At 40.8% G+C, this 210,510-nt stretch overlaps 3 protein-coding genes across 7 annotated transcripts; 1 reads left to right on the top strand and 2 right to left on the bottom strand.

Moving 5' to 3' along the window:
- Positions 1-3,456: 3,456 nt before the first annotated feature.
- On the bottom strand, positions 3,457-132,749 carry il16 (interleukin 16). 5 transcript variants are annotated; one of them, XM_057839858.1, is made up of 24 exons: positions 132,639-132,749; positions 126,863-127,106; positions 111,914-112,178; positions 93,904-93,951; positions 85,361-85,504; positions 85,186-85,288; positions 81,851-82,005; positions 81,603-81,710; positions 79,893-80,007; positions 77,827-77,900; positions 69,400-69,625; positions 60,843-60,960; positions 57,455-57,587; positions 53,719-53,806; positions 45,916-46,130; positions 37,902-38,030; positions 35,426-35,498; positions 33,368-34,479; positions 25,882-26,021; positions 25,523-25,688; positions 18,770-18,871; positions 10,191-10,410; positions 7,602-7,730; positions 3,457-3,848 (listed from the first exon to the last, which is right to left on the bottom strand). In XM_057839858.1, exons 1-24 carry the CDS (start codon positions 132,649-132,651, stop codon positions 3,688-3,690), a joined length of 4,281 nt encoding a protein of 1,426 aa, XP_057695841.1. In that variant the 5' UTR covers positions 132,652-132,749; the 3' UTR covers positions 3,457-3,687. The 5 variants fall into 5 exon arrangements, with proteins under 5 accessions (XP_057695841.1, XP_057695851.1, XP_057695859.1 ...); XM_057839868.1 differs by having other exon boundaries at positions 69,400-69,622; XM_057839876.1 differs by lacking the exons at positions 111,914-112,178; positions 126,863-127,106; positions 132,639-132,749 and adding an exon at positions 107,781-107,926.
- Positions 132,750-174,422: 41,673 nt separating this feature from the next.
- tlnrd1 (talin rod domain containing 1) lies at positions 174,423-177,690 on the bottom strand. Its single transcript, XM_057842423.1, has one exon. It carries the CDS (start codon positions 176,313-176,315, stop codon positions 175,251-175,253), a length of 1,065 nt encoding a protein of 354 aa, XP_057698406.1. The 5' UTR covers positions 176,316-177,690; the 3' UTR covers positions 174,423-175,250.
- A 5,842-nt stretch (positions 177,691-183,532) lies between these two features.
- Positions 183,533-198,151, top strand: mesd (mesoderm development LRP chaperone). The gene is made up of 3 exons (XM_057832243.1): positions 183,533-183,726; positions 188,827-189,059; positions 196,708-198,151. The coding sequence occupies exons 1-3, from the start codon at positions 183,571-183,573 to the stop codon at positions 196,970-196,972; spliced, it is 654 nt and encodes a 217-aa protein (XP_057688226.1). The 5' UTR covers positions 183,533-183,570; the 3' UTR covers positions 196,973-198,151.
- Positions 198,152-210,510: the final 12,359 nt, after the last annotated feature.

Genomic DNA, 210,510 nt, shown 5'->3' with positions numbered 1-210,510 from the left:
ATATATGAGTCTCCATGTGCAGCGGCATCAAAAAATTCAAAGTCGTTCCCTTATAAAATCCCGATTAATTATTTTTTATAAAAGTAAAACACAACTTAAAATTGCTATAAAAGTCTCAGATTTTACACTAGATGCACGAAAAATCTCCAAATGCAGAGATAATCACCTATATTTTCAGGATCAATAGTAATTTTAACATAAGTTTTTGACCAAAATAGCAACTTTTTAAAATTTATTTTCTGCAAGTTTTCAACAGCTAATAAATCACTCAATTTAACATCAGAAACTTAATACTTGAGGAAAACATGCAGAATCAATTATAAATAATATGTAAATAGATTATTAATAAATTCTTTATAAAATCACAACTTATTATAGAATAGAATAGCCCTTTATAATCATTATACTCTATATACTGTTAGCGAATGAGGGTAGCGGCCGCCTGACGAAAACAGAGCTTTTCTGGCAAAAATTCTTGTGAATAAATGCTTAAATCCCTGAATTCTTCATAGATATGGACGTAAAACAGTCTCGATTCTTGGTTAAAAGCCAAGAAACCGCGCAGTTAGCGTTTATTTTACGTATATTGTCAAAGTAAAATGCTACTCTGTCAGCGAATGAGGCTAGCGGCCGCCTGGCGGAAAATGAGCTTTTCTGGTAAATTATTGTGACTAAATGCCTAAATCCCCTAATTCTCCATGGACATGGGCGTAAAACAGTCTTGATTCTTGGTTAAAAACAACAAATGTGCAGGTAGCATTTATTTCGGATATATATTGCCAACGATGATGCTAGTCAGTTACGAAAATTAGCCGCCTCCATGTGAAAACAAAGAAAATTCCTGCGAATAAATGCTTCAATCACGCATGCATGGTATGAAAAATATAATAATTACCTTGAATCCTCGAAAAAAAATCACTCCTGAGATAATCCTTCCTGTTTGTATGCGGTACAGCTTTTGTAGTTCTTCAAAAATGCAAGCTTAAATCCGACATGAGCGTGTGCCGTTTTCGGCTAGTAGTCAATGAAGCTCAGCCCTCTCTGATAAGGCGTTACGCAAAGAATGACGAAGTGTCACGCCAATAGGTAATGAAGTCTACAGTGGGGCAAATAAGTATTTAGTCAACCACCAATTGTGCCAGTTCTCCTACTTGAAAAGATTAGAGAGGCCTGTAATTGTCAATATGGGTAAACCTCAACCATGATAGACAGAATGTCTATCTGAACTGAACTAAAAATGTGGAAAAAAAAAAAAAAAAACAGAAAATCACATTGTTTGATTTTTATAGCATTTCTTTGCAAATTAGAGTGGAAAATAAGTATTTGGTGACCTACAAACAAGCAAGATTTCTGGCTGTCAAAAAGGTCTAACTTCTACTAACGAGGTCTAACGAGGCTCCACTCGTCACCTGTATTAATGGCACCTGTTTTAACTCATTATCAGTATAAAAGACACCTGTCCATAACTTCAGTCAGTCACACTCCAAACTCCACTATGGCCAAGACCAAAGAGCTGTCGAAGGACACCAGAGACAAAATTGTAGACTTGCACCAGGCTGGGAAGACTGAATCTGCAATAGGCAAAACGCTTTGTGTAAAGAAATCAACTGTGGGAGCAATTACTGTATTAGAGTATGGAAGACATACAAGACCACTGATAATCTCCCTCGATCTGGGGTTCCATGCAAGATCTCACCCTGTGGCGTCAAAATAATAACAAGAACGGTGAACAAAAATCCCAGAACCACACGGGGGGACCTAGTGAATGACCTACAGAGACCACAGTAACAAAGGCTACTATCAGTAACACAATGCGCCGCCAGGAACTCAAATCCTGCACTGCCAGACGTGTCCTCCTGCTGAAGAAAGTACACGTCCGGGCCCGTCTGCGGTTCGCTAGAGATCATTTGGATGCTCCAGAAGAGGACTGGGAGAATGTGTTATGGTCAGATTAAACCAAAACAGAACTTTTTGGTAGAAACACAGGTTCTCGTGTTTGGAGGAGATAGAATACTCAATTGAATCCGAAGAACACCATACCCACTGTGAAGCATGGGGGTGGAAACATCATGCTTTGGGGCTGTTTTTCTGCAAAGGGACCAGGACGACTGATCTGTGTAAAGGAAAGAATGAATGGGGCCATGTATCGAGAGATTTTGAGTGAAAATCTCCTTCCATCAGCAAGGGCTTTGAAGATGTGACTGGGACTTTCAGCATGACAATGATCCCAAACACACAGCCAGGGCAACAAGGAGTGGCTTCGTGAAAAGCATTTCAAGGTCCTGGAGTGGCCTAGCCAGTCTCCAGATCTCAACCCCATAGAAAATCTGTGGAGGGAGTTGAAAGTCCATGTTGCCCAACGACAGCCCCAAAACATCACTGCTCTAGAGGAGATCTGCATGGAAGAATGGGCCAAAATACCAGCAGAGTTATAGAAAAAGTTTGTCCTCAGTTATTGCCAGCAAAGGGTAAATAACAAAGTATTGAGATGAACTTTTGGTATTGACCAAATACTTATTTTCCACCATGACTTGCAAATAAATTCTTTAAAAATCAAACAATATGATTTTCAGTTTTTTTTTTCCACATTCTGTCATGGTTGAGGTTTACCCATGTTGACAATTACAGGCCTCTAATAATTTTAAATGGAAGAACTTGCACAATTAGTGGTTGACTAAATACTTATTTGCCCCACTGTATGTTTCAATGCATTCTCATTTGATAAGACACTTTTAACATAGTAAGCATTTCATTACTGATGTGACCCTGACATTAGACATGACTAGATCATACATTAGAGGAAATGTGTCGATACACTACTGTTCGCCATGCATTCACGTTGTCGTAACCACTATCTGACACTAAATTTGATAATTTGAAGAAAAGCTCTAACAACGACGTTCCAAAACGTTGACAATTTATACCAAGTTGAGAACAGTCAAAAATAACAAGGACTGAGGAACAAAAAATGGCAGACAAACAGAGGGAAAAACTGGGCCCAGGGTCCATTCTAGCAGCATGTCTTAAAGTGGGCCGGGACGCAGGCAAGGCGTCGTCCGAGGGTGGCATCAGTCTTGGACTGAGGGAAAGAGTTTGTCTCTCTCTCTTGTCATGACAATGCTGATTATCTTCTGTCAGCTTCAGCTGGGAATGAGCACTACTGGCTGACTGAGTGCACGACGTTATCTTACAACGTTATGTTTATCACTTATCATGTGGCGCGGTTATGACGTGGTTCGTCAACTGTAAGCCTGTGGCTTGTTCTTATTGCTTACTCATTTTTTGAATGCAGGGGCCATTTTGTGTGCCCACGTAAACATTCTTTCTCATACTATTTTAGATGTATCTTATTGTTAGTTGCACTTTTTAATATCTTTATTTTATTATGTACTAAAACAACAGAAGCAAGCATGTCTGTAATTATTGTATAGCATGTTTGCAAAAATACTATGTCCCTTTAAGATCAATAAGATTTATTTGAAATGCATCAATAATGTTGAACAAAACACGGAATTTCCAGGAGTTTGTCTGAAACTATGCAAGCAAAAAAAGGTACTAGATTACAGTAAATTGTCTTTGAAATTATGAAATGCTGAATCATACTGACAGTCTGATGTTTTGTTTTCATGAGTTGGCTGACCAACAGCATAACATTGTTGCTTTGGTCTTCTTCTTGTGTAAGAGCTTCTAGTGGGCGTGTCTCCTCCTGATGTCCAATGTGATGGATCCATCAGGTAAAGCCTTGATCATGTTCCAGGCCTCAAAGCGGGTCATACCCTGAAATTTAGTACCCTGGACTTGCAACAATTGATCTCCACATTGAAGACTGCACTGTTCTGCTGCTCCGCCTGAAACGACATTAATTTATAATTAGGGGTGAAAGTGGGCTAGAACGGTCAGGAATGCAGTTCCGGTATAAGATTCAGGGATTCTGGTATACGGTGCTTTGATTCCGAAAATATGACGCCATCTGTCAAAACACTATGTAAAAAAAAAAAAAAAAAAAAAGCTGCCAAGAAGAAAACAATCTACCAACATCAGATTTACATACACAGGTGTTAACAACAAGCATAATGACGTGCTTGCGTAGCTTAATCCGTTTCCACCGATATTTATTATTTATTTTATTCCACGGACGGCATTGAGGTTTCCCCAGCTGCTGCAGTTATCTGAGTCTGACGATGACGAGTCACGTCAATGTGCGAATGCATGCAGCAAAGCAAAATGCCTGTACTCATTTATCTGTTCAATTGGCTGACATACAGACATGTGATCACCAGAGATAGTTAGCTCTGATTGGTTAAAATGTGCATGTTTTCTGAAAAAGCAAAAACAAGAAGAAAAAAAAATGGTTGTTGAATTGATGCAACAAAAAAGGGCAATGCAACATAAAATGGATAAAATCTTTAAGAGCAACAAAAGAGTTGAGGAGGCTTATTTATCATATTTAGTTTTATTTGCTCTGATGGGGAGTTTCAGAAAATCTTAGCTGTCAATGTGCACATTAACTTATATTTATTAATTTATGTTAGGTTACTCATTCCTTTCCTTATGATTTAAAATTCCATTTCACTCTGCATAATATAAGTCATTTGTACTTATTTTTCTGAATGTATGTTACCCATATATTTCTTTTTAAAAAACACAACAAAAAGTAAATGTTTACAATATCTTCAATTTTAATTTACATCCTATGTTTTTAAGTAGTTAGAATTTTTGGCATTTAGTATGTTAGGAAATGAGGGAAGATCAAAAATTAGGAGATCGAGGTTGCGGTTAAGGCTGCTTTTGTTTTATTTTGCAGATCATTGAAAAAATACAATTTTAAATGAAAATCATTTTTTGTATGTGTTATAGAAATAACAGACCAAAACAGTTTTCTGTGCATTTCAGTAATTTTGACCCCCACCCCCCAAAAAATCAATAAATATATAAAATTTCTGGCTCCATGACGACCTTCACGTCGGGGGAGTTCCAGCAAGAAATTCTAACCACGTTCACCCCTGTTGATAGTTCTATAAGAAACGTCTTAAAGCGCGAACTCTGCAGCGGTCTGTCGTGGGGAAGAATGCATAACTTAAATGCATGACCTGAACAGAGCAAATGACTCCAAATATACAGTACTAAAAAGACTCCCAACCCTTATCAATTGGATTAAGTTCTGATTACATATGCAGAAATCCAAGTCATTCCAAAAGGAGGGCACACATACTTTTTCTTGTAACTATTTATTGATTAAAAAAAAAAAAAAACCATACAAGAGTATTTACGCTTCCATTAAAATTAAAATTGATTTATTTGCTAACTACTAGTGCTATTACATTAGCTACGCAATGGAACAAAACCTGAGTAGCGCTCTGTTAAATGTATTAACCACTTCATTACTCACAAAATGAATGTTTTGCAACCTATTACCCAAATGTTCCAGATAACTTAGATGACTTATGTATTACAGATGATAAAAATTGCTGAACCAAATTACGAATCACACATTTGTCGTCTGAGTTTGATAACGGGGCATGCCTACAGCTTCTGAGACCTGACATGTCAGCTCTATTTTTCATGAATTTGACGCCTTACAAATATACAGAGGTCAAAAGTTTTGGGTCACCCAGATAATTTTGTGTTTTCCTTCAAAAGTCACACTTTTATTTTTAAAATGTGGCTCAATATAAATAGAGAATATAGTCAAGACATTGACAAGGTTGGAAATAAGAATTTCTATTTGAAATAAAAATGTTCTCCTTCAAACTTTGCTTTTATCAAAGAATGCTCATTTTGCAACAATTACAGCTTTGCAGACCTATGGTGTACTAGCTGTTAATTTGTTGAGAAGAAGCTGCTCCCACAACAGCTCAATGGGTTTGAGATCTGTTGACTGTGCTGGCCACTTCATTACTGATAGAATACCAGCTGCCTGCTTCTTTCCTAAATAGTTCTTGCATAATTTGGAGGTGTGCTTTGGGTCACTGTGGTGTTGTAGTGTGAAGTTGACTCCAATCAAGCGTTGTCCACAGGGTGTTGCAAAATAGCCCTCTCTATTTAAAACCCCGTTGATCTTGTACAAATCTCCTGCTTTACCAGCACCAAAGCAACCCCAGACCATCACATTACATTCACCATTGTTGACAAATATATATTAATTGTTTCCTTTTATTGTCCAGTCTCAAATAAAGTTTATTCCTTTGCCACGCTGCCCTGAAAACCAGCACCCCGGAATCGTCTCTTCACTGTCGACATTGACACTGGCGTTTTACGGGTACTATTTAATGAAGCTGCTAGATGAGGACCTGCGAGGCAAATCTATTTTTCAAACAAGAGACTCTAATCTACTTGTCTTCTTGCTCGATTGTGCAGCGGGGCCTCCCGCTTCTTTTTCTACCCTGGTTAGATCTTGTTTGAGCTGCTCTCTAAAGGGAGTGGTACACAGTGTTATAGACCCCAATCACGTGACGTCACAACCCCGCCCCCCTGACTGGTGCCGCCACATTGTCCGTTAGCTCATTGTGTTTACATATTACCGCTACGTACATTCCTCCTATTACTGCGTGTTTTTTCTGCTTGTCTAAGGAATCACCGCCTAGTAATCGAACCCAAAAACCTTCCTGACAATCTTTAACATTGATTAATCAAAATGGTGAAGGCATGTGTGGTAGTTGGTTGCAGTAACGGAGAAGATAAACGGTCATTTTAGTAGTTGCTGTGTGCCCATTGTTAAAAGGGCAAATCTCGAAAGCAGCACGGTTTGTTTATCTGGGGTGGTGTGGCTCAGTGGTAGAGTAGTTGTCCCCCAAACCAGAGGTCGTGGGTTCGATTCTCCGCCCTGATGAACTTGTCTAAGTGTCCTTGAGCAACCCCACGTTGCTCCTGGTGCTCGTCACCAGTAGGTAGATGGCAAGATAGTCTAAAGCGCTTTGAGCGCCTTGAAAGGTGGAAAAGCGCTATATAAGTATAACACCATCTCGGTCCATGGTGCGTTTGTGTCGACAGCCGTTAGACAGCGGCGAAAACATCAATATGATGCCAACACGATCGCAGACATCATCAGACGGAGACTACGAAGCTCGTCGCCACGGTCTCGCAGCAAGAAGCTGAGCGCAACAACAGGTGTTGTGCTGAAAAATAGCCGCCCTGTGTGAAATGTCCCCCCTGACGGGAGCGCCCACACGGAAACGACTTTCTTGTACTGTGAATATGTATTATTTTACTCTGCTTGAACTAATAAATGTCATACCTGTGTGATTGTCATTGGGATATGGTCGTGAAAACCTGTAGACTAATACATTTCTGTTCAAAGATGGTTATGTGGCCCAGTCCACGATTTGTTACTAAAATACAGTATTAATATTTTGTGTAATTATTTAAAACTGATCTTACAGTCGTAAATCCACTACTGTAATGCGTCCATGAAAACATTTGATGTTTTCATGTCAATAAAGCGTGATAAATAAGCGCTCCCGTCAGGGGGGACAGTTCACGCGTGGCAGCTATTTTTTTTTTCTAATCAGAGGGTGCATAATTGCATCCAGGTTTTCACTCACCTGTCAATTTATGTTCATGTGTTTGACATTCATTTCTGTAACAATCACGAGTTACCTTACCTTTAAAGATCCTGTTGATGAATAATGGCCTGTCTCCATGAACTGAACCCTTTCCTCCCTCCAAAGTGAAACCAACTCCACCTGCATCTTTCTTCAACTTCACACTCATCAAAGTACCGGGTTCCTCCACTGCAAACATACAGACTACGGAATTACACGTTGTCCTCGATTTACGGCAGTACCGACATTACAGGGTTATATACGGCGCACAATGAACGAGAAGACGTGCAGAGTTATTGCTGTACTAACAGCATCTGCCACTCCATTAGTTTAGCTTAGTGATGGACAAGTAAAGAAGTGTCATAGTGGACATTAAAACATTTAAAAAGGAGACTGAGATAAAAAAAATAAAAAAAAAAAATCAAAACTTATTCCACCATTTCTGTGACCAAAAGCTTGCTGAAGTCAGTTGACATATTGCAAACTCCGCCTCTTAAACAGCCATCGACCAATCATAACCTTAACGTCATACTAGAGAACGTCATTGAGGAACATTTCCGACCAATTCTTGGATGTCCCATCGTCTCATTGATTGATCTGGTGGTTTGGAGATCGCCAATCATAAAACCTTACGGAAAAAGACGAAAAGGACCAACATTCGTCCAAACTGGTGAAACGATGCGCCTATGCGGGGAGGCCCCAAACTATTCCACATCGGGCAGCAGTGGGTGCTGGGTTTCTTTCCAAGAAAACAGGACGACACCTTTGCGCCAATCTGGTCTCTTACAAGCATTATCGGTTGATTTTAGGCAGCAGAAACCTCATTGGATAAACGGTATGTGCTTGATCGGTAGGAACAAAAACTGGACCCACAGCGGCCCTTGAGGACTGGTTTGGACACCTCTGGCATATAGAATATCTAAATCAGACACAAAGTATTCCAGGAGTGAATGGATGCCGTTCTTACCCTTCCTTAAGCAAAAAAACAAAAACAAAAAAAAAACTGGTTAACGATGGATTAAGAAGTCGTATGGTGTCACCCTCAGCTAAATGTCATCGAAATAAACAAGCAGTACAGTACGTGTTCTCTTAAGGTAAGATTAAGCCAATGCCAGAGGCTAACTAGCGAGCTGTCTTTTCTAAAATGTTGAGACGAGAACATTAAAAAAACTGAATATGAAATTTGTCTGTTCTATGACTGCGCTAACTTTGAAGCAATGCTTCCTCTTTTTAAGTAAATGTAGCATCTTCATTTGATCCTAGTTAGCCTCGGCATTAGCTTAATATTATAAAAGAACACGTTTAGATGCTTGTTTCTTTTGAAAACATTTAGCTGGGAGTGACGCCGTACATCCTGACTTCTTAATCCTTCGGAATCCAGTAGTTTTTTTGGCTTTGGGAAAGGAAACAATAGTTTTGTTTTTTTTTTTAAATACTTTTATGCTACAACCCCCTAGCAAAAAGTATGGAATCACCAGTCTCGGACGAGCACTCACTCAAACATTTTATCATGTAGAACCAACTTAGATAAAAAGCTTGAAAAAAATAATGAATTAGTTCCAAAGTGCAACTCCTTAACATTCAGAAACACTAAAAGAAATGAATGAAAAACATTGTGGTGGTCAGTAAATGTTACTTTTATAGAGCAGGTGCAGGGAAATATATATGGAATCACTTCATTCTGAGGAAAAAAAAAAATGGAATCATGAGAAACAAACAAAGAAATAATCAAAACCCATCTCTAGCATTTAGTAGCACAACCTCTGGCTTTTATGACAGCTCGCAGTCTCTGAGGCATGGACTTGATGAGTATTCTTCATCAATTTGGTGCCAACTCTCTTTGATTGCAGTTGCCAGATCATCCTTGCAGGTCAGAGCCTTGCTGTGGACAGTTTTTTTCAAGTTCCACCACAGGTTTTCAATATGGTTGAGATCTGGGCTATTTGCGGGCCATGACATTGACTGGATGAGTCTTTCTCCAAGGAATGCTTTAATAGTTTTAGCTTTGTGGCATGAAACATTGTCATCTTGGTAAATGATAAACATTATTTTCAATTGAAGGGATAAGAAAGCTGTCTAAATTTTCAATGTAAACTTGTGCATTTATTGAAGATTTAACCACAGCCATCTCCCCAGTGCCTTTGCCTGACATGCAGCCCCATATCATCAAGGACTGAGAGAATTTTGATGTTTTCTTCAGGCAGTCATCTTTCTAAATCTCACTGGAACAGCACCAAATCAAAGTTTCAGCATCATCACCATCTCCAATGCAGACTCTTGACACCTGGTCCAATGCAAATTCTTGACTCTTGACAAGCTGATTTTTTTAAAATTTGTATTCACATTTAAAGCTCTTTTGAAAGTGCAATCTTAGCAAGCCTTTGATTTACATCTCCTGAAATTTATTCTGCAAAGCATTAAATGTTCCTAATCTGATTACTCGATTATTCAAACTAACGAATTGATAGATTAACCGATTATTCAAAACTGCAGCCCTACTTTTGTATTGTATTGTATTGTATTGTATTGTATTGTATTGTATTGTATTGTATTGTATTGTATTGTATTGTATTGTATTGTATTGTATTCTATTCTATTCTATTCTATTCTATTCTATTCTATTCTATTCTATTCTCTGAACTCACGCACTTGCACAGTTGGCCTCCACACTTCCGCCTTCTCGCTCTTCCCCTGCTGTCTTGCATACAACCACCACAGCAAGTTTTAGAGGACGGGCCAGACGCAGTGCCGCAGCGGCATCTGCGTGTGTTACGCCACGGAGCGTTTGGCCATTTATGGACAACACCTCGTCTCCTTTCTGGATCGTGCCCTCTTGTGTGGCAAGGCCATTGGGAAACACTTTGTGAACCTGCGCAAAAAAGTACGGTAACATTTGCCCACTTGCATACACTCATTAAGGATGTTTCCATTGCAGTTTTAATCCCGAGTTCAAATTCCTGTATTTTCCGCACTATAAAGCGCATCGCAGTATAAAAGCACCTTCAACAAATGGCCTATTTTAAAACAGTTTTAATATATAAGGCGCAGCAGCAGTAGTCGTTGGGTTTGCGTTATGCATCCGTTAAAAGGAGCTGCCCAAAGGGTAAAGTCATGCCATGAGTAGCTAAACATGAAGCCCAAAAGAGGGAACTTTTTAACAATCCAATAAAACAAAGAGTGATTGAAGAAAAAATGTTTTATTTATAGCAATTGAAACCTCAAAACATGTCAATTAAGATGATGCAATTTTCACTTTTTTTAAAATTACGTTCTTTCAATCGCATCCTGCTGTACAAATGCATTCTTGAAATCTACCGTTGAGATTCCTCATTAATTTTTCACCTGAGCTGGAATACTGTGAATTTCATCCTGATTTTGCCAAAATGGGACATTGTTTCCTTGCTCAAGGTCACTGTCTCGCAGGCCTGCCACTTGCTCATGTACAATAGAATAAAATAGTCTTTATTGACATTGTCGACAACGAAATGAACATTGTGAAATTTGACGTGGCACTCCAGTTTAAACAGATTAAAAAAAAAAAAAAAATTAAAGAAAAAAAAACAAAACAATAAAATTACAATATATAAGAAAATATTTACTCTGGGGCATAGATTTCACAATATATTATGATGTCTATGTCTGGGGCTTATACAGTGGTATGAAAAAGTATCTGAACCTTTTGGAATTTGTCACATTTCTGCATAAAATCACCATCAAATCTGATCTGATCTTTGTCAAAATCACACAGATGAAAAAACTGCTTTAACTAAATCCCCTAAAAATTTATAGGTTTTCATATTTTAATTACGATAGCATGCAAACAATGACATAAGGGGGGAAAATAAGTAAGTGAACAATCACATTTAATATTTTGTGCCACCTCCCAACCCACCAGCAGAAATAAGTTCAACCAGATGCTTCCTGTAGTTACAGATCAGTCTGGCACATCAATCAGGACTAATCTTGGCCCATTGTTCTCTACAAAACTGCTGTAGTTCAGTCAGATTCCTGGGATGTCTGGCATCAATCACTGTCTTTAGGTCATGCTACAGCATCTCAATGGGCTTCAAGTCTGGACTTTGACTTGGCCACTCCAGAACGTGTATTTTGTTCTTCTGAAACCATTCTGAAGTTGATTTACTTCTGTGTTTTGGATCATTGTCTTGTTGCAGCATCCATCCTCTTTTTAGCTTCAACTGTCTGCAGACAGCCTCAGGTTTTCCTGCAAAACATCCTGATAAACCTTTAAATTCTTTCTTCCATTAATGATTGCAAGTTGTCCAGGCCCTGAGGAAGCAAAACGGCCACAAATCATGATGCTTCCTCCACCATGCTTCACGGTGGGGATAAGGTGTTGATGTTGGTGAGTTGTTCCATTTTCCCCCACACATGGCGTTGTGTGTTACTCCCAAACAATTCAATTTTGGTTTCATCAGTCCACAAAATATTTTGCCAAAACCTCTGGGGAGTGTCCAAGTGCCTTTTGGCGAACATTAAAGGAGCAATAATGAGTTTTTTAGACAGCAGTGGTTTCCTCCGTGGAGTCCTCCTATGAACACCATTCTTGGCAATAGTTTTACATGTAGTTGATGTGTCCACATAGATATTGGACAGTGCCAGTGATTTCGTAAGTCTTTAGCAGACACTCTAGGGTTCTTTTTTTTTTTTACCTCTCTGAGTATTCTGCGCTGAACTCTTGGGGTCCTCTTTGGCCACTCCTTGGGAGAGAAGAAACGGTGCCAAACTCTCTCCATTTGTATACAACTTCTTTGACTGTTGATTGATGAACATCCAGACTTTTAGAGATTGTTTTGTATCCTTAATACAAATATACAAATCAACAATGCTTGATCACAGGTCTTCAAACAGCAATTTTGACCGAGCATCAGACAATGCTTCCCATCAAGAAAATTTTTACCAGGTGTGTGTTTTATAGTAGGCAGAGACAATTCTTACCAGGTGTGTGTTTTATAGTGGGAAGGGTAGCTTTAAACCACTCATGAGTGATTGGGCACACACCTGACTTAAATTGTTTGGTAAAAATTGGTTCCAATTGCTCTTTAAGTCTCCTTAGGCAGAGGGTCCACTTATTTATTTTTCCCCCTTCTTTGCATGCGATTCTCATTAAAATATGAAAACCTATAAATGTTTGGGTGGTTTTAGTTAAAGCAGACAATGTTTTTACATCCGTGTGATTTTGACAATGATCAGATTAAATTTGATGCTGTTTTTATGCAGAAATGTGAGGAATTCCAAAAGGTTCAGATACTTTTTCATATCACTGTAAGGGAGTGATTATAGCTGGCTTAGCCTGAAATATGTGGAACAAGAGAAATAGTGTGATTAGGTTCTAGGTTAGCAGCAACATTTGTCCAACGATAAGAATGAAATATGAATTTTTTTTAAAAATTATGCCAATGGAAAAGTGGTCTAAGTAATGTGTGGCCGCCAATACACAAACATTCCCACTTGTTTTTTTGTTTTTTTTTTAAGTCGTCAACAGCAGATTTCAAGAACGCATTCATGCAGGAGGACGCCATTTAAAGGACCTAACTTTTAAATGAAAATTCCATGATTATTCTTAAATGGCATGTTTTAATCTTCCAGTTACTATGAATAAAATATTTTCCTCCATCACCCTTGGTTTTATTAGATTGTTAAAAGCTTATTTTTGGGTCACTATGTTGTTGTAGTTGCAATAGTAGCTTTATGCATCTACTAGATGGAGCTACACTAAAGGAATGTCACATTATGATTCACCAATATTGATCCATAAACAGTGGTGCCTCTACATACGAAGTTAGTTTGTTCCAGTACCTTGTTTGTAAGTCAAAATGGTCGTATGTCGAGCAGGATTTTCCCATAAAAAATACATTATAATTCCAAATAATTCGTTCCACAGTCCGAAAAACTACACTAAATCCTTGATAAATACTGCTGTTACAATTGCAAATAGCAATTAGAAAGAGCAAAACGAATAAATTAGGAATAAAAATCGTAATATTAATAATAATAATAATAATACCGGAAATAATGTAACAAATCGTGTTCTAATGTGGCGGATGTATTTTGGGTGGTGTACCTGAATGCACTGCGTTTCTGACGACAGAGTGAGAGAAAGTGTAGTCGAGATATTACTTATTCTTTTAATGTCATGTTGCTGGCGTCAATTGTCGCGGACAGTTGGTGTGTTGTGTTGCACAAGTTCTGAAATAAATGATTAAAAACCTGACGATCTCTATGGCGATAGTACCACAATAATAATCGTCACCTAGACTTATAAAGACTGTGGAACGGAGTTCAGGGGAGTATTGTCAAGCAGTTCACCCCACGCTCACATTTTTCTATCATTTTCATTTATTTGCATTTTAATGGTAAGCCTCACTTTTTTTCTTTTTTCACCAACTGCTTTAACATTCTTGGAACGCATGTTGATTTCTCTGACAAGAAAGACTCTTGCGGGAAAACAATGAAATTGCGACGCTGTCGTAAATCGTTGTATTCCGAGCATTTTGCCGGATGTAGAAACAATAGGCGAGTGAGATTATACGTTGGATGTCGAAAAGATTGTGTGTCGAAGCAATTGTCTGTCGAGGTACCACTGTATAAGGTACATCTGATTATAAGGCATCTGTCTTTGAGAAAACAGAAGGCTATAAGGTGCGCCTTATAGTGCGGAAAATGCGGTGCACAAAATTGATCATTCTGTTTAGTTCGATCCATATGTGTGCCATTAATATCAATATAAAAAGATTCATTTTAATTAGGGCTGTCAAACGATTAAAATTTTTAATCGAGTTAATCACAGCTTAAAAATTAATCGTAATTAATCGCAATTCAAACCATCTCTAAAATATGCCATATTTTTCCACAAATTATTGTTGGAATGGTAAGATAAGACATAAGACTGATATATACATTCAACATACTGTACATAAATACTGTATTTGTTTATTATAATGATAAATCCACAAGATGGCATTAACATTATTAACATTCTTTCTGTTTAGGGGATCCACAGGAAAGATTTGTAGTTCTTAAAAGATAAATGTTAGTACAAGTTAATATGATTTTATATTAAAACACCTCTTAATGTTTTGGTTTTAATAAAATTTGCAAAATTTGCAATCAAAAAATAAACTAGATACACTAAATACACAACAAGTTGTCAATGTGGAGTTTTAAATTAACTTAGAAATCTAGCCAAAAAGTGTGTTTTGTCCCTCGCCTGATGCCGTATTTTCCTGTTTACTGGTCCATCCATCGTAATTCATGTCATTTGAGTGCTGGCTTCACAACGTACTTGATCTCTGATAGTTTGTATATTGTGAATAAATATTGCCATCCAATGTATTTGTTGAACTAAACGAAATGTTTAAATAGAGTTAGACCAAAGTCTCAGTAAGTTTTATGTGTATCTTGCATAGCTATTTTGATTGGGAATGACAGTTCTCTTTGCACTGTTGTTTAACTGTGTGAGAATAGGGCCTCATTAATACAGATTGAAGAGATTTTCTTTTTGTGAACATTTTTTTGAGAGATATTATTTTTGTTGTGCTTTCACTAAATGGTACTTATGTTTGTTGTGAAGGAGTTGCCGAAGCTTATGCCAATAAACTGCGCGGTCCAATGAACGCCTCTGTCCACTCGCCTTTTGTAATATTCTGATATAAAATTATCCGAGGCACCTTTAAGTGCACGCGGTGCCAATGTTGTTTACTCACATGATGCAGGAGTGAGTTAGAGTTACGGCCTGCTGAGAGCCGTAAGCTGTGTTAATGTTGAAGCTGAATGTGCTAATAAAGAAACAAAGTGCCAGCACGTCGCGTGTGGTAAACCTGTGTTAAGAGAAAGCACAAAACAAGACACCTTTCTCTGCTTCTTAGCTCTCAAGTGCGTCATTGTAATCTGTTTGAGGGAATGCATGACCGGGTCATTCCGCACATGCGTTAAATGCGTTAAATATTTTAACGTGATTAATTTATAAAATTAATTACTGCCCGTTAACGCGTTAAAGCTGTAATGTGGTGTGAGGTTGGCCAACCATGTTTTTGAATAATATCAATGGCTAAACATTTATAAGCATATTTTCGTTATTTTTTTTTAGCGCAACCCTTCCAGATTCTTTGTTTAACCCATAGCAACGCCTTTGACAACGAAAATGCTTTTCTTCGGCAATCTTCGGAAATCTTTGGAAATTACGTCACACCGGGAAGTGCGAGGGAAGCCCGCCATAGAACAGTATTGTTTGTTGCATTGCTTCTCGGTAAGATGCCACGGCGGTGTGTGGCGATGTTTTGTTCTCACTCAAACGAAAAGTTGTATGAGTGGCCAAAGGATAGCAGGGCACGTAAATGGACATCTTTCGTTCACACGAAGCGAATGAATTTCACGCCATCATCGAGTAGTGTTCTCTGCTGCAAACACTTCGAAGATGCCTACTTCCTTAACCGGTCTGCTTATGATCAAGGATTTGACAAAAAGTGTGATTTTTGGATAGATGACTGATGACTTTGTCAAAGCAGAGCTGCCAACTGTTGTGGAATGTACAGTAGAAGCTAGCGACATTAGCCGAAAGCCACCTCGTGGCAATAGTCGTGGCATAGTTGTTGTTGTGTTCGCTCGTGTTACGTCCCAAGGACGGCTTGCGAAGGGCGTAACATAAAACGAGTCACACAATTTCACAAGTGGCACAAAATTTACACAACAATCAAACTTGCCATGAATATGTACAAAATGTAGACGAAGCACGGCTTCAGGGTAAGCCCAGGCCAAAACAACAAACAAAAGGAATCAACACTTGAACCCCACCCGCTAACTAAACCCTGATCATGAAAAAGAACGAAGAGAAGACAGCCACTAACCTAGCTTCTTACGCTGAAAAAAAAAAACAGGAGAAAACAGGTTGTACAGAAATGGCGACTTACCCCTTCTTGCTTCAGTGCTCTTATTTACAGTGGTGAACAAAAACGATCCAATAACGAATAAACACAACAGACCTCACCGAAAAAGCGGGAGTGTATCAGACTAGCAATGAAATGCAAACGAGCGTGAATGGCGGGCAAACAGTTGGCGAGGAGGACCGCGGCAGAATGCTGTCAAATGTGACCATTGACAGCTCAAGTCCCCCAGTGAATCATGGGAAATGTAGTCTTGGGACAACACTGAAGTGGTGCTTTGTAATCTGTTCGCTTGTGTGAAAAAAGTACATTTCCTCACGCCATTTGATGCCACTTCCTGCCGATAGCCCCAGCTAGGAAGTCGTAGTAGCTGGTAGTACGAGGCGAGGCGGAGATGAATGAGAAACAAAATTTCGCGGTCGAATGTGGCGGCAGTCCGCTATTATTTTGTTTTCTTATTGTTGCCACAATAAAGTGGAGAAAGCCATCAACGACTCATCTCCTTTTTTCCCCCCAATGTTTTATATTATTATTTTATATGCACGAGAGCTGCAGGATCTGCCAAAATGAACATGCAGTCTGATTATTATTTTTTTAAACAATGTCATCAGATAGATAAAAACATAAAATTATGTGCAAATGCCTGCATCTTCAAATAATGAAAATAATAACAGCCTATATCTTACCAATCTTGTAATCTCGATGGGTCTCGTCTCCATTCCATGTCAGGTAGTTTAGGCACATTGTTTGCATCCTGATTAGCGTCTGGCTAATACATGTTAGATCCAACATAAAATTTCAACCTCCTCTTCTTCCTCCAACTCTTCAAAAACTTGGATCTCCTCCCTTGCGCTCGATCTATTGCTGAAATCGCTGTTTGAATCATTGTTTGAAGGGCTTTATATGGCGGCCGTATGTATGGAGCTGCCATCACTGTTCCCGATGTGACGTATCACTTCCGGGTTCGTCCCCTTTCAGGCTCGAACTTCGGAAATGCGATTATTTTGTCAAATATACATTACACATATATTTATTTGTTGGACAATGTTTAATTACTTTAATTGTGACCCTATTTGGCATGTTATGAAATTACTTCACATTACTGCTTTAAATTTGACAGCCCTAATTTTAATGTGTATTTAAACTTGTGGTTTACTTGTGGTTAACTCTTTTTTTCAGTTTTCTTCTAACTTTTTAATTTCTTATTTTAATAAATGTATCTCATGCCACCAATTTTTACTCCGTATACTTAAAAATTGGAACCATATAAAATGCATCTTGCAAAAACACTGTCGGCCTTTGAGAAAAAAGAAGGCAATAAGGTGCACCTTCTAGTGCGGAAAATGCGGTACACAAAATTGATCATTCTGTTTAGTTCGATGCATTTGTGTGGCATTAATATCAATATAAAAAGATTCATTTTAATGTGTATTTTAACTTGTGGTTTTCAAAATTATACCAACACTTTTTTTCAGTTTTCTTTTATTTTTTAATTTTTTTTATTATCATCAATGTATCTCCTGCCACCAATTTTTACTCCGTTTACTTAAAAATTGGAACCATATAAAATGCATCTTGCAAAAACACTGTCGGCCTTTGAGAAAACAGAAGGCTGTAAGATGCGCCTTATTGTGCGGGAAATGCAGTACACAAAATTGATTATTCTGTTAAGTTCGATGCATATGTGTGGCATTAATATCAATTTAAAAAGATTCATTTTAATGTGTATTTTAACTTGTGGTTTTCAAAAATATACCAACTCTTTTTACAGTTTTTTTATTTTAATAAATGTATCTGTTGCCACCGACTTAAAGATTGGAACCATATAAAATGCATCTAAATAAAACTTCTAAAATAAACATAAATTACTCATCTTTGGTGGTACATTCTTATCAGTAGAGTTCAGTATATATTATAAAGAAATGCCCCTTGTTAGAATTTTGACAGAGTTCCTACAGAACTAAACGTGTGTTGTTGGTGTGACACGGTTCCGGTTGACTTCCTTCTTTGTCTACCATGCTTGTGTTTCCTTTTAATTTTTTTTGACAGCATGCGCAACGTGTTGAGCAATACACATTCTGGTTTCTCTTTCTTAGGTATGACATCCCAAGTTAAAGAATATTTTGAAATATGATGAGCGGTAATATGAAAGGTGACAAGACTTGGTAGATGGATGACGATTTTAAAAGAGGTTTACGCAGTGCCTCAATACAAATTGTGTATCAGTGCTGCCAGCCGTGACCGCGTAAACAGCGGCAAGCTCACATCCCGGAAGTCCCACTCATGCACTGTTTGAGAAAAAAGCTCTTTTGAGTGTAGCTTACTCACTGTAAGAGCTTTATTCTCACAGTCACAGCCTCCAGCAATGGTGAAGCCCAGTCCAGCTCCTTCTTCCTTGTGCAGAATAACAACATGGATGTCTTGCAGTTGCTGAGGAGAAAACGCTTGTTTCACGTCAGTCGTTATTATCCTTTTACATGTAAAAAAGTAATCATTTAAAATCTCTGCTATAACAGACAAAGAAAAAAAGATGGATGTATAGACATGATACAAACTAAGTCTAAAACAGATGAATGGACATCAAAATATTGACATTTTTTTACTATACCTGTAGAATACTTAACTTTAAAACACTTTTTTGTTAATCTGGCAAAGTGCGTTGTTTGATCTCCAGTTTTTACAAGAGAAATGTCGAAAAAAGTTAAAGTAGCCATCCAAAAAAACTGGAATACAAGTAAAAAGGTTTTTGGTGAAAACAATAAAGGTGGTTACGAACGGGTAACCATTTCCCTCTAAGCTGCGCGCTGGCGCAATTGCGCACTGCTCTCACATAATCAGTGCAAAAGAAAATCTATGAAGCTCACAAAATAAAATTAAAAAGAAACATATTGGAGCGTCAATAGGACTACTGTTTGTCAGCGCAGCAGTGATGTGTCAGCGCGACACTCCGATTGATGCATTCAATACGGCAATGCTGCTAGGCCAATCATCGGCACTGCTGTGATATGTCAGCGCGACGCTGCTATTGGTGCGTTCGATTCGGCAACGCGACTAGGACAATAGCGTACCGCACGAATACTATTTTTAGACCGTGACGTCGCCATCGAAACGCGGAAGTGAGTCGTTATAGACTGGCTGCCACTGAGTAGCATTTGCGATTGCTACACAAAAATAGCTATGTAAATTACCCCCAAGAACAGTCAGAGATTAAGACAACCAAAGGATAGAATATATAAGAAAGACCGGGTACAGTATATGGTGAGAAAGGATAGATTGTTGAAACAGGAGAACGCCATTTTCAGTGGCTTAAGGCAATGCAAACAAGAAAAAGGTGTCGATAAAAAAGCTAACTGTGGATCAGGTCGACACTTTTTCCCGTCTTTTTAACTGAACCTTTGTATGTTCTTCCACATCTTTGCCAGTGACATCCTTTTCAGACAGAATTGGTAGGTTTAGCTCAGTAAACATCTCGTTCGTACACTATTTCTATGCATTTAGCATTAGGGTCAAACGCGAGCTTGACCCGCCTTGCTTGACCGGCCTAGCAACAATTGCTAACGTCATGAATATTAATGAGCAAAAGTGACGTGTTGCTTGTGGTACGCTATTGTCGGTGCCGCTTTGATGTGCCAGCACTACATTCCGATTCGTGCGTTCTATACGGCAACGCAACGCTCCCATTGGTGGAGAAAAGTCAGCCTGACTCCTGCTCTGATTTACTGAAGCAACATTCCGATGTTAATCTCTATTAATTAGTATCTCATTTTAGAACTGATATAATCTAGTTAATTAGACCAATAAAATTGTTTTCTGTAACATTTTGCAACGTAATTCAATGAACGACAGGTGTCGAGCCAATAATATGATACAGTTCACTTTACTTGCGCTACGCATCCAATCGTAGTATTGACAGTGTTGTGCATATGTGCCCTGCTGTCGGAATATGTGCAAACAGAAGAAGCGGTCAAACTGAGTGAGATTTTTTCAGTGTTTTTTTTTTTTTTAACCTGTCATGTATACACTGCAAATTTATAATGTCTTAATCAGATACTTTTTCTTAAATCTAGTCAAATAATTTGGTCCACCGTGTTTTGAGTGTTAAAAACTATTTAACAGATTAACGCGATTATTCTTCTGACTCTAAAGTCAATATAACTATTTTATGCTCTTATTAAGCCCAAATATCTAAAAGTTGGTCATTTTACACCTAAATCAAATAATGTTTTGAACAATAGCTATTCTCAAATTAAGAACATTTCTGACCTTCCAAAGCTTTTAAAGATTAAATATACTGATTTATTGCTTAAAATAAGTATTTTAAGCTTATTTTCCTTCATTCATTCATTTTCCGAGCCGCTTATCCTCACGAGGGTTCAGCTAGCTATTTTTTTTTACGAGAATCTGAGTAAAATTTACTTGAAGCACTGGCAGATAATGTCACTTTTTTGTAGATTTACACTGAAAACAAGGGAATTTAACTAGTTTTAAGGAGGTGTGTTTTCGCAATGTAGCTGGTCGGACACGGAGAATAAGAATCTTGATTGTGTTTATTGTCTGAAAGGTTTTAATGTAGGAGTTTGATATACTGTACTCCCATTGTGGTTGTTCATTTTGTTTTATTTATTAACTCACCCATGCCACAACTGGAACTTACCCAGGCCAAAGCAGGACTCTGGCTATGGTTGAAGCAGTTCTCTCACATACTATATAATATAGTACACGTCTCATTAACAACACAATTTTGTTCTTTTTCATTTTAAGTGGGCCAAATCAATTATATTTAAAGTAAATCAAGGAAAATTGCTGCTGTAATTTCATTCTTTCAATAAGCCACGTAACTTGCCAAGATCCGAGGTTTTGAACAGGGGTGATACTGGTGTGTGGCCACTGTGTACACATCTGATGTTGCTCACCGTGGTCAGCAGTGTACTCAGGGAACTAGTGTGTCTGCTCAGACACATGTAAAATTAGAAGGAACATTGGTTTCTTAGCATGGCGATGTAAAGTGTATCACAGAAGTGAATACACCCCTCGCATTTCTGCAGATGTTTAAGTAAATGTTTTTATGGGACAACACTGACAAAATGACACTTTGACACAATGAAAAGTAGTTTGTGTGCAGCTTATATAGTAGAGTTCATTTATTTCCCCCTCAAAACAACTCAATATACAGCCATTAGTATTTAAACCCCTGGCAACAAAAGTGAGTACACCCCTTAGAAACTACATCCCTAAATGTCCAAATCGAGTTCTGCTTGTCATTTTCCCTCCAAAATGTAATGTGTCTTGTTAGTGTTACTAGGTCTAGGTGTGCATAGGGAGCACGTGTTTTCAAATTTGCAGTGCAGCTCTCACACTCTCTCATACTGGTCACTGAAAGTTCCAACATGGCACCTCATGGTAAAGAACTCTCTGAGGATCCTAAAAGACGTATTGTTGTGCTCCATGAAGATGGCCAAGGCTATAAGAAGATTGCCAACACCCTGAAACTGAGCTGCAGTGCAGTGGCTAAGATCATCCAGCATTTTAAAAGAGCAGGGTCCACTCAGAACAGGCCTCGGGTTGGTCGTTCAAAGAAGCTGAGCGCACGTGCTGAGCGTCACATCCAAATGATTTCTTTGAAAGATGGTCGCAGGAGAGTTGTTAGCATTGCTGCAGAGATTGAATAGGTGGGGGGTCAGCCTGTTAGTACTCAGACCATACGCCGCACTCTACATCAAATTAGTGTGCATGGCTGTCACCCCAGGAGGAAGCCTCTTTTGAAGACGGTACACAAAAAGCCCACAAACAGTTTGCTGAAGACATGTCAACAAAGCACATAGATTACTGGAACCATTACCTATGTTCTGATGAGACGGGCGGGCTTTCTTGTGTACAGTCTTCAGAAGAGGCTTCCTCCTGGGGTGACAGCCATGCACACCAATTTGATGTAGAGTGCGGCGTATGGTCTGAGCACTAACAGGCTGACCCCCCACCTCTTTAATCTCTGTAGCAATGCTGAGAGCACTCCTATAACGAGTCACATGACATTTTGGAGGGAAAATGACAAGCAGTACTCAATTTGGACATTTAAGGATGGACGTAGTTTCTAAGGGGTGTACTCACTTTTATTGCCAGGGGTTTAGAGATTAATGGCGATATCTTAAGTTATTTTGAGGGGAAAGTAAATTAACTATTACATAAACTGCACACAGACTACTTCTCATTGAGTCATTTTGTCAGTGTTGTCCCAAGAAAAGATATACTTAAATATCTGAAGAAATGCAAGGTGTGTACTCACTTTTGTGATAGACTGCATGTTTCTGCGGCAGACCTGCTCCGTCAAGGCAGACCCGATTTACGACCCTCTGCAGTAGCCTGCTGTGCACCTCAACAAAATCTAGACGTGTGCGTGGTAACGTGCCGCAAATGGACTGTGATTGGTCCGCTCAGACTGTTGTTTCCGGTACAGTGCAAAATCACTGCCATTTTCAAACATTGTTTTGCTACACGCAAAATGGACCAAGCCAACGGGAGTATCATCGATGAGCAAGTAAGACAACTTCTACAATGTCTCGTTAAGACATTACAAAGATTGCCAAATTTCGAGGTCAGCGATTGCATTAAAAAAAAAAAAAAATGGAAGAACCACTGAGATAAGTATTTGTGTGTTCGGAAGCGAATGGCCACTAGTGTTGTATCGGTCGCGAACGATTCGTTCTTTTTGAACGAATTGTTTTGGTGAACGAGACCGAACTAATCATCATCTGCACTGATTCGTTCTATGAAGGTGGTGCTTGTTCGCTGCGTGGGAGGGCGTTGAGCAAGCGGCAGCGTCTTCTGACATCGCACACGACCAATCAGACGCCAGCCTCATCGCGGGCAGGGGAGGGACCGGAAACAGAATCAGGGCGTTTGTCACTCACGTCCACGTGTGGCCAATAAGCAGCCAGCGTGCAGGCAGGGGGGCAAGACTGAGTTTTGTCACTTCCCGTTCAGTGACTCGGTCCTCCGGTTCCTGACCTAGCTTGCTGCTAACTTGATTTTCCAGTAATGACTATGCGGTGAATGAATCAGAAAATGAAAGGAAATGACTTTGTCACATATTTGTTAACGTGGAGCCTATCAAATGCTGCTCAAACAGACAAAAACACCACACAAATCTAGCGAGCATTGTTTAGAGTAGTACTTTTCTCAACAAACTCGTGACTGCCTATGACGACATACTATCAAATTTACAGTAATTTAAAACACGGGTAGCTACGAGGCAAGCAAAAGCTGAGCTGCGGTCGCGTGACGGCAGTGAAGCGGGCAGAGAACTGTCACTATATGGAGGCTTCATGGCAGCGATATTTACCTCATATGTGCACAGAAAAAAATATTTAGTATGATCACCATAATACTGATTTGCAATGAAACTGTATATACATGTCAATTTTTCCCCGAGTGTTTTATTTTTTTTTTCGTGTCAGCGTGTCGGGTGTTGGTTGGTTTGACAAATTATGTCAATCCGTCCATCATGTGCTACTCAAGCGCCCAAAACAACGCACGCAGACACGGGAGATGTCGCAATATGTCTACATTTTTCTTAACAGACTAATGAGAGTAGAAAGGCGACATCGTAAAGAGCAAACAATTATTTCTTGTCAGCATTTGACGATCTGAGATGCGGGGACGACAGGGGAGCTGACCGGATTATTTTATTTATTAATACCAGTGCAAAAAAACAATATGATCACCATAATACTGATTTGCAGTGAAACTGTATGTACATGTAATTTTTTTCCGAGTGTTTTTTTTTTTTTCCTTCGTGTCAGGTGTTGGTTGGTTTGACAAATTATGTCAATCCGTCCATCATGTGCTACTCAAGCGCCCAAAAACAAAGCACGCGGACACGGGAGATGTCGCAATATGTCTACATTTTTCTTAACAGACTAATGAGAGTAGAAAGGCGACATCGTAAAGAGCAAACAATTATTTCTCGTCAGCATTTGACGATCTGAGATGCGGGGACGACAGGGGAGCTGACCGGATTATTTTATTTATTAATACCAGTGCAAAAATTCAACACGATCATCTTAATACTAAAAAACAAAAATACAACAGAGCGAGATGTAAATATGATGTGTTGGTCGTTCCATATTCAGAAATTAAACTTTCGATGTATTTTTATTTTCGTGACAGCAAACATGCTGTATATGTGATTGTATGTGTGATCAAGAACCTGCTAAAGAAAGTCCGTGCGCCCCCGCCCCCTACTCCCCTCACAAAAGGAAAATGTTTAACCGTGTCCTAAATCGAAATGCAAGCACGAGCCATGACTTTGAGCCCATAGAACTAGGACAGACGACGCGGAAGTTCTCCCTCGCTTTTGCAGCAGCGGGTGGGAGGGAGACGAGGCTGTCTGTGAAAGCAGAATGATACCGCCTGTCACTCATTTCTGAAACTACGACGAGTGGTCAATGTGGAAGAGAGGGAGGGACCAAGCAATGTCACTTCCCGTTCAGTTATACTGCGAAGCGGTCTTTGGTGATTCGTTCGGCAATGTCACTTCCCGTTCAGTAACCGAACGATTCGTTTGGGCGGGGAGAGAGATGAGGGGGGCGAACGATTCGTTGAACGATTTGTTTGAACGAATCTTTTTACTGAACGAACCGGAATGGATTCGTTTGCTCAAGTGAACGACAAATCTCGTCACTAATGGCCACCCAAAGCGGTCGTTGTCTTCTGTTATTGTTTGCATACTATCCTCATTAAAACATGAAAATCTATAAATGTTTGGGTGGTTTTAGATAAAGCAGACACTGTTTTTCCATCTGTATGATTTTGACAAAGATCAGTTCACATTTGATGGTGATTTTATGCAGAAATGTGAGAAATTCCAAAAGGTTCTGATACTTTTTTATACCACTGTAACCTTTGTTTTTATATTAGCCTTATTGTACTGTTGCTTTATGTGGTGCACGTTATGGCGAAGCTTTAAATCTCGTTGTACTTTGTACAATGACAAGAAAGGCTTTCTATTCTATTCTATTCTATTCTATTCTATTCTATTCTATTCTATTCTATTCTATTCTATTCTATTCTATTCTATTCTATTACCTTCAGTGCATCTTCGTCCAGTGATTTGACTTCTTTGATCATCATCTGTATTTCTTCTGACGGGATGGCTGAGATGACTGACTGGGCGCAAGCAGAGGGAACTAATACTTCTTTGGGGTTTCCTCCTTCCCCAAACTCAATAGTGCACGCTCTAAGAGTGGCCAAGCTGTATATGGGAAGAAAGAGATGATGGTTATATAGTGAAGTAGTACTGTAGTTCAACATTATCTGTACAACCGCAATGCTAAAATTGGAAGTGGCTTTGTTTCAACTTTCATTTTAAACCTACTTCCTGTTAATGAAAACAAGTTCCGCTCCTCGTTTTAAAACAGTTCCTACATTCGCAGTGCAAGTCCTACCTAATAGAAAATCCAGTGTCGGTAACATCTGAATTGTGATCACACTCCTCGACACCAGTGAACTCTGAGGGGTTTGGAGAGCAACAGGCCAGACCATGGTCGGAGGGCATGGGAAGGGTCCGCATCAAGGCTTGCGATACCTAAAACATGACAACACATTAAAATAATTTAAAAGACTTATCAGATGGCAAGGCATGTAAATAGAAGTACATATATGAATGCTTTCTATCATATTCAGTATCAATTGATCAGGGTTTGTACGGGTCCTTGAAATCCTTGAATATGGTTTGAAGGTTTGAAAAATGCTTGAATTTTGCGTTAAGTCCTTAAAAATACTTGGAAGTCTTAAGCACACAATATTTCTGAACACCTTGTCTAAAAATATAAATGATTAAATGAAGAATAATAAGATAATTGTACTTTATCGGTGCCCCCAATCCGACGCAAATCTACAGAAAAATTATGTCATTTGTCAAAAAAAATTTCCGTTTGTGCTGCTATCATTTTTGCGATATTAATAATTCTTTGATTGGTCAATCTGAGGTCAACCAACCCCCCATATTGATTAAAAATGACTAAAAATAGTGTCAATCATTTGTGTTTCATTTGTGCTGTAAAAATGTTTGTGCTACCATTGTTTTTGAGACATTGAGATATTAGTTTCACATGATGACGTCATGCAGCCCCCCATTTATTACAAAATGGACCCGAAATGGTGCCATTCATTAAAGCTAAGTTGGGACACCCCTCTGTTATTGAGAGAGTTTGTACACTTCGTCAGCTGCGACGGAGGTGCTGCTATTGATGTCATCACTCAAAATATATAAAATGATAACAGTATGAATGAGCCCGTTTTGCAATAAACAGAGGGCTGTGTGACGTCATTACTCGAGATAAATATCTCAAAAAATAAGCACAAACAAAAAAATTTACAACACAAACGTAGCAAAAACTAAAGCCATCTCCACTCTGAACTGCTATATGTAACACCACATCACCCAATGGCCAATATTAATTTACACGCAATATGCTAAGTGCAATACTTACAAACATGCAATATTAAAGTACAATAATCAATGCCTTCATTGTCAAACTGCTGCTACTTCACTTCTATTCACACATATTCTATGTGCAATACTTACTTATGTGCAATATATTAACCTGCAATATTCAATGCATTCGCTGTCAAACTGCTGCTACTTTACTTCGATTATTTGCACTGCCTGAACATAAGACTATCCCAGACAGATTTTATATTATTTTTAGATTTTATACTTCTATACTTGCAAGTCACTTTTGAAGTTTCAACTTATCCTGCACTGTAAAGGGAGATGCTCCACTATTCTATTCTATTCTATTCTATTCTATTCTATTCTATTCTATTCTATTCTATTCTATTCTATTCTATTCTATTCTATTCTATTATTGACACCATTTTTAATCAAAATGGGGGGCTGGTTGACCGGAGATTGACCTACAAAATAATTGTTAGTCATGTATCTCAAAACAATACAGTAGGAGCACCAAAATGAAAAAAAAAAATTGCCCCAAATGAATGACATAATTTTTCTATAAATTTGCGTCTGAAGGCCGACTTCACTCAGGTGAAAACAGAAAAAACAGTCGGCACACAAAAACTGAGAGTCTCAGGGTGCAGTCAAACAATCAGCAAAAGATTTAATGAATGAGGCAGAAACGTTTCAGAATCTGACTCCAATATACTGTATATCTCATGCTTTACAATCGAGTGGGCATTTACTTTAACCATTCAAGCCCTTAGTCAAAGAGGAACATGTTTTGGGGTTGTCTATGACTTCCACTAATTTGATTATCAAGGCTTGGTGAGAATAAGGGGGACATGTTACACCTCCGTGTCCTTCAAAGGATTATGATAACTGGGCTACTTTTATGACATTTTTTATAACTAACCAGAATGCGAATGCATGATTGCTTTGAATCAGAATACATAGGAGGCTACGTAATGCACACAAGTGAACAAATAATAAGTGTAAGTACATAGCACCTTGTAAAGAGCTTTATGAGTTTTAGCGAGAACTGAATATTTTTATTCTGTTGTTGTGAACTAGAGTTCCACACATTTAGATATCATTAAGCTTAGCAGTTGGAGATATGAGAGCCGCTTTACAATTGTCCCAAACTTCAAGAATTTATCAAGGTTTCCTCGGCCGTGATTTTTCCGTCTCCATCCACTGAACAGCATGCTAGCACCTCTGCTATTGAACGCACTCAGAATATGTTCTGCGAGGTCACACACTCAACCCTCCCAGGGGGTTTAACCCTCGTGTTGTCCTCGGTTCAAAAGGACTGTGCTTTGTTTTGGAGAATATTTACACATGGTGCGGCAAAGGACAAAATGTTGGTTCAAGCAATATGAAATTTGGTGTTTAAAGTTTAATTAAACTACTTGAACTGGGGTTTAGTGAAGACGGGTTAATTTAAACCAGAGGACAAGAATGTATACAGAAAATTACGGCAAAAGGAGGGTTAAGAACTTTCAAATTAAATTTCTCAAGCCTCCGGGGTCGTAGAACATTTGGAATTGTTCGTACTTGTGGTAAGGCATCGTAATTTATTTCTGCCTCATTGTAAAAACAAATCATTGGAACATTGTTTAAAAGGTACTGAGAAAAAATGTTGGAGAACTTTATTTTGGGGGGCTAAAACCTTAAAAAGTATTCGTCGACTAAAACTAGACGAAAACTCGACAAAAATTGGATGAAATTTTTTTTTTTTTTTTTTTTAGTATTGAGTAAAGACTAACACATTTTGGAATGACTTAAATATGACGAAGACTAAGGTTAGGTTCATACTGCAGGTCTTAATGCACAATTCCAATTTTTTTTGTCATATCTGTTTTTTTGGCGTGCCCGTTCAGACTGCCTTTGTACATTGAGCCCGTTCAAGTATCACGCATGTGCACTAATTCGCAGTCCAAGACGCGCTGAGCAACTGACCAGCATGCGCAGGAGCATCAAAACAAATGACTAAACATGACGCACACACACACATTCGGACAGTTTGCCCCTGCTCTCGGCCGTGTGAGCAATCTTGAAATAATGCTCACTTGGAGCAGAGAAAATAAACGAGCATTCTCAGGCTTATCCTCAACCCATTTTATTTTTTATGATTGTTGTCAAGCCCGCTCCTTCCCCAAAAGCTGTGTTCAAACTAGGAGCTAACGCTAGCTGCACCGCTACCATAGCACCCTGTCAAGGGCGTAGATTTGGATAGGGACGGTAGGGACATGACACAACCAACATTTCAGGATGCTGAAATTGTCCCCACCAACTTTTAAGCAACCTTATTGGCATTATATCATGAGTTCAGCTATATAGATAATTTAGATTGTCTTTCCATATGTTGTATGGATAAAATTGACCCTACCATTATTAAGTGAATTACTTTCGTTATGTTCAGGCTGACATTTACCCCTTTTCACTTGCTGAAGGTGTCAGTCCATTTTTTTTTCCGCTCAAACACACGTTTGATTGGCTGATGACATTCACCCCCCCCTCCCCCCCAACACACACACACACATGCACACGCACTAAAAGCCCAGACAGAAATACAACATGTCAACAACATGCCGCCTCCTCTGCCCCCTTCGAAGACGACGGATATTAGAATTTTATTTCTGCCAGCAGCAACCACTGGAAGTAATGTAAAAAATGTCAATGTTGTGGAGGTGGGGAACACACCACACATTTTGCTACTGAAAGACTGAGCTGCATCAGAGTTAGCATAACATTAATCTATATGAATTTGCTAACCTGCAAAACTCGAGTAGGAAGCTGCTTCGAGAGAAGTGTCCTTCAGTAGTTTTCTACTGTTAACGTTAATTGTGAGAAATGTAGTGATCCGAGGTTTAACCCCTTCTCCCCAATTTTCTTTTTTATTTTACTGATGTGGTCTTAAAGCAGCCCAAAGGAGCTTTCTTTTTGTTTTTTGTTGTTGTTGAGTTTGGTTGTGTTTGTGGACAAAAGCAGTAGTGTTTTACCTGAAGGAAGGTATTTTTGGTATTCCCTAACGAAGATGTTTTTCAGTTGTACTTAATTTCTTTATTTAGACAGACAATGTTGAGTGGTCTTAAGACAATTGTTTATTTTTTGCATTCCTCGATAGTTAAAAGATTATTGTGTATGTTAGTATAATTTAAATTCTGTTCAAATATTGCAATTTAAATTTTCAAAACAAACAAAAAAATCCAGACACTTATTCTGGAAGTTTTCAAAATGTTTCTTTAGTATATACGTAGTTTTTGAAAACAAAGGTTTGAAGCGAACGATGTATCTCTTGAACCAATACACATGAAAGTTAGTATAAGTCAATCCAGATTTATTTTGCATTGATCATTTGCCTATCAATTAATTAGGTTCATATTTGTGAAAAATGTGGCCCTGACCCCCGTTCACCCATCTGTTTGGTCTTATTAATGTCCCGTCCCCAGCAAAAACTGTACATGTAGGTTATGCTGTTATATGCTGTTCCAACACATAACAGAGGGCACATACTGGATTTAATAATATCCAAAGGTCTTAACATCTCTGAGGTCACAGTGAATGATGTTGCTCTGTCTGATCACTACTGCATTATGTTTAAAATGACCACCCCTGTCCATCCTCTGAAAAGGGAAACAGAGGTGATTAGGAAGCGTTACATAAGTGATAACACTTGTGCGTTATTCACACAGGCCTATGCCTCACCATTAACCCCTACAATAGCTCCAGTGGAAGAACTTGTAAATAGTTTCAGTTCCAGTGTGATCACTGTAATTGACACTATTGCCCCGATTAAGACAAAATCTTTGTCAAGAAAGAAGAGGTCACCCTGGAGAAATGCCATACTAGCTATAAAACAAAAGCAAGTTTGTAGACGAGCAGAACGCAGATGGCGAAAAAACAAACTCCTAGTTTTTTATGATATCTACAAAGACAGTCTTCGCAAATACAACCAGGAACTGAAAAATGCTAGGCAGTCATATTTTTCAGAGATCATTAGTAGAAACACTAACAATACCCGCACACTATTTTCTGTTGTTGACAAACTGACAAACCCACAAGCATCAATACCTCAGGAATTGGCATCTGAGGTGTCCTGTAATAATTTCGCAGCATTCTTTACACACAAAGTACTAAAGATTAGACAGACTGTGTGCAACTCCAGATTAACAAATGTTACACTAAATGCCTCCCAAAATGTCCCCCACGTCAATCTTAGACAGTTTAGCCTCTTGGACTATGCCACTTTAACAGAAATTGTGTCGAAATTAAAGCCCACAACATGCTGCCTTGACATCCTTCCTTCAAACTTTTTCAAAACTGTTTTTCATTGCATAGCCCCAGACATACTTCAGATTATAAATACTTCTCTCCAAACAGGAGAGTTTCCTCAGACTTTAAAAACTGCAGTAATAAAACCTCTCCTAAAAAAACCTAATCTGGATGCCTCAACCATTAGTAATTACAGGCCAATATCAAATCTGACATTCCTGGGGAAAATTATCGAAAGGGTTGTATTCGAACAGATCCAGAATTATATGATGCAAAACAATCTTTTTAACTCATTTCAGTCTGGATTTCGACCACAACACAGCACCGAGACTGTGCTTATCAAAGTCCTAAATGATATTCGTCGGAATACCGATGCAGGCAAATCATCTGTTCTGCTACTATTGGATCTCAGCGCCGCATTTGACACGGTTGATCACAACATACTACTCAGCAGATTGGAACAGTGGGTAGGGCTTACTGACACTATTCTTCAGTGGTTCACATCCTATTTACATGATAGGGATTTCTTTGTGTCAATCGGAAACCATCAGTCAGAACGAACCAAATTCACGTGTGGAGTCCGTCAAGGGTCAATTCTTGGACCACTCTTATTTAACATCTATATGCTTCCGTTAGCTCAGATAATGGAACAGTATGACATCTCCTATCTCGCCTATGCAGATGACACACAACTGTACATTTCTGTGTCCCCACATGATTATAGTCCCTTAGTCACCCTGAGCAAATGCATTCATCAAATCAATGAATGGATGTGCCAGAATTTTCTCCAGTTAAATGTGCAGAAGACAGAGGTGATCATTTTTGGGCCAAAAAAGGAAAGGTCAAAGATAAGCAGCCAACTTAGCACAATGTCACTTACAGCTACAAATCAAGTCAGAAACCTTGGCGTAATTATTGACTCAGACCTAAAATTTGATAGCCATTTAAAGTCCGTCACTAAATCCGCTTATTACCACCTAAAAAATATAACCAGAATTAAGGGGCTTCTGACTCAACAAGACATGGAAAAACTTATGCATGCATTCATTTTCAGCAGATTGGACTATTGCAACGGTATATTTACAGGTCTTGATAAAAAATCAGTCAGGAAGTTGCAGCTGGTACAGAATGCTGCAGCCAGAGTCCTCACAAATACAAGGAAGCTGGACCACATTACACCAGTTTTGAAATCGCTACACTGGCTTCCAGTAAGTCAAAGGATAGACTATAAAATACTACTGCTCGTCTACAAAACACTTAATGGCCTTGGACCAAAATACATGCTTGACTTGTTAGAGTCCTATGAGACATCTAGACCCCTAAGGTCGTCTGGAACCGGTCTTCTGCATGTTCCAAGAACAAGAACCAAGCAGGGTGAGGCAGCATTTAGTTATTATGCTCCTCACCTCTGGAACAAGTTACCCGAACGTCTGAAGTATGCTCAAACTGTTAGCTCTTTTAAATCAGGGCTAAAAACGCTTTTGTTTAGCACTGCATATCTATAACTGTCTATATATTTCAATCTACCTGCTTTCTATTCCTCTTGTTTTTATCTCCATTGCTGATTTCAATTATTATTAGTAGTAGTAGTTTTTGTTTTATTTTTATTTTATTTATTTATTTTTGTTCTGTGATTAAATGCGATCTTTTGTCTTCGTTTCTACGTTGTGTTGATTTAAATGTGATTTTTATGATCTTCATGTGATGTAAAGCACTTTGAATTGCCTTGTGTTGAATTGTGCTATATAAATAAATTTGCCTTGCTTGCCTTGCCTTATATTGTCCCTACCAATGAAGAGACCAAACCCTGTCACTCTTACTCTTTTCTGACGTAATTGTTGCATGAATTCCAATTTGGGTGACTTGACAGTTCGGACCGCCGCTACATTCTGGAAAAATGTGGCCCAGATCGGATTTAAACCAAATACGAAAGTGACCCAGATCGGATTTGAAATGTTCCACTTCTATGCGACTTGTGACGTTCAGACGGTCCAGTTAATGCCTCACTCGAGTCGGGAAAAACACGAAAAAATCGGATTTGTGCATTTAGACTTGCGGTATTAACATAGCCTACTAAGTATTTTTGTAAAAAAGATGAAGACGAAAATTAAAAGGGCTGCCCACCCCCAACAACACTAGTTCAAATACACATTTCATGATTATTGTTGATCAAATATTTGTGTGTGCAGGAATACCTGATTACTAAAGGCAAGGATTTTGCCAAAATTCTCTCCTTCCAGGTCTTGATTAGCGGAAATGTCTGTCGACCCATTATCACTTGTGGTCAGGTTACAATGTTCTCTTTGATTGTCTATTTCATCTTGTGCTCTCATTTCTGGAAAACTCACTCCTTCGGCATGACTGCATCCCACAGAGGTGAGGCTTGGAGTGGAGAAGGTTTTGGACTTTGGACTAACATCTTCAATCTGCTCTGCTACTTGAGTCATAAGTAATTCTCCAGAAGGTAGGATATTCAAAGCATGTTGTTCTGAAACTGGAGTTGAGAGCGTTGTCCCAGATTCTGACTCAGTCTGAGAATGAGAATCTATATATGATTTATGGTCATCCTCGGGCATATTTTTTGTTACACTAGATTCGAGCTTGAATGGAGTACTTGAAGAGAGGGAAACAGACATGTCTGCTAATCCAGAAGATGAACACTGGTTAGCTTGACTATTTTGTGGGCTTTCATTTTTGTTTCTTCCATATTTGTCCACTAGAGGGTGAGAGGTAGATGGGACTACATGTCTCTTAACGTCCATTTGCTCTGTATTGTCTGGGGATGAAAAAGTCTCGAATGAATGGATTTTGTCTTTGATGGACAGGCTGGCGACAGATGAGGCAAATGTTGTACCAAAGCTTCTGTAGAAGCCCACGGGATGTCTTGGTTTTGCAGATTCACCCTGCTTCTTCTGGTCTCGCTCATACCGAATTTTTCTCAGGCTTTGGCGAAACCCAGCAGGCTTGGGTGCTACCGGTGGTCCCTTTTTGGATCCAGTGGGTATCTCACATTTGTTTTCAGGAGTGAGGTTAGAAAAATAATCTGAGATACCACGCATGGCATTGCATTCCATCTCTGGCATGTTCTCTTCGTTTTTCATTTTAATAGGCTTATGGTGGATCGTGTCCAGTTGAGTTCTGTCTGTATTATGATAAGGGAAAGGGGGAAGGTTGCTAATGTCTTGCCAATCTTCAGACAAACTATCTGTAAGGCGAACCCAGGGATCTTGAAGCTGGTGTTCAATGTGAGCTTGCCTCCCTAAAGTGCCTCTTTTTGACTGTGTGCAAAGCTCAGGTGATGATACACCTGTCCTCACAACAAAAAGAAACATATGAGTTACTTGACTTACAATGAATGACGATTATAATCATTTGATATTATATTTAGGCATAGACTTCATAATTGTATTGATGAGTCGGATCGGTCATGCACTGCACCACGCCTTAAAGTAGGGGGCCACTCACATCAAGAGGAGCTATTCACAAACACGTGCACGCAGTGATCTAACGCCGGATTTCTGTTGAAAAAGTACGAAAGCTGTGCCGCATACAAACAGGAAGTATTGTCTCAGGAGTTATTTGTTCGAGGATTCAAGGTAATTATATTTTTCGTACCATGCATGTATTTTGAAACATGAAAAAATTCAATGGGAGAAATTAAATGCTACGGACTAGCATCATTCTTCGACATATTTACGTAAAATAAATACTAACTGCACTGTTTTTTTGCTTTAAGCAAGAACTGAGACAGTTTTACGTCCATATCTGGAAAGAATTTAGGGATTTAAGCATTTATTCACAAGAATTTTCAAAGGAAAAGCTTTGTTTACCTAACGCGGCCGCTAGCTACATTTATTAACAGACTAGCATTGTACTTCGACATATTTATGTAAAATAAATGCTAACCGAAGGTTTTTTTTGTTGGTTTTTTTTGCTTTTAACCAAGAATTGAGACTGTTTTACCTCCATATCTATAAAGAATTCGGGGATTTAAGCATTTATTCAAAAGAATTTTCAACGAAAAAAGCTCATTGTCTGTGATTCCACTCAGTCAGCTTTGACGGCCTCGCCAACAATGCAGGCCCCCTATTTATTGGCTCCGCGCACCGTGTCCCATTTTTTATTATTGTCCCATTATGAAGTCTATGATTTGGCTATTATTATCCGACAAAAAAAAACTTACAATAGACTTATGATGACTATTAAATCAACCAGCATTGCAGAACACTTGGAAGTTACATAGGTTATCTTACATGTGTGTTGCTCAGCCTTTAAAGTGAAGTCTTCTCTGCTCCCCTCTGACTGTTTTCTCATGTGTTCTTCTTCCTTAAAGACGAATATGAAGAAATATTTCACTGTTTGCAGTAACTCAGCCTGCTTCCGCTCAGACACTCACCCACACACTGTTGTGAGCACACAAAAGCAGTGTGGGTCCTGGTTTTAAAGGCGTGCTGCGAAACTGCCTTATTTTACTCCCTGCAACAGTAAATGCCAGTGTTGTCGGGTTTGTGGTTTTCCTGCTCACAGCCCCCTTGTTTGATTTATTTGGGCAGAATTTCTTCCTGTTATCACCTGCCTTGTGTCAACACTTCTCATTTCAGAATACAATAGTACTTTATTATCAATACACACAGAGTTACAATATATCGACGATATAGGACTAAATATCGCGACCAGATAGGTTATCGATTTGCTCCCACCTACTATGACATACACTGCTGGCCAAAAACATTGGCACCCCTGGCCTGCAATTCTGTCAGATAATGCTCAATTTCTCACAGAAATGATTGCAATTACAAATGCTTTTGTGGTAATGTCTTTATTGATTTTGCTAGCAATGAAAAAAAAAACAAAATAGAATGGGAAAAAAAAAATTAATCATTATCATTTTACACAAAACTCCAAAAATTGGCCGGACAAAAGTATGGGCACCCTTTTAAAAATCATGTGATGCTTCTTTAATTTGTGTACTTTAATTTGTGTAATTAACAGCACCTGTTACTTACCTGTGGTACATAACAGGTGGTGGCAATAACTAAATCACACTTGCAGCCAGTTAAAATGGATTAAGCATGGAGGAAAGAAAGAAGACTAAAGAACTGTCTGAGGAAAATTGTGAGGAAGCAAGGGCAATCACAAGGCTATAAGTCCATCTCCAAAGACCTGAATGTTCCTGTGTCTACCGTGCGTAGTGTCATCAATAAGTGTAAAGCCCATGGCACTGTGGCTAACCTCCATAGATGTTGGCGGAAAAGAAAAATTGACGAGAGATTTCAACGTGGATAAAGAACCTCGACTAACATCCAAACAAGTTCAAGCTTTGCTGCAGTCCGCGGGTAAAACAGTATCAACCCGTACTGTCCGTCGGTGGCTGAATGAAAAGGGACTCAATGGTAGGATACTCAGGAAGACCCCACTTCTGACCCATAGACATAAAAAAAGCCACGCTGGAGTTTGCCAAAACTTACCTGAGTAAGCCAAAAATGTTCTCTGGTCAGATGAGACAGAAGTAGAGCTTTTTGGGAAATGGCATCAACATGAGTTTACAAGGCCTTCAAAGAAAAGAACACAGTCCCCAGAGTCAAACATGGCGGAGGTTCCCTGATAATTTGAGGTTGCTTTGATGCCTCTGGCACTGGACTGCTTGACCGTGTGCGTGGCATTACGAAGTCTGATGACTACTAACGAATTTTGCAGTATAATGTAGGGCCCGGTGTGAGAAAGCTGGATCTCCTTGAGAGGTCATGGGTCTTCCAGCACGACAATGACCAAAACACTTCAAAAAGCACTAGAAAAAGGTTTTGGAGTTTTGTGTAAAATGATAATGATTTGATTTTTTTTATTTATTCTCTTTTGTGTTTTTTCATCGCAAATGAAGACATTACTACCAAAGCATTTGTAATTGCAATCATTTTCTGGGAGAAATTGAGAATTATCTGACAGAATTGCAGGGGTGCCAATACTTTTAGCCAGCAGTGTATGTGTTTAGTAGGGATGAGTGAGTACACCATTAAACCGCTACCTGTATCTCAAGGGTCTGCAAGTCCTGTCCTCGAGAGTCTTTATCCAGCTTGTTGTCCATGTCTTCATACTTTAACACACCTGAATCAAATGATCAGCTCATCAGCAAGCTCTGCAGGAGCCTGATAACGATCCTATTTTTTAAAAACTGATCAGCAAGCTCTGCAGGAGCCTGATAACGATCCTATTTTTTTTTTTAATTCAGGTGTATTAAAGGAGGGAGACATGGAAAACAAGGCCTTAATAACCTCAATTACCTTTTGGGCTACAAAGTACTGCGATATATAACCTTTTCGATATACCGTCCCATCCCTACTTCGCACTAGGAACTGTTATTAGGGGACAATTACCTCCTAAATAAACCATCTTCCATCCATTTTTGTTTAATTCACACTCTCCAATCTTTGAATATTCCCGCTCAGCTCTACAACTGTGGATAACCAGGAAATGACTTGATGGTAACAACTTAAACAGCTGACGTACTCTGAGATTGCGGACATTGTGCCATATAATATACAGTATATTAATCCCAAACTCTCTAATTTAGTGCACGGCCGTTAATAAAACAAAGGGGAAATTTGAGTTACGTTGCCAGCGTAGGAACAGAACTCGTTCGTAACTCGAGGACTCCTGTACTTCATAATAGCACACAAAAATAAATACTGTCCATTACACTGCATTACGTGAAGGTAAAATACCTAAAAATACCTTATTGCCATCGTAGGCCTCATCTGGGGTCTTCTGACTGGTAACAGGCGCATTAAATGGTATATTGTAGTCATCATCAGGATACAAAGGCACAGACATTCTGTTGTCAGACCATGTCTCTGTAATTGACTATAACATATGAGAATTTGCACAAATGAGTATCTAGATATACGTAGATAGTGCACAAGAAAAAAACTAGAGAAAATGTTGCTTGTCTCGATAGCTATATTTTGTCACTTGCAACATTGTCACTTAACATATCCTGGCTGGTCCTCCTATACAGGCCAGAAAAAAAGGTAAACCTTGTAACTATGATCTATAATAATTATTATTACTATCATTTTTACAATCTTATCTGAGTGATTTAGAAATGAAGTAATCTTGACTGAGCATGCTAAAGTGAAATGCACTTGCTTTAATGTCTGGGAAATCTCTTGCTGAAAATGGGGGAGGTGAAGGGGACTGGGGGCTGCCATCACAGACACCTGTCTTCAAATATAACAAGCATGAGTGTGCTCCAGCACACGAACAGGCTGAAGCCTATGTGCGTATGCCATCGGCTGGCTACCTCGGAACCTACAGGCCCGATAAGTCAGCAATTTTAATCAGCCCTGATATAAAGATCATAGACTTCATTACCTATTGACGTGACATTTCGTCATTCTTTGCGTAACGTCTTATCAGAGGGGGCCGAACTTCATTTAGTAATAGCCGAAGACGGCACACGCTCATGTCGGATTTAAGCTTGGATTTTTGTAGGTATTTGTTCGAGGATTCAAGGTAAATATTATATTTGTGTGAAAAGCTTGTAAAGACGTTTGGCCTCCGTTATTGCCAACAAAGGGTACAGAACAAAGTATTGAGACGGACTTTTGGTATCGACCAAATACTTATTTTCCACCGTGATTTGCAAATAAATTCTTTAAAAATAAAACAATGTGATTTTCTGTTAATTTTTTTTTCACATTCTGTTTCTCATGGTTGAGGTTTACCCATGTTGACAATTACAGGCCTCTCTAATATTTTCAAGTGGGAGAACTTGCACAATTAGTGGTTGACTAAATACTTATTTGCCCCACTGTACGTAAAATAAACTCTAACTGCATGGTTTCTTTGCTTTTAACCAAGAATCGAGACTGTTTTCCATACATATCTATGAAGAATTTAGGGATTTAACCATTTATTCACAAGAATATTCGACTGAAAAGCTCTGTTTCGCCAGGCGTCAACTAGCCTCATTCGCTAACAGAGTAGCATTGCGCTTCGACAATATACGTAAAATAAACGCTAACTGCACACTTTCTTTGCTTTTAACCAAGAATCAAGACTGTTTTACGTCCTTATTGATGAAGAATTTGGGGATTGAAGCATTTATTCACAACAACTTTTGCCAGAAAAGCTCTGTTTACGTCAGACGGCTGCTAGTCTCATTCGCTAACAGAGTAGAATTGTACTTCGACAATATACGTGAAAATAAACACGAACTGCACGGTTTCTTTGCTTTTGACCAAAAACCAAGACTGTTTTACGTCCATATCTATGAAGAATTCGGAGATTTAAGCATTTATTCACAAAAAAATTCACCAGAAAAGCTCTGTTTACACCAGGCGGCCGCTAGCCTCATTCGCTAAGAGTATATACTAGATGACTTCCAAAGATTTTTTTAACAATAAAATCGCAACTATTAGAAATAAAATAGATGAATTACTTCCAACTATTAGGTCTGATGAAGTGCGGACTAAAAATTCAGAATCTCTTATAAACCCCTCTAAAATATTAAATAACTTTACCACTCTAGACCAAATCGATGTAATTTCAATTATAATGTCTTCCAAACCATCAGCGTGCCTCCTAGACCCGATCCCAACCAAACTTTTTAAAAAGACCCTGCCTCTAACTATTGATATTATCCTAAATATAATAAATACCTCATTAGTTACTGGCCACGTGCCCCAGTCCTTTAAATATGCTGTTTTTAAACCGCTTTTGAAAAAAACTACTCTTGATCCTGATATCTTGGCCAATTATAGACCTATCTCTAATCTACCATTTCTCTCCAAAGTCCTTAAAAGAGTGGTAATTAAACAGCTCTGTCAGCACCTACAGGACAATAGTTTATTTGAACATTTGCAGTCTGGCTTTCGAGTTCATCATAGCACTGAAACTGCATTAGTCAAAGTAACTAATGACTTGTTACTAGCCGCTGACGTTGGATTAGTCTCGATCCTGGTTCTGTTGGACCTGAGTGCAGCCTTTGACACAATCGACCATAATATCTTATTGCAGAGACTAGAATGTGACATAGGCGTTAGAGGAGCAGCACTCTGCTGGTTTAAATCATATTTATCTAATAGGTACCAGTTTGTCAATGTAAACCAGCAATCATCACCGTACTCTAGAGTTAGTTATGGTGTGCCGTAAGGATCGGTCCTCGGGCCCATCTTGTTTAAGCTGTATATGCTTCCTCTACGTAATATCATCAGAAAACATAGCATTAACTTTCATTGTTACGCTGACGACACACAACTGTATTTATCAATTAAACCTGAGCAGATCAGGCAAGTGGACAAACTAAGCACCTGCGTCCGAGATATAAATACCTGGATGAGCACTAACTATCTTCTACTTAACCCTGAAAAGACAGAAGTCCTTATAATAGGCCCAAAAAGTGTGAGAGACTCTTTAGCCGCCCAGATAGTCACTCTGGACAATGTAAGTGTAGCCTCCAGCACCACAGTTAAAAACCTAGGCGTTTTATTCGACCCTGACTTATCATTTAAAGCTCACATTAAACAAACTTGCAGAACGGCCTTCTTTCACCTGCGCATCATAGCCAAAATTATAAATATTTTATCTAAAAGCGATGCAGAAAAATTAATTCACGCGTTTGTTACATCTAGATTGGATTACTGTAACTCCCTACTTGCAACTCGTCCTAAAAGTTCCCTAAAAGGTCTTCAGCTAGTCCAAAAAACAGCAGCAAGACTTTTAACAGGAACCAATAGAAGAGAGCACATCACCCCTGTGCTCCAGGCCCTTCACTGGCTTCCAGTCGAGTTTAGAATTAAATTTAAATGAATCCTCCTTCTCACAATTAAGACTATTAATGGGTTGGGGCCATCTTATTTCACCGATGCTCTGGTTCCATACCGCCCCAACAGAACACTCCGCTTGCAGAATGCAGGTCTACTGGTAGTTCCCAGGGTTTCTAAAAGTACTGTCGGAGCTAGAGCCCCTGTTTTATGGAATCAGCTTCCAGCTGAGATTAAAGAAGCCGAGACAGTATGCACATTTAAGACTAGATAAAAACGTTCCTATTCGACAAAGCTTATGGTCAGGCTAGTTGAAGTCGGAGTAGACTCACAGTTTAGTCTAAGCTGCACTAGCAGCTATAATGCTGGAGGAAGTACAGCCACTGAGTTCTATCTCCTTTTTCTCACTCTACCTACCACTTGGCTTACTTTATTTCTATTTTCCAATGTTAATATCTAGTTGTCTAGTCTCTTCATCACTAGTCACCCGGTGTCCCCTTTCCCCACTCCCCTCTGGGGAGGGGCTATTTTTCAGTTGAAGCCTCCTGACTGTCCGGACCCCTGGCTGGATGGACGTCCTCGTTGCTACACCATCCCATCTGGCTAGATGGATCTCTTCTTGTTCCTTTACTCCACTACATCTTTACAGACTGTAACTTCGCCTGCTAATTCCCTTTAGCAGTCCTGATGCTTCCTGTCTATCCGTCTTGGGAGTGGATCTCTCCTGACTGTGGTACTCCCCAAGGTTTCTCATTTTCTCCCAAAGACTCTGGAGTTTTTGGAGTTTTTCCTTGCCGACATGGAGGGTCTAAGAATGGGGGATGCCCAGGACTTGAACTTTATTTATTCATCTTTCTTGCTTCATTTGCTGTTTCTGATTGTGTATCATATTGCCTCTGCAAAGCCCTTTGAGACAACCTTGTTGTGATTTAGGGCTATACAAATAAAACTGAATTGAATTGAATAGAATGCGTACTGTGGGTGTAGTTTTCAGACTTTTAGAAAAGATTTTTCTTGCTTTGTCACAGATTTGACTTTTACACAGCATATAAGCCGTGTAGAGCAACTGGGCTAAAAGCAGATATTTGTCAGAAATGAGAATATTCTAAAATTTAAATATTTCTTATTACATGATTTGCGAATTTTCGCACATACGCTCATACATGAAAAATCTACTTGCAATGTGTCAAATTTTAGGGGCAAAATGCCCTTATTTAGTAGGTTTGAGCCCTGCTTGACCTTGTACATGTATGTAGGTAAACAAGCATACTTAACAACAACAACAAAAAAATAGAGACAACCTTTAATTTTCATATTTGTCACTTATAAACATTGAAATGTCACTTACACATACACTGTATAGAAAAGACAACAACTTTAGCAAAGGTTTGTTGCCTCAGACGCTGCTAGGTGGTTTCCTAGGCGCCCTCTAGTGGAGGGGGCGCTATTTTGCTTTTTAGGAAAAATATTCAAGGAAAAAGTTTTTTCTTTTTAACATGGAGTCCATTTCGATATGCTAAATGTAAAATATATATTAGTTATTTTCAAACTTCTGGTCTGAATCCATGACCGAGAATCAGATCATAATCTGGTGCCTGGAACCTCTTGTTGCTCTTGTTTTGTTCCTGCTGCGCGATTCTTGATATATTTTATGTTATGTGTGGATTTTTTAAAAATATGTGTTTATTCTAATTCTAGATTTTAATTAGTTTTGTTTTTATGTCTTGCATGTAGTGTACATATTTTGGCATCATTTCAGTTTGCGCTAAACAATTGCACTGCTATCTACTTTGCACTGTTATTTATCTATGTACGACGGCCCCCTCGTGATACAAGCAGCTCACCTTACGAGTTTTCCACACTACGATAGAAAATGAGTCTCATTATGTGAGTAATTTTTCATTACACGAGCGACAGAACACACTACGAGAGAAAATGAGTATCATTATGCGAGTAATTTTTCATTACACGAGCGACAGAAAAGACTCTCCCGGCATGTTGGAGTACCATGGCGTCCCGCCAGGTGGCATGCAAGCTCTCACTTGCTTTGTCTCCCCAAGTAAACCATCATCCCTTGAAGGGGCTTACGAGGATTTCACATCAACAGAATCCTCCATCTGCCCACCTCTTGCCTGTCCTTGTTGTCTCCGGTGATTGAATTTTGTATCGAAGTGCATCTGAACCATTTGTGCTTACAAGTGAACATTAACTATATCCCCCAGGAAAATTGCGAGCAAAGACAGTGGTGAGAAAAAGAAAAGAATGCTTTGAATTGAAACAAAGCAAAATATGATAATAAAACATACAAGTGTGTGTGTTAGCGATCTTTGTAAAGAGTATTAGCGTTTTTCTTTTAAATATATATATCTGAAAGTATATTCATTTGACTTCAACCAGGAGTGACACAAGAGCCATTAAAAAGTTTAATGTCTGACCGCTTGTGTTGCCTCATGATTCACGAAAAATATGCTTTGCTTTAGAATTTTAATGCATCCCAGGCTTTAAGGCATCGCGATGCATTGCCGAATCGAACCGAATCGAATCGTGACCCTCTGAATCGAATCGTGGCCCTCCGAATCGAATCGTGAGGGCAGTGCCGATGCACACCTCTATAAGAGTCCACTGTATATTTTTGTTTTGCGTATTTATTTGTTCTGTAGATTGTTTAACGTAAAAAAAGGTCAAATATGGCGCAATAGAATCACTGGGGAAGCACAACAAAAAAAGGAACAAGGTGACCCTTACCATTGAAATTAATACAGAAATGATAGAAAAATATGAGCGTGGTGTGCATGTGAGTAAACTAGCCAGATAACGCGGCTCACCAGTCACCCCCAACCCCGCCAACAACAACAGTACATGAAAAGTGAAGGGGAAAAACTTCCACTCTTCCGCACCTCTCTCGCGCTGTCATTCAGGAACAGCATGCAAAACACAACTGCCACATTAGAACCCGATTCGCTAAACTAATTTATCATTATATTGTTATTATTCCGATTTGTATTTATAAATTATTTGTTTTGCTATGTGTATTTGCTATTTGTAATTCTACCTGCAGTATTTATCAACTCATTCACTCCCAGTCATTTTCACCGGAGCAAGGCCCTTCGCTCCCGCCTGCTTTACTGGATTTTGACTGATTTTGCAAGGCCCACAGAAAATTCTGTTCTATTGCTATGTAAACATGGAACCCACCAAAAAAGACTCTCTTCTTTTAGCAGAAAAAAAAGTTAGTGTAACTGCCACATTGTACTGTGTTGATTTCAGGACATTTTACTGTTTTGTGTAGTTTCAATTTGTGCCAGTAGGGGGCGCGCTCGCACGTGTGAGCAGAACAGAGAGTCGACTCGACACGGCTGGTAGTTTCTTCAATTTATTCAGAGTAAGTAACGCACCGCTTTTGACCGTCAGTAACGGTAACGGCGTTGTAACGGCGGAAAAAGTAATTAGTTAGATTACCCCGTTACTGAAAAAATAACGCCGTTACGTAACGCCGTTATTTATAACGGCTTTACTCCCAACACAGCTGTTAGCACAAGCAAAGAAAGCTAACTAGCGGAGTTAATGGAAGAAAACCAAAGCGAATTTCCTCAGTCGGTACTCAGCCAACAAGGTTAGTTTATTTCTTAGTATTTATGTGACTGTCAATTGTACTTATATATTTCGTTTCTTTAATTGTACTTCTGTATGTGTTTCTTTAGTTTTCACGGTGTGTGTTTGCATTCTCAACAAGAGAGAATCAAATAAATTCATCAGTTGAGGAAACCACTTGTGCCTGTAGTACTTGAGGGAGTTACAGTTAGTTCATATCTTTTTCCATTCTTTAGAAATCAGCATTAGAAAATAGCTTAGTTTGAGCAATTTTCCAATTTCTGATGAACAGAGAAATGGAGCTTTTTGTGAAAGCATACATTTCAAACTTTAACACAGATATTTTTCGCTTTTGTGACATCCCAAACATCTGAATAAGGTTTTCGTTCTACAAAATAACATAAACAACAAGACAAATAGTTTTTGATCGCAAAGTAACAATTTATTTACACATAACTAAACTATTGAACTGTTGAACTATTTGCGCACATAACAACGGGGAATGCTCTCGGCTGCTCCCGGTTGAATGAGGTGGCTCCCAGTAATCTGATGAGTCTGGATCAAGATCGGTCTCACTTTTTTCATCATCTTCATCGTTGGTTTAAACCTCGGGCTCAGGAGTAATGCAACGTGAGCTCTGCAGAACACGTGTGGAATCTGACGCTGTTGTGGCCGTCACCGTCCGTCTCATCAAGATAGATTTTTTTTTTTATCCTTCTTTGACGATGGTTTTGTTTTCTTTTCAAAACACTCCTCCAGTGTCGTTTGCCTTTTTTTTCCGATCGTTCTCTACATTTTTCTCACGCGTCTTCACAAGATCCCTCCAACTTCCGTTTCCTGACTATTTTTCTTCACTTCCTTTTTTGGCCCTAGATGAGTTCTTACAAATGCGCTACTGCCCTCCAGTACCCAGTTTTATTGCTTTAAAATGGGTTTTGAGTATTGTGCTTTGCAGTTTAAGTGCATCAGGACCTAGAGAAGCCTCTTGTAAAAAAAAAACAAAAAAAAAACCCGTAAAATACGTATAAATACGTTTTTGGGACACTGAAGCAATTAAAAATGCAACGTATTTATACGTTTTTGGGAGCAAATGAGTTAAGGATTTAGCGTAGGTTTTTGGGCTCTGGAATAAATTAATGTATTATTATGGGAGAATCCAGCTCGGCATATGACTATTTCGACCTACAAACCAGGTCCTGGAACGAATTTGTATGTAGAGGTACTACTGTATTGTCATTTTCGGGGGGGCCTCCGAGCTACACTTTACCCTAGACCACCTAATCAACCAGTACGGCCCTGCCCATAAATAACAAATGGTTCCCAACTTAGGTAAAGTATTTTAACCATTTAATAACAAATTATTTCTTCTACAACCAGTCCCCCACACTAACCTTTGGCGTGTCTAGGCTTTGGACACGGGCCGATGGGCTAGGACGAGTGTTGCCCGAGTTGTGGATGTTGAGGCAGCGGATGTGGTGGTGGTTGTTAGTGTTGTCACTGCAGGAGCGGGTCATGGATTTATGAACTCGACGAACTGTGAGCTGACAAAATCTCCTTTCCAAACAATGTTCACATCTTGACTGGTTGTGAGAACCTGACTCCAATCCTGTCAGATAAAATAGAGTTAGGCTTTCCTCTTCACATTTTGAACTGTGCATTAATAAATCTAAAAAAAAAAAAATTTTTTTTTCTTTAATATAGATAGATTACAAGTTCTGTTAGGAATAAAGGTAAATAGAAACATTTACAAATACTTCATAGAACTCAATTTTCAGACATGGTACAGCTGCACTCAAGTGCAAAAATAGTAAAGATATATTTTTGTGTTGTCACAAACCTTGCTGAACCAGTTTGGGAATTTGGCAGATTGTTCTGCACCAACCTGGCTGTTCCGACATAGCTTGGGTTTATTCTTAAAGGAAGATGTGTGTAGTAACACATTACAGTTACTCCGTTATATTTACCGTATTTTCTGGACTATTAGGCGCGCCTAACAGCCTTCAATTTGGTCAAAAGCCAATAGTACGCTTTATATATGGATCAGTATTGGTTAATCATGCCATTAAAAATTCTTTAACGCAGCTTTATCTAGTGGTATGCATAACGCAGCCCTTACTACTATTACTACTACTGCGCCTTATAATGCAGTGCGCCCTGCACTATCATTCAAAAGTTTGGGGTCACCCAGACAATTTTGTGTTTTCCTTCAAAAGTCACACTTGTATTTTACAATGAGTTGCAAAATTAATAGAAAACGTAGTCAAGACATTGACAAGGTTAGAAATAAGGACTTTTATTTGAAATAAGCATTTTCTCCTTCAAACTTTGCTTTCATCAAAGAATGCTCTCTTTGCAACAATTACAGCTTTGCAGACCAATGACATACCAGCTGTTAATTTGTTTAAGTAATCTGGAGAAATTTCACTCCACGCTTCCAGAAGAACCTCCCACAAGTTGGATTGGCTTGATGGGCACTTCTTGTGTACCATACGGTCAAGCTGCTCCCACAACAGCTCAATGGGTTTGAGATCTGTTGACTGTGTTTGCCACTCCATTGCAGATACAGGGTGACCCAAAAAAAACGTTTACACTGCCATAATACAATTTAAATGCCATGCTTATTCATCTTAGAATTAGAATTTAATCACAAATTATACATTATTGTAAAGAACATGTACAGTACACTCTATTTTTCAATGTGTCCTCCCTTAAGTGTCACAACAGCCACCAGGCGCCTGCGGAACGCTTGACAGGTCTTCTTTATGTAGGATGCTGTCATCTTTTCCCATGCTCTAACAATGGACCTCTCCAAGGCTGCCACAGAAGTTTGTGGCTTCTTACAGGCACTGTCCTCCACAGTTGCCCATATGCTATAATCCAGGGGATTGAGATCTGGACTCTGGGGTGGCCACATATCACCTTGTCAATCAACTTTTTGGTCCACACAGATCGGGTTTTCCAGACCCAGGTTTTCGTGAGACTGTTCCAGTATCTTTCAGCTTCTTTTTAAATTTGTAGACTGCACATCTGGATATTCTCAGATGTGCTGCAATCTCAGTAGGTGTCGGACCGGCACGCAGCTATTCAGGTACAGCTAAAGTTTTCTTCATTTTCAGCAAAAGCACAGGAATTGTACAGACAAGAGATTACCAGCTGCATTGAGTGACCTTAATGAATCACTTAAGCATGACAACCTGTTTAGATATGTTTCACTGGCTTTTAAACAAGCAGTCAACTGAGTGTAAACTTTTTTTTGGGTCACCCTGTAGAAGCCAGCTGCCTGCTTCTTTCCTAAATAGTTCTTGCATAATTTGGAGGTGTGCGTTAGGTCATTGTCATGTTGTAGGATGAAATTGACTCCAATCGAGCATTGTCCACAGGGTATGGCAAGGCGTTGCAAAATGGAGTCTTCCTATTTAAAATCCTGTTGACCTTGTACAAATCTCCCAATTTACCAGCACCACAGCAACCCCAGACCATTACATTCCCTTCACCATGGTTGACAGATGACATCAGGCACTCTTCCAGCATCTTTTCAGTTGTTCTGCATCTCACAAATGTTCTTCTCTTTGATCCAAAGTCCAAACACCTCAAACTGTGATTCGTCTGTCCATAACACTTTTTTCCAATCTTCCTCTGTCCAATGTCTGTGTTCTTTTGCCCATGTTAATTGTTTCCTTTTATTAGCCTGTCTCAGATATGACTTTTTTTTTTTTTTGCCACACTGGCCTGAAAACCAGCATCCTGGAGTCGTAACTTCACTCTTGACATTGACATTAGCATTTTACTGGTACTATTTAATAAAACTGCTAGATGAGGACCTACGAGGCATCTACAGTGCCTTGCAAAAGTATTCGGCCCCCTTGAACCTTGCAACCTTTCGCCACATTTCAGGCTTCAAACATAAAGATATAAAATTTTAATTTTTTGTCAAGAATCAACAACAAGTGGGACACAATCGTGAAGTGGAACAACATTTATTGGATAATTTAAACTTTTTTAACAAATAAAAAACTGAAAAGTGGGGCGCGGAATATTATTCGGCCCCCTTGCGTTAATACTTTGTAGCGCCACCTTTTGCTCCAATTACAGCTGCAAGTCGCTTGGGGTATATTTCTATCAGTTTTGCACATCGAGAGACTGACATTCTTGCCCATTCTTCCTTGCAAAACAGCTCGAGCTCAGTGAGGTTGGATGGAGAATGTTTGTGAACAGCAGTCTTCAGCTCTTTCCACAGATTCTCGATTGGATTCAGGTCTGGACTTTGAATTGGCCATTCTAACACCTGGATACGTTTATATTGAACCATTCCATTGTAGATTTGGCTTTATGTTTTGGATCATTGTCCTGTTGGAAGATAAATCTCCGTCCCAGTCTCAGGTCTTGTGCAGATACCAACAGGTGTTCTTCCAGAATGTTCCTGTATTTGGCTGCATCCATCTTCCCGTCAATTTTAACCATCTTCCCTGTCCCTGCTGAAGAAAAGCAGGTCCAAACCATGATGCTACCACCACCATGTTTGACAGTGGGGATGGTGTGTTCAGGGTGATGAGCTGTGTTGCTTTTACGCCAAACATATCGTTTTGCATTGTGGCCAAAAAGTTCAATTTTGGTTTCATCTGACCAGAGCACCTTCTTCCACATGTTTGGTGTGTCTCCCAGGTGGCTGTGGCAAACTTTAAACGAGACTTTTTATGGATATCTTTGAGAAATGGCTTTCTTTTTGCCACTCTTCCATAAAGGCCAGATTTGTGCAGTGTACGACTGATTGTTGTCCTATGGACAGACTCTCCCACCTCAGCTGTAGATCTCTGCAGTTCATCCAAAGTGATCATGGGCCTCTTGGCTGCATCTCTGATCAGTTTTCTCCTTGTTTGAGAAGAAAGTTTGGAAGGACGGCCGGGTCTTGGTAGATTTGCAGTGGTCTGATGCTCCTTCCATTTCAATATGATGGCTTGCACAGTGCTCCTTGAGATATTTAAAGCTTGGGAAATCTTTTTGTATCCAAATCCGGCTTTAAACTTCTCCACAGCAGTATCTCGGACCTGCCTGGTGTGTTCCTTGGTTTTCATAATGCTCTCTGCACTTTAAACAGAACCCTGAAACTATCACAGAGCAGGTGCATTTATACGGAGACTTGATTACACATAGGTGGATTCTATTTATCATCATCGGTCATTTAGGACAACATTGGATCATTCAGAGATCCTCACTGAACTTCTGGAGTGAGTTTGCTGCACTGAAAGTAAAGGGGCCGAATAATATTGCACGCCCCACTTTTCAGTTTTTTATTTGTTAAAAAAGTTTAAATTATCCAATAAATGTTGTTCCACTTCATGATTGTGTCCCACTTGTTGTTGATTCTTGACAAAAAAATTAAATTTCATATCTATGTTTGAAGCCTAAAATGTGGCGAAAGGTTGCAAGATTCAAGGGGGCCGAATACTTTTGCAAGGCACTGTATTTCTCAAACTAGAGACTCTTATGTACTTGTCTTCTTGCTCGGTTGTGCAGCCGGGCCTCCCGCTTCTCTTTCTACTCTGATTAGATCTTGTTTGTGCTGCTCTCTGAAGGGAGTGGTACACAGCGTTATAGGAAATCTTCAATTACTTGGCAATTTCTCTTATGGAATAACCTTCATTTCTAAGAACAGATTGTCAAGTTCCACGTGAAAGTTGTCTTTTTCTGGCCCTTTTGAGAGTTTAATCAAACCCACAAAGATGATGCTTCAGATACCCAACTAGCTCAAAGGAAGATCAGTTTTATAGCTTCTCTAACCACCTAAACTGTTTTGAGCTGTGCCAACATAATTGCACAAGGTTTTCTAATCATCTATTATCCTTCTAAGGCACTTTTTGAGACAAATGTGCTTCTATGAGTAGTTTTACCATACCATACTAAAACTACTAAAATTAAAAAATTTTACTTGAGTATATTGGTGAAGAGGAACTGCTATTCTGCTACTTTTCCTCTGTTTTCTACATAAAGGTAGTCACCGGGTTAGGACGTACCCGACTTACATGATTTCGACTCTACGATGCCGGTGTCTCTTCCGCCATTTTGTCTCTAGTTGTTTATTTTTTTTTGTTTTTCTTTTTACTTTTGTTTTGTGATGCATGCTTTTATTTTGCCACATGAAGCATAGAGCAGGTAGTTCGTCCAAACACGAGTAACAGCGCATGTGCACACGAAGAAGACCAGCCGGTTGAGAGAGAGAAAGAGAGACAGAGGTAAGATAACAGCTACAAGTCTGCACGCACATCTGTTGCTTGTGAAGCATCCACAGAGGCAACAGCTGTATATTACACCTATTGTAGTGTTATTTGTGTTTTTTTCAATTGTTGTCAAATACTTGGTGTGATTGTTTTTGATGATGTGCGGACGCTTACTGATACATGCCCATCGTTTGTGTGGATTGTTATTGTTGTATCAGCAGCTAGTTATAAATGCAAATTTGAATTGCTGTTATTGAAGATGAAACGGATTTAATTGAATGTTTTTCCCTGTTTTATTCTACAACTGTTAATGTCATGAGCAACTGAATAAAGTCAGCAAACCACACAGACGTCTGACATTGTCATTTCGGAGCCTAGCTCGCTTTCTAGCTAGGACTTAGCTACAACGTCTCGGTGAGGACATTATAATGACGTGTAGTACATGTTTTTGGATAGTTATTTTGACATTTTTTGGGGTACTTATGGGTACTTTAATGATTGATTCCGACTTAACGCAGAAATTCGGCTTACGTCGCCATCTTAGGAACGGAACTCGTTCGTAACCCAGGGACTACCTGTAATAGGTTTTACTTTATTTTTGTCAGAGATTGCCTCAGTGGCTCTATCAGTTTTAACAATGCGACATCGCACGAGTAATCATGAGTCAATTAAATCAATCAGACGAAACAATAGTCACATGACCACACACAAGCTTGCAGTCCTATGATTACACTGTTCTGTTCAAAGCGTTGCCGTCAATATTACTTGAAAGTGCAGATTTCAACCCCTCTTCCAGTTCTTATTTGGCACCGATAGACCACGGAAAACTTAAGATATGACCTTATTAATTTCATAGTAGGAAATATGAGTTCTCCACTAGGGGGCACTCATGCTCTTTGGACAGGTGATGTTTCATTTCTGTAGATTTTTCTTGTTGGAATTCAATTGTTTTTGTGTATTGTTTGGCCTAATATGGTCGTAAAATAGGGCTAGGGTTATAGTACAGTATTATAATAATAACAATAATAATAATGGCAGTTTATATAGATGACATGACACTGTGCCGAGAAAAACAATGCAATAAACCAATGCCCACACAACTGAAACCTTCGATCATAATTGCTGGACCCAAAAAAATAATCCAGAGCCATTGAATTTAACCTCTACTGTCCTATAGCTTTAACATTCATAATAATGAAGTGCAAATACCCAGACAACACAGTCATCCTTCCACTTATATCAGACATTCAAACCATCCTGGCATTTCAGCCTGGTGTGCACAGATAACTAATTTAAAATTAATGTCAACAAAACAAAAGAAATATAACAAAATTGCAATATACAGTTGTATGAAAAAGTATCTGAATGTTTTGGAATTTCTCACATTTCTACATAAAATCAACATCGAAAGTGATCTGATCTTGGTCAAAATCACACCGATGTAAAAACAGTTTCTGCTAGAACCACCCAAACATTTATAAGTTTTCATATTTTAATAAGGATAGCATGCAAACAATGACAGAAGGGGGAAAATAAGTCAGTGAACCCTAGGCCTAAGGACAAGAGCAATTGAAACCAATTTTTACCAAACATTTTAAGTCAGGTGTGTGCCCGATCACTGATGAGTGGTCTAAAGCTGCCCTCCCCACTATAAAACACACATCTGGTAAGAATTGTCTTAATGAGAAGCAGTGTCTGATGTGCATCATGGCTCGGTCAAGACAGCTGTCTGAAGACCTGCGATCAAGGATTCTTGATTTGTTTAAAGCTGGGAAAGGATACAAAACCGTCTGTAAAAGCCTGGATGTTCATCAATCGGCAGTCAGAGAAGTTGTCTACAAATGAAGAGAGTTTGGCACTGTTGCTTCTCCCCCAAGGAATGGCCGTCCACCAAAGATTACGTCAAGAGTTCAGCACAGAATACTCAGAGAGGTAAAAAAGAACCCTACAGTGTCTGCTAAAGACTTATAGAAATCACGGGCACAGTGCAATATCTCTGTGCACACATCAATGTTTATGTAAAACTATGGCCAAGAATGGTGGTCATGGGAGCACTCCACGGAGGAAGCCACTGCTGTCTAAAAAAAAACAAAAAAAACATTGTTGCTCATTTAATGTTCGCAAAAAGCCACTTGGACACTCCACAGATGTTTTGGCAATATACTTTGTTGTGGACTGATGAAACCAAAGTTGAATTGTTTGGGAGTAACACACAACATCATGTGTGGAGGAAAAATGGAACAGCTCACCAACATCAACACTTCATCCCCACCGTGAAGCATGGTGGAGGGAGCGTCATGATTTGGGGCTATTTTGCTGCCTCAGGGCCTGGACAACTTGCAATCATTAATGGAAGAATGAATTCCAAAGTTTATCAGGATGTTTTGCAGGAAAACCTGAGACCGTCTGTTGGACGGTTGAAGGTAAAAAGAGGATGAATGCTGCAACACGACAATGATCCAAAACACAGAAGTAAATCAACTTCAGAATGGTTTTAGAAGAACAAAATACACGTTCTGAAGTGACCAAGTCAAAGTCCAAAGATTTGAACCCCGTTCAGATGCATGACCTAAAAAAAGCAATTTATGTCAGACATCCCAGGAATCTGACTGAACTACAGCAGTTTTGTAGAGAAGAAAGGGCCAAGATTAGTCCTGATCGATGTACCAGACTGATCTGCAGCTACAGGAAGCGTTTGGTACAAGTTATTACTGCCAAAGGGGTGACCACAAAATATTAAATGTGAATGTTCACTTACTTATTTTTCCCACTTCTGTCATTGTTTGCATACTATCCTCATTCAAATATGAACCTATAAATGTTCGTGTGGTTTTAGTTAAAGCAGACACTGTTGTTTCATCTGTGTGATTTTGACATTTGATGGCGATTTTATGCAGAAATGTGAAAAACTCCAAACGGTTCAGATACTTTTTCATACCACTGTGGTGGGAAGTAAAAAAATGAATAAATCACAATTACCATCCACAGACCAGTGACTCTTGTCTTTTCTCAGTTTGCTGTTTTCCACAGCTTGATTTATGGCATCATTAAGCTGATGCTCTGATACCTATTAAAATAATAATGGTAATTAGAAAAAAAAAACAGAGGAAGACAATATGCACAATACAAGTGTTACTGTTGATTTTAACAATTTGTGTTGGGAGAAGAGATGATTAAAGGTTGTTTAAATTACAATTTAAATTAATGATTACACAAGTCACATTTACTGACGTTTCCCAATAGATATTTATGTTACGAAATAGGTATGTTATAACTAATGTATCAATTTAAAATCATATACAGTGACGACGACGAGCAATGTCTCCAATATTCTAGAAATGCTTCTCTCCCGCTTGACGTGTTTACTTACCACAAAAATTTACTTTAGTTCATCATATGCTACTGCTTCTTACTACGGTGTTCGTATGGCCAACCTCCCATTCTCTCGCTTACCCTTGCACTGCTTTCTCAACTTGTTGACGTCGCTAGAAGACTTCAGCCCTTGTGTTAGGTGCTTGTATATAAAATAACATTGTTTTTATAGTTTTAAATTCAGAATATTTAGCTTTAAAAATGATGATTTATATTATTATTTCGGAGTAACATGGGGGGGGTGTATGCCACAAGGTGTCAATGGTGAGTTTTACATTAATTAGGGATCAAGCCAATGAGTGTGTTTTTTTCCCTTGACTGACGCTGTAGTTTCTTTAATCCACAGTGGGAGAGAGAAAGGAGAGTGGACATAGGGATTCAAATTCGTAGCTCAGACCGCGCCGTTTATTGACAATAGCTACTACAGAACAAATACTCATATCGCTCAGCAAATGTCACCATGAAGAAAAGTGCATTAATCTGTATTACTGCAATGCAAAGAGAACTGGCGTTCACAATCAAAATAGATGCACAAAATACACATAAAACTTACTCAGACTTTGGTCAAAGTATATTTAAACATTTTAGCAACTCCTTTAGCTCAACAAATACACTGGATGTCAATATCTAGTCACAATACACAACTATAATGCTGGGAGCCATTTTCAGGAGTCTTGTGAAGACAATACTCATATGAACATGAATCACAATAGACCCAGTCTAAAAAAAAAAACAGGGAGCTATGGCGTCAGTCGAGGGACAAAGCACACTCATTGGCTTGATGTCTTATTAATGTAAAACTCGCAATTGACACTTTGTGGTGTATTTAAATCACTACCTTACACAGATCACAGTGACTGTGAAGTATGGCAGCGTGGCCCGGTGACGTCACCGCCCTGCGACGTCAACAACAGTGGCGAGCTACTAGTTTCTTTTTTAATTTTAAATTTTACAAAATGTATTAAAACAAAAACATTAAGAGGGGTTTTAATATCAAATTATTATTACTCGTACTAACATTAATCTTTTAAGAACTTTTTATCCGTAGTTCCCTTTAAAGATCAATTAAACTGCTTGAATTGGGGTTTAGTGAAGAAGGGTCAGTCTTGACCCAGAGGACAAAGAATGTATTCAAAAAATGAGGGCAACAGGAGGAGAAAGGGCTGTTCGGTCCCTGTACAACCAGTGTCAGAGTTTGGTCCGCATTGACGGCAGTATTTCGAATTCGTTCCCACTGAGAGTTGGACTCAGCCAAGGCTGCCATTTGTCACCGATTCTGTTCATAAGTTTTATGGACAGAATTTCTAGGCGCAGCCAAAGTATAGACCCTACTCACCTACGTCACAAAATGACGTGTTGCTGTATCCGGCCGCCATATCGTCCGTATTTTTTAGACCTATTCTCATTGTTTTCAATTAGTCGTGCAAGTTATAGAGCAATTCATGGAAGCCCCAGTGTTATCTGACGCCGTAAACTCATTGGATGCGTTGCATAAAAGGCGTTATGTGGAAAAGCTTCAGTTTATCCATTCGCTAGATCCATATTTGATGCCTTAATCGATGTTTTTCGACCCGCTGTTTTCGCCGTCTTTGCCTGACCCTGATATTTACAACTATCTTTGTCCACACAAAATCAGCCTATTCTCACGAAAGTTTGAAAAACTTTAAGAGCTTGGAGGCTTATAAATGCTACGTTGCTGGTTGGGTGAAACAGGTCCTCGTACACGAAAATTCGGCAGGAATCTTGTGCTCGGGAAGGTGAGTTACGAAATTTTCAATTCAAAATCTTTTGTTCTTGCTAACATCCACTGTCAAGTCTAATGTATTTCATGTCATTTGTCAATGGAGCTAGGGCTTTTAATATTTATTTGGTTTAGCGATAGCACTCTCACTACATACATATATAATATGTAATAAATATGAAGTGCGATAGCACTACTCCAGATTGTCCCTAGTTGAATTTATTTTTTGGCTTTTGACCTCAATAGTGAAATTGTAAATTAATTGTATGACAACTGTCTTATTAGCCCCTTATAATATATATTTTCAGGTAGTTCATTCACAACGTCTGAGTGTATGTTGTCGGCGATTAGCCTAGCAATGATCTTAATTGTGGTTGTCAGCCCAAAACCCTCTAAATATATATTAAATGCATCTTACCAGATATAAAATGACTACTACATAATCTGTGGTAGTCATTTGGAGCCCAGTTTTCTCGTCGAATTGCAGCAGTCAATCTCGCTCTCCTCTCCGGGTCTCTCGGAATACGGTAAAACTTCAAGTCTCTCTGTCTATCTTCTCTGTTTTTGCAACCGAAAGCCACACACGACTTTACCACTTTGATTATTAATGTTAACGAGCAGAAAAACACGCCATAATAGGAGGAATTTACGAAGCGCTAATGCATTAATATAACGAGTATACGGACAACATGGCGCAGGGGCGTGGCTGTGACGTCACGTGAGTAGAGTCTATTGCAGGGGGTCTGGGTTGGTGGTCTCAGCATTGCATCTAAGATGTGGTGCTGTTAGCTTTGTCAAGGCGTTATCTCCAACTCTCACTGGAGCGGTTCGCAGCCAAGTGTGAAGCGGTTGGGATGAAGATCAGCACCTCCAAATCTGAGACCATGGTCCTCAGTCGGAATAGGGTGGCGTGCCTTCTCCGGGTCCGGGATGAGATCCTGCCCTAGGTGGAGGAGTTGAAGTATTTTGGGGTCTTGTTCACGAGTGAGGGTAGGAGGGAGCGGGAGATCGACAGGCGGATCGGTGCGCGGACGCTGCACCGGTCCGTAGAGTTGGTGAAGAAGGAGCTAAGCCGAAAGGCGAAGCTCTCGATTTACCAGTCGAGCTACGTTCCTACCCTCACCTATGGGCGAGCTGTGGGTCGTGAGCGAAAGAAGATCCCGGATACAAGCGGCCGAAATTAGTTTCCTCTGCAGGGTGTCCGGGCTCTCCCTTAGAGATAGGGTGAGAAGCTCGGGCATCCAGGATGGACTCGGCGTCGAGCCGCTACTTTTCCGCATTGAGAGGAGCCAGCTGAGTTGGCTCGAGCATCTGGTTCCCACCGGCGGGAAGGTGGGAACGACCCAGGAAATTCTGGAGAGACTATGTCTCTCAGCTGGCTAGGGAACGCCTCGGGATCCTGCCAGAGGAGCTGGTATAAGTGGATTAAGCGGTAGATAATGAATGGATGGATGGAAAATCCATTCATGATATGAGCACATTAACGTTATGAGCTCGGTCCTGGAACGGATTGTTCTGTTATCATGAGAGTTCATTGTACTTCTAAGTAGTCAATTGTCATTAGTGCAATAAATAGAGTAAATGCATTCAGGTAATACATACTTTGGGGTCAGGGTGCCGACTAATGATAACCTGAACTGGACCCGGTGTGCAATGGCTCAGGACTGTGTAGACATCATTTAGTGCCATGTTATAGACCACAGTGTTGTTGATTTCCATGATCTCATCCCCACACCTGGATGTCCAACAAGATAGAACAAAATTAATTGTAAACACATAAATGCTGTATGTTTGTTTGGATTATGCCTGAAGGGAAAATAAATAAATCAAAAATAGGAAAAGAAATTGAAAAATGTTTTCTAACTTGACACTATGTAGCAATGTTAATGAAAGCAAATATCACCATTCTAATGTATTTTTTTGTTTACAGCAAAGCAATCACAGCAGTGAGTTTGTGTGGCTAAGTCTCAATCAGTCTTGTATGTACACCAGCCCACTGCAATTTTGCTCCATTCTTCTTTGTAAAACTGCTCAAGCTCAGTCAGGTTGCGCAGGTATCCTGTGTGAAGAGCCCTTTTCCAATCCAGCCACAAGTTCTCTATAAGATTTAGGTCTAGGCTTTGACTTGGCCACTCCAGAATATTTACCTGATTCTTTTTTTATTCCATTCCTGTTTAGCTTTTACAGTCTGCTTTGGATCATTGTCTCAAAAATAAATCTTCTCCCTAGCCTTGGTCTCTTCAAGATTGTCCCCCCAGGATTTTGGTGTGTTTTGCAGCATTCATTCTGCCATCTATCTTAACAAGTCTTTCAGGTCTGGCTGCTGAGAAACATCCCCAAAGCATGATACTGCCACCACCATGCTTCACAGTGGGGATGGCATGTCTTTGGTGATGTGCAGTGTTTGGTGTCCGCCAAACCTAACGTCACTGTTGAAAGCCACTGTTGAACAGAAGCCATATTAGAGCTCGACTAGAGCTTGCCAAAAAGCATGTGGAAGACTCCATGGTCAAGTAGAAGAAGATTATTTGGTCTGATGAGACAGAAATTGAGCTTTTTGGCCATCAGACAAGACGTCTTTGCACCTGTGAATGGAGCAGGCTTGTGGGTATGCCTTGCGAGAGGCAACTGTTACTTCACATAGTTGGTGAATTAATGATCTGTGTGAGTGAACTAAATTAAGTCACGTTGCTACTCGTAAAATGTACCCACAAGCAGAGGTGGGTAGTAACGATTTTCATTTACTTGAGTAGTTTTTTTGAGAAAATCTACTTATAAGGGTAGTTTTAGTAGGCCATATTTTTTACCTAAGTAGATTTGTGAAGAAGAAACGCTACTCTTTTTCTGCTACTTTTTTTGCCAGCGATGCCAACAGTAGCGCTACTAGTTTCACCAATGAGACATCGCAACAATAATCACATGACACCATTATACCAATCGGACTTAAGCTTGCCGTTCTATAATCAAACCTGTTCAATCACGTGGCATCTTTAAAGCACCGTAAAAAACGTAAGTATTTGACATAGAGTTCTGCTCTCAACATGACTTGAAACCGAGGATTTTAACCTTTCTCCAAGTTTTTATTTGGCATCGATTGTCCACGGAAAACTGGAGATATGATCCTCTTAATTTCATAATAGAAAATATTAACTATTAATCTATTCAAACTAGGAACTATTTTCTCCACTAGAGGGCACTCATGCTCCTTGGACGAATGATGCTTCATTTCTGTAGATGTTTTTTCTCGTCAATGTTTTTTTTTTTTTTTTTTTAATTTCTTTTGACTTTTTGTGGTTATGTAACAGATTAAAGTACAGTATAAAAATTACAGTGATAACTTTGTGCGGAAAAAAATACCAGTGTTTAAAAAAAAAAAAAAAAAAGAATCAAGCAGTTACTCACAATGTTACGCATTACCATTTATTTCGCCAAATACTTTTTCACTTGTACATGAGTACATTTTTTGGATGACACTTTTACTTGAGTAATATTATTTTAAAGCAACAGTACTCTTACTTGAGTAAAATTTCGGCTACTCTACCCACCTCTGCCCACAAGTCTTTGCGCCTGTGAATGAAGCACAGACTTATGGGTACACATTGTGAGTGGCAACCATGACTTTACATAGATGGTGAATTCATGACCTGCGTGCGTCTTCTGTTAACAGACACGCAAAACTGTGAGCTTGACTTGACCTACCTACTGAAAGAGGAACCTTTTCTTATAGGCGCCGTCTAACTGTTTGCATTATTCTAACACACTTAATATAATCAATCAGGAAAAAGTATATTTTCTTGTATTTACTGATCGACTGATTGTATTACTCTAACACACCCAATATAAAATAAATAGCACTTATACCATAGTTTAAGGAAAACAAGCAGAATGTAGGGCATAAGAGATAAACAACGCCTTCAAATCATGGAAGCCCAGCATGTGCGTCATGCAGCTGACTGAGCAAGACTGACGCTGACAAGCCCACATCTGCAATCAGTTCTCCCGGACAGTCCAGAACAAATGGCGGGAGGCCCTGTCCCAACACAAGGAAAACAGACGCCCAATATCCAACTGATAACACAACTGACAAGACTCCATGAGCCCCTTTAACGCTGAGGTTGCAAAATCCACAATTCCGGTTGCCCTGGCAACAGTAACTCCTGAATCCTCCTGTCCAATCCACAAACAGACAATAATCTTAAACAACACCCAAACACACCGTTTTCCTGCCGACGGCCTGCCCAGTGAGAACCTTCAAAAGACTGAATGTTTAACTAAGCGTCGTCATTTTTCTCGGGAACCTTTTGTTGACTTCTGATATGGTGACCTTGGAACGAGTTTGCCTCATCACGTGAGTCTGTGTCTGTTTCGCCTTGCCGCTGTTGATCGCTGTCGACCTGAATAAATTGTCAACTTGTTTTGGGTGCGCCTTCTTTAAACCTTTTAAAATGGAGTCAGTACAAAGGGTTAAGACTAAGGTGAACGCGCAGAGTTTGCCCTTCTGCCCAGATAGCAGGGGTCCCGCCGGCCCGGCTTGTTGGATTTGCGCCAGCGCGGGTCCGGTGGTTCGGCTGGCGCGATTCCGGCGGTCTGGCTAGGAGGTTAGATTCCTTCACAACTGAAGGAAAGTTACAATTTTTTGCAAGCGCCAGAATAAGTTTTAATAAAATTAATTTATTTAATAGAAAACAGAGCCACATGAGAGGGCCATATGCTGACCCGGAGCCGCGGGTTGCCAATCCCTGCTCTAAACTGTCCGATGGGTGTGAATGTGAGCGCTTATGGTAGCTGTCTTCTTCGTGCCCTGGGATACGAACCAGAAATCTCATCTGGATAGGTAGTATGGAAAAGTAATAAATAAATGATCACAATTATGCCAGTTCATTTTAGTGTAATATAAAAAGATTCATAACACAAATCTTTCTTCCATCCCCATCTAGAGTATCAAATACAGTTTTAAAAAAATCTATTTTGGTAGTTTACCAGCCCTTACTTGAGTCTTCCATCAATGTGTGCCACAGATCCCGGCGATAAGGTATGTATGAAGATTCCAGGATGTCCGTCATTGGATGGAACACAGCACAGTCCTATGCCAAGACCAACACTAGCCTCTGGAAAAAAAGAAGATTATAGATTGTATTTCCCACTGATACTGCGTTGACATGTAAATGTGACATGTTGGAAATTGTTGAATTAAAAGAGAAATCTCGTTCTCCAAGGGAGGAAAATTTCAGGGTAACCTATCACATCACAAACTGTGACTGACAATCATTCTTTGTCCTTTGGACAGGATTAGAACAATAAATTCAAAAATCTATAGTCGCAGGAAAAGCTGATTCAGTGATGTGTCTTGCACTTAGAGGCAAGAACATTCATAAATCTGTAGATATCAAAGTTGTAGTTACTGGTATGGAATATTATCTTACTAGGATGTCATTGTTATAACAATTAAGTATACCTGTAGTGCTGCAACGATTAATCGATTAATTTGAGTAATTCGATTAGAAAAAGCTCCAAATTCAATTTTGCTGCTTCAATGATTCGTTTAATTACAGTGGCATTGTAATGGTTTGTTTTGAAAGTGTTGCATTTAGTTTTATTGGTTTGGGAGATACACTGCCCTCTGATGGCAACAGTGAATTTGACATAACTCGTCTAAACTGAATCCAGCTGCTCCCTGTTCAGGCCAACATAAGGCTTAGTCTTTTGATACTAGTGTAAATTTACAATTTTGCAGTGTTTCCCACCAATGAACGGCCCGCCACAGTCTCGTTTGCCCCCCCACCTATAAAAAAAAAAAAAAAAAAGATAATAATCAGATGCGTCAGTCAGCCGATTACACAGCTGTAGCCCACTCCACTCTACTACCCGCTTGAGCGAGAGCGCGCGTGTGCGTGCGTGCACACACACAGACACACTCGCCAACAGGTCGCGCTCATAGACCGTAGAGCCTAGTTCGGGCCTAAAAAATCCAGCCCGACCCGACATGCCCCGCTGGTATTGAGGCCCGACCCGGCCCGATCCCGATCAATTAACTAGATTTGCAGGCCCGAGCCCGAAAAAAAAAAATTAAAAAATTTTATTTCTTGGAGTGACGCGAAAAAAAAAAAGCGCAGCAATTTATTTTCATTTCTTCGAGTTGTCAAGTTTTCTTAATGTTTAAATAGTCTACATATTTTTATGATCATTATAAAAACATTTACACAACGAAATAACGCTGTGAAAGTTTAATATAAAAAAAATGCGGTTTTAGAGACACACAGAGGAGAAGATTCAAAAGGATCACATTTGTGTTGCCTTTGAGTGCATAAATAAGTGTCTTTCGTAACGAATTCACAGTTGTCAGAAAAAAAATGCAAGTTTACTCAATATCTAAATAGTCTACATATTTTATGAGAATTATAAAAGCATTTATACAACGAAATAACGCTGGGAAAGTTTGTTAAATATATTTCTGAGTGTGTGGGATATTGTTCTCACATGGACGCGCTTCTCTGACAAGGAGAGGGAACAGCAGCAAAAAAAAACAAAAAACTACAAATGCTTTGAAATAACATTCTTTATTGCAATGAAAACAATACCAAAAAATAAATTATAAAAAAAATACAAATGAAATAAAAACTTAAACTGCGGGCTGGCCTTGACTGCAGTCTGCAACTTGCGGCCTCATGTCCTGCTCTTTATTCCTGTGAAATAAGGGAAATAATTAGACCGGCTCGGACTAAAAATGGCGATTTGAACCGCAGGATATTATGGCTTACTTACAGTGTTTATATTTTTCTGGTCGTCGTCGTGCAGGAATAAGATTGCGTCCACTGGCAGGTTTCAGTGACGTTCTCCGCTGATCTATTGTGCGGCCTGCAGCGCTCAAAACTCTCGCAGCTGCTGCTGCTGCTTGCAGCCTAGCAGGGATGCACAACACTTTTTCTTGTCAACTTGGAAAGTTTTGGATATATATTTACTGCATTCGATGAAGCCGACACAGTTTTTTGTTGCATCTTCCACGATCAATTGAAATTCTTTCCACACCTCACTCCTACCGGTGCATTCTTGCCTCTTCCATTCCCCCGTCTTCAGTTTGTTTTTAACTTCTCGCTGCTCCATATTGAAAAAGAAGTACCACGAGGATGAGGAGTTGTGGAGTTGTGTGGCAAGGCGCCAGAACAGGAGAAAATGAAAAAGAGGGCAGTGCCTCGGCCGTGCGCAAGTGCTACAGCGGGAGGACAAGAAGAAAAAGCGGGTGGCGCCACAGCATTCATGTGTGTGCGTTAATGACGGGATCTGTCGTTCACTTCAGTAAACGAATCCATTCCAGTTCGATCAGTAAAAAGATTCGTTCAAACAAATCGTTCAACGGATCGTTCGCCCCCCTCATCTCACTCCCCGCCCAAACGAATCGTTCGGTTACTGAACGGGAAGTGACGTTGCCGAACGAATCACCAAAGACCGCTTCGCAGTATAACTGAACGGGAAGTGACATTGCTTGGTCCCTCCCTCTCTTGCACACAGGCTCCTCATAGTTTCAGAAATGAGTGACAGGCGATATCATTCTGCTTTCACGGACAGCCTCGTCTCCCTCCCGCTGCTGCAAAAGCGAGGGAGAACTTCCGCGTCGTCTGTCCTAGTTCTATGGGCTCAAAGTCATGGCTCGTGCTTGCATTTCGATTTAGGACATGGTTAAACATTTTCCTTTTGTGGGGGGAGTAGGGGTTTGGGGTCGGGGGCGCACGGACTTTCTTTAGCATGTTCTTGATCACATATACAATGCTGCTGCTACCAGCCAACGCAGCATGCTTGCTGTCACGAAAATAAAAATAAATCGAAAGTTTAATTTCTGAATATGGAACAACCAACACATCATATTTACCTCTCGCTCTGTTGTATTTTTGTTTTTATGCTCATCACTGTTATTTTTGGTCACTATTGTTAAAACTAAAGTGTAAATAGCTCGTTGTAAAATGTGCTGCTCTGAAATAAAAACAATACTACATTTTGATATTTGACAGTTTAATTGCTAATCAGTATTAAGATGATCGTATTGAATTTTTGCACTGGTATAAATAAACTTGTCATGTTTGTGTGTTCTCAGCTGTTTTTTCTTTATTCAGCTCCTGATTGAGCCAGACTGGCGGGGTAACACAACACACCTGTGCTTGATTAGGAAAGCTCAATATTTAAGGAAGCCTGTCACCATCTGCTAGTGTCGGACTACTGCTTGCTACCTGCCTTGCTTACCGCTGTGTTCTCATCGTCGTTCTTCGTGCTTCCCGACATTCTACGGTCGTGGTCTGGTTTGATCATTTTTACGTTTTTGCTCTTTTGGACTTTGTAGTTAGGATTTTGTACTCTGTTATATTCGCGCCTTTCTTGCGTGCTCTCTTAGTTGTAATTTATTATACTCGCGTTTTCTAGCGTGCTCTCTTAGTTGTAATTTGTTACACTCGCGTTTTCCAGCGTGCTCCCTTAGTTGTACTTATTAAATACAAGCATTCACTCTACCTGATCTTCTGGTCTGTGTTTGGGATCCACATCAACGGCTTGCCGTTCATAACAAAAATAATCCGGTCAGCTCCCCTGTCGTCCCCGCATCTCAGATCGTCAAATGCTGACGAGAAATAATTGTTTGCTCTTTACGATATCGCCTGTCTACTCTTGTTAGTCTGTTAAGAAAAATGTAGACATATTGCGACATCTCCCAAGTCTGCGTGCGTTGTTTTTGGGCGCTTGAGTAGCACATGATGGACGGATTGACATAATTTGTCAAACCAACCAACACCCGACACGCTCTGACACGAAAAAAAAAATAAAACACTCGGAAAAAATTGACATGTATATACAGTTTCATTGCAAATCAGTATTATGGTGATCGGATAGAATTTTTGCACTGGTATTAATAAATAAAATAATCCGGTCAGCTCCCCTGTCGTCCCCGCATCTCAGATCGTCAAATGCTGACGAGAAATAATTGTTTGCTCTTTGCGATGTCGCCTTTCTACTCTCATTAGTCTGTTAAGAAAAATGTAGACATATTGCAACATCTCCCGTGTCCGGGTGCGTTGTTTTTGGGCGCTTGAGTAGCACATGATGGACGGATTGACATAATTTGTCAAACCAACCAACACCCGACACGCTCTGACACGAAAAAAATATAAAACACTCGAAAAAATTACATGTATATACAGTTTCATTGCAAATCAGTATTACGGTGATCATACTAAATATTTTTTTTTCTGTGCACATATGAGGTAAATATCGCTGACATGAAGCCTCCATATAGTGACAGTTCTCTGCCCCCTTCACTGCCGTCACGCGACCGCAGCTCAGCTTTTGCTTGCCTCGTAGCTACCCGTGTTTTAAATTACTGTAAATTTGATAATATGTCGTCATAGGTAGTCCCGAGTCTGTTGAGAAAAGTAGTACACTAAACCATGCTTGCTAGATTTGTGTGGTGTTTTTGTCTGTTTGAGCAGCATTTGATAGGCTCCACGTTAACAAATATGTGACAAAGTCATTTCCTTTCATTTTTTGATTCGTTCACCGCATAGCCATTACTGGAAAGACAAGTTAGCAGCAAGCTAGGTCAGGAACCTGAGGACCGAGTCACTGAACGGCAAGTGACAAAACTCAGTCTTGCCCCCTGCCTGCACGCTGGAACCTTCGGGCACAAGATCAAACCTAGACGGGACTACTAGCCTGGTACACCAGATTCATAGCTGTGCTATGAAAGTGAAAGGAAGTGAAGAGCAGGTGAATGACATAGGGGCAGCAGGGGAGGCAGCTTCCCCTGAAAGTGGGACAGCAGGTGAGTTTGACAGCAGAGAAAGGGGAAGTTGCTTAGCGCAGGGGTCCCCAACCTATTCCACAAAGGCACACTGTGGGTGCAGGATTTCATTCCTACCAAACAAGATGACAACACTTTTTCCCCAATCTGGTGTTTTACAAGTGCAATCACTTGATTGCAGTCAGGTGTGGCTTGTTTTAGCAGAAGCCTCATTGGCTCAACTGCCTCTGCTGGATCGGCTGGAACAAAAACCAGGACCCACAGTGTGCCTTGAGGACTGGGTTGGAGAACCCTGGCTTAGCGTATAGTTGAGGAGCTGTTGGCGTGCCTAGGAATAATTATTTTGTTCATGCCATTAAGGTCCAGACAAACACGGAAAGTCGTGGAACGCTGAATGGCTGCAAATGCCTCAGATTAAACACTGGCTCTATAAAATTCCACATGGTAAGTTTTCATTTGGTATTAGGGGGATTCCATACTGTGAACATTTCCATATCTTTCAAACATAACTCTTTAGCAAAAAATTAAGCAAAAATAAATGTAGGTTTTCTGTGATCATTTATTTAAATATAAATAAATGTATTGTAGATTATGGCTGTAAAATGTAAATTTAAGTGGCTGGGTCAGAAAAGGGGTCCAAATTTATGTAAAAAGTGCCATTATAAATACAGTTGATTACTGAATTGTTCCTCTGCTTGGTCTCAAAATGCCCTAAAGAGATACACCAGGCTTGAAAATGTACACACACACCCTACCCCAAGGGTCAGAGACCCTCCCACCACAGTCTCCTAAAATCCTGTGGGAAACACTGATTTTGAATAAGTTAGGTTGGTGGATTTTAGTGGTGGACCTTTCTGACTGCTCACATACTCATAACTACATTTTTACAGGACCAATATTGAGAAAAATAAATTAAAAGTAGGGCTGTCAAACGATTAAAATTTTTAATCGAGTTAATCACAGCTTAAAAATTAATTAATCCTAATTCATCGCAATTCAACCCATCTATGAAATATACCATATTTTTCTGTAAATTATTGTTGGAATGAAAAGATAAGACACAATACGGATATATAACATTCAACATACTGCACATAAGTATTTTGTTTATTATAACAATAAATCAACAAGATGGAATTAACATTATTAACATTCTGTTAAAGCGATCCATGGATAGAAAGGGGTGTAGTTCTTAAAAGATAAATGTTAGTACAAGAAATTTTATATTAAAACCCCTCTTAATGTTTTGGTTTTAATAAAATTTTTTTAAAATTTTCAATCCAAAAATAAACTAGTAGCTCACCATTGTTGATGTCAATAGTAATCATGGTGTCGAAGCCTGAAACCCATAAAATCAGTCGCACCCAAGTGCCAGCAGAGGGCGGAAAAACACCAAAAAACACAAGTACAAGTGGAAATGACACTTTGCTCTCATTTTAATCTGTTTGAGCGGGGCATGTGCGTTAAATGCGTCAAATATTTTAACGTGATTAATTTTTAAAAATTAATTAATGCCCGTTAACACAATAATTTTAACAGCCTGAATTAAAAGTCATTTTTTTACTCACATTCCAATGGTGCTGTTGCCATGCAAGACCCTGCCAACCCATTGGGGGCAAATTAGGGTTGAGCCTTGCCCAAGGGCAGTGAGCAGTTGTTGCCGGGAATCAAACCGCTGACCCTTCGGTCCCAGGACAACTCGAGCTACCAACTGTGCCACGGCCAGTTTCACGTTTTATTTTATTTCAGCAGATATACCTCATTTTGAATCGTGCAGCTTATAGTCCAGTGCGGCTTATTTGTTGATTTATTTAGGTTAATTGGTGTCACTTCATTTGACAGCGGCATCATAAGACTGCCATAAGACTGCCATACTTGTGACATGACACTATATTGGGCATTAATGAATGCTGATGTTATTAAGTATCATCCAGCAAATTATGTCACTAACTCAATTTATGTCCAGCTCGGATCTTTTATAACTCTTCAAAATTGAGATGATTTGCCGGATGACACAAAATGACTGTCATAAGCATTCATTAATGCTCTTTGCAGGGTCATTTCATAATTATGATGGTCTCATGACATGTCTTATGATGCCACCGTCAAATAAAGTGTCACCAAATACCATAGCTAGCAATTAATGAAACAACTAGAAGAGTAACTGAAGAAATAATTAGCACAGAACATGAATTTTGATTGTTATTTACATCTGTAGCGCTGCAATGCATGCTAGGAGGCATGCTGGACAACAACAGTGTTGACAGCAGGTGGCAGCAGAGGTTGACTGTCTCCCCTCAGGGAGCAGTGATGGCCAAATGAAGCTGTGCAGCCAATTGGTTCAAAGTTTCATGGTGGTTCATTTGTTCTTATGAAAGTCTTATGATGCAACTATCAAAGTGTTCCCGGTTAATGTGTTTTGGTGTAAATATCCCATAATACAGTAAGAACAGCTGCAGCTTATAGTCCAGAGCGGCTTATCGATGAACAAATGCTTTTTTCATGTCAAATTTGATTGGTGGCGGCTTATAGTCAGGTGCGCCTTATAGACGGAAAATTATGGTATGTATGCTTTATACACGAGTACAAGAATTTTTCCTAGATTTTACAGGTAAATTTCGGGTGCGCGTTATATTTGGGTAATTACGGTAGGCCCACTATGGAGAAATGTATAACTACAAATACTGCCTGTGTATATATAGCTATAAATTTTAAACACTATGGAAATGATATCTATAAACAGTAGCTCACACAAACTGATTGTATAGAATACTAAAGCAACACTGTAAATAAGAGTCTAGTCTACTCATTGATAAATTTCTCTATAATAATCACTTTAATCGCTCTCCTGATGTGTATCACTCATTACACACACACACATACTCACGAAACATGGCAACGCTGCCACTTTAGTGACACCACCTGTCGACGTACCAAACTTTTGCTGACGCAGTTCAGAGTTTTGTGTGAATAAACATGTCACTTATTCTTTCAAATTTTGCTGTATCAAGCTGATGCTTTGTGGGGCTTTGTGTAAATAAACATGTCATTTATCCTTCCAAGTTTTGCTGTATCAACCTGTAGGCTTTTCAGTTGCGTCCCTGCACCTCCCTCTCAATAATTTCTGTCACAGCTGTCCGGGGGACGGTGTGAGTGGAGCACTAGTATATTTTATTGAACTAACAAAAAATGGATCAACGAATGAGTCGCACGACACGGACGTGAAATTTTTTTAAATTATTATTATACAACGTCACCGGCCCAAAAATGTGTGTCGGCCCACCGGGAAGTACTGGGTACGCCCAATGACCAGTCCATCTTTGTGTGTAATCCAACAATGAAAGTGTTAGTATGTTATTTGGATAAAAAGTTACCAAGCTAGCGAGTGCTACCTGACTTTGACTGTTACCTCAGTCGATCCCTACAAAAAAAGGGTGTGTTGTCTATTTTTGCACATAAAATGTGAATGTTAGAGCAATAAGTTTGACACTTTCTTCTATATATTTTGCACTTTAATATGAGCTGCTTTTTAGTTTTAGCCAATAGAACAAACTTTCAAATGCTGTGATTAAAAAAAAAAAAAAAAAAAAACGTACCGGACCGTGACCCCCGTACCGAGGTACGTTACGAACTGTGGTTTGTGTGTACCATTACACCCCTTAGGTGTATGTGTTTTTGAACAGTGTAAAGATCACCTTTATGTTTACGGATAACATTCAACTATAGATAGAAACTGGACACAACTGATGACACTTCACAAGAGTCTCACCTTTCCTCAAGACGATCTCCATCACGATGCGGTCCCCTGGTTTAGAAGATGAATTGTTGCAAGTTTTGAAGTCGTAATCTCCCATGTCATCACTGATTCTGGCCATGCCCGTCGCGGAGCCGAGTGAGCGTGATCTGCACAGCTCAGATGCATGAGTCTGGCCGTACAAGGTCCCCACTCGCATGTTAGTCCTTACCACCAACGTCAATAGACCTTTTTTGATCTGCTGCAAAACATTGTCATCAAAAAGGTCCTGTGTAAATAGATTTTCTTCTCATTAAAATTATAAAACGCATGCGTTATGATTTATGATGATTATTTCAGGTCATATTTTGCTTTAATAGCACTGCAAATTAAATACTGTATAATGAAACATCAGTTATGCTTGTGTTTGCTCAAAAGCTGAAGATGGAATTATGCATTTTGTCATAGACCTACAAGCACTTGTTTTATTTAATACCAAGAGCGTAGGTTTGCATAGGGACGGTAGGGACAAAACACTACAAAATTTTCAGGGGGCACAAATTGTCCCTACCAACTTCCAAGCAACCTTATTTGCATTAGATAATGTGTTCAGTCATATAGGTCATTTAGATAGTCTTCCCATTTGTGGTAACGATAGAATTGACCTTACTATTATGAAGTGAATTATTTTCATTATTTTCATGCTTACATTTACCCCTTTTTCACCTGCTGAATGTGCCATTCCATTTTTTTTTTCCTTATAGGCACGTTTGATTGGCTGATGACTTGACCCCACCCCCCACACATACACACGCAACTCCCACAGTGCAGAATTACGTAACATGGGAGGGATATTAGAAGTCGTTTTTCGGCCAGCAGCCCGCTGTAAGTAATGTAAAACATAATTGTTGTGAAACGCACGACTAATTTTGCGACTGAAAGTCCGAGCTGCATCACAGTTTAGCATTACCATTACATTAAACTGTGTGAACTTGCTAATGGAGTAGGAAGCTGCTTAGGAGAAGTGTCCTTCTGTGTGTGTTTTCTACTATGTTAACGTTAATTAAACTGTGAGAAATATAGTAAATTCTGCTCAGCTGTAAGCTGTTTAGTGTACCCAGGTTTACCCTCTTCTCCCAAGTTTTCATTTTTATTTTGCTTATGCGGACTTGAAGCAGCCCAAAGGCGTTTTCAGTTTTTGTTGAGTTTGGCAGTGCTTGTGGACAAAAGCAGGAGTGTTTTTCCTGAAAGAAGGCTTCATTTCTATTTATTTTTGTTATTCCCTGACCAAGAAGTTTTTTTGTTGTATTTAATTTATTCAGACAAACAATTTTGAGTTGTATAAAGACAAATGTTTTGTTTTTTTTTGCATTCCTGGATACTTAAGAGACGATTAACAAATTTGTATTTCTTGTGTATGTTAATATAATTTGTGTTCAAATAATGCAATTCAAATTTCCTAATTAAATCCAGACATTTATTCTGGAAGTTTTCCAAATGTTTCTTTAGCAGTTTAAAAAAAAAAAAAAAAATTAAACATAGGTTTGAATCAAACGGTGTATCACCTGCACCAATACATATGTGCTGCAAAAACCCACCCCCTTAAAATTAAAATTGAAGAGAAAAAAAATAAATTCCCTTGTTTTCAGTGTAAATCTATGAGAAATAAGTGAAATGATCTGCTAGTGCTTCAAGTAAATTTTACTGAGATTTCTTGAAATAATATAAAATCGCTAGCTGAAAATAAGCTTAACAGACTTATTTTAAGTAAAAAATGTTGTATATTTAATTTTTTTTTTTTTTTTTAAAAAGGTTGCCAGAAATGTTCTTAATAATACAACTAGCTAATGATAGCACCAGCATATTCATAGTTAGTGTTGCCGTTCAATGTATTTGTTGTTGTTGTTTGTGCTTCTTCTGTCTCTCTCTGTCTCCTTATTTTCTTCTGTTCCCCTCCTTTTCGCTGCTTTCTCCTAATAAACAAGGTACATTGAATGATCACAATGGGAGTATGTCATACTCCCATGTGATATATTAAAACTGTTTAGACCAATCAGACACTCAGATTTCCATTCTCTGTGACAAGCAGCTGAACAGGACGGGTTAAAGGAAAAAAAGACATGTTCTTAATTCAAGAATAGATGTTGTTCAAAACGTTATTTGAAAGCATTTTTTTCTTGATTTAGGTGAAAAATGATCGACTTTTAGATGTATAGGCTTAATAGGAACAATTGGTACTATTTACTGAAAGTAAGTGGAAGAATCTGATGCATTAATACCATGTTAACTCGCCTTTAAAACTCAAAACAAGATGAAAATTATTCGACTAGATAAAGAAAAATTAACTGATTAAGATGTTATACTGTGAAAATTAGTATAAGTCAATACAGATTTATTTTGCATCAGTCATCAAGCCTATCAATTATTTAGGTCCTTATTGGAGAGAAATGTAGCCCTGACCGCCGTTCACCCAATCTGTTTAGTTTTATTAATGTCCCGTCCCCAGCAGGTTATGATTAAGGTTATATTGTCCCTACCAACATTGAGACCAAACCTACACCCTTGTTTTATACTGACCAATTATCGAACTCTAGTCATTGAAAATCCAACAGTTTTTTTAGAGGTATAATATACACTACAAATTTATTACATGTTTATAAGATTATTTTTCTTGAATCTAGTCAAATAATTTTCTCCATCTTGTTTTTAGTGTTAAAGACTAGTTAGCAGATGAATGTGTCAGATTATTCTACTTTAGGTAAATATTACTACTTGTCTTTTTTAAGACCATACATCTAAAGGTTGGTCATTTTTCCCCTAAATCAAGAAGTGTTCCCTTTCGAATAATGTTTTGAATAATATCTATCCTTGAATTAAGAACATTTTACATTTCAAAGCTTTTTTATTTTATTCTATTTATTTTTTTTATAGGGAATAGTATCTTTTCTCATATTTACCGCTCAACCGTTTGTATTACTCTAACACACCTAATATAATCAATCAGGGAATAGTATCTTTTCTCGTGTTTACTGTTTGTATTACTCTAACGTACCCAATACAAAATAAATATCATTTATATCATAGTTTAAGGACAACAAGCAGAATATTTTTGACATAGGGCATAAGAGATACATCACGCCTTCTGACCACGGAAGCAGAACGCGTGCATCATGCAGCTGACTGAGTAAGATTGATGCGGACTACCAGGTGATAGGCAAAACATCTACAAGCCCATGTCTGCAACACCAAATCCCGCAATCAGCTCTTCAGGACAGGCTGGCGTGATTCTGGCAATCTGGCTAAAAGGTCAGATTCCTTCATTTTTAAAGATTAAATCTACTAATTTATTGCTTAAAATAAGTAGATTAGGCAAATATTCAGACAGCTATTTTTCTTTTTTCAAGAAATTTAAGTAAAATTTACTTATTTCAAGTAGATTTACACTGAAAACAAAGGAATTTAACTAGTTTTAAGAAGGTGTGTTTTTGCAGTGTACGTGTGGATATGTTGACGTCCTAATCCTATTCTATGCTGCTTGATCGCTAATCCTGGCACCATCTAACACTAGAAAACCCAGCAGAGGCCGACTCGGCCCTTCCTCAAGACAAATATTCCTAATATTCCCAAGCAATGGCCGATTTGGCCTCTCTTCCTAAAAAACCCAGAGGTGGCCCAAATGACCCAAGTGCTTTTGAATTAGCAAGTCGTTGTCCGACAGACAGCAACCATTCATATGTAAATGCAACCACTAGACATACATTGTGTTAGAATGCGGCCCAAACGGAGGGGAACACACCACGGTTGCACACTTAATGTGATAGTTTTTGTCAGTTCAAGTCAAGCTACATTTATTAATTAACATTTATTTATGGAGTTTTACGCTTTTTACAAACTTTTAACTTAATTCTCCTATACTCCACACAGAAAAACAGAAAAAAATGGCCCAAATGTGTACATTGTTTTTGCAACAAAAAAAAAATGTTTTAGAACTGCAATTTGAGTTTAAAGCGAGATCATGTATATAGTTTAGAATGACTGGATCTAATGGAGCATGAATTGTGGCAATTTTGTCTGAAGTTAGTACGAGAAAACGTGTAGAAAACCTTTGAGAAAAACAGAAACAGAATTTGTGTCATGAGAAGGTGGAAGGGAGCGGCCCTGAACAGTTTCTTTGACACACTGAAACAATGACTGAATGTCCTAATAGTCCTAATTATTATGAAGGGAATATATACTGCACAGTGTTGTCGATCTTACTTAAAAAAGTAATTAGTTACAAGTTACTAACTAAATTACTCTTTGGGAGAAGTAACTCAGTTACCTCATTGTAAGAGTAATTTGTTACTCAGCAAAAAAACGCATGTTACTTTTCATGTTCTACACGTTATTACAAATATACAATAGAAAACATTTCACATCAAAGATGTTTATGTTAACTGATTGAATTGATTTTTTCATTCCTCCCCCAAAAAACGTAGGTCAGATTTTTTACTTTTTTTTTTTTTAAATTCACCTATATGAGAGTTAGTGGTATACAATCTCATTGGGCTGTCATGATAAATGGTAAAAAAATCACAGGGACTTTGATTACTTGCCATTGAAAATAAATGGGAAATTTGTTTTTATATGTATTTGTTTAAATTCTGATACAGGACATACCATCTTCATAAGTAGGACTGATAATTCAACATTCAGTCATTGTTTCAGTGTGTTCAAAAGCAACTGCTCAGGGCTGGTCCCTACGCCCTCCTCAATTATTTATTTTGAGTCCTAATTAATAAGTCTCACCAAAAAACAAAGGAACAATATGTGTGCCGATCCTTTCCTAAGGTGGTAAAATGATCAGGTGTTTATTTTGTCATAACATAGCAATTGCATTAAAAAAAAAAAATATATATATATATATATATATATATATATATATATATATATATATATATATATATATATATATATATATATATATATATATATATATACATATATATATATATATATATATATATATATATATATATATATATATATATATATATATATATATATACATACATATATATATATACATACATATATACCGTATATATAATATATATTTCATGTGTGGTGCTCTTTGAATGAAAATATATACTTTGATTGAAGGAACCTTTTTTTTTGGATTGACTAAGACATACACAAATCTACCTACAAATTTATCAACCTACAGTAGGCAAGTAACAAATAAGTGTCTACTAGTCAGGCTACTTTAGCTGAGGAGGGGGTTGGGCGAAAGAGAAAGCAACCTCACTCAGCAAGGTTTCGCCAAACCCCCTCCTCAGCTAAAGTAGCCTGACTTGAGCCTTTTTCGCCCAACCCCCGCCTCAGCTAAAGTAGCCTGACTTACTCAGACACTTATTTCTTACTTGACACTAAACTGCTAAACTTCTGAGAATATTTTAATAACTGTATTTTAATAATTCTAATTCATTCGGATGTATTTGTTTGAATTCCCTCTACATGTTAAAAAAAACAATTTCAAAAAGATCAATTAACAATTTGCTGTGGATATACATTTATGTGCATAGATATTTAGAAATAATACAACTAAGCACACCAAGACACAGTGGTGAAATGAAGAGCACCACACATGAAATTGCTGGGAAAAAAATATGCAAGATTAGTAAATACCACTCTTGGTTCAGAAACAAGCCATCATTCAGGTTTCATACAATGGTGTAAATATTACATTGAATTTGAAACCAAATTGAATTAAACTGAACTAGTGCTCCACATCTATGTGCATGTGTTGTGGACCCTTCCGTTAGTTACCAGTGTTTGTTTTGTTTGCTTTGCTTGAATTAAATGAAACAAGCTTGATACATCCAAACAATATTCTAACAGCTGATGACCAGTATTATCTACTCTCAATGCGTTTTCTTCAGTCAGAAAAGTAATAGTTAAAAAAAGATCAATCACGATAAAATTGCACTAATTAGGGGTATAATAAATAAAAAATCGACACCACTAATTGTAATGTTAGTTCATTGTTCATTGTGTTTCTTCATTTGTAATGTTTGTTTTGTTTTTCAGTGCACTTTTTGTCGTTGCTTTTGGTTATGTAACAACTTTCCGAACGGACTTATGACGTACGTGAGTGTAAAGAGGTGTCCCAATTCGTAGGGCTGATGTTTCAAGCCCTACCCCTTATTGCTTCGTTTGAAAGGCCAAGGGGTGGGCCAAGGGGTAGAAATTGGATGCGGCTTGCGGTAGGCGGTAGGGTAGGCTCGGCTTCGGGGCGGATCTCCAGGGTGTCCCAAAATGGGACACCCTTGGTAATATTAGAGAGCACCAAAACCCCATTGACTTCTCGTGATAATCTTTAAAAAATCCGGAACTCTTATTGTATGATTTTTTTTTCAATAATTTATTTGTAATTTATTGGGGTTCATAAGTATTTGTACCCTTGAGAAAATCATTGCTAATATTTAGTGCAGCAGCCATTGTTTGCAATTACAGAGGTCAGACGCTTTCTGTAGTTCTTCACCAGGTTTTCCCATATGAAAACAGAGATTTTGGCCCATTCCTCCACACAAATCTTCTCTAGATCAGTCAGGTTTCGGGGCTGTTGTTGAGAAACACCAAATTTCAGCTCTATCTAAAGATTTTCTGGATTCTTGGATTGATGTCTTGAGTCCACTCCAGAACCTTGAAATGCATTTTACGCAGCCACTCCTTGGTCAGCTTGGCTGTGTGATTTGGATCATTGTCATGTTGGGAGACCCAGCCACGACTTATCTTCAAGTCCCTGACTGTGGGAGGGAGGTCATGGCCCAAAATCTGACGATACATTGCACCATTCATCCTCTGATTTATAGAGTCGTCCTGTCCCCTTTGCCGAAAAGCATGAGGTTTCCACCTACATACTTCACAATGGAATGGTGTTCTTGGGATTGTACTCTGCCTTTTTTTCCCTTCACAAACGACAGTAAAGTTAGCACCAAAAAGTTCTACTTTGGTCTCATCTGACCACATGATTTTCTCCCATGACCCCTCTGCATCATTCAGATGGTCCCTTGCAAACTTCAGACAGGCCTTTACATGTACTGGCTTCAGCAGCCTTTGAAACTGTGCATCCAGCTCTCTGCAGGTCATTGACCAGCTCCTACCATGTAGTTCTAGGCTGAGCCCTCACTTTTCCCATCATGAGTGATGCCCCACGAGGAGAGATTTTACATGGAGCCCCATTCCAAGGTAGATTATCAGTCATGTTTAGCCTTTTCCATTTTCTAACAATTGCTGCAACTGTTGATTTATTCTCACCAAGCTGCTTTCCAGTTGTCCCGGAGCCTTTTCCAGCTTTGTGAAGCTAATCAATTTTTTTATCTGGTGCCTTTCGAAATCTCTCTGGTATTGCCCATGGTAGCGGGTGGATTATAACTGACTGTGGGGTGCACAGGTGACAATGATGAGCTCAAATGGGTGGGGTAAAGGTGGACTTTTTTTAAGGTAGAATGACAACTCTTTGAGTGTCATAATTATTGCTGATTCTCAGGTGCACAAATACATGAACTGAACCCCAGTTGATAAAAATATATAGCAAATAAATTTTAAAAATCATACAATGTGATTTCTGGATTTTTTTAGATTGTCTCTATGAGTGGAAATGCATCTATGATTGAAATTTCAGACCACCTTTTCAAAGTGGGTGAACTTGCAAAATCACAAGGAGTGCAAATAATTGCTCCTCATTGTATACCAAGTAGTCCCAGGAAAACAAAAAATTCTTGATAACCTTTCAACAAGTCCAGTATAGAGGATAGAGGGTGTATTAGAGGTACATTTATGTGTGTTTTCTATAGTATTTCATCGTTTTGACTTGATAGTTTTGATTTGCTATGATTACTCTTGTTTGAATCCTGTGCATCAATAAATACCAGGAAGAAAAGACAAAAATTTACTTTGTCAGACTCTTATTTCAGTTTTACATTTGATACTGATTCAATGTTCTATTTTCTGCAGGCATCACAAATATACTGTTATAACAAATATTGCTAGCATATAAAGGCCCCACAAATACACTGTCAGAGATATTTTTTCCGACAGTAAAATCATAAAACAATACACATTATTAAAATGTGCAAAACCCCATAAATGTAGCTTGACTTGAACTGACACATAATATTACATGAATAGTACTACTGTTGTGTGTTCCCCTCCATTTGGGCCGCATACCAACACAAGTGGTTGCATTTCCATATGAACGGCTGTTGTCTGTCCGACAACGACTTGCTAATTCAAAAGCACTTGGGTCATTTAGGCCACCTCTGGGTTTTTTTGGAGGAGAGGCCAAATTGGCCATTGCTTGGGACTGTTAGGGGTAGCAGAATTCTCTGGGACTTCTAGTGCTAATACTGAATGCTTGGGAGACAGACAGACAGAGAGACAGACAGACAGACAGACAAAGCAGACAGACAACAGATTTACCTTGAACTTGTGAAGAGCATCATCATGACTCAAACCATATAGTGACTCCCCGTTGAGCTCCAGTATCTCATCACCTACACACAATTTCATTAACATTTTTCAATTATTGTACTAATATCCCTTAGCATCTTACAACCTTATACTAGCCCTGAGGCAAAAATAATGACGTAACTCATTAGGTGTGTCAACCTATACAGTAGGTGATGTTTCAGTGGAGTCCACTGTCCCGTTATAGTAATATGTTTAGAGTTTACAACTGGCGTGCAATGAACTTTTTGGTGCAGGGCTGTAAAATACTTCCTCCAAGGGCTAAAGATGGCATTCTAAGTTAATGTTGTTGTTCATTACTATATCTCAGTTTACTGCTGTATTTAAAACCAGCACACTGGTTAGCATACGGTCTCACAGATGTGTGATAATGTGATAAAGGGTTTAATTACAACTCTAGTTTTCTCCAACATTTCCAAAAAATGTTATGGTAGGTTGATTATACATGTCCATGATGATCAATGTGTATATGATTGGTTTATCACTTTGTGTATTGCAACTTGTGGGGGTACAGTGCTGGCCAAAAGTATTGGCACCCCTGCAAGTCTGTCAGATAATGTTCAATTACTCCCAGAAAATGATTGCACTTACAAATACTTTGATGAAATATGTTCATTTATTTTGCTTGCAATGAAAGAACACAAAAGAGAATGAAAAAAACAATTAAATCATTATCATTTTACACAAAAATCAAAAAATGGGCCAGACAAAAGTATTGGCAACCTCAGCCTAATACTTGGTAGCACAACCTTTAGACAAAATAAATGTGAACAATCACTTCCGGTATCCATCATTGAGTTTCTTACAATGCTCTGGTGGAATTTTAGACCATTCTTCTTTGGCCAACTCCTCCAGGTCTCTGAGATTTGAAGGGTTTCTTCTCCAAACTGCCATTTTCAGATTTCTCCACAGGTGTTCTAATGGATTCAGGTCTGAACTCATTGCTGGCCACTTTAGAAGTCTCCAGTGCTTTCTGTCAAACCATTTTGTTGTGCTTTTTCAAGTGTAACCCAGCTTTCTCACACTGGGCCCTACGTTATGCTGCAAAATTTGTTGCCATGCACACGGTCAAGCAGTCCAGTGCCAGAGGCAGAAAAGCAACCCCAAAACATCAGGGAACCTCTGCCATGTTTGGTTGTGGGAACTGTGTTCTTCTTCTTTGAAGGCCTGCTTTTTCCCCTGTAAACTCTATGCTGATACCTTTTCCCAAAAAGCTCTACTTTTGTCTCATCTGACCAGAGAACATTCTTCCACAACGTTTTTGGCTTTCTCAGGTAAGTTTTGGGAAACTCCAGGCTGGCTCTTTTATGTCTCAGAAGTCAGAAGGTCTTCCTGTTAAACCCTTGGACTGCAGGACAGCTTGAACTTGTTTGAATGTTAGTCGAGGTTCTTTATCCACCATCCGCACAATGTTTCGTTGGAATCTCTCGTCAATTTTTCTTTTCCGTTCACATCATGGGAGGTTAGCCACAGTGCCATGGGCTTTACACTTATCGATCACACTGCGCACTGCAGACACAGGAATATTCAGGTCTTTGGAGATGGACTTGAGATTGCCCATACTTCCTCACAATTTTGCTTCTCAAGTCCTCAGGCAGTCCTTTGGTCTCCTTTCTTTTCTCCATGCTCAATGTGGTACACACAAGGACACAGGACAGAGATTGAGTCAACTTTAATCCATTTTAACTGGCTGCAAGTGTGATTCAGTTATTGCCACCATCTGTTATGTGCCACAGGTAAGTAGCAGGTGCTGTTAATTCCACAATTTAGAGAAGCATCACATGATTATCAAAGGGTGCCAATACTTTTGCAGGGATGCCAATACTTTTGGCCAGCACTGTATCCTGCTTCCTCCCCAAGTCAGGTGGGATGGACTCCAGCTATATGCTTAGCCTAGATTTTTTTTGTTTCATACAAGTATTTCCTGCATAATTTCACCACAGCTTTAACAGCATTTAAACTTGTGATTGAGTATGACAGACATGCAACCTTTCTGCAAATAGAAATGGAACCATTACCTTCTTGTAGCCTTCCATCAGCAGCAGCTGCTCCACCAGGAAATATGGTCTTGACATAAATCCCCATTGGTCCATTCATGCTGTCTCTCCCACCCACTATGCTGAAACCCAAACCCTGAAAATAATGACACAACTTATTTTTTAACAAAAACTACACTGAAAGGTACAGCAGTTCTCTTTTGAAACTTATTTTTATAGTCATTATATGGATAACTACTACACTACAGTCAGTAAACTCCCTAAGATTACAACACAAAATTTAATCCACATGCCTACATCCACTCTAACCCTATGTTCTTATAACATCAATATGCCTGAAAACACTCAGGTGACTTGAAGTTCCGCTCTGAGGCCCCCAATTTGGCCGACTTTCAAGGATGTCCGATATGCATGAGTGCATCATTGAAAAGGTTAAAATCTCTTTTTTTTTTTTTTTTTTTTTTTTTTGGGGGGGGGGGGGGGGGGGGGCTTTTGAACAGGAGGGCATTTAAAAAAAAAATTTTTTTTTTAACAGCGAAACCCTATCTGGAGGTAAGAGCTTGACAGAGAAGAATTAAAGACGCCATGCCTTTAACGAGATATTATTGCGTACTTACCTTGTTTCGATCCAAAAACTCCATGTAGCATGTATCACGGAGTGTCAAAACACAGCTGTGAATGGCCACAGCTGGATTTTTTTGGAATCTTATCTCTTATCTTATCTAATATCAATAACAAGGGTCGCGATGCAGAAATCACAGACATCAAGGAGTGGTCGAGATTTTCTTTTTCATATATTTACCCTTTGAAACGTTTTTTTTTTCTCAATTTTTCTTTGTTTGGATCGATTATTTATCAGCTAACATATTGGGGAAAATGCCATAGTAACAAAAAAAAAAAAAATACAATTAAGCGATAGTTATGAGATATCTGTGACTTTTTTTACAGACACAATTTTTTTCATTGTGACGTAATTTGTTTAAAAGTTTATAGTATGCGAGTGAATAATTTTTTAAAGTTGTTTTTTTTTTTCTTCTTCTTTTTTTAAACGAAATGTTAAACATCAATTAATGATTCTAAGCTAAAAATTACGGACATTTTGAATAATAAATATAATTAATTACCATCGTTTTATGGCTGTTTTATTGCACCACGTCTGTTAACAGAGGTTTCCAGGGTAAAACGGACAAATTAAAAATAGTTCGGGGGCATAATGCACCATGAATCTGCTATGGCAGCATATTGACATATTGTTTGCTCTATCATGTTTTGGCTTAAAATACAGCAGTTTATTTTAAAGAGGAGAAACTGCTTTTTCAGTCTTGTCTGTGTTTTCCGCCATATGCTACCTAGCTGTAAGAAGTGTTTCAAGGTCTATATGACAACTCTTATTGAGAGAACACCATGTGGGGAATTGATACACTAAGTAGTTAAAAAAACAAATAAGAGGGAATATAGGTTTAGATTTGGATGTGACAGGGCGGGGGGGGGGGGGTAAGCAGTGTTGATGTGTAAATGGGAACACTGTATTAAGACGAATCACCTGTGGGCATGGGTGAGTCCTACTTTTTACTGCGTTAAAATGAATATGTCTTTAGAAGATACTTCATGCGGGTACCCACTCAAAGATGTGTTAATCATTCGACAAGCAGAACTGCTGCACAGGAGCTGCCAGACTTTGATATATGTTCATCAAACAAGTTGATTTTTTTTTTAATGTATGGTTCTTACCTTGCCACGGCCCTTCATCAACACAATGTGACAGATAATAAAGGCTTGAGTGTTGCTGCAGGAATTAGCCAGCTGAACAGAGCTTAACGAACGCAATGGGCGACCAGGCTGAAGACAAGACGTATGAAACAGACAAATTCCATTTTATAGTCATCCCTATGTCAAAATGTTTCAAGACAGTATGTCTGGTTTGTATTTTTACTATTTTATCAATGTACCGACAATTGATTATTTGCAAGGTTCAGTACCTGAAGTGAAGTGTGTAAAAAATCCAGTTGCTGGGATAAGGAAGTGCTGTTACCATAAAAACAACCATTCCCTTGGTGACGGGGGTCATCGGTATACATGTCAGTATTCTTCATAATGATGTTCTCCAAATCCCCAATCCAATAAGGATGTACGTCTGGGTAAAACAGAATCAGAGAAGAATTGTACCAGAAATTTTGCAGTTTTCTAGGGGAAACAAAATGTTTTATTGCAAATGGTCCGGTGAGGAAAGGAAGCCATGCCACATACTGTAGTCACGCAACATGTCTAAACGGCATGCATTTGCATATATAGACGCTTGTGTTGCATACGCATTTGGTTTAGGTGATAAGACAACCACTTCTGCTAAAGGCCATCTTTTTGCAAAAAAAACAAACAAACTTTAAGCAGCAGTTAAAATAAAACTATTAATATCTTATCGCGCTGTCATTAACGTGCCTATGACAGCAAAAAGCATTTTAATTTCATATTTCATGGGGTATTTTATGCTCCTGAATGAAATGGGCCGCTTGGATGTGTGTGGAAGCGATCGATATATTTATTCAATTTTTTTAATCCCGCGCCATGAAAATGAGTGCCTTCCTGGATTGACGAAGAATGCGAATGTGATGTCAGCGGACTAATCATCTTCAGTATACAGCCAATACGACAGTATGCAGAATGACTGCAGATTGAACTGATTTTGTGGACTATTTCGTTTATTTTTTGCATCACGCCAGCCCAATGTGCTGCAGGCTTTTGTTGCTGCACCAGGGAGAGGTGTATAAGCCTTTTACGGTTTCAAAAAGTTACCGCTCACCGTGTGTATTGGAAAAAACACCTGTAACATTTTTATGACCTTTTTATGATCTTGTAACCTTTTTTGTGACCCGAATTGATCCATATACACATATAAATATAACTGCGTCATAACTGCTTTTTAACTGCGCCATACTGCCTTTGAGATAAGTAACTAAATGTGTGCTCTAGGTGCACATATTCTTTTGGACTGATAATGCAACTTCTTATCAGGTTATGCTCGCCATGCTGACGGGAGTTTTAGCTCATTGCTATGGTAACCAAGACATATGATGCTGCTCAGAAGTGCAACGAGTGAACCAATTATATTTGGACACGAGACTAATCTCCTTAAGAGGTTGGCCAAAACATGTCAAATTTACCATGTTTGGGCAGGCAATGTGTCTCCTGAGGGCAGGGGTTGGCCCCCTCTGTTCTTACGTGGCATATGCCTATAAGAGCGGACTTTTTCCGGGCCACACCTAGGGTCGGTCAGAGGATTCACGCGTAGTCGCTCGGCCGGAGTTCCTTGATCGCTCAAACCAGGAACGTTGTGTGGCCCTCCGTTCATTGTCGACAGGTAAGAGCTTGATTTCATTATCATAGAGGAACTCGTTGCGCTTTGGTGCGGGGATATTTTTAGGTTCGACAACTAATTATCTAGCGCCAAAGTTATGTGTGTTGATGTGTTTTTAACTGCTTCGTAGGACCTAGCGTTGTAGTTATTCTGAGCTATGTTTGTTATTCTGAGTGATGCTTGATCTTGTTTTTTGCTGTTTTTGCTTGCTTTTGTGGGATTGTAATCAATTAAACTCCATTTATTCATTTATTTGCAATTTCTAATCAATAAACATTGTCTATTAAGCAAAAGTGTGCCTGTTGCTTACTCACTGCGAACCTTGAAAATTTCGTAAAACACCGTGGATAATGGCCAAAACAAGTTCGACAACTGTGGGACCATTGGACCGACAAGAAGGTGAGTAAGCTACGAGTTTTGTATTATGTCAAATAATGGGATGATGGCACACGTTTTAATAGGGAAGTGGCTTGCATTTTGTGGGGGACAATGCTCCTTGTCCACCGAGAAGGCCACTCGGCCGACGACCGGTCACACACCATGGTCACCTCCACCCACACGGTCCTATTTGCGTGCCCGCCAAGATTGCGCTTTCCTCGGCTTGGCCACGAGCAGCCCTCCGGTCTGACATCGACCGTTTGGTTGGCCGATCCAGGCAGCTCGGTCCTATTCGCGTGCCCACTGAGAATACACTTTACTCGGCTTGGCCACGAGCAGCCCCCCGCTCCGACGTTGGCCGGTTTGTCCACCGAGAATGGGCTATTTTCAACGTTGATTCCTGGTGACGAGTACTGCCAGCCCGCCGTAGCCGCAGCAGGACGACAAGCCGTAACTTGCTCGCCGCCGGGGCTTGGCCGATCAGTGAAGACAATCAACCCCGCCGCTGTGTGTGACATGAGTCGGAGTAGTTTTGTGTGATTTTTCATTTTCGAAAGGCAAGCATAAGACTTGAAAAAGCTGCTCGGTTCGGGTTAGCATGTCAGCTAGCTGTCACGCTTCCTGTTTTGTGTACGCTCTTTCCTGTCTCCGAAGCCGGGGCAGGGAAATGACAAAAGCCGGACAACTCTGGTGGCATAAAATACTGTTCGGGAGAGGAAGAATTCAGCAGTTTTGACCATTATGCAGTAATTTTTCGATGTCGTACTGATTAAATGCATTTTTAATATTTCATATTCCATTTAGCACAAGGCTGTTATTTGTCATGACCATACAGTTGATCAATTGGGGAAAATACTAAAAATAATATCCTGTCAAAATATTGGAGCAGAGAGATTGAAACAATCATGACATTTTGCTGCTGTCTGTCGTATTTTCCTCGTTCTGAATCTTCCCCCTCATTGGGCTGAATTCTAAATCAGATGAAATCTTGATCCTGCCGACATCATCATCCAGCTGGGTACGCTAAAGCGCTATCATGACAGACAGGTCTAAACGGCAGATTAAAAGACTAATTTCTCGTCATCTGCGCTTTGCCAAATTGTTGTATATAGTCGAATCGTTTAGCCACTCCGGAGCCCTGAAACTAACAAATAACTAACAAACTACACGGAATTTGTTGAAATCAACTCCACCGACTAATTAAACCCTCGCTAACTCGAAGATTAAGCCTGATGTCAAAAATTCTAAACCCTTTTAAGAATCGAAATTAAAGATGACATGAAGGTAGTTGGTGTGAGAGCAGAGGAAGCAGAGGACAGCGTTAGATGGAGACAACTGATTCGCTGTGGCCACCCCTAAAGGGAAAAGCCAAAAGCAAAAGAAGAAGAAACTCTTATCAATCCCAGTGTGAATTTAGACTTTTTCTGGTTTGAGTTATCCCAACCAAAAATCTAAGGAGACGAAATAAAAAACCAAAATGGAATTACTTTTTTGTGTTTTTTTTTTTTTTTGCTACTGGTCGACAATGCATGGACTGTACATCTTCACTTGTAAAATACAAAGATATCCATAACTTGTACGCACTGTGTGAATTGGAGTTTGTCTTGCTTCTCAGCTCTCCTGGTGTGCTCAGTTGAGATTTTTCTGTCTCCCAGCAACTTTGTTCATTGACCTCTGGAATAGGCAACTTAGTACACACATGTACACACATCTATGAAATCATGGTAGCTTTTTGGTGATAAAAATTCACAGTATCTACCTTGAGATGGTTATTGTTGGCTATAATTTCATTGTCTGTGAATGCAGATAATGACAGCTGATCTGATGTTGAATTAAGAGATGAATGTTGCAGTCTTTCTGTCTGCACATGCTGATGGAGGGACTCTTCACATGGTGAAACTGGCTGCAATGAACATGACACACACACACACAAAAAACGTTAACTCTTTCCCCATTGCGATATGAACAGTAAAAGACCTCAGCAAACAGTTAACAGCTTGCACAACTGTATTTTACTATAGGGGTTCAGCATAGTGGTGAAGTCCTCATTGGGCAATTCCTAGCTATTGGTTAATTTTCCATTCCTAAGAAAATACCTAAAGGTGCACAATGTAGGATTTGAACTTCAATTATTCATGAAATGGCTGTTGAAATGGATGTTTTTTGGAAATGCAGTGGTGTGAAAAAGTATATGAACCTTTTGGAATGTCTCACATTTCTGCACAAAATCACCATCAAATGTGATCTGATCTTTGTCAAAATCACACAGATGAAAATACAGTGTCTGCTTGAATTAAAACCACCCAAACATTTATAGGTTTTCATATTTTAATGAGGATAGCATTACGATAGATAGATAAAAATGTATTGTTTTTCAGAAAGCCACAATCAAATAAGCCTTTTTGGATTCTTCACTGAACAAAATTTAAATAAAGTAATAATATATTATATAATAATAATAATAAATAATAATAACTGAAAAAGAGGGTTAATTTGACTGGGGATCCCTCTGTGGGTGTGTGGTATAAAGCCGCTATGGAGTTGTGACACCGAACAGAGAATCAAGAGGTGACGTTCAGTATTTATTTGTTTCCTTTAATGATGATGAAAGGAGTATGAGATTTATTTTGTTGTATTGTGGTTTCTGTGAACACAAGATAACCACATAACGTCAGTAATATTATATAGCCTATAAACGTATACTGTATTATAAACATACCAAAATTAACAGGAACAACATTAAATATAAATGAAATACACTGCTTACATAATGCATACAATGCTAATCATTAACAATAATGAGCATACACAATAAGAAGGAAAATAACTAACAATTTAGATAAGTGAATCGGCAACAAACAAAATTCAGCCTCCACCATGTAGCCAAAGGGGCCAACGATTAGCATTTGCGATTAGCGCTAGTGGCTAACGGTTAGCACACGGCGGCTAGCGGACAGCTCTGGCGTCTAACGAGTACAAGGGACCCTAAGCAAGTAACTCATCTGCCAAACGTGTTTATGCACTGCCAATGCACACTTCTGCAATATACCCACCTCTCTCATTCACACACAACACTTGGATTGCCACTAAACAGAACGGCAGCTTGAGGAACGAACCCGCAGGCAGTGAAAGGAGGAAAAAGTTACTAGTGTACACTAGTGTTGTATCGGTCGTGAACGATTCGTTCTTTTTGAACGAATTGTTTGGGTGAACGAGACCGAACTAATCACCATCTGTACTGATTCGTTCTATGAAGTTGGTGCTTGTTCGCTGCGTGGGAGGGCGTTGAGCAAGCGGCAGCGTCTTCTGACATCGCACACGACCAATCAGACGCCAGCCTCATCCCGGGCAGGGGAGGGAGCGGAAATAGAATCAGGGTGTCTGTCACTCACTTCCATGTGTGGCCAATAAGCAGCCAGCGTGCAGGCAGGGGGGCAAGACTGAGTTTTGTCACTTCCCGTTCAGTGACTCGGTCCTCAGGTTCCTGACCTAGCTTGCTGCTAACTTGACTTTCCAGTAATGACTATGCGGTGAACGAGTCAGAAAATGAAAGGAAATGACTGTCACATATTTGTTAATGTGGAGCCTATCAAATGCTGCTCAAACAGACAAAAACACCACACAAATCTCGCGAGCATGGTTTAGTTTACTACTTTTCTCAACAGACTCGGGACTACCTATGATGGCATACTATCAAATTTACAGTAATTTAAAACATGGATAGCTACGAGGCAAGCAAAAACTGAGCTGCGGTCGCGTGACGGCAGTGAAGGGGGCAGAGAACTGTCACTATATGGAGGCTTCATGGCAGCGATAATTACCTCATATGTGCACAGAAAAAAAGAATATTTAGTATGATCACCGTAATACTGATTTGCAATGAAACTGTATATACATGTCCATTTTTTCCGGGTGTTTTTTTTTTTTTCGTGTCAGAGTGTGTCGAGTGTTGGTTGGTTTGACAAATTATGTCAATCCGTCCATCATGTGCTACTCAAGCGCCCAAAAACAACGCACACGGACACGGGAGATGTCGCAATATGTCTACATTTTTCTTAACAGACTAATGAGAGTAGAAAGGCGACATCGTAAAGAGCAAACAATTATTTCTCGTCAGCATTTGACGATCTGAGATGCGGGGACGACAGGGGAGCTGACCGGATTATTTTATTTATTAATACCAGTGCAAAAATTCAATACGATCATCTTCATACTGATTTGCAATTATATAACTGGCAAATATCAAAATGTAGTATTGTTTTTATTTCAGAGCAGCACATTTGACAACTAGCTATTTACACTTAACAGTTTTAACAATAGTGGCCAAAAATAATAGTGATGAGCATAAAACCAAAAATACAACAGAGCGAGAGGTAAATATGATGTGTTGGTCGTTCCATATTTAGAAATTAAACTTTCGATTTATTTTTATTTTCGTGACAACAAGCATGCTGTGTTGGCTGGTAGCAGCAGCATTGTATATGTGATCAAGAACATGCTAAAGAAAGTCCGTGCGCCCCCGACCCCAAACCCCCACTCCCCCCCACAAAAGGAAAATGTTTAACCATGTCCTAAATCGAAATGCAAGCACGAGCCATGACTTTGAGCCCATAGAACTAGGACAGACGACGCGGAAGTTCTCCCTCGCTTTTGCAGCAGCGGGAGGGAGACGAGGCTGTCTGTGAAAGCAGAATGATATCGCCTGTCACTCATTTCTGAAACTACGACAAGCGGTCAATGAGGAGCCTGTGTGCAAGAGAGGGAGGGACCAAGCAATGTCACTTCCCGTTCAGTTATACTGCGAAGCGATCTTTGGTGATTCGTTCGGCAACGTCACTTCCCGTTCACTAACCAAACGATTCACTTGGGCAGGAAGGGAGATGAGGGGGGCGAACGATTCGTTAAACGATTTGTTTGAACGAATCTTTTTACTGAACGAACCGGAATGGATTCGTTTACTCAAGTGAACGACAGATCCCGTCACTAGTGTACACCGGCAGTGAAGGGAGGAGAGACAGTAACTCGTGCGCGCCAATGAAGGGAGGAGAGAAAGTGACTCATGCGCGCATCGCCTTTTTTTAAAGGGCCAGCGCAGTAACAATTAAACTAAAGCACAAACATGCAATGGGGCTTTCCTTCAATAGCACTATTAATTAAATAGATAATAACCAAATAACTCTTTCTGGGTTCTTCACAGAAAAAAGCCAGGAAATAAATAACACTATGGGGGGGATCAAAATGCTCTCAGATATTGTTCAGGGGGCCGGACCAAATGTGGAGACGGGCCGTATCCGGTCCCTGGGCCGTAGTTTGGGGACCCCTGTGCTATGGCATTGGCGTCATTCTTCGACATAAATACGTAAAAGCGTAACTGCCCGGTTTTTAGCTCTTTCAACAAAGAATCAAGACAGTTTTACGTCCATATCTATAAATAATTCACTGATTGAAGCATTTATTCACAAGAATTTTCTTCTTTGTTTACACATGGAGGTGGTCAAAAGCGGTGCGTTACTTACTCTGAATAAATTGAAGAAACTACCAGCTGTGTTGAGGTGGTTGCAACTAAACGTTGCATTCGTAGGAATAAATGATGCAGAATAAGTTTCCTTTCAGCCAAAACTCGGCGTATTTAATTTCCATCAACATGTGGATACATCCTCTCTCATTGCTGTCTTCACAGGCAATCCCACAAATCAAAGTAATCAAAGTCAAACAAAAAGAAGTAATAAAAGTAGCACTTTAGACAATTAAGTCTCATCCTGCCATCTTGTGACGAAAAGATAACATGTCAATAATAACAAGCAATAGGAACGTTATTTCAACATCAACTGAGGACACATTTATGAATGCAAAACATTTCTCCCACCATTTCTCTTAACAAGCCGTAGCGACTCTACTCTGCTCTGTTTATTTAGTCATCCAAGACTTGGGGTGCGTTCTGGTTCGAGAATAGCGCACGTACTTCTTATGACTCGAGGCTGTTTGTCCCTGCTCATTCAATTAGACAATGCTTTCCAAAGCTTGCTAACGCTTCTGTGTTTGCTACGGTTGAATGCTAGCCTCGTTCCCATCCCCCACTGTCAGCCAGCAAGAATGCTGCTTCCATCTTGAGGACGCCAGACCCTTTGAGGGTGTTGGGAGGAGTAGGGGGACGAGGCTACCTGAATGCACCCCCTGGATAGATGCGATGGAAGTGATTGTGATTGGCTGAGGGTTAGAGTCATGTGTCATGGTAAGCCAATCAGATGATGATGGCAGAGCATTCAGAGGAAACTTTGTCCTTTATTCATTCATTCATTTTCCATGCCGCTTATTTATTTATTTATTTCCTTTCAGGCATAATCCAAACAAACATACAGCATTTATATGAGTTTACAATTAATTCAACCCGAAAGAAAAGGGCAGACGGGAGAAGCCGAAGCTTATTGAAACCCGCCCCCGGTATACCATATAGGACGCAGAAAATACCGAATACAATTTTTGACATTCAGATTTCGTAGTGATTACAAGTTTTTTTTTTTTTTTAAATAACCATGCCCTCCGATTGATCATTTTCCCAATAGTCCATTATTGATCGTGGCAATGTGCTCGTTATTGTGATTAGATCCAGTAGATTAGTTCATAATTTAGTGGTTAGTTTATTCAGTTGATTCGATCCATAAGATAGGGAATAGCCGCGGACCGATGGCAGGCCGTGTCCGCCACCCCCCTTTCGTCGATTTAATCCTCGTCACAGTTTTCATTCCTTGCTGCCTCCCGACGAACATTCATCTCAAGGTTGCGCAGCTTCGTGGTAAGTTGAATCGCCATTCCGGTTGTGGACTCAGGGCAAGGAGGACTGGCGTCGCTAGGTCCTTCTGACCACCTCATAAGGACCGTCCCAGCGTTCACTGCCCCACCTGGTACAATCTCCAAGCCCCTGCAGAAGAGTAGCAGCCAGCAGCGCATCAGAAAGAAAACATCCTCGATATTGTTCCACTTCGAGTGTGGTCAGACACAGCGGCCGCCATCTACCCCAGCTATCCTCCACATATCCAGACTCTAAGGTGTTTTCCGGGCAGGCGCGTTGTCCAGGTTCTGACTGCATTGTAAAGATTTTGGCCAGGGCACACAGTGGCCAATGAACCAGTTCCATGTCGTTACAGAATTTGAAGTCAATTGTCTGTGCATTTACATCCAACAGATGATCAGTCCTTGTGAGTTCTGTTTGCATTGGCTTTGAGTCACGTTAGTTTTTTGTTTGTTTTTTTCACCCTCTTTTGTTTTGGGTACACTCGGTTTTATTTACTGGTTTGAGTTGCCACCCAGACATTATTTACCTTTTGTACTGTTCTTATTACATCCAAGAGTTAGCTTGAGTCAGCAACATAATTATTTAATAAAGTTTGTTTATACCTCCTCTTAAAAACAGCCAACGACCCTGAGCTGGTCACTGCAGAATCTAGTTTGTTCCAAAGCTTTACACCAGAGTAAGGGACCGAAAATGATTTTATTTGTTGTTCTAGCATAGTTAAGTTTGAACACATTTTCTCCCCTCAAATCGTATTTCGATTCCCTAGCCTGGAAACGACTTTGCAGGTTATACGGAAGGCTATTAGTTGAGGCTTTGTACATCATCTGTCCCGTTTTGAAATTTATTAAATCATACAGCTTCAATAAATTGGATTTGATAAATAACTCGTGTGTTTGTGCTGTGTATTTTGCCTTATGAATAATCCGTATTGCTTTTTCCTTGATGACCAGCAGAGGATGTAATCGAGATTTGTAGGTGTTGCCCCAAATTTCGGCGCAGTAAGTCAAATAGGGCAAAAACAGTGCACTATAAATTATTTGGAGGGCCCTGTGATCTAGTACATTTTGTTCTCTGTAAAGAATGGAGACGCTCCTAGCTAATATATTTTTCAGTTGTCTTATATGTGCATTCCATGTTAATGAATCATCAAGTATTATACCTAATACCTTGTGTTCTCTAACACGTTCAATAGCCACCTGGTTTACTTCAATGTCTAGATGTTCTTCAGTCCTTTTTTGCCAAATAGCATATATTTAGTTTTACTAAGGTTTAGTGACAGTTTATTGGCATTGAACCATTCCTGTAGCTTGCCTAATTCCTCATTCACTTGTTGGGCCAATCTGTTTAGGTCGCTACCTGAGAAAAATATATTGGTGTCGTCAGCAAAAAGCACCATTTTTAATATGCTGGATACCTTGTATTTATCATTTATATATAGTAGAAACAATTTTGGCCTCAAGACAGAGCCTTGAGGTACTCCACATGTAACTTCAAGTTTTTCCGACCTTTTCCCATTAATTGTCACATATTGATGCCTTTTAGATAGATAACAACGTATCCAGTCTAGAACTGTTCCTCTAATTCCCAGTCCCTCTAATTTATCAAATAATATATTATGATCTACTGTGTCAAATGTTTTTATCAAATCCAAGAAAATTCCAACAGAATATTGTCCTTGATCAATCGCATCCGTAATAATTTCCATTGACTCCGTCGGTGCTTGTGCAGTAGAGTGGTCTTTTCTAAAACCATACTGACTATGATTTAGTAAGCTATGCTTTGATATGAACTTGTCAAGCCTTTTATTAAAAGTTTTTTTGAGGATCTTAGATAATTGTGGCAGAATGGAGATAGGCCTATAGTTGTTAAATACATGTGCGCCCCCTCCTTTATATACGGGGACGACTTTCGCTATTTTCGTTTCATTCGGGAATGTTCAAGTTGCTCTTGGAGACTCATATATGGTCTGTTGTTGTTGTAGGTGGTAGCAGCTTTGGTTTTGAAAATATTTGAATTTGAAAAGTTTTTGAAAATAGGCCCCCTGCGAATCGGCCCCGTTTCCCGTGTCGTGTAGATAGGTTATGAAGTCTATGGCTTAGATAAGCAATCAGCATGAAGCAGAAAAACAGAGATATATATTTTTCATTAAAATCCGATCCTTTTCACCCGATTCTGATCCTCTGAAAATGGCGCGATCGGCCCAATTCCCAATTACGTGATCGGGGCATCCCTAGATATTGAAATACAAAATAAGCAGAAGAAAACATCAAATTTGTGTTTTTATTGTTCTAACATTCTTTAATTCACAATTATGTGCAGCAACAACAAAAAACACCCTATATTTGTAGGAATCATGAGGTGACAGTTCATGTAAGTTAGAACTCGCCAGCTAGCAACATTGGTAACATTTTTTTTATAAAAATAAGATACTACCAATATTTAATGTTGGATTACACACAGTTAACTGTAAACCATTATCAGTGAACATACACCCTCAGATAAGATATATTTTCCCATTGGCTAAGTATAAAGTGCAAATCATTCCAAAACTGAAAAAGGATCCAATAGATTTCATAATGACATTGACCGGACACTGGGCCGACTAAGAGGGGGCCTGTATTGTTGGCGTGGCCGTCAACTCTGACGAGTGGATTCACAGACAAAGCGCTTTTTTCGTTGAAAATGCTTGTGAATAAGTGCTTAAATCCCTGAATTCTTTATAGATATGGAGGTAAAACAATCTCCATTCTTGGTTAAAAGCAAAAAAAAAGACTGGGCACTTAGAATTTATTTTACGTAAATATGTCGAAGTAAGATGCTAGTCTGTTAGTCAATGTGGGGGCCGCCATATGTAAACAGAGATTTTCCGGTGAAAACTTTTGTGAATAAATGCTTAAATCCCTGAATTCTTCATAGATATTTACGTAAAACAGTCTCGATTCTTGGTTAAAAGTAGGGCTGTCAAACGATTAAAATTTTTAATCGAGTTAATTACAGCTTAAAAATTAATTAATCGTAATTAATCGCAATTAATCGCAATTCAAACCATCATAAACTATGCCATATTTTTCTGTAAATTATATATATATATTCTGTAAAATAAATTGTTGGAATGTAAAAATAAGACACAAGATGGAAATATACATTCAACATACGATACATAAAGACTGTAGTGGGCATTTCACTCTACTGTCATATGATCTTCTTGTGAATAAATGCTTAAATCCCTGAATTCTTTCTAGATATGAACGTAAAACAGTCTCGATTCTTTGCTAAAAGAGCAAAAAAACGGGCAGTTACCATTTACCTCTTTATAGGTGGAGGTTGGCCTCGCCTCCTGCAATATGGTGGTGGTAAGAAAAAGTAAAATATTCCCAATTAAAACAACTCGTCCTTCAACACACATGCTTTTTATACCTGTATTCATCCCCTCATTTCCTTCTTGACCCAACATTAATGTCATTTTTTTCTGTAAGGTCTCAATTGTCTGCCATTTGTGGTATACACACCTCAGCTTTTGGCCTTGTGGTAACACACATCTTCCAAATACTGCTCTCCTACAACACAAAGACAAGAAAAATAGAACATAAACAACCATAACCTGTCGTGAATCTTTTGTGTGAGTAGATAAAGCAAGCTTTATGAGCTTTCTAGCGTCTAGGTTATCAAGGATTGGAGTCAAGGACAAAGAAAATTACAATGTGATTGATAGGGTGTACAGAGAAGAGTCAAAGGTTACTTCCTCGTTAGGGTTGCCACCTTTCAGAAATAGAAATAAGGGACGCCCCCCCCTCGCGCCCAAAGCCTTACGGGCAAAAAAAAAAGGGGCATCGCCAAAACTCCTAAAATGCATAGAAATGTATCTATTTTTAGATGACAAAACTGTATTGTGCACTATGTGGGCATGGCAGTTTCCTTGCTGCAGATTGTTTTGTTTTTTTCTGCAGGTTAGTGAAAACGAAGTTGTGAATATTGTAATTACCGTTTTTTCGGACTACAAGTCGCTCCTGAGTATAAGTCGATCCAGCCATAAAATGCCCAACGAAGAGAAAAAAAACATATACAAGTCGCACCGGAGTATAAGTCGAATTTTTGGGGGAAATTTACTTGATAAAATCCAACACATAGAACAGACATGTCATATTGAAAGGCAATTTAATATAAAAATACAATAGAAAACAACATGCTAAATAAATGTACAGTGTACAGTGCATGAAACAACGAAATGTGAATATACTGTCCAACGCTACGGCTCGGTCCTGGCTATACAGCGAACTCCCAAAAGACAATGCTGGACGTCCGTATAATTTGCTGAATCAATTTGGTCCTCGATAGAAAACAGGTTCGCATCAACGTAAATAAATGATAATTAGGTACTATTAGTAATAAGTAACAGGTTAGCATACGTTCGCTATCATTAGCACATCGCTCAAACAACCACACAACTGGCTCTAAGTGTCCGATCGCGGGTGGAAAACACACAACAACAACAGAAAAGATGATACACGCAGGCGTTGCCACTGTAGAGATGATTTAAAAGCATAAACAATGAAAGTAGGTTCGCAGCCGTCTATTCTCTCTCGCTAACTCGCCCACTCACTCACTCAGAGCTACGTAGCTGTCCGTCTTCTTCTGGCGTGTGAGCACTCTTCTTCACGTAAACAAGTGCGAGTGCGCCCTCACGTGGGCGTGAAAGCGCCACAAACTAAATGCATCCATTTCAAGATAAAAAAAGTCAATAATACAATTGAACATACACTGCCAAAGGCAGAACGCGAACGTGGCCATAGCTATAGTTAATCAGATAACTATAGCATAAGAACATGCTAACAACTTTACAAAACCATCAGTGTCACTGCAAAACACCAAAATAACATGTGAAATTATATCATAATGTGTTAATAATTCCACACATAAGTCGCTCCTGAGTATAAGTCGCACCCCCAGCCAAAATATGAAAAAAAACGCGACTTATAGTCCGAAAAATATGGTAACATTTGTGTTGTCGGCATTGAATCCGGTCACGTGATCCATTGACAAGCCAAATTTCTTAAGGGAATGTGTCAGGAGAGCTACAATTCCAGCAGCTGACTCGTCTGCATTATCTACGAAGTCCACCATTTTGTTGGTGAGCCCAGACTTTGGACTGAAGTACTGGACAGCAAGGGGAAGCATCTTCCTGCTCAATTTATTCGAGGCATCGGTCTGTATGGAGAATGGGATGGGTGACATTAAGATCTTGAGCACGTCACACATTGCCTTTGGACCCAGGACTTGTTTCAACAGTGCCTCTTGCTTTGTTCTCCCCAAAGTCATTTTCTTCACCATTTTGGAATCACATAAAAATCTTCTGATTGAGCCTGTGTCCCCAGTCAGCACTATTGTAGCTCTGGCTGGCTACGTTTTACTGTGTGGTATACCAGTGTCACCTCAGCTGCAGTAATTTAGAGGGTAGGAGTGGGATTATGTCAAATTCACTATCAATAGATAGTAAATATCCGCAGTAGGACTATTTATTCAGTGTTTATTTGCTGTTCATCTGTCATTCCAAATGAGGAGCATTAGTTAGCGTAACAAAATATGATGTTCTTTATGGGTACAGAAATTCATTCCATATTTATTGATAATAAATGCATGTTTCAAAAAAAATCAACATTCCAGAAAATAATCAGCCATAGTAGCAACTGAAATAGCCTAGCTATGCTCCTATCAATGCAAGATGTATGAAGGTAAATATAAATATTGCCTATATGTTATCCATATACAAGAGCATAATAACATACCAAATCAAGCTCAGGGGATGTTTCAGGTGCAAATAATTGTGACCAAGGCTCCTCTGGGATCTTATATTCCGTTTGTGGAGGTCCCCTGCAGCATGCTGTTTTACACTTCCGTGAGACGCTGCAAAAACTTTCCTGCCTGCCTTGCAGTTCGCTTTATAATCATCATCAGTGACTCTATCGAGCCACGGGTTCCCCTCTTCCGACTCCACTGTATTTTTTGGAGACGTTTCCCCTTTTGAGGATGAGGTGGGGTGTCCTGAGCTTCTGCTGCTGAAGAAGACATTTTTATTTTGAAAACGCGCAGGGCGGTGTGCTGAACAGAGCGAGCGAGGTAACTAGGCAACGAACCCGGAAGTGGAGCGCAGTGCAGGGCAGACAGCAGCGGGCAGGCAGATAACTATCCTGCTGTCTCTAATATCTCCTGCCCTTTTTGTTCATTATTGTTGGCTCAGTGGTCACTCATGAGCGCAGGACGTGTTTTTGTGTGACAGACGTGCATGGGCTGGGCGCACCGCCGCCCGTCACTCCCCGCCACCAGAGCCATGGGTCGCCCCATGGGACAATTGTGGAATACGGAATAAACTACTTTTAATTCCCATTAACGGAACGATTCCGTATTTCAAGGGACGGGTGGCAAGCCTATTCCTCGTACTTTAAGAATGATGAACAGACGGACAATTCTATTATGAATCTGGGTGGTGGGGTTGCAAAGTTACCTGCTGCCTCTTCAAGGTCGCCGCCAAAATGGAATCATTAAATTGTATCAAGAGTTTTTACCTCTTCACAAAGTTTAATGGCATTTTTGCAGGCCTTGCATATCCATGCCATTGATGGCTATGTACAGTGCCTTGCAAAAATATTCGGCCCCCTTGAACCTTGCAACCTTTCGCCACATTTTAGGCTTCAAACATAAAGATATAAAATTTTAATTTTTTGTCAAGAATCAACAACAAGTGGGACACAATCGTGAAGTGGAACATAATTTATTGGATAATTTAAACTTTTTTAACAAATAAAAAACTGAAAAGTGGGGCGTGCAATATTATTCGGCCCCCTTGCGTTAATACTTTGTAGCGCCACCTTTTGCTCCAATTACAGCTGCAAGTCGCTTGGGGTATGTTTCTATCAGTTTTGCACATCGAGAGACTGACATTCTTGCCCATTCTTCCTTGCAAAACAGCTCGAGCTCAGTGAGGTTGGATGGAGAGTGTTTGTGAACAGCAGTCTTCAGCTCTTTCCACAGATTCCCGATTGGATTCAGGTCTGGACTTTGACTTGGCCATTCTAACACCTGGATACGTTTATTTTTTAACCATTCCATTGTAGATTTGGCTTTATGTTTTCGATCATTGTCCTGTTGGAAGATAAATCTCCGTCCCAGTCTCAGGTCTTGTGCAGATACCAACAGGTTTTCTTCCAGAATGTTCCTGTATTTGGCTGCATCCATCTTCCCGTCAATTTTAACCATCTTCCCTGTCCCTGCTGAAGAAAAGCAGGTCCAAACCATGATGCTGCCACCACCATGTTTGACAGTGGGGATGGTGTGTTCAGGGTGATGAGCTGTGTTGCTTTTACGCCAAACATATCGTTTTGCATTGTGGCCAAAAAGTTCAATTTTGGTTTCATCTGACCAGAGCACCTTCTTCCACATGTTTGGTGTGTCTCCCAGGTGGCTTGTGGCAAACTTTAAACGAGACTTTTTATGGATATCTTTGAGAAATGGCTTTCTTCTTGCCACTCTTCCATAAAGGCCAGATTTGTGCAGTGTACGACTGATTGTTGTCCTATGGACAGACTCTCCCACCTCAGCTGTAGATCTCTGCAGTTCATCCAGAGTGATCATGGGCCTCTTGGCTGCATCTCTGATCAGTTTTCTCCTTGTTTGAGAAGAAAGTTTGGAAGGACGGCCGGGTCTTGGTAGATTTGCAGTGGTCTGATGCTCCTTCCATTTCAATATGATGGCTTGCACAGTGCTCCTTGAGATGTTTAAAGCTTGGGAAATCTTTTTGTATCCAAATCCGGCTTTAAACTTCTCCACAACAGTATCTCGGACCTGCCTGGTGTGTTCCTTGGTTTTCATAATGCTCTCTGCACTTTAAACAGAACCCTGAGACTATCACAGAGCAGGTGCATTTATACCAGTGCTTCTCAATTATTTTCTGTTACGCTCCCCCAAGGAAGACGTAAATGTTTCGTGCCCCCCCAACTCTCTGCCGCCACTGTAAATAGTATCATTTGTCTATAATATTACTATCATAAGTACGCCTCAGCCTAACATTGTGTCCTTTTTTTCCATTAAAGAAAAAAAGTAACATAGATCAACTTATAATAAAGAATAACTTGATTAACATTGTTTTGCTTGTAACAGAAAAGACAACGCGCATCAATTTGCCTGAAGTAAAAATTGTTTTTTTAAAAAGTCACATCCAAACTGTAAAAATACACTCAAGGTACATTTTTGACCATTTGATACTGAAAAATAAATGTAATAAAATCAGTAAATAATAACAAATTCAAAATGATTAGAAACATTTCCTCTTCAGGACAACATGCCAAAAAATTTGACCGAAAAAAACAAAACTGAATAGAAGGGGGGGGGGGGGGGGGGTCTTTGGACAGAAGGAAAGTTTTTATTTTCGCTGATTCACCACAGTGCTCACTGGTTTACTGATATAACACTGACAAAGCGGGACGATTGTGACAATTGGCAATATTCGGCACGTTTTCGCTGAAAAACAATCAAGCGGCTTATCAATGAGATAATAATGCTTTTATGTCTCTTTAAGTGGCGTCTTAACTGATTTGGCTTCAGACTCTACGCTATAATCATTTTTAGACTCAGTAAACAGTGGTCTTTCCTCATTTCCCACTATATTAAAAGTCAAAGCCAAAAGGCAAACGACCCGAAAAAAGCGCATTCTCGGCGGCCGAGGGAGAACCGTAGGTGAGGGCGGTGGTCGTGACGATCCCAAGCCGAAAACGGCACTTCTCGGCCGGACACGTGAGAACCGGAGAAGACAGTGGGTCGCTGCGTGATTCCATCTGTGCATGAGTCTCTTCCGTGTGCTCTTGCTTACTTCAAAAATACTGCACGCACTTTGAAAATGAGAGCGCCACTGCCATCCACGGAGTGGATGTGCAAGTACACTTTATTCTAGTACGGCAAAAAAAAAAAAAAAGCATGTTCCCCAAGGTCACTCGCGCCACCCCTGGCATCGCTCTGCGCCCCCCTGGGGGGCGCGCCCCACCATTTGAGAAGTACTGATTTATACGGAGACTTGATTACACACAGGTGGATTCTATTTATCATCATCGGTCATTTAGGACAACATTGGATCATTCAGAGATCCTCACTGAACTTCTGGAATGAGTTTGCTGCACTGAAAGTAAAGGGGCCGAATAATATTGCACGCCCCACTTTTCAGTTTTTTATTTGTTAAAAAAGTTTAAATTATCCAATAAATGTTGTTCCACTTCACGATTGTGTCCCACTTGTTGTTGATTCTTGACAAAAAAAATTAAATTTCATATCTTTATGTTTGAAGCCTGAAATGTGGCGAAAGGTTGCAAGATTCAAGGGGGCCGAATACTTTTGCAAGGCACTGTATGTCCAAATTTTCCATTCATTTTAAATGGCAAAAAAAACTTGGCTGTGATTTTTGACTATACACTTACCATTAGAGCACGCTGACATTCAACTGGCACCCAAGTAAGGCTATACCATTGACGGCTATCCACGTCCAAATTTTCCATTAATTTTAAATTGCAGAAAAACATGTGTGACTGTAATTTTTGACTATTTACTTACCGTTAGAGTGCATTGAAATTCAACTGGCACCCAAATAAGGCTATGCCATTGACAGCTATCCACGTCCAAATTTTCATTTTAAATGACAGAAAAACATTTGGTTGTGATTTTTGACCATACACTTTACATTACAGCGCAATGACATTCAACTTGCACCCAAATAAGGCTATGCCGTTGACGGCTATGCATGTTTACATTTTCCATTCTATTTAAATTGCAGAAAAACATGTGTGGCTGTGATTTTTGACTATACACTTACCATTAGTCAATGGCATAAGCTTATTTGGGTGCCAGTTGAATGTCAATGTGCTGTAATGGTAAGTGTATGGTTAAAAATCACATCCATACATGTTTTTCTGCCATTTAATATGAATGGAAAATTTGGATGTGGATAGCTGTCAATGGCATGGACATGCACTCCAAAAAATGCCACATACCAAAAAAAAAAAAAAAAAAAAAAAAGCCAAAAGCCAAAATCCATCATGCCACATACCCAAAAAATGCTACATGTCAAAATACATTTTGCCACATGGCAAAAAAATGCCACAAAGCAAAATCAATTTTGCCACTTTAAAGTACATTTTACCACATAGCTAAAAGAAAAAAAAAAAAAAAAAAAAATGCCACATGGCAAAGAAAAAACGTCACATGTCAAAATAAATTTTGCCACATGGCAAAAAAAAATGCCACATTGCAAAATCCATTTTGCCACATTACAAATACCACTTTTCGTTCTCGGCCCTGCTGTCTGTGTAATTTTGCTATCAATAGCTGTACACGGTTTAAGATTTATAACGTTTCAATGGCTGCAGTCAGTTTTCACATTAGACCAAAAGGGTCTAATGTGAAAGAAGAACTATCTTGCAACAAAACTTGCAAATGACTTATTAAAAAGGTTCAGCATTCACACTGCGCTAACAAAACTTTTCGAGTAGCATCACGTGGACGAACGGTGCACTGCACTCATTGATTGGACAAATAGAAGAGGAAATACCTCCCTCCAGGGTGGGGAAGGGAGCATGCAGCATCACAGTGTGATTCGTGTGACTATGTCCAGCGTGGTGCTGTGACGCTGCACATAATGTAGTGTAAATCAAGTCGCCGCTAGGCCAGCGGCGGGGTCGCTCCCTTCCGACTGTATGCCGAGCGAACTGGAGTGTATCAAAACTGCATGGGGGAAAATTAGACAACGAAAAGGAACCGCGTGGTACCCAAGTCATCTAAGCGTACAATCGCTCTCACTTTCGTGACTTTTTGGACTGTCAAATTGTCGCCACTTCCAGGAAAGTAAGACTCACGAAATGGCCACTCCGAAAGGCTCCGGCTGTCTCTGCCACTGTCACTCTCACACAGTCCGTTCAGGAACAGCATGCAAAACACAATCACCACATTAAAACACAATTTTGTGTATCAAATACAACTGCTTAGCCCAGCACAACAACATTTGGCCATGGTTACCATAATATTCGGACGATAAGCTGCTACTTTTTTCCCCTCATTTTGAATCCTATGGCTTATAGTGTTATGGTGGCTGGAGGATGTGACCCAAAAGCTCAGCAGTGGGAAGTCGATTGACAGAAGCAGTGTGTGCAATGTGATATCCTTTTTCTTCACACCAACTCCAAGCCCAACTCCAAGCCACGTCAGACTTTCCAGCACTGCCAGGAAATCTACAGAGCCACAGCTTCTCACTGGTTTATCCTCTTTTTATGTTCCAATAAACACATAACATATAGTCATAACATATAGTCTGCGACGTCATCAGACTCTTATAAGACCATCATAATTATGACATGACACTGTCATGGGCATTAATGAATGCTTATAACCGTTGTCATTAAGTGTCATCCGGCAAATTTTGTCACTAGCTCCATTTATGTCCAGCTCGGATCTTTTACATCCATTTAAAATTGAGATCATTGACGCCGCTGTGAAATAAAGTGTTACGAGTTAATTTCTTTTAGCGTAAATATCCCATAATACAGTGAGGACAGCTGGGGCTTGTATTCCGGTGCGCCTTATAGTCCCAAAATTACGGTAATAGTCTGTCATCATGCCATTGTTTATTATGAATAGTGTGCACACTTTACTTCCCCTTCCAAGGCTGCCCTGCGTGTAGCGTCACAGCCTGGAGCATCACGCTCAACATAAATCAGCAAAAGCGCACCCTGCTCCGGTTGAATTAAAAAATGGTGTTATACTTGTATAGCGCTTTTTACCTCTCAAAGCACTCAAAGTGTAAAGTACTCAAAGCACTTTACACTACATTGCCATGTAACTACTGGTGACACAGCCCAAGGAGCAATACGGGGTTCAATATCATGCTCAAGGATACTTATGCAAGTTCATCAGGGTGGAGAATCGAACCCACAACCTCTGGGTTGGGGGACAACTACTCCGCCACTGAGCCACGCCATAACCAAAGAATTCACCGAAGCAGGATGCAGTGGACCGAGACCAACGATTTTTGAGAGTTTGTTTGGGCCGAATTGGAGTTCGGATGCACGTTCACGTTTAAAAAATGATGCAGACGATCTAAGAAACAGAACTCTGGTCTGTTTGAAATAGACCAAACAGTGCTAGTGTGAAAGCGCCCTAAAACACATCACCTTGAACGGGAAGTGGGTGACAAAAAGTGTCGAACCAAGTACAATACTAGTGTACATGTAAGTAAGGCCATGCAGAGACCAATGGAGGGGCGTGTTCTCATAGATCAAAGGGGGTACATGAACAATAAATTAATACACCTTACAACAACATGACTTCCAGTTTAACCAGCTTTTAGAGTATAATTGGCTGTGACTGTGACAGACTTTAATTAGGAGGGTGAAACAGTGAATAGAAATCAACACTGTCATCAACACTTTCTGGCTGTGACTCAGTCAGGCTTAGCTTCTTTTCTTCCTTCAACCTCTATATCAAAACATCCTTACCTAACTTGTTGTTCATCTGAGAACAAACCAAATAAGATGTTCACTGAATCACCATCAGCAAGTTTTTTCAAAGCTATTATTTCATTATTAGAGAACTTAAAAATGTGTACCTTTCTAGATAACGTTGTGAAGAGAACGGACAAATATGGTTGCCAAAAGAGAGTAGAGACACACAGGTGGAAATAGCCTTGGGGCAAGGGGTAATTCAATGTTAAAGTAGAAAACTATATCAGCAAAAATTAGATATTAATATTATTCTTTAAAATTCCCAGAATAATCCTGGTGTAAGAATTTTCAGTACAGTATTTGCTTGAACACGGTTTAATACGGTAACACCGTTTTTTTTTTTTAACCACCAGATGTCCTCTGACTCCTCCCCACACACCAAGGTCACAGAGGAACTATGCAGGGGGAGGGGGTTATGCGCCGGCTTAGTGGCACACAGACGGCTTTTTTATTTTATTTTATTATTTTTTTTTAAAGGTGTTTTCGGTGTTCAAATAAAGTACTCGGTTTGATGCCCATGCCTATGGTTGTCAACCATCCGTTTAAAAACGGAACCGTCACATATTCCGAAACAAAAGTATGCGTTCCATATTGAGCTTCATGAAACCCGATAATAGTGTCTTATTTGCAAGGGCGTATGTTTTCATGGGGACTGTAGGGACATAACACTACCAACTTTTCAGGATGCTGAAATTGTCCCCACCAACTTTTAAGCAACCTCATTTGCTTTATATGAGTTATATGAGTATATAGGTAATTTAGATTGTCTTATTCCCATTCTTATTCCCAATAGAATTGACCCATCCATTATTAAGTGAATTATTTCCATTATTTTCAGACATATACTTACACTCACAATTGTACCCACAACTCTTTGTGCCATTCACAGGCAAAAGACATTACCGCCTGGCAGGGGCGGACTGGGACTAAAAAGCAGCCCTGGACTTTGACTCAGCCCAGCCCACAAGATACGCTATACGAAGGGAAACAGACCCCGTAGGGGTGTCCGGGGGCATACCGCCAAACCCTCGGGGAGAATTTTTTTTTTTTTTTTTTTACATTTTATTGTAAAATGCATCAATTTCTTGCACTTTAAGAGAAAATGAAGAAAATATGTCTAGACTGTCACTGTCTGACTTGGGGCGCTCAAAGTACTGCAAGGCTGAACTGGAGTTGGGTTCATTTTCTGTACTAGCTCTATGATAGACCTGAATAAACAAATGAAAATGTATTCTTCAAAGCAAGTTTTATGTATTCGGGCAAATTCCACATTCTGAAACTGTCAATGATTATGATGATGATGACAATAAATTCATTCATTCATTCATTCATGTATCCAATTGCTTATAATATATCTCTATATATCTCTGTCTATAACACGATTTCATTGTTTATGCCATAATTCAGTGGTCTCCAAACTATTCCACATAAAGCCGCAGCGGGCACAGGATTTCATTCCAACAAAACAAGACAACACCTCTTACAAGTGTAATCAGTTGATTGCAGTCAGGTGCTGCTTGTTTTAGCAGAAACTTCATTGGTTAAACTGTCGGTACTCGATCGGTTGAAAGAAAAACCAGGCCCCGCAGTGGCCCTTGAGGACCGGTTTGGAGACCCCTGCCATAATTAATCTTGCCATACAAATAATAAATTTCAATGAAAATACAAAAAACATTTCAAGACAAATCCTGTATACATAACCTTCATTGGAAAGTATTAACCAGAAAACAAAACGATATATAAATGATTAAAAATATATATCAATTTAACTACCTAAACTTTAAAGTAAAACCATTCATTTTATTAATATTTTGTTATATTTCTTCTGAATTAATATTGCTGCTGCGTGTGCATACGTTGTTTTACAGCTATAATATTTTTTCTTAGGAGAGTGATAGTAGGACTAGCATATTATAACTTGACACGATTGCAAACGGGTACATCGACTAGCTGGCACTAACCCTTTAATTGTCATTTATTTAATTTAAAACAGGGGTCCCCAAACTTTTTCCTGTGAGGGCCACATAACCCTTCTCTTCTCTGATGAGGGGCCGGGGTCTGTTTGTAACAGAAAAAGTGTGACGATTGCAGGAGTGCCTAAATGTAAAAATGTATTGTTTTTAAGAAAGCCACAATCAAATAACCCTTTCTGGATTCTTCACGGAACCAAAGTAAATAAAATAAAAATGATATAATATAATATAGTATAATATAATATAATATAATATAATTAGGGCTGTCAAACGATTAAAATTTTTAAGCGAGTTAATCACAGCTTAAAAATTGATCGTAATTAATCGCAATTCAAATATCTCTAAAATATGCCTTATTTTTCTGTAAATTATTGTTGGAATGGAAAGATAAGACACAAGATGCATATATACATTCAATATACTGTACATAAGTACTGTATTTGTTTATTATAACAATAAATCAACAAGATGGCATTAACTTTAATATTCTGTCAAAGCAATCCCTGGATAGAAAGACTTGTAGTTCTTAAAAGATAGATTTTAGTACAAATTATAGAAATTTTATGTTAAAACCCCTCTTAATGTTTTCGTTTTAATAAAATTGGTAAAATTTTCAATCAAAAAAATTAACTAGTAGCTCACCATTGTTGATGTCAAGAATTACACAATGCTCATGGTGCATAAAATCAGTCGCACCCAAGCGCCAGCAGAGGGAGACAAAAAACACAAGTAACAAGTGGACATGACACTGCTGTCATTTTAATCTGTTTGAGCGGGGCATATGCGTTAATTGCGTCAAATATTTTAACGTGATTAATGAAAAAAATTAATTATCGCCCGTTAACGCGATAACTTTGACAGCCCTTAATATATCATATCATATCATATCATATATCATATCATATAATCAGGGGTGCACATATTTTTTTTGCCCAGGTTCTCAGAGGAGGACCTGGAGATGTGACTTGGTCCTCATTGAGCTTGAGAGCCGATCCACCTGATGCGATAAATTTATGACAAGCTTTACTTAGAGCCAATTAACTTTGATTAATTATATTAACAGTTAATGCTTGATTAACATCAACTGGCACAAAAAATTGCCATTACTTTGAAGTGAAATGTAAAGAAATAAACATAAAAGCACCAATTCAAAATAAAGGGCATTATGCGGCTCCCACATTAACTCCAAGCCTTTTTAAAAGTGGGATGTCCTCCTCATAAGACCTCATTGAACGTGCATGTTTAGCTTTGTAAAATGCGAGCAAAAACACGTTTGTCAGTGCATGTCGCTGTTCATTACCTTTATTCCGCCCTATTCCGCCACATGTCCATAGGGCGAGTAGGGTCCTGTTTGACATCGATAGTTTGCTTAATTGCCACATGCTCTCTGTTTTTTTCGTGCTTTTCAAAGTTTGGATGGCTGAAATTCTTTGACCCTACATAAAATGCGTTGCTCTAATCGGCGACATTGGGATTCTCACGGCACATTTTGTACCACATTTCCGTGCGAGCATCATTCGCTTCTAGCCATGGTACCTCCTGTAGCCACTTTTCAGCAAAAGTCCTTTTTTTCGGTAGCTCCGGTGACGTCTCTGTCGTCTGTCTGTCTTTTGACGGGGGTGGGGGAACACGGAAGTAATTAGTCAGTGTGGCCTGCCTCATCGACATTTTGAGAAGTTATTTTCTCGTGTCCGCCGCAAATAGAGTGGTCAGCCATCGGTACGCAAAAGCGTATGGAAGCCGTTGAGGGCCAGCACGTTTGTCTACGTCCAGTACGCATGTGCGGACCACTTATGTGCACCCCTGAATATAATATAATATAATATCATGTAATATAATATAATAATACTGTATTAATTAAATAGATAATAACCAAATAACCATTGCTCAGTTCTTCACAGAAAAAAGCCAGGACATAAATAACTCTATTGGGGGAAAAAAAAAAAAAAAAAAAAAAAAAAAATTTTTTTTTTTTTTTTTTTTACAATTTTTTTTTTTTTTTTGTTCAGGGGGCCGGACCAAATGTGGCCATAGTTTGGGGACCCCTGATTTAAAATGTACCTACCTTGTGGATAACAATTGCCAGTATACCGAGCAAGTGACCCTCTTCATCCCTTTTTACTTGCTCTGCGCTTGTCTGGGGAACTTCCCTCTCGAACTTCCACCAGCTTATCATTACCTCCTCCCTCTATTTTTCTCCCTCCCTGCACCGGCTGCACGTCAGAGCGGCTGCCCCCTCTCACCATCGCCGGGGCTGGGCTGCTGTTACCCAACGTGGCCGTTGCAGCTAGACTGCTGCTTGCGAAAATATTTGTCAATTTATGACATTTTAATGCTTTGCTCTCCAGTTTCTTTAATTTTTTTCTTCCTAACCTTCTCCGCGCCACCCTTCTCTTTTCTTTTTTTGCCACCACCATCCATATTGGGCATTAACGCTCGTCGCCATTTTGCTTCCACAAGGAACCAATGAAGGCAACTTTGTGCTTCTTTCGTCCTTCTATCGGACTGGCGATGAACAGCCAGGCGCATTGCTGCCACCTGTCGGATTGGATGCAAACTGTAGATAATCAGAGGCTAGGGGGGACAAAAGCAGTGATCTAAAATGAATGGCGGCCGCCGGCCGTCCAGGGCACCGGCCGTTCTGTGATCCTCCAGAACCCACAGATTACCAGTCCGCCCCTGCCGCCTGGTAAGCAAGCGATATTTTACGTAAGTCACTCACGCAGGTCAAGAGTTTACCAACTACATAATGTTACAGTTGCTATTCTAGGAGTGCACTCTTCTGGACTGAGGCTTCAGGTGTTGTTCCTGCAATTTGTGGAGCCATTCTCCCAGCTTTGGGGTTACTGCCCCAAGTGTTCCCACTACCACAGGATCACCTACCACATCCACTCCAACTGCTTCTGCTTTTTTGTCCACCACCACGACGTCCGATTGGTTAGCCTGGAGCTATTTGTCAATATGGAAGTTGAAGTCCCATAGAACCTTGGCCATCCTCTGTGGCGTTGCCCTATTTTTATGTACTTCCTTAATCTAAGTACATGTAAGGCTGAAACTTGAATGGAACAACACTTCTTTATTCAGTGTGCTTCACAGCATTTTTGTCACAGAGACATCACAGAGATTCCTTTTATACTGTCATACCACACCCACAGGAAGTGCCTATGGCAACAGCAGTGTGACATAAATATGTCACATCTCCTCCCCCCTTACATAACCTGTCCCGGAAATAAACACAAAAATACCTCCTGTTTTTCCCTCATTACTTATTACTTATTAATCCAATCTATCAGGCGGTTGCCTGTCGCGTGCAGGATAACGACGATCAACAGTCACTTCCGATTTTCCACTTGTGGAAACAGGTTCCGATACCGTTTCAGGTTCTGTTTGTGCATTGGTTGAATTAGATACAATTACAGCAGGATTGTTTGGGTTTGACACATCCGGTGAGCTAGACATTTCTGGTATAATTACACTGCTAGCATAATCACAATCAACAGACAGTTCTGGAGTAGTGTCTGGTGTTCCCAACAATTGATCCACATGGCGACGCCAAACACCATCAGCTGTCTGAACTGTGTAGGAAACAGGTCCAGTTTGAGCAATGATGGTGGCAGGGGCCCACTTTTTCTTACTCTGATAACTCCGGGCCATAACAGAGTCACCAGGTGCAAAAACTCGGTTCTTGGAATGCAGGTCTCTGTACTTGATTTGTTTCCGTTGATCCATTTGAACAATCTCGCTCAGGTTTTCAAAAGGCCCTGCACACTCAATATGAATGCGGTGCAAAGGGTCCTGAAGAAAAAATCCTAAGGATGAAGTGGGCCTGCAGGTGGATTGTTGCGAATCATCTGAACAATTTTTTACAGTCTCTTCGATCTGTTTATCTAATCCTGGCCACCAAAAATAACTTCTCGCCATTTCTTTCATTTTGCCAATACCACTGTGACCTGCATGCAGTTGCGCAAGCATTTTAGCACGCAATGACTGTGGCACAATCACTCTCCTCCCCCACAGCAAACAACCCGATTTAACCGAAAGTTCCCACCTCCTATCCAAAAAAGGTTTGAGAGCGTTGTTCTCACACTTGGTTTGTCCTTTAATTACCATGTCCATGACGACTGACAGTTCGGGGTCGTTCCGAATTGCACGTTTCACTTGCGAAGCTGAAATTGGTGTGTGTTCAACATTTCGTGAATAGAATATGTCCACTGAGGTAGGGCCATGTTTTGTGACAGGAAGCGGCAACCTCGAAAGTCCATCAGCATTGCAATGCAAATCAGATTTCCGATACTTGATGTCGTATGAGTGAGCTGATAACAACAAAGCCCACCTCTGAAGACGTGCACCAGTCAGCGAAGGGATTCCTGCATGAGGTCCCAAAATCGTTGTCAGTGGTCTCTGATCCGTTAACGGAGTAAACTTCCTTCCATACAAATATTGGTGGAACTTCCTCACACCAAAAATAATGCTCAATGCTTCTCGTTCCAATTGAGCATAGTTTGACTCTGCTTTGTTAAGGTTTCTCGATGCGAAGAATTGTGCTATATAAATAAATTTGCCTTGCCTTGCCTTGCCCACACCATAGGGTGAAGCATCGCATGCCAGCTGTATTGGATATGAAGGGTTGAAATGAGTGAGAACCTCTGATGAAATCAGGGCGTTTTTCGCATTTCGAAAAGCTTTGTTACACTCATTCGTCCATTTCCATTTTACATCTTTGCACAACAGCTCATACAATGGTTTAAGAAGCGATGCCAAATTGAGAATAAACCGTCCATACTAGTTCAGTAGACGTAAAAAAGATGTAAGCTGACTCACAATTTCTGGGGCGGGTGCATCCACAATTGCCCTTGTCTTTGATGGAGCTTTGTGTAGTCCTTCGTGGTCTATCACATGCCCGAGATACTATACAAATAAAATTGAATTGAATTGAATTTTGGGATATGGGCACTTCTATACAATACTGGTTACAGATATTCCTGTAAACTATCCCAGCCACTTGGTTGTTCCTCTCCATGTATGCTCATCCAGCTAGCATCTTACTCCTTGCTACGATGTGATGGACTGTCTCCGGAGCATCTTTGCACAGCCTGCACCTTGAGTCTGATCTGCTCTGATAGGTCTTGGCCTCTATGGTCCTTGTACTTAGGGCCTGTTCTTGCGCAGCCATGATTAGAGCCTTGTGGTGTCAGTCTGGCAGGATTTCTTGACGTCAGCCCCTTCTTCAACTTGCCGGTGGTACATTCCATGTAGGGGCTTGTCCCTTCAAGTTGATAGCTCCTCCTCTTATGCACTCTCATGGTTAGCAATCATGGAACAAGACATAACTGGGAAAGGCCAGAGAATGTGGAGCTGATGGAGAGCTACTACACCAGCAATATTCAAGAGGGGATGCATGCAGCAAATAGCGGATCAATGGATACTTCGTAACCCACAATCAAAGCTAATAAAGCAACTGTTAGCCCAATGTTCCAAAGAAAACTGGGTTGAAATGGCTCTTTGAGTGTGAAAAGTTGCCGACCCCTGATCTAGAGTTTTAAATCGACTTACCATGCATATTTGTGGGATGTTGAAGGAACCTGGAGTATCCCAGACAGTATTTTTTATCCTCCTGTGATATTTTTCTGCTCATTACTGTTTACAGATAAACTGTTTACTTCTGTGGAATGTGAGGCTTTGCTGTGTAAAAAATAAGGAACAATAAGCCCTGTCTTTTCTGAATATTTGACCTTCAGACCAGTGAACAGCTCACCAGCCCAGCATGTGATCAGAAACAGGGAAACAGAGAGCAGTACATATTTTCGTATTCACGGATAATACAGTTATTGAAAAACTTGATATGTCTCCGTGATGTTATTGTTATAACATTTAGAAACGGTTTTGTTATTGTGCCCCCTTGAGAGCAATTGATTGGTGATCACTACCCACCTTTGAAGTTAGTTAGGAATTGGGGTGTGACAAAATATCGAAATGGTGATATATCGTGATAGTTATTATCCCAAAAGGTTATCGATATGCTCCTGCCAAGAATCGAGATATCGTTTTAAAAAGGTGTCAATGTCTAAAAATAAAAATGAACCAACAAGTTGCTACCTAAATCTTCCACCATAATAGTGTCTCAATAAACTCTAAGGCTACATTGACGGTGCTCGACGCCAAATCCATTTAGACTGGGAACGTTCGTTCATTCGAAACCAGAGCATTCACAGTCATTATGTCCGATTTTGAGGGCATTTACAGGTCACTTGCTGTTCATTTTAGGGCATTTACAGGTCATTTTCTGTCCAGTTTGAGTCACTGCCTATTCATTTGGGTGATTCCCAGGTCATTTCCTGTTCTGTAACTCAAAATAAACAGGAAGTGACCCATAAAATACCCCAAAATCAACAGGAAGTAAGTACAAATGAACAGGTAAGTGACCTTAAATGGCCCAAAATTACCTCATTGCCTGGCATTGGCTGCAACTACCGGCCATAGACGTTCAATCCGTTTGAAGTGGGAGGGATGGCCATGTTCATTCAGCGAATGAACGAATGTTCACCCTCCCAGTTCAAACGGATTGGACGTCTACTCGTGATAAACTCATTCCAATTCACAGTAGAAGCTTGTTTTTCTGTTTATTAGTTGTTTGTAGAATATCCTAGAATGATTTCCTGACCAATGTATCGATAATCGTTGTATCGCCAGATCGTCAGATCATCGTTATCGTGAGATTTGTATCGCAAATCGTATCGTATCGTAAGGTACCAAGCGCTTCCCACTCCTAGTTAGGAATGGAAATTGTGCGCCTATTGTGCAAATTTGTTTGAATACCAGAAAGTGATAGCACTTTGGGTTTGGGTTATTTAATTGAAAACAGAAAGTCTATTATTATTGCCATTGCTGCACTGAAAATTTGATTTGGGAAGTGTAAAGGGAAATCATAAAACAGTCATTGGCTAAAACATTCCAATCTTACAACAGATATTTTTGCTGAGATATTTCTAATTGAGTTAAAATCTTTGTCTTCATACCTTGATGCTGAAAGATCTCCGCGAGCTCTTTTTGTTTTCACTTAAGGAGCTGGCATGAAGAAGCTGTCTGGAATCCACTCTGACGCTTCTTGTATCCAAGGTTGATTGCGGTGTTCTGTATCCTGTTTTATCCTCAGCGGTCAAATCTGTCCGCCAGCCAGAACTCGATGTCCTTCTCTCCTCTGACATCTCCCTCCCACTCGTCTCCTGACCCTCCGAGTTGGGCCAGTCATCTGTGGTCTTTGAGTGGCACAGAATCAAGGACCTGGAGCGAGTCAGTATACATTTGTAAGTATTAGGAAAAGGCAGTACCATATGCAAAGCTGGACAAGGGAAAGTAATTTTAAATGGTTTGGATTTCAACTCATGACAAATGGCATATTCGTTGGGTGGCTGTGACCTGCATCCAGGTAGAAGACATGAATTGAGGTTCCTAACTTCTCTCTTCTATGGGTGTGACAACATATCAAAATGGTGCTAAATCATGATAGTTTGCATCACAAACGGTTATTGATATGCTCTGCCAAAAATTGATACAGTCGGGTAAATAAGTATTTAGTCAAACACTAATTCTGCAAGTTGTCCTACTTGAAAAGATAAGAGAGGCCTATAGCTGTCAACATGGGTAAACCATGGGTACCATGAGAGACAGCATGTGGAGAAAAAAAAACAGAAAATCACATTGTTTGATTTTTAAAGAATTTATTTCCAAATTAGAGTGGATAATAAGTATTTGGTCACCTACAAACAAGCAAGATTTCTGCCTGTCAAAGAGTTCTAACTTCTTCTAACGAGGTCTAACGAGGCTCCACTCGTTACCTGTATTAATGGCACCTCTTTTAAATCATTATCGGTATAAAAGACACCTGTCCCAAATCTCAGTCAGTCACACTCCAAACTCCACTATGGCCAAGACCAAAGAGCTGTCGAAGGACACCAGAGACAAAATTGTAGACCTGCACCAGGCTGGCAAGACTGAATCTGCAAGAGGTAAAACGTGTGGTGTAAAGAAATCAACTGTGGGAGCAATTATTAGAAAATGGAAGACATACAAGACCACTGATAATCTTCCTCGGTCTGGGGCTCCATGCAAGATCTCACCCCGTGGCGTCAAAATGATAACAAGAACGGTGAGCAAAAATCCCACAACCACACAGGGGGACCTAGTGAATGACCTACAGAGAGCTGGGACCACAGTAACAAAGGCTACTATCAGTAACACAATGCGCCGCCAGGGACTCAAATCCTGCACGGCCAGACGTGTCCGCCTGCTGATGCCAGTACATGTCCAGCCCCATCTGCGGTTCGCTAGAGAGCATTTGGATGATCCAGAAAAAGACTAAGAGAATGTGTTATGGTCAGATGAAACCAAAATACAATTTTTTGGTAGAAACACAGGTTCTCGTGTTTGGAGGAGAAAGAATACTGAATTGCATCTGATGAACACCGTACCCACTGTGAAGCTTGGGGGTTGAAACATCATGCTTTGGGGCAGTTTTTGTGCAAAGGGACCAGGACGGCTGATCTGTGTAAAGGAAAGAATGAATGGGGCCATGTATCGAGAGATTTTGAGTGAAAATCTCCTTCCATCAGCAAGGGCATTGAAGATGGGACTTGGCTGGGTCTTTCAACATGTCAATGATCCCAAACACACAGCCAGGGCAATAAAGGAGTGGCTTCGTAAGAAGCATTTCAAGGTCCCGGAGTGCCCTAGCCAGTCTCCAGATCTCAACACCATAGAAAATCTGTGGAGGGAGTTGAACCCATGTTGCCCAACGACAGCCCCAGAACATCACTGCTCTAGAGGAGATCAGCATGGAGGATTGCGCCAAAATACCAGCAACAGTGTGTGAAAAGCTTGTCAAGAGTTACAGAAAACGTTTGGCCTCCGTTATAGCCAACAAAGGGTACATAACAAAGTATTGAGATGAACTTTTGGTATTGACCAAATACTTATTTTCCACCATGATTTGCAAATAAATTCTTTAAAAATCAAACAATGTGATTTTCTGTTTTTTCTTTTCCACATTCTGTCTCTCATGGTTGAGGTTTACCCATGTTGACAATTACAGGCCTCTCTAACCTTTTCAAGTGGGAGAACTTGCACAATTAGTGGTTGACTAAATACTTATTTGCCCCACTGTATATTGTTTTAAAAAGGTGTCAATGTCTAAAAAAAGGAACCAACAGGCATGGGCGGACTGTAATACGGGGGATACCGGAGATTTCCCCGGTGGGCTGATGGCCTGGTGGGCCTGTGATCAAATGAGCAGACTCTAAAATTAGTGCATCCGTGCAATCCAAGCATTACAGTAAATGCAACGGCCGGCAAGGCAGATGACTTCCATGTGCTCGCGTTGTTCCCAACTCTTAAAAACACTTTCATCTATCGAAAATACAGTTCTATTTCATCCCTGCTGACCGCCAGAGGCGGCGCTGTAAGCACTGAATGATCCCTTCGCGCATGCGCAGTGCGAGTAATAATACCAACGTTGTCACCTGTGAACCCAGGTTGACCCCCTGCAAAGGTATAACTTCCGGTGTCAACATAGATGCCGTCCCTTTTTTCTTCTCGCGTGGCAGTTGCCACCTTGTTGTTTGTGTCGCGTGAAGCCTTCTTGACTGTGTGTCGGAGCTGCGAGTTGGATTCGCCCTCCTTAGGCTGCGTCACTTTGTTAGCGATCCGGCCATGTGGAGTTTATGTGATTCCTCATTGGAGCGAATGACTGCCCGTGCCGGTGACGGCTTCGTTTGCGATCCCTCTCCCAGCTGAGGGCGTTGGGTGAGTGATCCCGGCTGACTCAATGCTTGTGTGGCCGCCGGCTGCGTTCGCCTGTTTCTTTTTTCGCCGGCGTGTGTTCCGGGGGCGGAGCTGTTGTCCGCCTCGCTGGTTACCGTAGCCGCTTGCTTGGCCTTTTGGCTGTGCGCGGGCTTTCACGGCGTTACCTCGATTCCCGTTGCTTCTTGCGGTTGGTGTTGTGGGTTTGCGATCTCGCTAGACTGGCTGCGCTTGCTGTGCAGGTGGCGTTCGCGCCACTTTCCCTCAGCTGGCTTTCACGGTGTTTCGTCGAGTCCCATCGCTTCTTGCGATCGGCGTCGTGGGTTGCTATACTGCTAGCCTGGCTGCTCTTGCTGTGTAGGTGGCGTTCGCGCCACCTTCCCTCAGCTGGCTTTCACGGTGTTTGGTCGATTCCCGTCACTTCTTGCGGTCGGTGTCGTGGGTTGGCAATATCGCTGGCCTGGCTGCGCTTGCTGAGCAGGTGGCGTTCGCGCCCCCTTCCCTCAGCCATTGTCAACGCGATCGCGTTGGCCGTGGAGGGCTCTCCCTGTGTGTTGCATGTGGCTCCCTCCTTGGGTCGTGTGACGCCCCGGACCGGTGTTCGGCGTGCCGTGACCTGTCTGACGTTTCTTGTGTGGGGTTTGCGGCTGTGGGCTTGCTCCGGTGTGGCTTCCTCCCTGTCCGTCGCCCATTTTCCAGGGGCGGAAGCCGCACTGGCGGGGGCCTGGGCCCCCTTCAATGTCGCGTCTGCCTATGGCGGGAATTCCCCTGGCCCCCCGGCGGTGACTGTGGGGGTTGGTGCGGGCTGCCCCCCCCGTTCGTGCTCAGGGGCGCGTTCTCATATGCGACGCTGCCCCTTGTCGTTTGTGGCCGCCTAGGGCGCCGTGGTACGTCGGCTCCTGCGCCCGCCCGGAATCTGGTGGAGGCGGGGGCAGACCAGCTGCTTGCCTCTGGTGTTGGGCAGCCTTTGGCGGTTCTGCTTCCCTGTTGCGTCTTCGGTGCTCGGCGCTTCTTCCTCCTCGCGGGGCTTGTCGCTGGTTCCCCCGACGTTTCTGGGCTGGCGGTGCTGCGCAGCGCGTTGGCATGTCTGCGGCTGGATTCGCCTCGACGGCCTGCTTCAGCACCGACGGGCGCTCTCGGCACCGGCGGACCACTTCAGGTTTTTCTGTTCCTGTTTCGGCTGCCTTTGTGGGGGAACTCCGGGCTGGTTGGTGTGTTCCTGGTGCTCTCTCGCTGTTCTCAGCTGTAGGCCGCACTCTAGTGGCTGTGCGTGGTCTGGCTGCTGTCGTCCTGGACCGCATGGCAGGTGTTGGCCTTGCCATTGCGTCCCTCATTGTCCCCTGGGGGGTGTTTTCATCCTGTTGTGCGCTGCCATCGGCCCCGGCTGCGTGCGTCGGTGCTTTCCTGGCTCGCCTTATTCTGGCCTCTCGGCGCCCTAGCCGAGGGTGGTGTTGATGCCCCAGCGATGGGCTTCGGCGGCGCGGCCTTGCGCGTGTCCGCCCCCTGTCCCGTTCTGGCTTGTAGCCGGGTTTGCCGTGCTCGTTCCCCCCTGGCTGAGGCTGTCCGGGGACGCTCCATGGCGTTCCGGTTGTACTCGGCCGTCTTTTCGGCTCTGCCGTGTTTTCCCCTTGGGGTTGGCCTTTTGCAGCCCGTGCAGCCAGGCATCGGCCGTCGTGCCTGCGTCGGGGCGCCACTCCTGCGGGTGGCCCTGTTGGCCCCTCTGCTGCATTTTGTCATTGTCGTTCGGCGCGCCTTTCCCCTGTTGGGGTTGTGGTCCCCAGCGGCCTCCTGTTATTCGGCTGATTCCTTTTGTACCCCTGCCCGCTTGCCTCCGCGTCGGGCGCAGGCAGTTTTGGCCCACCGGCCCCCCTGTCCTCTTCACAGCCAGGGGGCGGGACTGAGGCCAGTAGGCTGGCCATCGGTTTTCCCAACGGCGGCTCGGTTCGTAGGCTGATCGTGTTTCGATCCGCTGGGTTGTAGCCGCCTTGTCTCACGGGTCCGTGCCACTGTTCCTCGCTGGCCCCCTGTGAACCACCGGGTCAGGGTGGCTACAGTCGTGGCCGGGTGATGGCTCTGGATCTGGGCATCGAGCCTGTGGCTCCTCGGGCTTGCCCGTTCCGCATGTTTACCTCTGCGGGTGGCCGCCCGGGGGAGTGGTTCTCTTCTGTGGGCCCGTGGGACGTCGGCTTTGTGTGGCTGTTGCTCCTCGCCGCGGGCGGTTTCTCTGCCTTGCTTTCGTGGTTCGCCTCTGGCGGTTCAGGATTCTCCCCATTGGCCTCCCTCTTTCCCCGAGGGGTGTTCGCCCATTTCGTGGGAGTATGTCTGTCTCCCCTCCAGCTGGCGGGCGTGTGGATTCTACCATGCCTCGACGACTGGCTGATGTGTGCGCCATCGCGCGCTTTAGCATGCGCCGATAGGGCCGTTGTTCTTGCCCACGTGGCTCGCTGGGGCATCTGGGTCGATTTGGGGCTGTTTTGCTTGTTCCCCTCTCGGCGGGTGGCCTTCCTTGGGGTGTCTATGGGCGTGGTGGCCATGTTGGCTCCTCCGTTGTCCCGTGGGGGTGGACACTCTGCACCTCCTCTTGCGTTTTTGGGTTGATCGGGTGTGCCAGTGTGTGGCCTTCCTGCGGCTTATGGCCGTGTTGGTATCCTTGTCCGCAGTTGTACCCCTGGGTCTTCTTTTATTGCGCCCCCTGCTACGGTGGCTGACCGGCTTTCGCCTGGTTGCCGTATGGCTCCTCACCGGAGGCTCAGTGTCTCCCGCCGGTGTGAGGTTGCCTTGACGGAACGGTGTCTACCTGAGGTAGGGCGTACCGTTGGGTATGGCTCCTGTCCGACACGATTTGGTCACTGCGGTGCCGGTCGCTCGAGATGGGATGCTGTTGGCAGCGCTGGGCTGCTTGGGGCTGCTGGGCTGTACTGGGCCGCGCCGTTCACAGCGATGTGCTGGGACTGCTTGCGGCTCACCTTGCTCTCGGGCGTTTACTGCCCGTGCCTGTGGGGGTGGTTTGTGCTGTGCGGGCAGACAACGCCGCCGTGGTGTACTGTGCCGTTCGCCGGGGGCACGGGGTCTGTTAGTCTCTTGTGTGGCTGGCCCCTCTCCTTGCGGGGCTGCTGGCCTCGTTTCTTCCCGGCCTGATATTCTATTTGCCAGTGCCCTATCCCGCCGTAGTCTACCACCGGGGGTCTGGAGCCTTCGTCCCGGTGTGGTGCACACGTTTGGTGTGTGTTCAGTGGGTTGGGGTCGTTCTCTTAGTCTCCCAGTAGTCGAACCGCTGCCCTCTCTGGTTTTCTGTGGGGTGCGCACCGGCCCGCTTGGTCGGGACGCGCTGGGCGCACTCCCGGCTGCCTCTGGTCTGGCTGCCGCTTCTGAGGGTCCTTGTGGAGGAGCACTTGCTGTGGCCTGTGGCCCCCTTTTTTGGCCGTCTGTCGGCGATTTTTATGGCCTCCCCTGCTGTCCCAGTTGGGGACCTGGTGTCACCTCCCGATCCTCGCCGTCTCCGCCGGCGTGTCTGGCCGCTGGAGGTGACCGGCTTGCTGATTGGCAGCTGCTCGGTTTCCGTCTGGTGGACGCTTTTGGACGCCTGGGCGCCCTCCACCCGGCTTCAGTATACTGGTCGGTGGTGGTTGTTTGTAGCGTGGCGTGCGGGCCGTGAGGATGTGTGCTGATATGTCCGCGTTGTTCTAGACTTGTTGCTGTCTCTCCTTGATTGGGTCGTTCTACATCCCCCCTCAAGGTCTGAGCTGCTGCAATCTCTGCTCCTCTCGCCAGAGTCTCTGGTGGCTCTGTAGGGAGCCACAGCCTGGTCTCTGCTTTCCTCATGGGGGCCCTGCGGCTCTGCCCGGCAGGTGTCCTCGTGCCCCAGTTTGGGGTCCGCGGTCGGTGCTCGGCTGTTGTGCCGCCCCCCTTCTAGCTTCTGGCTGCAACCGGCCCTCTGTTGGTAGCCCACTAGGCGTCGTTCCCGCTGATCGTTGCCTCTGCTTGGCGTGTCGGCGTGTTGCTCGCGCACTCGGTTGGCCGTCGTGCATGTTTTTGCACTCTGGGGGCTCGGGTGTCGCGCTGTGGCCTGGCGGTACCTGTGTGCCCTAAGTGTTGGCTGACTCGTACTGCGTTCGGCATTTACACCTTGCTTATTTTTGGTGGGCGGTGTCGGGCCGGGGCTGTTATACCCGGCCGGGACCCTGGGGTTTTGTGGGAACTCTGTGACGGGTTTTCATGGGTCTTCACGCCTTTTTGCCTGCTATGGGGTTCGTGGCAGGGGATCTGCCCTCTCCAGGCAGCGCCTCCCTCGTTGGGTCATGGATCCAATTGTCGCTCTTATCAGACGCCCCCTGCCATCTGGGGCGTGCTGTCATTTTGCCTGGGGCATTGCTGCTTCCTGGGCTGCCTCGAGGGAGTGGCCGCTGCCTCATGGTCAGGGCATGGCTCCTTCTCGGGGTTTACTAATTTTTAATGACACCTCCTCCCGCCCACTGGGCGTGGTCTTCGGGTCCCTGTGCAGTTTGTGTTGGGGATTCTTCGTGACCCCGCTGGTATTGGTCATTCAGTGCTTACAGCACCGCCTCTGGCGGTCAGCAGGGATGAAATAGAACGAAAGTTACATAGGTAACTACGGTTCTATGAATCCCGAATGACCGCCAGAGCATTCGGTCACTCAGAATCCTATGACCACGCACGCGAGAAGGAAGGGGTCATTCAGTGCTTACAGCACCGCCTCTGGTGGTCATTTGGGATTCATAGAACCGTAGTTACCTACGTAACTTGTGTAACTCATTGTGGTCAAAAGTTTACATACACTTGTGAAGAACATAATGTCATGGCTCTCTTGAGTTTCCAGTTATTTCTACAACTCTGATTTTTCTCTGATAGAGTGATTGGAACAGATACTTCTTTGTCACAAAAAACATTCATGAAGTTTGGTCCTTTTATGACTTTATTATGGGTTAACAGAAAAAGTGATCAAATCTGCTGGGTCAAAAATATACATACATGGATCTGAAAAAGCGAATCATTGACTTGAACAAGTCAGAAAAGTCACTTGGAGCCATTTCAAAGCAGCCGCAGGTCCCAAGAGCAACAGTGCAAACAATTGTAAGTATAAAGTGCATGGCACTGTTTTGTCACTGCCACGATCAGGAAGAAAACGCAAGCTATCACCTGCTGCTGAGAGAAAATTGGTCAGGAGGGTGAAGATTCAACCAAGAATCACCAAAAAGCAGATCTGCTAAGAATTAGAAGCTGCTGGAAGACAGGTGTCAGTGTCCACAGTCAAGCGTGTTTTGCATCTCCATGAACTGAGAGGCTGCCGTGCAAGAAGGAAGCCCTTGCTCCAAAAGCGGCACCTTAAGGCTCGACTGAATTTTGCTGCTGATCACATGGACAAAGATGAGACCTTCTGGAGGAAAGTTCTGTGGTCAGACGAAACAAAAATCGAGATGTTTGGCCACAATGCCCAGCAATATGTTTGGAGGAGAAAAGGTGAGGCCTTTAACCCCAAGTACACCATGCCTACCGTCAAGCACGGTGGTGATAGTATTATGCTGTGGTGTTAGGTTTCTGAGTGAGCGGGGGACCCAAGCGCAGAGAAGCAAGGCAAGGTGGCAGTGGTTACAATTGTTTATTGCTGTATGTGAAGGCAGTCTTTGTCCAGATAGTCAGGCAGGCGATTAGTGTGTGATCAGGTGAGCTGTGAAGGCAGGTGAGCTGTGAAGGCAGGCGAGCTGTGAAGGCAGGCGAGCAGTGCAGAATCTGTGAACAAAGGTAATATGAGCTAAAGCAAAGCAATACAGAGTTCTAGAATTTTCAAGGGCTAGTGTCACAAACTCTTGGAGTGGAGTTGTTGATCTGGCAATGAGGTGAGGCCAGGGACTGGCTTAAGTAGGCTGTTAACGATGACTGACTGCACCTGGTCCCAGGCTCACCCATCTGTCCAATCCTGCAATCAAGACACATGCACCCACACACACACACACACACAAGGAGGAGGAGGAGCAGCAGCGCTCAGGGAGCAGGGGCCTTAACAGTACCCCCCCTCCTACGGGCGCCACATGGCGCACGAGCCAGACGCCCAGGGTGCCGACGGTGAAAGTTACGGATTAGGGACCGACACAGCACATGGCGAGCGGGGACCCAGCTGCGCTCCTCAGGCCCGTAACCCTCCCAGTCCACTAAGTACTGGAGGCCCCGACCCCGCCGGCGGACGTCCAGCAGCCTCCGGACGGAGAAGGCGGGGTGCCCATCGATGAGCTGAGGCGGAGGAGGGGCTGGCACCGGAGGAGACAGTGGACTGGATGAGACAGGCTTTACTTGGGACACATGGAATGTTGGGTGGACTCTGAGTGAGGCAGGAAGCTTGAGGCGAACAGCACTAGGGTTAATGATTGCAACGATCTCATATGGGCCCACGAATCGTGGCGACAGTTTTTTGGACTCCACCTTGAGGGGGAGGTTACGGGCGCTGAGCCAGACCCGCTGGCCGACGTTGTAAACGGGCGCAGGGGTGCGGCGGCGATCGACCTGTGCTTTGGAGCTTGAGGCTGCGCGGAGCAGGGCAGTGCGAGCCGTCTTCCAGACCTTGGCACACTTGCGCATGTGGGCTTGCACTGACGGAACAGCACATTCCGTCTCCTGTGACGGAAACAGCGGGGGTTGGTAACCCAACGAGCATTCAAAGGGAGACAACCCTGAGGAAGCGCTTGGCAGCGTGTTGTGCGCGTACTCCACCCAGGCAAGATGGGAGCACCAAGAAGAGGGATGCGAGCTGGTCATACAGCGCAGGGCCGACTCCAGCTGTTGGTTCGTGCGCTCTGCTTGCCCGTTAGTTTGTGGATGGTATCCGGAAGACAGACTGGTCTTGACGCCCAGGGCCGCACAAAAAGCCTTCCAGACTTGGGAGATGAACTGGGGACCCCGGTCAGACACAATGTCAGCAGGGATTCCATGTAGACGAAAGACATTGTCGACGAGCAGATCTGCTGTCTCTTTAGCAGATGGAAGCTTGGGTAGCGCAAAGAAACGAGCAGTCTTTGAGAAACGGTCTATGATTGTGAGTATGACTGTATTACCCTTGGAAGGGGGGAGACCAGTGACGAAGTCCAGGGCAATGTGCGACCATGGGCGGCCAGGAACTGGAAGTGGATGAAGAAGACCAGAACTGGGCTTGGTGGAGGTCTTATTACGGGCGCAGACAGTACAAGCAGCCACAAAGGCCTTTGTGTCCCCTTCCATGGAGGGCCACCAGAATCGTCGTCTGATAAAGGCCAGCGTTCTATGCACACCAGGGTGGCATGTCAGGGGTGTGGAGTGCCCCCACTCCAGCACCTGGGCCCGGACAGAGTCAGGCACGAACAAACTGTTCCTGGGGCCTCCTCCTGGGTCTGCTTGACGTGCTTGGGCACGCTTGACCACCGACTCGATCTCCCAATTGAGACATGCCACAAAACAGGAAGGGGATAGAATGGGTTTGGGGTCTGGTCTTTCATTGTCGGGCGCAAACTGGCGGGACAGCGCGTCGGGCTTGATGTTCTGAGACCCTGGACGGTAAGACAGAGTGAAGGAGAAGCGGTCGAAGAACAGAGCCCACCTTGCCTGCCTGGAGTTCAGCCTCTTGGCCGATCGAATGTACTCCAGGTTTCGATGGTCTGTCCAGACGACAAATGGGTGCTCGGCTCCTTCCAGGAAGTGGCGCCATTCCTCCAAGGCAAGCTTCACAGCCAAGAGCTCCTTATCGCCAATGCTGTAATTGCGCTCTGCCGCTGAGAGCCTGCGGGAAAAGAATGCGCATGGGTGTACCTTGCCATCCTCCGAGCGCTGGGAAAGCACGGCTCCCACTCCTAGATCCGAAGCGTCCACTTCGACGATGAACTGGCGTGTTAGGTCAGGGTGACAAAGGATGGGTGTGGAACTGAACCGCCTCTTGAGATCACAGAATGCTGCTTCCGCTGTGGCAGTCCACTTGAATGGTACCAACGGAGAGGTGAGGCCTGTGAGGGGGGCAGCAACCCGGCTGTAGTCCCTGATGAATCGCCGATAAAAGTTCGCAAATCCTAGAAAGCGCTGCAGGGCCTTCCGTGAGGTTGGCCTGGGCCAATCAGTGACACCTGTCACTTTGGCGGGGTCCATTTTCAACTCTCCCTTAGCGACGACAAAGCCAAGGAACGTGGTATGAGCGACATGGAATTCGCACTTCTCTGGTTTGACGTAGAGCTGGTTTTCAAGTAGCCTTTGGAGCACCTGCCGAACGTGACCTACGTGCGCTGTGAGGGAATCTGAAAAAATAAGAATGTCGTCCAGGTATACGAACACAAATGCACCAATCATGTCCCGCAGGACATCGTTGACAAGGCACTGGAAGACGGCAGGCGCATTAGTCAAACCAAAGGGCATTACCAAATACTCGTAGTGGCCACGATGAGTGTTGAAGGCCGTCTTCCATTCGTCCCCTTCACGGATGCGGACCAGATGGTAGGCTTGGCGCAGGTCGAGCTTCGTAAAGACTGTGGCCCCATGAAGGGGAGCAAAAGCAGAGTCAATAAGAGGAAGCGGGTACCTATTTTTGATTGTTATGCTGTTAAGGCCTCTATAATCAACACAAGGTCGCAGGGTCTTGTCCTTTTTGCCTACAAAGAAAAAGCCGGCCCCCACCGGCGAAGAAGAGGGACGGATCACACCAGCAGCCAACGATTCTGAGATGTATTCCTCCATCGCTTGGCGTTCCTGGCGCGAGATGTTGAATAGCCGTCCACTAGGAAGAGGCGCCCCAGGCTTCAAGTCGATGGCGCAGTCATAGGGCCTATGAGGTGGTAGCGTCTTGGCACGGCTTTCGCTGAAAACGGGAGCAAGATCGTGATAACATGCTGGAACGAGGGACAGGTCTACCTGCTCTGGAGCTGGTTGTGCAGCAGCGACCCCAGCAGCAGATCCCAGGCATTTACTGAGGCAAAAGTCACTCCAAGCAGATATGCTGCCCCCCCTCCAGTCGATATTGGGATTGTGGGTCTTCAACCAAGGCAGGCCGAGAACTAAGGGAACTTGGAGATTCTCAAAAACATAAAACTTTGTTACTTCTCTGTGGTTTCCTGAGAGCACTAGGGATAATGGAGCAGTTTCCTGAGTCACACAATATAGCAGGTCGCCATTGAGGGCTCGAGCCTTGATTGGGGTTTCTAAGGGCAGCAGAGTTATCCCCATCTGGTCGACCAGGGCACGGTCAATTAGGTTATCATCTGCACCAGAGTCAACCAGGGCGTTTAACGGAAAAGACTGATCTCCCCAACAAAGCATGGCAGAAAGCCTTAAACGAGCGGTCGTTATAGTTTGATCGTGACTCACCGGGCTGTCCTTGTTGGAGAGTGGAGTGGCCCTCCTCCCTGCCCGCACAGGGCAGTTGGCAACAAAATGGTTTCCACCCCCACAGTAAAGGCACAATTTGGCACACCGCCGGCGATCCTTCTCCTCAGTGGAGAGCCGGGCACGTCCCAGCTGCATCGGCTCGGGTCCTGCGCTAGGGCATGGAGCAGATGGGGAGTCGTGCCCTCCATGGAACGAAGTGGGGGGTGGGGCATGTGGCTGGGGGTACGATGAAACTAGTGGTCCCAAATGTCTCAAACGTTCCCTGTGGCGCTCACGGAGACGAGAATCAAGCCGGATGGAAAGGTCAACGAGCTGGTCGAGGTCAGCAGGTTCATCACGGGCGGCCAACTCATCCTTGATTGAGTCATTAAGCGCACACCGGAAGATCTCTTGGAGTGCCACATTGTTGAAGCAACTCTCGGCGGCAAGCGTCCTAAAGCGGATTGCAAACTCTGCTACGCTGTCATTGCCTTGCTGGAGCAACATGAGGCGCTTTGCTGCCTCCCTGCCACGTACTGGGTGATCGAACACCTTCTTCATTTCTTCCGTAAAGGCGTAATAGGAGGAGCAGGTAGGAGAGCGCCCCTCCCATGTCGCTGTAGCCCATTCTAGCGCGGCGCCACGAAGGCAGCCAATGAGGTATGCTATTTTAGCATCTTCGGAAGCGTACGTGTGGGGCTGCTGGGTGAAAATGAGTCCACATTGAACCAAAAAGGTTCGACATGTCCCCAAGTCTCCATAATAAGGGGCAGGTGCCGGGACGAACGGCTCTCTGAAAGCAAAAGGGGCTGTGCAGGGCGACTCCGGAACAGGTGGAGCATGCTTAAAGGCCTGAAGGGAGGAGAGCCCAGCCTGGAGTAGAGTCAGGGTTTCGGCGAATTCACATAATTGACTCATAAGGGCTGTGATTGCCTCACCATGTTGCTTCAAAATGCTCTCCTGAGCGGCTGCTCGGCGGCGAAGTGGATCGGTCTCTGCTGGGTCCATGTTCAGGCCAGATCAAGCTGTTAGGTTTCTGAGTGAGCGGGGGACCCAAGCGCAGAGAAGCAAGGCAAGGTGGCAGTGGTTACAATTGTTTATTGCTGTATGTGAAGACAGTCTTTGTCCAGATAGTCAGGCAGGCGATTAGTGTGTGATCAGGTGAGCTGTGAAGGCAGGTGAGCTGTGAAGGCAGGCGAGCTGTGAAGGCAGGCGAGCAGTGCAGAATCTGTGAACAAAGGTAATATGAGCTAAAGCAAAGCAATACAGAGTTCTAGAATTTTCAAGGGCTAGTGTCACAAACTCTTGGAGTGGAGTTGTTGATCTGGCAATGAGGTGAGGCCAGGGACTGGCTTAAGTAGGCTGTTAACGATGACTGACTGCACCTGGTCCCAGGCTCACCCATCTGTCCAATCCTGCAATCAAGACACATGCACCCACACACACACACACGCACACACACACACAAGGAGGAGGAGGAGCAGCAGCGCTCAGGGAGCAGGGGCCTTAACATGTGGGGCTTTTTTGCTGCCAATGGAACTGGTGCTTTACAGAGAGTAAATGGGATAATGAAGAAGGAGGATTACCTTCAAATTCTTCAAGATAACCTAAAGTCATCAGCCCGAAGATTGAGTCTTGGGTGCAGTTGGGTGTTCCAACAGGACAATGACCCCAAACACACATCAAAAGTGGTCATGGAATGGCTAAATCAGGCTAGAATTAAGGTTGTCGAATGGCTTTCCCAAAGTCCTGACTTAAACCCCATTGAGAACTTGTGGCCAATGCTGAAGAAACAAGTCCATGTCAGAAAGCCATCAAATTTAACTGAACTGCACCAATTCTGTCAAGAGGAGTGGCCAAAGATTCAACCAGAAGCTTGCCAGAAGCTTGTGGATGGCTACCAAAAGCGCCTACTTGAAGAGAAAATGGCCAAGGGACATGTTACCAAATATTAGCGCTGCTGTATGTATATTTTTGACCCAGCAGATTTGATCACTTTTTTTCTGTTCACCCATAATAAAGTCATAAATAAAGTCATAAAAGAGAACCAAAGAACCAAACTTCATAAATGTTTTTTGTGACAAAGAAGTATCTGGTCCAATCACTCTATCAGAGAAAAATCAGAGCTGTAGAAATAACTGGAAACTCAAGAGAGCCATGACATTATGTTCTTCACAAGTGTATGTAAAGTTTTGACCACAACTGTATATAACAGCACCATTGTCATCATTTAAAAAAGAAATAAAGTCACCTGATCTTAAAACAGCTCCATCTACATGAACGTTACGTGCGCTGTCATGTCAGTACAATATTATACGATTGCCCTGAGAAATGGGTCGTCTCAGTAGATGGTAGGTTACTGTTTTCATTTTTGTTGCACTGTAAATGCACACATCTGAATGAATACTGGCTAAGGTTGGTGAATATTGTTAATGGACCTCTCTGACTATTCCCACACTCAAAATAATGCATTTTTTACTCTACCAATATTTGAAAAATGAATTAAAAGTCCTGCGTGTGAACTTTTATCAGGTTTCAGTAGATGGTAGGTTACAGTTCTCATTTTTGTGGTACTGTAAATCCACAATTCTGAATAAGTTCTGGCCAAGTCTGGTAGAAATTAGTAGCAGACCTCTCTGGCTACTCCCATACTCAAAACTATACATTTTTTTTACTATAATGATATTTAGGAAAATGAATTAAAAGTCCTACATGTATACAGCACTTTGATCAGGTTGCAGTTCTCATTTTTCTGGTGCGGTAAATCCACATTTCTGAATCAGTTCTGGAAAAATTGTTCCGCACCTCCTTTCAAGTTAAGCCCATGTTGTTTTTGGTACCTGGAGAGCATGGCAAACTTCTTGGACCGGTGGTTATGGCTGTTGTTTAGGTTGCTGTTCTTAGTATTCCGTTGGTCCCTGCTTCTCCTCTCCATCCTCCTCGCAGCAGCCGTGCTGGCTTTCCTCCTCTGGTGAGAGTATCTTTGAGGCATGGCTGCCAGTGTGTGCCTATCTGTGCGCACAGGGAGCTCAGGAACCAGTAAACGACTCCCTCCTGGGCCAGACCCCAACAAAAAAGGATTCTCTGCAGAGCAATTACAAAATTTTGTCAGAGTAACCTTACTGTATTCCTGTGTTCTGGGAAATAACTGACGATTGCAGAGGCTAATAACCAGTAATAAAGTACAATTATTCTCTTTGTTTAGGAAAAAAATAAGTGACCTTCTGACTACCATGGAATATTTCAGTTTCTTTCTCTGTCTCTCTCTCTTTCTCTCTCTCTCTCTCTCTCTCTCTCTCTCTCTCTCTCTCTCTCTCTCTCTCTCTCTCTCACTCGTTCTCTCCCTCTCTTAATATGTGTGCACAGATAATGGAGGGCTCTCCCCAATAATGGACTGGATTGCTTAATGGCCTCTACGCAACATCACATTACAGGATGATTTTCAAATGCATTATAGATGTTGTTCAGTAGGCCGCTCAGAATCTGCACAAGTACTTTGCAAACACGGGCAATGAGTCTTTAACAGAAAATTCCAACCCCCCCGCCCCAAAATAAAAAGGCTGAGAATCCATTCCTTGATGTCCACAGGATGTTGCAGATGCATATCAAGCAGAACAGCAAAGCCTTTTAGGCGCTCCGGGCGGATCTCATCCACTCTCAGTGCCTTAACCACCTTGCTGACTTCTGTCTCAGAGTTAAGATAGCCCACCTCAGCATCCCCAGACTGCTTTCGCATCCGAAAGCGTCTCGTTTGAATTGAGAAAGTCTTCAAAGTATTTGGCCTACCAAATCACAACAGCCTGATTCAGGTTAGCAGTGTACCCATGTTGCAGTCATTCCTTTCCAGAACTCCTAAACCCTCAGTTGTTCTTCTTATTTTGCATATTTACAGAGCTATTTTCTAGAGGTGGGCAGGAACAGGTTATATTTACTCCGTTTCACTTACTTGAGTAACTTTTACTTTTACTTCAGTAGATGTGTGCAGAAGAAACGCTGCTCTTACTCCTCTACTTACTCCTCTACTTTGAGCTACACATGAGTTGTTACTGTTCTTTATTCTTCTTTAAATTTATATTTGCCACAGATGTCCACAATGGCTACCATTTCACCGATGAAATGTCACAATAAAAATCACATGACTCCAATATACAAATTACACATAACAACACCGTCATTAGACCACACAAAAGATAGCAGTCAGAAGACTCATGACCACACCGGCGTGTTTAATCACGTTGTGTCCTTAAAGCACTGTAAAAAAAATTAAAATCTAAAATTTCACCTGAAAAGGCAGATTTCAAGCTCTTTCCCAGTTTTGGCACTGAAAGACCAAGGAAAACCGCCGATATGATTGTTTTAATTTCATGGTAGGAAATATGTTTCTCCACTAGAGAGCACTCATGCTCTTTGGACAGGTGATATTTCATTTTTCTAGTTGGAATTTGATGATTTATGTAAATTTTGGGAGGGCAGTAATAACAGTTTATATGGATCAGTGCTTCTCAATTATTTTCTGTTATGCCCCCCCCCCCCCCCCCCCGAAGACGGAAAAGTTTTGCACCCCTCCACCAAATCTTTGCCGCTGTAAATAGTATCATGTACATCAGTATCGATACATCTCTGTGTAACATTGTGTCCTTTTTAATATTAAAGGGAAAAAAGTAATATAGATCAACTTAAAATAAAGTATAATTTTATTAACATTGTTTTGTCTGTAACATAAAAGGCTAAAAGCGCAATTGCAACAGTGTCATTGGACTGAGGGACAGTTTATTTTTGCTGCAGGCAGTATCAGCTCCTTTGCTATGATGTGGGGTTATTTTGCACTGAGCAATTTGGTATGCCACAGTATATGATGCTAACTATGCTCGCTGGTTTACTGATGTAACTCTGACAAAGCGGGACGATTGTTGGCAATATTTGGCATGTTTTCGCTGTAATTGGCATATTTTCGCTGAAAAAAAAAATCTAAGCAAAAAATCAAGCAGCTTATCAATGTGATTGGGGTCTAATGCCTTTAAGTGACGTCTTAATTGATTTGGCTTCCTGCTGTCCGCTGCAAACATTTTTAGACACAGTAAACAGACTGGTCTTTCCTCGTGTCCCACTGTATTAATAGTCAAAGCCAAATGGTACATACAGTGGTATGAAAAAGTATCTGAACATTTTGGAATTTCTCACGTTTCTGCATAGAAATCACCATCAAATATGATCTGATCTTTGTCAAAATCACACAGATGAAAAACAGTGTCTGCTTTCATTCTTCCATTAATGATTGCAAGTTGTCCAGGCCCTGAGGCAGTAAAACAGCACCGAATCATGATGCTCCCTCCACCATGCTTTACGGTGGGGATGAGGTGTTGATGTTGTTGAGCTGTTCCATTTTTCCTCCGCACTTGACACATGTGTTACTCCCAAACAATTCAACTTTGGTTTCATCGGTCCACAAAATATTTTGCCAAAACCCCTGTGGAGTGTCCAAGTGCCTTTTTGTAAACATTATACGAGCAAAAATGTTTTTTTGTTTTTTTACAGCAGTGGCTTCCTCCGTGGAGTTCTCCCATGAACACCATTCTTGGCCATAGTTTTACATATATTTGATGTGTGCACAGAGATATTGGACTGTGCCAGTGATTTCTGTAAGTCTTTAGCAGACACTCTAGGGTTCTTTTTTTACTTTTTTGAGTATTTTGCATTGAACTCTTGGTGTCATCTCCGGTGGAGGGCCACTCTTTGTGGGGGAAGCAACAGTGCCAAACTCTCTCCTCTTTTTTCCGACCCATGATACACATCAGACAATGCTTTTCATCAAGGCAATTCTGACCAGGCGTGTGTTTTATAGTGGATAGGGCAGCTTTAATTGTTTGGGAGTAACACACAACGTCATGTGTGGAGGAAAAATTGAACAGCTCACCAACATCAACACCTCATCCCCACCGTGAAGCATGGTGAGGGAGCATCATGATTAGGGGATGTTTTGCTGCCCCGGTGCCTGGACAACTTACTAACATTATTGGAAGAATGAAAGCATTTTTTTTTTTCCATCTGTGTGATTTTGACAATGATCAGATCACATTTGATAGGGATTTTATGCAGAAATGTGAAAAATTGCAAAAGGTTCAGATACTTTTTCATACCACTGTACGCGTCACCATATCTCCTCGTCTTAGCTCTTCATATGTCCGGTGCTCTCTGCTGTATGCTCTTATTTGGTCCAAAAATTCTGCGCACACTCTGAAAATGAGAGGGCACACTCTGAAAATGGGAGCGCACTGCCACCCACTGAGTGGATGTGCAATTACACTGTATTCTAGTACGGCAAAAAAGTATGTTGCCCAAGGTCACATGCGCCCCCCCCCGACCCCCCGCTTCCCTCTATTTGAGAAGTACTGTTGTACATACAGTGGGGCAAATAAGTATTTAGTCAACCACTAATTTAGCAAGTTTTCCCACTTGAAAATATTTGAGAGGCCTGTAATTGTCAACATGGGAAACCTCAACGATGAGAGACAGAATGTGGGGAAAAAAAACAGAAAATCACATTGTTTGATTTTTAAAGAATTTATTTGCAAATCATGGTGAAAAATAAGTATTTGGTCTATGTCAAAAGTTCATCTCAATACTTTGTTATATACCCTTTGTTGGCAATAACGGAGGCCTCACTTTTTCTGTCAATCTTCAAAAGCTTTTCACACTGTTGCTGGTATTTTGGCCGATTCCTCCAGGCAGATCTCCTCTAGAGCAGTGATGTTTTGGGGCTGTCGTTGGGCAAAATGATAACAAGAACGGGGAGAAAAAAATCCCAGAACCACACGGGGGGACCTAGTGAATGACCTACAGAGAGCTGGGACCACAGTAACAAAGGCTACTATCAGTAACACAATGCGTCGCCAGGGACTCAAATCCTTCACTGCCAGACGTGTCCCCCTGCTGAAGAAAGAACACGTCCAGGCCCGTCTGCGGTTCGCTAGAGAGCATTTGGATGATCCAGAAGAGGACTGGGAGAATGTGTTATGGTCAGATGAAACCAAAATAGAACTTTTTGGTAGAAACACAGGTTCTCTTGTTTAGAGGAAAAAGAATACTGAATTGCACCATACCCACTGTGAAAAATGGGTGTGGAAACATCATGCTTTGGGGCTGTTTTTCTGCAAAGGGACCAGGACGACTGATCTGTGTAAAGGACAGAATGAATTGGGCCATGTATCGAGAGATTTTGAGTGAAAATCTCCTTTCATCAGCATAGACATTGAAGATGAGACGTGGCTGGGACTTTCAGCATGACAATGATCCCAAACACACAGCCAGGGCAACAAAGGAGTGGCTTCGTAAGCAGCATTTCAAGGTCCTGGAGTGGCCTAGCCAGTCTCCAGATCTCAACCCCATAGAAAATCTGTGGGGGGAGTTAAAAGTCAGTGTTGCCCAACGACTGCCCCAAAACATCACTGCTCTAGAAGATATCTACATGGAATGGGCCAAAATACCAGCAACAGTGTGTGAAAATCTTGTGAAGAGTTACAGAAAACATTTGGCCTCCGTTATTGCCAAAAAAGGGTACATAACAAAGTATTGAGATGAACTTTGGTATTGACCAAATACTTATTTTCCACCATGATTCGCAAATAAATTCTTTAAAAATCAAACAATGTGATTTTCTGTTTTTTTTTTCCACATTCTGTCTCTCATGGTAGAGGTTTACCCATGTTGACAATTACAGGCCTCTCTAATATTTTCAAGTAGGAGAACTTGCACAATAAGTGGTTGACTAAATACTTATTTGCTCCACTGTAGATGATGTTGTGTTGATTTTTTTTTTTTTTTTTCTGTTTAATGAACAAAAATCAGATGTCATCGTTAAGCAATTACTCATTATTTGATTGTAGATATTACAGAATACTTTTTTACTAGTACTTGAGTCAATATTTGGGATGACTACTTTTACGTCAGTAATATTATTTTGAAGTAACACTACTCTTAGTTGAGTAAACTGTTTGGCAACTCTACCCACTTCAGCTTACAGAACATATTACTGTGCAAGCTATACATCCATTGCTGCACTGCAGCCGAAAAGACCCTCATTGAAGAATATGTAGAGGGGCGGGGTTACTGTGCAGCTGAACAACATGTGTCTTGTTAGGAGTTTGCAATGGGAGTTTTTCCAGTCGGTGAGCCAAAGTAAGCTCTACAAAAGAACAGTAAAAAGTAAAAGGGAAGCTTCCTGTCATGCTTTGCATGCAGACTAAAATCAAAGTATTTTCTCAAGCCACATTGGTCTCATTAATGGTACACTCTAGGCTGGAGATGTGATGGTCCAGAGGATGTCAAATGATCTGCTACCTGCTTCATTGACATATTTGAGCTACAAAGATGACCTCCATGTGTTATTCGAAATTTTCAACTAATCTGCACATGCATAACGTTTTGTCAAAAGTCAACAAGTTTTAGCTTTTTGTCGTCTCACATTTTATACATAAAAGCACACACTTAAATTTAGTGTAGTAAGCGCTTACTTAATTTCTCAACATTCACAGCATCTTTTTGATAATTCCGTGCAAAATTTCCAGCCTGACAAGTAACTTTGGTAAGTTAAATAAATACATCTACACACTAACTCACCATTGTCGATCATAATAACTCTCAGTCAGCTTCAAATGCTTCTATCATTGGGGGAAAAAATGTTATCCAAGAAAGTAGACAGGCAAGATGAAAGCATGTTTCCTCAACATGATTCAACTAGGAAAGAGTGTATGTACCTTACCTCCTCCTCCTCTTCCTCAGGCACCTCCTCCTTCCCATTCTGGAGAGTACAGTAGTGTGTTTCAGAAAGTCACCTCAAAATCGTCCCCCCTTTCCTGTGAGCCAACTCCAAAGAAAAACACACCGCTCTCAACTGGGCCTGACCACATTTTTTGCATCACACACACTTACTGTAGTATTACGAAGCTTGCTGAATGTATGTGTTTGTGCGCGTGTAGGCAGTAGAGTGTGAAGGAATTCTCTGTCGCCCAGTCCATTTTACACATGAACACAACCTCTCGTTTGTTTTCGTGAGTAAAGTAGTTGCTTTGGGTCAGCTCTGTTCAAAGGCCAGTGCGGAAAATCAGACTACATTTTGGTCAGAGATGGGTAGTAACGCATTACAGTTACTCTTACTTTGCGCTTCAATATTCAAGCATATATACATGAACAAATCATTGTTTTTATTTATCTCATTCATTCTCATGTATCTCATTAATATCATAATTAATACACATGTAGCGCTTAAAACCATTTATTTGAATATACATATACACAAGCATCTGAGGTACTTCCGCCCAGGGCCGGCCCAGGCCATTTGGGGGCTCTAAGCAAAATAATGCCAAGGGGCCCACATTTTTGGCCCACCTTTTAGTCACAGTGTACTGTGAAACCCATACATGCAATCCAACCCATACGTCCATATTTTGTATATTAATCAGATTTTGTTGCACTGCATACTTCTAACTTCTCACCCCAAATGATTGTCAGTACTTACAGTAGACGGCGCCAAACCTTTTTCTAAAACAGGAAAAAGAAAGAAGTTAAGGAAGAACTTTTATATTTTAAGCTTGTAATCAAGCATCAAAACTCACAATAGTAAAATAAAGCAAACTGTAGTAAGCAAAATAAAATATAAATTAAACAATTTCACAGTCTCACAATGTACTGTGCAGTCACAACCAGTACAACAGTACACAACTGTTGCATAACGTGAACGTCAAATATCACAACAGCAAACAGAAAATACAGTCTGATACTTTATGTTAGGGCTGTCAAACAATTAAAATTTTTAATCGAGTTAATCACAGCTTAAAAATTACTTAATCATAATTATTCGCAATTCAAACCATCTCTAAAATATGCCATATTTTTCAGTAAATTATTGTTGGAATGGAAAGATAAGACACAAGACGGATATATACATACAACATACTGCACATAAGTACTGTATTTGTTTATCATAACAATAAATCCACAAATGGCATTATTAACATTCTTTCTGTTAAAGAGATCCAGGGATAGAAAGACTTGTAGTTCTTAAAAAGATAAATGTTATAGTTACAAGTTATAGTAATTTTATATTATATATATTGAAACAAATGAATTTCACAAACAGAAGCCACGACTAACTTACAACTAAAAGCTTCCTTAATGTATAAAGTGCAAAAAATGTAAACAGAGGATACTTGTTTTTTAAGCTTGTAATCAAGTATCAAAAGTCACATACAGTGCCTTGCAAAAGTATTCGGTCCCCTTGAATCTTGCAACCTTTCGCCACATTTCAGGCTTCAAACATAAAGATATGAAATTTAATTTTTTTTGTCAAGAATCAACAACAAGTGGGACACAATCGTGAAGTGGAACAACATTTATTGGATAATTTAAACTTTTTTAACAAATAAAAAACTGAAAAGTGGGGCGTGCAATATTATTCGGCCCCTTTACTTTCAGTGCAGCAAACTCACTCCAGAAGTTCAGTGAGGATCTCTGAATGATACAATGTTGTCCTAAATGACCGATGATGATGAATAGAATCCACCTTTGTGTAATCAAGTCTCCGTATAAATGCATCTGCTCTGTGATAGTCTCAGGGTTCTGTTTAAAGTGCAGAGAGCATTATGAAAACCAAGGAACACACCAGGCAGGTCCGAGATACTGTTGTGGAGAAGTTTAAAGCCGGATTTGGATACAAAAAGATTTCCCAAGCTTTAAACATCTCAAGGAGCACTGTGCAAGCCATCATATTGAAATGGAAGGAGCATCAGACCACTGCAAATCTACCAAGACCTGGCCGTCCTTCCAAACTTTCTTCTCAAACAAGGAGAAAACTGATCAGAGATGCAGCCAAGAGGCCCATGATCACTCTGGATGAACTGCAGAGATCTACAGCTGAGGTGGGAGAGAGTGTCCAAATAGGACAACAATCAGTCGTACACTGCACAAATCTGGCCTTTATGGAAGAGTGGCAAGAAGAAAGCCATTTCTCAAAGATATCCATAAAAAGTCTCGTTTAAAGTTTGCCACAAGCCACCTGGGAGACACACCAAACATGTGGAAGAAGGTGCTCTGGTCAGATGAAACCAAAATTGAACTTTTTGGCCACAAAGCAAAACGATATGTTTGGTGTAAAAGCAACACAGCTCATCACCCTGAACACACCATCCCCACTGTCAAACATGGTGGTGGCAGCATCATGGTTTGGACCTGCTTTTCTTCAGTAGGGACAGGGAAGATGGTTAAAATTGACGGGAAGATGGATGCAGCCAAATGCAGGAACATTCTGGAAGAAAACCTGTTGGTATCTGCACAAGACCTGAGACTGGGACAGAGATTTATCTTCCAACAGGACAATGATCCAAAACATAAAGCCAAATCTACAATGGAATGGTTCAAAAATAAACGTATCCAGGTGTTAGAATGGCCAAGTCAAAGTCCAGACCTGAATCCAATCGAGAATCTGTGGAAAGAGCTGAAGACTGCTGTTCACAAACACTCTCCATCCAACCTCACTGAGCTCGAGCTGTTTTGCAAGGAAGAATGGGCAAGAATGTCAGTCTCTCGATGTGCAAAACTGATAGAAACATACCCCAAGCGACTTACAGCTGTAATTGGAGCAAAAGGTGGCACTACAAAGTATTAACGCAAGGGGGCCGAATAATATTGCACTCCCCACTTTTCAGTTTTTTATTTGTTAAAAAAGTTTAAATTATCCAATAAATTTTGTTCCACTTCAGGATTGTGTCCCACTTGTTGTTGATTCTTGACAAAAAAATTAAATTTCATATCTTTATGTTTGAAGCCTGAAATGTGGTGAAAGGTTGCAAGGTTCAAGGGGGCCGAATACTTTTGCAATGCTGTCATATCTGGGAAAAAAAAATACATTGAACCCCCCCCCCCCCTCCAAAATAAAAAAGCTGACAGAAAAAAACCATGAAAATGTAAATTTTTTTAATTATTATTATTTGTTTTATGTAAATAAGCTCGCCTCTACTTCATGGGTTTTCGATTTTTTTTGGGGGGGTGGGGGGTTGTCCTAATTGTGAAAAACAACAATAATCACTTGATTCCATTATATCAATCAGGGTAGAGGTAGTCACATGATCACACACAAGCCTGCAGTCTTATGATCACGCCGGCCTGTTCAATCACGTGGCGTATTTAAAGCACCTTAAAAATTTTTTAACTATTTCATATAGAGCGCTACTCGCACAGTGGATCGCTCTGAACTGTAGACCACTATGGCTGCGTTCAGACTGCAGGCATATCTGATTGCAGTCAGATTCCTGCTCAAATATGATTTTCAGGGCTGATTGTTCACACTATTTTTAGCAAGTGTCACCATCAGATCTGGCTCTATTCAAACTGGTACCTCGACATACGTTCGCATCAACATACAATCCTTTCCACATCTTACCTAAAATTTGACTCATCATTTGTCTCAATATATGCGCAAAATACGACGATTTATGACAACGTTCATTGTTTTCCCGCAAGACTCGCGGCGGATTTTTTTAGTGACGGAAATCAACACTGGTGCCAAGAAGGTTCATACAGTTGGTGAAAAAAGGAAAAGGTGACGGTTACCATTGAAATGAAGATGATAGAAAAATATGAGCGCGGTATGCAGGTGAGTAAACTGGCTAAAAAATATGGCCGGAATATTTCTAGGATCTCGACAGTCCTCAAGCAGATGTATCCTCCTCTAATCCACCCGCTCTTTCCTCCAACCGCTGTTCACCACTTTCTATAAGGCAGGGAGGGCAGTGTAGCCCATCCCTCCTCCCACAGCCCAGCAAAGGGGCCATCGTCACCCTCCAGGGATCCAGGGTGGTTCCCCGGGCCACCCGGGCCCCCATCAACCAGCCTTCAGGGATGGGGAGAGGGGACGCACCACCAACCCCCACGCCCACCCCCACCCGGCCCACGAGTCGCAGCCCCCCAGCCGGCACGGCACATCGTGGGACCCCCTACAGCCCACCAAGCCCTGGGCAGGGCCCCCCCGCCGGAGCAGGCGACACCCAGCCGACACACCAGCGTCCAGCCGGTGACACGCGCCGGAGTGCAGGGCGGATACCCAGGCAGAGAAGAGAGGTGAATGTGGAAGCAGAAGAATGCCGAAGAGCCGCCGGTGCCCCGATATCTCCCCACTCCCGCAGCCACAAGCCCAAACAGAGGGGAGGCCACGCCCCGGGAGCCACGCCATAGAGAAAAAGTGTGGAACCCACCTACCACCCTATTACTGTGGCTGCTAGGTCCCCAACTGGCAAGCACCGTGATGGGATTGTGTGGAGAGGGTCGTGCAATGTATGCATAGCTGGACGCTGGTGTGTCGGCTGGGTGTCGCCAGCTCCGGCGGGCGGCCCTGCCCAGGGTTTGGTGGGCTGTAGGGGGTCCCGCGATGGCTCGTGGGCCGGGTGGGGGTGAGCGGGGGGATTGGTGGTGCGTCCCCTCTCCCCATTTCTGAAGGCTGGTTGATGGGAGGCCGGGGAAACACCCTGGATCCCTAGGGGGTGACGTTGGTCCCTTTGCTGGGCTGTGGGAGGAGGGATGGGCTATGCTGCCCCCCCTGTCCTGGGTCAGCTTGGGGACTGGGTGTGGCCCTGGGGTGGCGTCTCCGCTCATCTGCGTGGCTGTTGCATGTTCGGTGGGATTCGCGCATGGCTGGATGTGAATGGGCACGCTCGGATGGAGCTCCTCGGTGCCAGGATTGGCGATGGGACTGCGTAGGGTGGGTTGCCAGCGGGCTCACACTCACAAGGGATTCACCCGATTACTGTTTTCTAGATCACAGGGTTCATTTGTGTACACTCCACCCCTCCCATTCAGTTATCTTCTAGACTCCCATCTCTCTGTCCCTGGTTAACAGGCACCCCACATGGTGTAAACCGGAAATACATCTAGCTGATGATAACGCTAATACAGTGGTACCTCTACATATGAAGTTAATTCGTTCCAGGACCTTGTTTGTAAGTCAAAATGGTCGTACGTCAAGCAGGATTTTCCCATTGGAATATAGTATAATTCCAATAATTTGTTCCACAGCCCAAAAACCTACACCAAATTCTCAATAAATATTGTTGTTACTATTGCAAATATCAATTACAAAGAGCAAAACAAATACATTATGAATAAAAATAGGAATAATAATTTAATAATAATAATACCTTTAATAATGTAACAAACCAGGTTCTAATGTGGCGAATGTGTTTTTGTTGTGTACCTGAACGCATCGCGTGGCAGACTTGATAGTAAGCCTTTTTAGTTTCACTTTCACCTTGTTCACTTGCTGAGGGGGACACTCAACACAAGTTGATGGAATAAATGATTAGAAACCTGACGAAGATGGCGATTTCTTTGGCGATGTTCCCACAATAATAATTGCCACCTAATTTATAAAGACTGGCGAACGGAGGAGGAACGTCATGGACTGTCTACGGCTGTATTGTTGAGTGAGCCGAATGACGGATCATATTTTCCTATCATATCTATCTTCATGTCAATGGTAATGGTAAGTGTCACATTTTTCCTTTTTTTTCACCACTTGCACTAACATTATTGGAAACTATGTTGATTTCTCTAACAATAATATCTGCCGTACGTTTGTCAGTGGCGCCACTAGGGGGTCGCCAGGGATGGCCACGGCCCCCCTATAAATTTGTTGGCCTCCCCACAGGCCACCCCGCTTGCCAGTATATCGTTAGATTGTTGTAGCATCAGTTATGCATTTCATCCCAAATGAATGCATTTATTTTGTTTCGTTAAATGTATACCTTATGCCTAACATATACATAACACAATAAAACAGAATTGTTGTGGAACTCAAAATGTTGACTATGCACATTAAATCATTAGTAACATCAAATATTACACAATACACCAAAGTATATCAGTAGCCATGTCCTTATTCTGATAGTTTCCCCTGACCCTTTTATTGCAATAATATAATGAAAACCTGAAATTATGGCTTTTAGTTTTGGTGTGCCACCAGCGGTGAAAGTGGACCAGAACGGTCAGGAACGTAGTTCCGGTATAAGATTCAGGGCCAGAACGCAGTTCTGGTATAAGATTCAGGGCCAGAATGCTGTTCCGGTACACGGTGCTTTGATTCCGAAAATATGATGGCAACTGTCAAAACACTATGTAAAAAATTGTTTAAAAATGCTAAGCTGCCACAAATGCATTTCTTCTCCAAGAAGAAAACAATCTACCAACATCAGATTTACATACAAAAGTGTTAACAACAAGCATAACAAAGTGCTTGTGTTGCATAATCCGTTTCCACCCATATTTATTACCGGTATCTATTTTATTCCACAGACGACTTGGAGGTTGACGATGATGAGTCATGTCAATGTGCGAATACAATATTGCAAATTATCCGTTCAATTGGCTGTCATACTGACATGTGATCAGTTAGCTCGGATTGGTTCAGATGTGCATAATTTCTGGAACAGCAAAAAAAAAGAAAAAAGAAAAAAAAAAGGTTGAATTGATGCGACAAAAAAAGGGCAATGCAACATAAAATGGATCAAATCTTTAAGAGCAACAAAAGAGTTGAGGAGGCTCATTCCTCATATTTAGTTTTATTTTCTTCTGATGGGGAGGTTCAGAACATCTTAGCTGGAAATGTGTACTTTGGACTTAAATTTGTTCATTTACAGTATGTTAGGCTACTTATTCATTTCCTTTATTCATTTATGTTAGACTACTTATTCATTTCCTTATGATTTAAAAAAGTCAATGTTTGCACGATCTTCAAATTATATTACATTTCACTCTGCATTTTGTACTTATTTTTCTGAATGCATGTTACTTATATCTTTGTTATTAAAAAAATAAACAAAAAGTTCATGTTTACATTAACTTCAATTTTAATATACATCCTATGTTTTTAAGTAGTTAAAATTGAGATTTGGCATTTAGTATGTGAGGAAATGAGGGAAAATAAAAATTAGGAGACGGAGGTTGGGGTTATAGAGCCTACCCACGTACCACGTGCTCGCTGTATGGTTCCGCCCACTTGTCCGTCAAAACATAGTGTTAACCTGTTACGGCTACGTACATTTCTCCTATTTACGGCGTGTTTTTTCTGCCTCTTAACATTAATAATCAAAATGGTGAAGGCGTGTGTGGCTGTTGGTTGCACTAACAGAGAATATGGAAGGAGAGACTTGAAGTTTTACCGTATTCCGAGGGATCCAAAGAGGAGAGCGAAATGGACATCTGCAATTCGACGTGAAAACTGGACACCAAAAAATCACCACAGACTATGTAGTAGTCATTTTATATCCGGTAAGATGCATTTAATATATATTTAGAGGGTTTTGGCCTGACAACCACAATTAAGATAATTGCTAGGCTAATCGCCGACAACATACGACGTAGTACGACATAGTTTCAAATTCAAGATGTTTGTGACTTCCCTTTCTTCCACCATCGTTATTTTTTGAATAATATTTAGCTGGTACCAAGTGAAAGAAACTGGCCTCGTCTACGGGGCTGACAAATAACCACAATTAAGATCGTTGCTAGGCTAATCGCCGACAACATACGACGTAGTACGACATAGTTTCAAATTCAAGATGTTTGTGACTTCCCTTTCTTCCACCATCGTTATTTTTTGAATAATATTTAGCTGGTACCAAGTGAAAGAAACTGGCCTCGTCTACGGGGCTGACAAATAACCACAATTAAGATCATCGCTAGGCTAATCGCCGACAACATACACGTATGTATGTAGTGAGAGTGCTATCGCTAAACCATACAAACATTAAAAGCCTTAACTCAATTGACAAATGACATGAAATACATTAGACTTGACTGTGGATGTTAGCAAGAATAAAAGATTTTCAATTGAAAATTTCGTAACTCACCTTTCCAAGCACAAGATAGATTCCTGCCGAATTTTCGTGGATGAGGACCTGCTTCACCCAACCAGCAACAAAGTATTTATATGCTTCCAAGCTCTTGAAGTTTTTCATATTTTCGTGAGAATAGGCTGATTTAGTGTGGACAAGATAATTGTAAATATCTGCGTAGCAGATGTCGGGCAGACAGGGCGAAGACAGTGGGTCGAAAAACATCGATTTGGGCATCAAATATGGATCTGGCGACTGTATAGAACGAAGCTTTTCCTCATAACGCCTTTTATGCAACAGATCCAGTGAGTTTGCGGCATCAGAAAGCACCGGGTCTTCCATGAAATGCATTTTAAATTCCGTCATCAATTGAAAACAATGCTAATACAGAGTCAAAATGACGGACAAGTGGGCGGAACCATACAGCGAGCACGTGGTACGTGGGTAGGCTGTATAGCTGTTTTTGTTAACTTTTATTTTGCAAATCCGAAAAAAAAAAAAAAAAAAAAAAAATTTAATGTTTTTTGAATGAAAATCAGTTTTTGTATGTCTTACAGAAATAACTGTGCTAAAACCATTTTCTTTGCATTTCAGTAGTTTAAGAGGCTTGACACCCCCCACCCCCCCCCCCCCCAAAATGAAAGAAAAAAATTAATAAATAAATAAAGTTTCTTGCTCCATGGCGACCTTCACGTTAGGGAGTTCCGGCAAGACATTCTAGCCACTTTCACCCCTGTGTGCCACCCCAAGATTTTAAGTGGCCCCATCTGGCCACCCCTATGAAAAATTTCTGGAGGCGCCACTGATGTTCGTCTTGTGGGAAAACACAGAAACTGCAGTGGTGTCATAGATTGTCATATTTAGAGCATGTCGTCGGATGTAGAAACAAATGGCGAGTCAAATTTTACGTCGGCTGTCGAAAAGATCGAGTGTCGAAGCGATCGTATGTCAAAGTACCACTGTATGTCCATAGCTAGTGTAGGCGTTCAATGTATTTCTTCTTCTTGTTTGTGTTTCTTCTGTCTTTCTCTCCTTCTTTTCTTCTGTTCCCCCATCACCACTTCCTATTCGCTGCTTTGTCTTAATAAGTTGAATGATCACAATGGGAGTATGTAATACTCCAATGTGAAACATTAAAACTATTCAGATGAACCGAACACTTAGACTCAGACACAGATTCTCCGTGTCAAACAGCTGAACAGGACAGGTATAAGAAAGAAAAAATGATGAGGGCCTACAAATGTGTTACACGACCTTTAAACTGCCTTGCTAAAAGACAATAACAAGCAAAACTCAACAGCTCTATGATGCCGAGAAGAATAAAATATTGGATTTATTTATTGCACTAAATGGTCCAAACGTTCATGTGCCAATGCGCCAAGGGACTTGAAGTTCTTTCTTGATGAAAGAAGATTTGCATTTTATGTTTGATTTTATTTTTTTAATAACATGAAGCAATACTGTTGTTTGAGGGGGTTGGGGGAAAGGTCCTGCAATAGCACTTTATGTTTTATAATTGTTTTTTCATTTTTGCCCAGGTATACATATTTTAATTTTTTTTGTTTTTAATTGTTAATTGATTTGTATGAAACCTGATTAAAAGTGTTTACTAAATGTTAGCATATTCACATTTGTGTGTATTTGGTTCAGTCAGTCACTGAAATATATTTAAAAATGAATAAATAAATCAATTTTTAAAAAGGACAAAAATGATGTAAATTTAACTTTTGTATTGTTGTATCAAATAATAAAAATGGATTGCAGTTACTTTTTGACTTACCCTCGTACACCCACCCCTACACACCCACACATACACAGGAAAATAAGTATTTGAACACCATGCGATTTTGCATGTTCTCCCACTTAGAAATGATGGGTTAAAGGCCTTTTTAACAACTGAAACAGTAAGAGGAAAAAGATACCAAAGGCATGGACTTGGGGTTCAATATTTAACCTTATCTCACTTTTTTTATACTGCTGGTTGCAACATTTATTCGCTAGTTGACTAGCTTTATAAGCAAGCATCAAAATTTGCTTGAGAAATATATTTTTCGCCGTATTTTCAAAACCGTAGCTTCTGTTTGAATGTTACTCGTGTACTGACTACTTACTACACGTAGATGATAGGAAAAAATCAATGAGAGTGAAAGCCCCCCGTGCATATTTTACTGGTCTCTTCTGCCATCTGCTGGAGGTAATCCTTTAAATGTTGGAAATGAACAATTCCAACTAACCGAACTAGAACCCGCCGCAATAGGTGAAAAAAAACGGCGAAGTAACAGCCCCCCATCTCCCCAAAAATTGTTGTTGGTGTTTTTGTGTGTGTTCAATGTATTTATTCAGATTTAGCATTGAAAAGAGATACATATACAATTCTGCTATTGGCACACCTGCAATTCTGTCAGACAATGCTTAATTTCTCCCAGAAAATGATTGCAATTACCAATGCTTTTGTAGTAATATCTTCCTTTATTTGGCTTGCAATGAAAAAACACAAAAAAGAATGGAAAAAAATTAAATTATTATAATTTTACACAAAACTCCAAAAATTGGCTGGACAAAAATATTGACACCCTTTGAAAAATCATGTGATCCTTCTCTAATTTGTGTAATTAACAGCACCTGCTACTAACCTGTGGCACGTAACAGGTGGTGGCAATAACCAAATCACACTTGCAGCCAGTTAAAATGGGTTGAAGTTGACTCAACCTCTGTCCCGTGTCCTTGTGTACCAGATTGAGCATGGAGAAAAGAAAGAAGACCAAAGATCTGTTTGAGGACTTGCAAAGCAAAATTGTGAGGAAGCATGGGCAATCTCAAGGCTACAAATCCATCTCCAAAGACCTGAATGTTCCTGTGTCTACTGTGCGCAGTGTCATCAATAAGTGTAAAGCCCATGAAACTGTGGCTAACCTCCCTAGGTGTGAAAAGACAGATTGACAGATTTCAATGAAAGTGTCAAGTTTCGTGGGTAGTGTGGACCCAAATGCAGGGAAAGGGAGGCTAGGCAGATGAACGATGCAAAAATTATTTAATTAAAGCCATCAAAAAAACAAAGTACAAAACAAAGGCTGTGGTGATCCAAAGAAAACACAGAGGGAAACAAAACTCTGTTACTAACAAAAGACTGGTTTTCAAAAAACTTACTTAGAACACGAGGGCTTGGATGGACGAGAATTAATGCTGACCAGAATGTAGACACGGACAATGATGCAACAGAAACTAGGAGTTTATACTGTATACACACAAACAATGGGTAATGAGACAACGGGGAACACTTGGGTGGCACAGGGGGATGCAGGCTGGAGGATACACTAGGAGCAGGTACAACAGGTGAAATCAATGGGCAATCACAGGGACACACTAGGAGGGAACCAACACAAAACCTAACAGGTGAACTCAATGGGCAATCACAGGGACACACTAGGAGGGAACCAACACAAAACCTAACAGAAAGATTGTGCGGACGGTGGATGAAGAACTTCGGCTAACATCCAAACAAGTTCAAGTTGTACTGCAGTCCGAGGGTACAACAGTGTCAACCCGTACTATCTTTTGGCGTCTGAATGAAAAAGGACTCTATGGTAGGATAACCAAGAAGTCCCCACCTCTGACCCAGAGACATGAAAAAGCCAGGCTGGAGTTTGCCATGACTTGCCTCAGAAAGCCAAAAACGTTTTGGAAGCATGTTCTCTGGTCAGATGAGACTAAAGTAGAGCTTTTTTGGGGAAAAGGCATCAACATAAAGTTTACAGGGAAAAAAAACCTGAGTCCTTCAAAGAAAAGAACGTGGTCCCCACAGTTAAACATGGGGGAGGTTCCCTGATATTTTGGGGTTGCTTTGCTGCCTCTGGCACTGGATTGCTGGACCGTGTGGATAGCATTATGAAGTCTGAAGACTACCAACAAATTTTGCAGCATAATGTAGGGCCCAGTGTGAGAAAGCTGGGTCTCCAGCAGGACAATGACCCAAAACCCACTTCAAAAAGCACTAGAAAATGGTTTGAAAGAAAGCACTGGAGACTTCTAAAGGGACCAGCAAACTGAATCCCATAGAACACCAGTGGAAAGATCTGAAAATGGCAGTTCGGAGAAGGCACCCTTCAAATCTCAGAAACCTGGAGCAGTTGGCCAAAGAAGAATGGTCTAAAATTCCAGCAGAGCATTGTAAGAAACTCATTGATGGATACCGGAAGCGGTTGTTCGCAGTTAGGGCCCAAATACACCAGATGCATGATCGTTACGGTTCCGGTCCGGATCAGTGTTGACTGCGTGCCACGCAGTACGTCAAAAACAGGCAAATCATACCGGCTGCGCACGGCTGCAGTCCGCCAACTCCGCTCCCTCTTGAGCGCTCGCGTGATCGCGCGCTATAATGTGCCATTTAAAACAACGAAAAACACACGGAGTCTATACTAATCAGAGAAGCAGGGAGAGAGCACATTTTTTCTTTGGATATTGATATTTTAGTTATGTCTGTCTCTTAATTCCAGATTGACTGCATCATGTTGAGATCAGGGCTCCGTGTGTGGGGAGAAGGGGGGTGGGGCCCTATTATGCCCTTGGTTGTGTCGGTGGGTTTATATCTTTGTGCACATTTAAAAGTTATGGCACATAACATCACAAAGAGCTGTTATAAACAACTGTTAAATAATCTGTAATATTTATAAAATGGATAGCAAATTCTATACTACACGAACTAAAAAACAGCGTACTTGGAATTGGCGTCTCAACACTGCAGATTCTGTGCCCAGCGCAAACTGTTGGTTTTTCTATGAAAAGTCAAGTAAAATGTAGGAAAGAAAGAGAAACGTCTTGAATAGACCACCAGGTCGAAACTTGCGGGTGTCTCTTTATTCTCTTTCGTACTTTTCCCCCTCGACATTGTGTGTGCGCCGGGCACGAGAATTTCTGCAGTGGAACCACTTCCAGATACGCTGCTTTTTTTTTTTTCGCTCAAAGTTGTCAGCACATCGTGTGTTTGATATCATTGCCAGAAAAACACACATAATAGGACATCTTGCAGCTTCACTTTTAATGCTGTCCTTATAATAACGATCTGCTGCATCGTATATTACTTTGTGACTTTCCACCTCCATGATGAAGCACTCATCATCCATCTTCGCTTGTGTTTAAACCGTGATTAGGCACCTGGGCTTTTGACGTCGGGCCAGCTCCACCCGTTTTGTCGGATGCATGTCTGGCAAAAATAGAAAATAGCCTATACCATCCGGCGGGCATGTGGCACGCCGGAGGTGGTTCGCAGTCAATCCGGAGCACTGACGCGGCCGGTATACGTTGAACAATAGGATATAATGGGAACGGATTGGCTCCAGCGCTATTTTTTGCCGGAGTCGGACCGGAACCGCAACGATCATGCATCTGGTGTACTTGGGCCCTCACTTTGTCTGAAGGTCGTACTACCAATACTGTACTTTGTTGTTGTTTTTTTGTCATTGTCTTTTGTGTTTTTTCTTTGCAAGCAAAATAAATGAAGATCATACTACCAAAGCATTTGTAATTGCAATTATTTTCTGGGAGGAATTGAGCATTATCTGAAGGAATTGCAGGGATGCCAATACTTTTGGCCAGCACTATAAGACATTTTTATTTCACCTTTTCCCCCCCAAAGTATAATTATAAAAAACGTATGCACGTATATGTATTTTAATAAATGGTGTTCAAGCACTTCAACTTGTATTTGACCACAATTGAAAACGCACAATAAACAGTATAACGATGTTATATACAGGTGTTTCCTCTGTGGATGCTTTACAAGCAGCAAATGTGTGCACAGGCTTACAGCTTTCCCCTCTCTGTCTCACTCGGCTGCGTGACTTCATCGAAAGAGCAAATCCTCGCGTAATACAGTCTCGATTCTTGGTTAAAAGCAAAGAAAAAAAAAAGAAAAACAGGCAGTTAGCATTTATTTTACGTAAATATGTCGACTGTGCTGCCAGTGTTTAAGCCACTGTGGGGCCACCTTATCACCACAAAGAGGTTTTTACATTGAAAATTCTTGTGAATAAATGCTTAGATAATTCTTTATAGATATGGACATAAAACAGTCTCGATTCTTGGTTAAAAGCAAAAAAACGACGCAGTTTGCAATTATTTTACGTAAATCTTGCGAATTATGACACCGTACTTTTTCAACCTAAATCCGGCATTGGATTGCTGCATGTGTTTGAGAATAAGTGCGACTGACTTCGACCGACTGAAGCGGTGTGTGGGAGCCTGTACGCCCACTCGTCCCTGTTGATGGTCCTTGACCATGCTCTCTACGACCTGGAATAGGATCCTGGAAGAGTGAATGGTCAACAGAGGGCGTGACTCGCCTGTCAATTAGTCACGCTTTCATCCGTCAGCTGATAAAGACGCGTCACACCAACACCAGTGACCCTCTGACGAAGGCGGAAGTGTTCGCTGAAACATGTCAGGTAATTAAATCACCTACTATTGTCTGGGATAAAAAATAAAAAAAGTTTTTACAAATTTATAAGTGTAGGCAAAATTAACTCAATACAACTGTCATGAAAAAATTGTTCGTCGATGAAATACGTTCGTTATAATTATTGTTGACGAAAACAACACTGCTAAGCACGTGGCCTTTTCCCCGTAAAAAAGCGGTCCAAAGACATCCCCGCCTGCAGCACACAGCCAACAGCAGCTAACGTTACTGTTTACATTGACGCTGGGCACCCCAGTAATGGCGACCAACCACTAGAGGGCGATGTACACAAATCTGTACTCGGATTGTCAAGAGGCACAGTAGTAAATACGCCACGGACTGATACTGGTCCCCGGCCCGGTGTTAGGGGAACCCTGCTGAGTTGTTGAGCCTATTACATGAGTGTACTAGCCAAAAAGATGATGCAAAAATCCTGAAATTTTGACCAGAACACTATGACGCTTTAGCAGTCCAACGAGCATAAGTGCCCTCTAGTGGAGAAAAGACATTGTTACCTCTGAATGGTATAATGGAGTCATGTGTTTGTTGTTGCGACATCTGATTAGTGAAACAGGTAGCACTACTGTCGACATTCTGGCAAAAACAAGTCACTAAGTAGAAAGAGGAAAAATGTAATGATTCTAGTCTAGCCTAAAGAAGCCTAGTAAAAGTAAATGGTAAATGGTGTTATACTTGTATGGCAGTGTTTGTTCTTCAAAAATCTACTCAAGTAAAAGTATTGTGTGGTAAAACTACACTATGAAGTACATTTTTACAGTGGCCGGGAGGTGTCAGGCGAACTGCAAAGTCCGAACACTTTGCAAAAAGAAAAAAGCACGAACCCTAATTGCAAACGCTTTGCAAAAGAAAAAAAGCACGAATGCAAACTGCCACAACACGATCCCCAATTCCTAAAGTGCGATTGCAAATTGGCAAAAGCACGAACCCAATTGCCACAACAAGACAGTAAATAGCTCACAGCACTAATGCAAACTGCCACAACATGATCCCCAATTCCTAAAGCGCGATTGCAAATTGGCAAAAGCACGAACCCCAATTGCCACAATACGACAGCAAATGGCTCACAGCACGAATGCAAAAGGCTCCCAACACAATTGCAAGGACGATGACCCAGAAGTAAAAAAATAAAAAATAAGACGACACTTTGTATATTGCTACATGTGCTTTGTGACCATCTCTACGGACCTCTGTAAAGTTGCCCCCCCACCCCCCATCAGACGCAAATCTATATAAAAATGATGTCAATCGTTTGTGCTGCAACGGTTTTGTAGATACAGTATTATGGTTTTATTGAGATATTAATTTCGAGCGGTAACGTCACTCGTAGCTGTAGCTTTAGCTTAGCTCCCGCAACTAATGGAGCGTACCAACTCTCTCTATAACAGAGGGGTGTCCTAACAACTAGCACGAACGTAGCACAAACAAATTCGGGTCCATTTTGCAGTAAATTGGGGGATTGAGATATCAATTTCGAGTGATGACGTCCCTAAAAGCCCCTCATTTACTGCAAAATGGTTCCGAAGTGGTGCCATTCGCTTGTGCTACGTTCATGCTAGTTGTCAGGACACCCCTCTGTCATGTTATGTTAATGGTACGTACCAACTCTCTCAATAACAGAGGGTTGTCTTAACAAACAGCACGAATGTAGCACAAACGAATGAAACCACTTTGGAACCGATTTGCAGTAAATGAGGGGCTTAGAGGGACGTTATCACTCAAAATTAATATCTCAAGCCCCCTAATTTACTGCAAAATGGACTACGTTGTGCTTGTGTTACGTTCATGCTAGTTGTTAGGACACCCCTCTGTTATTGAGAGAGTTGGTACGCTAAGCTAGGAAGTCACCACTCGAAATTAATATCTCAATTAAAGCAAAATACTGTATCTACAAAACCGTTGCAGCACAAACGTTTGGCATAATTTTTATACAAATTTGCGTTTGGTGGGGGGTGGGGCAACATTACGGAGGCCCGTAGAAATGGTCACTGAGCACATGTAGCAATATACAAAGTGTCGTCTTTTTTTTCCTTTATTTTTACTTCTGGGTCATCATCTTTGCAATTGTCTTGCGAGCCTTTTGCATTCGTGCTGCGAGCCATTTGCTGTCGTGTTGTGGCAATTGGGGTTCGTTCTTTTGCCAATTCGCAATCGCGCTTTAGGAATTGGGTATCGTGTTGTGGCAGTTTGCATTGGTGCTGCGAGCCATTTGCTGTCGTGTTGTGGCAATTGGGGTTCGTGCTTTTGCCAATTTGCATTTGCGCTTTAGGAATTGGGGATCGTATTGTGGCAGTTTGCATTTGGGTTTTTTTCATTTACAAAGCGTTTGCAATTAGAGTTCGTGCTTTTTTCTATTTGCAAAGTGCTTGGACTTTGTAGTACGCCTGACACCTCTCGGCCACCATAACTTTTTCTCAAAAAACTACTCAAGTAAATGTACGGAGTAAATCTAACGCGTTACTACCCACCTCTGGGTTTGAGTTGCAACAGTAGAGTGGCTGCTTAGCTACCCTGTCAAGCAAATTGATACATTATTTAAATGGGATCATTTGCTCTCATCGGGTTACCACAACATGACGTGTTACAAACTCAACAGAGGACATTGTGTAAAACAACTTTTCCAGGTAGTCTAAATGAGTATTTTGTTGATTTTGTTATGTGTGCATATGTACCAGCATCCTCTTAATGGAGCAAAGGAGGCACAGGGATGGGACCCTCTCAGGGGAAACGGATAGGCAAGTGTTTCCCTCCTGAAGCAGGAAATGGGCGAAGCCTTGCCTGAAATTGCGACTCCAGTCTTTTGTCATGTGAAGGAAGCCACTCCTGATAGTGCTGGCTATAGGTTTCCTGTTGTGGTCCAATGGCTTTGGCTTCAGTGAGCGCGGGCAGGAAGGCTGAAGAATGCTGGGTCATGAGCAGCCTGAAATCTTATAGCAGCTTGGTATCATGTCACTAGCAGCTATCGTACTCAGGTCGTAACCATGCAGCCAGAGACAGTTGAATGGAATCTTGTTTATTTGAAAAATAAACAAGAAAACTAACGGGTAGCCAGGAAAATGAGTGTGTTGGTAAAGCATTCACAACCATGCCGTTGAGTTACAGATGTCCTGATCGCATCGTCCGAGTCACCTGATTTTGAGAACTACCGATATCGGTTGGTATTTTATTGCTTTTTAGCCCTGAGAAAATATATGGCGGAAAACACAGACAAGACTGAAAATGCAGTTTCTGCTCTCACACTCCTCTTTAAGATTAACTGCTGTATTTTAAGCCAAAACAACTGATGTGTTTGATAGAACAATATATGTCTTATGCTGACATAGCAGATTCATGGCGCATTAAGACCCCAAACTACTTTTAATTTGTCCATTATACCCTGGAAACCCCCCGTTTATTACCTCATTAGTTACTGGCCACATGCCGCAGTCCTTTAAATTTGCAGTTATTAAACCGCTTTTGAAAAAACCCACTCTTGATCCTGATATTTTGGCCAATTATAGACCCAGCTCTAATTTACCATTTCTCTCCAAAGTCCTTGAAAGAGTGGTAATCAAACAGCTCTGTCAGCACCTACAGGACAATAGTTTATTTGAACATTTCCAGTCTGGCTTTCGAGCTCATCATAGCACTGAAACTGCATTAGTCAAAGTAACTAATGACTTGTTACTAGCCGCTGACGTTGGATTAGTCTTGATCCTGGTTCTGTTGGACCTGAGTGCAGCCTTTGACACAGTCGACCATAATATCTTATTGCAGAGATTAGAATGTGACATAGGCATTAGAGGACCAGCCCCCTGCTGGCTTAAATCATATTTATCTAATAGGTACCAGTTTGTCAATGTAAACCAGCAATCATCACCGTACTCTAGGGTTAGTTATGGTGTGCCGCAAGGATCGGTCCTCGGGCCCATCTTGTTTACGCTGTATATGCTTCCTCTAGGTAATATCATTAGAAAACATAGCATTAACTTTCATTGTTACGCTGACGACACACAACTGTATTTATCAATTAAACCTGAGCAGATCAGGCAAGTGGACAAACAAAGCACCTGCGTCCGAGATATAAATACCTGGATGAGCACTAACTATCTTCTACGTAATCCTGAAAAGACAGAAGTCCTTATAATAGGCCCGAAAAGTGTGAGAGACTCTTTAGCTGCCCAGATAGTCACTCTGGACAATGTAAGTGTAGCCTCCAGCACCACAGTTAAAAACCTGGGAGTTTTATTCGACCCTGACTTATCGTTTAAAGCTCACATTAAACAAACTTGCAGAACGGCCTTCTTTCACCTGTGCAACATAGCCAAAATTAGAAACATTTTATCTAAAAGCGATGCAGAAAAATTAATTCACGCGTTCGTTACATCGAGATTGGATTACTGTAACTCCCTACTTGCTGCTTGTCCTAAAAGTTCTCTAAAAGGTCTTCAGCTTGTCCAAAACGCATCAGCAAGACTTTTAACAGGAACCAATAGAAGAGAGCACATCACCCCTGTGCTCCAGGCCCTTCACTGGCTTCCAGTCGAGTTTAGAATTAAATTTAAAATCCTTCTTCTTACATTTAAGACTGTTAATGGGTTAGGGCCATCTTACCTAACCGATGCTCTGGTTCCATACTGCCCCAACAGAACACTCCGCTCTCAGAATGCAGGTCTACTGGTGGTTCCGAGGGTTTCTAAAAGTACTGTCAGAGCTAGAGCCTTTAGTCGCCAAACCCCTGTTTTATGGAATCAGCTTCCAGCTAATATTAAAGAAGCCGAGACAGTCTGCACATTTAAGATTAGATTAAAAATGTTCCTATTCAACAAAGCTTATGGTCAGGCTAGTTGAAGTTGGAGTAGACTCAAAGTTTAGTCTAAGCTGCACTAGAAGCTATAAAGCAGGGGAAAGTACAGCCACTGAGTTTATCTCCTTTTTCTCACTCTACCTACCACTTATCTTACTCTATTTCTATTTTACAATGTTAATATCTAGTTGTTTAGTCTCTTCATCACTAGTCACCCGGTGTCCCCTTTCCCCCCTCCCCTCTGGGGAGGGGCTATTTTTCAGCTGCAGCCTCCTGACTGTCCGGACCCCAAGCTGGATGGACGTCCTCAGGGCTACCCCCGTCTCATCTGGCTAGATGGATCCCTTCTTGTTCCTTTACTCACTGCATCTTTACGGACTGTAACTTCGCCTGCTAATTCCCATTAGCGGTCCTGGGGTTCCTGTCTATCCGTCCTGGGAGTGGATCTCTCCTGACTGGTACTCCCCAAGGTTTCTCATTTTTCTCCCGAAGACTGGAGTTTTTCCTTGCCGACATGGAGGGTCTAAAGATGGGGGATACCCAGGACTTGAATTTATTTATTCATCTTTGTTGCTTCATTTGCTGTTTCTGATTGTGTATCATATTGCCTCTGCAAAGCCCTTTGAGACAACATTGTTGTGATCTAGGGCTATACAAATAAAACTGAATTGAATTTAATTGAATAGTTTATAGACGTCGCGCAACCGCTTTTGTTTCAACCCAGCCATATAACGAAGGTAATTAATTATATTTATGATTCAGAATGTCTGTGATTTTTAGCTTCGAACCATTAATTGATGTCTTATATTTCGTTTTTTTAAAAAAAAGGACTTTAAAAAATTAATCACTCACATATTTCAAAAATTTAAATAAATTACATCACAATGATAAAAATGGTGTCTGTAAAAAAGTCACGGATATCTACCTCATAACTATTACTTAATTGTATTTTTATTTTATTTTTTTTTTGTTACTGTCACATTTTCTCCGATATGTTAAATGATAATCGATCCAAACAAAGAAGAAAAAAAAAAGAAAATATTTATAAGGGTAAATATATGAAAAAGAACATCAGAACCATTGATGTCTGTGATTTCTGCATCGTGACCCTTGTTATATGACCATGTTTCACCCATAAAATCCCACAAAAATCCAGCTTTCGCCATTCACAGCTGTGTCTTGACACTCAGTGATACATGATACACAGAGTTTTTGGATCGAAACAAGGTAAGTACTCTATAATATCTCGTGAAGGTTATGGCATCTTTAATTCTGCTCTTTCCAGATAGGGTTTCGCTGTTTAAAACTTTTATTTCATTTTTTAAATGCCCTCCTGTTCAAAATTTTTCTTCCCACAGAAAAGATTTTAAGCTTTCCAGTGATGTATCACACATGCATATCCGACAATTTTGAAAGTTGGCCAAATTGGGGGTCTCAGAGCGGAACTTCAGGTCACCTGAGTGTTTTCTGCCATATACATTAGTACCTCTACTTGCAAAATGAATTGATTCTGGAAATACCTTCGTAACTTGAAAATTCTGTAAGTAGAGACGCATTTTCCATGTGAAAGTCCTAATCCGCTCCATTTCCTCCCAAATTCAGACATAAATTTGGCAGGCATTAAAATGCATCAAAACGTGTGACAAAACGCTGCTGGTCAAAAGTAGGGTTGTTCTGATCATGTTTTTTTGCTCCCGATCTGATCCCGATCGTTTTAGTTTGAGTATCTGCCGATCCCGATATTTCCCGATCCGATTACTTTTTTTTTGCTCCCGATTCAAATCCAATTATTCCCAATAATTTTTCCCGATCATATACATTTTGGCAATGCATTAAGAAAAAAAATGAATAAAACTCGGACAAATATATATATTCAACATACAGTACATAAGTACTGTATTTGTTTATTATGACAATAAATCCTCAAGATGGCATTTACATTATTAACATTCTTTCTGTGAGAGGGATCGAATGATAGAAAGACTTGTAATTCTTAAAGGATAAATGTGACTTTGTATATTGTGACTAAATATTGCCATCTAGTGTATTTGTTGAGCTTTCAGTAAATGATACTGTAGCCATTTAACTTACTGATCTGCCCAAATGCATGATGGGAAGTGCAACCATGACTCAGCGTAGTGGCACCAATTCATATACAGGGTGACCCAAATAAAAGTTTACACTCAGTTGACTGCTTGTTTAAAAGCCATTGAAACATATCTAAATAGGTTGTCATGCTTAAGTGATTCATTAAGGTCACTCAATGCAGCTGGTAATCTCTCGTCTCTACAATTCCTGTGCTTCTGCTGAAAATGAAGAAAACTTTAGCTGTACCTGAATTGCTGTGTGCCGGTTTGACACCTACTGAGATTGCAGCAAATATGACAAGATCCAGATGTGCAGTCTACAAAATTAAAAAGAAGCTGAAAGATACTGGAACAGCCTCACGAAAACCTGGGTCTGGAAGTGCCGATCTGTGCGGACCAAAAAGTTGATTGACAAGGTGATATGTGGCCACCCCAGAGTCCAGATCTCAATCCCCTGGATTATAGCATATGGGCAACTGTGGACGACAGTGCCTGTAAGAAGCCACAAACTTCTGTGGCAGCCTTGGAGAGGTCCATTGTTAGATCTTGGCAAAAGATGACAGCATCCTACATAAAGAAGACCTGTCAAGCGTTCCGCAGGCACCTGGAGGCTGTTGTGACACTTAAGGGAGGACACATTGAAAAATAGAGTGTACTGTTCTTTACAATAATGTATAATTTGTGATTAAATTCTAATTCTAAAATGAATAAACATGGCATTTAAGTTGTATTATGGCAGTGTAAACTTTTTTTTGGGTCACCCTGTATCTTCTCTGCGTTGAGAAATAATACAGGGTGTTAAGAAAATGATCAACTACAACCTTTCTTCCCTATATTGCCTACCACGTTATTTCTAAGTGCTGAGAGGGGGGTTGTAAGGCTTTGGCCAAATAAAAATAGGCTCCAAAGGCTGTCAAAATTCTCTCTACCCATCATAGGCTTCCTTATTGCTCTATATATAGGTACAACCGCGCCTTTATAGATTGAACGTGACAATGCTTGAGTGGGTCATGCAGCGCATGCAATAATTATTTAACGTGATTAATTAAAAAAAAGTAAATTACCGCCGTTAACGCAATAAATTTGATAGCCCTACTTTAAGCCAAAACTACTCAGGATGATTGTAAGGCACTTTGTCTGTAACGTTAAATACAATTAGAAAAACGATTTAAAAAAAAAAAAAAAATATATATATATATATATATATATATATATATATATATATATATATATATATATATATATATATATATATATATATCTTTAAAAAAAGGCATGTCCGATATTTTATTGCCGATTCCGATACTTTGAAATTGACGTGATCAATCGGGACATCTTTAGTCGAAAGTATTGGCACCACTGCAATTCTGTCAGATAAAGCTCAATTTCTCCCAGAAAATGATTGCAATTACAAATGCTTTGGTAGTAATATTGTCATTTATTTTGCTTGCAATGAAATAACACAAAAGAATGAAAAAAAAATTAAATCATTATCATTTTACACAAAACTCCAAAAATGGGCCAGACAAAAGTATTGGCACCCTCAGCCTAATACTTTGTAGTACAACTCTTAGACAACTGCGAACAACCGCTTCTGCTATCCATCAATGAGTTTCTTACATTGCTCTGCTGGAATTTTAGACCAGTCTTCTTTGGCCAACTGCTCCAGGTCCCTGAGATTTGAAGGGTGCCATTTTCAGATCTCTCCACAGGTGTTCTATGGGATTCTCAGCTCATTGCTGGCCACTTTAGAAGTCTCCAGTGCTTTCTCTCAAACCATTTTCTAGTGCTTTTGGGTCCTTGTCCTGCTGAAAGACCCATGACCTCTGAGGGAGACCCAACTTTCTCACACTGGGCCCTACATTATGTTGAAAAATGTGTTGGTATTCTTTAGACTTCATAATGCCATGCACATGGTCAAGCAGTCCAGTGCCAGAGGTAGCAAAGCAACAGAGAACCTCCACCATGCTTGACTGTGGGGAACATGTTCTTTTCTTTGAAGGCCTCGTTTCCCCCCCTGTAAACTCTATGTTGATGCCTTTCCCCAAAAAGCTCTACTTTTGTCTCATCTGACCAGTGATCATTCTTTCAAAATGTTTTTGCCTTTCTCAGGTAAGTTTTGGCAAACTCCAGCCTGGCTTTTTTATGTCTCTGCGTCAGAAGTAGGGTCTTCCTGGGTATTCTACCATAGAGTCCCTTTTCATTCAGACGCCGACAGATAGTACAGGCTGACACTGTTGTACCCTCGGACTGCAGGACAGCTTGAACTTGTTTGGATGTTAGTCGAGGTTCTTTATCCACCATCCGCACAATCTATTGTTGCAATATCTCATCAATTTTTCTTTTTCATCCACATTTGGGTGGTTAGCCACAGTTCCATGGGCTTTACACCTATTAATGACACTGCACACGGTAGACACAGTGACATTCAGGTCTTTAGAAATGGATTTGTAGCCTTAAGATTGCCCATGCTTCCTCTCAATTTTGCTTCTCAAGTCCTCAGACAAGGACACAGGACAGAGGTTGTGTCAACTTTAATCCATTTGAACTGGCTGCAAGTGTGATTTAGTTATTGCCACCACCTGTTATGTGCCACAGGTAAGTAACAGGTGCTGTTAATTACACAAATTAGAGAAGCATTACATGATTTTTCAAAGAGTGCTAATACTTTTGTCCGGCCCATTTTTGGAGTTTTGTATAAAATGATCATGATTTTAAAAAAATTTTTCATTCTCTTTTGTGATTTTTGATTGCAAGGAAAATAACTTAAGATATTACTACCAAAGCATTTGAAATTGCAATCATTTTCTGGGAGATGTTGAGCATTATCTGACAGAATTGCAGGTCTGCCAATACTTTTGGCCAGCAGTACATGTTGCAATTAGATTTGTCCACAATCCGCATAAAATCAGAGTTGTGCATAATGTAAAAACCCAAGAACAAAAAATAAATGTTACTACACTCAGGTAAAGCTACTTGAACACGAGAGGTGAATGAAGGGGACACTGTGATACACACATATTTATACAGCAGAGGTCCCTCTTAGCCAATTTGATGTCAGTCTGCTAGGCAATAGCCTATAGCAGAGTAGCTTTAAGTATGTTTCGTTCAGTAAACCCTGGGAGCAGCAATACTGTTTTTTTTTTTGGTGGTCAGTAAATGCTACTTTTATAGAGGAAGTGCAGGGAAATAAATATAAAATCACTCCATTCTGAGGAAAAATACAGTATATGGAATCATGAGAACGGACAAAGAAATAACAATCAAACTCATCTATAGTATTTAGTTGCACCACCTCTGGCTTTTATGACAGCTTGCAGTCTCTGAGGCATGGCCTTGATGAATATTCTTCATCAGATTGGTGCCAAATCTCTTTGATTGCAGTTGCCAGATCATCCTTACAGGTCGGAGCCATTTTTTTCAATTTCCACCACAGGTTTTCAATAGGGTTGAAATCTGGGCTATTTGCAGGCCATAACATTGACTGGGTGAGTCTTTCTCTAAGGAATGCTTTAACAGTTTTAGCTCTGTGGCATGATGCATTGTCATCTTGGAAAATGAAAAAACATATTTTCAATTGAAGGGATAAGAAAGCTGTCTAGAATTTAAATGTAAACTTGTGCATTTATTGAAGATTTAACCACAGACATCTCCCCACTGCCTTTGCCTGACATGCAACCCCATATCATCAAGAACTAAGGGAATTTTGATGTTTTCTTCAGGCAGTCATCTATGTAAATCTCACTGGAACGGCACCATACAAAAGTTCTGAAAATGATCTTCATCCAGTCATTCACAGTCCATGATTGCCTGTCTTTAGCCCATTGCAGTCTTGTTCTTTTCTGTTTAAGTGTCGATGATGGTTTCCTTTTAGCTTTCCTGTATAATAATCACATTTCCTTTAGGCAATTTTGCACAGTTCTGTCCCATACCTTGACTCCAGCTTCCTCCCATTTCTTCCTCATTTGTGTTGTTGTACATCTTGTTTTCTAGACATATGGCCTTCATTTGTTTGTCAAGACATTTGGATGTCTACCAGTACGCTTAGCTTTAACAACCTTGCCATGCTGTTTGTACTTGGTCCAGATTTTTGATACATGACTTTAAAACAGCCCACATCTTTTGCAACCATACTTGTAGCGTTATCTTCTTCAAGAAGTTTGATAATCTTCTCCTTGGTCTCAAGAGACATCTCTCTTGTTGGAGCCATGATTCTTGTGAATCCACTTGGTCCAGAAGCCCTCCAAGTTGTGATTACTGAACTGTTTTTAACTGCTGACTAACGAGCAGATCTAATCTGAGGCAGGGGCCCAATTAAAGCAAGGCAAGGCAAGGCAAATTTATTTATATAGCACAATTCAACACAAGGCAATTCAAAGTGCTTTACATCACATGAAGATCATAAAAATCACATTTAAATCAATACAACGTAAAAACCAAAACAAAAGATCGCATTTAATTACAAATAGAATAAAAATAAATAAATAAAAATAAAACAAAAATATAACAAAAACTACTACTACTAATAATAATTGAAATCAGCAATGGAGATAAGCACAAGAGGAATAGAAAGCAGGTAGATTGAAATATATAGCCAGTTATGGATATGCAGTGCTAAACAAAAGCGTTTTTAGCCCTGATTTAAAAGAGTTAACAGTTTGAGCATACTTCAGACGTTCAGGCAACTTGTTCCAGAGGTGAGGAGCATAATAACTAAATGCTGCCTCACCCGGCTTGGTTCTTGTTCTTGGAATATGCAGAAGACCCGTTCCAGACGACCTTAGGGGTCTAGATGTCTCATAGGAATCTAATAAGTCAAGCATGTATTTTGGTCCAAGGCCATTAAGTGTTTTGTAGACGAGCAGTAGTATTTTATAGTCTATCCTTTGACTCACTGGAAGCCAGTGTAGCGATTTCAAAACCAGTGTAATATGGTCCAGCTTCCTTGTATTTGTGAGGACTCTGGCTGCAGCATTCTGTACTAGCTGCAGCTTCCTGACTGATTTTTTATCAAGACCCGTAAATATACCGTTGCAATAGTCCAATCTGCTGAAAATGAATGCATGCATAAGTTTTTCCATGTCTTGTTGAGTCAGAAGGCCCTTAATTCTGGTTATATTTTTTAGGTGGTAATAAGCGGATTTAGTGACCTACTTTAGATGGCTATCAAATTTTAGGTCTGAGTCAATAATTAGGCCAAGGTTTCTGACTTGATTTGTAGCTGTAAGTGACATTGTGCTAAGTTGCCTGCTTATCTTTGACCTTTCCTTTTTTGGCCCAAAAATGATCACCTCTGTCTTCTCCACATTTAACTGGAGAAAATTCTGGCACATCCATTCATTGATTTGATGAATGCATTTACTCAGGGAGACTAAGGGAAAGGAAATTGACTCGGTGTGTCTGTATTTTCTACTAAACATGGACTGATTCCATATTTTTTTCCTCAGAATGGAGTGATTCCAAATATATTTCTCTGCACTTGCTCTACAAAAGTAACATTTACTGACCACCGCAATGTTTTTTATTCATTTTCTTTTAGTGTTTCTGAAAGCCAAAGAGTTGAACTTTTGAACTAATTCATTATTTTTTCAAGCTTTTTATCTGAGTTTGTTCTACATAATAAAATGTGTGAGTGAGTGCTCGTCCGAGACTGGTGATTCCATACTTTTTGCAAGGGGTTGTAAATAAACATGTTACCGTGAGGGCACCCTGACTTTCCACCTTGTTACAAAGAGAACGTAGTCAACAATCCTATAATTCTGAATTCTAATTTTACTCCTGCAGATAACATAAACTCATTTCAAGTCTTTCAAGCAGATGTCAAAAAGATGTCTCCTGCTTCACAACACTTCAGATTGTGTTTGCTGACACAGAGGCAAGAACTCCTCCTCCTCTATGTGAGGAATAGCCTCTCTGAAAGTGTCCTCATAGCCATTTGAAGTGGAAAACAAACTAGAACAAGATATGATTCAAAAATCGTGGGGATTGACAGCATTCAGAATTGACCATTCACATAAAGTGCGTATGACACCATAGAGCATGTTTATTTCATATTTTACGCAGTGTTTTATGCTCCTGAATGAAATGGACCACTTGGATGTGTGTGGAAGCGATCGTTTTATATATTCAATTTTTGAATCCCGCACCATGAAAATGAGTGATTTCCAGCTCCAGTCTTGGGTTTAGGACGAATGCGAATGTGACGTCACCTGGGTCAGCATCTCACAATACAGCATTGGTTTATAGCATGCAGATGGACTGCTGATTCAGCTGATTTTGTGGATAAATTATTTTATTTTGTCACATCACAGCAGCCAAATGGTTGCAGAAAATTGTTGCTTCACCAGGGAGAGGCGTGTGAGCCTTTTTGGGTTTCAGAAAGTTCCCGTTCACCCCGAGATCGGCTAAAACAAGTGTGCGACAACTGTAGGACCATTGGACTTACAAGGAAGTGAGTAAACATTGTGTTTTGTATTATGTCAAATACTTGGATCAAATACAGCGATTACAAAGTAAATACTGCAAACTTTCTTTAAATAAAGGAGTATTTACTTACGTTTGATCATGGACGGACATGTAGAAAAGTTCTCCTTAGACACATTCTGCCTTGCTAGCTGCACACAACAACTGCCTGCCGCTCTCTCACTGTTTACGTCTTCGCCGTGTTTTTAAGCATTAAAAACACGCAGCAGGGGAACGAGTCCGACAAGTTGTAACTTGCTCTCCGCCGGGCGGGTTGCCGATCGGCGATGATAATCCACAACCCCGCCGCCGTGTGATATGACACTGGGTAGTTTTGTGTGACTTTTCCGCTTCAAAAGGCGACAATAAAACTTTGAAACATCACTCGGTTCAGGTTAGCATGTCGGCTAGCTGTCACGCCTCCTGGTTTGTTTATGCTCTCTGAAGCCGGGGCAGGGAAATGACAAAAGCCGGTGGCATAAAATAAAGCTTGGGAGGTGCGAGAAGTGGACCGTTTTGACCATTATGGAGTAATTTTGCCACGTCGTACTGAATAAAAGCATTTTGAATATTTCATATTTCATTTAGCACAAAACAGTAATTTGTCATGACCATGCCATTCATTTAGCAATTGGGGAAAATACTTGGAAAAAAGAATATCCTGTAAAAATATTGCTGTAGAGCGACTGAAACAATGACATTTTGGGGCTCTCTTCTTCGCATTTTCTTCGTTCTGAATAATTCCCCCTCGATGGGCTGAATTGTGAATCAGATAAAACCATGACCCTGCCAATAAGTAGGGGTGGTTAAAGAGCAAAATGTTCAGTCTGGCTTCAGTTTTACAAAGCGCACTTGAACTTTTCCAAATGCATGCAGAAGAATTTGTGACAGTCAGATGAAACCAAAATGAAGTCGTAAGCATGCAAAAATCATGAAGCATCATAGTTTGGGGATGTTATTCTGTGAAGTTTATTTTCCGATAGGGTTTTGAAATCATTTATATTGGTTTTATTAGGATGTATTCACATTGTGAAAAGCTGACATTTGAAAAAGGTTCTAAAGAATTAAATGTCCACAATATATGTGCTTAATTTACAGTATATGTGTGTATAATGTACACATACACTATTCAATATGCATAAATTTATGAATGTATTTCTACAGCACGTAAATGCTTAAACATGCACACATCCATCAATATACATTACCACAATATGTTTACATTTGTATATTCTATATGAATTACATGGTATGTATAAACACTGCTCAAAAAATGATGGGAACACAAACTTAACACGTTGTAGATCTGAATGAATGAAACATTTTCATTAAATACTTTACTCTTTCCATAGTTGAATGTGCAAAGTCACACAAAAACTATCCATGGAAATCAAATGTATCAACCCATGGAAGTCCGGATTTGGAGTTAACTTATATCCAAAATGAATGTGGAAAAACACACTACAGGCTGGTTCATCTTTGATGTAATGTCCTTTAAACAAGTCAAAATGAGGCCCAATAGTGTGTGTGGCCTCCTCGTGCCCGTATGACCTCCCTACAATGCCTGGAAATGCTCCTGATGAGGCGGCGGATGTTCTCTTGAGGGATCTCTCCCCAGATCTGGACCAGGGCATCACTGAGCTTCAGGACAATCTGAGAAGCAAGCAACCTGACAGCTTGTAGGAGATTCCAGGAGACAGGTAGTTACTCCAGGAGAGCTGGACAGGGCCGTAGAAGGTCCTTAAACCCTCGGCAGGATCGGTATCCGCTCCTATGTTCAAGGACGAACAGGATGAGCACTGCTAGAGCCCTACAAAATGGCCTCCAGCAGGCCACTGGTGTGAATCAGGTCAGCAACTGGCTCTCTGCTCTTCACCGATGAAAGCAGGTTCAACCTGAGCACATGCGACAGATGTGAAAGGGTCCGGCGATGCCGTGGAGAACGTTATGCTGCCTGCAACATCATTCAGCGGTGTGGTGGCGGGTCAGTGATGGTCAGGAGAGGCATATCCCTGGTAGGACACACATACCTCAACAGGTTTGATAATGGTGCCCTGACTGCTATCAGCAATTGGGATGAAATCCTTGGACCCATTGTCATAAGCTGCGCTTGTGCAGCGTGACCTAGATTCCTCCTGGTCCACGACAATGCCCAACATTTGGCTGAAGTATGAAAGCAGTTCCTGAAGGAAGAAGAAATTCACAACATTGGATGGCCCCCACGTTCGCCTGACCTAAATCCAATAGAACACCTCTGGAACATGATGTTTAAGTGCATCTAGCACTGCCAGGTTGCTCCTCACACTGTCCTGGAGCTCAGCGATGCCCTGGTCCAGATCTGGGAGGAGATCCCCCAGGACACCCTCTGATTTCTCATTAGAGGCATGCCCAGGCATTGTAGACAGGTCATACAGGCAAGCGGAGGTCACACACACTATTGAGCCTCATTTTGACTTGTTGAAAGGACATTACATCAAAGTTGGATAAGCCTGTAGTGTGTTTTTCCACTGTCATTTCGAGTATTAACTCCAAATCCAGACCTCCATGGGTTGATATTGGATTTTCATTGATCATTTTTGAGTGATTTTGTTGTCAGCACATTCAACTATGGAAAGAACAAAGTATTTAATTAAAATATTTCATTCATTCATATCACAATGTGTTACTTTAATGTTCCCTCTTGTTTTTTGAGCAGTGTATATAATACACTTAATATATATAAATACACACATACAGTGCCTTGCAAAAGTATTCGGCCCCCTTGAACCTTGCAACCTTTCGCCACATTTCAGGCTTCAAAGATAAAGATATAAAATTCTAATTTTTTGTCAAGAATCAACAACAAGTGGGACACAATCGTGAAGTGGAACAAAATTTATTGGATAATTTAAACTTTTTTAACAAATAAAAAACTGAAAAGCGGGGCGTGCAATATTATTCGGCCCCCTTGCGTTAATACTTTGGAGCGCCACCTTTTGCTCCAATTACAGCTGCAAGTCGCTTGGGGTATGTTTCTATCAGTTTTGCACATCGAGAGACTGACATTCTTGCCCATTCTTCCTTGCAAAACAGCTCAAGCTCAGTGAGGTTGGATGGAGAGTGTTTGTGAACAGCAGTCTTTAGCTCTTTCCACAGATTCTCGATTGGATTCAGGTCTGGACTTTGACTTGGCCATTCTAACACCTGGATACGTTTATTTTTTAACCATTCCATTGTAGATTTGGCTTTATGTTTTGGATCATTGTCCTGTTGGAAGATAAATCTCCATCCCAGTCTCAGGTCTTGTGCAGATACCAACAGGTTTTCTTCCAGAATGTTCCAGTATTTGGCTGCATCCATCTTCCCGTCAATTTTAACCATCTTCCCTGTCCCTGCTGAAGAAAAGCAGGCCCAAACCATGATGCTGCCACCACCATGTTTGACAGTGGGGATGGTGTGTTCAGGGTGATGAGCTGTGTTGCTTTTACGCCAAACATATCGTTTCGCATTGTGGCCAAAAAGTTCAATTTTGGTTTCATCTGACCAGAGCACCTTCTTCCACATGTTTGGTGTGTCTCCCAGGTGGCTTGTGGCAAACTTTAAACGGGACTTTTTATGGATATCTTTGAGAAATGGCTTTCTTCTTGCCACTCTTCCATAAAGGCCAGATTTGTGCAGTGTATGACTGATTGTTGTCCTATGGACAGACTCTCCCACCTCAGCTGTAGATCTCTGCAGTTCATCCAGAGTGATCATGGGCCTCTTGGCTGCATCTCTGATCAGTTTTCTCCTTGTTTGAGAAGAAAGTTTGGAAGGACGGCCGGGTCTTGGTAGATTTGCAGTGGTCTAATGCTCCTTCCATTTCAATATGATGGCTTGCACAGTGCTCCTTGAGATGTTTAAAGCTTGGGAAATCTTTTTCTATCCAAATCCGGCTTTAAACTTCTCCACAACAGTATCTCGGACCTGCCTGGTGTGTTCCTTGGTTTTCATAATGCTCTCTGCACTTCAAACTGAACCCTGAGACTATCACAGAGCAGGTGCATTTATACGGAGACTTGATTACACACAGGTGGATTCTATTTATCATCATCGGTCATTTAGGACAACATTGGATCATTCAGAGATCCTCACTGAACTTCTGAAGTGAGTTTGCTGCACTGAAAGTAAAGGGGCCGAATAATATTGCACGCCCCACTTATCAGTTTTTTATTTGTTAAAAAAGTTTAAATTATCCAATAAATGTTGTTCCACTTCACGATTGTGTCCCACTTGTTTTTGATTCTTGACAAAAAAATTAAATTTCATATCTTTGTTTGAAGCCTGAAATGTGGCGAAAGGTTGCAAGATTCAAGGGGGCCGAATACTTTTGCAAGGCACTGTACATACACACAGACGGTACACAAGAAAGCCCGCAAACAGTTTGCTGAAGACATGTCAACAAACCACATGGATTACTGGAACCATGTCCTATGGTCTGATGAGACGGGCGGGCTTTCTTGTGTACCGTCTTCAGAAGAGGCTTCCTCCTGTGGTGACAGCCATGCACACCAATTTGATGTAGAGTGCTGCGTAATGTCTGAGCACTAATAGGCTGACCCCCCAACTCTTCAATCTCTGCAGCAATGCTGACAGTACTCCTGTAACGAGTCACATGACATTTTGGAGGGAAAATGACAAGCAGTACTCAATTTGGACATTTAGGGATGTACGTAGTTTCTAAGGGGTGTACTCTCTTTTATTGCCAGGGGTCTAGATATTAATGGCTTTATTAGATATGGTTTAGATATTAATGGAGTTATTTTGAGGTGAAAATAAATTAACTCCATTATATAAGCTGCACAAAGACTACTTTTTATTGTGTCAAAGTGTCATTTTGTCAATGTTCTCCAATGAAAAGATATACTTAAATGTCTGCAGAAATATTAATACTGTCAGTTAATGCGTAATAACAGCATTAATGCACACACCCTTCGACTCCATTAACTATTTAACTCGCAATTAATTATGCCTCAGCCCACACCTCATATTTTGGACTTTAAGACAATGCGCGCGCCCCATTAGCCGTCAGAGTTGGGCCAGAGAGCCCGAAACTTCGTTTTGGATTTAACGGCCAAAATGGGGCATGTTGAGGTAGCTTGACGAGTGTGAACACGCCTGGCAACTTGGCATGATCCATTCTGGTCGTTCATGACCAAGTTTGGATAACTCTACCATGATGAACCTCCTGGCGCCATGCTCAGCTCTCGGGCCGTCCAAGACGAACAATATGCAGGCAAAAAAACACGGAGGAACAGGTGAAATCCCTGCACCAGACGAAGTGTGACTGGCTTTTTAGCCCAAAATTTGACACTCTGAGGCAGATTGTGGCATTTATTGTCATTTACTTAGTTGCAATGCACAGATAAACTGTGAATGAATGTGTGGAATTAAAAAAGGTGAATGTTCTCGTGCACCACAAGAGCCAAATGGTTCGCGCCCCCCTCATGGCCGCACGAAGCTCAACATTTTTGGGCACAAATTCACGAAGGATTGGGGTGAAATCTACGTTCGCAGGCATAATGTAACTTTGGCGTTTTAACCCAAAATGTGCCACTCTGAGGTGGAGTAAATGGCGCAAACACCCCAAAAATGCTCAGATTAACTATATAAATGGGTTTTTGTGAGTTCAATCATTTTATCTAATTTTTCCCAAAAATGTTTTTATTTTATTTCATATATATACAGTATATTACTAAAGTAATGGCAACAAATGATATATTACCTATACCTGTAGGCTATATAGAAATGGTATATGAAGTATATGAAATAAAGGTGTTATTGATTGTACCAAAAAAAAAAAAAAAAAAATTGAAACCCCACGCAGGACCGGAGTTTAAATCCTTGAGCTCAGAACTGTGAGCGGACCTGCTAAACACTCTCACTTCACTACGCTCGTGCGGTTCTTTATGTCATCCAGACTTCCAGCCCCCTCTGCTCTCTTCGTGTGCCCGGCAATAGACCACTATCCTCAGGTGGGGCTCGGGCAGCTACGTGCTCCTCCGACGTCGGCCGGTTTGTGCAGTGGTCATTCTCCAGCTGCTTCCCCGGCAAACCAGCTCTGCTACCCGCAGCATGGGAATGACGAGCTGTAACTTGCTCGCCGCCGGGGGGGTTGCCGATCGGTGAAGATAATCGGCAACTCCGCCGCTGTGTGACATGATCCTGGGTAGTTTTGTGTGACCTCTCGCTTCAAAAGGTGAGAATAAGACTTTGAAACGCCGCTCGGTTCGGGTTAGCATGTCGGCCAGCTGTCACGCCTCCTGTGTTTATGCTCTCCAAAGAGCAGGGGAATGACAAAAGCCGGACTAGCTCCGGTGGCATAAAATATCGTTCGGGAGGTGCAAGAAGTCGACTGTTTTGACCATTGTGAAGTAATTTTGGCCATGTCGTACTGAATAAATGCATTTTGAATTGTTCATATTCCATTTAGCACAAGACTTATTTGTCATGAGTCTACCATTTATTTAGTAGCAATTGGGGAAAAATACTTAGATTAAAAGTATATCCTGTAAAAATATTGCAGTAGAGAGACATTTTGGTGCTGTCTTTGTCGCATTTTCCTCGTTCTGAATAATTCCCCCTCAAAGGGCTGAATTCCAAATCAGATTAAATCGTGACCCTGCCAACGTCATCCTCCAGCCGGGGACGCTAGAACACTATAATGACAGGCGGGGCTAAACGGCAGATTAAGGGGCTAAACGGCAGATTAAAAGAGAAATTTCTCGTCATCTGTGCTTTGTCAAATTGTTGTATATAGTCGAATCGTCTCAAAATATGATTCTAGTTCACATAATAATGCTATTTAAGACTTTATGCTGTCACAGGCACTTTATAACGTCAAGCGCAAAAGACTAACATTTTGCTGAGTTTAAATTGAAATGAGTTTGTATATTTATAATTATTATTATTTTTATTTTTTTTTAGATTACATACCAACCTCAGATTTTTTGCAATGTTCTGCATTTTGTTAATTTTTAATTTTGTGCAATGTTCCTCATATTTGTGAAATGCTGTGTAGTAGTTTGTCACCATGCATGGATCTTTGTTCTGGCACGAAAGATTGTTTAAAGCAACATCTAATTTTGTTAACCTTTACTTAAGGGCAAAAATCTTCAAATTGAAATTCAAATTTGAAAGAAAAAGCAGACCCATGTGGTCAATTAGGCGAGCTAGGCAAATGCCTAGGGGCATCGCAGCGTCCATAAGGGCGTCAAGAAAAATGTTCAAATAATATTTGATGATAGCAGTATTCAAAAAATTATACAACTCAACAAAATAAAAGAACAAAACATACCGTAATTAGTCTTTTAAATAAAAATGAAATCCTTTTTCTAGTGTGCCTTTTGCCCATTTTTACTGTTTCCTGTGATGCGGTAATTTCACCACAGACTCTATAGCACAGGTGTCAAACCGATTCCAGAAAGGGCCAAGTGGGTGCAGCAAAGGTTGCGCTAGACATTTTCGTTGTCTGTCATTTTGACTGACAGGGTCATAAAAATCCGGTCATAATCTATTTTTACCCGTCACTTAAATTTTTAAAATGATAATGATGACATATTCAATAGTATTTAGTTTTCATTCATTTTTAATTAATATTGTAACGCTTGCTTGGCGGCGAAAAATTAGACACGGAAGTCGTGGTATTTTTGTCCCTCTTTTTACTCTGCTTACCGCCAACAACACCAACAAAACAACAACTATATACTATATAGACCCCAATCACCAACGTCACACAATGATCTTAATTGTGGTTGTCAGCCCAAAATCTTCTAAATATATATTAAATGCATCTTACCAGATATAAAATGACTACTACATAGTCTGTGGTGATCGTTTGGTGCCCAGATTTCTTGTCGAATTACAGCAGTCCATCTCGCTCTCCTCTTCGGGTCTCTCAGAATACGGTAGAACTTCAAGTCTCTCCGTCTATCTTCTCTGTTACTGCAACCAACCGCCACACACGCCTTCACCATTTTGATTATTAATGTTAACGAGCAGAAAAACACGCCGTAATAGGAGGCATGTACGTAGCGGTAATGTGTAAACACGACGGGCTGACACACAATATGGCGGCTCCAGTCAGTGGGGCGGAGTTGTGACGTCATGTGATTGCAGTCAATACACAGGCGGCAATCTAGTCCACCAATTGGATGACGCGCTGGCACACGGGGTGCACCAATAAGAACCTCGCGTTGATGTGTCAATCACGGTGCCGCCGCCAGACCCCGGTGATGCTACAATATTCTGACAGAATAGCCAACGACGTCATGCATTAAGAGAGACAATAGCTAATTAATATGCTCACTCGCCACCCTGTGGTCTGGGGTGTGAATTGCAACCTGTCAAAATGACGGACGGACTTCAGTTTATTCCGTCACCGTTTTAAAAAACCGGTCAACGACGGAAAATATTCGGTTAACGCGACCCCTGGGGTGCAGGTTTGCTTTCCAACCAATGAAGAGGACACCTTTTCACCAATTAGATCTTTTACATGTGTAATCAGTTAAACTTTGTCAGGTGCTGCTTGTTTCAGCAGGAAGTTTATTTGTTAAACTCTCTGCGTTGAATTGGTTGGAACAAAATCCAGCACCCACTTGGCCCCTTCTGGAATCGGTTTGACACCTGTGCTCTATAGTCTCACTCACCCCACAGCAGACCAACGAGCTACCTGAAGGTGCTATTTTTAGCCTCCGCAATGGCGTACCGCAAGCAACATGTCACTTTTGCTCATTAATATTCATGACTTTAGCAATTGTTGCTAGGCGGGTCAACCTCCTCCTTTGTCCCTAATAGTTAATGCGTGGAAATAGTGTACAAACGAGATGTTTACTGGGCTAAACCTACCAATTCTGTCTGAAAATGATGTCCCTGGTGCCAAATTCACTGGTAAAGATGTGGAAGAACATACAAATGCTCAGTTACAGAGATGGCTTGAGTGTCGAGGAAAAAGAGCCGACCTGATCCAGAGTTAGCTTTTTTATCAACACCTTTTTCTTGTGTGCATTGCCTTGCGCCAGGGGTCCCCAACCTTTTTTGCACCACGGACCGGTGTGATTTGGGTATTTTTTCACGAACCGGTGTTCTGTCAAATTTTGCACCCTTATAAAATTTTTCTCCCAGAGCTTTTGAGGCTGTAAAAAAAGCCCTCTTTTATATTCAGTTGGACTCTCAATGTTATCCAACGGTGCTAAAAACTATTTACATCATAAACATACATGTGCAAAACAAAAATGGTGCATATTAATGCTTAACGACACGGCGAAGTTGTTAAGTGAGAGAGCTGCGTGCAGTTGTTGTGTGCAGCTATCATGGCAAATGCAAGTTAATATTCCTTTCTTCAAAGAAAGTTTGTAGTGTGTAGTTTGGAATCGCTGCATTCGCGGTCATTTTTAATGTTACGCGCATGCCAAATTTGTCAGAACACTGGCAATGTGTGGCAGAAAAATACAGCAAATATAAAATAACATTTGTTTTTAGCCCCGTCGTGTTAAGTGCAGGGAAAATACAACTCACCCGCTAAATCAGTGGGAGGCCAGAGCTTGTTTCGTTGCGATGAGATGGTCCCGAGATGGGAGAGTGAGAGAAGCCCGCTTCACAAAGATACGATGTTGGATTGTAGCACAGTTTGCAGTGCTCTCCTAGCGATGTCAGGATATTCCGAAATGACTTTAATCCAGAACCTCGGTAGAGTTGTTGTCTCAAATGTAAATTTAAGGTTGCCGTGATTTGGGATCTCTACAAGCTGATATTTCTGTTGCACAGAATCACTCGGTTTATTCACATACGGGTCACGAATCCACTCCTTCGCAGTTCGTGGGTCTTTAGTGATTGGGAAGTAGCATAGATTTTGCTTTCTTCGAGGTTGTAGGCTCATCTTCTGGCTTGTCAGGTTCCCTTTTCCCTGTAGAAAATATGTCCAAAGACGTCCGTTTTTCAGTCATTCTAGTGTGGGGCTAATTATTTCCAGGAACTAATGTGATGCGCCCGCCCAACGTCATACATCATTATCGAGGACAAGCGCACATAGATATACAAAACAAGATGTACTGCTAACAGTCCAATCAATGCATTTCTATGACGACCTCCTATCCTGTAGTTGTATATCTAGAGTAGACAGGGCTATTGGTATGTTAAGCGGCACAGGCCAAAGTCAATTGGCCAGAATGCGGTCGTTAAAGATTTATTTATTATTTTTGCGCGGACCGGTACCAAATGCGCCACGGACCTGTACCGGTTCGCGGCCCGGTCGTTGGGGACCCCTGCCTTACGCGTCTGACAATGACATTCTCCTGTTTCAACAATCTATCCTTTACCACCATATGCCCAGTCTTACTTATATATTATATCCTCTGGTTGTCTTACATCTCTGACTGTTCTTTGGGGCAATTTAGATTGATGTTTTTGTGTAGCGATCGCAAATGCTACTCAGTGACAGCCACCCACTTTTAATTTTTTCATTAATAACAAATCTTAATTCTATAATTTAGTTACACTTCCCCCTTGCTAAAGTTTTTTTTTTTTTTTTTCAACAGAAAAGATAACAACAGGGGCAATCAGATACCATTTTAATTGTTTTCAGGTCATTCATTGCCAGACAGAAGCAGCACGGCAAAATGCCACGCTAAAAAACAAGTAAAAATATAAAAATTGCTTACCTCTTTGTCCTCTATAGGACAATGGCCCCCAACAAAATGTTTACTGCATATGAAATGTGAATGGGTTCCCCTTGTTGACGTTAAACTGGTCTTTTGGACGTCCGCTCAAGTTGATCCATTTTTCCTCTGAGTTTTTGGTTTCGGGAAATGTATGAAGAAAACATCCTTCATATGTCGTCATATCTAGAGTCGTTTCTACAAGTTCCATAGCATCAGTGTTTGGTCGACATGCAGTTTTTTTTTTTTAAGATTAACGAAGAAAACAAGCAGAAATAACATGGATTGTACATTAGGGTGTCTATAATGACCCACTTCTGCGTTATGATGGCGATGTCACAGTCTGAAAATAGCATTCATGTGGTATGCTATTGAGCGACGTTACGGTGACGAGTCGACGTCATGAAAAGACAAAAGCCCTCCGGGTCGCATTTTAGAACGAAGCAAAAGAAAGAAGAGCATAAACGTGAAAAAAGACAGGAGGTTTGCTGTGATGAAAAAACCTTTTTTTAAAAGGCATAAACACGCATACTAGCGGTTATTTACATAGAGTTTATACATACTGCTAAAGCTAAATTATACTGTATCGTTAGCCCGGCTGTTGTTTTAGAAATACAGTGGGGAGAACAAGTATTTGATACACAGTCAATGGGAAAACTCATTGGCAGTGTATCAAATACTTGTTCTCCCCACTGTATTTTCAGTATTCAGCCAGCTGTGGATTAGTTTCAGTTAAATTTAATTCCCCTCCCATTTTAGAGAAAGTTGGACAAAGTGTATGGGGGACTAAAATTGTCTTGCTGATTTTCATGTGACGTGAACCACTTTTACCTTGCATTAAATTGTGCTTTTCAAATAAATTTGTCTTGCCTAAAAGCGCCAAGGGAAATTAAATAAATACACCATTAATTAATAATTTCACAGTTCTGTGGTATGGGGACTAAAAGTGCCATTGATTTAAATGCAAACATTTGTTATTAAATGTGTCATTAATTCATTAAAATGGCAATCCTGCTCATGTAAAAAAAATATTCAATTTATTTTTTTGCTATCATATAATATTTAATTCATTATTATTGGATAGTCCTGTGCAGTTGCAGTGCTTCAAGAATTTTTCTTTTAAGTACGCCCATCAAAGATAGTGGCCGGATCCAGTAGACAGGTACAGTAGACTGCAAGAATTTAGGCGCTATTATGGTTATGTCATCCTGGTTTCACAATTAACAGCTATTTGACTAATATAATGTAACATTCCACTTGCTTCCCTTTGTAGAAGATGCCTCTCTGAAACATTTTCCTTACACATCTCTCCATCCCGGGCCATCTTTTACAGCCAACTTATCCACATCAGCATCAAGTCCAGTACCTTCCCACACACGTACTGCCAGTGGAGAAAGAAGTGCACCTTCCAAAACAGCTGTCATATGTAATAGATGTTTTTGTATCAGAGAACACAAGGCGAGTAAGGTTATAGGTCAAGGTGAAAAAAAAAAAAAAGCATTTTAAAGTGTTCTGTGTGTCTTTATATAGGTTTGTGCGGGTGGGTGTTAATCATATTCTAATAACAATTGTTATTTATTTTAGTTTGTTTTTGATTGGTGTTTTTGAATAGTTACAGCGGGGCAAATAAGTACTTAGTCAACCACTAATTGTGCAAGTTCTCCCACTTCAAAATATTAGAGAGGCCTGTAATTGTCAACATGGGTAAACCTCAACCATGAGAGACAGAATGTGGGAAAAAGAACACAGAAAATCACATTGTTTGATTTTTAAAGAATTTATTTGCAAATCATGGTGGAAAATAAGCATTTGGTCAATACCAAAAGTTCATCTCAATACTTTGTTCTGTACCCTTTGTTGGCAATAACGGAGGCCAAACGTTTTCTGTAACTCTTCACAAGCTTTTCGCACACGGTTGCTGTTATTTTGGCCCATTCCTCCATGCAGATCTCCTCTAGAGCAGTGATGTGTTGGGGCTGTTGTTGAGCAACACGGACTTTCAACTCCCTCCTCACCCCGTGGTGTCAAAATGATAACAAGAACGGGCAGCAAAAATCCCACAACCACATGGGGGGACCTAGTGAATGACCTACAGAGAGCTGGGACCACAGTAAAAAGGCTACTATCAGTAACACAATGCGCCGCCAGGGACTCAAATCTTGCACGGCCAGACATGTCCCCCTGCTGAATTCAGTACACGTCCAGGCCCGTCTGCGGTTCGCTAGAGAGCATTTGGATGATCTAGAATAGGACTGGGAGAATGTGTTATGGTCAGATGAAACCAAAATAGAACTTTTTGGTCGAAACACAGGTTCTCGTGTTTGGAGGAGAAAAAATACTCAATTGCACCGTACCCACTGTGAAACATGGGGGTGGAAAAATCATGCTTTGGGGCTGTTTTTCTGCAAAGGGACCAGGACGACTGATCAGTGTAAAGGAAAGAATGAATGGGGCCATGTATCAAGAGATTTCGAGTGAAAATCTCCTTCCATCAGCAAGGGCATTGAAGATGAGACGTGGCTGGGTCTTTCAGCATGACAATGATCCCAAACCTACAGGAAGGGCAACAAAGGAGTGGCTTCGTAAGAAGCATTTCAAGGTCCTGGAGTGGCCTAGCCAGTCTTCAGATCTCAATCCCATAGAAAATCTGTGGAGGGAGTTGAAATTCTATGTTGCCCAACGACAGCCCCAAAACATCACTGCTCTAGAGGAGATCTGCATAGAGGAATGGGCCAAAATACCAGAACCAGTGTGTGAAAAGATTGTGAAGAATTACAGAAAACATTTGGCCTCCGTTATTGCCAGCAAAGGGTACATAACAAAGTACTGAGATGAACTTTTGGTATTGACCAAATACTTATTTTCCACCTTGATTTGCAAATAAATTCTTTAAAAATCAAACTGTGATTTTCTGGGTCTTTATTCCACATTCTGTCTCTCATGGTTGAGGTTACATGTTGACAATTACAGGACTCTCTAATATTTTCAAGTGGGAGAACTTGCACAATTAGTGGTTGACTAAATACTTATTTGCCCCACTGTATGTTCAACGATTATGCTGAAATGTTTCCATTATTTTGTCCCACTCCTCTATATGCACACACACTGCATGTATATAAATCTCTTGTTCTTAGAGTGCATTATTAAATGTACCCAGAAGTATTATATAACCAAAATAGGTCAATGAATATGCAGTATTATAGCGAATTGACTTGAATGATATTTAGGTGAGATTTTAATTTGTTTTGTTTTTTAATCATGGCTTGAACAGCGACCAGCTCTTTATATGATTTGCATGCATAGTATACTGTCTGCGCCAAACAACAGATTATCAGAAACATTTTTTAATTGATGAAATAAATATTCCATTACATGCATGGTCAAACACATTAAAGTACTATGCGACGTCTAATAATGTGTAAAAACCTATGGCACACTCACAGCAGCTTTTACCAAGTAGGGATTCACACACATTGAAAAAGGAAGCACATGTCACTCCTACCAAGCTCGCAAAGCACTTGTGCTAGATAAGGTCAGTCAATCATAGGTTCACATAGCGACGCTACATTCGTCCTCCATCAAGGCTGGCTGGCTGAGGTAAACTTTTCAGGTTAGGAGGGTGCTGTCAGTTTATGAAGAGCAGACAGGGAGGCTAAGCCTACTTTGGCCTCATGGTAGCCTGATCACTTGGTTTTGAGTCACATCCAGCGTGACATCAAACCCTCTATAGAGGCAATGTTTCAGCTCAGTTCACGAACAGACACCTTGTATGCTTTTCTGAACCTTTTCAAAACCTGATGACAAGGTATTAAAGTCTCTTTGGTATTTATCTTCAAATAGGACAGACTTTAAGAGCATATTGCTTTTCCCTGAACTATGTCACAGAATGAGAGTTGACTGGCGGCAGAGTCCTGGGAGACGAGCGCTCTCTGAGCGCCTGTGTGAGCAGGGTACATCCGTCGGACACGGCGCACGCCGAGTTTCGTAGACGTTCGCGGTAGTCAGCCATTTTAGAGCTGCTCTCGGGATGCTGGGCGACATCCCTGAGTCCCTGGGTGAGGAGGACACAGGCTGAAACCACGCTCATGGCGCCTCCTAAAACTGCAGTCTGTACTCCCTTCCCTTCAGTGGAGATACTCGCAGCTCTCCCCAGGAACTGTGGCTCCGTGGCAAAGCCGACCAGCGCGTTGACCGCTTGCACCAGAGCGGCGCTGAAGAGGACGCAACGATTCCTCGACAGCTCACTGGGCTGCGTTTTCACTTCTTTCACACAAGCCAGGAAGGCGGTGCCGCTCGTGCTCATGCTCTTGACGCTCAATTTGAACTGCTCTTTTCCGAAACGATCCCTGGACCTTTCGCTTGCCAGCGACGAGATGTCTGTGAGCGTCTTGAGGTTGGTGGAGATGTTCTGAGAGAGCTCCAGGAGAAGTTGGGGAGTGAGATCCGGCAGGGGCGTGATACGGAGAACGCCGCAGCTTTGTTCCACCTCGTGCCGGCAACGGGTCACTTTGTAACGGTCCACGAGACCGGGCGAGCAAGGCTGGGAGCCGGTGGTCTCTACCGCGGCCAGGTACGCGGCGTGGGCGGAGCACTCGGTCAAAGAAACCACGAGATCGGCCATTTCCGACAGGCGGTCCCCCACCTCTGTGAATCGGCCCATGTTGAGCTGGCTTTGTATGTCGTGGGTGAGAATAGAGAGCTCTTTAGTCCGCGCGATGACCGTGTCACGACACTGGTCGAAGGTGTCGGCCACCGCCACGCCCTCAGAAGTCATGACTGGCCTGGTTTCGCTGGACAGCAGGAGGAGGTCCGCCACCAGCTGCATCTTGCCCTTACATGCGTCGCAGATGGACGAAAGACGCTTTCTCTGCTGAAGACTGCCACTCGCCGCACTGGTGGATCCCTCGCTAGCCGATTTGCCAGAGCCACCACTAGCCATAATAAGGAGGAGCGTGGGCTACGGGTGATGGTTAAACTGCTCTTTTGACAGGATTACTTATAGTTTGCTGCCGAAAACTGAATTATTCTGCCTAATACATTTCCATATGTCCATGTTCAAATCTCTCTCAAAAACTGGCCAAAAGTATTTGTTAAAATTCCTTCACAAAACTGTAAATCAACTATACATTGTATGTCAATGCACTGAGTTCTAATGTGATTGTAAACAACAGTGAAAACCATAAAAAAATGACTGCATTACTGGAATGACGTTCCCATCGCCCCCACCCCAAACCTGTCATCCAACCCATTGATGTAAATGCCCTGAATTAAAAATACAAGTATAAAAATAGTCAAAGGTTGTGGTGGAACAGAAAAAAAAAAATCACAGGTTAAATTTTAACATGAAATCACACAAACTGCAGTGCCAGCTAAACTCCTTCCCAAGAGGAAAAGTGCAGACTGAAAAAAGTCCAAAAAAACATGAAAATAAATCTACACTTTAAATTAAAATTTAGGGGACTACTTATTTACTATGTAGTAAAAGTCAAGATTAATGACTACTAATAAACTTAAGTCTCTTTCTGTGTATTCAATAGGATATCATTTTACGTCCACTCGAATGAGGGCTGATCTCAAACAGCACCTTGCCCGACTGGTTCCCAGTAAGACTGACCGGGCTGGCGTACTCATGCTGGTTAGAGTCGGACAGCACTTGTGGACAGCAAGAAGAGGCGGCTTTCGCTCGAACGCCATCGTTTCAGGAATCCCACTGTCATTAGTTGAATCTCGTCGATAAAAGTCCATCCGCGCCAATTCCACGATCCGGTTTCAACCTCGTCTTCTTCAAACACAAGCCCGGGTGACACGCTAGCGGTCGCTTCGATTCCATAGGCATCGTCCGTGTGTCCACCGCCTCCTTGGCATCTTAACACGGGACCACAGCGCGTAAAAAGCCGCACAGACTCTGTGAACACTGACGTCTTGTATCCATAACGCTCATGTAAATCCACTTGCCTCCTCAAATATCCGAAACAGGATTTGGAAGAAGTCTTCCCTGAGGTTCGAAGTAGCGTTGCGCGCTCCCGCTGCAGTTCTTTGAGGAAACGGGGAGGGTGTGGTCGCGCTGAATGGCCGCTGGAGTGAGCCAACTTGTAGCAACACTACAAGGAGCCGTTAGCGTACCACGAAGCCCTCGCCATGTTTGGGGCCTCGACAGTCCCGAATAAAAGGCCTTTAAGGGGGAGTCGGGAGGACCACGGTAGCCGAAATCTTGCGATGACTTCGCATTTGCTGTGAAACTCCTCGTAGTTCTGCCTGGCATGAGACATCCCCGCTCAATCAAGTAAGCTGCTAACCCAGGGAACTATCATAAACCGGATGTGGTGTTTCAAAATAAAGTTCCTATGTCCGAGTAGCGTATATTTCGTGTAACTCCCGCAGTTGTAAAATTGCTTAAAAGTAAACAATTTACCAAAGTTATTTGTTTCAGAGCTTTTTAGTATTATATTTGACACTCGGCAAAACGCATAATTTTTGCTTGCTTGTTTGTTTTAAAAAGTGTTTTTAAAGGGAACCACGGATAAAAAGACTTGTAGGTCTTAAAAGATAATTATCAGTACAAGTAATAATAATGTGATATTAAAACCCCTCTTAATGTTTTCGTTTTAATAAATTTTGTAAAATTTTAAATGAAAAAACAAACTAGTAGCTCGCCATTGTTGTTGACGTCACAGGGCCACGCTGCCGTACTTCACCCTACTAACTAGGGGTGCACGATATCCATTTTTTGAAACCGATACCGATATAAATAACTTCCTGCTCCTCAAGGCCGATACGATAACCGATAATATATATATATATATATATATATATATATATATAAATTATCACTCAGTGATGGAAAAATACGGCCTTTAGAACAGTAACAAAACTTTGCATACTGGCAAAACAGGAGTGGAAAAAAACGCACACATCCCAACCCACCGACACTGTGGCAAAAACATTATACAGTATATCATCGGGCCGGTAAATAATGTTATTGGATTTATTGGGATGACGTCATAATTCCTATTATTGGACCGATAATTATCGTGCACCTCTACTACTAACCCTAACTATGTAAGGTAGTGATTTGAATACACCACAAGGTGTCAATTGCGAGTTTTACATTATTAAGACATCAAGCCAATGAGTGCGTTTTGTCTCTCGACTGACGCTGTAGTTCCCTGTTTTTTTTTTTGTTTTGTTTTTTTTAGACTGGGTCTATTGTGATTCATGTTCATTTGAGTGTTGTCTTCACAAGACAGTTGAAAATGGCTCCCACCATCATAGTTTGTGTATTGTGACTAAATATCGCCATCCAGTGTATTTGTTGAGCTAAAGGGGTTGCTAAAATGTTTAAATATAGTTTGACCAAAGTCTGAGTTGGATTTATGTGTATTTTGTGCATCTTTTTTGATTGTGAATGCCACTTCTCTTTGCACTGTTGTGATAACTGTCAGAGAATAGGGCCTTAGTAATACAGATTGAGCACTTTTCTTCTTGGTGAGATATTTTGAGAGCTATGAGTATTAGGGGCAGTTTACATGGCGACTCTCCGAGAAGACGAAAAATTTCATGTTTGCATTTATATGGTTCCATTTCCATTCAAACAATATCGCAATTCCGCATGAAAACGATGTAGTATTCATGCCAGGCCCTAGGCGGCAGTGCAGATTTACAAGGCGACAGCGAATGATGCACTTTGACCTCCTCAGCCCGGAAGACAACATGCCCGCCCTCTCCAGGTAATGGCATCTTCTTTTGTTCAAAAAGGCACAACAATGGAAACATTCAACATATTTAAGTTAAAAACATTATGAAAACAGTAAATTAAAGCCGACGTTCCGCCATTTGCTGTTTTTAATGTTTAATAGCACCGCTGCGCACGCCCATGTGACGTGCACGAGTGCTTACGTCATGGAAGCAAAGGCGGTTTCCGTACATATGAATGCGCTGCGACCCCCGTAATCAAATTCTTCCACTTGGGAGGCAGGATTCAGAATTTTTCGTCTTTGCCTTTCGTCTTCGCCGACACCATATGCACGCGAGGCAATTCCGCTACTCAGTCATTGCGTCTTCATGTCCCCCATGTAAACTGCCCCTTAGTTTTGTAGTATTTTCACTATATGATACTTATCTGTGTTGTGAAAATGTTGCCGAAGCTTATGCCAATAAACGGTGCGGTCTGGGCTACGAATCTGAATGCTTGTTTCCACTCTCCTTTCTCTCTCCCACTGTGGATTAAAGAAATTACAGCGTCAGTCAAGGGAAAAAAAACGCACTCATTGGCTTGATCCCTAATTAATGTAAAACTCGCCATTGACACCTTGTGGCGTATTTGAATCACTACCTTACATAATTAAAGCGTGACACGTTTTTTTTTTTTTTTTTTAAGAGTGACAGGTGGAATTCTGCCAGCGTGGTCCTGTGATGTCACCGCCGTGCGACGTCAACAACAATGGCAACCTCTTAGTTGAAATAATTTTACAAATTGTATAAAAACGAAAACATCAAGAGGGGTTTCAATGTCAAAATATAATAACTTGTACTAACATTTATCTTTTAAGAACTGCAAGTCTTTCTATCCGTGGATCCCTTTAAAGTATTGAGAATGCAAAATTAAAACGCAAGATTGTCATCAGTTTTGTTTTTTCATATTTATTGAAAAATGCAGTCGCATTCAGACATACATGAAGGCCTCCCAAGATAAAGATCCATACATTATTGATTCTGGAATTACTAGGGTTGCCATCTCCCTGGAAAAAAAAAATAAGGGACCGATAACCGTAGGTGGAGTTTGACTTTTGGGGCAGGGAGGGCACAACATGTTGATGACCCCGAAACGCAGTGTCAGCAATAAAAATGAACTTACAAGAATATTCATAATAATAAGTTGGCAATGAGCGTTTTTTTGTTTCCCATCATCCTTGAGTGGAATTCTAAATCAGGCTGCTTAGGCAATACTTTTCGCCAAAATAGTCATCCATTGATTATGGTCCGCCCACCGGTCCGTGCCAATGTAGTTACCCCAGTCAAAAATTGTATGCCCTGGGTGGAGCCATATAGAGGTAGATGTGTGTCTTTATTATTCAATTAAAAAAAAAGTTGCTTCAATAAAAAAAAAGTTGCATCAATCAAAATATATACCATATTTTCAATCACAAAAAAGTCGCTTCAATCAAAAAAAAAAAAAAGCCAAAATAATTTGAAACAAAAAAAAAAATGCATGTGAAAGCTATTTTTTTTTTTTTTGATAATTTTTTTTTTTTTTGATCGGAGTCAAGTTTTGTTTTTTTGATTGAAGCAACTTTTTTGATTGAAGTAATGTTGATTTGTGTTTGGGCCACATTTTGGCTAAGAGGTTTTTGTCTTTATTATTCAATCAAAAAAGTTGATTAAAATATATATATATTCAAAAAGAAAAATCACGTCAATCAAAAAAAAAAGAAACATTTCAATCATAGAAAACGTGTTTTAATGCAAAAAAAAGATTTGAGATTCAAAAATTTGCATTTGAACACTCAATTTTTCATTGAAAAAGTTTTCTTTGATTGAAGCAACCCTTTTGGTGTTTGGGCCATATTATGGGTAGGACATTTGTGTCTAAATCATTCAATCCCCAAAAAAGGTGCTTCAATCAAAAAAAAAATTTTTAATCAAAGAAATAATCATTTGAAAAATAAAATTGCCCTCCACAATTTTTTTTTTTTTTTTTTTTGTGGAAAATTATATGCAAAGCAAATGACCGTCTAAGGTGCTTGTCACATGATCTATATGCAAAGCAAATGACCGTCTAAGGTGCTTGTCACATGATCTGTTCGAAAAATGATTTTGACCCATTGTAAAAATATAATTTTTTTGTTAATTTCATTCATTTTTGTTGCAGTTTTATTGCTTTACAACTTTTATATATAAAGGGAAGTCAGTTTCATGCAATGACACTTTTGGGCCACCCGGGAGGGGGGCTGCCCTCATAATTATAATATTATGAATGAATAATAATTTTTCTCAAAATTGAATTAATTAAGTACATATTTGAGTTATATAAGCACATGGAAAAACAATAATTATCAGCAATGTATTTTTAATGTGAAATATACTAGAATTAAAACTGTCTTGCTATACTAAAACATGATTGAACGTTCAAAACACATTTATTTTACTTGAATTCATTGGCTGCCATTGACGACATAGATATGCAATCCATTTTAACTCATTAAACAAAACATAGCAATGGAGAAAAGTTTTGCTTGAAAAGTTTGAGATGGACTCTGATCAGTCTCATTAATCATAGAAAAAAAAAAAAAAAAGAGCCATTGTAGCACCAACTTTGACAAGCCATGGAATTTTATCAGCAGTGATTCTTTCTTGTCTGACAAAAGATACCCTGACATTTTATTTACTCTTACAGAATGAATTGAATTTGACGACTGGGCTGGAGTATTGATCACATGAAAATACAGACAAGAAGGCTACTTAAATACCAAGGGCATAGGTTTGGTCTCAATATTGGTAGGGACGATATAATAGCATAACCTGCATGTACACCAAACAGATTGGGTGAACGGGGGTCAGGGCTACATTTCTCACTGATATGAACCAAACTAAATGATAGCTAAATAATTAATGCAAAATAAATCTGTATTGGCTTATACAAACTTTCACACTTGGAATGAGTTTATCACTGCCATCCCACCCTCTTCAACGGATTGGACGTCTATGGCCGTCCGTGGCAGCCAATGAGTTAATTTTAGGGTTGTTCAAGTCATTTCCTGTTGGTTTTTGGCCATTTCCTTGTGGGGCATTTACGATTCACTTCCTGTCAATTTCCGGTCATTTCCTGTTGATTTTAGGGCATTTACGGGTCACATCCTGTTTATTTTGGGTTACTGGGCAATTTCGCAGCATTTCCTATTGATTTTCGGTCACTTCTTTAACGTTAACAGTAGAAAACATACAGGAGGATATTTTTCTCAAAGCAGCTTCCTCCTCGAGTTTGAAAAATTCACACAGATTAATGTCACGCTAACTCTGATGCAGGTCAGACTTTCAGTAGCAAAATTAGTGGTGTGTTCCCCACCTTCACAACATTGACGTATTTTTACATTTCTTACAGTAACTGCTGCCGGAAAAAAAAAAAAAAAAAAGAAATCTAATATCCCTCATCTTTGAAGGGGGCGGAGGAGTCATCAGTCAATCAAACATACGTTTGAGGGGAAAAAAATGGACCGGCACTTTTAGCAAGTGAAAAGTCTGAACATAATGAAAGTATTGTAATTTACTTAATAATGGAAGGGTAATTTCTATCCTTACAACATATGGGTAGACAATCTAAATTACCTATATAACTGATGTCATTATATAAAGCAATTAAAGTTGCTTAAAAGTTGGTGGGGACAATTTGGGCATCCTGAAACGTTGGTAGTGTTATGTCCCTACCGTCCCTATGCAAAACTACGCCCTTGTTAAATACGTATAACCATTAGACACGATGGGCTTCCGGGTGGCAACTTTCAGAAATGTCGAATTTGACATCTTTAGATTTATTTTTTATTTTGAAAATCCTCCAAACAAATTTGGGTTTCCGGTCTGTTTTTTACTACGGAGACGTAACCTAATGCTGCATTCGAGGAAATGGGAAGTCGGACTTTTCCAACTTCCTATCAGGAAAAATTATCACTGGAACGCCACTCGAACTGGGAGGTCCCTTGGAGGTCCTAGTCGCGAAGTCGGAAATAAAAAAGTTCCCCGACTTCACTTGTTGCTTCAATCTGACGCCACTCGACAAAATGGTGCTCAAGACAACGTATTGATGACACAATAATGAAGTTAAATTAAGTTTCTTTGAGACGCCGTGTGTTTGTTCTCATACAGCGAACAATGCTTAAAGAATTCAAGTATATATTTTTATGTTGACTTTCAGCAATGCAACTAAAAAAAGGCAGTTTACACTTTAAAATGTGCTATTTGTCTCAACCATCATTTTTCCTCCACTTTTTGATCGCTTACGAGAAGGAAGGTTTACTTGACGTCAAAATGTTAATGGCCAAAATTAAAATGCCTCTTAGTTGTTTACATTCGCTTGGAGCCCTTTGCGGTCGCAACTGCTACCAGCCGAGTGGGAAAAGTCCGACTTCCCATCTCCTTGAAAGCAGCAAAACGTCTTGTGACCGGAATAGACGCCAGCCAATCAGATTGGACCATCTGGAAACATGGCGTTTGACTTTCGGTGGCAATGTGTGGCGCTTCTCTTTTGTACTTTTTTGCTTCATTCTTTGGCGACTGACAGTAAAGATAAGCCCAAGAAAAAGAAGGACATAAGAGACTACAATGATGCAGATATGGCTCGTCTTCTTGAGCAGTGGGAGGTACTGTAAAATGCTGTTTTTCCTATTCAGTCTATTGTTACTAGCTGAGCCTTTAGCTACAGCACATCTATCAATGCTTTTTAAAGTACTCATGCTAAAGTAATAGCTTTAATTCGCATCATATTAAAGTGTGCGCCAAACCACACAAGGAGAGGCTCGGTAATTCTTCGTTTTCACACATAGCCCTAATCATGACATCCTTTTCATCTAACTATAGACCCTACTCACCGACGTAACAGAATGACGTGTCGCTGTATCCGGCCGCCATATTGTCCTTCTCTGTTTAGCCCTATTCTCAATGGTTTCAATTAGTCGTTCAGTTTATAGAGCAATTCATGGAAGCCCCAGTGCTTTCAGACGCTTTAAACTCATTGGATGCGTTGCATAAAAGGCGTTATGTGGAAAAGCTTCAGTCTATCCATTCGCCAGATCCATATTTGATGCCTAAATCGATATTTTTCGACCCGCTGTCTTCGCCCTCTCTGCCTGACATCTGCTCCCCTGATATCTACAACTATCTTGTCCACACAAAATCAGCCTATTCTCACGAAACTTTGAAAAACTTTAAGAGCAGCACTCTAAGCAACTAACTTTAATAACTTTAAACTTTACTATAACTTTATAACTAAATAACTTTAATAATAATAATAATTAATTTTAACTCTAAGTAACTAACTGACTAAGGCTACATTCATACTACAGGTCTTAATGCACGAATCCGATTTTTTTGTGTTTTTCCGACTCGAGTGAGGCATTAACTTGACGGTCTGAACGTGACAAGTCGCATAGAACGGGACCATTTCAAATCTGATCTGGGTCACTTTCGTATGTGGTCTAAATCCGATCTGGGCCACATTTTTCCAGACTGTCGCAGCGGTCTGTACTGTCCAGTCCCGCAAATCGGATTTAATGCAGCAATTACGTCATCAAATAGCGAGAGAGTCGTTACCGTAGCGATGCACCTGTGCGTTATTAGCGCCTAGCTTGAAGTGAACACGGCTTTTGGGGAAGGGCTGAGCTTGACAACAGTCATAAAAAATAAAAATGGGTTGAGGATAAGCCTGAGAATGCTCAGTTTTCTCTCTGTTCCAAGTGAGCAATATTTCAACATTGCCTCCACGGCCGAGAGTCGGGACAAACTGCCCGTATGTGTGTGTGACGTGCACGGACAGTGCGTGTATGCTATCGATCCATATAAACTTTGAATATAAGCCTAAACGGGGATTATTTATGTCTGTTATTTGTGTCCACCTTTTGAAAAGCAAAATATGATATCCCTGGAATGACGGATGACGTCTGTCATTTGTTTTGATGCTTCTGCGCATGCGGGTCTTCTTGCTTAGCGCGTGTCGGACTGCGAATTAGTGCGCATGCGTAATACTTGAACGGTCTCAATGGATAAAGGCAGTCTGAACGGGCACGCCAAAAAAACGAATATGACAAAAAATCGGATTCGTGCATTAAGACCTGTAGTATGAACGTAGCCTAAAAGTTCCACTCTGCGACCCCCAATTTGGCCAAATTTCAAAATTGTCCTATATGCATGTGAGATACATCATTGGAAAGCTTAAAATCTCAATTTTATAGGGGAAGAGAACTTTTGAAAAAGAAAGCATTTTTGAAAAAAAAAAAATAAAATTTTTAAACAGCAAAACCCTAACTGGAGGTGAGAGCACGCAAGAGCATAGTTCAAGACGCAATGATTTTAATGAGATATTATCGCGTACTTACCTCTTTTCAATCCAAAAACTCCATGTAGCATGTATCACAGAGTGTCAAGACACAGCTGTGAATGGCCGCAGCCGGATTTTTGGGGGATTTTATGGGTGAAACATGGTAACATAACATGGGTCGCGATGCAGAAATCGCAGACATCAAGGAGTGGTTGAGATTTTCATTTTCATATATTTACCCTTTTAGATGTTTTTTTTCCCCCAATTTTTCTTTGTTTGGATTGATTATTAATTATGTAAATATTGGGGAAAATGCTACAGTAACGAAAAAATAAAATAAAATTAAGCGATAGTTATGCGGTAGATATCAGTGACTTTTTACAGACGCTAATTGTTTCATTGTTTTGTAATTTGTTTAAAAATTTAAAATATACGAGTGAATAATTTTTTAAAGTCATTTTTTTGTTCCAAAACTAAACATTAGACGTCAATTAATGATTCTAAGCTAAAAATGACAGACATTTGGAATAATAAATACGATTACTTACCTTCTTTTTATGGCTAGGATGAAACAAAAGCGGTTGCGCGACATCTGTAAACAGGGGCAGGGTAAAACGGACAAATTAAAAATAGTTCGGGGACTTAATGTGCCATGAGTCTGCTATGGCACCATATAGACATACTGTTTTATCAATCACAACAGTTCTTTTGGCTTAAAATACAGCAGTTTATATTAAAGAGGGGTGCAAGAGCAGAAACTGCTTTTCAGTCTTGTCTGTGTTTTCCCCCAAATATATTTAGGATATAAATTTAAGATTTACATTTAAAATTTAAATAAAATATTTAGTTCTGAATTTAAACATTCAGGTCCATTACTATTATTTAAAATAATTAAGTTGCAAAGCAATGTTGTAAATGTGCAAAAAAAATGACTCTAAAATTTTCACACCACATTTTAAACACTGTGTGGCGCTTAATGTGAGAAAATGTTGTCGTAATTTTCAGCATGTGCTGCTTTACAAACGGCGCCCCATTAGCCCGCTTTGAGTTTCCCGTGGATTATTTGGCATGGGGTGAATTGCTATAGACACTCTATTGTAATAATAATTATAATCATAATTACATAATTGTTATTTAAAATTATCGTCCAAAATGGCAAACTGCAAGAACCAAATCATAACCTTGGTAGCTGTTGCATTACTGCCGCCTAGTGGATTGAGGGAGAATGCTTTCCATACAAGTGAATGTTTTTAAGTTTAGTGTGCAAATATATTTGCCTGCATAAAAAAACATTTGTAAATCGCGAATATATTAGTGGACCTTGAAAACGTGTGAATCGCGGATGTGTTTGTGTAAATATTTTCAGAGGCAAGAGTATTCTAATTAGATTCAGTCAGATGCATATGAATGAGAAATTCTTTTTCAGAAACCTAAAAGACCATCTAAAATGCCTAAAAATGACATCCTGGGCAGTTTCAGCATAAATTGTAATGTAAACACATGATGCAAAAATAACATCCAAGGTTATGAGAAATATATATATATTATATATATATATATATATATTTATATATATATATATATATTTCTTATGAAAAAACACATAGCTGTTAGTGTATGTGGGTGACTTTGACCGCACAAGGGGTGTAACGGTACACAAAAATCTTGGTTCGGTACGTACCTCGGTTTTGAGGTCACGGTTCGGTTCATTTTTGGTACAGTAAGAAAACAAAATGCAAAATATAAATATGCTAGTTGTTGATTACACACTTTTGTACTTTCAACAAATAGGAACATTAGCCTATACAAAGCTAGAATTCTGCTCAAAAAGTAGCGGGTATTTAAAGATAATAATCCAACAACAATTTGCCTTTCAGACCCTGCGTATTGGTCAGCTTTCTTTCTGAGAGAAAGAAGAAAAAACAAGTCCTGTGCTAAAGAGAAAAGCAATCCCAATGACAAAGATTTTAACATGTGAAATGCCTCAATTAATCATTTTATTTTATTATGAACGGTTTTCAAAAGCTTTATTGGTGGATTTTCTCAAGTTAAAGCGCCACACAGAAATTGATCAATTTAATTGTGTAAGCAGGATGTGTGTATTATTCTTATTATTTAATTACAGGTGTTTTAGCTCATTTCAATTTATTTAATTTAAATGGGCCATTATTTATTTTATTATGTGTTAATATTTTACAAATGTGATGTAGTCTTCATTTATATTGTATATTTTATGTTGTATAACTTAAGTTCCTATGTGAATATTAGTTCCTACTTCTTTTGTTGTCGTAGGAGGGTTTTGTATTGAACACGGGGCCGTGTTGGTTATTATTATAGCAGAAAAGACAGCAGTAAATCAACAAAGACAAGTCAACTGTGCCCCGATCTACCACTCAAGAGATCTGATGAACTCAAAAAGTGGGTTACGATTTCATATTAGTTTGAAAATCGACTGGATCCACTGTATTTTTACACGAGTGACTTCCGGTCTGCCCGGTCCTAGCTAGTAGTATTGACGCAGGAGGGCCGCGTCTCGCATCAAATAATAAACACTGCCGTTCTTCTCGTGTGCGTCGCGTTGAGCCGCTTCTGGGACGCGTCTAACACGCGGCCGCACTGCGACTGGTGTGCATTGGCTGATTGACTTTAACCCTTAGATCCATAAGTGGGTCAAAAATGACCCGTTGAGGTTGTTTTCTTGAAATATATTCGGAATGAAAAATTGTTATCAATTCATATTCCAGGTATTCCTTAAAAACATGTTTTTGATATAATGCCATTCAAATTTTTGATGAACTTGAAGAAATTGTCATTTTTGTATTACTACCCTAAGTTTCCACAAGTGGGTCAAAAATGACCCACATGCATTTTCTATGAAATTCAATGGGAATCTTTCATTCTTATCAACTTTGGCTGTCAGGAATAAATTTACCGTGGACCAGACAGACTAGGTATGTAAAAAGTGACATCCCTGATCGACTCACAGCCTCGAAAAGTAAGGGTTACATTACGTCAGAAACTCGTTCGGTAGGCCTCCGTTCCGAACCGAGCTCCCGTACCGAAACGGTTCAATACAAATACATGTACCGTTACACCCTTAGACAGCACACATTCCACAAAAGTTCCACAACATGCACAAATCAGAACAGATGTTTTTTTCAGGCAAGTTTGTGGTTTTTTGAACTACTTTTGTCAATATTTCAGCTTTTCCACTTATTTGGAGAGCCCACTAAACACAATTTGATGACTGACCTGAACCCGAAACAGTAAAATGGGGTCGATCTCTGCACCAATCCACATACCCACATCATTCGATTTGACCAATTTTATCTCGGACTCTGACATGCATGAATAAATAGGTGAATTGCAATAAAACATTTTCCTTATGTTTGAGTGTCCAACATTTTTCCTCATATCTACATCATAGAAAGATGATGACATTGAGGAAGGGGATCTTCCAGAGCACCGGAGATCTCCTCCGCCCATCGACTTATCTAAGATTGACCAGTCCAAACCTGAAGAACTGCTTAAGGTTTCCAAGAAGGGCCGCACCCTGATGGTTTTTGCAACAGTGTCAGGGGAACCCAGTGAGAAGGAGACTGAGGAGATCACAGGGCTGTGGCAGGGCAGTCTCTTCAATGCAAACTATGACATTCAAAGGTATGAAGTATATTGGTTACCATGTTTTACATATTATCTTTCATTTGTGCCACTACGGCCTTAAAGATTAAACAACTCTTTGTTAATGGCTGCAGAGACATAATTACTCAACACAAGTGTTTACTTCAAGGTTTCAGGTTTTTTTACCAGAGCATTTTTAAAACTCATTCACTCCCAGGCATTTTCACCGGAGAAAGGCCCTTCGCTTTGGGCCGTATTACTGGATTTTGACTGATTTTGCAAGGCCCATAGAAAATTCTGTTCTATTGCTATAGACCCTACCCACCGACGTCACAAAATCACGTGATCGCTGTATTGTTACGCCCCCTTGTCCGTCATTTTGTGTCTGTATTATCAATGGTCTCAATTGATCGAGCAATTTAATATGCATTTCATGGAAGACCCGGTGCTTTCGGATGCCGTAAACTCACTTGATGCGTTGCATAAAAGGCGTTATGTGGAAAAGCTTCAGTTTATCCATTCGCCAGATCCATATTTGATGCCTAAATGGATGTTTTTCGACCCGCTGTCTCCGCCGTATTTGCCTGACATCTGCTAGCTACCCTGATATGTACAACTATCTTGTCCACACAAAATCAGCCTATTCTCACGAAAGTTTGAAAAACTTTAAGAGCTTGGAGGCTTATAAATACTTCGTTGCTGGTTGGGTGAAACAGGTCCTCGTCCACGAAAATTCGGCAGGAATCTATCTTGTGCTTGGAAAGGTGAGTTACGAAATTTTCAATTCAAAATCTTTTGTTCTTGCTAACATCCACTGTCAAGTCTAATGTATTTCATGTCATTTGTCAATGGAGCTAGGGCTTTTAATGTTTATATGGTTTAGCGATAGCACTCTCACTACATACATACGTGTATGTTGTCGGCGATTAGCCTAGCAATGATCTTAATTGTGGTTGTCAGCCCAAAACCCTCTAAATATATATTAAATGCATCTTACCAGATATAAAATGACTACTACATAATCTGTGGAAATCGTTTGGAGCCCAGTTTTCTCGTCGAATTGCAGCAGCCCATCTCGCTCTCTCCTCTCCGGGTCTCTCGGAATCCGGTAGAACTTCAAGTCTCTCCGTCTGTCTTCTCTGTTGTTGCAACCGACCGCCACACACACCATCACCATTTTGATTATTAATGTTAAAGAGCAGAAAAACACGCCGTAAATAGGAGGAATGTACGTAGCCGTAACAGGTAAACACGATGTGTTGACGGACAATTGGGCGGCACCAGTCAGGAGGGCGCAGTTGTGACGTCACGTGGGTAGGGTCTATATACACATGGAACCCACCAAAAGAAAGATTATACTCTCTTCTTTCAGCAGGAAAAAAGAGTAAGTTTTCTTTTCCCATTCTTTAAAAATCAGCATTAGAAAATAGGTTAGTTTGAGCAATTTTCCAATTTCTAATGGAAAAACAGAAATTGAGCTTTTTGTGGAAGCATACATTTCAAACATAACTTTGACTTTAACACAGCTATTTTTTTGCTTTAGTTACATCCCAAACATCTGAATGATGTTTTCTTTTTACAAAATAACAAGACAAATAGAGCTTTTGATAGCAAAGTAACAATTTATTTACACATAACTGATATGATGCTGTTGATGCTGCGACAGCCGGGTTAACTTTCCCTCATCGCCGCCTGTCTCATAAAGATGGATTTTTTTTTAGTCTCTGCGGAGTCTGCTCAGCGAACAGCACTGACTCCAAGACATTGTCTGCTGCACTGGTGGTCCTGGTCGTTCTGCTCGGTCGTCCAGCGCCTGGCATTCAGGGCGTCCTCTAGGTTGTTCTGCTCGGTCATTCGCCGCCTGGCATCCTTCCGCCGGCGCCCCGGCCGTGTGGCCCGGCCGTTCATTGCTGTTGAATCGGGTAGCGTGTCTTACCAAATGCACTGCTGCCCTCCAAGGGCCAATTTTATTGCTTTAAAATGGATTTTCAGCTTTGTGCTTTGGAGCTCAGTTGAATCAGAACCCAGAAATGTCTCTTATGGGAAAAAAAAAAAGTAAAAGACTTATAAATACTAGGGCTGTCAAAATTATCGCGTTAACAGGCGGTAATTAATTTTTTAAATTACGTTCAAATATTTGACACATTTAACACACATTCCCTGCTCAAACAGATTAAAAGGACAGCACAGTGTCATGTCCAATTGTCACTTGTGTTTTTTAGTGTTTTGTCGCCCTCTGCTGGCGCTTGGGTGCGACGGATTTTATGGGTTTCAGCACCATGAGCATTGTGTAATTATTGACATCAACAATGGCGAGCTACTAGTTTTGTTTTTTGATTGAAAATTTCAAATTTTATTAAAACGAAAACATTAAGAGGGGTTTTAATATAAGATTTCCATAACTTGTACTAACATTTATCTTTCAGAACTACAAGTCTTTCTATCCATGGATCGCCTTAACAGATTGTTAATAATGTTAATGCCATCTTGTTGATTTATTATTATAATAAACAACTACAATACTTGTATACAATATGTTGAATGTATATATCCGTCTTGTGTATTATCGTTCCATTCCAACAATAATTTACATAAAAATATGGCATATTTTATAGATGGTTTGAATTGCGATTAATTACGATTAATTAATCTTTAAACTGTGATTAACTCGATTAGAAATTTTAATCAATTGACAGCCCTAATTAATACCAAAGCATATGTAATTGCAATCATTTTCTGGAGAGAAGATTATCTGGTAGAATTGCAGGGGTGCCAATACTTTTGACCAGCACTGTACATTGCGACTTTTGGGGGTTTGTGATATATTGCGATACATTTTGAAATATTAAAACTAGAAGAATTTTCACCAGAGGACTTGAATATCTTTGTTTGGGAAGAAATTGGTTGACACACCATGATCACATTGTATTCAGTTTACCCCAGGCTAAGGGGATTAATCTGTGAATTATGAAGAATGTTGTAAATAAAAGGGATCCAGAAGGCCATGTCTCAGCACACTTGCTGCTTTTATGAGGCAATGAATGAAAACACAAGTTTACGTGTTTAAAAAAAAAAAAGAAAAACACAGTTGCACTTCCTGCGATAGGACTATTGTGCATATTGCGATAGCGATGTTCAAACGATATATTGTGCAGTCCTGATCTGTATCGGTTTTTTTTAAGCTTGAGAACGATAAACCGATACGACTGGATATCCGTTTTACAGGTGAAAGATACGACTGTATCGATAGCAACATGACCATTCGACAGTAATTAGCTATTAAATATTCAAAGAACCGATTTTAGAGATGGGATTTGGCTATTGCGAGCGCTGGAATCGGCTACTAGCGCTTACTACAAAATATGATAATAATTTAGTTTTACTTCACATGCTGTGCTTGCGTCATACTCCGCACAGCGCACTGAGAGTGTGACCGCACACATGATATAATATGGACAAACACCACTCACAGTCGTGGTTGCCTCAACTTCCTATTATGCTTTTCGCCAGAACCGCTAGTAGTCGCCTTCATTACCCGATCGTCACGGGATTGTCATAACAACGCGAAAGCTAACGAAACCACTGTAACGCAAGCTCCGTAGTGTTTTCTTCACAGCCCAAAGCTAACCTAGTAATGGCAACGAAGCAACATGCTAAAACAATGGACAGTTTGAGCACCGACGCCAGCAACCGCAGCGATTGATTTTCAGTGTACCAGGAAAACAAAAGTCGGACTGAGGAAGGTAGCAATATCTGGATGGGACAGAGCGAGTGTGAAAAATAACCCACTACAATGGTGGAAAGGGCAGCTGGAGATATTGTTTCCACGAAACGCAGTCTACTTAAACATGAACATGAGGATCTGTTGATCTTCCTCAAGAAAAATCTGCCCTTAAAAAAAGATATGGACAGTGATGAGGAATAAAAGAAATGTGGAAGCACAGTCATAAGTGAATGACTTTGCTGTGAATAAGTTTAAAGTAATGATTGTTGACCTGTCTGTATAAAATGCCATGTTTTTACTCCCCCAATTATACCAGTGGTAAAGCATAATTTATTGTATATTTATGATGATAACACGAGCAAGTTTAATTCTTTTTTTCTAGAGCTGCTGCATATAATTATTATATTTAGTTTGTAAGATGTTTACGTTGAAAGTTTGCACTTAAATTACTTACCGCTTGCGTTCAAAACACCAGGAAATACAGTAATTGAATTACTCCACTTTATTGTTGTCTGTCACTGGAGTTTTATTTTATAATCAATCCCATCCAACATAATAATGGTCATTTGGTAAGCCTTATTTTTCTTTCATAAAAAAATAAAACATAGATTGGTATGAAATTTAGTTGTTTAATTTTGCTATTAGAAATGTGGTCTTTTTTTATATGTTTAAAATACTGAAAGAACACACTGTATCGTACCGTGTCATTCTTAAACTTTATCGAATCGTTCTGCCTTAAACATGTATCGTTTTTTAATCGAATCGTAACCTGTGTATCTAGATACAGTGGGGCAAATAAGTATTTAGTCAACCACTAAAAGTTCTCCCACTTGCAAATATTAAAGAGGCCTGTAATTGTCAACATGGGTAAACCTCAACCATGAGAGACAGAATGTGGAAAACCCCCCAGAAAATCACGTTGTTTGATTTTTAAAGAATTTATTTGCAAATCATGGTGGAAAATAAGTATTTGGTCAATACCAAAAGTTCATCAATACTTTATGTACCCTTTGTTGGTAATAACAGAAACCAAACGTTTTCAGTAACTCTTCACAAGCTTTTCACACACTGTTGCTGGTATTTTGGCCCATTCCTCCATGCAGATCTCCTCTAGAGCAGTGATGTTTTGGGGCTGTCGTTGGGCAACACGGACTTTCAACTTCCTCCACAGATTTTCTGTGGGGTTGAGATCTGGAGACTGGCTAGGCCACTCCAGGACCTTGAAATGCTTCTTACGAAGCCACTCCTTTGTTGCCCTGGCTGTAGGTTTGGGATCATTGTCATGCTGAAAGACCCAGCCACGTCTTGATTTTCAATGCCCTTGCTGATGGAAGGAGATTTTCACTCAATCTCTTGATACATGGCCCCATTCATTCTTTCCTTTACACAGATCAGTCGTTCTGGTCCCTTTGCAGAAAAACAGCCCCAAAGCATGATGTTTCCACCCCCATGCTTCACAGTGGGTATTGTGCAATTGAGTATTCTTTTTCCTCCAAACACGAGAACCTGTGTTTCTACCAAAAAGTTCTATTTTGGTTTCATCTAACCATAACACATTCTCCCAATCGTCTTCTGGATCATCCGAATGCTCTCTAGCAAACCGCAGACGGGCCTGGACGTATACTGGCTTCAGCAGGGGGACACGTCTGGCCGTGCAGAATTTGAGTCCCTGGCGGCGCATTGAGTTACTGATAGTAGCCTTTGTTACTGTGGTCCCCCTGTGTGGTTCTGGGATTTTTGCTGACCGTTCTTGTTATCATTTTGACGCCACGGGGTGAGATTTTGCATGGAGCCCCAGATCGAGGGAGATTATCAGTGGTCTTGTATGTCTTCCATTTTCTAATAATTGCTCCCACAGTTGATTTCTTTACACCAAGCGAAGAGTGAAGAGTTATAGAAAACGTTTGGCCTCTGTTATTGCCAACAAAAAGTACATAACAAAGTATTGAGATGAACTTTTGGTATTGACCAAATACTTATTTTCCACCATGATTTGCAAATAAATTCTTTAAAAATCAAACAACGTGATTTTCTGTTTTTTTTTTTTTTTTTTTTTTTCCACACACTCATGGTTGAGGTTTACCCACGTTGACAATTACGGGCCTCTTTAAACTTTTCAAGTAGGAGAACTTGCACAATTGGTGGTTGACTAAATATTTATTTGCCCCACTGTACATATAGAATCAACTTCATGCCAGAGATTCCCAACCCTAGTTTTTTTCATTGACATGCAAAGCTAGGACCATTGACTCACGCTAGCTTAGCTACTCTGGAGCCCTGAAACTAACAAATGACTGACAAACTGCACGGAATTCGTTGAAATCAACTCCACCGACTAATTAAACCCCTGCAAACTTGAAGATTAAAGGGGATGTAGTGCCCTGGGAAAATTTTAATATTCCATCATTTATCCATAAACGCATGCCTTTTGTATTCATATCATGCCACTTCGTGTAATTACACACAAGAAAATGAGAGAAATTTGGCTCGATTGTCAAGCTAAAACGACCGGCGCCCGAGATCTGGCAGATTGTGTGCGTGACGTCACGACAAGTGAAGAGAGTGCCACCGGCCACTAGGGGGGCAGCGCCTGTCTGCATCAATATAATTCCTTCTAGTGAGAGGAGAATTAGGGGTGTTTTGAGCTGTTTATGCTGATGCATTGTGTTCGTCCTGCACATATTCCAGGTTCCCTCATGAAGAAACACCCCTCGTTGTCAATAAAAGAGAATTCAGAATTGACAGTGAGGGGTGTTTCTTCAACAAGAAAAAGGCTCAGTGCTTTAATACTGAATGGCGGCGATGATGGCAGACAATTTCGTTTCTAGTTTCAGCGACGAATCCGACGTAGAAGGACGTAACGAATGTTCATCTAATGGTGACGAGGAGAGTTACGAAGCTTTAATCGGTGTTTTAGGTTACCAATTTGAGCCCAAACGAACGCCAATGCAGCGTAATGAAACGGTCATTGAGGGGAGCAATGACACTGATGAAACATCGGCAGCAGATTGTGTGGGAAACACCAATGATTTGTTTTGCATTTCTTTTTGTGAAGCTGATACACCGTGACTGCATAATAAAGGAATGCATAGAATAATTATCATTTATTGCGCTATCATAGCTTTTCGCTCTGCCAACAGACACAAATATGAATGGGATCAGAGGATTTGTTCTATATATTTTACGAACGATAATGTATACATGTGTCCAGTCCTGTATCCAATGCGTGACATTTTTTTATTATAAAAGAGTACTCACTCTGGCCATTTCGAGCTTGGCTGCTCCCCTTCTTTGCTTAGCCTTAGCCTCCTTTGCTAGTCATCAACCTCTTTCTTGATATCTCGGGACATTTAGGTCGCTGCGCGTGTATGGTCGGCACCGCATCTCCTTTGAGCAGCAATCTTTTAGCAAAATCCGATTTCACTTGTCCATAGTTCGAGAACTTTCAGGTGGAAAATGCGCACCACAGAAAAGTGTGCCGGAGGCTGTGTCTAGAAAATTAGCCCTCTTAGCACGGACGAACTTTACCCATCGTCTGCGTAGTCCAGCTTTTTTTTTTCGCGTTCGGGAACTCATGGATACTATATTCCGATAAATAGCTATTTGTACACCACATAGCACAGCAGTTTTGAACCATTTTTGAGATGTTTTCGTCAAACAAACCCCAACGCTAGTCTCTCGTCGTTAAAAAACAATGGCAGCTGGCTCCGCCTCGACTGTCAATCACTTGTCGTGACATTGTCGCCCCATTCGGCTGTTTCCGGAACACTTTCGGGAATGTTCGTCATTTTCGATCTATTTTCGATAATTGCTCATTAATGTGATTGTTTTTTTTGTTAACTTTATCAATATTTGTTATCTTGGCACATAACTGTTCTATTGATGTCTCACACCCCCTTTAAGCCTAATGTCAAAAATTCTGAATTTACCCTTTAATCCACCTGTTTCATCTGCCCCCTACAGATTCGTTGTGGGTTCCAACAGGGTGATCTTCATGTTGCGCGATGGCAGCTTAGCCTGGGAAGTCAAAGATTTCTTGCTGACCCAGGAGCGCTGCTTGGACGTCACTGTTGAAGGACAAGTATTCCCTGGGAAGGCTGCCAAGAAGGATGACGGCAAGTACAAACAGAATGAAGTCAATTCTAAGAAGAAAAACAAAAAGAAGACTGAGAGCGAGAAGGCTGATTTGGAAGGAAACAAAGCCAGCCCCAGAAAGCAAGAACTATGATGGAGTAACGCTCTTGATTAATATGAGGGGCTTCAGCACCACATAAGCTGGTCGCAATTCAAGGTCATTTATCAACGAACTAATAAATCATCACCTTGTTGATTCCCATTGACTTCTGACCACTCACGTTGGTGTCCTGTTGATCAATGAGCGCTGTTTTACAAATCATTGTGCGATTAAATCCCAGCAAATCTCATGAAAAACACTATTGTGAGGTGACGACTGTAATGATATGAGCAAATCATATTTGCATGTTCGATTAGTAATGTCTGCTCGTGACCACACACGGAAGCAAGCTGGGGACAGATGATGGAAAAGCCCGCGAGTGTGCAGTGAATGTTGATGCCTCTCTTCTGTTCTGTAACTGAAGATCATTTAGTAAAAAAACATGAACTCTTTCAGTAAGTAGTCTTATTTAAGAAACCCACAATACAAAAAACACATCGACTTAATTAAATTTTCCCTGACTCATATTCTAGTATGTGATATTTATCTGACCTTCAATTACTTGTCTAGGACTCTGTTGTTGTTTAATTGCATTTCAATCTGTGTTAAATAATAACTCACATTTCTTCTGGCCTTTCACCTAATATTTTTGGAATACAAAATATTTTTTGGGTGTGTGTATGGGATCTTATTCTTAAAATAAACTCACGTCTTGAATTGAGTGCTATGATTTAGTGCGACAACGATTAATCGATTGACTCGAGTAATATGATTAGAAAAAAGCTTCGAATCAAATTTTGCTACTTTGAGTATTCCCTTAATTAGAATGGCGTTTTAATTGTTTGTTTTGAAAGTATTTAGTTTTGATTTCTGTGGCTACACTGCCCTCTGGTTGGCAACAGTGAATATGACATAACTCATTTAACATGGCTGAATCCAGCTGCTCCCTGTTGAGACCAACATAGGTAAGTTTTTGTTTGAGCTAATGTTTTTTATATGCAATTTTTTTAGTTTATAGGCATTATATAGCAAAGTTTTTGGGAATAGCATTAAAAAAAATAGCATTTTATAGCGTTTGCAAGTTAGTCAATTGTTGTAGGTGATCCTCAGTTATTTTTTAATACTATTTGAGGCTAAGTTCAGGTATGTATTTTTTAATGAAAGCAATCATGCATAGATTGAAGAAACACTGGGGAGTTTTATTTTGCAATCTTGCAGGCATGAAAATCTCTCACCTTTCGGCGAAATTCGCCGTTTTGAAGTCAAAAAGGGTGACCTACGTGAATTGCGTAAATCCGAGAAGAAACACTTTTTTTGGGGGGGGGGGGGGGGGGTTATTTAATTATTATTATTATCATCATGTGATTTAGTACGTAAACTGAGCAATTCAGAAATTGGTCCTTTAAAAAAGTGACACTTGGACAGTCAGCAAATCCTTCTAGATGCTTCACTGACGAGAACCAGTCATCGGCCCAAACTGCGTTCCGTTATTCCAATCGCGTGCACTCTTTACGTGTACATAGAGTGCTTAGAGAGCCTTTGGTTGCATTGCAAAGCTGCGAAAACAAAAATCAGGCCTTATCCACACCGGGGCAGACCAGAGCGCAGCATACACACTTGCCTGTATTTGCCAGCAGATTGAATTTGGTGAGTAATGGTTTCAATCATTTTCATATTTTGCGTTATAATAAAGTTACTGCCATTCGTTGCAGCTTGCGTTGAACAATGCCAGAGCTGGCCAAATCTCTCGTGAAAAAATAGCTCCCGTTAAATTGGCGTCAAGCTTGTGTGTTTAGCGGTAATATAAACTGAGAAACGCACTGTTGAGTCAAATTAAGCGGCATGCTCTCAGATGGAGGGGGCGCCTCGCATCGCTCCCGTCGTCCACCTGAGACTCGTTATTTTCGGCTGGGACTTGAACTGATGGCCGGTGTCGGCACAACACCGGCCCGACGAGTGGTGGGAATGATTCTTGCTTCTTAAAACTTTTCAGAAATACAGTATTTCCCTCGTTTTTCGCGGTTAATGGGGACCAGAACCCGCCGCAATAAATGAAATTCGCGAAGTAGCGCCTTCCCCTCAATTTTTTTGTGCGTGTTCAATGTATTTATTCAAATTTTACATTGGGAAAAAAGATACATATATAAGACGTTTTTTCACTTTTCCCCCCCCAAAGTATCATTTATAAATGGTTTTTAAGCACTTGAAAATGTAAGAATTATAAGTTTTAAACATGTTACTGCCCCACCGAAATATTTTTAAACAAGAATAAAGTAATAAGAAAATGCTTGGCTTTATTAAATGCTTCATAGTCTACTGAAACCCTCTGAGGCTGCTCACTTTGTTAAACGATTATTGACACGTGCAAACTTTTTCTATGGTTGATTTTTTTTTTTTTTTTTTTTTTAAGTGAGGTTTGTTATTTTGTTTGAAGCAGCTTATTTTCTGATTGAATAATAATAAAGACACAAATGTCCTAGCCAAAATGTGGCCCAAACACAAAACAACATTACTTCAATGAAAAAAGTTGTTCAATCAAGAAAAATAGTTTTCAAATGCTTTTTTTGTCTCAAATTTTATCTGCAATCAAAAACATTTTTTTTTATTGAAGTGACTTTTTTGGGATTAAAAATATACATTTTGATTGAAGCAACTTTTTTTTTGGATTGAATAATAAAGACACAAATCCACCTCCATAGTTATTGAGAGAGAAATTAAGAAAGCTTTTAAAAAAAAAAAAAAAAAAAAGCCACCGGGGAGTCTGATATTTTTTTTAAGATGTATATTTCATTATATAGATATGCCTTGTATGGAAAGGAGATTGAGGGATTTATAAAAAAAAAAAAAAAGTGATGAAGCTGCTAAAGGCAGTGGATACCTCATCAGCTGGGTTAATAGCATACTTGGTAAGAATAAGTTAGGATAGTCGGGTATAAAATACAATTATAAACACAATTGCAATGTTATTTTTGTATAAGATTTTATGCCATTGCTTTATTATTTATTAGGTGCTAGAGTTGTTAAGTATGGATAATAATGAAATAATAGTTTTGAGAAAACTGTGCTGTTGGTGGCCCAGTGACCATCTGATGTGGTTTGTTCTCAGATGAACAAGTTGAGGAAGGAAGTTTTGATGCAGAGGTTGAAGGAAGAAAAGAGGCAGACTGACTGAGTCAGAGCCAGAAAGTGTTGATGACAGTGTTGATTTCTATTAACTGTTACCCCCTCCCAATTAAAGTATGTCACTGTTGCAGCCAATTATTATCTAAAGCTGGTTAAAATTGAAGTTATGTTGTTTTAAGGTGTATTAAGTACTTGTTCATGTGCCCCTTTTGATCTACGAGCACCCGCCCCTCCACCGGTCTCTGCACGGCCCTGCTGAAACACAGTGTGGGTCGACAGAGCTCAATATTTTGTTGGGTTGTACAGTGTACCAGAACATATTACCTCCAAACCCTTCTCACCTTTTTAACCCCTGATCCATTTTCATGCCTGATCTTGGGAAGCCTTTGTTTTACCTACTTAAAATTTATTCTGAAACGCATTAAATGCTCCTAATCCGATTACTCGATTATTCGAACTAACTAGTTGATAGATTTATTGACTACTAAAATAATCAATAGCTGCAGCCCTCCTGTGATTTATTTTCACAGTCAACAAGATGTTGCTACTGCGTGGCTCATTTTCCCTCAGTTAATTTTTATTTTGTATTTTCCATCTATATTACTGTGGAGAGTTGTCAACACTTTCCAAGTGCACTGTCGTATGCTTGCAGGCTTTTACAATAACGTATGCCAAGTGTTTGAATTGGGAGATAGTCTGGTCCCGCCAGTTGTCTACCAGTTTCACTAATGAGACATCGCAACTAGGGATGTGCCGGTATGAGATTTTGACGATGAGATAACCTTGAGGAAAAATAATGCGGTTTCACGGTATCGCGGTATTGCAATTATAGCTCCAAAATGTGTTATTTTGAGATCTATGGGTTAAAAAAAACTTTTTTCCGGGATTTTTTCCCCCAGATCATATTTGCAAATTGGAAGATGAATATAAATGTTAAAATAGATAAACAAAATGTTTAAATAAACTTAAAATCAATAGAACTTATAGTCTACCCACAGCCAGAGCTCATGTTGGTCAAGATTAGAGCAAGAACAAAAATAATGGCTATAAAAAAGTAAAAACACTTCTAAATATACTGTACGACTTTTTTTTTTAAAGGGGGCAAAAGCTCAAATGAAGTTTCGCCATTTTCAGCCACTGTGTCAACTCGTCTACATGTCATGCCTTTGTGTTAAGAAGATAAAGAAATTCCTAAGTTATTAAGTTAAAAATGTGTAAGTAAGTTAAAATGTAAATATTGTTGTGTAAAGATTTCATCTAAAAAAAACATTGGGTGTGAGACCTCTTCTTGTCCAACGAAAGTGCATTTGTGCTTAGAGCTAGATCATCTGTCTCAATTAGCGATCTTTGAAGTTATCCCTTTTCCTTCATTCAAGCTTGTTCAGGCCATGTCCACACGTAGCAGGGTTCCCCATCTCGGGTATTTGGCAAAAAGAAGAAAATTTTTCTAAAGTTTGGCCTATCATCCACACGCACACCTAAACCGGAGTTCTTAAGAACGAGCAAAGTGAATCAGTGCGAATTCTGCGTTTGTGGCGCCATCATGTGGACACTGATAACCGAAGATCTAACTGGAAACGTCACTGGCTGCGACAAATTTTGTTCCTACGTCACACTTGAGACCAATGTTTACATTTGGAGTCAACATGGATACAGTTGTAGGTTCACTATCCTCTTCCCCTCACTATCCACTTTTTTTTTTAATTAACCGAGATGAACAATCGACACACAAACAATAACAACAACAAAACTAACACAAATATGCCAGGGGGTATCGGTCTTTGTCAGGTGACGTAACGCTGTCAAAAGCCGCAGTGCATTGTGGGTTGAATCGCCATTTTGAGTGTACACTTATTGTAAACAACTGAGCAGTGAGAATAGTCTTTGCTTTCATCATTGTCTTTGATAAATGGGACACTCGTGTTGTTTGAAAGGCTGCCATACTAAATCACACGACAAAAATGGCAGCAAAGTTGACCACGACGTAAGATTTTTTCGTTTTCCCTCTTGGAAAAGAGGTTATAGACAGCAGGTTGAGGAACTAACGAAGCGGTGTCGGATGGCCTGGGTCGCAGCGGTGAAACGACTTTCTACACCATATATCCCTTCCGGCGTGTTTGCTCTCGGCATTTTCATAAAGGCAAGTCAGTTTTTTTTCAAAGTATTGATACTGAATATGCTGGGTTTTTTTTGTTTTTTTTTTGCTTTCTAAAGTCGCTATTTTCTCAATGGCTAACCTTAGCTAGCTAGCCTCACTTGTAAACTACAGGCAAAGAGGGAGGGCAGTTGAAATGGGTTAATCTGTACGTGATAAATCAGTGTTTGATTTATTCAGTCATCGTTTATAAAAACATTATAGAGTGAATGATTTAAAAGATAAACAGCAAAAATGCACATAAATATTTATCAATGCGCGAGATTTCTTTTGTGATCTGAGAGATCTGATGGGATGGTAGCATGTCTGTTTACGAAAGTGAAATGCCATGGAAATATCCAATCTTACCGAGCTTTCTAAATAAAACCTGTGATTGCAGGGGAACCAGCTTATGAAATGATGGAGACTGAAACAGACTGGACACCATCCCTACATCTGGGACACACATCTGTTACACCGACAAACACTGCACGCTCTGCAAGACGAACGTGAGCAGCTACGGGAAGAGACACTGCAAGCCCCAGAGATGGGGTTCCAGCAGGATGCAAACATTGAAGAGCTGCAGACCAAGGAGGGACCATCTGAGCCTGGTGAAATAAACAGTCACCAACAGAATGAGGAAGGGACACCTGATGCTGGAGAAGAAAGTGGTCAGCTACAGACTGAAGAGGGGACACATGAAGCTGGAGAAGAAGGTGATCAGCTAATCACAGAGGATGAGACGCACAACACCAATCAGGATGTGACACAGACTGTGATTATTGACAGTTTTGAAATTTTCACAGAAAACCCATCAAATCTGAAAGCACGTGCCCACATGTTTTCCAGCTGCAAGCACCACCACACTATGAAGTATTTAATATGTATTACACCCAAGGGAGCCATTTGTTTCTTATCAAAAGGCTGGGGAGGGCGTACAAGTGACAAACATATAACCCTGAACAGTGATTTTTTTTTTGTTGATAATTTGTTACCTGGGGACATTGTCTTGGCTGACAGAGGTTTTGACATACAAGAATGTGTGGGCATGTAGTGTTCAGATGTCAAACTCCCAGCATTTACAAAAGGCCGCTGTCAGCACATTTGAGAATCCATGTTGAAAGGGTCATCGGAAATGTTTGTCAGAAGTATAAGATCTTAACAGGAACCATACCCATAAACATGATTCTTCCATGTGAAGGTGAAGAAGCCACAATGTTGGTTAAGGTCACTTTCTGCTGTGCCCTGATAAGCCATTGCCCAACAGTAGTATAGTACAATTTTCTTTTCGTAGTGTTTGTACAAGCAGTTTTTTTTATACGTTTGTAGATGACTTAAACCTGTTTAATAAAGTATGTCAGTGACAATTTTGAAGTCTTGACTCCTTGCCTCTCTTAGGTACGTAAAACACTAGTGTTGGTTTTGATAATGAAAAGTACATTTTTTTTTTTTTTTTTTTTTTACTAATTACATTCAAACAATTTTGTGGAGATAAACACTGAATAGGAAATACAATGTTTGCTAACAAAACGAGATGTTTGACAGGTTTACTTTTTTTGGATTTATAATTTTTACTAAAATTCTCAATCAAAACACAGCAGCAGCACAATGGTATACAGAAAATAGCAATACAAGGAAATATAAAACGTGCATATGAAGTAAAATAACATTAGTTGTAGAATAACGTGTTCAAGTAAATTTGTCCCACTTCACATGATAAGTCTTGCATTGAGAGAATTGCACATCTTTGCATGGCAATGTCAACACTGAAACAATATATTGTCCAATATACATGAATTTGCATGTCATTATGACAGTTCCTTCACCTGTTTTAGTCATGTGATGTTTAAGCTGATATTCAAGGTACAATTCAAGTTCAAGGATGTTCAAGTAAGAGCTGTATCATGTTTCTGAGAGTAGCAACGAGTGACGACTGTGTTGTCGCAGTCCTGCGGTCGAAATGCGAAGATGCTGCACCGAGCCATTCGTTAAATGTCCGTGAGCTTCGAGAGATTTATAGTTTTTAAAATGTAAGCACTGATTCCGTAAACGAGGGACTTTTTTATATCCAGCGATGAAGTTGGAGGCAGTAATGTGGCGTCGGAGCTACTCCTGTTCTGGTTTGTTTACATCCGTGATACACTCAAAATGGCGCATGGGGGCGTGTCCGCTAGTTTGGGCACGTGACTGACAAAGACCGATAAACACACCACGCAATGTACATTTGAAATAAACACTGCTGAAATCAAGAACAAAAAAGTCCTAGTTTTTCACAAATACTGTTTTATCGGCTTTCAAATTCTTTAATTATTATTATTATTTTTAACAGCTTTAAGTAGCATACAATTTCGTTATGAAAGTGAGAAAAGCAAGTTGACAGCTTGCTAAATTTACATTTGTGGTGGTAGAATTTTGATAACAAAATGAGTAGATTAATAATAACATTCTCACTTTTGAGATTCTAATGCATGCAAAAAAAATGTTTTGTTTTGTTTTTTTCCCCCATTTGAGTTTTAAATCCACATGTAAATTTCGCGGGGCCTGCGCTTGACAGTGACGTTCCTTATTCTCGCTATATGATTGGCCGAAGAGCCGAAATCTCCCCTGTGAAATGGCTGTTTAAAAATGTTCCCATTGGCTGCGTTCCAATCACGGTTTGAGTTGCCCTCGCTCACTTGCCCTGAGCACTTGCTATGACGTCACACTGAGGCCACTTGGAGGGTGGAGGGAAAGTGGACGGAGGGGAGCGAAAGACATAAATGGAACACACCTGCCCTCGTTCACCCACGGGCAAGAAAATCATGGAACAACCACAAAGTGTTGGAGCAGCGCTATACTGCCTATTTCAAATCAGGGTGGCCAAATGGGGCCCACTTAAAACCTTGGGGTGGCACACCAAAAAATAAAGCCATAGTTTCAGGTTTTTACTATGTTGTAGTATTAAACAGGCCAGTAGAAAGTTGTCAGAAAGACTTCAAGACACACCTTCTGATATACTTTTGTTGATGGTGTTACAGTATATTGTTTATTGTATACTATTATATTGTGTTAATGTACATAGTCCATAATCGTCTCGTCAAAATTTTGAGTTCCGCAGCTACTACAATCTGACATTATACTGGCGAGTGGGGTAGTCAACAAATTCATTGGGGGGAGCCGTGGCCAGTAGCGCGTGTCAAGAAATAAAAAGTTGAGAAATGAGAGGGGGCCCTATGTTTTCAAGTTGTCTTATGATATACTTGATCATAATCAAAAGCAAAAAAATGGTTTTGACTTTATTTACCTACTTTACTTTACGTTTTTTTTTATTGAAAAAACAGCATTTTTTGGCCGTTTTTGCATTTTTTGACCATTTCCGCCTAAACGCTGTTTTTTCAGATATGATAAATATTGCATAAAAAATTACGCAATATTTATCATCTCCATTTAAAACCAGATATTTACTACAGTTGAAAATGGTCCCTTTAAAAATAAAAAAATGGTCCTTTTAAAAATTAAACTTATTTAGTTTCCAATAAAACTTTTACTCTTCTAACATGCCAAGACATGCTGCCGGCCATCACAGATCATTAAGAGAACACTTTGTACCCGAACATATTTGAATTGAACTGTTGAACCTTTTTATTGATAACTCCTATTGAGATGGGTCCCAAGACCAGGCATGAGGCTGGTACTAGTCTGGCTGATGTGACAGGTCCAGGAGAACCTATGATACAAACTGAGCTCCCTACCCTCCGGGGTGTCCTGAGGCATGGCATCTACCTGCAGGAAAAGAGGCTGTTGGAGGATGGGGTGGATAGGAGGAACTACAGCATCAACCAGCTGGTCAAGGATGTCAGGGTGGAGTTGGTGGGCTGTTGGCAGAGGGCAAATGCTCAATTCAGTCCCCCGGTCACCATAACAGACAAGTCCATAGAACGGAAAATCCAGGTGGCCTGGACTGCTCTGGAAAACTTCGCCTGGAACAGAGGGGGCATGAAGAGGGAGGAAGACAGGGAGAACTTCCTGGACAAATTGGACTTCCTGTTCAACATTGCCTCCTGCTGTCATGAAATCCTCCCCTGCTCAGAGTCCGGTTGTGAGGGATGTCAGGAGGGGGCACACCTGAAGGACTGTAACTGTTGGCGGGAGAAAAGGATTCCGAAGCTGGAACTGGCCTTCATGATGTCTAGATGTCTATGAAGACCATCCAGCCTCCTGGCCAGAGGGCTTCAACGAGGATGGCAGGGTTTGATGTAAAGAAGACTAAGAGGCAACAGAAAGCTGCTGAACGGAAAGAAAAGGGTGACAAGATAAACAAGGCTACTGCAGAGAAGGAAAAGGAACGTCAGAAGGAGTTAGATGACAGGAGGGATGCTGAAGTGGAGCACTTGCTACAGGAACAGACAAGTAAAGCAACAGCTGAGACGATGGCTGAGGAGATTGTGAAGAAGAGAAACACCCTCAAGATTCCAAATACCGCTCTAGCCACCATCAGGACTGAGGCGACGAACAGACAAGGTGCTGCCATCACCTCGGGATTCATCCAGGACCTGATCACAGCTGAAATACTGCCAGTTGGAAGTGAGCACCTGGCTGTTGATCCGAAGAAGATTCACCGTAATAGAGAGGAGGTGATGAGGAAGGTGTAGTCTACAGAGAAGAGGGAGATACTGGAAGGGAATGTGAAGACTATTCTCATAGATTCAAGAATCACCAAGACAAAGGTTCGAGACTTCAATCCGGACACCAACAAGTTTTATACATCCATGCAGAACCAGCATATCTACACTATGACGGATGGAGATGGCCATTTCCTCCACCACTTCGTCAAGGAGAAGGTTCCTGATGACTCCACCATGTCATCATCCCAGGCACTCGCTCTCCAAGTATTTGAGTGGTGCACCAAGTACGGAGTCTCCGATACCCTAGAATTCATTGCTGGGGACAGCACCAACAGTAACACCGGATACAAGGGTGGGATGTTCCTCTTCCTGGAGGTATACCTGGAGAGAAGGCTGTTCTGGATTGTGTGCCAGCTGCACACTAATGAGTTGAAGCTGAGGAAGCTGATCAGCCAGAGGGATGGGAAGACCAGCAGCAAGGATCGGTTGGAGGGAGAGCTGGGGAAGTTGCTACCGACTGTCAGATCTCTGGAGAGAACCCTTAGCTTCCCGGCAATTCCAGGGAAGACAAGTCTCCCTGATCTTCCTGACAAAATAGTCAAAGACCTCTTCTCAGACCAGCACTATGGATACAGGATCACCAAAGCTATCAGAAGTGGCAAGATGGACAATGATCTTGCTGCACTGACAGTTGGCAAGACCAGACACAGCCGGTGGCTCACCACAGCTAACCTGTTCTGTGACTGGTGGTGCCGCAGTCATGGACTTAAGGGCAAGCTCCTGGCTAGACTGAACGAGATTGTCCCCTTCATAATGAATGTGTACTTCCCCTGCTGGTTCCAAGTAAAGGTCAACAACAGCTGGGTGGATGATCCAAGGAATGTCCTGTTTGAGCTGTCCTGCCTCCGCACCCAGCCCAAGGTGGTGCAGTTGACCGTCATGCCGACTGTCCGGTCCTCTGCATGGTTTGCTCACTCTGAGGCATTCCTGGTGACCATGCTCTGCAATGAGGTGGAGGAGGAGAGGAGGTTCGCGATCCTAAAGATCACCTCCATCAGGGGGGAGCAGGAGCTGGGAGACACCTCACTCAGGCTGCGCAGTGCTGTTTTTTTTCAATCAAAAAAGGGGGTAGGTAAATAATGTCGAAACCATTTTTTTGCTTTTGATTATGATCAAGTATATCATAAGACAACTTGAAAACATAGGGCCCCCTGTCATTTCTCAACTTTTTATTTCTTGACACACCCTAGTGGCCAGGCCTCGCCACCCCCTGGTGGCAGCATTATTCCACATCGCACAAAATAAACTACGATTGCTTGATGGCAATACGTTGGTACCTGGTATTATCAGAATTATAAGTTTTGTATGAAATTTTATTTGGGTATTTCATTTTTTTATTCATTTGTCTATACCTTAGAATCTGTAAATATATTTGTTGTTCAAATACATTTAACCTATTTGAAGTTTAAGTTCAGTCCCTCTCAACGCCATTTGATTGACAGACCATTCCTTTTGTTTAAAGCAAAATAGAAAAGGCAAGCAAAAAAGAAACATCAATGACAAAAATTGTCATTGTTTTTTCCTTTTCTTACCGACAAAAGTGAAAGTCAATAAAAAAGTAACTTTACTCTTTATTTATTCATTTAATACTCTTAATGTTTATTTATTTATCCATCCATCCATCCATTTTCCATGCCGCTTGTTATTTATTTTTTATTTTGGCACTTCTGTGATTCCATACGTCCTGCAATAACTGCCACATACAGTCTAATTTTTAAATTTTTTTTATTTATTAACAACAATGATGAATGTTACAATTCCAAAGGCAGTTTGGTATCACATACAAACGCCGTGCTGGCTCCTTCATTCATTTTTTTTCTTCTTTGGTGGTAAATAGACAGCGGCCAACGGTATTTGAGCTTCATTATCACCACCGCATGTACACGTTTTCCATGTAAGGCAAGGCAAGGCAAATTTATTTATATAGCACAATTCAACACAAGGCAATTCTGCAATGCATTGTGGGATACAGGGAGCTCCAGAGTGACCATCGTTTTTCACTCAATCATTGAGCCCTCTGAGGGTCCATCTCACCAAGTTCACTTCGCTGTTTTGGGAATTCGAACGGCCCTTAAGATGGTGGCGGCGATTCCCCCGGGGGGGCGGTGACTAGGGCAAGTGAGCGAGGGCTCATTTAAACTGCGATTGAAACGCAGCCTAAATAGCGTGCCTGTCACTTTAAGTGAAATACCGTACATGCCAATTCACAGACGTACTTACATCAGTACGCTTGAGCTATGGCGCGCACGCATGTATTTTTTTTTTTTAATTATTGAACCGTATACAAACAAAACAAAGAATTCAAGTATCAAAATCAAATACAATACTATAGATTGAGCTTAACCACATAACCAAGCAGACAATAGCAACAACATAAAAAAAAAAAAAAAAAAACACAAAAGTAAACGAACATTCAATGAATTTCTTTTTGAGAGAGGACTTTTTAAATCAAATTAAATTGTTTAAATGAAGAAAATAGATGAAGCGCTTTCCCATCTATCAGATCCAACGCTTTGCAAAAGATAGAGAAATCATGTCTCCAGTGAAGCAAACATGGTTTCGTTTTTAAAAAAATCCATTCTTATGAATGAAAAATTTCCCCATAAGCATTATTACATTTAAAAAAAATTCTAAGTTCTTATCTTTTTGATGAACACCAAAAAAATATATATATATTTCTCCTGTCAGGGGCATATCAATATTTTTTTTATTGCAGCCAAGTCTTAAATTGACTCCAGAAGAAATTAACTACCTTGCAGTGAAAAAACACATAATTTAAATGTTCCACGTCCACCTCATAGAAAGCACAATTATTTGCTTCTAACCAAATTTCAATCTTAAAAATTTCTTTGTTGGGTAAATTTCATTAAAAAATTTAATTGCACCTCTTTTGCTTTAGGAGGCACCAAAAATGACAAATAGTTCTGTCTTATCTTCTTGATTATATCAATCTCAACATGTTTCAAAATATACTGTGTTTTCGGTAGAAAAAGTTAGACCTCTTTGACAGCCAGAAATCTTGCTTGTTTGTAGGTGACCAAATACTTATTTTCCACTCTAATTTGGAAATAAATTCTTTAAAAATCAAACAATGTGATTTTCTGTTTTTTTCCCCACATTCTGTCTCTCATGGTTGATGTTTACCCATAGTGGCAATTACAGGCCTCTCTCATCTTTTCAAGTAGGAGACCTTGCACAATTGGTGGTTGACTAAATACTTATGCATTAACTAATGCATTAACTCCTGTTAATTGATATATTACTAAATGTTAAATAAGGGATTATATGAATTATTGTAACGTTACCTAAACATTAGTTATTGTCTTAAAATGCATTAACTTAATGCATTAACTCATGTTAATTAATATATTAATAAATGTTGTATAAAGGATTAAATGAATTATTGTCATGTTACTTAAACCTTAGTTATTGTCTAAAAATGCATTAAATAATGTTAACTAAGGGACCCTTATTGTAAAGTGTTACCGATATTTGTATATATAATTACCGTATTTTTCGGACTACAAGTCGCACCAGCCATAATATGCCCAACAAAGAGAAAAAAAACATAAGTCGCACCGGAGTATAACTCGCATTTTTGGGGGATATTTACTTGATAAAATCCAAAGCATAGAACAGATATGTCATCTTGAAAGGCAAGTTGATATAAA

This window comes from Corythoichthys intestinalis, chromosome 1 (genome assembly GCF_030265065.1).
Source record: "Corythoichthys intestinalis isolate RoL2023-P3 chromosome 1, ASM3026506v1, whole genome shotgun sequence".
NCBI classification, from domain to species: domain Eukaryota; kingdom Metazoa; phylum Chordata; class Actinopteri; order Syngnathiformes; family Syngnathidae; genus Corythoichthys; species Corythoichthys intestinalis.
Note: the sequence above shows the minus strand (reverse complement) of the source record. Positions and strands in the feature narration are given on the sequence as shown.

What these genes read in the sequence shown, in the direction of transcription:
- il16 (XM_057839858.1), bottom strand. An exon ending in GAGTCACTGGTCTGTGGATG is followed by an intron (nt 46,131 to 53,718) that starts GTAATTGTGATT and finishes TTTATCTGACAG; the next exon opens with GATTGGAGTCAGGTTCTCAC. An exon ending in TCCTTGCCTTTAGTAATCAG is followed by an intron (nt 26,022 to 33,367) that starts GTATTCCTGCAC and finishes GTCATGTTTTAG; the next exon opens with GTATCGCAAGCCTTGATGCG.
- tlnrd1 (XM_057842423.1), bottom strand. Translation starts at nt 176,315, where the DNA reads ATGGCTAGTGGTGGCTCTGGCAAATCGGCTAGCGAGGGATCCACCAGT.
- mesd (XM_057832243.1), top strand. Translation starts at nt 183,571, where the DNA reads ATGGCGTTTGACTTTCGGTGGCAATGTGTGGCGCTTCTCTTTTGTACT. An exon ending in GTCTTCTTGAGCAGTGGGAG is followed by an intron (nt 183,727 to 188,826) that starts GTACTGTAAAAT and finishes TCTACATCATAG; the next exon opens with AAAGATGATGACATTGAGGA. An exon ending in GCAAACTATGACATTCAAAG is followed by an intron (nt 189,060 to 196,707) that starts GTATGAAGTATA and finishes TGCCCCCTACAG; the next exon opens with ATTCGTTGTGGGTTCCAACA.